We start from the raw sequence: 286220 nt of genomic DNA on the forward strand, positions 1-286220 counted from the left end.
TGACAAATGAAAAGGCAGAAATGTTAAACACAGTTGAACATAGCACAAGCAATCTATAGCGAGACAGTCTGATTTGAAGCCATGATTTTTTAAAATTTATTAGTTGTAATAAATGCATTGCTGCCCTAATTAATATACCAATGTAATGTAATAAAATGGTAAACATTACTTTGCAGTCAAATCTCTGCTTATCCAAGAAGTGCAAGGCAATGTATTCTGGGGCATTGCTTGCTATACATTGGGAGAAGGCAGTTAAGCTGGCCATCCAACTTAGACGTGGAATGAGAACATTTCATTGCTAGAATGTCTTTCAGGGAAAATGGAAAAATTTGGGAATTTCAGAGAAATACTAAAGGGGTATCATTACTGCTTCCTGCACCCATCATCCACTGCCTGAGTCAGCTGCTTCCCACTGCTCAAAGGGTAGAGCATGCCCTGACCTCAGTTCATCACCTCCTTTGGTTTGTAATCACATCCTACTTCCTACTTCCATTATTTTGCTGTGACCAGCCTTTTCTTAAAATCAATAATAAACTTTATTTAAAGATTCTTAGGTGAGACTGATTGCATTTATAACACATTTAAAGAAATAGCATACTGAACCACGATTAGCTTGATTTATAATCTCACTATCATAAATCCAATAGGGGTTCTGGGCACATTATTATTTTAAATGCAAAAATAAATGTAGTAATCCAATTTTTGATTGCTTTGTAGAAAAATGAATTTATATATTTAAGGCACTGTGGATATTTTGTTGAACATTCTGAAGACAGCTTATTTTGTTTTCTGAGAACCATGAGTGAGATCTCTTCTGGAAATAGATTCTCCACATTTGTCTTCCTACTGCACTTCCTTGCATGGCTGCACCAGAAGATCTGAAATCCTTCTGAAACAATCTTCAGTGAAATACTGGGGTTAATGCAGTTAAGAGGGGAAAATTAGAAGGAATAACATCAGGGGTTCAGCGAATATAGGCCTGACGTCAATCCATTGCAACCTAGAGCAGATGTGCCCAAGCGGGCCCCCCCTAGATTGAGTCATGCCCTTACCTTAGAACTTGATTACTGCAACATGCTCTACATGGGGCTGCCCTTGAAGACTACTCAACTGGTCCAGAATACAGTGATGTCCATGCCTTGGTATGCCCATATAACACCTCTGCTTCACAAGCTGCAATGATTGGCAGTCTGCTTCTGAGTGTGATTCAAGGTGCTGGTTGTTACCTATAAAGCCGTGCATGGCATAGGGGCTGATTATTTGAGGAACCGGCTGTCTCCCATATTATCTGCCTGGTTGATAAGGTCCAGGTCCCTTTGATTACACAGTACCACCTATTGGGACCCCAGAAACATGCCTTCAGCGACTGCACTCTGGAATGAGGTTCCCCTGAGATCCGGACGACTCCACCCTGCCGGTGTTTTGAAGGGCCCTGAAGACCTGGTTCTTTGCCCAGCCTTTGGTGAACATGATTGAAGCCACCTTTGGATTGAGTGGGTTCGTTTCTTTTTCATTCCTGTCTTTTTTGTCCTCCTTGATATCTTCTATTTTCCATTTTTGTATATTATTGTTTTGGTTTTTTAAAAAACATTTTACTTGTGTACTGCCCAGAGTTGTTGGGAGTTGAGCAGCAAATAGATTTAATAAATAATAATGGTGATGATGAGGATGATAACAGTAGCAGTCATCTACCCTATCTTATCTGGGCTGCCAAACTCTGGATGACAACTGGAATTGTCACCTAGATTTTTGCAGCCCAGATAAAGTAGCCGTAATCTACCATTAACATCCATGCCAGTCAGCTAGACTGACAAATCACCATTTTAATTTCCCTTATAGCTCCAGAGAGAGACACTACGTTTTGGGAAATTTAAATACAGTAGCTCCTAGCACCAATACCACCAGATGTGAGCCAAGGGGTCTGATCACTGTAAGGAAGGGCCTTGTCAGAGCTCAAGACATTCCTTGCTGGTGGCAAGAAATACTGTAAGTTGATGCCCAATTCCATCCCATGCCTAAAGATTAATGGGAATGGCAACAAAGTCTTCCTTCATGTTGGAATTATCAGGGGTCAACTCAGCATTGTCTCACGAGAATAATAAGAGGGTTTGTCTGCTAGGCGTGTCTCTGTTGTGCTTGTGGGAAGTCACATGGGTCACCTGATTTCCTCTTCCTCCTCCTCCTTGAGTCTGGGAGATTCACCGTCTCCATCTTTACCTCATGGGCAGACATGCAGGCAGGAGGGCTGCGTAATGCAGGCCTCGCCCTCTAACACCTCGCTTGCACGCAGACTTTCCATTCCACATAGAAAGTGTCCACAAAGAACCAGTGATGCAGTATCTTTCTACTGTGAACCTACCTTTATCCAGATCTACTGAATAAAAGTAAGCCGCCTCTACTTTTCTTCATCTAACTGCTGTGTGAAGACTGAATTTATTTCTGAACATAATTAAGCTTGATGTGCAAGTCCTCTTTCTTCTTTGGTTCACGCTTCTACTCTGCGAGATTGCTGTTAGCTGCTTGGAATTCTTTTATTAACATTTAAAAACTCCATCGCTTCAACATTGGTGACGGGGCAGCATTCTCCACAGCACACGAAGACAAGGCAGGCCAGTGCTGTGTCTTCCAGTCTCTCCTTGACATTCCCTAACTCTGCCAGCCATCCTAACTTTTCCTAATGTAGGGCTGGCCCAGATGACATTTGTTCAGGGCCTCCTGTAAAACCTGAAGCCAGCCTTGAAGGAATCCAAACTATTGTGTGGTTTCCATTTTGTTTTAGTGGTTTCTTAAAGAAACAACAGGAAACTTCAGGTGGCAGTAGAAGAGACTATCTGTAGCTCAGGGCAGAATGTGGAGTCCTCGGTGCTCTCTGAGCTTGGTTGTTTGCTTGCAGATGTTTCATTGCCCAAGAAGGGAACATCACCAGACACTGATGTTCCCTAGTTGGGTAATGAAACATCTGCAAGCAAGCAACCGAGCTCAGAGAGCACCGAGGACTCCACATCTTCAGGTGGTGCCACCAACTGCACAATAGATGGGAGGAGAAAGAATATGTTTTCCTGCAAATGAAGGATTGTTCCCAATTAACTTACCTTGTCATTTTCTTCTTGGTTTCTGTTGCCTCCTGCTATTTCCCTCATGTACTGTAACTCCTGCCCTTGAATAGAAGCTACTTTGCAGCTATAATACCTCTTGGCTCTGCATGTTTTTGGAAGTCTAACTACCCCAAAATGTTTGTTTTAAATTGCTGTTCATAGTTAGGCTGACCATACGTCCCGTTTTGAATGGGACAGTCCTGTTTTTTTAACATTTCCAGACCGTCCCGCCGTTTTAATATAAACGTCCATTTTGTCCCGTTTTCTTAAAAACCTTACTTAAAAATTTGAAAGTTCCCGCGAACCTCTCGGAAGGCAGTCTGACTTTGAGTGGAAGGAGGGGGAGCTCAGCAGAAATGGCGGGGGAAAAGCTGCAGAGCTCAACCCGGCGGGAAACCTAAAAAGAAAAAAACAGGATCAGCTGATAGGCGGCGTTCAAAGGGCGAGCGGATTGGCTCCTGCCTTGAAACGGTGGGAAGAAAAGAACGCAAAAGCACGGCCAGAGGAGGAACGGCTTGTCGGGGACAACCGTTCACTAGACTCTCCGGCCCAGCCTTGCCTCTTGCAAACGAAGGAATCCGAAGATTCCCTGCCTGAGAAAACTGGAGACGTTCCCGCCTGCCGATCCAGCCCGACGCCCAGCCCTGCCCCATTGTGCCATTCCAATGTCCCATTTTTGTCTCAAGGTAATACAGTCAGCCTATTCATAGTGTACATCCCTCACTCCACCCTGCATGTTCAAGAGGGCAGGGAAATAAAGTTCTGGAACAAGATCAGTCAGTCAGTCATAAAGTTCTGCCCTGTTTTGGATGAGAAAGTTTACTGCAGCACATTGAAATGCATTCCTGGGACTGATGTCAAAGATCATACATGCCTGCACATCCATCATACTGTTCCTATTCTGAATAAATAGTATTATGCAAAATGCAGAAAAGGAGTAAGAGCTGTTAAGCAAAAGAAATTTAAAACCTGAGATGAGCAAAAGGAAAAGAAATATAGGTAAATCTAATTTACAATACTGTTTGCTATTTCTCTCCATGCTTTCCTTTGACCCAGCACTCTCGCTCTCTTCTTATCTCTAAAATATTCCTTCCAGCATTCCCTCACATCAGTTTCTTTAAAATCATTTCATTGCTTTTATTTACTCTGCTGGAGGCACCTTCTTAGCCCTTTTCACCCACTTCCCAATTTTATTTCCATCAAAATTGATCTGTCTTTTCTCTGCCTCTTTCAAACTTAACCTTTCCTTGCTCTTTGTCCACATTACAAACTTGGCAACAGTCCTGTTTTTTCTACACACGTTATGCAATGCCTTTCTTTCATCCACATTTTTGCCAAAGCCATTCTCTTGAATGATCTTCTTTCTCATCCACATCCTCATTCACTTCATTGTTCCATCAAGAATCGTTCTTCAGAGTTTCATTAATGGAACTCCACACTCCTTGGTGGCACTCCATAACCCAGTGTTTCTCAACCTGGGCAGCTTAAAGATGTGTGGACTTCAACTCCCAGAATTCCCCAGCCAGCATGCTGGCTGGGGAATTCTGGGAGTTGAAGTCCACACATTTTCAAGTTGCCAGGCTGGAGAAACACCGCCATGACCAAATTCTCTTCTTCCCAAGCAGCTTTCACATTGTCTTTCCTTACATCTACTTTTCATTCATTCTGTCTGAAATTAATCTCTCTTCTAAAACATTATACAGGTCGTTTAACCCTCACTCTTGTTTCTTTCTCTTCTTTTTCTCCCGTGTTCATTTTCCCCCAAGATCTGCTCTTGACCATCCTACCAAATAATGGTCTGCCCCACCTTCTGAACCTCTCCTCATTCTTGTATCTTTCACAAATTCTCTCAATTTTTCATCATACACAAATATACCAAATATGCTTTTCAATTCATTTTTTCATATATGTGCATGACTACATTGATGGCTTATTCAAAACTAAGCAAACTTTTTATTGAACAGTTGCTCACCAATCATCATACTTACTTATTTTTAAATCTTGGAAGGTCCCAATCGCTCGTTCCATGTTCTCGCATCTCTTTTCCGCTCATTCATTTATGTTGCCTAACAGAATAATTTTCGCCCTGGATTGAATTCATTCAGTGAATTCATTCATCAATTCAGTTCATTCACAATTTTGCACAGGTTTTCTCAACATTCATCACTCCATGTTCTTCCATTATCACCATTCATTGGAGTATAACATATACTGCATGTATCACAAACCTAAAGATTTCTGTTTTCATACACATCCTAGGTACTCTAACATTCTAACCTACATTTTAGCCCTTTCATTTATAATTGAACCTCCATCTTCACTTTTGTGCATGAGTTCCCCAACTCCGCTTCAGAGTCAGGCCACCTTCAGTCAGATTTCTTACCTCCCTCCCATTTCTCTTAGTTTCCCAAATACACAACACACCTCTTTTTTATTTCATTGATTAATTCATGTTCTTCACCATCAACACCTCTTACATTCCAAGTCACAGTCTTCTCCATGCCATAGTCATCCCAGATGAGCCTACAGGTACTGAACTTCCCTGCCTATCACAGTTTGTCAATTGAGGCTTTTTTCTACAATCTTTTACTAGACTCTGAACAAATCACACCTGCAGTGAAGACAGCCAAGCCACTGATACCAACCGTAGTGTATATTTGCAGAGAGAAAATAATAACCGCAAGCATAAACAACACAATCTACTTGCTTGCCACCAGGATTAATAGGTTCCTTACAAAAGTGAAGGCAGAAAATATGGCTATAGTTTGATAATTATTTAAATCATTTTACACCATTTTTAAAGGACTATTGTTTTCAAAGGTTAATAAGTATCCCTATCCCATTTAAAAACCACAATATAAAGAAGCTGAGAAGGAAACAGAATAGAGCAAACACAGACCCAAGTTCTAATTGAACATTGTATAACATTGTTTTAAGTATTTTTTCTCTAGAAAAGGCTGAAGCAAGTTCCTTGCAGCTGCTCCTATTCTGGCTGATTGTCAGCCATACCAGATGGACCAGACAGGAAACATGACCAGATGAGCTAATTCTACTTTATTGTACAGCTAATTAACAGAATCTTGGATTTTATTTCTATTTTTATATTTATTGTCTACTTGTAATTGTATTTGTCATGAGTACTGATGGTGAGCAGGAGGGGGCCCCTATCCAGGGGGAAAAACGCACGCGTGGTTTAGAGGCTTTGAACTTTCCTTCGAAGAAACCCAGAGCAGACCTGCCTTGATTCTTGGGTTTAGCTGTGTGGGTTTCCCACGGCCTTTAAGTCTGGCAGGATTTTCTATCTAGTAGAGTAGGACAGTTAAAGGCAAAACTGAAATACTTTGGCCACATAATGAGAAGACAGGACAGCCTGGAGAAGATGTTGATGCTAGGGAGAGTAGAAGGCAAAAGGAAGAGGGGCCGACCAAGGGCAAGATGGATGGATGATATTCTAGAGGTGACGGACTTATCCCTGGGGGAGCTGGGGGTGTTGACGACCAACGGGAAGCTCTGGCGTGGGCTGATCCGTGAAGTCACGAAGAGTCGGAAGCGACTAAACGAATAAACAAGAGTAGGACAATAAACACTAGAAACTCAAGCTACTGTCCCAGTGTGGTTCTTCACTCTAAGATAGGACAGTATTTTTATATAATGTATTTATATTGTATGCCTATTGTTTTACTGATTATTTTGTTGTAAACCGCCCAGAGTCCCTCTGGTGGGAGGAGATGGGCGGTCACAAATTTGATAGATAAATAAATAAATAAAGCCTTGCAAGTGTGAAGGTGCAATTCTCCCCATCTCCTTTATACCCCGAGAACTTAGGGATAATCCCTTCTGAGCCTCTTGCTCCACCCACTATCCAGCTGCGGGCTCTGCCCTCTCTTATCTGATCCTTCTCTAGGCAGCATCTCTTTGCCTCATCTCCCAAGGTCTTTCCCACATACCATTATACTGATAGATATTCTCAGGGCAGTCTCCTTATGCAATAATCTTTCTGGAAGGTTGGAGATGCCATTTCTTGGTGTCGTTCAGTTTCCTTCCTATAGGTGAGCCAAAACAGAATTGACCTTGAACTCTACAATCCTTGGTTTTGGTTTTTGGAAGAGCTTACCAACTCAACCCCGTTGTCATGAGTAATGACGGTGAGCAGGAGGGGGCCTCTATCCAGGGGGGAAAACGCATGCATAGTACTGAGGAATTAAGCAGCCATTCAAAGAGACACAGATCAGGCCCACCTTAGCTTTTGGGGTTTATATGTCTGGGTTTTTCCCATGCTTATTCAGTTTGTTAGGATTCTGTTTATGTAGCAGTAATAAACACTAGAGAACTACTCCTCGTCTCAGTGTGTGTCTCACTGTTAGGACACCCGTATCATTGTGGAAGAACATAGACCTGGCCTTGGGAAGGGGAAAGAGAGCAATAAATTATTAATGGAAAAGATGATTCTGTCCTGAGAAAGGGAAAAGCATGAGAAAGAAACTTTAAAAAAATAAAACAAAACACTACCTTGCCTTGATTCTGTTTCATATAAGATTCAGTAGAGAGAAACGATGACAGGCTTTTGAGGTTTTCTTATTCTACCTTACAAAAATAAAGAGCATTTTCCGAATCCCTACCTGTGCCTGTTTCTTCACCGTGATGTCCTCAGAGGGCTGGCTAATCATCTCATCAGCAGGCAGTTGGTGAGCAAGGGGACCTTTTCACTCCTGATACTTAAGTCATAGGAGTTTCCATTCGGAGAGATCCAGCTGACTTCTTTTTGGCATACTTTTAAGCAATAGCTTAAAAATACCCCATAAAAGATGTGAATTTTGAAATGACTTGTAATGCACATTCAGTCATCAATAAACCTTCAATTGCAAGAGACAGTATAAGAGTTGCATTCACTTTAAAAACTAGTCAGGATTGGGCAAAATTCCAAGCACAAACCTTAATACTTAAGATATGCTGTTTGTGATTCAGGAAGATGATGATGATGATAATAATAATAATGTTGTTAGTTGCCATCAAATTGTTTACGACTCATGGCAACCCTATGTATAACAGAACGAAAGGCTGTTTGGTCTTGTGCCATGTGCCTGACTGTTCCCATATTTGCATCCATTGTTGCGGTGATTGTATCAATCCATCACATTGAAGGTCTTCCTCTTTTCTGCTGGCCCTCGACTTTACCAAACATGATGTCCTTTTCAAGTGATCAGTCTTTCCTAATGATGTGCCCAAAGTATGAGAGTCTAAGCCTAGTTATCTTTGATGACTAATCGCAAAATAGTTAAACACAGAAATGCCGAAGCATCTTCGGGGGTTATTTAGTCAAGCAAGATTTGAGCAACTGGGCACAGTGGGTAAATATGGGAGGTTTAACCAAGTTCCTTACAATGAACGTACTAGTATTTGTGGAGTTCCAGAGATATAGGACATAACACATATATTATTTGAAAGTCAACTGCATAAGAAAGAGAGAGATCAATATCGTGGACTGCACATTGGATGATCCTTACAATAAAATAGCATATTTCATGTGCGGTCAGAACCCAAACATTGCACATAACACAGCCCTTTATCTGAACCAAACAGTACAATTGAAAATGACATATGTGGATCTGCTTGGGGTAAACTGTAGGGATGACACAGGAGTATGATTTGCTTTTCCTTTCAGTTCTGCTTTTTACTGTTTTACACAGTCTTATTCTTCTTCTGTATTTTGTATTCTGTTATGGCCTAATGGCTAATCAATGAAGTATTGTTATTGCTGTATTAATAACCAAGATTCACTGATAGTTTTCTCTCTCTCTTTTAAAATAACCTAAATTGGTAGCCTCCACCGCCTGTAATGGCAGCAAATTCTGCAGCTTTACACATTTTGTAAAGAAGTCTTTCCTTTATCAGGTCTGAATCTCCCCACATATAGATTCAGTGGCAGATCCAAAGAACATTGTTGATTTAAATTAATTTTTACTGGAAAAAAAATTACAGAATAAAAACAAGGAAAAAGAAAATAAAGGAAAAGAAAAGTGGTGACAAAAGAATAGAGAAAGGAAAGGAGAGAAATAGGGAAAAAAAAGAAAGGAAAAGTTTTAAAAAATGGCTTCCAATCTTCTTTACAGCATTATAAATCATTCGAATTTTATTCTAAGGTTACATCATAGCTCCCTTCTTTCCATAATCTACCCTTTCTCAAAGGTCTAACATTGTGAAAGCAAGAAAACTTTACGCTTATAGTTTTAAACTGATTTAATATTAGTTGATATTTTATCCTTTTTTAATATGACGAACTGTTTATTAAAAGTGTTTAATAAATAAAAATAATCCAAAATTTTGGGACAGAGCGAACTGGCTATAAACATCTGGGTGAGTACTAGATACTATAGCAGTAAAGATCTCTCTGCTGCCATCTACTGGCTGTATGAGTTTATGCAGCTCAGATATTGTAGCCTCACAGAAGCTGAATTGGGAAGGTACCCTTCTCATATGACTAACCAGTGAATCAAGCACATGTATACAGAATATGAGCATCTTCTCCTGATAATAGAAGTATACAGAAAAATAATTTCACACTCCTCTAGGTAAGTGACATTTGCGGTTTTCATAGAGTTTGAATTTGTTCTTATTGGGTCTTCTAATCTCCCTCAAGGCACAAATGACCAGGCTCACATTATCCTACTTCAGACATATTATGTGAAGACATAGCTCTCTAGGGAAGTCTGCAATGCTCGGAACGGTAGAAGGAAATAGAAGAGGACAGCCAGCAGCAAGGTGGATGGACTCAATTATTGCAGTGATGGGGGCAGCGTTGGAAGACCTGAAGGACCAGGTTGGGCACAGATTCTCCTGGAGAAAAATCTACCTATGTGGTTCTGAAGAATCGACACCGGCTCGATGGCACGCATTCCATCAAAACAGGTCCTCTAATTTAAGAAGCCTGCCAGCCCAGCACAACATATTGCCGAGTGCAATAATTCAAGAAGGGCTCCTAACAGCTGCAAGCACAGTGCATGGAGAGTTAATTGGCCTATTTATTGCATATAATTGTGCACATTATTATAATTAAAGAAGCATTCCTTTTATGGTTGCTATGCAGCTTTCCAGCCTTTAAGGTGGCTGTTGGGGGAAGAATGGGCGAATGCAGAGAGAAGTAAACAATTATGCATCTGTTAGCTGACATTCTTCCACTTCGCCTCCAGAGACTGAAAACAGTTACACGTTGCCCGTTATTTCCACAAAACTCTTAACTGCTGTAGGAGAAAAGATAGTGGGTTAATTTAAGGGAAAATCTTAACATGGGAAGCTTTCCTTATATGCTTAATGAATTTCTTTTTATGTTTTAATTACGCTTCAGTTGTCATTGGTATTTTATTACTGTTAGCCGCGCTAATGGCCATTTTGAATGGAGAGAGAGAGACTATAAAAGTAATGAATAAATATTTTATTTTATATTTTTATCCCACATCTCTCATAATGGGTTCAGGGTGCTTTATATAATAGAAACCCTGCATGGCAGTTCAGACTGAGGGTTACCACCTGTCCCAAGGTGGGAACGGAAACCCCAGGGATCTGGGTTCTATAAGAATTCCCATCCCCATTCCAAACATTCCCCCAGACCTGCAAATTGGACCAAAACTAATCCATCCAAACTTGGCAGCAGTGTGGCTAAATATCAGTGGTGTGATTTGGGGCTTAAAAACTCAAAACTAAGCATGAATAGCACAAGCTTCTTGTTGGAGTCATTCACAGATTTGAAGTAAAACATCAATGTCTCACAGCCGTTGTGGTGTGTAAATCACGACATGCCTTAGTACAGTGTTTTTCCAACTTGGCAATTTTAAGATGTGTGGACTTCAACTCCCAGGATTCTCCAGCCAGCATGCTGGCTGGGGAATCCTAGGAGTTGAAGTCCATATATCTTAAAGGTGCTGAGCTGGAAAAACACTGCCTTAGCACAATGCTGATCTGGACTGTTGTGGCTCCTTCAACAAACCATTGCTTAATGCAATGAGGTACTACAGTATTCCCAGCAGCTGACAGTGCTAACACAATGGGCAAGAAGTGCCCAGGTAGCTTTGTCTGTGCTAAGAATTCTGGGAGTTGTAGTCCAGCATGCCTGGATGGCACCAGGTTCAAGAACTCTGCCCTCTGTAACCACAGACCACACAATATGTATGCCTAATATACAAAACTCTGCTTGGCAGCTTGAGAGCTGGTAATTGTTGACAGCAGTATGCCAGACGGACCAAGGATATGACTCCTTAGCGGGCTGCTTTCTAAAGTAAGCATAAAGGTGCTTGTGAGGTCAAGCATTCAGTCACTCCTCCTGGTCCCTTTACTGTATATATGTTATAAAAACCCTTTTTGGGCAGTTTTTACAATCCACGGTAACATCCTTGTCAAAGCCGCATCTTGTGTGATTTAGGTATTTGAGTTCTGAAATGCACAGGAATTCTTGCTCAACTCATAAAAGCCAAAAGGAAGCCTATGATTTAGAGGCTGAACATGCAGCTTCATAGCCCCACTAAATTCATATGAGTAGTGACTGTCTAAGGCTAGAAGCTCAGCAGAATTAAATCATTAAATGTGAATATTCTTTTTCCTGTATTATTACCCAATATTATTTCTAACACGGTTTGCAATTCTTTTCCAACCCTGCCCCTGCCCCCATTTAACTGGCAAGCACTGTCACAATTCCAGATCCGTGCACGTACTTAAAAAAATGTATGCCAGAAGTGCTTCAGACTGTAGTCAAGCAGTATGAAAAGCAGATGCTACTGCTTTAAAGTTTGCATTCATTTCCATTAGTGCATTTCTTAAAGCAGCATCATCTTTTTTTTAGCAATGTAAGAAATGGTCACACAGAACTTACTGAAATTGGTTCAAAAGATCAACCATTATTTGGAGGGCTTAAAAAGATGATTTTACAAAGGGAAATAAACAAAACATGAAAAGCAAGGCCAGGCCAGCTTAATAACCACATTTGGGCAATCCCAGACTCTTTTCCATATATTTACTCTGCATTTGTGAAAAGGAATGCAGTCTTAATCATAAACTGTGCCCTAGCTCATGTAACTTTGCAGCTGTTCTAAAAGGCCTAAGACCCATGTTTGTCACGAACAAAACATGTGAGCTTAAGGCCATGGCTATATCAGGAGCACAATTCACAGGAAGCTTGAATACCTGAAAATGAAGTATTGCATTTCTGTTGCAAAAACTCTGCTGGAGTCTCTAAGGCAGTTTTCCAGCTGTGCCAATTTCCAGGTGTATGGACTTCAAATCCCAGAATTCCACAGCCAACATGGCCATTGATGAGAATTCTGGGAATTGAAGTTTACAGCTTTGGAAGTTGCCAATGCGAGGAAACACTGCTCTAAGGCTTCTGCAGGAGAACCCAAGTGGATTGTGGTTGAGGGCCTCTGCCTGATTTTAAATCTATCTTGCCTACAGAGGGAAAAGCTTTAAGCTACTTCCCATATCAGAAAAAAATGTTCTATCTGGAAGTTCTCAATGGTTGACAGCCACAGTTGCCCTCCATATAGCTTGCACCCCATCCTGACTGTTTCAACAGATTTGGTGTGAGCAAAGAAAAATAGGGTAAGCCGATATATGTGAACCGGTCTGCTTTTCATGCTGACGAATGCAGTGATTCATCAAATGTATATGAAGGTCAGTCCAACTTCATTAACTCTGAATTGTTTAAAAACCAAATAATGTTCACATAAAAAAAAAAAAAATCACTGGGGAAGCAAAGCCACTTCTTCCTTGACAAAGGTTCTGGCCATAGGCTAGCCTAACTACTGTTGTGCTCAGCTCTTTAGCCAAGATTTGCCCTTTACCACCCTGTGAGGACTCGAAGTGGTCACTGCTTGGATATCAGTTTCCACAATCTGCAACAAACTTAAGTTATAAAGCAACTTTCCCAACATCCAAAATGGCAACCATCTCAAGTCTGCACAACAGGATATGTGACAAAGTTCCACTGAAGAGCTACACACAGACCTGGGAGTGGCTCTTAACAAGCATGCAAATACAGCCAAGTTAACCATGTTCCACAATTACCATGTCATGGGAAGGAAGCCAGCAGGTGCTTTGTGGCTAGCTCTAAGAGGCTCATGTGGCCATCCCTGGACTTACTCTGTTGTAAACTCACTTAATGTGGCTTTAGGAGCAGATAGAGACACAAAGACCAGACCAGAAATGGAAGGGTTTTACAAAGTTGGAATGTGATACTTGGTACTGCTTACACAAAACCTTGTATTCTGAAATAGCTGCTCAGTTTTCTTAAAGCACAGTTGCTCCCACTGCAGGGCTCTGGTCAATTAAAAATACCTAGCTGATTCCCTCTGATATGGGACAATTCATACATTCTCTGCAAAGAGAGGTTCTCACTGACGTGAGTGTGCCGTAAAGACAGTCCCGGACAAGCTCTGTCAAGGCAATCTTCCCCAGCCATCCTCCATAAGCACTGGGGCTACAGCTCCCAGATGTCCCAGGCAGCATGGCCTACTGTTGGGAATTCTAAGACTTGTAATTCCAACACACATGGAGAAAGCTGGATTAGAGTCAGAGGTTCTACCACTTAAATTAAGAGTAGGGAACTTGTGGTGCTCCAGTCATCGCCTCATCAGTTCCCACTGATATCCCTCACTACTGACCAGGCTGGCTGGGGCAGCTGAGAGATGTAACATAGCAGTTCTTTGAGCTCCCTGGATTATCCGCTCCTGCCTAAACTGGACGTTCTCCTCTTCCCCAGCAGTTCACGAGGCACCTTTCAGCAGAAGCTAAAACATGTTCTCTATGGTTAAAAAAGTATTTCTGGCTTCCTCATGTCATATGCTGCTGCTCAGTTTGGATAATCAAATGCAACTGTCTTTTTGCAATAGCAGTGTTGAGGTCCCACAGAAACTCCAGCAGCAACCCCTTCAGCAGATTCTCCATAGGTACAAATTGCAAGACCTGCTGCGGAGACTCGGAGTCAAGCAGAGTCCTCATAAGTTTATTCAGCTGCTCCAGGTATTGGAACACGGAGCCTGGAAGACCTTGATATCCAGCACAAAGCAACACAGCATTGGTCCTTAAAGGCTGAGATGATGTGGGGCAAGCAAAGGAAATGCGCTGGAAGCAGCTCTGCAATATGAAGACCAAACCAGCCATAAAGCGTGTGAAACAAGAAAGAATAGGCAAAGCCAATGCATCTCCTTTCTGAAGCTGAGGAAATACACCCAAGAGGCGTTCTAAAAAATGCAGCTGATATTTTGGTTCTCCATCGTGCAGTAGAGAGCAGCTAAAAGCCAAGAGAGATGCTGACTCCATGTTTTTAACTTCCAAGCCAGACCTACTTTCATCATCACAAAACATTGGGAAACCTAGAACCAAGCACTTTCTTGGGCTCGTGCAATCTTTATCTGGAAACTGTTCATGACATTCCATAAGTTCTGATAATTCAGATAGCACCGATGATGCTGTAAGAACACAGCAAAACTGGCATTCAGTATATGTCGTTCTTATAAGGTCAGCATTAATAGCCTGGCCAACTAGAGACTTTTCAATGGCTTCGTTGAGGCTTTTCAATACCTCACCGTCACAGAAGGGGGAAAATTTAACTCTTGGCAATCGCTGGCCTTCCAGGATATACCATAAACGACAGTCGAAGTTGCCAGATGTGCCTTCTAAAATACAGCCCTTCCCAACATTGCTGAGAACGTGTTCATCAACCCACTGGTTAAGGCATCCCTTTACCACCTTATCTTCCCATGACAGGGACTCCAGCAGTTTTCTCTCATTGTAGGTGCAGAAATATTTGTTCCTCTGTCCAAACCATTTGGAATTCATGCTATAGCCAGCGAGAGGCTTCTTCACAAGCCAGTTGTTCCGGGCAATGGGTTTTAATTGGAATCTCTGCAAGAAGAATTCCACAGAACAGTCCCGCAAAGCATTTAGCCTGGCCTGCTCTACCTGGCCCATACAGTCAAAGAGTCGGAGGTTCTCCGAAATTGTCTCTATTTGGTGCTTGTGAAAGAATAAACAGCATTCTTCGTGGGCTTTAAGAAAAGACTCTGGAATTAAGTGCTGGGGAAATAGAGCTTTTGCCACCAGTTCTGTCCCAAAGTTCTGCATCATCTTAGATAAGATGAAGTGAATGGCCTCCCTCCCCAAATAGCGTAGGCAAACCACGTAGACCTCGGAGTTCCCAGCTTTACTAGTAGCAGGTTTAAAAACATGAACTTCCTCAAAGGAACAATTGAGTAGAAACAGCAGATTAACCGAACAATGTTCAAACAAAGTGAACATCTTCAGAACGAAGGAGCCCCCATGACCCAAAGTCATTAAAGCAGTGACAGTTTCACAGTAATGCAATGGGGAAACTAGGATCTCTTGCTCGCCTGGATTGCCTTGGCAATCAAAACTCCCATCAGAGGTGACCAAATGAACGATGGCCATGTTGCTTATGAAGTGCTGCAGCCCTGTAAGGTGTTTCAGGCTCATGACATCCCCGGTATTCTCTGGACCAAAATACCACCAGGGCAAAGTGTTGGCAATAAGTCGGTCATCCATAATCATCATCAGGGTATCATTCGCTTCATGATAAGGATTCAAGGTATTGGCGACCCAGTTCCAATCACACGGGATACGGTGAGATTTCAGATAATGGTTGAGGCTGGCTATAAAGGCACCAGGTGCCTCACATAAATGAACGGAGTTGAGTTCGCCATTTTGAAGAGCATCACTGGGGAGGAGAGGAAAGCTGCACAGGATCTCATGGAATTTGCACCAAGCCTGAGTGCATAACTCCGCATTGACCGCTTTCTTGATGTGGGCAATAATTTTCCCTGCTTTGTTGGTGAAGGAGGTATGCTGATGCCACTCATCCAGCTGCTTATCGCTGAGTTTGTTCTTGACTTCATTCATGGAATCCTTGAGAGCAACAAGAGAACTGAACGCCTTGTGATTGGAGGTAAAAACCTGGCTGGGATCAGGCAACTGCCATTCATTGTTGGGTGGTTTGGTATACAAAAATGTCTTTGTAAACAGTTTTTCAATTTCAGCAATGATATCTGTGCCAAACTGGTCAAGATTTGTAGACTGCTCATCATACACGGTCTTCTTCTGTTTGTTCATTTTCAGATCCAGGAAAATCTAGAAAGAAAAGGAAGAGTCTAAAAACCAAAGAAATGAAGTCATGATCTACGAACTAAATAAAACACTTCCTTAATATTTCATTTTGTGCAAAAAAAAAAAAAAGAAAGAAAATACCCCTATGCTGAGCATTTTATCTTACAAGAAAAGATAGAAACAAAAATACAAAAACCTGTAGCCCAGTAATCAGGCAGATGAGGTGTTCTTGCCATCCTCTTCCTACTCAGAACAGTTTTCTCCAATCTATGTATTAAGGTTAACAGGTCCCAGTATTTTAAGTACTGTGAGTCAAGGATAGCAATGAATTCTGGAAGCTGTAGTTGCAGGACACATAGAATATACTTAAGTTGGAAGGCTGACCCTGAATGACAAGAATGTTGAGCACCAGAAAACTCTGTAATCCTCTAGTGAGAATTAAGCATTTATTCTCAACGTAAACAAAACTTATCAGACCTCTATTTTTTCCTTTTAAAAAAATGGAAATGGAGGTGGAAGAGAAAAGGGAATTATACAAACATTGCAGATACTGACTGCAATTTTTTACAAAACTTTGTAAAGCCCTAGAAAATAATATGTTTTATATACAATGAATAGAACCAATATCCATGGTGGACAATCAAGCTAAAAGTATATTGAAGTCACCTCAAGATTTAGAAGCATTTAAATTTTCTCACTGAAATAATGTGATTCTCAAGTGATTAAGTTGATTGAATTATGCACAGGGTATGTCACATGGCAACAGAGGCTAAGTAACCAACCAACTTCCATTTCTTCAAGAGGTTCCAACATCAAAGAATTTAAAAGTAAAATGTTGCCAACTGGGATGACAGGGGAAGAAGAAATATTTGTGACTAAATGCAGGTTGTTGTTGTGGATGTTAGTTGCCAGGGTTACTAATATTAAATGAAAAATGTTAAATGAAAAAAAAACAGAGGGCAGTTTATTTATAAGAAGACACAGAGCACTGCTCCTAACTCATTGTTTAGAAAACTTTTCCAGCATTTTTACATAATGGTTCAGATAACAACAAAAAAAAGTCTCATCCTTTCAGCTATTTAAAATAATAGGGAACAACATTCAGGGAAGTGATGCTCTGGTAATTGATATTTCTCTTCTCTTCTCTCTTAAAAGGGTATTCACAGCTCACTGATTTAAAATTTCTGTAGTTTCCATGATGCTTCATATTTAAAATGGCGAGTCTTTCCATTTGCTTCCAGAATGCTTTCAAAATAAAGATGAAAATCTATAAAACCTTATCAGGACATAGATCCCACTGAACTCAATGAACTTTATTTATAAGTAGACATGGAGTAGAATACTATGCATGTCTACTTAAACATAGCCTTCATAAACTCAGTGATTTACTCACAGATAAATGAATTGTGGTTTACTGCAAGTAGATTTTTTTGTTTAAGTACCCACCTTTTAGAAGTAATGCATTGATTAGTGCTCGGAACCCGGCTGCAAATGCTGTAGGTAGGTCCAAATTCTACCTATTACAGAGGAGAATTCTAAAGTTTCTGCAAGAAATAATCAATCAGTTTTTCCTTTTATAATATATAAACTTTGCTGCAATGGGCTTTTTATCACTGGTTTATTGATTGGCAGCACCAAACTGACCCTCTCTGATATCAAAAAGATAAGTAGGGTGAGACCTGGTCAATACCTGATGAGAAACTAACAGGAAATACCAGGTCTGTAAACTAGATTGGGAAGTTTAAATAAAAATCAGAAGGCAGATCAATTTATCTTGTTGCCCAGGAAACAACATGAAGTTGTCCATGAAATCACCAGCAGCTCAGCTCAACTCAAGGAAACTGTCTTTTACTGATTCACTTTCAACTGAAAGCTTTTAAGGCAGCTAACCAAAGTGGTACCATATTATAAAACCAATCAAAAACCTGGTAATGGCACAGCAAATTTAGAAATGCATCAGTACCATTGCAAAGAGCAGAACCATGGGAAGGAAAAGAAGCATGATCAGAACCATCCTCAAGTCACAAGAGGCATTTCAGCCAAGATCTAAAAGATAATAAAGAAGTCCGCGGCTGCAGTATCAATGAAGGAGAGGAGCGTGATATCCACTCCCCAATTTCAGACAGAAACAGCACATGAAATAGTCATAGCAGCAGCAGCAGCGGACTAAGAGATGATTTTTTTCTTTTTAGATTTTACCCCTCTGGCATACCATGATGGGGGAAAGGTTAAGCATGTTCTGGCTGGGGATTATGGGAGGTATACCGGAATGGGGAACTCTGGCCTATAAGCCACGACAAGGTAATGCATGGCATAGCTTCGGGGAGCCCCAGATAGATGCTCCAACGCACTGGGTTCCCACAGCAGCTGGCCAGATGTCTCAGCAGCCTGTTGGAGAACAGAAAGCATCTCTTACAGGTAGAAAGTTTAGATATATATGAACCAGCCTATCCTACAAATATGGTTAACCCTCTTTGACGTCACTCAATCCACCATTAACTGAACCCCTCTTAGCCTTTCTAAACCTGGCAACTTCCAGAAGTCCTCAACTTCAGCTCCCACCGTTCCCTGTCAGCAGGTCCCACCCCCCCACCTAGGGCAGAAAAGTTCAGAAGAAAAAGCTATTTTACAATTTCGCCTTCTTTAAAAAAAAATTCTTACAATCACTCTCAGGCTAAACCCTTGTCCAACTGATACACATGCGCATTTCCGCCTGCTCAGCGCCCCAGTTTTTCAGCCTTTTGCGCGCATGCGTACCTAAGGGAGGAGGAGGAGGAGGAGGTCGTTGCGCACGCGTAATCTGGAGCTCGTTGTTAGGCCGTAACAAAAAATGTTGTTGTTTGAACAGAAGCACATGCGCAAAACGACTCTCTGCCGCGAGAGCCCTCCCGGGGTCCCGCTGCTTCTAATTGGACGAGAGGCTAGCGAGGCGGGAGGGCGCGCGTTACTAGCGGGCAGTTGACGGAGCGGATGTGACGCAGACGGAAGTGGCTTAGCAGAAGCTGTTTGAAGAGGTGCCCTGACGGTGAGGGAAGAGCGTGGGATGCGGTGCGTACGCGGGCCTGCGGTCCTTTTGGGGTTGAGGAGCGGGGACCCCGGGACCGTGCTCGGACCCTCTCTGAGCGGCGACGTTTCTTCGGTGAACCTGGGGCAGTCCCGTTGTCTCAGGCTGGACTCCTCCACAGGATTGTTGTGAGGATAAAAGTCGGAGGGGGTGTAGGAGTTCCCTCTTAAGCTCCTTTTGGGGAAAAGGGGACGTAAATAGAAGACATAACGAATACCGGCCTTGCCTTATAAGAGTGTGGGACTCACCCCGGTTTACCGTGCAGTGGCTGGGGTGACCGCAGGAAATGGACCAAATTCGGTAAACCGTGTGCAAAAGGATCACGGGGTTACCGCGAAGGAAAAGAAAAACAAGAGGTTTTCCTGGAAGTCTTCTGCTAAATTTAGTTGATGATGATGATAGTAGTAGTGGTAGCAGCCATTGTGGTCAAGTGGTTAAGATGTTGGAGTGTTGTCATGGAGACCCAGGTGCAAGTTCACCAACAGCCTTGGAAATTCCCTGTATGATTTTGGGCTGCTCCTCCTCTCAGTTCAACTTACCTCATGGGGTTTATGTTGGGAAAAATGGGAGGAGGGAGCCCTGTGTATCCTCCCTGGAGCTCCCGGAGGAAAGGTGAGATATAAATCTAATAAATGAAACAATATGCACAGAGTTTCTTAAACTAAACATTAATACAAGTGTCATTATTAAATTAGGGTTGAAACATGAAAATAATGCTGTAGGTGTTTTAGTTTTTTGAGAAGACGTCCCTATAAGTCGGTTGCTTAACTGAGATTTGTGTCATTGTCAAGACCCATGTTCAAAGTTGTGATGATGCTGAACAAGTGGTACTTCGGTCTGTTGCAGCGCCCCTGCAGTCACATGAAAGCGATTCGGGCGCTTGGCAACCAGCTTGCACTTAACAATGGTTGCAGTGTCCTGTGGTCACGTGATCACCATTTGTGATCTTCCCTGCAATCTTGTTGGAATGCTCTGAATGTGTCAAATACTCATTAAACAAGATCTTGAGAAGTTTATTGATTAAAGGGTTTTTTTTGAAAATCTATCCATTGGTGCCCTCTTCAGCAGCTCTTTTGAAGCTGTGGATGCAGCTTTTTTTTTTTTCTTTTAAACCTATGTGTTAAATGATCTTGTGCCCATGTATCCAAGGAGTATTTGCGTCGGAGGTGAAATTGTGGGGAACATATGCTTTAAAATCCATGTGTCCTTGCAATGCTTTTAAATTGTGTATGGTCTTTGCCATCCTCAAAAGCTTTGTTTTTTAGAACAGCATTTCTATGCCTTGTACTTGAAATGAGAAATTTGAAAACATGAGAGTATGCCTGAAAAACAGAATAGAAATACACTACCTAATTCGTTACCCCCACTCCTTATATTCTCATTGTTTCATTTTTATGTATATTTAATACTTTTAAAAGCATTTTGTATGAAAGGTCAGAAGCCTTCTTGCCTTTCTCCCAGATTACCTTTTTTTAATGAAGTAAATGGAGTACTGTGTTTTCAGTGTATTTTTCCTTAGATACAGATGTCCATATATAGCACTGAAGTAGTTGAAAGGTTGTTGATGGGAAACAAAACAATGTCTAGAATTCATTTCATGGACCATAGAAGAAAAGCTATAAATCCAAAAGGTTATAAAACGTGCATATCATTCTTGATACCAATAAAATAACCTTTTCTCCTTTATTATAAACTCCTGTTAACTTTTTAACTGAGATTTATTGAGGCTAAGTATACTTCCATTGTCTTTGGTATTGCAGCGGTGAATAGTAAATGTAGCCAAAGATGAGAAGAAAAGTGGCAGGAAGACTTAGACTTAGTCCAAATGAAGAAGCTCAGCTATTGAAAGAAGAACATGAAAGAAGAAGAAAATTAAGGCTGCAACAGGTGTGTTTGCATTGGCAGGAGTGATTTGCCCTTGAGCAGTTAAATAAGCAGATACTCAGTTTTTAAGTGAGCATATGGCAACAATGCATTCTAGGCAATATCTAAACTTCCTTAGAGTTGCGGAGTTGTCTAGGAATAGTCCTATAAACTCTGCAGTGACCTCTAACCTCTTCCCTGGCTCCCGATTTAGGAGGAAGGTTGGGATTTTCTGTTCACTCTTTCCATGCCAGCCAAGTGTACCACATTTACTGAATTGTAATCAGCAAGTCCAAACACATAGCTTCCAGTTCTGGGAAAGGAATATATGACACTGATTTCTTTATTGCTAAGATATCTGCACAGACTTAAAATAGCAAACCAGATTGAGGCAGAAAGTTAGGATGAGGAAGCAGGGAATTGCTCTTGACCAAAATAAAGGTATTGCATGGCTCAGTTATTTATCTGTATACTGCCTGACTCAACGACTCTGGGTGGTTCACAAGTAAAACATTAAAAACAGTGAAAAAGAAATACAAGAATAGATGAGAATAAGGAGTAAAAGATGATAAAAACCAGAGAGGAATGAAAAAGAGACAGACCCATACAACCCAAGGGAACTTCAGTCACCCTCCCCAAAGGCCTGGGCGAAAAGCCAGGTCTTCAAGATCCTTCATAACACCAGCAGGGTGGGGGCAGGCGCTGACTACAGGTAAGGCATGCTTCCAGGGCCTGATAGATTGCCTTGTTTAATCAAAGGAAGCCAGCACTCTCTAACCCTGCCAGATTGAAACAGCCAGCCAGATACTATGGGAGACAGGTGGTCCCTCAAGTAAGCAGACTGTACACAGCCAATTAAAATAAAAGAACAACTGGACACCAAGATAGAGCAATTGGAATGCATGGTAAAGTCTTCTATAGAATTGTTGACCAACCATGTTTTTTTCCAGGTCAGGGAACAGGAGCGGAATATTGCTTTGCAGATAAGGCAAGATGTAAAGCAGCGAAGAGGTGAACACCTGAATCAGTTGGCAGAAGAACTGGAGGCCGAATGGCAGAAAACACAGGATGAGAAGATTAAAGCTCTGGAAAATCTATACCTGTCAAGTTTAAGAGCTATAGGAGAAGGGCATAGAGAAGCAAAGGAAAATGTAGGTAAATGATTGAGATTGTGTCACTTCCAAAGTTTCCTGCAGATACTGTATATTTTACTAATTGTGTGATTTGTGCAAATTTGTATTGAAAAGTTGGCGTAAACATTTGTTTCACGAGTAAGTTAAGGAAATTTTGTCTTTTTACTGAGGAAATGTATGTGTGAAACAAAATTTAATTAGACATTTGTTGATTTAGAGGAAGCATATGCTGAAGTGAGTACGCTTGAATTATTGAATGTTTTGTGCAAGAACGGAGTTGATATTGGTTGCTGAATGGAATAAGAATGATATATGACAAAGTAAAGCATGCATGAGACTAAATGGAATGCTTGGCAAATGTTCAGCATTGAGCAGGGAATAAGACCATGATGTCTGATGTCCTCTTGGCTTTTAATGTATTTATGGATAAATGTATAAGGAATGCTTACAGTGAAGATTTGAACGTGTGTGTAGTTTTGTATGCTGACCATGGGTTGTGTTTGTTGAGAACCAAATTATTTGCAGCAAATGTTAGGTTGTATGGATCTACAAATTAATGCAACAAAGACCAAGGTAGTTGTATTTGATAGGAAGAATGAAGTAAATGATTCCAATTTACTTATAAATATGACAAATTAGAACAAGTAGATGAAATTTTATACATTGTTAATTTTTTTTATTAAAGATGAGAAGATGAATAGAGAATTTTTTAAGATGTGCAAATGTTGGTAGAAAGGTAGTAGATAGCATGTGTTTTTTGTGAGGAATGTGAAAAGCAAAAGTGTTTGTATATGAGTGTGCTTTTATTTACTTGGTTGTATGGAAGTGAAAGTTGAGCTATGTTAGGAGAACTTGCTCTAAATTGTCACGTTTGTGTAACTTGGAATCATTTACTTCATTTTTAAAAGTAAATTGAATGAAGTGGGAATGGATTATTTAAAAGTGTGCATGGTAGGACTCGTTTTGATAGGGTCAGGAATGAATGAATGAATTGAATACAGAAGTGAGTGTCCAGTATGAAATAAGTATGTTGAGATATGATTCAGTCATACAGTGAGAAAGAAGATTGAGTCACAAAACATGAAGGAAGAGTGAATGGGTCAAGAGGAAGATTGTGAAAGTTTTGGTTGTTTGGAGTTACGTTCTTAGAAAAAGAGAGATGTGAAGTTTAAAGAAAAGCAATGTACGAAGAGGTGAATGAACAAGGTGGAAGCGAGGATGATTTGCAAGAATAAAAAGTTATGGTGAATAATGTTGGTGTGAAGTAGACTAGGCTATATTTCTTCTTTCATTTTTTCTTTATGTCTTGTCTTTTAATTTCTGGCTTGCTAGTTTTACTCTGTTTCTGCCCTTTGCATGATGTTGCTTATCCTAAAAGGGAGTAGCATGATGGGTAGTACGTATGTATGCATGCATGCACGCACCCTGGTATGTTAAAAACCAAAAACTTTATAATTGCAATGTGAATAGTATGTGACTAAGACATATAATTCACAATAAAGAGATGAAGTTATGAGAAAGGTCAGTCATGCAGAAGATTTCAGTTTTGTTTGATGAGGCAGCTGTGTTTTTTAACCAATTTGAACCAATTCCCATCTAAAGTGTTTGCAATACTCAGAGCTGTACTGAGGCAAATGTATAATGTATGCATTTCATATGTTTGGGTGATCTCTAAACAAGAAGGGAAGAAAAGATGGGAAAACAATATGGAACCTTCATAAAAATAATAAAGGCGGGATAGTAAATAAATAAATAAAATAGAAAAAAAAGATACAAAATAAGGACATTTTTGTTGGGAAAAATCTTACTTTTTCTGGGCAAAATATTCTCTTTAAAGAGGGTATCATAGAAAAACTGGTGGAGGGTTTCTGCTACGTGCTCTCAGGAGTCAAGCAAAGCTGGTGTCTGTCGCTTCACCAGAAGTGGGGCAGCCCCTGCTGGAGAGGCAGCCTGTGGGTCAGCACTAGAGTCGTGGTGTGTTACCTTGTGGACTGAAAGAAAGATTTAGTATTGCGCTTGAAAGCTTTTTTTAATGAGAGAAGCCTGAAACCAAGGCCTAGTTTTGGGGCAGTGAAATCTGTCTGAAAGGGAGACTTCCTGCAGCTGCATTTCCTAACCTGGTGTCCTCCTGACAGAATTTTCAACTAGCGTGGCTGAAGCAAAGTTCTGGGATTTGTAGTCCTCAAAAGAGCAAGAGGTCACCAGGTTGAAAATGGCTGCTTTGGATGCTTTTGTAGAGAAAGAAAACGTATGAAGTACTTAAAAAAAGGAACTGTTGGAAAGAACTTTTTTTTTCTCATTTAAATTAATTTATTGGCAGCTGCCTAACATGCTACACCTATCTGCTTGTCTCTCATTTCAAAGGAGCCTGATCTGGAGGCACTGGCGAAGCAAGCAGAAGAAAGGAAAGAAATAGCAAAAAAGAGGTATAAGGAAGCATTGAAAGAACAAAAAAACCAGAAGGAGAAATTGCTGAGAGACCAAACAAGGTAATAATTATCACCTTTTTGTCATGCAAACCTTCACTGCTGAAATATCTAAAAAGATTCTTCAATGTGTATGTATTTAAGCTTGAATCCTGAATTAATGTGAAAAGTTAATTTGCACAACTGAGCATACAGGTAGTCCTCAACTTACGGCCATTTGTTTGACGATGGTCTGCAGTTACGATGGCCTCAGAATGGGTGCTTTATGTCCTGTAAAGCACTTCTGAGCATCGCAAAAGTCACATGATTGCATTTTGGGTGCTTGGCAACTGTCTCACTTTTACAACCGGTTGCAGTGTTCTGCTGTCACATGATTGCATTTTGCAACTTTTTTGCTGTTTTCCTGCAAAAAACACCCATTGCAGAAGCTGGATTTGCTTAACGACCACCATAAAAATGGTCGTAAAATCAAGTCTGGTCATGTGGGTGACTTGACTTAACGACTGCAATGCTTTATGATGGAAGTTCTGGTCCCAAATGTGGTCGTAAATCAAGGATTGCCTGTATTGATTTTGCCCTTCCCACTCTAGTCCCTTGCAAAACCTGAAAATTCTGAATTGTGCTGTTAGGAAGAATTGCCAGAATTGGGGACTGCCTCCAAAGGTTTTTATTTATTTATTTACTTACTTGGCTTTGTATGCTGCTCTAAGATATGTAGATTTTGAGTGGCTTGTAAAACCTACATCAAAATAGTAAAACAAATGGCACAAACAAGTAAATAAATTGAAGTAAAGTTAGTGCCAAAGGAGTAATCAGACGCATACCATAAAAGAGGGCCTCCTTCTTCATGGCAGTTCCACATCTTCAGAACAGCCAAGGTTTAATAGCTTTTCAGAATATAAACAGGGAGGGAGTTAATCTAATCCTGGTGGAGATACTGTTCCAAAGAAGGGCTGTGAATGAGAAGGTTTCTGAGGTTCCTTCAGGAAGGGCCCTGAAAAAACCTCTTGTACCAGATCTTACTGGACAGGCAGAAACCATTAGGAGTTGGTGGTCCCAAAGATATCCAGATCCCTGTCCGTGTAGGACTTTATAGGTGGCAACCAGGAAGATACCCACCTTGAACTGCTCCTGGACAGTGACTGGTAATAAGCCCAGCTCCTAAAGCAGAGATGTTACATGAGAATGCCTTGTGGTAATTATCACAGCTTGAGCTGCTACATTCTGAGCTGGATTGCTTCCAGGTGGTCTTCAATGTAGCTTCATGTAGAGTGGATTGCAGTAGTCCAAATGAAAGGTGACTAAGGTATGAGTGAGAGCCAGTTTCGTGTAGTTAAAGCACCAGGCTAGAAACTGTGAGTTCAAGTCCCACCTTAGGCACAAAGCTGGCTGGGTGACCTTGGGCCAGTCACTTTCTCTCAGCCCCAGGAAGGAGGCAATGGCAAACCACTTCCAAAAAACCTTGCCAAGAAAAGTGCAGGGACTTGTCCAGGCAGTTGCAGAGAATCTGGCACAATTGAATGGATAAAAAAAAGGAATGAGTGACTGTAGGGCTTCCTGGTCCAGGTAAGATTGTAACTGGTGCACAATATATAATTGTATGAAGGGCTAATTACAGTTGTTATCTGCTCCTCAAGCAGGAGCTGCAAGTTCCAGATTACAAATCAGATCTAGCCAAGGTAATGCAACCCAGCCAGAACCAAAGACAGCAAAGATTTATCTCTTCATTTGTGGCATTTGTTGTTTAGAAATAGGGGATGAGAGCAGAGATTTGATTAACCTGTTCTATTTCTTGCTACTTTTTCTTATTTTCTAAACAAGGCGAGCAAATGCGCGAAAGCATGCATTTGATGTAGAAAGAGAAAGAGCCGCCAGAATTGCAAGCCTGCCTGCTCCTCCCCCCCACCCTTTTGAAGTGAGTATTCTTTCCAAATACTTTACAAACTGCTGAAATGCTAACACTTTAAAATGCAGTCTTGTGGTAATAGCTGATACAAGAATTTATAATAGGTTTAACTTAATTATAACACTAATACAAGTTGGTTGATTGTAGGAACAGGAAATGACAGCATGAGTGTTGGGTGATATTCTAGCTGCTAATGAAACCAGAGTTGTTTAAATCAGTTTTGTCTATTCAGATTAATTAGTGCATATATCAAGTACATATTATGGCACTTTCTGAGGAAATTCTGTATGCTTTAAGAAAAGATTTTACTTGCTTGAATAGTTTTTCCTATGTCATAATTCATTGAATGTTTTACGCAAAATGCTTCCTGTAACTCATTTTTTGCACATAAAAGATTGAAACAAAGTACGTAATTGTACAGACTCATGCTACTAAGAGTTTTGGCATTGGCTACTTCATACTCAGCTGTCGTAATCAGAGATAATTAGTTGTGCTTAAATGCATTGAAATTGATGGAACAAGTTAATTGTCACTCACAACTTCCTTTATTTCAGAGAAGTTTAAGCATGAATAATTTAGTTCAGAATGAGAGCTTCTACTTGCCTTTTGTTGCACACAGTGTTCTTCCTGCTTCAGAAACATTATATATTGCAGTTAATCTCCTTTTCTGATAACCTTTTAGAACACTTTGATGTAGTTTAATATTAAAAGTATGAGCTGTAAGATGAAAGATTCATAAGTAAATTTAATCATAGCTGAAAATTCTCTAGCCTAGTTGCTATTTCTCATCCTTCACTGAAGTGGGAGTAGTGGAGAGGATCTTAATGGCTGTTGTTGTAAGGACCACTAAGCTAATATTTGAACAACACATATTATTTATTGTACCATCTAATTATGTTTGGTTTTCAGTCCATAAAAAATATTACATTATTATTGTCATGCATCAATTTGCAGAGTATTACAGACTGGAATATAGTGAAAATGTAAGATTCTTCCTAGGTATGCTACCTTCCTAAAGCTGTTTTACCAAGATCATTAATACGTATTTGCAATTCATGCTTTTGTTTTGTTTTGTTTTGTTTTGTTTTTTGTTTTTTGTTTTGTTTTGTTGATAGCTTAGGGTATTCTGCCTCTGGCAGGATTTGGCATTTTATATACAATAAGTAGTCAAATACTGTTCGTTTGTTTTGTGTAGTGTAAACTGAAAAAAAAGTCAACTCTTGTTAAATCAATACATTATTTCAACTTTTCAGAATATTGAATTGAAGAATATACCTACGGTGAAAATTAGTGATGTTGATAATTTTTCAATTAGTCGCCACCATATCTTTGACCCATATGTGGACAGAGAAATGAACACAGAACAGGTGATTTTCAGGTTGCACATGGTATATTCTGCATAGTAACCATTATGTATTTTATCTGTTAATTTAAAACATTTATACTTTGCTTTTCAGCCAGAAAGATTCCCAGGATAGAACATATCAATAAAGTGTCTGACTGTTTCAGATTTACAGTTGTGGGGGGGGGGGAATAAACAAGGAAAATGAGTTGCTATAAGCTAGCAATTCATAAAGTTATAAACATCTTTTATTTACCAGCTGAAATGCAACCATAATGTGATCATGCACCAGAAATGCTTGTGATGACTAGCTGAAATAGTTAAAAGAGGAAAAGGCCTTCCTACAATAGCTTTTATCTCAGATGAGTTTATTAAAAGGAGTGGCTCTCCTTTTCTCCTTTTGTCATACCCTAAAGGTACAGTGATGGACCACAGTGTGAGGAGAGAAAAAGCCCAGGTGATGTTATCAAGGCAGCATCTCAGTGTAGTTAATGGTGACCCATTTCCTTCTGTCTCAGTTACAGCAAAATAGAAGAGATCTAGAAAAACGTGACCTCATGAGTTTGTGCTGTGACTGTAGAAATTAAAAGTTTGCATGGTCTGAAAAAACAGATTTTTGCTTTTGCGTAACTGAGAGTGGGAAACCTATTTTCAGAATTACAGCCACTATATTTCTGGTAGACATGATATTATGAAAATCAAGCCTTTCCATCATTACCAAAACAAGTGGGAGGGTTTTTTTCTTAATGTATACTTCTAAAAAAATCTCAGCTGGTGAACTAACTTAGCAATACAAATTCGGTATAACTGAAAAGGGTACTACACAGAGTAAACAAGGACACAGAAGTAAGAACTAGTAAGACTGAATAGAATAGATGAACAGAACAATTCCACCCAAATTTCCCTTTTTGTTCTTCGTGTCTTTGGGAACTGTCCTCTTCGAAGGCTCTCTGTGCGTGTATACCCTTTTCTCTTGCCTTGTTGCATGTTTATATAATCCCCTAGAACAGGGTTTCCCAAACTGAGGTAGACCTCCCTTGGGGAGGTGCAGACAGATTCCAGGGGAGGTGTGAGGAATCCTGTAGTTGTACATTGTTAAAATAAATCCACCTTTCCCAAAGCTTCATTGTATTGTTTTCATTGTTCATTTGTGTTCATTTTGGTTTTTGTATTTTTAGAGGAGGTGTATACATTAAGATGACACTAAAGGGAGGTGTGATGGCAAAAAGCTTAGGAACCCCTGGTCTAGAAGCAGAGCAGTACAGATATCATGCATGGCCCAAGACTTTTGGAAGCCTGTAGAGCAGGGTCTCTCAACCTTGCTCTAGAGGGTTCAAGATGTTGGGAGAATGTCCTACCACGCTATTTCTAGGAAGCACGTTTCTCCAGCAGGGCAAATAGTAACAGCTCTTCTGGACCATATCATTGGTTCACATGCTAGGCATGCGGGGCGCTGTTCACCCCCATCTCAGAGTCTGTCCAGTTGACACCCCGTTTATTTAAAGCTGATCAATTCATGGTAGTTATATGAGCGCATCTCTTGGGTATTGAAGAAGTTGATCCCAGGCTTGTTTTGGTTTGATACATTGTAGCCATAGAATTTTATTTTAGTTATGGCTTTCTTTGAGGTACCACACAACTTGGTTGCTAACTAGTTGCTGGTTGGTTGTCAGCCAGATGCTCGGTTACTTGCTGAAGAGGAAGTCAAACGAAAGGAAGAGCTACAAAATGGCAAGGAAAGAGACAGGAGAGAACAGCTGGAAAAAGCCTATTTGAGAGGAAAACATGCTTTAAAGATGGTTTGGCTGGCAAGAGTAAGTAAAACATAAACATTGTGCCTCTTTGAATGCAAGTAATAAAATGAGAATTAATAATTGCAAATGATATCATAGCTTCAATGACTTCAAGAGAAAATGTCTTAACATTGTTCTGAAGAATTTTGGGATAATGCATTGAGGTGTTTACCCTTAGCCTTCAGATTGATGGCTGGAATGTTCTTTCTGCTGTCAGAGGGGAAATACAGTTGAAGATTTGGAAAGCCACGCTGCAGTAATTCAGGCCTGGGGGAAGGTGAGGTTTGGCGTCTGAGGCTATAAAAGTGATGAAATGCAAGCAGTTCGGTATCTATGGGTGAAAAGGTTGCTATTAACTATGTTGAATGGTTTGCAAGCAGTGCAAACTGAATCTTAAATAAAGTTAGCCATCTTTTGAACATGACCTACTTTCAGGCAATTTTTACCAATAACAAAAACTTGTACGGAATTCTTGGGAAATTGTTCAGTCATTAACCTGGTATTAAGAAAAAGTTGTGTGATGCCCCAGTGGTTGTTTAATGTATTGATAGATGAATGTGTAAGGCATGTGTGGTGGTTGAGGGTGTGAAGGTACATGTACTTTTGTGTGCAAATGATGCTTCTGTTGGTTGAGAACCCAAATAATTTGTGATGGAAGTTAGTTAGATTATACTATACAATGAGGAACATGGATCTATAAATTCAAGTATTGAAGACCAAGATTTTCAGTGGTTGTCAGGAAAATGTAGTAAACAACTGCAAGTTTTACCTTTTCTGTATCTGTACAGAAAAGCTAGAGCAAGTGAAGAGCTGCGATTGGCAAGTGAATACGTTTGTGTACCTTGCTGGAATATTTCTTCATCAATTTCCCCTGTCAAATTCTGATAAAGTAGTAGTGGTCTATTGCAAAGAACAAACGTTTGTCAAAAGAAGTGAAAAATGTTGTGTATAAGCGTGTGGTTTTGCCCACTCTCCTGAAGCTTGGATACGTCAGGAGAGGCATAAAATATGTTGGATGTGCTAAGAATGGAGTACTTTAGATATGTGTGTAGTAAGGCAAGAAGATCTATAATCAAGAATGACTGTGTGCTGAATGAATGTGGACTGACTACAAAAGTGAGTGACCAGTATAAAAGAAGCGAGTTGAAGTGGTTTTGTCATACAGAGAAAGGCAGTGAGATTTACTTGTTACTGATATTCAGCACCATTATGAACAATTCTGTTTGTTATTTACAGTAAAACAATAACCTTAGAGATAAGAAACAATATTATACAGGTGCATAAACAAAAGAAAACTTTTCTGATCGGTAGTTATTGAATTCAGTGAGAATGAATCTCGGTCCTGAGGAGGAATATGCAGTCTTTTTTCTCTCTCTCTCTCTCTCTCACCCAAAAGCCATTTTTAGCTTACTTTTTTTTTTTAAAAGCACAAACCTATTCACACAATTCGATAACTTTAGTTGCCTTGCAAAAGTCTCATGGACCGACTTCCATGCTGAATTCCTTTTGCACCTCCTCCTTGCTGGCTCCTCCTCCTCCTATTTCTTACCTCTGTTTTTGTCGTTGATCCCCTTGCCCAGCTGTTACACACTGGGAGTTCCTGGCATTCTTGCCTTCAGTGCCCTGTCCCTCCAACCCAAACACTGGACAGGATATAAGTCAAATACAGATAGTCCTCATTTGGCAACTGTTTGGAGTTACAACGGCGTTTGAACGAGGGGACTTACGACTGTTCCTCATAATTGCAGCCATCGCAGCATCCCCGTAGTCACATGATTGCGATTCGGGAGCTTGGCAACCGGCTTGCAATTAGAATGGCCTCAGTGTCCTGCAATCACGTGATTGCCTTTTGCGACCTTCACTGCTGGCTCCCAACAAGCAGTCAATGGGGAAGCTGGCGGGAGGTTGCAAATGGCAGTCATGTGACTGTGGAATGCTGCGGCCACATGGGATTTGCCAATGAAGTCAACTGGAACTGCTGCAACTGCCGTCGTAAGTCTGCGTGGTCACGTGGTGTCATGCTTTATGACCACATTGCTTAGTGACAGAGTTGCCGGTCCCGATTAGTCGTTAAGCAAGGACTATCTGTAATAATAACAACAACAACAACAACAACCCCTTTATCTTATTCTGGGACCTTCTGCCCATTTCTTCCTATTTTCCTATATATTCTCTTCTCTGTTATGACTCCTGCTAATTTCAACCCCCCAACGTCCAGATTTCCTAGCACCCAAGTTATGTCTCTGCTTCTCATAGCAATCCCCTATCAGTTTGCACCAGCTAATTTCAATCCCCTGGGTTGTGTACTGTATATAACCAGGAAAGTGGTAAGGCAAGTAGACAAGTGAATGACTTCCAATTTGCATCTAATTTGGTAGGCTGTATGTCTTACATCTAGATTTATGTTGAAATACCTTCCTTTGGTGTGTAAGAGCTCTGCTATCTGTTTTAAAAGTTTTCCTTTTTAACCAAAGGAAGATTATATGTTTTTTTGACTTTCTGTGTTAGGGGTTAATTTACTGTGATATTTTATTCAGGAGACCCACTAGAAAATTGAGATATTAAGGTAGAATTATGTGAGTTTACCTTCCCAGAATACTTAATGTAATTTTAATGTACCTGATGTTGCAGAAAAAAGGAAAGCATTAATGTTTCATTTTGAATAGCAATTAACAATATGTGTCTTCAACATACAAGAAAATCGTCAGAACTGAAACTATCATTTCATAATGACGTATGACTAATAAAAGCCTGCTTTTGGACCATAAATCATGTTGAAATCGGGCCCTATACCTACATCTTGGTATTTGTAGCAGTAAGTTCTGTAAAATAATTTGCTTCAAAATAACTTACACTTCTGTATATATTAGATTAACTTCTATATATGTATTAAAACTCACTGATTTAGATAGCAGTGTCCTGTCCCGGCCCAATCACACACAATGCACCAGGGAGGCAGTGGTAAAACTTTACTGAGAAACTGGTGGGGTAAACTTGTGAGGTAATGAACAGGCGGCAAAGGAGTGTAAGCGCAAACGCACACACTCGACAGAAACAAGCCCCCAAAGTCCCGCGAGCTTGCCTTAAGGGAGTTTCACTTTCAAAATGAGATTAGTCAAGCGAGTCCAAAGGTCAAGAGTCGGGTCACGAGGCTTCCGATCAGGAGTCCAGGCACCTGGAGTCCGGTAGGCAGCCGTTGTCTCCCACGGCCAGTCTGGGCTTGCGGCTCCCTTTTTATAGAGGCCCACCCGGGTGGAGCTTATTAGGAGGGCGGGGCTGCCTCGCTGACCTCCACTGCTCCTCCCTCCTTTCTGCTCTCCTTTCTCGAGCACCGGGATGGGGCGGCAGCTCTGAGTCTTCGTCCTCACTCCTCAGCGGCGCTTGTCCTGCTGCTCGCTGACCAGCCCGGCCTCCTCCAACTGCTCAGGCGGCCATTAATCGAGAGCTGCCTGCCCACCCTCCAACTCTCTGTTAGAGAGAGGTGGGCGCCCATCCTCATTGTCTGACTCCGACTCCGAGCCCGAACCCCCCATGGACTCCGAGCCCCCCATGACGAGCAGAACCTTTATTCTCATTAATAAATATGCTTTCTCTGCATTTCACTTAATTTCTTTCTGAGACTTTCTTTACAAAAAGCTGTCTTTATCAAAACTGACAGTCTCGTCTCGTTTCATGTCAGAAATGCAGGAAATGGGGAAAATGTTAATTAAAAGTTTAAAAGTTTAAAACATTTAATAAAAATATAAAATTTATATAGCTCTAGCCCAAAGCCAGGCCACATTGATGGCAGAGGTGTTTCCGACCAATAAGTCACTCTGTGTGCATGTCAGTCCCAAACGGCACTGTAAAAGATTGGTAGTTGTCTGAATATTGCCACATTCGCAGCAAATATCCTTAACCTCAGGGAGAAAGCCCCATTTTTTCCATATAATCTTTAGTTCTGGCCAAACCAGTGCACAGTCTGTTTAAACATCTCCAAACTGTCCACTCACAAAACTGACAGTGAAGTTATGTCAATAAACTGGTGGTTTTTAGGAATGATTTTTTAACTAAATATATCTGCTTTAAAGGACAAGGAAAAGTTAATGAAAGAGCTTGAACAGATGCAGAATATTGACCTTGCCCACAGAAGGCGGATTGTAGCTCAGATGCCACCGCAACTATTTGAACCGACCTATAGACGTGTGGAAATCAAAGAAGAATGGCAGAGGGAACTGGAGTGTGCCTTCGAAGACATGTATACTGGAAATATGAGTGAGCATTATTTAGAGCAGTAGCCTTTTAACTATTTTCAGGGGAACCCAGAAATTCCTCCAAGACATATGGCAATTTTCTTTACCATTTCACAGTGGTGAAGTCCAGTCACTGCCTCACATAAATTGTGTCCGTACTCTGGAACAAGCATTAATTTCTGCAGTGCAGTTACATTTTTTTATTAACAGGTCTCTTCAAGAGACACAATGGCATATTGTCATGTACAGGTAGTCCTTGCTTATTGACCATTCGTTCAGCAACTGTTTGAAGATACAACCTTGCTGAAAAAATAACTTTACAGCTATTTATTACCTTTGCAGCGTCCTTAAGTCACCTGATCACCATTACAATCGGTACACGTTGTCCTGTGCCTGACCTGTTTTTTTCTCCCCTCCCCTTGCAGAGCAGAGCGACTGGAGAGGAAGGGATTGCAAGAGAGTAAGCTGTTTGCTCTTCTACATATCAAAAGCAATGCAATCATACCGATAGCCCAGGGCTGGGAGCACGGATGCTCTATGCAAACAGCTTACAGTACTCTCTTGAAATCTTTTCCTCTCTGATCTCTCTGCTCTGTGGAGGAAGCAAGCAGTTTCTTTGCCTGATCCTTCCTCCCACTGTCTCCAGGCAAAGCGGGGAGATTGCAGAGGAAGGGATTTCAGGAGAGTACTTTAAGCTGTTTGTGTAGGGTGCCTGCAGCTCCCAGCCCTGGGCTGCCAGCACAATTGTATCGCTCTTTGTAGAAGAGCAAACAGCTTACTCTCTTGCAATCCCTTCCTCTCCAATCGCTCTGCAAGGGGAGGGGTGAGGTCAGGCAAAGGAGAGATTGCCTACAGAAATAATTTGCTATTTTTCTCCACACAGCAGAGAGATTGGAGAGGAAGAGATTTCAAGAGAGTAAGCTGTTTGCGCAGTATGCTCATGGCTCCCAGCCCTGGGCTGCCGGCACAGTCATATTGCTTTCGATGTGTACAAGACAGCAAGCAGGCACTCAAGCATTCCAAAGGGTGGGGAAGTGGTTAAGAGGCAGACAAAAGCAGAAGGTGTGAAACTAACTAGCCATGTCTCTCTCCAGCCAGAAAGCTCAGTCGCGGTCACGTGATTTCCCACTTAGTGACTGCTTTGCTTAGAGGTGGAGTTGCTGGTCCCAGTTAGGATTGTTAAACGAGAACTACCTGTATTGATTCTGGGAATCCCTACCCAGTTTAGTGGGCCTTGCACAGGAGCCCATCTAGTTGCAGTGGAAAAGCTTGACATAGTTCGAGGCCTACAGTGAATCTGTGCTCACGGCACTTTCTTGGATTATTTGGGTGCTGCTCAATGAGTTGCAGCTGACGGCCCAAATAGATTAGTTTCTACATGAAAAAGAAGGAACTGAGAAGCACATAGTTTCCCTACCCCATCCTTGTTTCTAATGTACTTGTTTAAGATTTGAAGAAGTATTCCATTTGGGAATCCCATATGTTTGTTTTTAAGTAGATGATGCTTCACGTCTTAACAGAAATGTGGTATTTAGTGTGTAGTTTGACAGTGTTGTTCACATGATGATTCTTAACAGCAGATGGTTAAAATTACCATCCCGTTGAAGCTCTCATTACAAATTGTCTCACCATAAGATAATTTTATCTTAACGTGATAAGAAATTTACCATGATCAGAAATCAAGGTAGTATTTTTTTTACTCTATAATCTAGAGCATTGTAATGTGGAAAAGAGAATATTGCATAGCTGGTTTCATTTTGCTGTTTCTTTACACAGAAATGAAAGGAGACCTTATTTTGCACATCGATCCACAGCCTTTGCCAGCTTTCTCTGATGGATCTCCAGATGATGAGCTAGAACTTTCCCAGGAACCAGAACCTGTATGTGAGTTACCTCCAAGATTGGCAGATGAGGTGAAGGACAATGAGCCAAGTGGTATGAGCAATTCCTAAGTGATGTCCATGTTCACTAAAACAGTAGCATGCACCAGCATTGTTAGTCGGAGACCATTCTAAAACAATATAAAATAACAGTTGAAGAATTTTTATGGAATACGCATGAATATTCTTATCTACTCTTTCCAAAAGTTTGTGTATAATTATTACATTCAGATTCATACCATAATTGCAATAGTTGGTGGTCAAGAAATGCATGGGACAGTGTGTTAAAGGGTACAAGAGTATAAATTGTGGACAGTAAAATTAAGTGAAGTAGCTAGCCAACTTTGGCTGATCTCAGAAAAGCTAAGTAAGGTTGGATGTAGTTAGTACTAGGATAGGAGGCCACTAAGAAATCTCAGGGTTGTAGATTCGTCTGGGAAGTAAAAACCAAACCAAAGGCAACTACCGCTGACCCAGGGTGCCATCTGGCCACTTAAGGCCAGTTTGTGTGAACCAGTTGTTAAAGTTATTGCTAACTGAGAAAGGCTGCAATCCAGCACCTTGTATTTACATCCCATGAGAGTGAACTGGCCATGTTCTTAGTCAAGCAGGACGGAAGCCTCAATAAATCACTAAATGAAGGACAGGGTCCCTTCCTGTTAATTCTCTGTGGGACATGCAGCAGTATGCTTAGAAGGTTAGAGGGACAGCAACAAAGCTCCACTGGAGGCCGAAGTGGAGCCTGCTCAGAAGTGCCAGGGTAGTGCTTCCTACCAGTCAGCTGAGTAGGAGGAAAGGCAACTCCGCTCCCATGGTGCAGGAAGCCATCTCTGAGCACATGGGTCTTGCTGGCCCCAATGCCTTCTGCTCAGCTTGCCCCATCCCTTCCCTGCTCAGAAACTGATTGCTGCCAAATCTTGATGACACCCCTGGACTACCATTTCCATATTGTTACCAAGAAAACTACAGGGATGTGCCCAGGCGGTCAACAGGGGTCGAGTTCAACTCAAGCCTAAATTCAGCCAATTTGATCTGTGCAATTGTGGGCAGCATAGTGGTGAGGCTTAGCATGCATACATGGTTTGATTCACATAATATCATAAGTTGTAATATTGTTTGTTTGGTCAGTATCTTGTATGGCTTAGCAAGTTGTGTGAATTCTGCCAACACACCATGAACCTAAGCTGTGCATTTGGGATAAATCCTTCTGAACTGGTAGATTCTCAAAGTTTTATTTAAAATGTCTGTTCTGCTACGGCTGCGGTGGTTTGCATTAATTTTTTGGTTACTGGCCTCTGTGGGTTGCAATATTTAAGGACTGCAGGATAGAATCCATAAAAATAATTCTGTGCTTACAATGCAGCTATTACGGCAGTTTTACTGAAATAGTACAGTTTTTACAATGTATAGTATCTTGGATGCACATTTTTATAGTATTAACTTATAGTGTAACTACAGCCAGAAAGCTGCTGCTTCTCATTGGTGCTTTTAAATTATTATTGGGTTTTATTTTCTTTTTTTAGGTAGTGAAGTGGAAAAATCATGCCAGCCTTCAGCAAAATTAGCTCTAAAAAAATTGCTAGTCAAGATAAGGAGCCAAAAAGACAACTGGACATCAAGATGTGAGTCAGACACTCAAAGTGACATTGGGACAATTGAGTCAGGGACCATTTCTAGCAGAGGGGAAAAAATGGATGAATTAGAATCTGTGCCTGAACCTGAACCCAGATATGATCCTGCTGCTGAATCTTCTGAAGGTATGTTATTTTTTCCTAATTTTTCTATACATAGGGCTCGAGAAACTGACCCTAATGATAATGGTCCAGTAAATTATGGCATTAATTTGTGGATCCAGAGAAACATAATATTTACTTTTTCAGGCTGCTTATGAAATGGTTCTCCCCCACCCTGAAATGTTTGTGAGGGGCTTTTTTAAACAGAACAAAAAAAATCCACCAGCCTATGACAGTCCCCATTTTGTTCATGCTGCAGTGGGAAGTTGGGTTGCTGTAACTTACATTACATTCACGCAAGAATCTTGAAGAAGTAAAAAAAACATGTATAGAATGTTGATGGATTTTGGTTGGATTTTATAAGGAAAAATCGGGAGTATGTTATTAAACTTCAATAGGATGGGCTTCTCTTATCAAGATCTATACAGAGAATTTATATGCCTTTTGAGAGCCAGTTCGGTGTAGTGGTTAAGGCATCAGGCTAGAAATTGGGAGACTGAATTCTAGTCCTGCCTTGGGCATGAAAACCAGCTGGGTGACTTTGGGCCAGTCACTCTCTCTCAGCCCTATGAAGGAGGCAAGGGAAAACCACTTTGAAAAACCTTGTGAAGAAAACTTCAGGGACTTGTCCAGGCAGTCGCCAAGAACCGGTTATGATTGAATGGAGACACACACACATACAAACACCTTTTACCATATTCTCCATGAATTCCTTCAAATCTTAATATTCGGCCAGCATTTAAATGTTTAGCAATATATGTTTTCCTTAAATTATTCAAGCTCTGATAAAAATAACTATCCTTAATCTAACATTTGCTTGTGTATTTTGGTGTTTCCAGAAATACTGGACCAAACTATTGTTGCTGGAAATGCACTTATAAAACATGCACAAGAGCAAAGCACTAAAATTAGAAAGGAATCAGAAAGATCCCCACAGGTACAGCTATTTTCAGCAATATCAAAGCATTAAGAGTTTTTATAACATCACTTTTTATTTCATGTTTGAAATGTTTGAAGTGTCACTGTGGTTAGGATTTATACTCGGCACTGTTATTTTCAAATTGTGTTTAATTCCTTTTTTCTTTCTTGGGGCGGGGGGTTGCAGAAAAGAACGCCTCAGGCCAAGTATTTTTCGTATAGTGATATGTATTACCTGGAAATCTATAAATATTAAATGGAGTGTTTGAATCAATAGTATGGAATTCTTCAAAAATATAGGAAACAGAAGAAGATAAGGACTCTCTGGTCCTTATCTAGCCTAGAAGTGGCCTGAAGGTGATAGCCCCTTTCCTTGTGTTCCTTAGTAACTGAAGTGGGATGCCTATGATCCCAGTGATGGTAAACAGCTTGTAAAAATGTGTAACCATTATAATCTGATCTTCTAAGATTTTATCTATTCCCCTTCCAGAACGATCTCAGTTGGTGGCCGTCACTCCATCCAGTGGTGGCAAATTCCCGAGCTTAACTCTGCATTGTGAAATTAAATCTTAAATATTCAGTTAAAATAAACTTAAGTTGGGCTAATGTTTAAACATTTTTTTAATGATTAATCCAATAGCAATCTAAAGTAGCCTGCAGGACACCTTTACCCAGTTTGCAATATTAGATAGGTGAAGAAAGAAACCTACAAAGAACATTAGTTAATATAAACCTGCATCTGCACATTTGAAAGTCATTATCATGAAAGCTTAGCAAATGCAAAAGTCAAGCTTGGGATACAGAGATCAGATTTAAGTAGCCATCTTTAATTCATAAGAGTTCTTCCCACTCTTCATGAATGTATTAGCAACAATGCATAGTCAAGCTGACTGCTTCTCACTATATGTGATTTTTTTTTGTATAACACTTGCATTATGAAATTGTATAGATGGACAGGTCAATTAGTATTATCGCTAACCATTTTTTAGGACAATGGTACAAAAATCCTTTATTAGATTTTTGTATTTTGCTTTGTCTGAATTGTATATAAGTTTTATTTTAATTGGTAGGTATAAGAAAATTAAAGCAATTACCTTAAGAGAGAGTTGTATGTTGCTAATCAAAATATAGGGCTTTGGCGTGCCACTACCATAAAAGGTGAAGGCAGTAGGAATTATCTGATTATATATAAATCCTCTGGATCCTTATGTAGTCTCTTGTTGAAACAACCTGGGAATCTGGATTAATAATGGTAAAAAGTATTGGTGCTCTGCTAAGAATTTATTTAACGTCTCTGCCATGTATTATTTTGAGAAATCTGAGTCCTCCTGCCGTTAAATAGGATTTAATATTTGCTTGACTAGACAGAGTGGCAACAGCAGCAGCAAACAGAAGAGCAGAAAATACAACTAGAAGTTGATTTCCTGAAGGCTAAAGTGCCACACCAGGAGCAGGAAGCTAAGACAGAGCAAGAAAAGAAAGATCAAGAATGTCAAACAGAAGAAAAAGTTTTTGGTTCTGTTGTGCATCAGAAACAGGAAGCAGAATACAAGGTGAAGTAGATAATGTGGTGGTAGAGATTATTTTCCATGCTAACGTTAATTTTCTAAGGCAATGGCCAGATATGGCAAGGGTATCTAGGGATGAGTTGAGTTGACAGCATGGGTATCTAGGGATGCCAGCGTATCTGCAGACACCTTCCTTGGCACCCAGCAGGAGTTGGGCAGCATACAGGTTTAATATATTATTAATATTAGATTTTTCACATGAAAAGTGTTTAAAATAAAATTTAAAAAAAACCCCAGGAAGCTGTCATGTTTCAAGCAAAGTGCTCTAGCACCGTGTCCTTTTCAGAAATGTCTTTGGGCCCCAGATAGAACCTGCAAGCTTGGGTAGGTGGTTGCAGCCCAGTGCTTGTAAGTATATCCACTTGTCCAGAAAAAGGGTAAAAGTAAACAGGTATGGCAAATAACATATGTACTGTACTGTATCCTGTACATCAAATGTCACTGCTTTAGACCTGGTTATTTTAGCCCAAATGAACATACTGTGCTTCAAAAGTTCTGCCAAAGCAGATGGACTGGAGATCTAAAACTTGCAATATTTTGGGTTTTTGAGGTTTCAGCCAGACAAAACAATAAAGGATCTTTTGGGGCAAGTAGGACAAGGCTGATGCACCTTGTCTTTTTCTCCTCTATTCTTCCACTCAGCCCTTGTGACAGTCCATCTGCCATCTTAGGGTCCCAGTACCTTATTTTCCCTACCTCTTTTATGTCACACTTGAAGCTAAAGTGGTAGTAGCCAAGAGAGAGTAGGGAAAGGAAAGGCCTAGCAAAATTGGGAGTGGGCAGTCTGGTTGGATGTTACATTTGAAGTGAACGACATTGGTGGCAGCTGCTTTTCAACTGGCCTATTCCATTTTCCCAGCATTTTTCTTTTTCTACCTCCTCTTAGCTGACCTTAAAGTTAGCATCCAACTTTTTTTTTTTTTGGATATGAAGTTGTTTCTGACATTGATGCATATTCCCAAAGCTATCTGCCAATCCTCTAATGAAGGAATTGACTACAATTTCCAGGGGGAGGTGCAGAGTTTCCTAGCAGAGATTGTCGCATATAAAGGCAGCCCAGGATACTTTGTAGAAACATAAGACTTGGTGATACTTCATAGAAAAATAACTGGCAGGAAAGTCAGTATTTAAAATTTGTTTCATCTTATGAGTTATCTTCCAGAATCACTGAATTTTGTGATATTGTCACCAGAAATGGAAGAACAACCTGATTAGTACATTCCAGCAGTTTTATAGGTCTCTCTTTTTAAAACCATTCTTTGGGATGTGTTATAAACAGATGTTGATAAAGGAAGATGGAAAATTGCAACATAAAATAGGATGGGGTGGGGGGAATAACACTCAAGTAACCTTTATTAGTTTCCTGCTCACTGGAAGATTATCCAGACCCCAAACAAGAATATAGTATGCTATGACCATTCATTCATTCATTCATTCATTCATTCATTCATTCATTCATTCATTCATCCATCCATCCATCCATCCATCCATCCATCCATCATATTTATATAGCTGCCCATCTCACAGAACATGACTCTGGGCAGCCAACAATAAACAACATAAAACAGTGATATAAAAAGCAGTTAACGAGTTAAAAAATATTAAAATTATAATTAAAAGGCAAGAAGAGGGCAACAGATGCTAATAGCAATGGAGCCACCTCATCAACTCTCCATTCCCTTGGGACCTCCCAAGCCTGATGACGTAACCATGTTCTGAGGGACTTACAAAAAATTAACAGGGATGGAGCCAACCTCACTTTGCTTTGGGAAGTTCCTTTGGGAGAAAAATTGTAATTTTCCAGACCTGTTGCAATGAATTACTTCTTTGAATAGCATTTGAAGTTACTTGATTTAATTTTTCTTTAGACTGATGTTGTCCCGGAGCCACAGGCAGCCCACTTTCCTAAAGAAGATCACCATCTAAAGAGGATTCGTGACTGTCAGCAACGTCTGCTGATGCAAAACAGGTGGGTTTTTGGGTGCGGGGTTAAAATGTAAATTCTGGGACTGCCTTTTTGGCACTTTTCTTGACATTTAGAAGGTTGTTCTGTCCTGATCAAATAATATGCATATTGTTTTAGAATGCATCAAGAATCAGTTGATGAAGCCAGAAGACACTTAGAAGAATATCAGAATAAACTGAATCAGAGATTCCAGTCAATTTCCACAGCACTGTTAAATCCTGTGAACAGACTTGCATACCTAAATTCTCTTCCTGAACCATTATCACAAGCACAGGGGTTTGATCAATCACAGAGAATTAAATTAATGGCTGACACGCCATCCAGGAGTGCTTCTGTTCAAGAGCTGGGACCATCCGGGCAGAAAGACAAAGAACAGAGGCTTGAGGTTGCCAGTGATGAGCAAGCCCAGCCCAGTGTTGACTCAGAAAGGCAAATGCAGATAAATCCAGAACATTTTCATTTGGCACAAGGATCCTCTTCACATCAAGAGAAAGAAAAACTGGATGCAGTGGGGACACCTGTGCTGCTGTCATTGCAATTTCACAGGATTCCTGGTCCTTTATTGCCAATACCTGAGGATGCCTCTGCTACAACCCAGCCTGTTGCTCACATTCAGAATGCCCAATCCACTTTCCCTGCAGGTGATTCTCCAGGGTGTTCAGAAACCTCCTTGTCCAAAACTTCCATGCCTGACAAACCTCTACCTGAAAAGATTCTTCTGCCAACGTTCTTAAAGCACCAAGATATCCCTAAAGAGAGTGGGATAAATGTAGCTTCTAACCAGACCCACCATCTTCCTTTGCACTCGATTTCTTCCTTGCCGCTTGCTGTAATGGGTAAGACTGAGAGTATCCAGGAATCCTCAGCACTGAAAAATGGAAGTGAATCTTTGTCCGGTTGTTCTGATATAGTTGAATTAAGAGACAGACTGCTGGCTTCCTCTGAGAGCATTGAAGTTCAGCAGGAGCACTTGAAAGAACTGCAGGAGCAACTAGATGAGCAACGGGAAACCCTTCTGTCTCGCCAGAAGGTACAAGAAGACTTGCTCCTGCAGAAGCACGCCCAGCTGAAACAGCAGATGGAGCAACAGCAAGAAGCTTTAAAAGAGATTATTAAACGGGTACGCTTTTTAGCACAAGACAAAGAAACATTCAGGCGTCTCATCAGGGTAACGACAGAAGAGAAGCTGTCCTTTTTAGTTGTCTTTCTGTTGTTAGTTGGCATCTGAAACACTCATTTGCTTCTAATACGTCCTCAATAATGGCTCAATTGAAAAGCTGATATGCGATGCAGGCTTCCGGCTACCGTTTCAGTTAGCTACACAGTGCTGTAAAATTTCTGAATATTTTGAAACTGGAAATTTCATTTTCCCTGGTTTTCCAGTCAAAGTTAACTTTTTGGAAGCAGTTATCAATCTCAACCATTGCCTTTTTGAGAAACATGGTTATCTCTAGTGCAGTTTCTCTCTGCTACTGTCAGAAAAGGCAGATCGCAGTTGAGCGGCAAATCAGCAAAGGGAGCTTTTATCTGATGCATAGCTTGCAGTCCTAGAATCACTTACTTCTGAGTGAATTACACTAAATGCAACAATTATTCTTTAATTCAGAGAATCAGTTACAGCCACTGGGCACTGTGTTGCATATGGGTTTCAGAAATTTCAGAAATGGCCAACATTTCAAAAGATCTTATGCAGGATCACAAATTTTACAAGATTTGGTTCCCATGAGATTTGGGGCATTTTTAAATCCATTTTATATTTTAAAATGTTTTGAAGGTCTTGGAGATAGCTACATATACTGGTGTTATGGTTATCCTATTGACCATACTCTAAGTCTAAAGCTTTCAACATAAAAACTAGTGGTGTTCCTCTATAAAGTCCACATCCTCTTGGTCTCAATCAATCCTAGAAGGGTGGGAGACTTAATAAACCTGGGGTTTGCAACACAGCACAGAATGAAGGAAAATCATCTGGTATGATCAGACATTACTCTCAGTACACTGGGCATTTACATAAGAAAAGTAACTTCCTTCTTGACAGGCAACACAGTCGAGGTCATGCAGGGAGATGCCGGAGGCAAAGCCTGACAGCTTCAGTCTGCTGAGTGTGCTTCTTAATGAAGCGAAAGACGACAACCCAAACCAGGTTTGCTTTGGTGATACGAACAACCATGTGGAAAACAACTTTTTGTTTCAAAAAGTTAATTCAGTGGAACAAACAGGTAAGCACTTTGTTAGTGTTGTGATGGATGTTGGATTGCTTTCTTTGTCTTATCAGTTCCTTCTGAAAATCTTTGGTTGAGGTTTTGTAGCAGAAGGTGGTGATTGTATTTGATGCTTACCCTGTGCCTCAAGAGAATTTCAGAGAATCGTAACTAATTCTTCTCATGGAAATGGGCAAGTGTGAATTTGTGTTTCTAGCCCTTTCCGTTGAGGTCTCTTTTGCAACTGAACAGGCTTTCACAAAAGGCAGTTTCACTGGGCGTGTCTCAGATCGGTTTGGATTCAGGTCAAACCATTGTCACATCAGTCTTTACAATCAGTAACAGCACATCAACATCGTTATCCTTATATTGCAGTGAGAACAACTTACTTCCCTAAAAAAAAAAGATTTAACTGGGAAAGTCTCAGTCCAGAGTCCAAGTTTCTGTATTACTTTGCCGCATGAATTCTTGGTGGTCTGAACATATCTTTACCTTGCAGGGCCATTTCAGAGCATGTGGACCAGAGAAGAGAAACAGAGACTTTCAAAACCACCTTTGGTCAAAGTAAAGCCAGGACTGGAGCTGGAGCAGCATGAACTTAGTGCTATACAAGAACTTGACACACCAAAGAGTGACAGATTTTCCAGTACAGGTAAAATCATAAAAGTGTAGCACTAACCAAAAGTCTCATGTATCTTCCTGCATTGAAGCACCCCCTCCATTTCTTACTCCAAGGGTACTCTTAGTCCCAAATCTCCCATTGCTCCTACTAGTAGTAGAAGCACTTTAACTGCAGAAGCATATTTTGGAGACAGTGATGGGCGAGCTGGAAGAGATCATCAGTATCTCTTTCCTTCAATCCCACCCTTACCGATTCTTTCCTGTCCTTTAGTTAGCCTTACGTTATACTTAGCTCATTTTGGAATACTTGGATAGTGTTTTTATCAGATTGGCATTGTGATGTGTTCTGTACAGTTACTGTGCCTTGGTGCTCCTTTGGAGGCTGTTTGTATACAACCTTTGTGTATGTATGTGTGAAAATGTCCTAATAGATTAGGCAAAAAGACGGTTTTGCCTTCCTGTGATGTATGTTTTGGGGTACCTTGATTTGTCTCATGCTGCTGCTTTTTCTCATTAGTCATACTGGTTGTCAAGGACAAGAAAAAATGTAAGATATTTTATTGTTGATAACTGGTGCATCATTCATAAGATATTGACACTATAGGCAACTTGTGAAAAATAACTAGTTTTTAAAAATAATTCCTAAAACTTGCAATTCCTTGTTTATCATTTCTATAAAATATTACAGCGGAGCAGCTGCAAAACCTAGCCGTGTTTGTTTTAAAAAATTTATACGGCCACCCATCTTATGAGAACTCTGGGTGGCTGGCAGCAGTAATAAAAAACACAGCAATAAAACAATTCAGCAAGCAAGAGAAACCAGGTGCCCGATCCAAACGACATCCATCCAGCTACAGAGCCCCCCAGGCTCCAACTTTGCTATCCAGCGCTTGGGGGAAAGCCAGCTCTTCATGGCTTTCCAGAAGGTTAAGAGGATGGAGGCTTGCCAGATCTCAAGGGAAGGTTGTTCCGTAGGGCAGGGGCCGCTGTGGAAAGGGTATGCTCAGGGCCGCAACTGGGGGGGGGGGCAACCAGGGCATGTGCCCCGGGCACCAAAATGAGCACTGGGGGGTGTGCCAAAATGGGTGCAGAATCCATGTTTACCCTGGGTGACACAGACCCTAGTTGCGGCCCTGAGCATGCTTCCTAGGTCCCACCAGAAGGCAGCATTTGAGGGAAGGGATCTGGAGCATGCCCACTCTGTCTGATCTAGTGGGGCGGTTGAGCAGCAGGCAAATGCAGCTGTTTTCTAAAACAACCTTCCTTATCGCTACTGAAATTTCAGGATACAAACAGCGTCTTACTGGAGATATATTCCTCACTCCCAAAATTGATAAGCTACAGTCCAGTAAAAGCCCAACTGAGTCTTTACAGGAAGAAATAAATCTACTAAGAACTATTTCTATAGCTGATGATAAAGAACTACACTCTGGTGACAGCCTGAAGCACATGCGTGGATCGTGCTGCGATGAGTTGATGGGGAAAGCTAGTGGTTTGTATGACCCAGGTGAGAAGAATTAACTTCTGAGAGAATGATTGCTGTTGAGCAGGAATGGTGGTAGGGTTAAATTTATCAAGTCAGTGATGATAGTCAAAATAAGCTCTCTTAAATATCCACGTGTGTAAGAGATATTCATTAAGTGTTGCAATCATTGCCAGAGAATGCTGACAAGCATTGGCACTGATTTTGGAAGATGGTTCAGCTCCCAAGGCTGGTTATACAGCATTCCTTAATATCTCCTCTCTCCATAGACTTGTAAGGACTTGGTTCAGTCAAGAGTAAAATCTTGGTTAAAGGGAATATAGATGTTTTAATTACTCAAAAGATTTAACCAAAGACAGTAATTTTTCCTATCAAATAAAATTATTAGTACTATAATGTATTAAGTAGATAAAACATTTTGTTCCAGTCCTTTTAGGTAAAAATCGTTTTCTTCCTATCTTAGTGTAAGCCAAATTAAGATTCTTGAATGTGCTTGTATTCTGAAGAATATCCTGCATTTCTAAAGCCTGTTCAAATCATGGTCTGTGCAAAAATAGGGATAGAACACTTGGAGCTCTCTAGATGTTCTGTGCTACTGTTCCAGTCGTCATCCTTCACTTGTGGAATTATGTCTGCTGTGAGCACGCATAGCTCAACTTGAGCACATCATGGCTTGCCAACTGCTTCACGTTGCTTCTTTTTCTTTGTATTCAGTCCACTCCAAAGAACGTACTTCTATAGATCAAAATTTATCGAATTATTCGGCTGATAATGGAAGAATAGTTACGTGTCCTGATCCGTCATTAAGGCCAAATAGCCAAGTAAGGCACAACTGGTGTTTAGTGTGTTACGTAATTGTACCATTTACTTTGTTTAAATCTCGTTCTCTTTTAATCTTTGCATTTTAAATACTGTTCATTAATATTCTGAACCTGAAAGTCACATGAATAATAACAGTTCATGTTTTACACTTCATGTTGCATAAGAAGGTCTAAATAGCTCCATCTGACAAACTGACTTGCAAATGTTTTCCACTACAATTTCCCCTTTCTTTCCATTAATCTCCAAGACCTTTTAGATGACAAAAATAATACGGCAAAAGTGGTATTATTTGATATGTATGTCAATAACAGCATTGTAGTACTGTATCTTATCTGATACGTTAAAAAGAATGTTAAGCTTATTTGTCCTGATTCAATTAAAATCATTTGAAAACAAAGTAATACAATTCTGAAAGCATTTTAAAAGCTATAAAGCTAAGACACATTGCTTTTTACATTACAGTGGTGCAAAATACGTATTTTTATCAGCTAATAGCCATAAAGGTGTCTTGAATTGCTTTACTATTCCTCTGAGAGCTTCTTATTCACTGGCTCGGTGATGAGAAATAGCCAAATATGAGCACTAAAATGATCAGCCGATCTATGTGGTGCATGATTTATATACCGTTCTGGGAAGCAATTCAGGCCTGAACCGGTGCGTGTGATGATTTGTGAGTCTGGTGTATGATGAATGCGTGTGTGAGTGGAGTCTGAGGGTGGGGGACTTTGCTGGAAGGTGGGAGGGGAGACAGCAAGAATGAGGCTGACTGTTTTGAGCAATGATGAACCTGACATGTACTGACAGATGAATACATGGAGGTTTCTACACTTGAACTGAGCTCAGAATGAAATAGATGTTGATTTCAAGCACTTGTGATTATGCAGTCGGTAGTCGTACTAATGTATGAATACTCTCGTCCTAGGTAACACTTTCAAATGCGTGGTCCCCTGGCTTGTTAAAGGAAACAACTTGTACACACCAGGTAGCTAATGGCTATTTTGCTTCAACAACTCTCTCTGCTGCCAACTTTGTAAAAAATTGCAACCCAGACAGTAATCTTGCTGGTACAGGTAAGTTTTGCAGCAAGCTCAAAGTCAAATGATCTGGCCTCTTTTTTATATTTTACATGAATATAAATAGAATGAGCTGGAACTTATGTTTTGTGTAGCCCTATATGATATGAAAATATGAAACACTCTTAACTGCCCAGTTTTTGCAGATGGAAGCGTTTGTTTCTCTTGGCATGAATAAAGTTGGGAATTATTTGTAATTATCTTGCAGAGTCATGTTCAGCCAGGCAACGGTCCAGCTTTTTCAGCTTTCCAGCAAAGGAAAACCTAACTTCTGCTTCATTTCTACAAAAACCTAACGAGTCTTCAAATCCTCCCAAGTCTTGCCTCTCTTTTGAAGAAGTAGATCCCAGTGGAAGCAAAATCCAGCAAATAATAGACAAATATAGAAGAGATTTCAGCTGGTCATCTTTGAGTAACGTATATTCTACCCATGGTAATGTAATTAGAAGATAATAAATGGAATATTCAAAAGTATTTAGAAAAACTCCCTATTAAATGTTTCCCATGTAATACACTATTTCTACTAAATGCAGTAGATCAACAGAATGGTAGCTACCCAATAGTCCTGAAGCTATGTAACTGAAAAATTGTTATTTCAATGTTGTGTTTGTAAGTCACTATCTCTGTGAATTTTGCAGTCTGGGAAGAGCTGCGTTGAGTTGGCATTGCCCGTTGACACAGTATTAGATTTTTTTACCATTGAGTTGCAGACCAGCTTTTGTATTCTCTTCTTTCACCTTCAGCAAAGAGATTCCTTAACTATTCCTCACTTCCAGCTATCACAGTGGTACTACCAGCTGATCTAAGATAGTTTATGCTTCTACCAGCAGTTTTAATTCCAGTTTCTATTATTTCTACTCCAACATTATTCATGATATGTTCTGCATAGGTTGAATAAAAAGGAGATGGTATAAAACATTGGTAGACTGCTTTCCCAGTTTGAGCCGTTTCGTTGCTCCATTTTCTGTTCTGATCGTTGCTTCTTGGTCGTCATTCTTCAACAGACAGATGAGGTAGCCCAGTACTCCCACATTTTAGAGGACCATCCACAGTGGTCTACATGGTCCAAACTGTAAAGCAAAAATGAACATATATATAGAATTACATTTCCTTTTCCATTATTCACTGGATATTAGCAATGTAATCTCTTACAGCATGTGAGACAGTTGATTATCTCTTCTGACATGGTGGCCCATATCATGGGTCCTGGTGGCTGGATTGCTTGTGGCTTTGGCTTCAAGCTACCATTGAGAAATTCCAGATCCGTCTGTAGTAAGGCCTTGTTCATCCATGACCCAGTGGTGGGTGAACAGATTGACCTGATATGTGTTATTGAAATCTAGCCAGACAGGGGTGGTCCTCTGGAGTTTAGGTCCTTCAGCAGCTGTCATTCATAATACATGGTAACCTAAATTCTCAAAACAGTTACTATTTGTTTCATACACCAAGACCAAATTTCCCCATTACACCAGATGCTGTTTTACTTCTAATGTTATGATTCCATTCTCCTATACAATGATTAATTTGTCCTCTCTTTTTTTGGCATAATGCAGATAAGGTGTTGCAAATTACCATATAAAACTGTTCAACCTCCATTTCCTCTGCATCTCTGGTTGGAACATGGTCTTGGATCACTGTATTATTAATTGGCTTGCCTTGGAGTTGTATCCAAGCACTGACTTTGATACCCTTTTGTTAATAAAGATGGCTACTACACTGTGCTGATGTTCCATGTACCAGTCATATACAGTACATTCTATGTAGCACTAAACTTTGCTTTGGCCTCTTGATACATCAGCAGTTGGGCAACTTGTTGACTTTAATTCAGCCACATCATAGGACCAATGCCACTCGTACTTGCCCTGTTTCCCCCTGTAGGTTTTTGGAAATCTTCTAACCTGAGGGTTCATCTTCAAGTATCATACCAACATTGTCCTGGATGTGAATGTCCAACTTGTTTTCTTGGTGGAATGCTGGAGCAGGTTGCCATTTCCTTTTCCAGTGTATTGCATTTAGTCTGACCATCATCCATAACTTGGTCATCCTAGGTTTATACAGTCCCCATGGTGTAACTCAGTGTCACTGGGGTGCGCAAATTCCTTCCCTACTACAAGGTATCAATCCACAGAAGTAAATGCTGAAATAAACTTGTGTGGTACTGTCTGAAATTCCATGTCATTTGTTTTAGATCCAACCGTTGGACTTGATACTACCGAAATTGAGAGGAATTTTCCAAATTTCCACCGTGAACTTTTTCAGCCTTTGAAACCGAGTTCTGACTTTGATATCTGCTCAACGCTTTCTCAGTGTAGAATATCTCACAACAGCAAAGACGTCAGCGAGGTATTTTTGTGTGGACAAAAATTGAGAACTATTATTCCTTTCCTGAAAAGTGAACTCGAGTGTAAAGATCTTTACATTCTTAATGGCAAATAGGTAACTAAGGCTGCGATGCTTCTGCCCAGTCAAACTAAGAGATCCATAAACAGAACGTATACAAACAATTGTGGTTTACCTCCAGCATGGAAATCTCTTGACAAAGAGTGCCGATGTCAATATTCAGATTATGTCTGCCATTCTCTCTTCTATGCTGATGGTCTGCAAGAGGATAAAGAAATGAGTCACTATGACCTCAAGGTAGACAGTTTACAACATAAAAATGCAAACGTAAAACAATATATAGAGAGATCTGGGTCAGGCTAGGAACCGTTCAGTATCTCTTGGTGATGATAGGCTGACTGCATCTGAGGCTTGTTCTCTGCTGTCTCCTGCGACTGAGATTCAGTGCTGTTCAGCTAATGATCCAGGTTCAGGTTCTTGCCATACTGTATAAAGCTCCCAATATGAAAACCGGGTGTGACGGTATTGTGTTACCGGTTTTTTTCCTCCATTAGGTTAACTGGACATACAGGTGGCATGCAAGTTTTAATAAATTAATAATAATGTTATTATGTTATCTGCAAATGGAATGTCTCTGTTGATGAGATCGCATTAATTGAAAACTATTTTGTATTCCTGAGTATTTTCCTCGTGACCTGCTGCTGTTCTCTGGCTGGAGAATAGAGGTGCCTATCTGGTTTTCTTGTACAGATGTAACTTGTGTCATAATGCTGTACATAACAAGGGTTGTGCAATGGATCAGTAGTTTTGCTGCTGCACGATAGAGTCGCAAAACTGTTCTGCCACCATTTCAATCCCCGTTGTTTAGATTCTATCAAAATTAGATTCTATTAGATTCTATCAAAATTATTGGTAGGACTAGAACTCCACGGGTTAAGGTGAGAAAACTCCGAAAGTTTTTAGCCACTTCTTATGAAATTAATTTTTCGTGCTACACCTTGATTACCTCACACATTTTTATTCTGTAGGTTTCAGATTTATCTAAGAGTCAAGATCTAACAGCTTCTGCCTTAGAGGAGGGAAGCAACAGCACTTTATTTCTCAGCAGAGGAAAACTAAGCAGTTCTCTTCTAAAGGAACAGAGTGATGAGAGGATAAACCAGCCAATGCAAGGTAATGGTTTAGCCATTTTGTCTTTGTAGTGGGGAAAAATCTTTTTAAAAATAAAAATGTCCTTTATTAACAAATAGGGGAATCTTTGAATGGGGGCAGATTTTACCGCAAAGATATTATATTGGTAAGCAAGATAGAAGAAGCATATGACAAACCAGTTACTAGCTGTGTTGACTGTTTTGCTTGCATCTCATAGTTTCCACCGCATTTGCATCTGCTATTGAGAAATAATCATTATGACTTGGTTAATCAGCTCCCACACCTTTGAAAAAATGTTTTTCAGTGAGGAATTAGAGTTTAGGAGTAGAGTGTGATTTTTTGCATAGAGTCAGTCTGTGACATCTCAAAGGTTCAGGTAATTAGTGATGGGAACGGTCTCTGTCTGAGAATCTGGATTAGATGAGCAGATGGTCTGACCTGGTAGAAGGCTACTTCCTTTATTTTTAATATGAATAACACTTGCCCCTTCTCTGCTTCAGTCCTCTAAAATTCAATAGTTTTGAATTTTACTGTACTTAACCTTGCATAAAATTGTATAGAATGGTAAAATTCTGCCACTTCTCAGATTTTCAACCAGTTGATGAAGAATTGTCTGAACACCTGTCTCTGGAAACTCCCTTGCACAAGAGTTTTGGTGAACCTGGAGACTTTAGTTTCAAGCCTGAACAAAACCTTGAACTAAGCAGATCTATTGAGGACAGTGTAATTATTTCACCTGAGACTCAACCATGCGAGGAGCTGCAAGATGACAATGAGTCTCGTTATTTCTGTTCTTCCATTGAAAATTTTCGCAGTCTTAGTCCAGTTGAAGATCAAACCTCCATTTACCAGATGATTCCAAGTTTTGGCACCAGGAAGAATACTCATGGGACGACAGAATCAGCAAAAGAGGACACTAGCTCAAGAGAAAGTCTCTGCTCTGTTGAACTAGCCACAACATCCAACAAGAACAATGAAATGGTGACCAGGAACAGATTGATAAATGAGGATGTAGCAGCTGACCTCGCACAGTGTACATTAAATTCCACGCAAGAACAGAGTTTTCTAAGATCAAGGGTAATGCTGAGTTGGCCGCAAGAAATTAACTCCGGCATCTTTGGCAGCCCCTTGCAGAAATCTTCACAAGAAAGTATCAGTCAGCCTGCAGTGTTTCTACAACCAAATATGGATGTTATCCAGGCTAAAAGCTCAGACGCCCGTTTGTCACAGTGCAACATACCCGTTTGGGTAAGTGAACTGAAATGGAGACTCCTGGATTAAATTGAAGCTGTTCTGTTTAGAGGGGATTTTAAGCGCGTTGTTTTTCAGCCAACAGATTAAAACATAAAAGAGTATAATAAATAAAGGTATAAACACAGCACCATTTAATTTACAATTGCTCCAACGCCAGAAGAAAGACCAGCAACAAATTAATAGCACCTAGGCTAAATAACGTCAGAGCACCTCTTTTGGGGGAGATGGGCGGTAATTAAATTTGAATAATAAATAAATAAAAATAAATCTGATCTCCCTAAGAAGAAGGTCCACGATAGGAGTGCTGTCACAGTGAAGGACCTGTTCCATGCTTCCCTCAAACCTTTTCTCTCTCGGTGGTGTGGCTCATGATACGGCCTCTTTCGCCCCAAAGCGTTGGGATAGAATTAATCAGTTCTTGAAAAAAAATGCTTGCCTCTGGCAGACAAACAAATGTTTTTGTAAAAATACTGATTATATTATTTACCGCGTCCTGTAATTTAATTTTTAGGAGACCCTAACAGGAAGAGGCATTATGGAAGAACCTGAACTGACACTAGCAAGCTCTAATGACATCAGCACGGCAGAATCAGAGCTTGTACACAGTGGTCATTCTGAAGTTAGAAACTGTCCCCAGGTAAAACTTGGGCGGGGGGGGAGTGATAATAGACACATTTAAAATTGACCAGATTAATTACGAATTTATAAAAAAGGAAGAATGGTGGAATTATAAAGAATAGAGTGCTTTGAATTTGTAGACCTTTTTGCTGATCAATAAGATATTTGACAAACTGAACTAAATACGGCAATGAAAATGTATTCTCCTCTCTCACAGTAGTGTGGATGATTAAGCCAAAAGTTAGTTATCGGCATCACAGTTGAAACCAAGATATCTGGAGACAGGGTGTCAGAAAATTATCAGCAGGATTCTGGCACGGTAGCTTTGAAACGGGTTTTATGTAAGCGTAGCTTCTTGTTCTCTATGGCACGGTTTTGGTGCTTAAACCTCCTTGTTCATTTGGCTTTCCCCCCAGTCAAACCCCTCGGTAGATGAGTATGCAGTTATGTGTGAGTAACTTGCTACTGAATGCAAGAAATTGTGAGTTGGGGAACAAAGCATCCCAAAACTCCTTGTGGGGAAACTTCATTCAATAAGGATGAATGAAGTGGAATGATCTTCTTTCAGGCTATTCCCCAGGATGAAACTGCCAGTGCTGCCAGTGAAAAGCATCGAAGCAAGACGTTTTACTCCAACAGCTTCAGAGTGTGCTTACATTATCAGGAGCCAATTAAGTCCTTGACTGAATTCAGCACAGCGGCTTTGACATGGAGCCTAGAAGCAGGGCATCCCTAGACTAGTATTTCTCAACCTTGGCAGCATGAAGTTGTGTGGGCTTCAACTCCCAGAACTGCTGGCTGGGGAACATTTTCATGCTGCCAAGGTTGAGAGACACTGCCCTGGACTGTGCTGCATCAAATAGGTGCTCTGTTGAAGCTCAGTCAAACCGAGCAGGCCTTCAAGGTTTTGTACAGGCATTGCTCTTTGCAAGTCAGCAGATGGGGAGACTATCACCCCTGCAAATCCAACATCAGTCTAAGAAAATCCCTTGTTGGAGAGGTTTTAACACTTTTAACAGGATGCCATTTGCTTTGGGATTCTGCTCTTTCTCCTTCCTGGCTTTCCATAGCTTTTGAGAATTAGTGCTGTACTGCTGCTCGCATAGGCTAGTGGTTTCTGGGAATTCCATGTTAAGAAGTGGGTGTTTTTCAAGAATAGGGTGGTAGGTTGGAAATCAGTGAATGTTGGGTCTCCCTCTGCCTTACGAGTCCTAATTGCCCCGTTCATATTCAGAATTGCTTTAAGAAGCCCACCTGGATACTTAATTTATAGCAAATGCCTCTAGCTCAATATATTCCAGTTAAAAAGAAATATTTATTTTAGCTTTTTTGTTTTGTTTTGTTTTGTTTTTTGTTTTAGGTGTGTATGTCTCTTTTAGTGGCTTAATTCTTTTTTATGCATCAACTCTTACTATGCCAGCAACACATTACTTACTGTAGCACATATTACTTTGACAGAGCAGAGGATTTTTCCCGTTAAATCCGGAAGTCGATGAATTTCCCACTCTGCCAGACTATCCACCAGTAACTCCAAGCCCCAAAAATGATTCGGATCAAAAATCCAAGCCAGGAGGAAGTATGTGTGCAGTATATCATAAATGTATGGGTAACTAAGCCAGAGCCTCTTGATATTCAGACATTAGAGCAGCTTAAATTAAAAACAGTCGTGTTCAGTCTTGCTGTTGATTCATCATGTTGTTACGTTGTGTGCAGTCTTGCATAGACACCCCCCCCAAAAAAAAGAATTTTAGGAAAATGGCTTTACTCATTCTCTTCTAAAAAGGCTTTATTAATCATCCCTGTACCAGGCCCCATTGAGTTCCTGCTTTTGTGTGCCACACCAGTAAAGGAAGAATGCACCAGGTACATTAAATGGACTGGTTTGATTACACCTACACACTCTTGCATTCAGAGGGCTTTTGTTGGCTCCACCCTGCATAAAGCCTGGCCACAGTGCTTGCAGTATCTGGCCCTGGATGTTAAGGCCAGTTTGTTAGTACTGCTGTGCAAAAGGTCTTGAATTCAAAATCTTCTATGCTACAAATGTTCCAAGCATGAATGAGTTCCATTTTGGGTTGGAACACTTCTACTTTGAACACAAAACTTGTGTTTAACCGAACAGCTGTCTCAAGCCTCAGACATGGGCAATTTAAAATGTTTTGCACACCCGTTAGCCATTAGTGATGAGGAGCATTGTCATTTTCCTTTATTTTCCATATGTATAAAGAGTTATGCTCTGTAGAAGTCTTGTGTGTTTCCAAAAGGTTTCTTGGCCTCAGATTACAATTTAATTACGATTGCTCTCAGTTTGTTCTCTGTTTTTGAAAATAGCAGTGCTTTGTGGAGTTGGGTCTGAGGTGGTTGCAAATCGTGCTGTTACTACTTATAAAGCAGATTTTGTTCTCTCCCCACAGTAGTATTGTCAGAGCTTGCCCCTGTCCATGGCAGCCTGCAGGAATCATTTTTGAAGCGGAAGAAAGATTTCATTGAGAGATCTTTGCAAAGGATGGAGAAACTAAAAAATCAAGAGCAAAGTTCTGAAAAGACTCAGGCTAAGGCACCTCAGCCCCAAAAAACACAACCCCATAAACAAAGAGAGAAGTGGACACCTCCTGGTAATTATCACCAAGCAAGTATAAATCATGGGAGAGGAGTATGAAATGCGGGCTAACAATTAGAAGGACCTCCTGCTTGTGGCCGTTGCCGATATCCAAACAATGAGTTGCTTAAAATTAATTTGTGAATACTGTAATTTGCGGACATTCTGAGATGGAGAGGGTGGGTGTCCAGGAACATCATGGGCAAAAATCCATGGGTTTCTGTTGTCGTCCCTGTGTGTCTCAGTTTTATGCAAGCATTTGGAGCCATGTGCTCCTTGATGTGCAATGCAGTGCATGGACAGCTGCAGAGGAATTGCTTTTACCTCGGTCTGCGCTCTCCTGGAAAATTGTCTGTTGAATCTCCTAAACCTTGTTACGTTTCATGTGCCCTGGTTGGATTCAAGGCGCAGCTGTTAATCGTTTGAAGAAAGTGGAAGGAAAGGGGTGCTCTCCTGCCAGCAGGAAAGCGGCAGCAGTACAGATGCAGCAGCGGACTTCAAGGTACTGTGCAGCCCAGCTTCGGAGAAATCGAGCCAGTGCGCTTTTAGCAGGCCATGTAATTTTAGCGAGAGAACTGCCCCTTGATTTTGGCTTTTGCTTTTGCTTTTATTATTTTTATTTTGGCTTTCGTTTTTGTATGCTGATGATACCCAGCTTTGAATCTCCACCCCAGGCTGTCTGAGTGATGCCGTGGATGTCCTATCAGTGCCTGGAGCTGTGGGGGCCTGGATGGGGCGCAATGGGCTCCGGCTCAACCCAAGCGAGAACGAGGGGCTTTGGGTGTTTGGGACTCCCAGTACCAAGGTGTTTCCGTCTTTGGTCCTGGACGGGATGGCCCTGCCCCAGACGGACCCGGTGCGCAATTTGGGGATACTCTTGGACTCACGGCTCCTGCTGGAAGAGCAGGTGGCAGCTGTGGCTAAGAGGGACCTCACACGCCTTCAGGTTGTGCGCCAGTTGCGCCCATTCCTGGACCAGGAGGCTCTACTCACCATCACTCATGCCCTTGTGACCCCGTTTGGACTGTTGCAACGCACTTTACCTGGGGCTGCCCTTGAAGAGCATTCGGAAGCTTCAGCTTCTGCAGCTGCCCGGGTTGTAAATAGTGTGAGCTACTCGGCAGCTGTGACACCTCTGCTTCGGGAGCTGCTTTGGTTGCCCGTGTGTTTCTGGGTGCAATTCAAGGTGCTGGTTGTCACCATTAATGCCCTTCATGGCTTGGGACCGGGTTACCTTAGGGACTTTTTCCAGATGTTTCTACCCGCCCAATCCGGTCCAGCAGGATGGGCATGCTCTGGGTCCCGTCAGCCAAGGAATGTCAGCTGGCAGGGACCAGGAGGCGTGCCTTTTCTGCCGTGGTGCCTGCCCTCTGGAACATCCTCCCTCCTGAGATTAGGATGGCCCCAACCCTGTTGGCTTTTCGGAAGGCCTTGAAGACATAGCTATGGGCCTGAGCCTGGGGCCCCGAGTATGCAGAGGGCCCTGTTTCATGGTTGTGCTAACATCAACGGCCTCTAAGATCCCTCGGCTGTATTTATATTTAATTTTTTGGTATTGTTTTTATTGTTTGTTTTTATTATCGTTAGCCACCCAGAGTTACTGGTTTGAGATGGGCGGCTATATAAATTCAGTGAATGAATGACCAGCACCTTGAATTGCACCTGGAAGCATACTGGCAGTCAGCGCAGTTTGTGAAGCAAAGGTGTCACATTGGCATACCAAGGCATGCCCATCACTGCCTGTGCGGTTGCAATCTGGGCGGGTTTCAAGGGCAGCCCCACGCACAGCGTGTTGTAGTAATGAGCCATGAGGTGACTAGAGTGCGAGCGATGGTCTGAAGATCCTCCCCATTTAGGGAAGAGTACAACTGGTCCACCAGATGGAGCTGTGCAAAGGCCTTCGTGGCCACAGCTACCACCTGCTCATCGGACAGGGGCTTTGAGTCCAGGGCCCCAAATTGCACACCAGCCTTGAACGGGGAGCATGACCCTGGCCCTAACGTCCATAGGTACCCTGCCTTGGTGAAATAAGAGTCAGAAGCAGTTCCTCCCCATCCAGACCCTCAAAGCCTCCAGGCAGATCTTTTTAGTTCTTTTCCTGCATTTTAACACTGAATTCGTTGTCATGGCAGAGCCAAAGCTCATCCAGAAAGAAATGTGGAACTATGTGGCAGGTTTTTAAAAATACATGGACAAAGCTTTAAAAATTTAACCTATAACATAATTGCCAGGCCTTTTTCTCCCTGTTGTTACCATCAGTTTTGAGGTCATTTAACCACATGGTAAGTATTGGTGCTTCGCTTCTTTGTTTAGCACCATCATCATCAACAGTGCTGGGGAGTCCAGTAGAATGGGACTCTGGCATAGCAGTAAAGGGATTTTGAACTTACACCTGTAGTTGATTTTTCAAAAAGCATCAACACATTGATTTATTTGTTCTATTTATAAGCTGCCCATCTCACTTTTACGTGACTAAGCGGTTCACAATAAAATTAACGTATTTTAAAATACCCAATATAAAAAAGCAAAAATAAAACACAGCAGCTGGGCATAATCTAACCAATTATCCACACAACCAGGAGACAGGCTCTATCCCATGCCCAGACTCGGGCACAAAGCCAAGTTTTCAAGGCCTTACAAAAGGCCAACAGGGATGGGACCAATCTAATCTCAGGAGGGGATGATGTTCCAAAGGGCGGGTGCCACGGCAGAAAAGGCTCTCCTTCAGGGTCACACCAGCTGATGGTACGCAGAGCATGCCTCTCCTGGCAGATTGGGCAGGAAGGGTAGAAACAGTAGGGGAGGGACGGTCCCCATGTGCTTCCACTAGTAAGCCTGTGCATTAGATCTAACACCATACTTTTACTGACTTCTTGACTGGAGAGTTGAAATCTCCCCAAAAATAGTCCCTCTGCATAAGGTGTTGCCTTTTGAATAATTTACTGGTTGCAAACACCTTTCTACTTTCTGGCAGGTTGTATAATAATCTAGCAGAAGTGAAAAACAGAAAGGAAGAGAAAGACAGAAGAGAAAATTATGCCAGGAACAGGGAAAGAGCAAAAGAATTTCAAAAGGTAAAATATTTGCAACATTCTCTAATATTCCACTTCCATCCCAGGAAAACCCTGAAAGTAAAAAGAAAACTCGTAACTTTGCTGGCCATGTTTGTCCTTAATTGTGCATCAAATTGGGTTAAAGTTTAGGCATTGACTTAAACCATGTTTAGCATGAGAGGAATTCATCCTGTTTGCAATTAAGGTTGGCAGTAAGTGCCAGGAGTAAAACCATTTTAATACCATGTTGTTGCTTATTGTATCTTTATGAAGGTAAAGTTAAAAAGCAGCTATTACCATTATTTATAATCTGTCTTTCCACTGTGAATGTTTATGAAAGCTACCAGTAAAGGATAAAATAATACAAGTAGTCCTCCGTTAACCACTCGTTCAGTGACCGTTCAAAAGTTGCGATGGCGCTGAACGAGTGGTACTTACAACTGGTTCTCAAAGTTCTGGCCGTCACACCACCCCTGCTGTCACGTGATTGTGATTTGAGCACTTGGCAGCCGGCTTGCATGACCGTTGCGGCATCCTGCAGTCCCACGATCGCCATTTGCAACCGTCCCTACAGGCCTCCCACAAGCAAAGTCAATGGGGAAGCCAGCAGGGAAGGTTGCAAGTCACTCCTGCCGCTTTTTCTCCCGAGGAGCCCCGGAGCATGAGCTCAATCTCGTGCTTTGTAGCGCTCATACACACACACTCCTTACCCCGCCTCACTCCATAGTACTCAGCCATCCTCCAGCCTGCTCGCAAGCCACCCGAGACTTACACCTTCCAGCTCGCTTCCCCACTGACTCGGCTTATGGGAAGCTGGCAGGAAGTTGCAGGTCACAGTCACATGAGGTTCTTGCTTAACCACCTGGGTTTTTTGCTTAACAGTGGCAATGGGGACTACTGAGACTGCCATCGCTAAGAGATGCAGTCACACGGCATCGCACTTCACAACTGCATCACTTAGTGATGGCAATTCCAGTCCCAATTAATCGTTAAGTGAGGACTACCTGTAATTTAAAAGCAGAGCAGGTAAAACATGCAGTAAAAAAAGTTATTTTGTTACTGTAATACCACTATTTAACTTCATCATGTGGAGAGAGAGGAGGGCATTCTGATGAGAACAATGTGTTAATTATTAGAAAATGGAACAGCCAACCTTTGAACCCTTTTTTATGCTCACTCTCCCAAAACCTGGAACCTTTTAGGTATAACTGAATAAATCCCAGAACTCTCAGCCAGAGCTGTTTTATGGGAGCTGATATCCCAGCATGTTTGGGGGATACCAGGTTGGGGAAAGCTGCTAAAGCACAGCCACTACTAATGGAAAGTGGCCTGTATCTAACCTAAATCTTTTTTTTAAAACATCTAGTTGTCCTAGATTAAGAGGGACTAGAATTGGCAATTTCTCCTTTCAACTCCCAGGAAAAAGAATCCTTTGTAGCTGTCCAGGACTTTGTAGAGCCTTTTGTCAGAAACTACCTATACTACATTTTGGTCACTTTCAAATGTCTGCCATTTACTCATTGCTAAGATTATTTTCTTTCCCTTTTGTTTACAGAAAACACTGGAAAGCCTACGAGCCAGAAAAACCAATCTGAAAACGTAGTGTTTTGCAGGCATCCCACAGATGGAAGATAATTTATCAGCATTTTAAAAACATCTTGCATTTGAGGTCTCCTTGATAAATATATGAAATTATGTAGCAACATTTGAGATAATCGCAAAACAACCAGTGTTGTATAAACCATTTGTCACCTGTTCTCTCCAATTAGGGCTTTTAAGTCAAGATTTTTATTTTCAAATGTCACTTGTGTTTGCTTTTTTGTACAATAATTTTAACTATTTATATTGCAATAAATTTTTCATTTGCAAGGATTTAGATTGCTTAACAAATTATATGCATTCAAAGGCCAAGTTCCTTTCCACTTGCCTTTAAAATTTCATCTGCGTCAGCCGAATGGAGGAAGGTTTTATTGTTGGCCTCCTGCTAAACTATCCAGAGGATGGAGAATGGAAAGTAGTGGGTCTTAGTTGAGGAAGAACCATAAGCCACCTCTGAAATTCCAGCTGCCAGCAGAGAGGAAACCACTGAACACAAGCTATGTTTTTTCTTAACCTGCACAACGTTGCGTTAATAAGCTGTACTGAGTCTATTGTGTTGCTTTCTAGAAGCACAAGGGGTAAGGGTATAAAACAAAGATTCAGAGGAACTATGGCCAAAACGTATGTAATATACAATAAGATCATGAAACAGACCTCGTAGATTGTGTGACTAATGCCCAGTGTGAGGGTTAAACAAACCACAGTACAGCCAAACTGAAAATACAGTTGTAGAGAACTAGATTCTTCCAACAAATGTGTTTAATAATCAGAAGTTCACAACAGTACGGCTGCTTACAAGTCACACACCTGAAGCTTTTGTGAGAAAACAGCTAGTAAGTAATGCTTGAAAAATTGTGGGATTGACTTAATTCCCAACAGTTTGGCAGGAGACCATCCTGTTCCATGTTATTCTCTCGGCATCCTTAAAGAACCAGCTACCTAAAACAGAAGCAAAGTACTCTTATAAGGTAAATCAACACATCTTCAACTTGACCTTTTCTTTTCACCAACCCTCAATGGAGACTTAGACAGCTGGTTTAGCTGCTTATTTGGTTCCTGCCCCCCATGGAGAGCACTTCTAAACAGTGACTGGCATTTATTGCAGGGACTGTTTCCTTTCAAGCCATTATTCAACCTCATCTCCATTTAACCGTTCATCCTAGATGCCATACAAGGGACCCATCCAACTACTTTTGATTCACAAATGTGTCTCCTCGTATAGATCAGAGCACTCCAAATAGCCTTGATATCCTACAGAGGATTTCCATATAAGGTCACCGCGTTAAGAGCTGCGTGTTCATCAGCCCACAGCCCTCTTTGAAGTGACCTTCTGTACAGCACCCTCCACAGCCTTCATTTTTACCTTTAGCTTGAGCCCACTTTCAGCCAACCTTGCAGATGCCAGCTGAGATTTCCTGGTGGGTATTTCAATAATGGCTCATTGCTGAAAACAGGGTAAAACATACAGTAAGCATCAAGTTACGGCAGGAAAATTTTAAAGTGGGTCCTGTCTTGATTTAGTAGTAGGTCTCACTAAATTTTTTAGTAGGTCTCTTTTGATGAGAAATTTGACAGCAAGTAGAGCACACAGAAAGGCATTCTTCAGTTCATAGCTTTTAGATTCTGGGTCTCAATTCTTACATTTTGTCTAATGTTCCCAACAGATTTGTTGCTACCATGGCAGCAATGTAAAAATCTAGAGGGGTTACTTTGTGGTCACGTCCACAGCACACCAGAAATAACATTTTCTAGCAGCCTTGGTAGAGACCAAATTATTATGATCTAAAATAAAGGCATATGCTAAACAGCAATTAGCTGTGACTTTTCAGATACCAGTTTCAATGCAAAAACTCAAAGCAAGGTACTATAAAATCCATCTATTTAAGGTATTTGAAATATACCAGAAGAAAATGTTTTCTGTCCTTGCATTATGTGGCCAGAATTCAGGATGGGGCAATCATATTTTCTTCTTCTAGGAAGTTACCTTTTTCTCGTCTTATTTTATTTCAAAATCCTGAAATGTTTTTTAAGAAATCCAGATTTCAGGCTCTGAAAATTATGTGCCGTCAAGTCAACATTGACTCTTGGTGACCTAGATAAATAGGCTCTGAAGGCTACAAGGAAAATAAATGGGGCAAAATCAGGCACGTTACCTTTTCGCGAACGCGTTTTCAGAAGGGCCCAAAGGACTGATGCTGCGTCCCCACCTGCAGGTTGAGAAAGCATTTCTTCATGGCCATTCTTAAGGAGGAATATCCTGGGACTATCCTAAGATCTTTATTGTCTTGTAATTTTACCCCACCCATCAAACAAGAAGCTTAATGGGTAAAATGGAATCACAAGTCTGTCACTCTATGAGGCATTTCCAACGATAAAGAGCCTACAGCCAGGCTCCATCGGGATAGACCTCAAGATTAGGTTTTCAGTACCGCTAGATCTATGCAGCCTCTACCCACTATTCCGGGACTCTGTTTTACTGGAATCTTAATGACAACTATTATCCAGTATATGTATGTTTCTCCACCTCCAACTCAAATATTCTATTGGCTGAAAGTGTGTTGGCAGGCGTATAACAATCCCGGTGACATTCAGTCTACTGCTCTTACAGCTGCACGTTTCTCTTCTCCCCACGTCATAATTTGAAAGATGAAAATAAAATGAGATTCTGTACCAAGCTGTGCCTGAGTCTTCACCCGAAGCAGCTGCGCTGCACTAGTGCTGCAGGGCTCACCTGGAAAAGCCAGCTGCCAACTTGCAGCCACAGAAAAACGTACACTGAGCACGTACATTGAGCAGGAGTGCAAGGCTATCACAAACAGTTGCATCCTCCTCCTCCTGTAGTCACACAAAACTTTGTATACAGCACTTCATCCATCAAACTACCCTGCGAGTTAAGTAGGGCTGAAATTTACCAACCAGCTTGGTGGACTTTAACCTGGGTTCCTCCACCCCACCACCAAGCCGGCTTCTGCAAAATTTTAATTGCACTGACTCCTTATTTAATTAACTGCTGCTATAGCTCTGGTCTTTAGGGACCAATCCCCAAGGAAAATACGTTCTACTGAAAGCTGCTTAGTAAGGGCTTTCCCCTGTTCTTAAACCCGAGAGGAAGGGCTAAGCTATGATACGTACATTCAGGATTTTCCTTTCTTCTGATCTTCCCCTTCCCCGCAGGACCTTTTTAAACAACAGAAGAAAAGCTGTATTGAGCTAATTTTCAAGCTTATATGACAATTTCCATTTATTTCACCTAAAGTGGCAGCCCCCCCCCCCAAAAGATTCCGAAGAATCTCTCCTGAAAGGGGCTCAAAGAGCTTATGGTCTACCCACTCCTATCATCATCGAGGGAGCCCACTGTTCATCAACTCTAGTTTCAGGACACCCTATTCAGAAATTACTTCCCATTGTATTGAGAACCAATTATATATCATTTTTAATTTTAGCACCTGCTCAACAACATAAAATTCCAAGGAATGTAATTTTCTACAGCAAAGGCCCAGAAATCCAGGAAGCTACTGTAGAAAGGCTAGTTCAATCACTATGTTCAGAATGGCTGTTAATCATTCACTCTTTTCAGAGCAGTTGAACATCTTGCCAATCATCATGACAATCCCCTCTCCTCATCAGCCCTATGAAAAGGAGGTCAATTTTCATGCCACTCTTTGAGTGTGACTTACCTATAATTTTAAAAAATCCCTTCATACAGAAAGGGAGGATGCTGCCCACTATCTTCCAAGGATATCAATCTTTCCATTAGTAATAATATCAGTTTCAGAATCAACAACTTCAGTGACTTACCAATGCAGCCATAGATGCGTATTTTGGGTTCCTGAGAGGGAGAGGGAGAGGGAAGGAGGGAGCAAGAGAGGGAATGAGAATGTTGCTTTGGCCAAGTCTGATACTTTTTCCACTAAGACTGTTTCTCCATTCCAGTTCAATGAGCTGGAGGTACAATACCCATCATTCCCAGCCAGCATTGCCAATGATCAGACACAGGGGCTTGCAACTCAAAATACTGAGCTGCCTCTTTGTGACGTCAACATATTCTAGCACTGACTTTTATTCCTTCTGCTATCTTCACTCTGCCAGTATGACTTCAGAATAAATTTATCCCAGGTCTCATTGTCACCAGTGTAACTTGTTTTACAACGATGGAAGCACCACCTGTGTTTTCTGTAGCCTCGCTGCGTCGTTGGGACACCAAATGAGATGTGCCCACGCTGAGCACTCCAACAAGGCGAGAGTTTTAACCTGAGGGCACGGAAATGGCAAACCCATCCGTCCCTGTTGCTTCTCTGTGTTCTGTCTTCTGGGAAAGAAAAAAAAAAAAGCGATTACCTTCAAAGATCTGCTGAAATGATTGCGGCTTCCTTTTGTTCTTGGTCAGGATTTTTCTGGAACAGAAAACATTCTACCATGATTTTTTTCAGGAACAGAGGCTGTGTCATAACACCACTTCTAGTTAGTACAATGCAACAGAGGTGTGCAATATGACCAGCTTTGAGCTCAGAAGTTTCCAACTCAAACCATTCAACACTTTTATAATGAAATAAACATACTTGGTTCATCTCAGGAACTGTCTTCTGCTGGGAGAGAAAACCCCCAACAGATGATCCTGCTTGTCATACCAGTCATCCTGTGACAGTACGACAGTGAGCTCGAAGATGTTAAATTCCTCTTTCTGCATACTAGTGAACTTTCGCCCCTTACCAACACTTAAGCTAGTTGTTGCTCCTTGTCTCAACAAAAATACCAGGTTACACAAGCACAGCAGCTCGAGAACCAACGATGCCACATGCTGAATTGATCTTGCACTGCTTTTTGAACAAGCCATCAGGAACAACTGCTGGATGCAGATACCATACAGTGCAGTTAACGTTTGAGCTACAAAGATACGTATATACTATATAGCCCAAAACCACTACTAAAAAGGGATGTGAGGGTTTGCATCTCTTCAGACATCACTCATCTCCGAAAGGAGTATTTCACATACCCCTAGTGCTAACTGGTCCCAACGTACCTTGTCTTCCACAAAATATTTTTCCGACCTTTATTTTCCAGGACCCTGAAATCAAGAATTGTCCATGAATCAGGAAACTTCCTTATGGATATCCCAAATACTCTGCATTGGGCTAAGCAATCAAAAGTTTAATTTTACCAGCAGAGACTAATTGACAAAAATGTGTGTTACCACTTAGAACAGATAAGCTTCAGAATCATTTAAATGCCTGTGGTTTCTATTTAGCAGTAAAGTTTCTTCTACCAGCCAACAGACTTCATGTTTTCAGACTACTCTTAACATTAACCTGGGACCCAGGTATTATTATGTTCCTTCCTTTAAGTAACACAGCAAATACAAATTAGCTGTGGGTTGCGAAGAAGGTTGTATTCTTAGCACTTACTCCTTGGCTTTCGTCTGAGAGACCAGTCAAAACCTGGAGTTGTGCTGCCAAATAGTAAAAGAAAAAAGCGTATGATCAGAATATATTACAAAACTGCAAAATCCCCACTGTCTGCATCTTAACCAATCAGTGGCAGAAAATCAAATATCTATTTTCCTGCTGTATTTTTTAAAGAGGCCTACTAGTGCCCACTTTGAATCACAAACAGATTTTTTGTGGGGGAGAGGGGAATAATGCAAACTTACTTCTTGCATAAGCTGAACCACAGGTGTTTTCCTTTTCAGGTGGTATAAACGGCCAATTGCAAAGCAACGCAAGAAAACCAGGGTTGTTCCTTTTTTTTAGTGCAGCTGCAACTAGATCACACTGCACCACACACTAGATGACAGCGGCCCACGCCACCTTCAGAATTTCTGCCCAGTTAATGTTCTATTAAAGCCAAAGCTCAGACGCCAATCAGCCAATTAGTTTTTGGAAGATACTAAGGAGGCAGTCAGCTCAGATCTTCAGTCACTACATAGTATAGATCAAGTGACTAAAGTGGAAGACAAGTATTTGTGGAAATGGACACCGTTATGTAAATTGGGAACAGCACAGAGCAAATATGCCCCATCAAGCAGATCCAGAGACAGGCTCCAATTAAAAACTTCCAGCTGAGTCAAGATAGCTTCATTTGGCTGCAGAGATCAATGCTGATATGCTTTTTAGCCCAGTGAGTTTCTAATACCAGCCTTTCCCATCATCATTCCTAGTCTGCCACCAGGTTAGGTTAGAAATTTCCAAATGTAATTCACACGTGCCAAACATCATAGGGGACCACTCGCTGGCAGCTGATGCTGTGTCAAAACATTCAGGAAGCCAAGAAAACACAATGAAATTGCTCTCTAAGAGAAGGGAGAAATCCACAGGGCATGCTGCAGCTGAGCAAATCCAAAGCTCCACGGTAGACCACGGGAGGCTGAACGGTGTTTTCCAAGCTCAGGCATTTAATTCGAGAATAGTGAGATCACAAAACCTTCTGCACAGAACTATTAGCCCAGCTCATTTTTGGCCTCATCCAGTAGTCCTTGAACCTTCATTTGAAGTACTGTGCATCACGGAGGACCTTCAGTTGCTTTGCTAGTTCAAAAAGAGAAAAGCACATTTACAAGGTAAATATCGATTTACAGCATTCATTACCTCAGGTTCTCTTAAGATACACCTGGTCGTTTACGGATACTGTGCTGCTATTTTTTTCTCATCAACATTTGTTCAGGTAGCCAATTGGCTCAAGCTGCCTCATGCTAATAATTGCTGTGCACTCAGTTCCGATCAGAGTGTTAGATTTAGTTCATTTGTGAATCATTCAGCAGTTGAACCGAACAACAGTCATCACACGAACTGCACTGCAGATTTTCCATCCAATTACCTATCCTAGTACCTTAGCCAGTAAAATCCATTACTGGATTTAGTGAGCCACTACCAACTCACCACCACACATCATAAATGCAAATTTTAAACAGCTTTAATATATTATTGGAGTAAGAGGGTGGATGAAAAGTATGAGCAGACAGAACAGTGATCAAAGCAGACAAAAGTGTGACAGAACAGTGATCAATTCATTGTCATGCAAAATTTGTGCAAGTATTACAAAAAGCAGTATAGGAGTACAAAAGCTATTGTCTGATGTTCAGAAAGTATTATAGTTAAGTGCTAGGGGAGGGGAAAAGAAAAATTACACCTAAATATCTGGCTTGCGCTTTTAAGAGGCTTTATTAAGGTAGCCTGGATCTCTAGAGTGTTCAATTTTTATTTTCATTTCTTCTAGGTATCCCACCTACATGTCATCTCCAACAAAGGTGCCACTCACTTTCTCTTTGCGTTTCGATTTCTTCTTTTTCTGGGGAATTTTGCTGCTTAATATGAAACAGCTGTTGTCCTGGAAAAGAGAAACCAGCAGGGCATTACGGAACAATGCTAAACTCAGAGCAATTAAGCAGAATCTCAATTCATTTCGAAAACGTATTTTGCAAGCAGGCGGGCAAACTGGCTGGCATTCCAGAAAGCCTTGAAGACCTGGCTGTTTTCCCAGGTCCTGGGCTAGAGTGGTTGCAGCCCCCGTCAATTTGTTTGGGGATGGTGGTATTGTTGGCCAGACTTGCCACTGGTTCTTGCTGTTTTATAATTTTATTACGTTGCATGTTTTATTTTGTTCGGTTTTATCGTACATTTTACGTTATTCCAACTTACTCCATCTCCTTTTTCTTTAAAGGCTTTATTTCTAAAGGGCCCTGCACTAATACAGAACTCTGAGTGCAGAAACTGGGGATCTAATGCTTTGGTTTCCGCACCAAGCTCTGCAGTCTCATTCCACATGATCCAAAACAGCACCGCTGGGCCATCCTGCAGCTAACAAAGGATGGCTTTCAAATAGGAATATGCAAAACAGGGAGGCTCATTCCAAGAGGACAGTTTTGTACACAACTACAGGTATGACCATTTGTTGAACGACAGTCCGAAGTTAAGACGGCCTCAGAATGGGTGCTTTACAGCCTGTAAAGCGTTTCCCTGCATTGCAAAATGTTGTCTCCCCCCGCCCCGTGGTCACATGATCACATTTCAGGCACTTGGCAACCAGCTTGCATTTACGACTGGTTGCAGCATCCCAGTGTCACGCGATGGCGTTTTGTGACTTTTTTTGCCGTTTTCCAGCAACAAACACCCACTGGGAAAAGTGGGTTTGCTTAATGACCACAGTGGTCCGCTTAACAACCAACGTAAAAACGGTCATAAAATCAGGTCCAGTCTCTCGGTGACTCAACGGCTTACCACGGAAATTCCGGTCCCGGCTGTGGTCCTAAGTCGAGGACTGCCTTGTATTTTTGCTTCTGTCTGACTTCTAGTGCATTTCCCAAGTTAAGGAGTGAAAAGTAAAAGCCAGAGTGGCGGCAGAGTTGATGCAGCAAGCTTCAGTTACTGGAAACTTACCACTACTTTGGCACCAATATCTTCATCCCCGGAATCCTCATCCTTGCTGAAACAGAACAATTGTCAAGGTCAGACTTGTATTCATCTTCTCCAGCTTGATGTCTCCAGAATGCGAGGATTACGCCTCCAGCTGAATCTGTATTCTAAGCTTCAATCTGCAGCTTTCGTTTAGCCCTGCCGTTCACGCTTCTCTTCTTTTTACCTCTAGTCCTAGCTACAGAACTCCCCATCATAAACCTGTGACCTCAGTTCAGTCTGAAACTTAGGGCTGTTTTTAGTTACCGTTTCTTCAGAACTGCACACACCTCTACAGAAATTGTAGAACGTATCAGGCATGCAGGAAATATATGGAAGTTCAAGGTGGTTTCTTTTAAAAAAAAAAAAAAATGCCTCTGAAAGTACCCTAGAGTATGTCAAATGCAGCCTGAAGTTGTTACTGGGATTTGATTACTTTCTCTAAAAAATTAAGAGGACAGTTGCTCACCAAGTGATTGCTTCCTATGGTGTATTCTACAGGAAACAGAAATGGAGGAGGCCATCCTTAGTGTACTGGCTGAGACAGTTCCTGCTCAGCTACGCAACTTACTGGTGCCAAGTGCCTCTCAGCCTAACCTATTTTACAACATTGTTGCTGCAAGTTAAAACTGTAGGGAAAAACAGACAGGCCGAAATAAACTTAATCTTAGGCAAAAACTATTTTCTGAAACTGATCAATTAGCTTGCTTGCAAGCCGGTCAGAAGGTGGTTTAGCATATCTAGAATGATTACATTCCCACTTGGGCCAAGTTCACATCACAACAAACCTAAAATGAACTTGCACGGCTTTGCTTTAACATGCTGGGAGACTGCTGGTTGTAAAAGATGGTTTAGCACGTTATGCAAATGGACCCAACTGGGCTTTAATAAATCGTAATTTTAAACCATGGCTTAGAGTTAGACTGGACAAACTTTGGGTGACCAGGGCTACAGTTAATATATCTCAGGGCAATGAGGCAGGACTGCATTTCAGCTGAAATTTTTTGTTTTGGTTTTTTTGACTTGTGGCTTGGGCCCCTTACACCTTCAGGATGGTCTTCTTCAGGCACTCTTAGTGGTAGCTTCCCCCACGCCCAGTGAAACACCTTGCCTGCCTGACACCATGCGGCCTTCCACCCTTCTGGAAGCAAGCAAGACCTTGGTCTTCCACGGGGCTCGGGGGGAGTGAGCATCAGATTTTAAGAGAATTTTTAAAGTATATTTAAATTAGATGTTATGGATTTTTTGGTACACTATTACAAGCTGCCTAACTTAAGCAGGTGGCACATAAATATTTGCGCATATAATTGTAAATAAGAATACTAGGCCAAATCTATTTTAGATCTACAAACATTTATAATTTTGGGCAGTACGCTCACCAAATTATTCCAAAAGCCAGATGCTTTTGGAGGTGGAAGATTATTAGCTTCTGTTTACAACCCCTCCAAGGTTTTGCTGCTTAATTTTGTGCAATTCTTAAATGCACAATGAAATGAAATGCTTAGGAAAGGATTTCCTTTATCTGTTTCCAATAACAACGTTAAATTTTGGAGTTCATGCTTTTAGATTGAGAGGGGTAATTTGTAAGTAAATAAGATCAGAATTTTCCCCCAAATTAACATTATGTTTAGTGGAAAGAATAGGGGCATTTAGTACAAAGCTGATTATATTTTTTACTCTTGGCAGCTAAATTCTTAATCCCTGAGCACTGGAAATTCTTAGATAATTTATCAATTGAAAAATGACCTAGTACAATTTCATCAGATGCTATACTCAAAAAGATATCAGATAAAATTCACTTGCTGAAGAAACAGGATGAGCCATCATTCTACTGGATTGTTTTATAAACAATAAAACTTCTGTCAATTTGTACATGGAAATTATAATATGATCTATCAAGACTAGAATATGTTGATGCTAAACTGGCAAACTTCATTAAAACCTCAGTAATGATGCAATTATGGCTACAAGCCATGGTCCTTGGATTGCCAAAGCCAACCTTAGTAATTCTAATTATACCTACTTGGTCTCTGCAATGGGAGAAATTGGCCCATCATCATCCAGGTATTTGTACCTCCGTGACTCCAAACATTCATTTTCAAGATCATCCCCAGCATTCAGCTGCGTCAAAGACTTTTTCAGATGGTGTTCATATTTCAGCATTTCAATGTATTTGAAAAATCCCTTCAAAGCTGCTTCCTAGGAGAAGGATTTTTTTTCAGCCATGAACAAAGGTACAGGTCAAAAGCCACTCAAGTTAATACAGGTAGTCCTTGCTTAATGACCATTCGTTTAGTAATGGTTCGGACTTACAACAGTGCTGGAAAAACTGACTTGCAACCGGTCCTCACACTTACAACCACTGCAGCATCCCTGCTGTCACATGATTGCAATTTGGGTGCTTGGGGACTGGTTCACATTTATGATCATCGCAGCATCCTGTGGTCATGTAATCACCATTTCTGATCTTCCTGGCCAGCTTCCGGCAAGCAAAATCAGTAAGGAACCGTGATTTGCTCAACAACCACTGCAAAAAAGGCTGTAAAATCAGGTTGGATTTGCTTAATGATTGCTTCGCTTAGTAACCAAAATTCTGGTCCCAACTGTGGTCATTAAGCGAGGACTACCTGTATGCACAAGACTGCCAACTGCAAAGTTCTCTTCCCATCATGACAGTCAAGAAGATGCCAACCATTCTCAATGAACCAGTTCAGAGCCTAGATCAGCCTTTCCAACCATCACACTGCCCAGACCCATCGGTCCTAACCTCCATAAGACATTTGGAGGACAGCAAGTTGGTGGATGATAGCCACAGGACATTACTGTGCAAATAATGATTTTTTTTCAAAAACTGTGTGAAATTATAACTTACCTCATATTCTCGCACCATTTTTAAGGGAAGGTGCTTCCTGCCATAGTGCTTCGCCACAAAAGGAAATACAATTCCTCTGTCTTTAAGTCTCCTCCTTTGCTCACTTTCCGGAATTCTTTGTCTCTCAGTTCGCTTTCCTGCACACTTGCGAGAAGTACCCGCTTTCTTGTCCCTAGGTTTCCATGTTTTGCGAAACCGGTGCTGCTTTCTTGTAAAGTGGTAATCGAAGAGGGCTCGGAGATCAATTTTTGGTTTAGGCCACTTCATCTGACCCTCCGCTCTCACGTGAGCTGTGGAAGGACTGCTCTGCACAGCCACAGAAGATGACCGCCCGGCAACTCTTGCTGAATTCAAAGCTCTAACCTTCTTCCTCACGCACTTTGACGAATGTGGGCCAGGTCTGAAGCAATGAAAGGTAAAAGTTACTCTTCAGTAGCATCGTAGATTTGTCCATCTCTCCCCCGGCCCAGCAAATCCAAGCAGGTGTTGAGCCTGGAGGATCCATTTTTTACTCATCTCAGTAAGTTCTCAACCGCGATGGATGCAAAATAGCTACCTGAAGGTGCTCTAGTCACAAAGCATGGTAGAACCCTTCTCTCCCTGGCTAGAATTAGACGCTGGCCTAAGACATATCATGGCTTGGTATGAGAAGCCAGCTAACGAAACCTACCTTAACGTAATACGTATTTCCTTACAGATCCCATACAATCCGGAAGAAAAACAGGAGATAAAAAAGAAAGACAGCAGGAATAGGTGAAGGGAGTTAATCCCCTAGAAACATTCCTCTTTATCTCAATGAATGAAATTACTCTATTTACATACATGGGGGTGGGAAACATGCTCTGTTGACACATGGCAGAGGACAGAAATCAGAAATTTATCCTCCTCTGCTAAGCACCACAGCCTCAAACCCCCTTAGTGCGATCCCACTTTCTCAAGTTGATATTTGGAAAGAGGACTCACTTCTTGCAGTGCTATTAAGTTAAGGTTCTCTTCCATGTACTTATCTAAAGAATACATTATGTAGAAGACACCATTTCAGAGTATCAGTCCAATAATTCCTGATCAATCTTCTCCCAATTCCACCTTATTATTCCAGCTTTGGGAAATCCCTTCTAAAACAATATGCCTATTCAGGAACATCTTTGGGTACCCCCCTCCCTGGGTATCACAGAGACATGGAATCTCTGACCTTTCAAATGTTACCTCCAGCACATCTCGTCACCTTAAGTTTGATTGCTGGGAGTCTAAACTTCAGTAAGATTTGGAAGGCCAGAGGTTCTCCATCCCACAGTACCTTCTTTCTCTAGTTAGCCTGGCAACCACAAGACCTTCCATGCTTCATAGAATGGCAGGTTCTCCCTAGAAACTCCCCATTCCCTTCCAAGGTGTTTCAGAACGAGTTAAATTGTACTTTCCTTTCCAACAATTTTATTATAGAGGCAAGCAATACAGCATCTAAATTCTTATAAAACATGACATGTTAACCTCCCACCCTCTGACATTCAGGAACCTGTTAAAGGCCTAACTATTCTCCCAGGCTTTGGGGCAGGGTGATGCTTGAACTCCTATTGAATGGGGCTTTTGTTCTTCAGGTATTTGCTCCTGGGCCACATCTGATTTTTTGTTTTCTACACTTTTCCTATTTTTTAAACTGTAAGCCACCCAGAGTGGCTAGTAGTCAGCCTCCAAATCGTACAAATAAATAAAAAGGTAGAAAGCAAGATACTAAAGGCAACTGTATGCATTAGAATACCTTTACAGAAATGCTCTGGAGCCACCCTCATCAGCTAGAAATAGTACTAACCCCAAAGGAAAAGGCCTTAGAGCCCTGGTATGTACAACATGCTATAATAGCAAGCTTAGGAGAGAGAGGAGCCATTCAATTTTTTTCCTTACAATAATAAACAGAAAGGTATTAATAGGAGAAAATCCAATATACAAACTAAAGAGAGCCATCCAAGATGCATAACTAAAGCACAGCTTCCTGAACATTGAATATATGCAATGAAATGCAGAACTCCAATTTATTCTTCAAAATACATCTATTTCACAACTTCCATAAAAATAAAAAGCACTCACATTTCTGTATCTTGGCTATCAGGACCAGCTTCAGCTGCTAATGTTTCTGTTTCATCAGCCATATTGTTTTCAGCCTTGAAAAATATAACAAATAATCAGTTTCACAGAATCATCAACACTGAAATACCTAAAGCAGTCTGTAAGTCACAGAATCCCAAGCAAACTAATTCAAAGAAAAAATAAACACAGGTGAAGATTTATTTGCTTAGCACTTCAGAGCAAAAAAGATTTATGGACAGATCTAATTTACCAAAACGTTTTTAATAAGCTTACTGTTTCTTTTTCAGTGCCATTATCTTCAACTACAATCAGTGAAGAGCAAAATGCCACTGCAATTAATAGGAACAGTTAGCATCCATCAGAAATGAGAGCTCAAGACATAGCTTCACAGGCAGCATTCAATATTTGCATTCCAGCAGTATCCTGGAGTTGTTTATTTAATTGAGCATTTATTTAATACTCCAGGTCTTATCAATATGCAACGAAAACTCCAAAATAACTTCCACCCCCTTATTATCTGGAGTATCTGTGAGGGTTAAGCTAAGACACAAAGCACATCTCAAAGATGCCACTGATGGATTCATATACCCTGCTTCCTTCTGAGCATCACTCTAGAGACCCGGGTTCAGTTTTCCATTCTAACACAAAGCTCCTGAGGTATCTTTCACTGCCTTGCAGCCTAACCTACCTCACAAGATTAATGTTAGGTGAATACAGAGAAAATAATACACGTTAAGGGTCTCTTAACTTACGCTTTCCAGAGATATTAGATGCTGCGTAGGTAGAGAAAGACAACTCTCCCTTAGCCAAGAGCTGTTAATTATCTTGGAGCAGGGCTGAAGGCCACAAAATGAGTAAGTCCAACTCTGGGGTAGATTTTTTACTGGGATAGGCCTATTTTAGGACTTGCCCGCCTCGAAAGGACAGGGAACTTCTGTAAATTTTAGCGATCATGGAGGAGGAACATAAAAAATCACTTGTCCAATTCCAATTTTTCTCTTATCCAGGAGAAGGCGGGAGGGCCCCACTTTCACCTCCTAGCGGATGAATCAGGATCAGCTCAAAATCAGACTGAAGGATTCAGGTACCTCGCGCTAAGCCACGGCTTGATGAAGCCACCATCGTTCAGCTCATCCATCATGCTAAACCATCACGCCAACCAACCATACCACGGCTTCACACGATGGGGGAACTAGATCAAAAGCCGCCAATCGGAGGCCGGTTTTAACCCCCACATTCCCCCTTGTTCATCCCTATAAGTCATTCCTTCCGCCCCGCTAAGCCGCGCTCTGCCCAGACAAGAAACCGAGCGGATGGCAACAGATTCCACACAACTCACCCACTCACGCGAGTCACAAAGGCCGCAAAAACCCCGCCGGGCCACTTATATCCAACGTCTGATCTCGCGAGTCTTCGTTCGGTTTCGTGAGCTGACGGGAAGAAGGATGGGTGAGGACGGGCGCGCCATTTTGGAAGCGGTCAAAGGGACCGCTGGGATTGGCTGCCGTGCCCGAAGGGCGAAGTGATTGAGAAGTTGCTCCGGCGGGAGGCTACACTCGGCACGCTCGCGCGTTCCTTTTTGTAAGTAAAGCCGCGGCAACAATGGACATATTTTGCACGATTTGCATTGTGAGGAGTAATAGTTTAAGGCAGGCTTCTCCGACTTAATGCCCTCCAGAGCGGTTGGTCCCAGCCCAGGCCTCCCCATGGCTGTTGGCTGTGCCTGATGGGAGTTGTTACCCAACACATTTGGAAAGCACGCGTCTGCGGACAAGTGCGGAACGCGATCTAGTCCAATGCAAAGTGTGTTTGCCCGGGGGTAAGCCCTATTAGACCTTATGGGGCTTCTTGCTATAGAAGCTTGGATCAGACTCCAGGCAAATTTGAGGCTGCAATTGGCAGCTGCTTTACTTGGGAGAAACCTCTGTTGCAAACGGGTGGTGGGATTCGCACGCTAAGATAAAGAATGGCTGGGAAGGTGTGAGCCAGCGTCTTGTGCAGATTCAGCCTGGCTGGTTAATTTGGGCTCCAGCATGTTGCGTGTGAATCCTGAAAGTGGGTGTTTTAGGGCAGTGTTTTTTCAAGCTTGGCGACTTGAAGATGGGTGGACTTCAACTCCCAGAATTCTCCAGCCAGCAAGGCTGGCTGGGGAATTCTGGGAGTTGAAGTCCACCCATCTTCAAGTCGCCAAGCTTGAAAAAACACTGCTCTAGAGTAAGCCCCAAACACAGCCGTTGAAACCCACTAACTTCTGAATAGGTTGCATTTTTTATTACTCATCTCAGAGGATCTGCCTTATCGATTATAAGTGGCTTGCCATGACAAGATGCACCCTAATAAAAATACTAACTGAAAACTAAACAGCTGAGGTGGCAACTTGGGTTGATGGAAATAATAAATGGGAGAGTTTCTAGAAGGCAGGAAGTGTAACAGTTTTGTGAAGTGCTGGAAAAAAATAGGAAAGAAAATTTTTGCGTGATGAGTTTGTCACTGAAGAGGAATGTATAGAGAAGACAATTTATAGTAACCAAGAGGAATGAGCTAATAAACAAGCTGTTCTCAAAACCTTGGGAAATATGCAGCCCTGATGATGGAAAATTTCCATGGTTAGTGATTTAAACGGCTGTTATATATAACTCCATCTAGGGGAATAAACTCCCTTGAACTTCCTACATTCCCAATCCTCCATCTTGTTCTTTGGCAGCAGCTAATTGGAGCTTGCTTCCCAATAATGTCAGCTGATGAAAAAAAAATTCTAGTTTCCCTTTTTGTTTTTAAAGTTCGATTTAAACCAACCAGAAAACAAACCTTTTCATCATGGCTGAAAACAGTCAACAGCTGACAACTTTCTTGCTAAGTGATACATACTATGTGTGATTTGGCTAACTAGGGTTTATTGAATTAATATTAAACTATTGTTTATTAATAGTGAACTATTGTTCATTGAAACAGTGTTCACACAATGCATTAAAATGTAACAAAACAACTTACAAAATACCGTTTTAGCCTCTCACGCTAAAGGCTAAACTAAGTCCAAACAAGCAAACCACCTTCTGTGAATCCAGGCTTAAAGTATGAACAGCATTGCAACCATGTCCTGTATTTGATTTATGTATATTAACTCTAGAAAAATATTCAGTGAGGTTTATTCCTTTGCCATGGAACTGCTGGCTTATACGCCTACAGAAACACTTCTTTTCCGCTCCAAAGTAGCTGAGAGGTACATTCTGTGGACTGCTGATTCATCCTAAATATTGCTTGTTGAATCATCCGTTTTTCCCCCTGAATTGTCAAACGTAGCTCCAACATTAGAGGTGAAAGAAAAGACCAAAACCACGAGAAAGACAGAAAAGCAAAAGAGGGGCATGGCTGCCTTTTAACCTGTAACAGAGGTGACTGAACATGTCTACCATTACAGCTTTTGTGTTTAGTCACAAAACCGGTATGTTCATTAACAGACCTGAAACTCGTTCTTGGTGTACTTTGGTCTCTTAGGAGCTCAGCTGCCTGGCTGGCTGCACGGAATAAAACATGGCTAGAGTGGAAAAGTTCGCTTTCCATGTACCGAGTCTGGAAGAAGTGGTTGGTGGTGAGTAAGCATGGGGCTCTGGTGTTAGAAAAGCGGCGAAAGAAGATCCAGTACAACGGCAACAATTGGAAGAGGCGATAGAGAGCCCAGTATTTTACATTGTGTGCATTTGTGTGAAAGGGAGGCAGGCTTTCTCCGACAAATGTTAATTATGGACGTGTAGAGAGCCATGGAGAGGTCCTTGAAGGCAATATTCAGAAGTCATTATAGAAACAAGGGAGAAGCATCCCTGGGAAAGGTGATACTGATAGTCCTCGCTTAACAACCACAATAGGGACTGGAATTTCAGTCGCAATCATTAAGTGAGGCACCACGTGACCGGACCTGATTTTACAACCATTTTACGACGGTCGTAAAACGAGTCGGTTGTAAAGCGAATTGCAAAGTTGTAAAGCAAATCAATTGTTTCCAATTGATTTTTCAGGTCAGAAGCTGGCTGGGAAGGTTGCAAGTTGTGATCATGGGACTGTGGGACACTGCAAATGGTCGTAAATGCAGGCTGGTTGCCAAGCGCCCAAACCGCAATCACATGACACGGGGGTAGTGTGATGGTTGTAACTTCAGGGATGGGTCATAAGTAACTTTTTAAGCCCCGTTGTATCTCCAAACTGTTGTTAAACAAAAGGTCGTTAAACAAGGACTATCTGTAGTGTCAGGGAGAGACTCTGCCTGGCTCTGCTCTGACTTGCCAGGGTATAAGAAGGAGGGAAGGTAAAATACAAGGAAATTCTGTCACTGTAGCCTATCTCAATATCTGTAGCACTGTCTCAATAAAATATAGTTACAGGTAGTCCTCGCTTAACAACCATACATTCAGCAACTGTTCAAAGTTATGATGGTGCTGAACAAACTGTAGTTATGATCAATCCTCGAAGTTATGGCCGTTGCAGTGCCCCTGCAGTCACGTGATCAAAATTTGGACGCTTGGCAACCAGCTCACATTTACGACCAGAGCATGGGCTTCAACTGTCCCCACCCACCTATCTCCCCTCCACATCTCTGCTCTTTTGGCTGCCCTGCACTCCACTGCTGCCACCTACCCCTGCTGGTCCCCACCGCCCCAGCTGACCTTCACCATCTTCTGCTGCTGCTGACCCAGAAATTGGTGCTGGGCAAGGGCACAGTCTCAGGATGCATGCGGCGAGCACGGCAGAGTCTCATCTACCGAAGGGAGCTCGCTGGGCCCGGCTAGGGAGGAGGCAGCAGGGGAGGAGGCGGCGGGACAGAACTGGTGGAGGCAGGGCAGCAATGTAGGCGGTAGCTCCCCAGGCAAAGGCGATGGCTGTTGGCACTGTGCAAGGCCTCGTGAGGAAAAAAGCAAGCAATTTCTGTAGGCAATCTCTCTTGTGCCTGAAACAATTCCCGCTCCTCCATAGAGTGGAGAGATTAGAGAGGAAGGGATTACAGGAGAGTAAACAGGCACACAATGGGGAATACACCAGGCTGTTTGAGTAGCATACTCGTGGCTGCCAGGGCATTGCTTTCGCTGTGTATTTCCCATTGTGTGCCTGCTTACTCTCTTGCGATCCCTTCCTCTCCAATCTCTCCACTCTGCGAGGCTGGGGGGGCGGAGAAAAACAATCGATCAGGCACAGGATAACAGGTACTGACTGTAATGGCAATCATGTGACTGAGGGACGCTGCGAAGGTTGTAAATGTGGGCATTGGTCATAAAGTTATTTTTTCAGCACCGTTGTAACTTCAAACAGTCACTGAATGAGGCAGTCAGTAAGCGAGGACTGCCTGTATTTATACAGTATATGCAGATGGGCAATCCATTTGTTTCACAAATGCAATGCCTTATTTTACATGTAATTAATTTTAATCAGCAGTCATTCATTCAATTAATATTAATTGAATTTGTTGTCCTGGCTTTGCCTTTGTTTTAGAGTGTGGCTAGTACATACATGCATCATGGGCTTCAATTTAAGAAAACAACACCAAAAAATAGAGGAAGCATTAATACTCAGTTGAATAGCTTCACTCTGGTCTTCAGCATGGTCAGCTTTAATATATCCCACTCTTCAAGTTTCTTTGAAATGCTCTTGATCTATTTTCTTTCCAGTTCTGCAGAATGGACTTAAAGAAAATTTTGCAGATGTCCAGGTGTCTGTGGTGGATTGTCCTGATCTGACTCAAGAACCCTTCAGATTTCCTGTTAAAGGTAATATGAGGGACCTGTGACAAAATGTTATAAGTGTCGGCAATACATAGGCAATATGTGGGCCACCAGCTGGACAGGGATAAAATTTCCAGGACTATTTTTGGCGATATGGGGTTTCTTTAAAGAACAGAATAGGTTCTTTTAAGCCTTCGCAAGGCTGAGTCACGCTAGGTAAAAGTCCTTCTTGCACACCTTAAACTGTTGAATGCTCCTTTAAAAAATCCGATATTTCCCCACTTTTGGAGGGCTTTAAATCTCACAAAACAGCTCCACCCTTGTCATTACATCACAGTGTTGCTGACCTTGCCTCCCTGTGATCTTGTCTAGGTCAGAGGGATATTATGTGACTGTCAGTCCAAGAAAGTTGCCCCCTGTTCTACCTTAATTCTGAGATTTGTGTCCCCCTTATAAACATCTTCTGATGATCCTCTCTTGCATGTGGGCAGTAGCATCTGCACAATAGAAAGAACATTGCTTGAAGGCAGAGATGTTACATGTATTAGCTTCTGAATCCTGATGTTCCTTCCCCCTGCTCCAGATATTTCAGATTTCAACCTCCAGGATTCCCTAGCAAATATGGCTAATGGTTATGCTAACATGGGGATTGTGGAAACAGAAGTCTAATGCATTTTAGAGACATTGGTTTGGACAAGATGGGTTTTTCTGAAAAAGTACTGTAAGCAATTTTTTTATGGCACAAAGGTTCCTCTGGTTTCTGTCATCTTAAAGACGGAAGAAAAGGGATGGCTACATGTGCATACATTTCTGTTTAAGTAAAGACTTCTCCATTTTTCTATATTAGAATAGGATAAAGAGACTAATAGAAGGGAAGATGTATCCGTCAGAGCAGAATGTCTGTTAAATGGCAAATTCTAACAGTGGGTAGCCAGTTGTTCTAGGAATCTTTCAAGCTGAGCCTGAAGGCACCAATGTTCACATGGTTTGTCCTCTAATGACAAATCATGATTCATTTTGACTGATAGCTACTGATAAAGAAGTCCGCCAAGGCTGAGTTGGCATACTATGCTAAGCGATGGTTTGCTTTAGCCATGGTAGATTGTACAAGCCAACATTGCATGGTTCACACATACAACAAACCACAGTCATCGGGTTTGGGTTCTACTAAGCCATGATTGGTTTGGTTGATCATGAGCTTTGAAAAATATGAATTTGCCTATTTTTTTTTCTTTTTGCAGGTATTTGTGGCAAGCCTAGAATTGCAGATGTGGGAGGTGTTCCATACCTTTTACCTCTTGTACAGAAAGACAAGGTGAATAAAACGTAATACAACACACAGGTGTATATGGGTGTTCAAAAGGTTTTGAGATTCCAACATCCAACCGATAACCTCCCATTTTGACCAGAAACAATAACTCCCATTTTGGGAGGTTAGAATGGGATCAGATCGTCTCTGATAATATTACAGGCCAGACTAGTCCATTCTAACATTTTGCACATCTGTTAATGTGTTACCTGTTCTAATCCTTTGGAAGAAATTGGGTTCAGATCCTAATTCTGCAACTTTAAAAATACAGGTAGGTCTCGATTAGTCGTTCATGAATCCCACAAAATGGTCGCATTATTTGAATTTGCACTATCCAAAGTGATATTTCGATGGAAAATAGGGTAAAATTGGCTCCAGCTTGATGGAAATGGGCAGTTAAAGATTTTAAGCATGGTTTTTAATATGTTTATTAATGAAATACTGTGTAACAGTAAAAGAGGATAAACCCATATCCAAGCATACCTGCTGTCTCCTGTATTCTGCTGTGGCTCTTCAAAATGAGCCTCTGCTGTTTTGAGCTTCCCTCGAGCGGAACCTTCCTCTTCTCCATTTTGCGAACACGACAATTAGTGTTCACAACCCCAACAGCCGCTGCTGCACATGCGCGAGCCTGAACCCTGCACATGCTAGCCTCACACTAACTGAATTTTGGCTTGCATTAAGTGCAACCTGGCATCAATTTACTTCATCAGAAACAGGATTCAGAATGCATATCCCTGGCTGAATATTATGGGAAAGCCCTAAATCGCTGAAACATTTTTTGCCTTTACATTTTCACTGAACTGGGATTTTCGGAGAGGATGGAGCCTGCCAGCTGCTTGTAAATGTGATTTAAAGGAGTGTTTTATGAGTGTTTTATACCCACTGTGGCTGCCCTTTTGTGAATAGGAGAGTCCCAGCTGCTAAGAGGTGCCGTGAGGGCCAGACAGGCGAAGAAGAGATAGAAATGCCCCATGTGTTAGCACTGCCATAGCTGTCACCAAGTGCAGATTGAAACCCTGCATTGTTTTGTGTCCCAATTGGAAAGAAAGAAGATGCAAAAAGCCTGTGTTTGGCTTTGCAGTTTGCAGGCTTCCCCTTTGTATTTATTTTTTAACTAATAGCATCTTAAAAAAATAAGAGGATCAGGTGGTACAAGGAGATACCCCGATGCCCTCCTGGTGCTTAAAAGATAAAATCTCTTTCAAGTTGACTTTAATACCTGGTGACTTCATGGACAAGTTCCAAGTAGGGTTTTTATGTAATCTATATTTACAATAATTATTTAAATGGCTTTAATATCCTCCAGTTATATGACCATTTTAATAATTCTCACTGCTTATTTTTCTTTCATTTTCACAGCTTGACTATCTTGGTATTAATTTGTCCAGAACTACATTCAGTCTGTTAGTTATGCTTTTGACTACTGATGATGAAGGCTAATAAGCGGGAACGCGCATAGCCGGCATTATATTTGTTAGTGAGCATTCCAGTTGTAATATTTGTGTCCGTTTATTAGTTTATACATGTTGGCTGTTTTGGGCCTTTTTATTGTTTTTGTTGTATTATATGTATGCTTTTATAATTCTATATAAAATATTAGTAAATAGTATTGTATAATTTAACTTCTGGCCCACCGTATTTATATTTACTTGACCTTGTTATTTCATTTAGGGTTTGGGGTTTTTTCGCAACAGAACAGATGTAGTTTGCCTTCTTTATTTTTTTACTTTCTACTTTCTATTTTCTATTATTTAATTTTCTGTTATTTTCTATTATTTTATTTTATTTTCTATTATTTTACCTTACTTTATTTTATTTTTTATTCTTTAGTAGGCTTCCCTTCTAGTTTCTGTCATAGGAAGAGACCAGTTATCCAGATCTGCTGGGCCTTCTCCACATGACAGCTAATTTTTTTTGCCCTAGACCAGTGTTTCTTAAACTTTTTTCTCCCAGGACTCTTTCCCACTTTTAAAAATTATGGAGGACCCAGAACAGCTTTTGCCTGCATGGGTTATATTTATCTATCTTTACCGTATTAAAAACTAAAATTGACGCATTCACCGCATGATTGTTTGTTGGGATTTTAATATTGTATTATTTTTCAACATAGGCTGGCAAATAATTTTGATTTTGTGGGCCCCTGAGAGGGTCTTGGGAGAACCACTGGGACCACTGTTTCTGTAGCACCGCCCTAGACAAACAAAGGAGCAAACTCAACTGTGCTTTTCTCATTTAGGTTTATGACCTGAACACAGTAGCGAAAGAGGTACAGTTGCCAGGAGCATTTTTTCTTGGTGCTGGAGCCGTTTCATCCAGAGTGGTTGGGGGCAATGCTGAGGTAAGACAATCGGTAAAAAAGTATTAGGGTGTACCTTAAAAAAGGAGCTTGGTAGAGATCAGCGTTTCTCAACCTTGGCAGCTTGAAGATGTGTGGACTTCAGCTCCCAGAATTCCCCAGCCAGCATGGCCAGTTGGGGAATTCTAGGAGTTGGAGTCCACACATCTTCAAGCTGCCAAGGTTGAGAAACACCGGTGGAGATGTTGATCTGGGATGATCTTCGCTCAGACTGCATGAAGCTCATCTCTGCCTCTGATGGATAGGCTTTCTTTAAAAAATGCTAATGGCATCAGCTAGAATTTCTGTTTTGTGAAAAAACTCAGGTTGGATGCAGAAACTTGTTTAATGTTATGTGTAGCTTGGTCCTTCATACGTCTAAGTCAAAATAAAATTTGTATCCCACCTTTATTTTGTACAACGCCAGGTAGCATATATTACCGTCCCACCTCCTATTTTCTCCACAACAACAACCCTGTGAGGTGGGTTGGGCTGAGAGAGAAGGGCTGGCCCAAGGTCACCCAGCCAGCTTTTGTGCCTAAGGTGGGACTAGAACTCACAGTCTCCTGGTTTCTAGCCCAGCACCAAACTGGCTCTCCAAATGTAATGATTTACAAGCTGTGCTAAGCCAAAGCCAAATAGATCATAGTTTGATCCAGGGGACAATGCATGTAAAAAAAAAAGACAGAGAGGTTGGAGTTTTTATTGCATGGTGATGGCTACCATTGTGGTGTTTTTGACACTTCTGCATATACCCCCAATTTGATCTCAGTTGAATAACTATTGTAAACTTGGAGGATTGATGTAAAACTATCAGCACTGATCTCAATTGCTGTCTTAACTTTTGTTGCAAGAATTGCAACACTCAGTTACAAAATTCCATTAACATTTTATTTCCTTAATCAGGTTCACATCCTGGTTAAATCTACTCTATTTTAATAGGCTTTCAACCCCCCCCTCCCCGATTTTTTCTGGACTTTCTCTGTGTTTAATATGAGGCCTTAACCCCACCTCATACTAAGCCATTGCTTGAGAAAAGGATTTACTGAATGAACCATTATTGGGTAGGTTCATACTATATACTGACAAGTAAAGCATGATTTTCAAACCACAGTAGCTGACTTTCTGCAATGAAATAAGGTATAAACAAAATGTGCTGCTTGTTTTAGTCATTGTGAAATGAGGATAGATAGTGCTGATCTGTTTGAAGATATTGTTTATCTGTTTCACTCTAGCTTATCCCAATTGTTCAAGCTGAAAAGGAAAACAGAGCAGCGATCAATGGAAGTTACATAGCCATGATCAACCCTGAAAATGAGAGCTGTCTGCTGCAAAAGTACAGCTCCCTACATAATGATTGTGAATTTGGGCTGTTGGCTAACCTGTATGCAAGTGAAGGCCTTCCTGGTGAGGTATGTGGCTTGGTCAGTTTTTTAAAATGGCTTTTTACAAGCAAAACACCAAGGCAAGGACCAAAAAAAGCAATTAAAAGAAAGAAAATAAGCAAAAAAAAACCCTAAAAAGCCCAAAAAACAAAAAACTTTACTTTTTACTTTACTGTTTACACTTTACCCTTTACTTTTTACTTTACACTCTACTCTGTTGACAAATTTATATAGCCACTCATCTTCCAATGGAACCCTTGGTGTAAATCTATCTGCTTACATAATAAAGATATCCATATGTATACCTAGAAACATACAGCTGTGTTCCATAGCTATATTCAGTATTTTACCCAGAACAACACTATGGACTTTATCAGCTTTAACATTTCCCTATACCTTATAAATCAACCATACAACTGTTATAAGGGAGTTCCTTCTTTTAACATCCCATTGACTTTCTTTATTGGATGCAGAAGATGCTGGTCCCATGAAGTAGCACTACCAACCCCAATTTAGAATTGAGCACAATTTTGCCCATTTAGTTGACCTATGTTTCTGTAATGAAGCAAAAGGCAATATATTTGGCTCCAAGGAACCCTTGGATGATAACAGATCACAAATTGGCTGCAGTAAGAGAACAGGCTTGCACCTTCACAAGACCAGGAACAGTCTAATAAAGGTTGTTTCCTGCCAGTCTTTCTTTTCTCTTAAGATTTTGTCTGCTACATTCTGTTTTTTTTCAGTAGCAGGCACACTTCCAGACAAGACTATAGATTCCAGCCCCCATCCTTTCTATCTTCTAAGAATGCCTACGGGACTATTTAAGACCTAGATGCATTCTAGATAAAGAAGAAGATGATATCATTAAAAAAATATACATTAAAAAATAAGGACTGATAGGTAGGGAGCATGTTGGATACCAAGAATTCACAAGCATTTTATTATTTACACCTAGATTAAAGGGGAAATATAAAGAACTAAAGCTCTCAGATTAACTTTCCCTGAAGCCACAAATTCGCTGAGGGGCATTACTCAATCTATGAGCTCCTGGCCATGTGTTTTTAATGTAGGCATAATAATTTTGGCCATTAGAATTGCCAGGTGGACATTATGGACACAAAATGTGTTAAGTAAGAAGCTCTAAGTAATGATGAAATCTTTGAACAATATTACTCGCAATTCATTACATGAAGCTTACTCATTTTTATTTCAGTTCAGTTGCAAGCTACTGAACAGAATTGTCTCTGCCACAATACAGTATTAAGATGTCTTCTTTTTTTTAAGGTCATTGAAGTGAGAGCAAATAGAAGAATTGGTGAGCAGAATTTCATATCTTGCATAAGGAAAGCCTTAGAAAATCATTATGGTGACAAACCAGTTGGGATGGGAGGTACATTCATTATCCAGAAAGGAAAAGCAAAACTTCATATTATGGTAAGTCAGTTACAAGAAGAATGTATTCCATTTTTCTTTGGAAGTATGGGAGCACAAGAGAGGGAAAAAAAGAATAAAGTCTACATTTGCAAAGTTGCTTTTTTATTGGTTATGTGCTATCAAGTTGGTGTTGATTCTTAGCAATCACACAGAGACCTTCTCCAGGACAATGTGTCCATAACTTGGTCCACTGTAATCATGTCCGTCTACCTTGCTGCTGTTTCCTTCCACTTTTCCAAGCATTAGAGCCTTCTCCAGAGACCTAGGTCTTCACGTAATTTGTCCAAAATATGATAATTTGAGCCTGGTCATTTATGCTTCAATTGAGAACTCTGAGTTGAATTGTTCAGGGATCCATTTGTTTCTTTTCTTGGCAATCCATGGTTTTCTCTGGAGTCTTCTTATTATATGTAACATTATTTTTTCTTTTATTACCTGCCAATAGTGGTATAGAGAAGCTTTCCAGGTAGTTTTTCATCCAAACAGTAGTCAAAGTCAGATCTGTTTAGCTTTTGCACGTTCATGGCATCATGGCCTTAGATTTTGTAGGGACTGATTTATATGGTCTTTTTGCAGTCCTTCTAAACCACTAAAGATTTAGAAGGTTAATTAGCGAACTAAAGGTTAACTAAAGGTTAGTGAATCAGGCACTGTGATCGAAACGCACCATGCTTTCTGAGGGTGGATGATAATGCTTCCAAACCTCGGCAGGTCAAAATGCACACGCATTAAATCAGAAGTTGATTTGTTGGTTTGGACTTAGCATGTTGTCAAATCACAGTCAATGTGGTTTATAAACCATGGTTAGGGCTTCCATTTGCGGTAGTTAAGACATACATTAACCTATTGGAACAGCTATTGATTTCTGCTCTTTTAATGTTGGCATGTTAAAACCAAAACTGAAATCCAAGAACGTGATTGCTAGCCATCTACTGTCAACATAGATGAGGAAAGGAACTTGCAAACCATGGCCAGCTATGGAATGCCCATAATAGCTTGACCACATTGCAAACCATGGCCAGCTGTGGAATGCCCATAATAGCTTGACCACGTTGCAAACCATGGCCAGCTGTGGAATGCCCATAATAGCTTGACCACGTTGCAAACCATGGCCAGCTGTGGAATGCCCATAATAGCTTGACCACGTTGCAAACCATGGCCAGCTGTGGAATGCCCATAATAGCTTGACCACGTTGCAAACCATGGCCAGCTGTGGAATGCCCATAATAGCTTGACCACGTTGGCCAGTTACAAAGCTTACCTATCGTTAAGGTATGTTAGTAAGCTTGCTGGCTGTTTTCACAGTATACTAAATTTGGTTAGTTTAATTTTAGTTGGTTCTTTCTGTAGCTCAGTGTGTAGGGCCTACTCAGTAGTTAGTTCTTGTACATACTTCAATGTGTTACTTTATTCATTCATTCATTCATTCATTCATTCATTCAGTTAATTGTATTATGCAAACAGAAGGAAGGTTGATTCAGTATAAAACTTAAGCATGTTGTGCAGACCTAGCCACTATGCAAGATTACTGGTTCATCTCATCCAGCATTTTTGACACTGTGCAAAGCCACCAAATGGGGTGAATTCCATAAACTGTGATTAACTATGTCATGTGAACACAGCCCTTGATTTACAGGGATTCCCCAGGATTTCAGACAGGGGTCTTTCCCACTTATATTTGGTGAAGCCAGACTGGCAAACTTTTGCATTTGAAGCAGCTGTTTACACTCTCATTGAGCTTCTTAACTCTTGTCCCAACTTTGACAGAGACTTGAAAATTTAATTGTTTGTCCCAGCTGGAGAATTTGTTGGCTTACATTTTAAAAGAAGTTAAGACTGTACCAGGGATGCAGAATTGTGTCAGAGCAAAACTTGTGTGATTTTTGTATTTGAAGAGGAGGGAAACAGACTCTGACGACTGTGTTTTTCTTCATTCAAGTACAGCCACATTTTTTTTAAATTACAGCCCTCCGAATTTTCTGCCTGCCCTCTGAAAACTGACGAGGAACTGAACAATTGGCTGAAGTTTTTTGAAATGAAAGCACCACTCATTTGCCAGCCTGTGATCATTTCTCAAGATCCAGTAAGTCATTTCTATTGAGGTGGGCTAAGGATGTTCTGCTGTTTCTCAAGTGACATCCCAACATATTGGCCTGGGGTGCAAAGTGGTCATGATTTGAAATCGTTATCCTCTCCTCTTGCTTTGAATTCCATGACATACACCAAAGGCTTGGAAAAAGCAGGACTGTCTCTTACTGGTGCAGCTTTGGTATGACACATCACACCCAAAAAAACACAGGTAGTCCTTGTTGAGCAACCACAATTGGGACTGGCAATGGTCGTTAAGCAAAACGGTTGCTAAGTGAAACCACAACTGTGCTTATGATCTTACTTCAGCTTTCCTTCGCTTTACAGACCTGCGAAGGTTGTAGATGCGAGTTGGTTGTAAAGTTACTTTTTCATCACCATCGTAACTGTGAACGCTAATTGAGATGGTCGCTAAACAAGGACTACCAGTATTGCCAAAATAACACAGCCTTGTGTGTGATGTACCTGAACTGGAGGAAATGTTGGCTGCTTGTGGCCAGCCCCACAGGCAGGAATTAATGGGTTCTTGGCTTTTTCCCAGGGTTTTGATCTACGTGTGGAGCACACCCACTGTTTCAGCCACCATGGTGAAGGGGGCCACTACCATACGGACACAACGCCAGAGACTGTAGAATATCTGGGGTATTTTGTGCTTGCTGAGTTCCTCTTTCGGATTGACAGACCAAAGGAGACACATATGGTGGGTCGGGATTAAAGTCGAGCCAGCCCAGGAAGCTGGTTTTAATTATGGAGCAGAAAATCAAAAGAGCTATCAAAATTTGCTTTTAATTAAGGTCAGTTGCAAACTTGTTTAATCACAACCTGAATGTAGCGTTTGTTTGGCTGACACTTAGAAATAAAAAAATGGCACAATCAATTTTCAGGTTGGAAATGTAGCATATTCAGGCTGATTGCAAAAGAAACAAAACTTGGAGCCCAATTTTTAATATTTACTTTTTAGGTCTTAGGCTCCCCTTCCTTCCCTCATTAGCATCTAGTTTTCAGCTGCAGTCTGGGTGGGGAATCTACAGCTCTCCCAAGATTCAAGTCAAACTCAAGTCTGTTAACCCTAGACAGTCCATAGACAGTGTTCTTTTTTTATTGCTTAGCTTAGCCTACAGCCCTGATGTTTCTTGGCAGAATCCCATGCAAGCACTAACCAGTTCAGCCTCTGCTTAGATTTTTGAGATCATCCAAGGAGCTGCATGCTGCTACCTAGTTTGTTGTATGAACCAAGCTAATTGTGAACAATGGATAAGCGATCTGTGGCTTAATACAATGGCGTGAACCAAGCCAGGGTGACTGTCAGTGCTCTAAGAAATTTTGTCTCAGCCTTTAAGTTGAGAATCTGACATTAAGACTTCCTTTTAGTCAATGTGGAATCTCATGAGATACAGGTAAGAAGAAGTCAGAATTGTGAACTTTGCTGTAATTTCACTGACGTAAAACCGATCAGGAGGTTGATCCTATGAATAAATTGGACCAGTTGCAGTGCCACATTCTTTGTATTTGTTCTTGTGAGGGGAAAAGTCCTTAATATGCTTCCCAGTACAGAAACTGGAAGTCCTGCTCGTTAGGAGAGGTTGGGGGTGGGGGATTTGAGAAGAATCTCACCCCCAAACTTTAACCCAGCACTGACCAAGTCTGCCTTTGGAACAGATTGCCGGCTAACCTGTGGGAAGGGGAAAGAGATGAGTGACTGAACCCCGACGGTGATTTCTCTGCAGGTGTGCAGCTCCAGTTATTTACAAAAGATGGTATAAATAAAGCAATCCAACTTTTTTTTTTTAAAAAAAATAGCTTTCGTGAAGGGGGAGGCACCCAGGCCAGTGTTTCTCAACCTTGGCAACTTTAAGCTTTGTGGATTTCAACTCCCAGAATTCCCTAGGCAGCCATGCTGGGGAATGGGGAATGCTGGTGGGGGGATTCTGGGAGTTGAAGTCCACACAGCTTAAAGCTGCCAAGGTTGAGAAATACTGACCCAGTCCAACAAGGAAAAGCATTTTACCAGATTAGATGCAGAATGGCAGGACTATGTCAAACACTAATAAAATTTTAGAGAAGCTGTAAACGTAGGGTTCCCTCCAATGCTTTTTGTGAGCAATTTACCCAAGTTTGGCACTGGATTGTCTCTGAAGAGGAGAGGGAGTACAGAGATCAAGACCTCATGCCAAAAGCAACATTAAATTCCAAATTTATAATCTGAACCTCTTTTCAGCAGGGCTGACATCTTTCTCAGTTAATCCAAGCACTGATAACTGATTAAGTCGATGTTCACTAGGAGTGCGTTAAACTTTTTTGCTGCTGTTTTTTGAGAGGGAAAGCATTGTTTTTCTGTTGCAGTGTTGCTCAGCCTTGGCAACTTTAAGATGTGTGGACTACAACTCCCAGAATTCTCCAGCCAGAATTGCTGGTTGAGGAATCCTGGGAGTTGAAGTCCACACATCTTAAAAGTTGCCAAGGTTGAGCAACACTGCTCTAGTGCTTGTGTCACCGTTGGGCTGACCCTAGCAGGGGAATTTCTAGATGGGTAGTCACTGTGCAATCTGATGTGCACCTACTACCCTCTGGTAATTCCCGTCGAGTTCCAAAGGCAATGGTTGCAGGTAGCTTAATTCAGCGGCCTTATTTGTGAATAGGTTTAGGATTGCACTATATTAACCCCTGCCGTTCGGCGATACGCGCACACTCGGGTCCGCCTCCTCCCCGCCCTTGCAGAACCGAAAAGACCCGAAGGCACCGCCGTCTCCTGCTGGCCGCTAGGGGCCGCAGGTGCTCTCGTTTGCAATCGCGGTTTTCCGCTTGACTCCTCGCGAGCCCCGTAGTTTCTTTCGCGCATGCTCGGTCCGGGATGCTGCGGAACCACCGAGGAAGAACGATGTCGGGGCTTCGGGCGGTGCGGATCAGCATCGAGTCGGCCTGCGAGAAGCATGTGCAGGAGGTGGGCCTCGACGGGAGTGAGACGTACCTGCAGCCTCTCTCCATGTCGCAGAACCTGGCCCGCCTGGCGCAGCGCATCGATTTCAGCCAAGGCAGCTCCGGTTCCGAAGAGGACGAGCCCGCACCGGCCGGCGAGAGTCGCGACTGGCCCGGCGGGGACGAGGAGGAGGAGGAAGGTGAGGGGAAGGGCGAGAAGCAGGAGAGAGGTGCCTCAGCAGGGAAGCTAAATAGGGTCGAACCTGGTCGGTGCTTGGATGGGAGACCACCAGGAGATCTCAGCGCTGGGAAGTTGTAAAAACCTTCATAACTCTGCCAAGAACATTGCATGGAGGCACTCACCGAGTCCACCTCGGCTTGAAGGCAGTTGTCCCATGATCTTGCTTAGGAGTAGCCTTCCTTAATTTCATTTAATCATCAGATTTTTAAGCCACCCAGCTGCCAGATGACTCTGGGTGGCTTGACTAGCCGAAAACAGAATAAAATATAAAAGGAGCCCTGTACAGTATAAAGTAACACCACCAGCTTGGGGTGGGGGACCACAAGAAATACCAGGTTGTAACCACCAGTAATAGGAGACGTTTTAGGTAGGTTTAAGTAGAGTTGCTTTAATCTTGACCTGAAGATGGGTAGCATATGCTGCCTTTCACAGCTGCACCAAGGGAGTATAAAATGGAGTTGGAAAAAGTCACAAAGATCATTTAGTCCAACCCTCTCGGTTGTGCAGGAAAGCGCAGTACTAACACATTCTGGGTCATCGTTGCATCTTTCTGTGCACTCCACTATTGTACGATCCAGGATTATTGAGCCCCACTGTTCTCATGTGTGATCTGCATGTATGTCCTTGATTGATTGATTGATTGATTGTGTGCAGTCAAATCAGTGTCGACTCTTAGTGGCCTCATAGATTTTCTCCATGATGATCTATCCCTAACCTGGTCCTTCAGCTCTGCCAATGGCACCCCCATCACCACTGTAACTGAGTCCATCCACCTTGCTGCTGGTCGTCCTCCTATTTTCTTTCAGTGTATGTCCCAAACAATTTTTTTTAAAGAAAAGGACAGTCTTTCTTTCTAAGGAATTCTATTTGGGTTTGCTGTTTGTTTTTTTTAAATTCCCCTTGCCTTTGAGAAGCTTGAACATTTGAAATGGAAATGAGGAGTGCAATTCCAGAGCTTTTCATATTCCAGAGTTGCATTAAGAAAGGAATGCTGTTTTTAGAAATTCAGGAATAGTTTAGTCTTGTTTTTCTCCTGTGTTTATGTTTTTCAGGCCTGATAAAATTTCAGCCTTCTCTCTGGTCTTGGGATTCAGTGAGGAATAACTTAAGGAGCACTTTGACAGAAATGTGTGTTCTTTATGATGTCCTCAGCATAGTCAAAGATAAAAAGTTTATGACTCTAGATCCAGTTGTACAAGAACCACTTTCTCAGAAGCAGGTACTAGGCATGATTTTTTTTCCTTACTCTGTTCAAATGTTTGTTCCAAGTTTCTAAATCTTGGCTTGTAAAGATATTGCCCAGAGCTTTAGCAAGGGTGGGTGAAGCCCCCCCTTTGAACTATGTGAATTTATTTCTTTGGTTCTTGTCCAGTTTTTTGTCCCTTCCCGTATTTATTCTTAATGTCTATTGTTGGGGGGGGGTGTTTGTTTTTTAATGTTTTTTATCTGTAACCACCCAGAGTCATTGGGAGTCAGGCAGTATATAAATTTAAATAATAATAATAGTAGTAGTAGTAATAATTATTATTATGGTACCAACAAGCGAAGATCCTCACTCCGGATAAATCCTAAATCAGGGCTAGGTAACTTTGTGCCCTCCTGGTGTTTGGGGACTATAAATCTCACAGTCTCTTGCCATTAGCCATCTTCACGTTTAATGCAGAAGCACCCAGTTTCATATTTCTGCCTTAAGCAAATAATGTCAGATTACTTCAGCCATTAATGTAAATGTAGAAATATCCTTTCAATCTATTACGAGCAGAGCAGATTGCATTTAAATTGATTTCGGTTCTGAGTTCTTTCTTCGTTTCTAGAATCTTCAGGTTTTACAACTGATTTCCAAGAAAAAGTCCTTAGCTGGGGCAGCCCAGATTCTTCTGAAAGGAGCAGAAAGGTTATCTAAATCTGTTGCTGAAAACCAAGAAAATAAGCGGCAAAGAGATTTCAACTCAGAATTGCTCAGGCTGAGACAGCACTGGAAGCTGAGAAAAGTGGGAGATAAAATCCTTGGAGATTTGAGCTACAAGAGTGCAGGTGAACCCAGCTCTCAAGCAGGGCATAATTTCTGTACTGTTGCTTACTGTGCTGATGTTTATATATGCATAATATAGGTATTGTGTACCTGTTGGTGGAGATATGTGGGTGCATGCCTGCAGAAAAATATTAATATTTTTAAAAATGCTTAGCTTTCATCTTAAGATAACTGCTGAAGAAAGCGAAAACCAATATATTTTGCTCTGATTGTATTTTTGCTTGATTACTAATTCCTTATCCTGTTAGAGATTATATGGATTTGCTCAAATCCAAGACAAATTCCTTGAAGGGGTATTCGATGCTTTAAAAATTATGCCCATATGCACACAGGGAAAGGTGCAAATGTGTGTTGGATATTTCAGATCTATGTAATGTAAAATTTAAAGGACTGTTGCAACTTCTCTCATTTATAAAGGGTCTCTCTTTCCTCATCATGGCACATTTGAGGTAATAAAAAACACAGACATTGATCTGGATAAAAAGATTCCTGATGATTCCTGCCCTCTAGATGTTCAGATTCCAAGTGATTTGGAAGGTTCTGCCTATATTAAGGTTTGTCAAGGTTATTTGTTTATGCATTTATTTGGTTAATATGCTTAGAAAAGAATAACAGAACTCAAAACTGTTTTTTTAAAAACATTTAGGTATGTATTCAGAAACAAGCACCAGATATAGGGGACCTTGGTACAGTCAATCTGTTTAAAAGGCCTATTTTGAAATCTAAGCCAGGTATTGTTCCAGAATATTAATTGCTATATTTCAAAGAAGCATACTTTGAAAACGGATGTTCTAAAACAACTACTGCTTTTGGGACATAGAAAAATATTTTGTATGCTAATTTGAATAAGAATTTTGTATTTGCCTTCTTGGTCAACATGACTGCTTAATGCCTTGAACATTTGTATAAAGAGAGCAGTTTGTTTTCTGTTTTTACTGATTTCTTGTAAGGACAGTTACTCTCATTCAGGGGCTCTGCATTGGCAAACAAAGCTGGAGACTGCACAGAACGTTCTTTTATGCAAAGAAATATTTGCTCAGCTTTCTCGGGAAGCCGTGCAAATCAAATCACAAATTCCTCACATTGTTGTGAAGAACCAGATCATTTCCCAGCCCTTCCCAGGTATTGAAAAGGAGAAATTGATCCACTTGTTTGCTTGAACAAATGAATACAATTCCTAAAGTGCACTTGAGGCATTTTACTTAGTTCAAATTATGTCCATTGTTCTGGCTCTGTTTCTATCCTTGTAGACAGGGGTGGCTCAGATATGTGACATGGACTGATCTTAACCAAACCATTGATCCTTCCTTCCTTTACCTTTTCCTTTTACATTTAAGAAATCAATGGCTGTGTATAAGATAACTAGCTACAAGTTGCAGTTGCCAACACAAACCCCCTACATTTTTTTGCATTTCGTTTTGTAGGCTTGCAGCTATCCATTTCCTTGTGCCGCTCCTCAGAAGACAAGAAATCCCAAAAATCCCCCTCTGAGAAGCAAGGTGCAGAGGATCATCTCTATGTTCTAGAGCATAATCTGCACCAACGGATCAGAGAGGTAAAGAACTTTACTACAGCAGAGTTTCAGATTCTCCTCTTTTTCACTGAATTTTGTGTGGTTTTAGAGGTACCCAAATATTTCATGTTCGAAACGTTCTTCAGAATGGAACATCCTGTAGTGCTGGACATGGCATGACTTTAGAGCAGAGAGTTTTTATCTCAGCTATGAGATTGGATGTGGGAGGATGGATGTGCGGCAGCAGCTTATGCCCCTCTGTCCCCTTCTACTTTTAAGGACCCCCCCCCAGAAGGTTTTGAGCCAGCCCTTTAAAACGAGCTTGATTACAACAGAGTGCATTGTGGCATCAGAAAAGCTGAAGGAAGGAAGAAGAGAGCTTAAGGAAGAAGAATGAACGTAGGAAAAGAAGTTGGAATGGAGCGGTGAGGAACATCAGCAAAGCAGAGAGCTCAGCCATGTCCTCAGCAGTGATCCAGGGCAGTGAGCAATTGAGAGCTGCCCGGCATTTGAGAGAGGCCAAGAGTGCTGGCCCCTGAGGGGTCTGGCGATGCAGAATGGTCCAGGGCGTGGTTTGGCCTAGAGCACTGCCATTCCAACAAGAGGCTCAGGACACCAACCATCCCACCTCTGAAAGATCAAGTTCAGAGATTAATATCATGAAACATTTTACGTATATCCAATTTTATAGGTGTTTTGTGGCAGGATATTAGGCTGTATTTATATTCTGACCACAGTGCTTTATTTAAAATTAAGCTATATTAATGTTTGCAGAAGCGTAAGGTGGTTAGGCAAAGCAACAATAAGCACAATCCGGGAAATATTTCCAGGGCAGGAACATTTCAGTGGTACTTAGCAGATTTTCGGGCAAGGTTAATTGAACTAGAGAATGTGGCCTAAAAGTGACGGAGAGGTGCGTCTTTGTTTAAAACAATTAGCGGCACTAGAACTCAGACGTTTTCATTGCTGGGAATTTTGTGTATCAGCATAGCTTTATTTATTTAATTAATTTTTATCCCACCTTTTATGGGCTGTCTGAAGTTAAGAGCTTATTCCATTTATATAACAAATTATGAAAGATTACAGATGAGACATTTCCAGTGTAACTGTATTCAGCTGGGGTTTCCCTGTCTTAACATCCCAAAATAATTGACTCTGGTTATCTTCAGTTTCGATAAAAGAGAATATCTGTAGCTCAGGGTTGAACTGTGGAGTCCTTGGTGCTCTCTGAGCTTGGTTATTTGCTTGCAGACGTTTCATTACCCGACTCGGTAACGTCATCAGCGTGATTGAGTGTGCGGTCTGCTCCCTGTTTACATACAGTAGCTTGCCCTGCCAGTGTTGGTGGGGGTTTTCTCCTTGGTAGTTCCTTGATGAGGGCATTGTTTTCTGCTTGTTTGTCTGTCTGACGTTAATCCCTGTTGCTGGAGGAGATGTGTTCTGATCTTCTTGTTTCCTTCTTAGCTTTTTTGCTGTCTCTTCTGAATGGTGTGTAAATGTGGTTTATCTCTATGTGTCTATTGATGGCTGATTTGTCTAAATGCCAAGCTTCCAGGAATTCCCTAGCATTTTTGGATTGGCCCACTTGAACTATCTTCAGTTCATTGGTAATCCATTGATCTCCCCCAAATAAATGTCTCCCCAAATGAAACATAATATGCATCAGTTCTTCCTAGATCAGAATTTCTAGGGGTTGGGAGGATTTGCTGCCCTGTAACACAGGGAAAAATCCAGGAAACTTTTTCTGAATGCATGTGCAATGTATGGAGAGATGTTTTTCAGATTTGTACCAAGATCTAAGAAAGGAAATGGGATAATGGTACAAAAGGGGGATTTTGGTGTTATTGAAAAGGATTGCAGGAGGGGTAGCTCCATAAAGGTGCACAAAAGATTGGAGTATGGCCTTCATACACACAAAGTTTAGCGAAGGGCCTCTTTTAGGAATGAAAAGGCCATGTTATCATGATTTCAGCAATGCAGCTGTGACCTCCAGGGACATAAATGAAGGGAAGGCACAAATTGCAGCCTACTCCCCTCTTCCCTTTTAGGTCTGAAGGAAAGAAACCTTTGGATACGCATCTTAAGGGGAAGAAGAGGCATCTCCTTGCTGTTTTCTTTTTATGGTAAACGCCACTTGATCCTGTTGTGTGCACTTATGGTTAAGGCTGCAGCTCATCTGAGATGGACCTTGGCATTAGAATGGTACCCTCTAGGCTGCTTTTTCTCCTGCAGTTTCACAAGCAGACCCTGAGCTCCACCATGATGCCTCACCCAGCTAGTGCTCCTTTCGGCCATAAAAGAATGAGACTGGCAGGACCTCAGGCTTTTGATAAGAATGAAATCAGCTCCTTGCAACCCAGCGAGGGGCTGCTGGAGAAGATCATAAAGCAGGCAAAGCACATCTTTCTGAGGCGCAGGTAACAATCGCTTAGGTGGGGCTTCTTTACTTGCACTGCCAGTGATTTGCTGTTTCCTGTCTGAACGAATCCCCGTTTCTTTGCTACTGTGTTCCTTCTTGATACACGGCCAAGCTAGTGAACGCCTGGCACTCCGTGTCAGCCCTCCCAGGTAAACCAGACAGGAAACACGATGAGATAAGCTAATTCTATTTTATGGTAAAGCTACATTAACAGAACCTTGCAAGTCTGAAGTACGAACCTCCTGCCCTCCATATTCACTGCCAGATTAATTAGGGTGGGCCCTTTCTAAGTTTCTTTTTTTGTCCGTTACTCAGTTGTGGACACCTCCCTCTTTTATCTGACTGTTTCCTAGGCAGCATCTCTTCCCCCTGTCTTTCAAGGCCACCCTCACTTTCCATCACACTCCATGAAGAATTGAGCATTGAAAGGAATGATTTGGGAGTATCAGTTAAGGAGCAAATGCCGTTAGTAAAAAACAGTGGCAGTTTTGATGGCCTTGTGGGATGTTTCTAAACTAAGAGCCAATGATGAGGTTTTATTTCTCATTTTAGAACCGCTCAAATGATTGACAGTCTTGCCAGGCGTATCGAGGATCCCCAGATTCAGGCCCACTGGTCCAACATCAGTGATGTCTACGAGTCGAGTGTCAAGGTTCTCATCACCTCCCAAGGTTATGAGCAGATATGCAAGTAAGTGTGAAACAGGGACCATCATTTAGGCCTTGCCATCTTTTAGCAGAAGAAATCAGTGGACATGCAGGTAGTCCTCACTTAACGACCACAATGGGATCGGAATTTTGGTTGCTAAGCAAAGCAGTCATTAAGTGAATCCAACCTGGTTTTACCACCTTTTTTGCGGTGGTCGTTAAGCAAATCACTGCAGGCATTAAGCAAACCACATGGTCGTTAAGCGAATCATGCTGTTCCCCATTGAGAGGACTGGTCCTTAAGCAAGGAGTATCTGTACTGATAGTTCCTCAGTTGGGGTGGTCACTTGCTGGCATCTGGCATCTGGAAGTTTGCATATCTTCCTGACAGAGATCAGCTCGTTTGCTGGCTCCTTGAGCTCCACTAGAGTGGAAATTCAGCTGATGACAGCAAGTGACAGACATTCTCAGTGACTGCAGCACCATTGTGGGATATCTTGTCCCATCAGGCAGAGGTGACTGCTTGGGAAAGGCAGTTCTGTTCCAGTAGGAAACTAGTGGGGTTTTTAAAACTAGTAGGGTTTTGCCTACTAGGCATTTCCCATTTTTATACAAAGTTTATGCCTTAGCCACGCCCTTTGTCTCTCTTGTGTTTTTATTATCCTTTATTTCACTATGCTTTTAAATAGCAGTATGGCTTCCTGAATATTGCATTGACACCAATACAGTAGGAGAAAAATCTCCATATGAGCACATTCATTGGTGTTTGCTAGATAATATTGCAAATTGTTTTCATATCCATAATTTAAATCAATGCTTTACTTTACTTCACTTTGATTGAAAGTTCATTGTGCTTAAGGGAACACTTTTTATTATGAAGCAAGGAAACTTGCTTTTGACTTGAGCACCATCGAGTACCACTCCACTTGTAACAATATCCTGTGGTTTTCAAAGGTCTATTCAAGTGCAGTTGAATATTGGCATTGAACAGGTTAGAGTAGTGCACAGAGATGGAAGAGTGATCACCCTGTCCCATCAAGAGCAAGAGCTGCAAGATTTCCTTCTTTCTCAGGTAAAAAAAAGAAAAACTTTTTCCCCCCATTCTGGTTTGCTGGACCTATTTTTTTTTAGTAGGACTGGTTCATTAAGGCAAGAGTGTCTTTTTTTCAAAGTCACTTAGACATTTTAAAGAGCTGCTGTGCTTGTGCTCACACTTGTGCTAAAGCACATCTCCTGGATCATTAACAAAGTATGCGCGTGCTAATAGGCGATGACGATATTTTGATGCATAATCAAAGTTTTGATTCATAAGTCAGGATTCACAAACCAGCAGGCACTCAAAATGCAGGTTCATAGAAATCTGGCTGATTCTGGTTTATTAGGTTATTGTTGTTGTTGTTATTATTTTAAATATTAAATTAAATATTAAATTAAATGAATTGTTAATTGATGTTAACATTAATTTAAATGTTAAATTTAAATATTAAAAATTAAAAATTAAATAATAATTTTAATGTTGTTGGTATTCTTTACACAGAATCTCCATAATTTGACAGCAGATCACAAGAAGCACTGAGACTGGACTTCAGTTGTATTATCTCACTGGGAACGTGTCTAGCTCCTCCAGTGCGTTAGAGTTGTTATGCTAATGGCTGTTATTCTTTGGTTTTCTCGCAGAGGTGGATGGGAAAAGAGTAGTAAGAATTACTATTCTTTTCCTCATCCCATTATTAGTATAAAAGAGATTAATTAAAATACCAAGAGTGAAAGAGGTTAACTAAACTACCAAGAGAGTTGTTTATGTTAGTGTAGCTCACAAAATAAGTGCTTGGCATTTTGAGAAAAACACCATGTTTTTTCTCCTCTTTTTTAAAATTCCAGCTGTCACAACATCAGATTCTTGCAGTTCAGCAGCTGGCCAAAGTTATGGGGTGGCATGTGCTCAGTTTCAGTAATCACGTGGGGCTGGGCCCAGTAGAGAGCATTGGGAATGCATCTGCCATAACCGTAGCATCACCAAACGGAGACTACGCTATTTCAGGTATGGTTTTCGTAACTGAATTCGTTGAGAACTGTGTTCCTTCCTGTGCATCACTTAAGCAAAAAGGAATTGCCACTGCAGGAAGCGAAATAGTCAGTGCGCCATATTCTGTAATTGTAGGGATGATATTGAAAGCTTTTAGGTCCAGTAGTATAATTTTTTATTTAGTATTTTATTTTAATTACTGCACCACCATGCTTTTATTTCAGAAACCCTCTTGTTAAAATCTTTACTACCTTGATTTTGTTTTTAAGTACACTACCTTGCATTGGTTTTAATTGTTGTTACTAACTGTTGTTAACTACCCTGAGTGATGCATAAGTACTAAGAAAGCAGGATATACACATTTATATTGATAAAATAAATGCCAGTCTTTCCTAACCTGGTGATTGTCAGATGTGTTGGATGGCAGTTCCCATAATCCCCACTTAGTATATCTTCAAATCAGGGAAGGCTTCATGGAAGGAAGGAGGGAAGGGAAGGGAAGGGAGGATCTGAACCACTTAGCCAGCAATGATGGAAACAAATTATATGCAAAGTTACCCATTATCTGTAGTTTTCCCTAGTTCTATTATTTTTTTAAGTCTGCAGCCCAATATTTATAACTATAAATCCCAGCAGTCTCTAGCTGTACCAACTTCCAGAATATGTTTTTTCAGTGCTACAGTCAAAATAAAGAAGGTATTTATTGGTGGTGTGGAACAGAAAGAATCATGTAGTGAAAGGGAGGTTACCCTGAGGCAGGGAAGAAGGTTGTTCTGTGCAGCCCTAGAACAATGTGTACAGGTAGTCCTTGACTTACTACCACAATTGGGACTGGAAGTTCTATCGTAAGACAGACAACTGCAAGTCGAGTCACCATGTGACCACACCCAATTTTACAACCATTTTTACGGCAGTTGTTAAGGGAATCGCCACGGTCATTAAGCAAAGCCAGCTTCCCCAATGGGGTTTTTTGCGATCACATGACCGCAGGACGCTGCAACTGATCATAAGCGTGAGTGGTTGCCAAGTGCCCAATATGTGATCATGTGACTACAGGGGGGTGCAACACTTTGTGATGCTCGGAAGTGCTTTACAGGTTGCCTGAGTTAATAGTTCCTTGATTAGGGTGTATTTGTTGAGGTTTTCCTACTAACAGATTAAGACTGCTATTGTATCAAATCATTTTGGCCAGGTGAAGGGGTTGTATTAGATTGTCTCCTCTCACGTGCTTCATGCAAATAGCCTGGGGGAGGGGAGGAGCTGCCCGGACTTGTCTTCTCACTTCCTCTTTTTCTCTCTGCTGGAAATGTAGCTCAGCAAGGCTTGCTCCAAAGAGAGCTAAGTCCTTTAAATATGTTTTTGCTTTTGTTTTTGCTTTCTGTAAATAAATTATTTTTATAGAAATGCTTGGTGTGTGACTTTTTTGACCTCTCCTGGGCTAAAGGCTTTCCCAGCATCTGCAACAGTATTGTGCTGTCTGATGGTTCATCTGGTGTTAATCCTAGTGTTAACTCAGGCAATCAACCAAGCAGCAAACAACAGCCCAATCAAGGAACTCCCAAGGAGAGAACACCCCCACCAACACAAGCAGGGCAAGCCACGGTATATAAACTGAGAGCAAGGCCCTCTCCCTTTTCACACTGAAGATGTTGCCTAGTCGGGCAATGAAAACAACAAGGCTCAGAGAGCACCAAGGACTCCATCCAAGGAATTGCCCATTTGCTCCTATGTGTCCCAAAGAAACTTTGACTTGTATTCTTGAACAGTATCCTATAGCTCTTCTGAATCTCAGATGATTTTAAAACCAATTGCTGAGGTGGTTAGTGGTCTTTGCTGTTCAAAAATTATCCCACAGAGGAAAGGAAAGGCTTTATTTTAATTTGTATTTATTTCTGCCATACTTCTGACAAGTTAGATCCTGGCTATTGTTGCTTTCCTGTTTGGATATAAAAGGTATGATGAAAGAAAGGAAAACGAAAAGGAGCCAAATATTTAATAAAGGAAGCTGTCTTCCACCCCTTCCTGGTTGAAGGTTAAAACGTGGCAATGTATTGGGCTGCCCTGATCAGTGTTAGCGACAAAACTCGAAACAAATTAGACTCCAGCAGTCTTTGAGTTTAGAAGTAGAAAAAGACTTTATTTCACTCTCTCTCTGAGCTTCTACGGTTTGCAAAGTGTGGTGGACTTTCCAGGAGCATGATGCAACGTGTCCAAAAGAAAAGCCACACCATACAATATTTCAAGTTTATTTTTATACATTTTCCTGTCCCGTCGCTCCTCTTTATCCGTTTCCCCATTGGCTGGGTACTCTCAGACTTACAATCTTCCGGCCGCCTTTGTTTTAAACCATTATCATATTAGGTGATGTGTTTAGCCGTTGCCCTGATAAGTTTAGCCATTACCAGATGATGAGTTTAGCCATTGCCATGATAAGTGATGAGTTTAGCCCTTGTCATTTGATGAGTTTTCCCCACTATCTCCTCCTGACTTCGTGTTGGTTTAAGTATTTAACATGGTGTTGCTTTTGCTCACTAGCTTGAACTTATTTACACATTAAAATCTTTATCTCTCACATCAGGAAATAGATTTTTTTACCTTGGAGGCAGAACCATCAAGTCGTATCTGTGGTGGTGGTGGTGGTAATGGTAGTTGATGGTGTTGTACGGTACAGTATAGTATAGTATAATTTTCTATAGCAATGTTCTTACCAGAGGAATCCAGAAGAGTTTATAAAAGAACAGTATAAACAATTTAAAAAATCAGCAGTAAAGCGAACAGTTCTAAAATTAAAACTTTAAAAGAGGATTTGGCTGCAAGAGAACAGTCTAAAAGCAATTATTATGCTGTAAACCACATACATGTGCTTTCCCCTTCTCCTGCAGTACGTAACAGTCCAGAAAGTGGCAGCAAAATCATGGTGCAATTCCCACGGTGCCAGCGCAAAGATCTCCCCAAAAGTGATACGTTGCAAGACAATAAATGGAACTACCTGCGTGGCCCCTTCAAGGAAGTCCAGTGGAACAAAATGGAAGGGCGCAACTTTGTGTACAAAATGGAACTCTTCATGGCTGCCCTGACCCCTTGCTCCTAGGCAAGGTGATAATCCAAGGGGATGATGATTCTGAGACCAGCGTAAGCAGAGTGAATGTTTGAGAGCAGGGCATACATTCCAGAAAGCAATCTGTAACTGTATGGATTTCTCTTCAGTGATATTTGATTACATCTTTTATTGCATATGCTGTATGCCAGGATAGCTCAACCGTGGCAGCTTTAACATATGTGGACTTCAACTCCCAGAATTCCCCAGCCAGTCATGATTAGATGGATGCATCTATGTGGGTTTTCCAGTGACAGGACAGAAACAATTTCTCCCTTGCTTTCTTCCCAGTCCATGTTTCTTAGCCTCGGGAACTTTAATATGTGTGGACTTCAACTCCCAGAATTCCTCAGCCAGCCTACTGGTCCACATGTCTGCAAGTTGCCAAGTGTGAGAAACACTCGCATTTAAACTGATGGGAGGGAAAAAGCAAAATGCTTCCTTTTGCTCCAAGAATGGACACAACTATTCAACATTTCCTAGATTAGAGACACTTTAAAGCCCTGCCTAAGCATTTCCAATCTCCTTTGTTGGGGGGGGACCATCACAGCAAAGATTTTGAATGCAGAAGCCCTGGTTTCTCTTAACAAAAATCTCCCTATTCTCACCCCCTAACGTAGCTTTGAGGCTGTTTGATTAATTTAAATTTTGCAACATTCCCCATCTGGATTAATTAATCCAACTACCAGAGGTTGTTGGGCGAGTTCGTTACAAAAAGGAGAACTCTGCGGCACCACAAAGGCGAACCAGTTGATTGTCTGTTATTTTTGTGGCGCGCTATTCACTTTATCAGATCCAACGCATATCGCCCAAGCTTGCATAAAGTACCAGGAGGCTTTCTTTTTCTCAGTCGTTTTCAGAATTACTTGAGTCTCGTCAACAGGGATTACGTGGAAGATTCACTAAGAAGCTTCTATTTTAGAGAAGGGATCCCATTTCTCAGAGGTGCAAGATCTCTTGAGATGTAGCATCTCGATTTTAAACTGATTGTTTACTGATTGGAAAAGTGAGTCAGATTGGCTCATGACCCTGTTGTGTTTATTTCTGAGTCAAGCCACCAGCGACTGTGTCAGAAAGGAATTAAATCCTAACGCTCATCATCTCTGGTCTGTAATCCGGCCCGTAGGACAGACCTAATGAGAAGACACAGGGAATGTTAGAAAGAAAAAAGAATACTGAGATAGAGCTTATTGACCATTGGGGGGGGGGGAGTTGGGGAAGAGTCCATGTACAGTCTTTAAGGCTGCTGTAAAACCCAGAGAGAAAGAGGGAAGATAAGAGTGCTTTTGAATTTGTTGGCAGGACAAGATGACTGCTTTATTTTTATTCCAGTAGCTGCAAGAAAGGAAGAAAAAAGCTCTAGCACTAAAAAAAACAAAGCAAAATGAATATATGCCAACATTAGTAGGCAGCACTGCATTAAATGGCTCAAATCCTGCAAATGAAACCACCATGTTAGTATACTTACACACACCAGCATCCCTTCCTATTCTTCAGTCACAGAGGTGAGGATAGAAAATCTGCATGTTAACAGAGTTCTGTTGCAAAGATCTGACTTATCAGGCTTAAGACCCATGGTTTTGATTTGCTTATCATACCCAAATAAATGGGCTAGGATTGTGCAACATGTTAACCCACGGCTTACTTAACCCAGTTGCCTGGAGTTGCACAACACAGTGAATCATAAGATACAGGGCCTGAATTCACACCTAATAACAAACCAGGCCACTTTTCAGCCTGGCAGTTTCCCTTTGCTTCAACGCTCCAGTCGAGCCATACAGCGCCAATTGTGTTTGTCCTTGGACTGGGAACGGCAGGATGGAAAAGGCTGCTTAAGTAAAGCTGTCACCTAAGCAACCTCTCTGTGCAGCTTCAATTGACACTGACATGGCTTGCCTTTTGGGTGTGTTTGGGGTGAGGGAGGAGTTTGACTCCACAGCTCAGCCTACAGTGCTGCCCTTTTCAGCAAATCTCAAAACCGGAAAAGCAAAACACCTTTTGAGCAAGGCCCACCCTCAGCAGCTGCTCTTGTGGCTGAAAGGGTTGAGCTCTGTTTAGCTTGTATGGAGCAAAAGGCAGGATCTCGACATATACATCCCCGTGGCAGATGCAATTATCTAAAATAAAAATAAACCACAGCATTGAAGGCAGTTGCCGAGAGACAAGGGAAAACTCCCCAGGACTATCTTGATGGGCACCTGCTCCCAGATCTACTCTGAAGACTATCCATCCCATCAAAAAAAACCTTCAGCACTCCCGTCACTGAACTGAGTTACGAGAGATTTCGCGATTGCCACGCACCTTCTGTACAAACAGCAGATAGCCCTACAGCTTATGAATTCTCAAGGGTGAACTGGGGCAGGATGGGGCCTATATGCGAACTAAACAACTCCCAATAGCAAGTCTCACATACATTGTATCCATGTTTCTCAACCTGGGCCGTTTTGAGATGGGTGGACTTCACCTCCCAGAATTCTTAAAACTGCTGCATTCTCTTGACCGGTGTTTTATGAGTTTTTTTTTTTTTTTTAAGTTGCTTATCCACAGGAGCAAGGAATATGTGGGGCTGAGCCTTGAACCTGCATCAGCGGAACATGATTTCTGTGCTTTCCGGGATTGGGAAAGTTTCCAGCCCAAAGCAGATGAAACCCAACAGTGCCACAAAACACGGAAACCGCCCCCCACCCAACATTTGCAAGGACAAGACGGCTAATGAATGATGCTCACAGCAGAGGATCTTGGTCCCTGGGTGGCAGGTTGGAAGAAGAAACCAGGTCCAATGGGGAAGGATTGTTTGTCTCAAAAGCATCTTGTTTACAGATGCTGTGCAAGGCTGCAGCCCAGATGCAGCCTTAAAGCAAGGCCAAATAAACAGATTAAACTGAGCTGAACTCCCTAAGTGTGCTGTTTGTTTCTCCAACCACCAGCGTGTCCAGTTCAGACCTGGACACCTCCCAGATGATCTCTGTTATACTACTGTAACTGAAAGACCAACACAGGACGGGGTTGGGGTGATACACTTTTCCTCAAACGCTGCTGCGTTCTCTTGACGTGCATTTTACAAGCTTTTTTTTTTTTTTTTTTTTGGAAGTTGCTTATCCACAGGAGCAAGGAATATATGGGGCCAAGCCTTGAACCTGATTTCTGCACTTTCCGGGGTTGGGAATGCTTCCTCATCTCTTGGGGCACCGCTTCCATCGTGGAGGGGTTGAATAAACCAAATGCTTAGCAAGGTAAGATTTGATTCAGGGCCTCAGGAGTCAACTTGCAACAAACCCCATCGTCTGCTCCTCCTTTCTCGCTTTATCCTTCTTTCCTAAGCAGCAACTGTGGCTGTAGGCTCAGGGGGGCAGAGGACGACCCTCTTCACTTGGCACTCTCTCAGGAGGCAGATGAACCAACTTGGCGATACAGAACATGCCCGACACACAGACAATTACCAGTCCTGTCCCTCATATTCCAAATTTGAAAGATGCCAGGTAAGAGGATTTCAGAAAGTGCTCAGCCACCAAATTCCCAAAGACATTACAGACTTGCAAACGTCCATACTGGTTCACCTTGATCGGCATCTGGTTCTTCAGGCAAAAAATATAAATTTGTTTCATAAAAGACAGATGGACATTCAACCCTCAGTGGAAGTTTGGTGGAGGTGATTCTTAAAGCAGAGTGAGCAGCCCAGTCCCTCTTCATTTTTTAATCTTTGGGGCAGGAACCCCGTACGAGGCAATGCGTGCCACGCCCCCTTTGGGGGGATCGTAGCGGTGTCTACCGCTGCTGTTTTAGCCGCTGCAGGCAGCAAATTATTGCCCGCCCTCTTCATAAAAACAAACCCAGCCATTGCTTCGCCTTTTCAGATCCTTCCCCTTCTCACCTCGGAAGGGAATGGCAGAGGCCCAAGGCAAGATTTAATCGGTAGGGAAACTGAAGGTCTTTTTCACCCAGAGAGGAAGGTGATCACCCAGTCAGACTCCCAAGACCTAAAGAAATCACTCTTTTTTGGTCAAGAGTTAACAAAGCCTGACACGACCTAGAATAGGATGTAGAATGAAAATACTCCACGTGCGCTCCACGTGTAGAAAGAAGAGGTCCAAACAGAGGATTTACTGCAGGGTGATTTTACACCACGGTCGCCACGTGTTGGATCAAAGGCTGGGAAGCATAATTTCACCCCACCAGGATTCACCGTTCAGGAATGGCAGATCCATCTCAACTTGTCCAAACTGGAGCACGACTGTCCCAGAGAGAAGGTGCTAGGCAAGTCGCCTGTCACATCTTCCGCTCTCGTAGCGCTCGGAAGGGAAGACAAAGCTTCCACTCGCGTCTTACTCCTGCAGAGCGCGTGGAAGTTTTAACTCTGAACAGTTTCAGACGCCACTCTCCCCCTTCCTGCTGCCGCAACGCTTCAGACCATCCAGATGCCACAGAGAGTGGTTGGCAGGCAAGCTGACTGGAAGCTCTGGTTCTTTTGCAAGCTTACTTTTGCAGCTAAAGGTCTAATGGGAGCGATTGAAAAACCGTGCATGGTATCAAAAAGTGCTTCTCCACCTCAGCAACCTTAAGATGGGGGGACTTCAACTCCCAGCATTGCCCAGCCAGCATGGGGAATGGCTGGCTGGAGAATCCAGGGAGTTGAAGTCCACCCATCTTAAAGTTGCTGAAGTTGAGAAACACCTATATAAAAGATGAAGCGCATCCCACCTTGTTTCTCTCAGTATCCATTCATCCAAATTGACCAGGAAGGCACAAGGAGATTTTAAGTGCCTTCCGAGGAACACATTTACAAACAACCCCTGAAGGCAGTCCGTCTAAGGGAAGCTCTGCTTCGTAGCGGGCTAGCGCGTGCTCTCCCGTCTCCTCCACATTTGGAGCCAAAAAAACGCTCGTGAAATACTTGCGCACGGCTTGGATCAGCCTTGTCCTAACCTGGCATTCCTCGATAGGCCAGAATTGCCACTCCCAGAACCGGGCTCCAATGGGGACAGACGGATTAAGGAACGTTCGTGGAGAGGTGCCAATATTCGGTCAATTTTCGGGGAGCAGGGGGCGAAAATGGGCTGATTTCTCCAGGAGGGAGCTTTCTCAGACACAGCAGCTCGGAATAACTCTGAGGTTATTTGGGGTTTTACTATATGGGTCTGTTTCGAACACAGCTCGGAATACACGAGTTTAGCATAAAGAAGCACGAGACCGCAAGAGCGTTTATCCCTTGTGTTCAGCCCACAAAATGAGACGATAAAAGGAATCCCACCCCATCAAGTCCCACCTATGGTGCCCCAAAGCGGATGCGTTCAACGGCTCGGCCCCAACCACAAGGGGGTGACTGTGGCGGTCTAGCAGCTGCGTTGATATTGCTGGCCATTCCGGAGATAACTTCAAATTACCCAGACGATCCACCTTGGACAGCACTGGTCTAGGATTTATCCCGCCGCCTTCGATGTTCCGAAGACTGCGATTAAAATTAAAGCTTACGTTTTACAGTTCTCGGAGCGCACAGCGTTTGCCTTTTACCAATCTAGCAGAAGAGAGATCCTGGCGTTTCCCATAGCACCCGAACCGTTACCAATCTTGTTTCATACAAGCGTTGGAAGGAAAACTTACCGAGGGGTTGTCCCGAGCCAGGAATGGAAAGACCCAGGCAGTGGCTGGAGCAGAGGTGGGTTTCTTTCCCAGGAGCAGGTACAGCGCACGCTGGTTGGAAGGCCACCCTGTGGATTTCCCCACCAGCCAGTTATACGCTAGAGCTTGGCTGTTGCTGTGCTACGGTGTTCCCGCCTCCTCGGAACCTGAGCGAGGTGTAATTCCCCCGGGCTGCAGAGAGGAGGCGCTGTGTGCTCAGGCCCCCTGCTGTTTGCCTTTCCTGCTCCGATGGGCTGAGTTCCCTGCGGGGCTGCGGCTTTGGCCAGGGCCTGGGCGGGCCACCTAGGGAGGACAGTTTTCTCATCACAATCATGACAAGATCGGCTCAGACTGCCCCATGGGGCAGCCTTTAATCAATCAATCAATCAATCAATCAATCAAGACTGGGCCAGTCACTCTCTCTCAGCCAAACTCACCCCCCAGGGTTGTGGTTGTGGGGAAAACAGGAGGAGGAAGGACTATTAGGTACCTTTGCCACCTTGACTTAGGTATAAAAATAATAACGGCGGAAGGGAAACTAACTAACTACATAAATGAAGGTTAAAATACAATAGAAACAGAATCCTTAAATATAAATATAACATCCAAGATGGGGATATTAAAAATTTCTTCGTTTTAATTCATGTAAGTCACAGAGGCCATGAATTAATTAATTAATTAATTAATTATATTCCGATTTTGTCACTGCCCATCTCACTCAAGGAGCAAATAAAACGAAGATAAACGCAGGTTAAAATACAATAAAAACAGTATACTGAAATATAAAAATAAATATACAATCCAAGAGGGAGGTATTAAAAAGTTCTTAATTTAAGTTCATGTAAATCAGGGGAGCCATGAAGAAGAAGTGTAATAATAGTTATTATTATTATTTGGTTTTTCTCCCACTTTTCCTAGCCAGAAGTGCAACCACAAGATGGGCTGCTCTATAAAGGGCCATCCTAAATTAATCCTTTTTCCTTGGGATCCCCGCTTTTCTGCAGCAGCTCAAGGCTCCCATCACAACAACCCAGCGAGGTGGGCTCAGAAAAAGACTCAGGGAGCTACAACTCCCTGTTAACTCCACAGGCCATCATCCGCAGCCGTGCCTCGCACGGCTGCCCTGAGGAGGGAGCGCCCGGGGCTCGATCGCGGTGCGCGTGCCTTCGTCCTGCGCCACCGCGCAGAACGAGCCCGGCCCCGCTACGCTACACCGACCCCTCCGCTGACAGCCGGCCGCCGGGAAGCCTTAAGAAGGCGACGACGCAAGACCTGCATCCGGGACCCCGCCGCGGGCTGCCATGGCAACGCGCCAGCCCCTCCCTGGCGTCCCCGCGCGCGCCTCTCTCTCCCTCCCGCTCTCCCTCTCAGAACCTGCGGAGGGAGGGGGGAGGAGCGGAATTACGAAACGCGCTGGAGGAGTTTTGGCCCTCGCCGCCGCCGCCGAAGGCCAAGCGCGCTTTTTCCTCCTGACCAGGGGAAGCCGGCCCGCCCGCCCGCTCGCTCGCTTTTCTTCCGGCACCGACCTCCGAAACACGGCTTCCCGGGGCCTCTTCTCCGCTCTTCGGGAGTCCCACCGCGAAGTCTACGACTGCCGCCCGCCGCCACTGCTTGGACTGAGACGGCCGCTGCAAGAGCGAACCCGCTTCTCAGAGCAGAAGGCTCTCCCTCCGTCCCCTTTGTGGGATTTTCTCCCTCTGAGGCTGCGCGGCGCGGAGCTTGATGGGTGCTGTAGTTCTCAGCCCGCTCAGGAGCCGGAGTCGGCTTGCTTGGCGGACCACTCCTCGAAACTCTTCTTCCCAGAAAGCCACGTGGTAAAGAAGCGCCCTTTTAAGGAGAGCCAATGAGTAGGCCCGCTTGCCTTGCGTCCCTCCCGCCGCCTTTTCTCCCCTCCCCGGGCCTTCAGAAGGATGATGTAATGGCAAAGCGGGCGAAAGGGCGGAGCGCTTCTCCCTGCGCTGCAATTCATTGTGCCGGATCCCAGTTCGGGGCCGCCTTCTTCCCGGCTCCTGCTGCTTCAAGTAAGCAGGGCAAGAGCAGCAACTTAACTCCCAAGCGAAAGGGAGCGGGAGTGGGTGGTTGTTGGGAGGGGAAAACGGGGGGAGAAAAAAAGCCCCAACCCCCAGTCCAGAGTTTGCAACCTACGGAAGCTGCACCACGCTTTCCCCCCATGCCCGAGTGACTTGCTTTCCAACCTGGCTTCTCCGTTTCCATTCTTTGCAAAGGGGCAGGGAGCGCCCGTCCCCAGCCAGGTGAGTCCTTGGTTGGTTGGTTGGTTGGTTGAATTATTGAGGCTCTGCCCTTCCCATCTCTCTCTTTTTGGTGTTTAAATCAACTTGGCTGTCTTGTAGTGCGAAGCCCACCTCTCCTTGGCGTCGCAACGGGGGACGCTTTGTCTCCTGTGGTTTCTTTGACGCAGAATCTCCCCAAAGTCGTTGAAGAAGTGGGAATATTCAGGTTTGTCCTCCCATTCCTTGGATTTCGGAGCTATGCCCCTTTCTCACCTTCTCAGCCCGGAGTTTATCCAAATATTTGCTCCTTCCTTCCTTCCGATTCTTTTTGAAAACCCTTTTTCTGCCTGGGAAGGAAATGCTTGGGCAGAATTCCTGCCGAGAGGGACTTGGCTGCAGAAAGCGCATCAGGCGGCGTTTTCTTCGCCGCTCCCTCCCTCTTTCTTTCCCCTTCCAGATGTTGGGGGGGAGTGTTTGCGGCCTCTGGAGGAACGGGTGGCCGAATGGATTGCGCGTTGCCGGGTGGGGATGGGCAAAACAAGGGAGGGAGGGAGAAAATGACACGTTGGATGTCTTGTTTGGGGAAATGGGTGTGAATTTATGGCACCTTGTACCTGCTCCCGGTCGGTCTTCTGCCCCCCTCCATCCTTTCATTGTTTGCTGCTTTGATGTCAAAAAGGCTTCCTAAATGGGATTTCCCCTTCCATCCTTTTTCAGAGGTGACAGAAGTCGAGTCACATTGGGAGTTTTTTTCAGCTTCTTTAGCAGCTCCATGTTGCAAGTTTGCCTACTCTGGAGTAAACCTCGGGGAGTTTGGTGGAGCTTAAAGAGCAGACTTTAGCTAGCTTGCTTGGAGTAGGTCTTGCCTTTGGTCTTTACTCAACTGATCTGTCTCAAAGAGGCTACAGTTGTAGGGATATTTAGCCATAATGAGACCCCTGTGAATAACATGAGATTTGGCTTTATTAAGTATGTATAAGGTTGACTTGGAAGGTACCTTTTGACTTGAGTGCATTAAAAAGGTTGCAATCCAACATGCATTCCTTACAGAGGGAATTTCAGGGAATTCAGAGCTTCCTGCTCCTGAAGGAGCTGGCTTTGCAGATGTCTGAAGAATGGTCGATAAGCCCTCCCCTCCCCCCCCCATTTTTGCAAATGATTCTTCTCTCCCCCTCTAATTAGTTTGGTTTCCAAATAAGAAATTGGCACTGAAGGAGCTGTGCTGGTACAGTGGGTGGTTCCCTTCTTTTGGTGAAAGGACATCCAATGCAGTTCACCGGAATTGTCTACCAGTTCTGAAACTATTAAGAGGACTTTGAAGAGACAGGATTTGCTAAGGAGAGAAGGGCAAACACTGACAGAGCAAAGAATTGAGTTGCTTGGCTTCTTAAAACAGCCCCTGGGGAAATTCTCAGTGGATCTTTTCAAAGAGCCTTGAGTTTTTCAAAGCTGGCAGCTGCGGCCTGAACATTCTTTGTTAGCTTGGAAGGAACTGCTCTGAGTTCAGTAGATCTTCTAAGAATTACTGAGTGTTTCAGCCGTGGTGTCTTGATGTATTTGAGGTGCTCAGAAATCCTGATGTCAGACAGCAACCTGTCCTTCTGATAGGGCTGAATTTTAGGAAGAAATATGTTAGTTTTTCCGGAGTCACACACAAAGGGGTGGGTTTTGCAGAATATAAAATGGGTCTCTTTAGAGCAGTGTTTCTCAACCTTGGCAGTTTGAAGATGGGTGGACTTCAACTCTCAGAATTCCCCAACCAGCATGCTGCTTGGAGAATTCTGGGAGTTGAAGTCCACCCATGCTGGCTGGGGAATTCTGGGAGTTGAAGTCCACACATCTTCAAGTTGCCAAGGCTGAGAAACATAGAATTCTCTTTTTCTTTTTCCTCTTTCTGTCCTGTGGAATGAGCTGCCAGTTGAAATCACAGAAGAGAGAAATTCCTCTATTGTTTCCCACGGCTTGGAACTCTGCCTGGTCCAGGGGTTAGGAAACTTGCATTGGGCTCAATTTTGGCACAGCCAAAATCCCTGACTGGGTGATCAGCATTTGCACACCAGTACTGGTGGTGCTAAGTGTCTTCTTTGCAAGCTGATTAACAAGACTTCTATCAGAGGCTGTTGAATGCAATAAAGAACTTGAAACCTTATGCATCCTGCGAGCTGTGTTGGTCTGAGACAGCTTTCTCCCTCCAAGGCAGCCTCCAGATGTGTAGGTTTCAGTTCCCAGAATTCTCGGCTTTTGCTGTGATGCCTGGAGAATGATGGGAGTTGAAGTCAATGTATCTGGAGAATAGCTCGTTTGGGCAAGGTCAGCCTGAGAAATGGTTTTCTCCTGCCAGTCCAAGGGGTGAGTAACCTCCAAACTGGCCTTGTTATCTGTTAATCAGGTGAAATCAGCATCCTTGCGACCAAGTCATAAATACATTTTAGACTCTATTCTGAAAGTTGTGAAGAGGGAAGGGCCTTAGTAAAGTGGGAAGTTCCCTTTTTCCTAAGTGGAAGGCTTATTTGGCATGGTTGGATAGCATCTGAGTGTCCATGACACCTTTTTAATTTCCCAGCATGCCCCTATTGTGGTCTCTCCCTTGGGCTTGTGGGAAATTAAAATGGTAGCTTTTCAGATTCAAGGCTAAGGGCACCCATCAGCAATGGACTTTGCAGGGGTGTAGGATCCCAAAGGTGGAGGATGCTGTATCGTGACATAGGTTTGGGAAGCTGACTCAACACCCTGTTCTACTGCAAGTTGGTCCCACTGATTAGAGTAGGCTGAGCCTACCTGAGTAATAATACCTGCAGATGTGTGATCCCAGACTACTTCTTCAGGTAAGGCCGGAAAGGCTGAAATCTTGGGCAGTATGGACCATACCAAGCAAGACGGAAGACCTACCGAGCGAGGTGGGCCCAGGGGTCTGACTTGTTCTAATGCGGCTCTCGGTGTTCTTGCTGACATTAAAAATGTCTGATCCTCAGGGAAGAAACGTTCCCTCTTTAAAAAAAACAAAACGATGCTGCTTTTATACTTTAATAAAGAAAAAATAGTTCACAGGCTATAGTTCGTTTCATTCTTTGGGCTCACATGACTGCTTTTCATCCTCTAGTTACGTGTATCTTGGTCTGAAGCCAATGTTAGAATCTGTTTCATTTGGAACCAGTGTAGGTTTTCACACTGTGTCTTTAGGACCAACGCCCAGAAGGCCCTGAGGTGTGCTCCCCATAACTACTTGGGGGAGGGGGGATGATTCAACAAGAATGAGGAGGCCAGCAGAGGATTTTATTAACCTGCTTTCTGCCCCATGTCTTGCTCTGAAATGCAAGGGTCAAATCAGAGCTGTCTCTGGAAAAACAGATCATGTTTATTCAGAGTAGAAGACTGTTAAATTCAGCAGGAGTCAAAATGCATAGGACAGTGGGGTGTTGTGTAATCTGCAGTTTGTGGAATTACTTGGCGTTGGTTCCTGAGCTAAGTTCCTTTGCTGTGTGGGGATAGCTGGAATTGAATCCTTGTGCTGAACGCCGGATCCCTTCCAGCTGCTGTTTCTTGTTATGACCGCAGAGATTTATTTGCAAGCTTCCCTTGTGTAACTGACATTGTTTTGTCCCTTGGCGAACTTCTCTTGGGGGGGTGGGTGGGATTGCATGACATGAGAGCTGGGTGAACAATGACATCCCTTTTTCTTTGAGAGTCCCAAATTTGTAAACACTGCCACAATGGCCCCCGAAGCTAATCTTGTGTTACATACAGTTTGATATCATTTTGATCTTGCATATGCCATTCCTGTGTCCTAAAAAGTACTTCTTTCATTTATATGAGATCTGATCTCTTTTCCTTCCTCCCTTATTGTCCTTGAAGAAGGACAATAAAGCCTCAGTCCTTAGTCCTCCCTAGATTTTTTTTTTTTCATATTGTGCTTGGAAAAAATGTTTAATTCCCCCTCCCTGCTGAAGGACAGAATTGGGAAATCTTACTCCAAAACTGACAGCCTCCTTGACAAATTGACAATATGTAAGCATGAGAAAACTATGCAAAGACTTTAGGAAAAAGGGTGTGTTAGAGTGTCAAATCCAAACATAGCGGAGCAGATGTTGTTCATATACTTAAAGTTGTTTCTGTTCTGCAGTCCTGTGTGTTGGTTTCTTTTAGAAATTCCATCCTTTTTCTTAGACCTTAAGGATAGGTCACAATATTGTATTATATTATTGATGAAGAAAGTTATGTACTCTTTAGCTTATTTAGTTTATATCCCACTAAATTCAGTGGGATTTATTTCAAGTAAACAAGATAGGATTGAGCTATCAGATATAGCTTTATTGAAAGGGAGGAAAATCTATCTACTTTGATGCAACGAACCCAAGAACTAAGTTTTTATGTAAGAACCTGGCTTAAGAGTATATCTGGATACACTTTTTTTAGTCCCATTAAAATGTGTGTGCATGGCATGATTAGAGTCATCTGATGCTTGTTAAAAAGGCGCCCTTGAGTTGAGATCAACCAACTTCATTGATACAAGCATGCAGTTCCCAGTTTAACTGATGGTCTTGGGCTTCCTTGGCAGTTTCCCATCCAAGTACTACCAGAGCTAGCCCTGCTGAGCTTGGGAGCATGCTTAATCATGATCTGCTTTAATGTCAGGTAGTCACTGTGATTTCAGATGTCTTGATTCTGGAGTCTTTTCTACTTGTGAAGTTTATTTATTTATATTTCAAATTTAGTCACCACCCATCTCAGTCAAAAAGGGACTCAAAGAGCTGAGGAAGTGTTATTCTTTGGAATCAATCCAGATGAATTTGACGGAGGCCAGATCCATGTAGTTTGATGAGAATCTTTTTGCATCTCAGTATTTCATTTTGGAGCCGTATCATTAACATGCCAGTAATTCAGAGCTCTTTAGAACACTGGAGAGAAATGCAAAAAATGTTGGGTGGGGACATTGATAGCCCCTTCAATTCTGCTCTGAGTTTTCTAAGGGTAAAATTCCAATGGAACATGCATCCTTTGGAGTATGAGAAAAATATCCCAGATGCTGTTTTGCAAAATCAAGTCAGCTGACTTTTTCTCTTCCTTGTCTGGAACTAGCATCTACATTTATAATGACCACACTGGAAAAATTGTTTTGAAATATTAATCTAAAGGTGACTTCTTACTCTTGCTTAAGTGTGATGTTAAATGGTTGAGTTGTACAGTAATTAAGAGGCTGGCGAGATTGGATTTGCATTCAGTGTAAACCACAATGTCTGTACGGAAATGTTTAGCCAATTTGGTCAAGTGAGGCAAGTCATCTTCCATGCAAATGCCAGCTTGATTGATGGAACAGTTGTTGAATTTATTTCATCTACTGGCTGGTGGACTGGAAATGTTTGCGTGTAGAACCAAAGAATTAAAAGTTTCTGCACAGGAGAGAGACATCAAGTCCTCTCAGAGAAAGTAAGTGAGAACAAATGTTTTGGAATGACGCATACGCATTTGCTGCAATCTGGAGGATTCAGCATCAGCCTATTTCGGTGAATATGAAGTTTCTTCCATTGTGTTCCCTTCATTTAATGTGATGACTTTAATAGCAAAAGTATCTCATTCCAGGAATTACATTTTGTTGATTATTCTATATAACCCGCAGCTGGGTTTAAAGCTTGTTTGTTTCAATGGTCTAGCAGAAAAGTTAAGCTATATGTAATGTCTCTTCCAGCAGAAATCAGTGTGAGTTCCTGCAATTATGGGATTGGCATAGCTTTAGGCACTGGCTTGTGGCTCAAGAAGCTGTGCAGAGCATTCCGTGATGATGGTCTTAACTGTACAGACTGAAAGCTGGGCAGCTGTTGCAAGATGTTGGCTGGACAGGCGTGAGGTCAACAGGTCAGTTAAGGATGGTCAACAGGTATCTAGAGAAAAAGGCATCTTAGAATCTAAATAGGACAATTGTGTAACTTTTTGCATGTTGGCCGGCAAATTGCATCATTCCAACGATCAAGCCAAATAGTGTTCAAGACAGGAGTTACAACCCAACACGTTTGGCGAGCACTAGGCCGGGGAAGCCTGTACAGGTAGTCCTCAATTTACAATCACAATAGGGATTGGAAAATTCATCATTAAGCAGTGTGGTCATTAAGGTATCACGTGACCACACCTGATTTTATGACATTTTTGTGGTCGTTAAGCGATTCACTGTGGTCGTTAAGTGAATCATGTGGTTTCCCCACTGATTTTTTTTTTGTTGGAAGCTGGCTGGGAAGGTTGCAAATGGTGATCACCTGACCCCAGGATGCTGCAACTGTCGTAAATACATGCTGGTTGCCAGGTGCCCAAAGTGTGATCACACGACCGTGGGGATGCTGTGATGGTTGTAAGTGCGAGGACTGGTTGTAAGTCACTTTTTTCAGCACCACTGTAACTTCGAATGGTCGCTAAACGAATGGTCGTAAGTCAAGGACTACCTGTATACAAAGCATGCTGGCTAGACAACAGGAACCGTTAGCCCAGAATCTGGTGGAAACTGCTCCTTCCTTGACTTGGTTATTGTGAGGATGTGAATGCAGACTCAAATCACACCAGACCTTTCTCCAGTGGCTTTGCGGTTACACTTCTGAGACCATTTTCCCACGTCCCGTAACTATGGCCTCTGCCCTCTCTGTGTGCATTTGATTTGATTGCTCTGATTGCTGAAACAGGGGCTGTCTTTTTGCCAGATTAGAACAGTTGGGGTTCTTTATCTTATACTTGACCGTCCCCTTGTTCTGGAGTGCAGACCCGAGAGGGTATTTCTGTGACTGATGCCTTTGGGACTACAGCTCTTCGGTTTCATGAGCTTAAAGTTGTGCCGGTCTAGTATTTTATGAGGCTTCAAGGCTACTTTGGAATAGTCTAGAAAAGCCGCGAGACCAAAGATTTCCCAGCCCCCCCCTTTTTTTTCATTTGCAGCCAGCAATGGTGATCCTGAGCATGCTTCGACAGAGCAGATTGATTAAGTCTGTGCTATTTGTTCGTGTTTTCTTTCGCTGGGCTTTTTTAGTAGGTGATGGGATTGCCCTTTGGAAAAAACCAAACCAACAGGGCTCTTTATCACACTTGGAGTTCCTGTGTGAAACTTTTTCCTCTTTGCTGTTGCAAGACAGCAGCAAAGTTTTCTGTTCTGATCCAGCAAAGCCGTAAGGGCAATGATTTCAACCAGTTGCTGTGTCATGTGAAATCTTTTTTTTTTTTTTAAATCTGTAAATGAAAACGGATTTCCATCTCCTTTCATGTATGAGTCTACTGCTTAGTTAGGAGCCAGGAAATAGAAGAGCCCAGTTTACTTCCATAGGAGATCTTCAAGGAGGTCCCATTCCATAGTGGAAAACTGCAGTAGCTCTGGACCCACTCTTAACATTATCTTTCCTAATTGGCTCTTCCTAGTCCCAGGCAGAAATTTCTTTTCCATCAGATGCTGCCTGGAAGGAGGTGAGTGTTTCTCTAGAGGCTGAACCTCTCCTATGACTTCTATGGAGCTGTTGTTCCTTCTGTACCATCACCACCTTTGGCCAAAGCCTGGTGGTTGGATCAGGCATGAATCCTGCATTTCTCTGATGCTCGGTGGCCAACTAGGTATATTTAAGACACTCATCGCACACTCTAGAGGAGTGATAGCCATCTTCCATTGTTGCTCTCTAGCGGAAGGTATTTAAGATAGGCTGCCCGTGATTCAGGAAGTCATGTACTAATTCTGTTGGTCACTGATAACCCAACTTTCCATCAGTTTGTCTAGACCCCGTTTATGGTGGTTGTGGCCATGGCCACACCTGATGGCAGCTAATCCACCAGTTTGCCTCTGTGCTGTATAAATAAATTCTGAATTTCCATGCATTTAATTTTAGCTGCTGACCCCAAACACTAACACCGCAGAAGGGGAGGAATAAACTTCTCCATCCACATTTTCCACACCATCTGTGATTTTAGACACCTCTATCATATTTCCCTTACCTGTCTTCCCTCTAAGCCAACGTTGGCTGGGGAATTCTGGGAGTTGAAGTCCACACATCTTAAAGTTGCCAAGGTTGAGAAACACTGCTCTACAATAAGCTTTTTGCAGTGTGTTCGTCATGTCTGTGGCTGGTATTCTAGAGGCAGTCTCCCCACAGATTTCTATTAGGAGATAATGGTATCAGCAGTTTTATACTGAATTCCATTTCTCATGATTCCAGGCATGGAATTTCTTTTTTTCCCTTCTAAAGCACATTCATGAGTTGACAGTTTCATTCCCCTATCAATGGTGCTTACAAAATCCCTTTTCCCATCCTGATCAGTCATGTCCATCTTAGTCCAATTGAAGAATATGTGGGCTTCAGAGTTGGTAAGTGCCACCCTCCCCCAAGAAAATATCCCATTCAAAGGCTGGAAGACAGGATGCCTTTTTTCCAAATGAGTTGAATATCAAGCTGCACTCAGCTAGGCAAAATAAAGGAAGCAAGAACCCCAGAGATTTAAGTAAGATATCTTGAATGCTAATCTGGGCATAAATGCAGGAGGCTGGGAACAGTAAGAAGAGTGTCCCAGCTTCATTTATAGCTTGCTCATTAAGGCAGTGTCTCTTTGAATGATGTGAAATGTTTCTTCCAGGATTTCTCACCATATGGGTTGAGTTGCCATTTATGAGATAAGCTGCTGACTGACCTGCCTGCTGTCAGGAGGAAGGGATGATGGTCAGTGGACCTGACATGTGGACTTTGTAAGTCCATTGAATTCAGACTGATGCAGAGGTAAATCTTGGAAACTCAAACTTAGTGAGTTCATTAAGGTGGAGGCTCTTGAAATGATTTGAAACATTTCTTCCCGGGGTTCTTGCCACCTTGGCTGAGTTGCCAATTATGAGATAAAATATTAGCAGACTTGCTTTCTGTCTCTTGATTGTTTAACTCCCCCTCCTTTCTCAGCCTCCCTGCAGTCTCTCACATTGGGCTTGCTTCCTGTTCGAAGCAGCTAGGAAATAAAAGTCTCTCATTCACCTTTTCCTTTTTCTCCCTTTGATGGAGGCCTAGCTTCCGTGTTTCATCCATAGTCCCAAGGATGCAGACTAATTTGTGCAGTTAAAAAAATTAATCAGAAATCCAGGTCTTGCGGATGCAGAGTATAGAAATCTGTTGTAAATTGCTGCACAGTTCTAGCATGGCTAAATAAGATTGGAGCCATTTGAAAAGGGGGAAGGTGGCCAAATTGTTGGGATTCCAGATGGATCCCACTTGTAATACTGCCCCTCCTTCTCCCTCCACTTCATGACCCGATCTGTTCCGTTTTGACCCTGAGAAATGCCCATTTGGGCTTAGGACAGCCAGTGCTGCTCTCTAGACAAGCCTGTGATTTTTAGGTCTCTGGGGTTGCAGTTTAGCTGCTGCAGAAAGCTTCACGTGGTACGACTTTGTGGAATGCATCCGTGGGCTGGTCTCCTGCCCCCTCGAGCTGAATGCAGTGCTAAGGGAGAGCAGAGCAGCCAGGTCTGCAGCACAAAAAATCGAGTTGCTTTATGGATGAAGGGCATTTTGTGTGCTTCCCATCGGGACACATTTTCATCCAATCCTGGAATGGCAGCTAGTTACCCTTAAGACTTATAGGAAAGCAAGTTCTTAGGAATAGCACGGAAGTATATAGAGTGTGGTTCCTCCAGCTGTAAGGATGGAATACCCAGTCGCAATGGCTAATTGCGAATGGGTGCTCCAGCCTTACACAGAACTGAAGGAGAAGACTGACGGGGAACAAGCGAATGCATTTGGAGCCGGAGGCATGAGTGGTTGGTTCCTTCTTGCTGCAAGTTTTTAAGGAGAAGCTACTTGTAATTGTATATTTCTGTGAGAAGATCTAGAGCAGCCTTTCACAACCTTTTGACCTTGGAGGAACCCTTGAAATATTTTTTAGTCCTTGGGGAACCCCTGCCCATTCAGGCTCAAATAGAGGCCAGAAGTTACAAAATTAATATATTTGTTTCATGTGTAGGCCTGTATCTACGCATTAAGAGTGTTCTTAAACTAAAAATAAAGAATGAAACTTACCTCTTTAATGTGAAGTTGCCCGAATTTGAAATATTTTTTTAAATAAATCGTGGTCTCCCAGGGAGCCCCTAGTGACTTCTCGCAGAACCCTAGGGTGCCACCGAACCCTGGTTGAGAAACCCTGGTATAGACTATGTAAAGGCCAATGGTGCCTATTAAATGCTAGATGTGTTCTTTTTTGGCAACTTTATGCCATTGTTCTGCAAAGAATTGAGGTATCCAGGTTAAGATGGTGGGAGAATCTGAGTTATCTACACATTTATTTATTTAGCCTCCCCTGTGTCAATTCATATTCTCTCCGGTCTCCTCCAGCCTCTGGCTAGGTTAATATTCTTGGCTCTGGTTTAAAATGCTAACATGGCTTTTAAAACCTTTCATTCCTAGTTAATCATAAATCCGAGGTAGCCCTGAGTATGTCAGTGTCAGCCATAATAGTGGTTACCCTAAGATTGCTAATTTTTATTTTTAGGATTTTTCTCTTCTCTTGAATAATAACAAAAACTAGAAAAAAGGTCACGTATGAAACACAAAAGGTAGGAGGTACAACTCTCAATATTAAAATATTGAAAAACACACACATAGGGAAAGGACCCAAACAACTGAGCCAGCAAAAGAAGAACAACAACTCCCAGAAAACAATAATTTAAAGGAAGCGAAAAGGGAAGGCAGGGACCTGTGTTGGTTGTTAACGGGAGTGCCATAAGGCAGAGGCCATCACAGTGAAGGCGCGGCTCTACGTATCTTCAACTTTAACTTCACAAAGTGGTAGGTAGGAAGAAAATCATAACAGGAGAAGGCTTTTAAAGGTAAAGAATGGAGTTCCGTTTATTTCATTATTTGCATGACATCTTGTGCAAATACTCATGCAACCACCTACCTCTAGGCCAGGGTTTCCCAACCAGGGTTTGGTGGCACCCTAGGGTTCTGCAAGAGGTCACTAGGGGTTCCCTGGGAGATCACGGTTTGTTTCACGTTAAAGAGGTAAGTTGCATTCTTTATTTTTAGTTTAAGAACACGGTTAATGCGTAGATACAGGCCTACACTTGAAACAAATAGAATAATTTTGTAACGTGGCCTATATCTGAGCCTGAATGTGCAGGGGTTCCCCGAGGCCTGAAAAATATTTCAAGGGTTCCTCCAAGATCAAACGGTTGAGAAAGTTGAGGCTTCAGTCAATTTATTTTTTTTTGTAGTTGTCCTTATCTGTTATATTCGACTTGAATCTGCATTGTTAACAAAGGCTTCCTTTGGCCTGAGGAATTTGAAAGTTTGGTTTGAAGCTGCCAGAGATCACATCTGTATCCGTCTCATGGTGTGAGGGTTTTGCTTCCATCAAGGGGTGCACTGTTGGGCTGATCTTAGGGCATCTGTTGGCCTTAATCCAGCCCTGGGTGCGTGTGTGTAAAAGGGAGAGCACTGCATGCCATTTATATATAAATGAATATATTTAATTTTCTGTATTTAATTGCTTGAGTGTTTTTTATTATTAGCTGCCCGGAGTCACTGATCTGAGATGGGCGGCTATATAAATTAAATTAATAAATAAAATGCCTCTGAACACCCACTGTCAGGAGCAAACCCTTGGAGATGTTTGTGGAAGGTCAGCGGCCCCTGAATACTATTGTCAAAAGCAGAATATTTGGTTAGTCCAACGGTGGCCCAATCCATCCAAGACAATTTGTTTTTCCTCTTAACTCTGGAAAATCAATTTTGACCAGAAAATCCACGAACTGTATCTCTAGCAGAACATTTTTTTTTAAAGCAATTGCTTCCAAATCCTTAAAGGGTACTATCTGTAGCCAAGCTCCGTCGAGATGTTGCTAGTGCCCTGGTGCCAATCTTTTCCTCTTTGCAAGATCTCCTAGTGTGAGCTGCAAAATACTGAATGTTCCCTGTGTGCTAAAACAGTGGTGTGTTTAATAGAATTCTGCAGAAAGCGAGAGGGGGGAAGATGACCCCAATGGGGTTTTGTGCTTGAGGAGGTATGTTTTCCTGTTGCCGAGCTGCAGAGGGAAGCAAATCATGCCGGGCATCTTGATGAAAGGGCCTGATTCACCTCTTTTTGAAGCCAAGGACATAATTGGACCAAGACACTCAGGAAGCAAGGCTCTTAATCCTCACTTTCAAGACCATCAGGTAGCATCTCCCGTCCTTAACGCTGGACACCCTGGGGGTTTTGGACCTGAGATCTCTCTCTGTTTTTGACTTACAAGAAAAGAACCCCTGTTACCTTTTGACTTTCTTTTCCTTTGCCCTCTCATATACAAAATGCACATTTTGACTTTTTTAGATGCATGGGACAAATTAAAAAACAATGATTCATGACAATACCAGAAAAACATATTATTTTTGCAGGGGAAAAAAAGAACAGCAGCAACAAATCCCTTTCTGAAAATAGAAACATCATTTGTAAGATTTTCTAGCCCACTTCTTTTTTTTATGTGCTAGTTTTTTTTTAATTGTAGAGACATTACTTTTAAAAAATGGCAAACATGCATCAACCATCTATATACAAATAATTTATAAATTAATATTTCATCGGTGTGCATATACATATATCTGTTTTGATGCTATCTGTTTTTTAATTTGCAAGGATTGATAAACAATGGGTACATGCACAGCTTTTTATGCTGGTCTATGAGTGTAATAAAGATTTGATTTGATACACAGCTTTGTGCATAAGATAGTCTTTGTTCTTTTCCATCCTGTGTGCCACTCCCATTTTTCTCCTATCTAATATGTAGTCATAAGGTTTTTCAAACACTTACAGTGGTAGAGCCATACCCAGAATGATTTTTTTTTTTAAGTTCAAAGGAAGTTGTGGGGTGGCATATTCTAAATTTGAACTCATTTTGCCTAAAAGAAAATCCTTCTGAATAGTGAGTGGGTTTATCAGATACATGCCTTTGGATATGAAACTTCTAGTATTGAAGTATAGTTGGGAAGATCCTAAGCCTTGCTCAGAGACAAAGTACCCTGAATCATCTTGGTCCAGTTGGTACTTCTGAGCCTAACCTACCTTTCAGGGTTGTTATGAGGATAAAAATCTTTGACTCCTTGGTGGAAGAGCTTGGATTAAAGCTAACAATGGGCAGAACATGAATTATTGAGAGGCTGGAGGTCTGCAGTCTGATCTCTGTCTTCCCGTTCCACATTTTTTATTTCAAAGCAGACTGTCGGAATGAAACAACAGAGATTTTTAATCCAGCTTGATTTGCAGCCTTATCTGACTAAGCCCCACCTGGACACACAATGATTTCTTTGCATGCATGCGTGGACTGCAAATGGGGAGGTCCAAGGGGGATAATATACAGGAGGTATAAACAGCAATAATTACTTATTAATAGGCTTATCGTCCTATCAGCTGTTGGAGAGTAAATGGGGCCTTTATCTCATTCATCCTTGCTGCAACCTTGAGTGGTGAATGAAAATATTCTGTTTTTCCCTGCTTTTGATTTGCCAAAATTGGGACTGCAGGGAGAGAATGCTAGTAAGCTACTGACACACAAAATAGGGCTATTGGGTGGCATTTGGTGACAATACAGATGTGTCCCTTAGTTTTGCTGGCAGAGGGCACCAGCAGTTTGCTGTTGCCTTCTTCCAGAGGTTTCAACCACAGGGTTTCCTGGTGGTCTCCTTTCCATTACAAGATTTTTCAAGGTCACCTAGGTGCTGCTGCTGTAGGACTGCAACTAATTTCAAAATAAAGATGCCCTCAAGATGAGCTCGATTCGCAGTGACACATCCATGCTGTTCTCTTGGGATGATATGGAAACAATTTCCTGTGGCCATATCATCAGAGATGTTCTGTGCTTTCCAACGTAAGTTTGGGGAAACCAGAACAGTAGATTCTTGCATTGGAATCTCTGGGGCCTTTGAAAAAAGCATCTGCCCGTGTACCTCTCAAAATGGGTTGGAAAAGAGCAACTTTTTTTTTATAACATTCCATGGAATGCTGATGTTTGATACATTTTTGTTTTATCAGACCAAATGCATTATTCCATCCCCTTGTTGTTATTTTGGGATACCAACTACCTGAAGCCAAAAGGAAGCTTTACTTATCTGCAACAAATGTATTATTTAAATTATAATTGGGTGCTTTTTTCCAAACTCCTTTCTTTGGTTATGCACTTTAAAGCTACCAGGGCCAGGAGGTGATGCTATAGAGTTTAATCTCCCTTTTTCATTTTTATTATTATTTGTCATCATTATTGTTACAATGACTACCAGCAACTAAATGCTCAGGTGGTGAGATGCCTGTCTCTCCCACAAGGGGGAGATGTCCCCCAGGAAGATCAGAAGGAAAGTATTATATAACCCAGAAGTTTCACCAAGGCAGGAAAATTGGACCAGGGTTAGCAAAAAGAAGAGCCCCCCACCCCACCTTTCGTCTGACAGGCTCTGCCTTCCCAGTCACTAAAGCATCTCCCCAGTACACATAGTGAGATGGTGTATGCGGGAATGACCTTGGGAGAGAGGGGGAAGAGGCGCAGCCAGAGGGATGATCGGATAAGAGGCAGCTAAGCCCACAGCAGGAATGGGGTGTGTCAAAAGTCTCAGAAGGGATCCTCCCTAGTTACTTGATTGATGTTGACCTTGCGAGGTAGTCCAGACAAGAAGCACGCCCAGATGAACTATTTCTACCTTACTGTAAGGTTAAATTAACAGCATCTTGCAAGTCTGAAAGTACATCTCTCCCCCGCTCACCTTTACAGACCAAGAAACTTATTTTCTCTTTTTCACCTGGACCCTTCACTTCTGTTCCAACACTGAATTTTCCTTCTGGAGTCACATATGTGAGGTGGGGGGGAGCTATATAAATTCAACAAACAAATAAGTGCCACCCCCCCTTCTTATTCAGAAAGGCTTCTTTGAGGCTTAGGAGTCTGGCAAAAGCCCTCTAGGGAAATAGTCTGGAAAAAACTATTTTTGCTCAGGGGCTGGAGCAGCGCTAATACAACTGTTTTTTTGAAGGGACAACTAGAAGGGTTTTTTTTAGAAGAGTTTTCCCCAAGCTGCCTCTCTTGCCTTGGAAAACAACATGGAAGAATTGTTTGGACCTCTGAGCTATTTATCATGCATCCCCTCTTTGGTCAAACTTTTTCCACAAGCTTGAAAAACACTGCTGCAGCTGCTTTAAGAGTTGCCTGAACTTGAAAGAATTGTCTCTTTAAAGTAGCTGCATCTATTTTCAGGCTGGCCCGGAAATCTGAAAAAAGAGGGCATGCTTGGAGGAACAACGGAGCGGTGCATTGTGTGTCTGGAGCGCTTGGAATTCCTTTCGAAAGCAGGCACAGCGTCGCCTTTTTTTGAACTCTGGACTACAACTCCCATCACCTCTAAGCCCTGGGTGATTGTTGAAGCCAGTGTTTCTTGACCTTGGCCACTTTAAGATGTGTGGATTTCAACTCCCAGAATTCCCCAGACAGCTTGCAGCTGAAGTCCACACATCTTAAAATGGCCAAGGTTGAGAAACACTGGTCTAAGCAACTGGGATTTGTATTCCACATTGTCTTGGAGATGAAACTTGCTATCGTAGTAATTTGTTGCCTCATAATAACTATAATAGTAGCTTGCTGCCTAGATTTGTTGCAAAAATGTTAGGTTGAGCTTGTAGGAGATGATTCTGCCTGTTGTGTTTAAAAATCTAGAGACGGTCTGTACAAGGTCCTGCTCCCAAGTGTGGTCAGAGCGAGTGGCCAGAAGGTAGGCCTTTTTCTTGTGGATATCCTGCTTCTCTTGCGTTCTGGAAGTCACTTCTTCATTAAATTCAGTCTGGGGCATTCATCTAGTAATATTGGTTTGCTCTGCTATGTTTAATTGGGGTTCAAAAAGGTTGTTTGCTTATGTTTGTACATGGCCCAGAGTCAGTAGATGGGGGCGGGATAGAAATCCTGTAAAACAAATGAAATGAAATAAAAATTCTGTTTGATTATGCGTTGTTCGTTATATATCTGTCTCTCTCTCTCTCTATTTATATATATATTTCCATTTTCCTCTGGAAATAGAAATATATATATACTATACTTCTGTGGAGCACTCCAGAGCGTTTGCAATGTTTATCTGAGTAATTTCTGGAGCTGTTGCCTACTTAAAGATGTCATACCTGATTTACCGGTGCTTTCGAGTTATTGACTTAATAAAATCTGCCTACATTTGCGGGGGGGAGGGCAGAAGAGCAGAGCTCCAAGGAGAAAAAGCTTATTTGGTTCTTTGTTCCATTCTCCTCTCACGCAGGGAGAATTTCCCCATCCTCTTTCCACCTTTGGGTTTTAACGTGGGCTAAACACCCTTTGGTGACCAGTTAATTAGAGGGCACTTTTAAGAATTTTAAAATGGATGCTTGAGGAGGAAAGGATTAAGGCTGGCAACAGAGATTAAAAAAAAAAAATTGGTTTTCAGGCAAAATGGAGGGGTGTTTTTTTTTTTTGGGAGGATCTCTCTTCCTAACGCAGGTGGAAGAGGTGAGCATGAGCACAGTAGGAGCACTGTGTGAGATTTGGAGATTGGCCATCGTTGTTACACAGACAGCAGTACTGTAACATCCTAGGAATCTTCAAATATTGGAAGCAACTCAGATGCATTTCCTATAACAACTTCCTGGAGACACAGGGGATCTGCAGGGGAGGGGGTCAAAAATGTCAAGATGGTGGTCACAACGAAGGGATCAAAGCCCCATCCCCTTTTTTACATTATATTCTTCAGCACATGGGAAAAAATGGAGTGAGTACAGTTGCGGCTGCCATCTTGACTTTCATGACACACGCAGACACCCCAGGAAACCCCCGAATGGGATATATATTGGAGGCTTAGACAGATGGCCTGTTGTGGATTTATAATAAGGGCTGCTACTCATACAGACCCATTAGGGAGCTGCATCCAGCTATTTACTTACTTACTTGTTTTTAAATTTGACAATTATATTAAGCTTTAAGAGCATTCTAATTAACAGTAAAACTTTACTAATTAAGTAAAACCGTAGTTATTCGTAATATTATATTACAAATATTTGTGTAATATATTTGTAATACAATATTTGTAATAGTATATAACAAATATTATATTATATATACAGTACACTAAATAGTAACAGTTGTTACAGAGTTCGGCATCCTTACAAATTTAATAGAACAAATGATTACATTAGTATTGTATAAGAGGTTGTATACTTTTCACAAGTAACCTAAACACATGCATTACACACACATGCACGTATGTGTGTGTATGTATATGTATGTCTATAGTGGGAATAAGATAACAAACTTGACTAAAAATAGGAGGAGGGGAAGAAAGCAGAAAAGTAGATTATTTTTTAATCTACTAAACTACTAAGTATTAAAAAAAAACACTCTTAAATTAGCCTTTCAGGAGTGCAGTGCTCCCCAAGGGGGGGGTATCTTTTCACCCACTGAAAAATCTCATGTTCCGCTGCTTTTCCATACACAGTTCCTTCCAAATGGCTGAATTATGTTTGGAAACATTGAATTTCTACCCATTAAAAATGCTCTTTTCTACATCCTCTCTTTTCTGGAGGAGCCAATGGCTTTGGATAGCACAGTGGGAAACATTTGGATGCTGGCTTTTCTGCATGGTGCATGTTCTGGCTGGTGGCATTGCTTCTGGGCAGCTATTCTATGCTGCATGCAACTGGGACAGTGGGACTGGAGGACCAGTTCATTCCCTCTAAATGGCCAGAGAAAAAGGGGATGCTTGGATGCTGCGCTCTTTTGTCTAGGCCAGTGTTTCTCAACCTTGGCAACTTTAAGGTGTCTGGACTTCAACTCCCAGGATTCCCCAGCCAGCCTTCCCTTGCTGGCTGGGGAATTCTGGGAGTTGAAGTCCAGACACCTCAAAGTTGTCAAGGTTGAGAAACACTGATCTAGGCAATATCCTGGAGAATTCTCCGTAACTAGCAAAGAAACAGTTTTGAGGTTGGCTATGTATGAGTCCTGCTACGACTGAGTTCTTGACTGAATTCTCTGGGTGATGTGGAAGAAGCTTGAAGGGTGAGGTCATGTTTATATCCCTCTATCAGCTGATGTGGCTAAATAGCTGTTCTTCTGACAAGCTGTTTGAGATAAACACTAGAGGGAATGCGTTAGTGATAGCTAAGTATTCTGCAGCTCAGCGGTTGTTAAAGACACAGTAGTGCTTCTACTACAGAATTTAGATGGATGGTAAGCCAAATTGAGAGTCAGTGTGGTGTAGAGGTTAAGGCACCAGGCTAGAAACAGGAGACTGAGAGTTCTAGTCCCACCTTAGGCAGAAAGCCAGCTGGGTGACCTTGGGCCAGTCACTTTCCCTGAGCCCTAGGAAGGAGGCAATGGCAAACCACTTCTGAAAAACCTTGGCAAGAAAACTTCAGGGAGTTGTCCAGGTGGTCTCTGAAAATCAGACATGATTGAATGGGGAAAAAAAGCCAAATTAATCTGTGCGTGTTTCTATATACACCTTTGCCCCCTTTCAAAAAAGAAGGAACAAGTTTCTGGTCCTTATGAAAATGAAAATAAAATGGTATGATTTGGGGAGAAGTGGAGAGGTAGAACTTGATCCTGGTGGTCTGTAGGTGGGATTTTATATTCTGTCTAGCCTTATAGATTAGTGAAAATTTAATACATTTTCTGGAAAGATAAGTTATTCATAATTTGGCTTTTGTTGTTGTTGTTCCAAAACATTTTCCTCTCTGTAGCCAAAGCCTAACAGTGGCTTCCTTTCTTCAGGTTTCTGTTCCATTATGGGAGATGGGGAAATTTCAGCCCGACCAAGTCTCCATATTAGAGTATCGTTTCATGCTTCTAATCTAGGAAAGCAGACAGACATTTGGTTTTAGGTTGCTGAGAGCACAGCACTGTCTTCAGTATACAGAAATACAGTATTTGGAAAAGAGAACTGGGAGGGGCCAATAAGATCTTGGAAATGCAGGTCCCTGTGCTTGAACATAGGCAATGATGGGTGTTGCCTGTGTCTCTAGGTCATTGTTTCTCAACCTTCACAACTTTAAGCCTTGTGGACGTCAACTCCCAGAATTTCCCCAGCCAGCTTCCTGGCTGGGGGAATTCTGGGAGTTCAAGTCCTCACACCTTGGTTGAGAAGCACTGGCCAAGGTTGGGAAATTCTGGGAGTTGAAGTCCACACATCCTGGTTGAGAAGCACTGGTCAAGGTTGAGAAACAGTGCTCTAGGTAATTGATTCTACTGTCAGCCTCCTGGTACTAGTAAGAATTAGAATCAGCCCTCCTGCAACTTGGTTCTATTTCATTGTGCCTTGTGCTCTGGAATGAAGCAAAACAGGTCTTCACCATTTTCATTGTATGTCTGCATGGTATCCCTTCAGACATACAAAGTGTGTGGTTGTATTCCTTCTCAGTCGTCTCTTTTCAGGGTTAAACCACCCCAGCTCCTTCAGAGTCTCTTCATCAGTCATAGCTCCTAGTCCCCCATCATCCTCATTGCTCTTCTCAAAACCTCTTTTTTTCCCATTTGTCTAAATCCTTACAGGGTAGAATCAGATACAGTATTTGAGGTGGGGTCTCACCAAGCCTGCCTCCCAAAACCTTTGGTTTTCTCCTTGCCCTGGGCCTCTGGAGGCCTCAGTGGGGGGCGGGGGACAATTGTCCTAGCTGACTTGGAGCATTTTGACAACCTTGATGTGCCATTCCAGAGCCAAGCAATGTATCTGCAGCAACCAACTCAGTAAATATTTACACTGCAGAGAGAGCATTTCATGGCTAATCTCCCTTGTCCCTTTCCAGTACGTGTTTGGCTTCCTCTCAGTCTTCAGTTTCCCATAGATTACTAATGAGCAATCTAAGTTTTTTTTCTTCCTATTTTTTCTCCCTCCACCCTCAACCCAGCATGTTTTTTTCCTCTGCCCCATGTCTGCTCAAACAAGGAGAGAGGTCTATATCCATCACACACATCCAGAGAAAGGGAGGCGGGGAGAGGGTAGAAGGTTAGATTCATGAACATATTGGACATTTACGCTCTTGCAAGACTGACAGGCTTGATGCTTCCGTGATTTCTAAGCAACCTTTCCCTAATTTCTTGTCTTCTGGATACTGTGGGTGGTGCTGATTAGGATTCATGGGTGTTGGAGACCAGCATATCTGGTGGGTGCCAGTTTGGAGAGAGGAGTCAGATGCTGATGTTTGCTGTGGTGGAAGCCATAACACATGGAGGAGTGGACAGTAAGGTCTTCTTTGAGTCAAACTTCCAGTGAACTTCTTGGCAATATTCTAGGATATTACAGCATTTGGAATAGAGAACTGGAAGGGACCAATAAGATCTTGGAAATGCAGGTCCCTGTGCTTGAACATGGGCAACGATGGGTGTGCCTATCTCTCTAGGTCACTGTTTCTCAACCTCCACAACGTTAAACCTTGTGGACGTCAACTCCCAGAATTTCCCCAGCCAGCTTCCTGGCTGGGGGAATTCTGGGAGTTGACGTCCACACATCTTGGTTGAGAAGCACTGGTCAAGGCTGAGAGGTTTGTAATGGCCTTTTTCCAGAATATTTTTCTTGACTTGCCGGTTTGACTTACAGCTCTGTTCCCTGGTGACCTCTCATCAAAGTACTAGCCTGGTCTGATGCAAGTTGAGCTAGGGGTAGCCATTTAGCTGAGCCTATAAAAGGGATAAAATATTTATTTATAAGGAAAAGGAAGAGATATTTTGCAGGGCAATTGCTGATTATGGCTTCCTGTTACATGTTCTCTGCTTCTCCGTGGACATGCTGCAGTGTTATCTTTCATATTTTACCTCAGGGACAAGCAAATTTGGGAGGTATTTATTTTATTGATTTATACGGCCACCCAACTTACACTGGGTGGCTAACGCTGGGTTATAAAAAAAAAAGGAAGAAAAAAATAACTGAAACAAAAATGGAAAACGTTAGCACATTTGGGGCCAATGGCAATCATTCTCTTAGCTACCAAAACCATGTGCTTTGCTTCTCTGTAACAGTTGGGTTGTTTGCATGATTAAGGACTTGTTTAATCCAAAAGAGGATATTTTTTCTTTTTGTTTTCTTTTTCTTTTCTTCTTAAGAAAACAGCGACTTGCATTTCAGGTGAATATTTGGCCAGAGAATCTTCCAAGGACTTGAAAGGTTCCAAGGATTTGGAAGAGTCAAATGTCTAAGGCCATTTAACCTGTTAATCTGTTGGTTGTGTGTATGGATATATGGGTATGCGCATTTCTGCTGGCTTTGCAAACTGAGTTGGGAGCTCATGTTGCGAGGTGACAAGGCAAAATAGAAAATGCTGTGTACCAATAACCATCTTGGTATTTGAACAGGCTGATGGGTCCTTCAGTCCATAATCATAGGCGAGGCATTAACATGGAATGATTTTTCTGAATCTGGTCATTCCCATCAGGATCTAACGACTTTCAGTTTTTAGCAGAAGAAAGATCATGCAGTCTGACTATAAGGACAATTCTTTCCTATGTTTTAATACAGCTTTCTCCAAACAGGTGCTTTTGGGATGTATTCAATTCCCACAGCTCCTAGACAGCTAAGCCTGTCGCCTTGTGCGTGAAATTGATTATTCCAGTAGTCTGGAATGTGCACAGTACAGAGGGAAATCATTCTCAGGAAGATAGTTCTATCCTCTCATTTGAATTGTTTTCAGAGTGCATTAGGATACACCTACCCATTATGCTATTCCCTTTAAGGGTGTGTAGCCTTATGCAAAGCACAGAACAAGAGTAAGAACTAGTGACAAAAAAAATTAAAGGCAGGATATAGGAGAAAAGGAAAGGAAATATAACTAAAATTAGTAAACACCATTTACTATACAGGTAGTCCTCACTTAATGACCACAATTGGGACAGCTACTCTGTGGTCATTAAGTGAAACACCATGTGACTGCGCCAGACTTATGATGCCAGTTCCGCTGCAGTCATGAAGCAAATCACTCATGGTCATTAAGTGCGATGTCTTATGACCGCAATTTGCAACTTCCTGCCAGCTGCCCCGTTGACTTTGCTTGTTGGAAGCCAGCTGTGAAGCTTGAAAATGGCAATCGTGTGATTGTGGGATGCTGCGACCCTCATATATGCACTGGTTGCAGAGCGCCCAAATTGCGATCACGTGTCTGTGGGGCCACTGTGACCAACTTAAGTCCAAGGACCTGCTGTAAACCTACCTTTTCAGCAAGTTCAAATGGTTGCTAAACAGGGCAGTTGTTAACCGAGGACTACCTGTATTTCTCAATCTTTACAAACCACTTTGGCTTCTACCACATTGATAGACCACCAAATACTCCTTTATCATATATTTATTTTGTTACGTGATCCTCATTCATTCACTTTATATGACCAAACTACCTCTGAGCATTTTTTTCGTGCAGACACCTTTTCTATATAGTCATTTTTACTCCTTTCAGGAAACATTCATTCCTCATAAGTGAGCACACACTACCTATCAGGATACCTATTAGAAAAAAACCTGTTCATCAGGCTTTTCTAGTGGTGTCAGACCCAAGGCAGACAAAAAGTACAAGTCATAAGCCGTCTTGGTTGCATCTCCCAGAGATGAGATGTCATAGTTTCTTGGAAGAAATGATGTCTCTGAGCATGGCTGTTTTCAGCCTAGCACTCTTATGGGCCTCCTAAGGTGAGATGAGCATCTTTAGGAAGGAAACCCCACCCCAGCTGAACCTGTCAGGGGTAAACACCCAGCCAGAGGGCCTCCTACCCTCATTATCTCTGCAAGCAGATGTGTCAGGGTCAGTCTCGCTTCGCAATAAGACACAGACTCACTTAATGGGTATTAAGGATTTCTGGTTTATTGGAATGGTAGCTGACAGAACGAAAAACGGGAACGGGGGGGGGGTGTAGTGTGGAGGTGCCCATTTTATACCCTCTTGTATGGCCCCGGGCTCCTCCACCCTCTATTGTCCCAATCCCTCTTGATAGGGTCCTTGATGGCTGCATGGGCGTTTTCCCGGTGTCTTCTCTTGTCCTCTTGGTTCCGGTGTGTCCTCCAGGGCACCAGGTGCGGCTTATCTCTGCTCGTCCGATGTCCTTCTTTTCAGCTGCATATGGGTCCATGGGTGTGGGTGCTTTGGGTGCTTGTTTTAATCCCTGTTCTGATTATCTTCTTCCTCTATTCCTTGATGATCATGATCTACGTTGTGAGGCTCTTTGTGCCTTGCAGTGAGGTCATGACAGATGTTCCTTAGGACACCTATCCATCAAACTCAGAAAAAGACAAAAAGCATTCCTGCGCAAATACACGCACACACTCTCGGAGGGACACCGAAAGAGAGGAAGGAGCATATGCAGAAATGTGACAGGTCCTCCACATCTGTGTTCACCTGAGTGAGACTTGTATGCGTATGGTTGTGAGGTTAGACTGAAAACCTAAGGGCCTAGGAGTCGTGCGCTGATAGGTGGTATCAAAGTCTTTTTATAGTAGTGCTTTCTGCTAGCTCCAAATTTTACTTTTGGGGGGTGTTTTTCATCCTTTCTGTTAAATTCTCCCTGAAGAAGTAAAAATGCTCTTTTTCTTTCAGATGAGCACTGTTTTGTCAACATTCTGTAATGGGGGTAGTAAGTAACTTCCGTTGCCAAGCAGGAGAGACACAGCTCATCAGGTCTCATAGTAAGCTCCTCATGTGAAGTAAGCTGTCTTCTGGTGAGTCAGGGGTGTCAGCAAGGTGTGGTCAGAAAAGTCCAGATGGTGGCCGTGATGGTGTGATCAAAGCTCTGCCTGTTTTTTACGTGCATCAGACATAACACACCTAACTACCTTTGTACCTGCAGTTTCCCATCTTAAGACTTCTCCATTGGTTTTTGCTTCCTTAATAAACATTCTGCCAAGGTACACCAATTCAGCTGCTTGTTGTAATTTTTGGCCATTTATGTATAACTTGCAGTTCTTCACTCTATTTCCCCTTGTCAAAACATTTCCGACTTAGATGCATTACTTTTCAGATCCACCCTCCTTGTCACATCACATCTCTTGTTTGTTGCAGATTGTTTGGATTCTCAGGCAAACCACGTGCAGAAATACACATGCAGCCACTCCATAATTAACACACTCTTAATTCACCACAAAGATTCTTCGCACAGGTATCCACAAATTGGTTAAACAACCACGGTGATATCGTATATCCTTAGTGATGCACCATTCACTGAGCACTTCATTTGTTCATATACTGTACATGGTTTACTTACATCCTGTTCCATTCTTATCCTATTGAACAACTAATCCTCATCTCCATATTCAACCATTCTCTAGTTCTTGCTCATTCACTTTATCACTGAATTGATTGATTGTGGGCCATCAAGTGTAAACTCTCTTTCTCATAGGTTTTTTCACTGGCCTTCTGAAGAAGAACAATCTGGCTGTATTCCCCTAGCTGGGCTGCACTTCCTAACTGGTGCCCCTTGTCACCTCTCATTTCCTTTTCATCAGAATTCCACCAAACATCTTGCAAGACATTCATAATAATAATAATAATAATTCTTAAGGAATGAATCCCTTTGTAGCTTTTGCATTTCACAAAGCCCCCCAAACTATATATAGGAAACCTTTAGGAGCAATAGCAACTGTGCAAGCATCTGAAATATTACTTGTTGAGGAGCAACACCATAAGGAGGACTCTTGTCCTTGAGTCCCACTTGTGGCCTTCAACAAATCCTCTGATTATCTTTTGTGGCCAGTAGGAAGCTGGCCTGGATGGGCACTTGGCCTGATCTCTTGGTGCTCTTTTTACATTCTTAAATTATCAGATTAACTTCCTGCACGTAGTAGAGTAAACATAGGGCCTTTTTCCAAACCATTCCACAAGTTAGGTGCAATTAAGAACAAATATTGAACAAAATCAAATTGTCTGAGTTTGTGTGTGGTTTTGTACCTCAGGTAATATGAATGGCATTGAACTTCCATTTGATATAAAACCGCATGCGTTCTTTAGTATTTTCTCACAGGATTGGTTTGGTGGATACTTTTTTTCCAGAATAAATGTAGGGTCTTTAAAGAAAGACTCTGAAAGGCCAGAGTGGACTGTTGAATTGAGCCTTCTCCTCGCACTTTCTTCTTACAGCATCTCATGTTAATGTCCTTTATTTCTTCTTCTGAAGTCAAAGGCTTGGCAGACAGAACCAGATGGGGTGGTCTTTTCATGGGTTCATTTTAATTGCCTTGAACGAAAAGTATTGATCCGTCTAATGGTTGCAAATACTGAACTACCCTTTGGGTGGGTCTCTCTTTATGAGGGGGTCTGAGGGTAGTACTCCCCAATGCAGTATGCTTTTCTCCCCCAAAGTCCCCTGAATAAGAGAGAAGAAAAGAAAAAGGTAAATCAATTTGAGCAACTTCAGCCACCTTCATGCTGCGCTGGTGAAAAAATCTTCCTTTACGAATGGAGTTGGAAGTGTTGGCATTATCAGGGGTCAACTCTGCATTGTCTCATAAGCATAAGGGGGTCTCTCTAGCAAACACATCTCTATTGTGCTTGTGGGATGTCACATGGGTCACCTGATTTCCACTTCCTCCCCCTTCTTGGGCTTGGGAATTAACAATCTCCATTACCTTGTGTGCAGACATGCAAGCAGGAAGAGCTGCAGAATGCAGCTCTCCCCTTTTTCATCATTCAGTGATGATTAAGTGCTTTCTACCAAGAAGCTACTTGTATCCAGATCTACTGAATAATAGTAAGCTATCTCTATTTTTTTCTTCATCCAACTACTGTGTGAAGACTGAATTCATTTCTGAATGTAATTAAGCTTAATGTGCAAGTTCTCTTTTTTGGTTCACGCTTCTACTCTGCAAGATTGCTGTTAGCTGCTTGGAGTTCTTTTATTAACCTTTACAAACTCCATCAGGAAGAAGGATAACCCAAAGTCCTTCTGGGTTTTTTTTTTATATATATATATGAAATGCAACCTGTGGCAGAACATTCTCTCTGGCCATCTCTAGCTGAGAATTCCTGAGTATCAGAAGAAAGAACTTGTTGGCTTAAAGCAGGGTTGCACAAGTTGTTGAGAGGCAAGTATTGGTGAGTCACCCTCCCCAACACATTGAGTTATCATTCATTCACACTGAAGTATAATTAAAATGAAACACAGTTGATAGGATTTGGAGTCCTTGGTGCTCTCTGAGCCTTGTTGTTTTCTTGCAGACATTTCATTGCCAGACTAGGCAACATCTTCAGTGCGAAGAGGGAGTGGGCCTTGCTCTCAGTTTATATACCGTGGCTTGCCCTGCTTGTGTTGGTGGGGGTGTTGTTCTCTCGTTGGGAGGTCTTTCATTGGGCTGTTGTTTGCTGCTTGGTTGGAGCATGCTAGTCATGACCTTTAAAGTTCTATATGGATGGATTGTCTCTCCTAGCAATTTTCTACCCACTCTGGGCATTCTTCTGGAGAGGTGATACTGGGGTCCACACCCCATTTGAAGTAAAGAGAAAGCTATCTATCTATGAGTGATTGACTGATTTTTTTTTAATCTGTTCAATTATGTCTGATTCTTGGAGACTGCCTGGACAAGTCCCTGCAGTTTTCTTGGCAAGTTTCTTCCAAAGTGGTTTACCATTGCCTTCTTCCTAGGGATGAGAGAAAGTGACTGGCCCAAGGTCACCCGGCTGGCTTTGTGCCTAAGGCAGGACTAGAACTCACAGTCTCCTGGTTTCTAGCCTGATGCCTTAACGACTACACCAAACTGGCTCTTGATTGATTTATATCCTGGCCATATTTGGCACAGTTCAAGGTGGCATAGATAATGCTTCTTCCTCCTATTTTCCCTATAACAACAAGCCTGTGAGGTGGGTTGGACTGAGAGAAAGGGACTGATGCAAGATCACCCAGCCAACTTCCTAAGTGAGGACCAGAATTCACATCTTCCCAGTTTTTAGTCTGGCACATTCACCGCTACACCTGTTTATTTTGCATGGTAACCACACTGCATTTGCTTTGATTATGGGGATATGATGGTCTTTTTTATTTTTATTCTATTTAGTTTTACTTGATGTTCTGCTGTATTTTTGTAAACGCTTTGAGTCATGGGAAGTAGGGGATGATATGAGTTGGGTTTTTTGCATCAATAAAATTTCCTTTTCAGTTGCATTAAAAAATTGGGTTTTACACTTTCACCTTGGATCCTGAGCCGATCAGCGCATTGATCCAGTTAAATATATCCTTTCACAAATGGTGTGAATGGATATACTGTACTTTTATACACTTCAGTGAATGTTGCAGTGTTGGAGGAAAGTCCCAATCTGCAGTGGCCTTTGTCCTGGACACTTGAAGGTGCAAAGTCTGTTAGTCATCAAAAAAGTCACTGGATCATTCACCTAAGCACTGGGCTTCTAATCCTGTAACATTTTGTGGATCCTTGGGCATTTTCAGTCAGAGGCTTAATATAACTCCTTTTGGATTTATTCTGTAGTTTCTTTTCCTTTTTTTTTGCAGCTTGGTAAATGAGTATGGAAGATTATGACTTTCTCTTCAAAATAGTTTTGATCGGGAACGCTGGTGTGGGGAAGACCTGCTTAGTTCGACGGTTTACACAGGTAAGGTGTCAGCATGGATATTTCTTCATATAAGGAAAAAAGGACTGAATATATCATATTCATGGACCCAATATGCTTTAGAGCAGCATTTCTCAACCTTGCCTGCTGACTGGGGAATTCTGGGAGTTGAAGTCCACGCATCTTTAAGTTGCCACGGTTGAGAAACGCTGCTTTAATGTTTAGCAGTGGAGATGATAGGACCCTGGAGGATCTGCGCCACTTGCTTCTGATGGGAGGTGATAGAGTATGTATATTGTTTAAGGGTGGCAGGTAAAATTGCCAAGAGAGCTTGAGTTTAAAAAATCGATAGATTCTCAGTGCTTCCTTAGTGTGACATAGCAAATCAAGCCTTTGTAAATCATGTTCTAGTGAGCTGGTCCGTGATTGGCTTGCAAAACCCAAGCATGACTTGATGGAATGAAAATGAAGATGAAGGACAAGGGTGGATGCTTCTTGCTCTAGAAAATGGTCATAAAATTGGGTCAGACTCTCTTAACAAACACATTGCTTAGCGACTGAAATTCCAGTCTCAATTGTAATAGTTAAGTGAGAACTACCTATAATTATTTTTTAACTGTGTACCCCCCAGAGTCGTTTCAGAGTTGGGCAGCCTTATAAATTTAATAATTAAATTAACAAATTAAGGTCAAACCAGCTGGCCCATGAGGCCATTAGTGGACAGCTGGGACCACTGAATGGAGCAGAGCTTAACAGAGCGAAAGATGTGCACAGAAAAAGAATATTATCTAAAATAGCATTAATGAGCACATTAGAGAAATAGAGGTTATTGATCTTACACACTTAGCCCACCCATGCATAAAGAATTACACATGTAGACAAAGTAGGTTCAAAAGTAAGTAAAAAGAGTATCTTACTCATTTATTTGGCCCAGTTACATCATTTAGAAAAGATGATTCTCGTTCTTCTGTCCCTAAACTTAATTGACCATCAGCCCTCATTGCTGCTGAAGGCTGCATGGAGAAAGGGGGAACCTCCTGATTCAAGGCCCATTGCACGCCCAAGATGGAAAGAGCAGCAAAGCATGCTGCCTTCCCGGATGGTGAAGAAGGAGGAAGAACTACTGAGGAATGTGGGAGGGACAACAAACAGCTTCCTCCAGAAGCATGTAGAGAATTTGCATCCTAGAGCAAACTCATCCACATGCTAATGAGGCATGCTGATTTGCTGGGACCTCCAACAGCTCTTTTGTCTGATCCAACCTCAGGACTTTTTTTTTTTAATTTTGCCTTGAACTTTCTCAGGGCAGGCTCCATTTCATGGATCTAATTTAAAAAGCTGGGAGTCTGTTCCCACTTCCTGTTTTGTGTACTACATCAAAACAACACTGTAACAGTAGTAATCATCATTTTATTTTTCATGTGCCTGTAGCCAGCCACAATGCAAGGTAATAAATTACAGCATCAAAAATTAATACCATTGCTCCCTCCAATCCATTTTCAGATCACAGCTAAAATACAGAGCTTCTGTAACCTCAATGGCTTGTAACATTTAAGGCAATCATTAAAACCCATATTGAAATAACAAGACATTTCTGCAGACAGAATTAATACTTAAACCAGCTTCGCAAAGGCCTCTAACAGGCAAAACATTTTTAGTGCCTTTTAAAATTTTGATAGATCAGGTTCTGGGTATAAATCTGGGGGATGCTGGTGCCAAGAGTCTGGCACTAGATAGGGAAAAAGGTCTCAACTGTGACCTGGCCATTTTAGTGCAAGGAGGTCCCAGTTGGTGTGTACTAGGTGAATGAGTTAAGCACACAAGCTTCAACATTTTCATTTCATTTCATCATATTATTTTACAGATAGTCCTTCCTTAACGGCCATTTGTTTAGCAACCTTCTGGACTGAAAAAACTGACTTACGACCATTCCATGCACTTAGAACCATTGCAGTGTCCCCACAGTCATGTGATTGCAATTCCAGCACTTGGCGACCTTCATGCATATATGACAGTTGCAGCGTCCTTCAGTCGTGTGATTGCCATTTTTGAACTTACCAGCCGGCTTCTAATAAGCAAAATGAATTGGGAACCATGTGATTTACTTAACGACCAAATGCTTTGCTTAATGACCATGTGATTCGCTTAAAATGGTCATAAAATTGGGTCCGGATTTGCTTAATGACCACATCACTTAGCGACCTAAATTCTATCCTAAGTGTCGTTAAGCGAGGACTACCTGTGTTTTGTTTTGTTTTGTTTTTTTATATCTTCTGTCCAAAAGAACATACATAGCGCTTCCTCCTCCCATTTTCCCTCACAGCAGCCACTCCACGGCGTAGGTTGGATTTAGAGAAAGCGACTGGTCCAACGTCCCCAAGAAAGCTTCTGTGGCTGTGGGGAGGCCAAAACCTGAGTCTCCCCACTCCAAATCCAACAATAAGCCTGGGCTGAGAAACAGTGACTGGCCAAAGGTTTCCCAGTCAGCTTGTATGGCTGAGGGGGGACTTCAGCGTGGGACTCCCTGTTCCTACTTCAGCACCTGAACCATCACCGCACCAGACCAGCGCTCAGATAGTTAGGTGTGGCCGTGCACAAGATCTGAACAGTTAGCACCAGTAAGCGAAACTGGTGACTTCCATGAACACCCAGTCCCATAGGGATTGGCGGTGAAGGAGGAGAGCTAGTTCAGGAAGGTCCAGAAGACTGAAGGCTGTGCTGTTCTGGTCCCATACCAAGGGACAGAGAGAGAGAGACATCACAGAGCCCACCCAACGGACTATTGTGCTAATATTGTGCTGAAACAGTAATGATGTGTCAAACTTTGATCACTTCTAGAGCTGAAAGGTCTGAATATTTCTTTCTTCCTTTCTTTCTTTCTTAAGGGACTTTTTCCACCAGGGCAAGGAGCCACCATTGGGGTTGACTTTATGATTAAGACGGTAGAGATAAATGGTGAGAAAGTAAAGGTAAGCCCTCGCTTGATTTTTCTGCTCCAGTCTGGAGCCCGTTTATGTTCCAAATTTGAACACAGCAACTCAGGACAACTTAAGGAAACACGTTATGCTTCCCATGTGGAGCTCAGTCTCCTTTCTGTAGAACCTGGTTGCCACAAACATGCACATGGACCTTGTACCTTGGACCCAGTTGACATCCGTTATAAGAAAGCGTTCTGCATCACATGAGTCCACATTCTGCAGCTATATGAACCTTTTCTGTTGCAGTCATTCAAAGACACCAAGGAAGTGCCTCTCTCTGTCCGCCATATTGCTCCTCTTATCCTTTCTGCTCATTTTCCCAATTTGGGAAGAACCTGGAAGGCTGGGGTTACGCTCCTCATCTTCTCCTCTGCAAACAGATTTCTCTGTCTTTGACTGTGGGTTTGAACCTGGATCTCTAGTATTTGCCACTGGAATGCTAAGTCTAGCCTTAGCTGATGATCTGGATTCTTGTGATAGTTTGGGAAAGGACTTCATGCTGTTAGAACCCAGCTAACATAAATAGCTTACATTACAGGTACACAATCTGTAGGTTGCATGTGGTGAAGGTGCTGGAGTAGTTGTGGAGAGAGCCTGGTTCTGGTAACCCTCAGCTACAGAGGCTCCCTGGGGGACTTCGGGTCAGCCCTTTCCTCTCAGCCCCATAACCAGGGTGTGGTAGTGGTGAAGATGCTGGGGTAAGAATGGGGAGACCCAGGTTCTGGTCCTCCTGCAGACTTGGAAGCTTGCTGTGGGACTTTAGGCCAGTCATTGTCTCTCCATCTCGTTTTGAAGATTAAATGAAGAGAGATAATCAAATAAAGCATCAAACTTCATAGAAAAAGTAGATTATAAATCTAACAGATAACCGTTAGGCATTCAACGTTAAACTAGGATTTGCTTCATTATAGTTGGCTCATTAGACCACAATTGACTGGGATCACACAACGCACTAATCCTGTGTCAAACAACCCACATTATGGTTTAATATGTAGTATGAACCCAGCTTATAAGAAACAAATCTAGGTTGGATCCAGATGACACTGAGGTTGTAATGATGGTGACAGTGAAGTTGTGCATATTTGGCATAATTGTATGAGCAGAAACATTTGTTTATTAAAGGTAAAAATACTGAAATCAGCAGCAACAATTAGTCTTTCTCTAATCAAGAACGTTTTTCAGGCATCTAGCATCTTCAGACAATGTTCTTGTTGGAAGAGCCAAGTTTGTTGGGGGAAAAAGAACTTGGTGGAAGATTGGAATCCTTTTTATATGTAATAGTCTAAAATACGGGGTTTCCAGAAGAAATCTGCTAAATAAGAAACAGGCAAACAAAAGGAGATTAAAAAATAAAATGGTTCCAAAGACCAAGTTTCACAGAGGAAAAAGGGCAGGTTTTTATTTTACTTATTTATAAAATTTATACACCGCCCATCTCACTATAAAAGTGACTCTGGGCAGCTTAGAAATAAAAAAAGTAATAAAAAACCATTACAAAAATACAAAAAAATAGAAGAGAAAAGAGGGAAACTAAAAGGAAGAGAGAGCATCTTTAAGCCACCAACCACCCCCAGGGCTGCCTATCCCTCTTGGATCCCCAAGCTAGTTGGCAGAGCCAGGTCTTGATGCTCTTCTGGAAGGCCAGAAGAATGGTGGCCAGCTCTTCTGTCGGTTACACGTAGTGGCCTTGGGATATTTGCTGCTCAAGGTGTGGCCATGGCTAGCGGGTTTCGAAGGCTTGAAAAATGGGGTTGCATCAAGCCATTCTTCCACTGTTAGGAAAGTCTATGAGCAGCCGTGCCATCAGAGATGAAGAGGAAGTGATGGAGTTGCAGACCAGGGTTAGTCCATCAGCAACGCTGAAAGAGAACTCAGTTGCTATATCCTCTTTGTCCTTTCAAGCCAGTCGTTTTAAGAACTTTGCAGTTTTCAAAATTGGCCTTTGGAATGTGCGTTTTTTTCTCTTTCTTCATCATTTCTGTTTCCTTTTGTGTTGTGTCCTTTAGATTATAAGCATGTGAGATAGGGTCCTTTTGTTTACTCCCACGTAAGCTGCTGTGAGAGTTTTTGGAGCTTAACACTGTTAGAAGCCAACTGTTCCCATCCTTGTGTTCCCCAGACCAAAAGCATCTGGAAGGGACCTGATTTGTCCTGGCATCTCTAAACAGAAAACACATCAACCACAGGCTTTATCTGGTTTCAGCTAGGCTTGGCTTGGCATGCAGTTGGGTTGCTTAGGTTGTTTCTGGATCTCCCGCTAAAGCAAAGGGTTGCACTCAATACTTCATGAGTAAAGCTGAAATAACGGTGTCTTATTTCATGCAGAATTGCTGAAAGAGCATAAAAATAGTTTGCATTCCAAAAACGTTAACTGGGGCGACTGCGCAATCATTATCGGTGTTAGAAAACGAAGTGATGAATACAGTAGTGTTGGGATTGGAGCCCAAATGAGTACTGAAAGATAAGAAGGGGTATCAGCTTGCTCTGGGAAGCCCCAAGTTAAGAAAACTAATGGGGTGGTGAAGGAGAATATTCAATTAAAACTGCACCGTCTCCCCAGGCACAAAATGGAGACTGTCAATCAGAAAAGTAAAATCAGAAGCTGGGAGGGAGGAAATGAATGGGGGGATCCTGGAAGAGGCCAGGGCAGACTGAGTAAGCTGGCAGGTTGGCATCTTGGACAAGAATGCTCTGGTTAAAAGATGAGGATATATTATTACAGTTTGTTGCACATCCGACTTGGATTTTGTGTATTAGTACTTGGCCTGCCTACCGCTCCATTGATTTAGCCTACAATCCTGTGTAATTTATATTTAAGAGGTCATGATAAAACATGCAGGGATGTTCCGTAAATATAGTGGGGTAATACTGCATTTTTAATATAGGTACATTTGATGGGAGGTTTAATGGTCAGAGTACAATGTTCATTGTTTAAAAGGAAAGGCAATCGCTTGCTTGGAAGAAAAATAGTTTGCACATATACATTGCCTTAAACTACTCCCCATAACAAAACTTCACTCTAAGTAGTTGGCATTGGCTCTCGTTTATTAATGAGTCCCTCCTCAGGGGGCAGATGGGCGGTGATAAATATTTGACGAAGAAATGAATAATAAAATCATATTGAGCTGTAACCTTGGAGACCTTAATCTAGGCGTTGGCTGAATTCGTTGTATTCTTAAAACTTTTCTCTTTCTGAAAAATGCAAAACAAGTTACCAAAATTCCGCCCAAGGCAAAGAGACAAACAAACAAGCAAAATCAGCATTGGTAGCAGCAAATTTTTTTAAAAGAGGGGAAAAAAAGAGAGAGAGGGCAGATAAAAGCCGCAAGGATGCAGAGTTCTTCCAGCTAAAAACTTTGGAAAATAAATCTTGAAGTTGGTATGTGACTTGCTCCGAATGCCACCACTTTAGATGCTTTGGTGGGCAGATGTGTTCACCCTTTGACAGCAGCACCAGCTGGTGCTCAAAAATGGCATGCTTGCTTTTGAGTAAATCAGCTGTGCAACACGGGGATGGTCAGTGGTCTTTAAATGCCTGCTTCATGGCCTCGGAAGCCACCTCGGCCACAGAAGTTGAGACCTGCTTTTCTGCCGTGTGTGCGCGTCTGTGCGTGCATGATTTTATTTGTTAAATAAATTGTTAAAATTATTATTTATTTATTAAATTTATTAAATAAATAAGTAAAACTTGTTAACGGTTTTAAGAAGGAAGATTAAAAGCAATAGAAGCTAATAGATTGAGAAAAAGGGAAGAAAAAAGAAATCAAAAACAGCAAAAAGTGCAAGAAAGAAACAAGAAAGAGTAAAAAGAAAAGAAAGAAGATACAAAGAAGTGGCTTCCAATCTTCTTTACAGCAGTTATAAGTCCAATTATAAATCTGCCTCTTGCTCTATGGTTACAACATGGCTCTCTTTTTTCTATAATCTATTCTAATCATCAAAACCATAAATCATAAGTTCATTTTTTTCTGTTTCATGCCAGGAGTCCATGAGGGGTTTCCAGTCAGCAATAAACGTAGATATTGCCTTTTCTCTGAACAAAGAAGTCAATTTAGCCATCTCAGCAAATTCCATCTTTCCTTGTGGGTACTGCTGACTCTTTCCATCTTTGGGCATACAGTAATCTCGCTGCAGTTATCATGTACAAAAACAAAGTTCCATGACATTTTTCCCAATTGTTTGTCCATCAATCTCAAAAGAAAAATCTCCGGTTTCAATTGTATATTAATCTTTAAAATCCTCTGAATTAGTGTGTTTATTTGAATTCAAAATTTTCTAGCATTTTTACACATCCACCAAACATGATAAAATGTCCCTTCTTCTTGTTAACATTAAGGTAAAGGTAAAGGTTTCCCTTGACATTAAGTCCAGTCGTGTCTGACTCTAGGGGGCGGTGCTCATCTCCGTTTCAAAGCCGAAGAGCCGGCGTTTGTCCATAGACACTTCCGTGGTCATGTGGCCGGCATGACTACACGGAACGCCGTTACCTGCCCACCGAAGCGGTACCTATTAATCTACTCACATTTGCATGTTTTCGAACTGCTAGGTTGGCAGGAGTTGTTAACATTACCAACATAAATTTGAACTGTCTTTATACATTCTACTTTCCTGCCATGTTGAGATGGGAAACATTTTAAAATGTAGACCAGTGTTTTTCAACCTTGGCACTTTAAGATGTGTGGACTTCCAACTCCCAGAATTCCCCAGCCAGCATGCCCAGCCCATGCCCAGTATGCTGGCTGGGAAATTCTGGGAGTTGAAGTGCACACATCTTAAAGTGACCAAGGTTGAAAAACAGTGCTGACACTATGCTTTAAAGCAGGCTTCACACAGTTTAAAAACAACATTAACAACAAAGAAAAAGAAAATCTTGGCTCAGTTCACTTTGCATGATTACTCTGGCCACTCCAAATAGGAAAAAAAAAGTTATGTGTAATCCCCAACCATCAAAATATTATCTGTGCTTTGCATAAATACAGAGAACTTCTTATTTCATTTTGGTGTTGATAGTTGTGCCAGTTCTTAAATTGGCAAGCTCTTGCAGTCTAAAAACTGGCAGATGTAATGAACAATAAAACTTGCTTTTTGGAACGTTAAATAAAGCTGCAGAGATTTATCCCTCTCTGGCTCCCTTTTCTGCTGGGTAGATTTTACTGTCATAGTTCTAGGAGATATCGGACAAAGTGCTTTCTATTTTCTCCTTAAAGCTGGCATTAGGATTCCAGATGCCTTCTCCCGTTCTTGATGGGAGGAATGATAAATATTGTAGGCCGTATTTCCAGACAAGGCTGCTTCCTCTTGTCTTCATGTCTTGAATGCAAATTCCTGAATGCTAAAGGGTGAGGAAGACTGGCAAGAACTGCCAAGGCAGGGGGGTTACAGAATTTTGCAAAATTATGAATTGTGGCAAGTTTTTTTTTTCCTTGTAGATAAAATTCTGGTCTCTGCCACAGGCCTTTTTGCAGTTCATCAACATTTGGAAATGTTTGGCATGTTACTCCCATTTCCCTTGTCCAACGTGGTTCCAAAGAGGAGATGGGAAGTCTTCAGGTTGGAACCAAAGTTCTTAAATACTGGGGACTTGAAGACTCTGATGAGTAATTATGATTTAAATTGATATGCCAGGGTAAAATATTTTGTGATTCTGGGTAGTTCATTAACTCCAGTTTAAACCTGGAATTCAAGATCTGGATGGCCCCAATTCAGCTGGTATTTTGGAGAGTCTTGAAGACCTGGCCTTTGGCAAACTACCCCTCTGGTCTCTTCTGTTTGCTTCTTGCTGTTGCCCAATTTTTGCCATCTTTTGCTATCTTCTGTTCCTTGTTTTTTAATCATCGTATCATTTTATTGTTCTGCATGTTTTTATCTGTGAGTCATTTGGAGTTGCTGGGAGTCGGGTGGTGTAAACGTTTCATAAATTCATTCCCAAGTCCTTAAGAAGGTGCCCATGGATATAACCCTAAGCACTTCACTTAAAATATTATTTTAATTTAAAGCAAAAATGAAGTGGGAAGGCAACAGCCTCCAGAATCATTGTCAAAGATGTGGGAAAATTAAAAATGATGGATGTTGCATCCAACGTGTTCTTTAGAATTCTACTCACCTGCCCAGAATGATAGAAAATTGGGGTGATTGTAAACTTCCCCCAGAAGGATTCAGCAGAATGGTGGGGGATATCCTCTACCTTCTTGTCAAAGGTAACATCCTCTTGAAATTGCAGATGGTGTCTGTAAGCTCACAGTGACCAGAGTCACATCTGGATGTCACAAGGAGCTCTAATTAATTCCAAAGCAGGAGTAGATGGAAACCAGACCAAGAGAAAGACAGAGACAAAAACGTCTTTCATGCAATTAGCTATTTTAAGAGTCTGTTGAATTATTTTAGGTTGCTCCGTTTTTTTTCTCAGTTGTCTTTATTGGGATGGCCAGGTGGTGGAAGAAAAAAGTTAGATTAAATGTAAACGTTCAGAAGAACTGCTGGCAGAGGATTTTGCTGTCAGTGAATGAAAGCCACTAATTTAGGCCACTTGAACAATGGACTTTACAGGAGAACATATCAATTCAAAGCCAGGATTATGGAATGAAACCTTCAGGCTTAGGAGCATTACTGTATGCTTCTGAATACCAGAAAGAGTCAGACAATATGATATAGATCTTATATAAACTTCTTGGAAACCATTAACAAAATGGCATTTTGGATTTGATGGGCGTGTGGTCTGATCCTCTAATGCTCTGATATTTTTTGAAAAAAGAGCTTGAAATGGATGTGAACACTTGAGATGGATGTGGACACCTGAAGGATTTGTGAACTAGGAAGGGACATGAGGTCACAGGTTTTATTTGAGTCAGTGCTAATGCATTCATTTTTTTCTCTCCCCAACCCTTTGTTTTTCCCTCCTCTGTTCCCTGTTGTGGGGGAAACAAAAGCTGCAGATCTGGGACACAGCAGGGCAAGAAAGATTCCGGTCCATTACGCAGAGCTATTATCGCAGTGCCAACGCATTAATCCTGACCTATGACATCACTTGTGAAGAATCATTCCGATGCCTCCCCGAATGGCTACGGGAAATCGAGCAATATGCCAGCAATAAGGTCATAACTGTCCTAGTAGGTAAGAGACGTTGGCGTGTTTATCTGATACCGGGTGCCCTGCTGACAAATTGGCAGGAAACCATTCTTCTGGACAAGTGTCAGAGGAGTGATGTCAGGGCCAGCCTCTCTTCGCAATAAGACACAGACTCACTTAATGGGTATTAAGGATTTCTGGTTTATTGGAATGATAGCTGACAGATCGAAAAACGGGAACGGGGTAGGTAGTGTGGGGGTGCCCCTTTTATACCCTCCTGTATTGCCCCGGGCTTCCCCACCCCTCAATGCCCCGGTCCCTCTTGATGGGATCCTTGATGGCTGCGTGGGCGTTTTCCCCGGTGTCCTCTTTGTCTTCCTGCAACGGTTGAGTTCTCCGGGGCACCATGTGCTCCTTATCTTCACTCCTCTGACGTCTCTCTTTTCAGGTGTTGATGGGATCATGGGTGTGGGTGTCTTTGGGTGCTTGTTTTAATCCCTGATTGGATTATCTTCTTCCCCCTTTTCCTTAATGATCATGATCCACGTTGTGAGGCTCTTTGTGCCTTGCAACGAGGTCATGACAAGTGAGAAATGTGGGGCTAGAGACCCACTCCAGTGCTCCAAACAACTTTATCCAGCTTCTGCCTCTCTGACTGTTTTAATCTCTGATAAAAGGTGTGGTTTCAGGTCAAGGCCAAAGAAAAAAATGTCACACTTCATAGACCTGTGTTTCTGGCAAACATTATATGTCAAAAATGAACTCCCAATAAAACATTGCAGCATGGAATGGTTGACTTCAGGGTTCCAGCTAGTTTGGCCATTTCAGTGCTAGAGTGTATTGGGAACACTGTAAACTACATCCTGTTTTAGAAGAACTTCTTCTGGAAAACTTAACTGTAGCACCCTGGAAAAGCCAGACTGGTACATTTTGGAAGGAAAAAAACCAAATGTTCTAGGATGTTCTGGAATGTTCTATCTGCAGATTGTGAGATTTGCAAGTCCTTACTACATCTAGGACAATCAGGGATGTTAAAACAGAGGAACCCTAAAGAAGCTTGCCAAGCAGATTGTTGAATTGCTTGACCTTAAATTATTACCCAAATTATTCCCCTAACCTTGATTCCCTTCAGAAGCAGTTGTACAGTATATAAAGGTTTAGGCACTTTTGGTCAAGCTGTATGTTTCAATGAATCTCTAAGTAAACAAATGCTGACATATTCTGTATTCGGCACAAACTTAAATGAATCTTTCTGCCAATTTGAATAGATACTTACGTTTACAGATTCAAAATAAGAAAACTGGCAGGTACAAAAGTTTAGCTACCCTTTCTATTCTTTGAAATACCTCCTTGCACAGAAATGAGTGCTTCCAAATGTTTCCTGTAGCAAGCTAAGAGTCTTTCTATTCTTGCTTTGGAAGTTTCCCCCTCTTCCTTGCAGAACCAGCTTGCAAATATTCTGAGGTCTCCTTGCATGCGCTGCATGCTTGAGCTCTCCCCACAGAGTTCCACAAATATTCGAGTCTGGGGACTGGGAGGACCATTCCAAAATCTTTCATCTTTTCCTTAAGTACTTCAAGGTTGATTTGAAGGTTTATTTCACAGCACTGCCATTTTGCTTGACCCAGAATATGGAAATGAGCATAGAAAGTAAAAAGTGAAACACTTGGGTCATTAAAAAAAAAAATGGCTTACCCAATATAAATATATTTAGGGAACTTTTGGAGCCCATTTCAGTGATTCACAGAGCGGCTAACTATCCAGTCCACAATTTAAAAGAAAAAATATGACTAAAATATAACAATGGTTTTTAAAATGCAAATCCTTACAAATGAGAACAACTTCAATCCTGTGGTAGTGACCTAAGTGTAAACTAAGCCAGAAAATAAATTAACAGACCTGGATGACTATAAAGGTGCCAAAAATAAAGAGGATGCCCCAGTATAGGGGAGCAGTACCAAAAAGGTCTTTTGCCCAATATTTCTGTACTGGAATCTTCAGTGTGTGCAGAAATCTGCCTTGCACAAGACTTCTCCTAAGCTCAGTAGGCCTTTCTCTCCACTAAGTATTCATAAGATTATACCACAATTCATTTGTAACATTTTGAACACATTTTCCACTGTGGCCAGATTAGGAAACAAAGCAGACTGGTGAATGCCCCGGGGAAGATCTCTTGGTTGATGATTTAGTCACCTGTTTGTAGAAGGACAAGCTGGATTAAAATTGTAGGCACCCTTTTGAGTGCGTTCCTTCCCCTTTAGGCCTAACACACCTCAGCGCAAGGAGGGCTGGGAGACGGTTAAAAGCCCGGGGTTTGGAACAGCTGGGGGTGGTGTGGTGGGTGCGTAGGAGAAAGAGAAGAGAGATGGAAGGGCGGGTGAGGGCAGCAGTCAAGGCTTGTAGCAAAGGTAGAGATGGAGTGAGACTGTCTACTTAAAGGGGAACTGGGTTCTAACCATAGTAAAATTGTTAGTAGTTGTCATGAGCACTGATGGTGAGCAGGAGGGGACCCCTATCCAGGGGGGAAAATGCATGCGTAGTAGTGAGGAATTGAGCAGCCATTCAAAGAGACACAGAACAGACCCACCTTGACCTTTGGGGTTTATCTGTATGGGTTTTCTCAGGCTTCTTCAGTTTGTTAGGATTTTCTGTCTACTGTAGCAGTAATAAAACACTAGAGACCTATTCCTCATCTCAGCGTGGTTCCTGCTTGTTAGGACAGTAGTGTTTCACAGTTATAGTATAGTGAAAGAATAGCTTAGTGACCTACATGTATTAGTTAGAACAGACACAGTTTAGAGTAGAAATAGTGGTAGAAATATAGGTTAGTTGGAATGAATTGTATTAGTTGGCCACCAAGGTAGGAAAAAAGCACTTTTATACTGTGAATAGTGGTTTTCTAAGTAAAAGAATCCCCCCTACATAAAAGGGGTGAACAAAAGGTCTTCGTGTGCAATGTCTCCTTTGGGAACATCTTGGTGAGTCTGAGTAGACAAACGGATATCAAATGGACCTCTGACAGTGCTCTAACTTCTTATGTAGCTGGTCAGCTCGAGCTTTCTGATCATACCAGGCAATGTGTAGGATCCATGATGCCCACGTCCTTTGTGTCTGCTAAACGTCCTGCTCCAGCTGACTTTAACTTTTTTTAAAAAAAGAGGAAGCTGGCAGGCTTGAATCACCTTAGGCTGGATTCCCACCTGAGCCCCTAGGCAGATGGGATAATTACATTATTACACGTGACTAGGGCCAAATTTCCAACGTTTTGGAAATAATTTCTGTATTGTATAAATATTTGATATTTTTTAAGCATGCGGTCTGTATAAAGGCACGGTGCACCTTTCTGGGCGTGTGCTAGAGAAGATGAAACTGTGTCGTCTGTGTGTGTTTGCAGTCTTAGGCAACCTAAATCTGATTTGTATCAAGCGCCACTCCTTACATAGTTGATATGCAGCTCATGGAGAATCATTCCTCATGCAGATCCTTTGTTTGGTTATTGGCTTTATGACTTTCTAGAGACAGTCTAATTTCTTCCCCCCCTCCCCGGTTTGGTTTCTGTAGGAAACAAGATTGATTTATCCGATAAGCGAGAAGTCTCCCAACAAAGAGCCGAAGAATTTTCCAGAGCCCAAGATATGTACTATCTGGAGACGTCCGCAAAAGAATCCGATAATGTGGAAAAACTCTTTTTGGACTTAGCGTGTCGGCTGATCAGCGAAGCGAGGCAGAACACCCTTGTGAACAATGTGGAGTCCCCCTCACCTGGCGAAGGGAAGAGTATCAGCTATTTGACTTGTTGTAATTTTAACTGATAGCATTTGAACCCCGAGAGTTATGACTTCTTAAGGCCTCTCTCCAGAGGCAAACGCTGCCACCGTGACCCAGTCTGACTGGTAGAGATAGTCAGATGCCCGATCATGAAGCATGGCAGGCTGGCCATTCGCCTGCAGGGTCAGCGTAGAATATAATCTTTTCTTTTTTCTTTTTAACACATCCCCCCCACCCTGGAGCCCTGTAATACGGAGGAGATTAGGATTCAAAAAGGTGCTAGGTAGCGGCTGGTCAGGTCGTGGTTTCACTTCTTGGAAGCATCTGGGAACCTTCCCTTGGAAAGGCAGGATGGATTTTGCTTGCAGAAGATGTCTTGGATCTTTGAATAAGGAAATTGAAAGGCACATTAGGCAGCTGCTCTGGGTTGTCAGCGAAGCAAACGCTTGTACATAAACGATGACCCAGAGTGCCATTTTTTTACGGCACAACTCCACCAAGTGTGCGCGCGTTACGTCGTTTTTGGAAAAAACTAAGTATTAATGTATCCGTGCATTAACGTGGAATTTAAAAATGGGTATGCCAGCAGTTTGCAATCAGCAGGGGGTGAGGTTGGATGGCTGCCGTTTGGTTCTAAGGAGTTCAGTGAACTATTCTAAATTTCAGCGGTGGTCGGCTCACTCTGTTCTCCACAGACGGAAGGTAGGTTTGCTGATAAGTACTGATTGTAAATATAGCAGCTTTTTGGTTGATTCACGCCAGCATGGCACTGTTCATTCTGACCAGATACCTGTTACGCGGATGGAGAAGTTGGCCACAAGTATCTCTGCACATCTGATCAACTAAGTGTTCCAAACTTTGCAACTCAGCTCAGCATTTTCTACTGTCTTGCCATATGGTGGGGCTTCCAACCCCTTTTTGTTTCTTGCAGAAATGACCTAGTTAAGTATTGTTAATACTGCCCCCCACCCCCAAGGGACTTAGCAAAAATAGTTCCTTTGTGGGAAATGCTGGATACTGGAAATCTGGACTGCAGATACGGTTATTTGTTTGAGAGAATACTGTAGCACTGAGACTGGGGCTATACCCATGCACAAATGGAATCTGTGGAATGCTTTGCTGTTGACGCATTTGAGGAACTTGAAGCAAGCGTCAGATGCTTGGCCTAGGAAGGTCTCAAAGTCCCTCTAGAAAAGAGCCATTCAACATAGCAGGTAGCCCCTAACGGCTGAATCCTGGGAATGCTCTTAATTAGAACAATAGCACCATGTCTGGAAATAGTTCTCTTATTGGAAAGGGTGTGCACAATTTCAAAGGGTTTTTATATGCTTAGGGGGGGAAACGTAGCGTGTTCTAAATCCATTACAGAGCTTTATTGAGGCTGTGATCATCTTGCAAAGCGTGTAGGTCTAAGAAGCAATTTAAAAGGCAGAAACAAGCCCACTTCTCACATAGTCACTTGAAGGTTTGTCTGTCTGCTGTACTTGGGCTTAAATGTGTGTGTGCTCGCGCGTGTGTTTGTGTGTGTGTGTGTGGTTTAGGCAATACCCTTGAACCAAAGCCTCAGCGTTGGAAGGACTATACACAATGTCCTACCTTCATCTCCATCCTTGGAGACCTCTGAGATGAACGCATTGGATTTTGCAAATTCAACACTAAATGTCGAATCGAAGGAGCAGATGCAGATTCCTCAGATATTGGTGCTCACTTGTTTACCTTGAAGAAACAGATGAACTGTCTGGATGGCTATGGACTCACAACAGATTCCAAGTTTAGTATTATATGGCTGGTTGCTCACTTAATTGGGTAGCGAATAGGTTTCGGTATGGCATGAAATGGAGGGGATGCCAGTGCACACATCTTGAGCAGCCTCCAGTGGAAGCAGTGGTATCTTAAATTCAAGAGGGCCAGCTAGCACAGGAAGTTTGGGGGTGGCGTTGTGCTCAAACCTTGACCAATGGTCCCCTTTTGCATTAAAATAAAGCTGCTAAAATTTTAGCCTTTTTGAGAATAAAGCTGACATTTTAAAATGTGCTGGGGGTTTTTTCTTGCAGTTTACTTTTTCTTTTCCCCCCAAATCCAGCATTACTGTTATAAAAATCACGGGATCGTCCAGAATAGGTAGTGCAAGCCACACGGACATACAAGCACAGCTTCCAATGTTCCTTTAAAATGACAAACAGGAGAAGAAATTTCCAATTATGTGTGTGTAACGTTAGGGCTAAAATATAACTTGCAGTGTTGGGGAAAAGGTGGTGGTTAGCCTTCTCAGGACCGCAGACTTATTTGATTGGAAACAGCTCACTCCAAGCTGCAGTTACTCCTGGATGTCTAAGGTCTTGCCGAGATGTTTTGCTTTATTTTATTTACACTTCTTACAGCCATAGTCTGAAAAGACTTTCAGCAACTTACAGTATCAAAATTTTAAATGTCAGTAAAGACAAATACACGTAGTCCTTGTTTAACCGTGCTAATTGGGACAGGAGACTGCCGTTAAGCGACATGGCTGTAAGTCAAAAACCATGTGATTGAGCTGCTTAGCAATGGCAGTTATGGCAGTCCTGGCTGTTGTCATTAAATGAAGACCATGTGGGTCATTAAGCAAGGATCTCATGTGACCACAACTTCCAGCTTCCTGCTGGCTTCCCCATTGACTTTGCTTGTGGGAAACCTGCAGGGAAGATCACAAATCGCGATCACGTGACCACAGGGACGCTGCAATGGCTGTAAGTACAAGATCTGGTTGTAACTACCACTTGTTCGGCACCATCGTAAGTTCGGTCACTGCATGAGTGGTTGTTAAACAAGAACCACCTGTACATCAGACGGATGAAACTGCTGTACAGTATAACCCATCCCTGTGTCTGTCATCCAAGCAACAAATTAGAAGTTTTGCAAACAAGCTCAGTTTTCACCATCTTCCTGAGCACCAGCAGGGAGGGGGTGTTCCAAATCTCGGGGGGAAAGCTGTTCCAAGAGCCATGACAAAGTTGTTTCCTTCCAACTCCCCCCCCCCGCCACCATATGTGGGGAACCCTCAGCATCCCCCACCTAAGACAAGTACTGTATCCTAGATAGGTCGGTTCTATTTGAATGAGATGGTCCTGGAGACACTTGGGAGCCAAACTATAAAGGGCTTTCTGGGTGGAGACCAGCACTTTAAATAGTTCTCAGGAACCCATTGGAGGCCAGTGCAGCACCTCCAGAACCACTGTGACCATGATGGTGGTGGCTCTCAAATGCCAAAAAGGAGACTGCTGTATTTGGAACCAACTGTAGCTTTTGAGTAGTCTTCCAAGGCAGCCCCAGGTAGAGTGCATTGTGGTAATCCATCCTAGAAGCGATGAGGATCTGAATTACAGCACTTCCTGATGCACCAGCCAAAGCTGGACAAAGGCTTCTCTCTGCCTGTCCATCTAGCAGTAGCTGTGAGGCTAGAAGAAGCCTCAAGTCACAGCCCTGCTTGTTCAGGAATGTCACCGAGTCCAGTCACTATCAGAGTCGGCACAGTCACATGTGCTTGGCATATGCAACTCTTCTGTTTTGCAACAGCTCAATTTCGGTGTGTTTTTTCCCATCTAGTCCCTCACAGCCTAGACAAAGATGCTAAATGCCTCTCCAGCTAGATCCAGGATGGGCAGGTATGCTCAAGTAAGCATAGTGATTCCTCACCGTGAACTAATGGATGACATATAGTGGCTTCATGTAAATATTGAAAAGCCAGAGTGAGAGACAAACCTATGCAAGGGACTGACTGTGATCACCCACCTGGGAGTGGAATTGTGTAATAAATGCCCTTGATCTCCATCCTCACAAATGGTCCAGAAGGATACCATGCTCAATGGTATCAAAGGCTACTAAAAGGACCAGGAAGGGTACATTATCTCCATCTAAGTCCTCACAGTAATCAAGAAGAACTAGTATGGTCTCTGTCCCATGTCTGGACCTGAACCCTGACTGGAAAGGGTCCAGATAATAAACTTCCTCTAAGGAGCTCTGTAGTAGTGGCCAAGTTGCTCAACAACCTTCCCTAAAAAGTGAAGGTGGAGACCAGACATTAGTTGTATAATTGGCTGATCCAAGAACATCAATATCAATCGAAGTGAATATTTGTAGCTCAGGGTTGAACTGTGGAGTCCTTAGTGCTCTCTGAGCCTTGTTGTTTTCTTGCAGACGTTTCTTTGCCAGGCTAGGCAACGTCTTCAGTGCGAAGAGGGAGTGGGCCTTGCTCTCAGTTTATATACCGTGGCTTGCCCTGCTTGTGTTGGTGGGGGTGTTGTTCTCTCCTTGGGAGTTCTTTGATTGGGCTGTTGTTTGCTGCTTGGTTGATTGCCTGAGTTAATAGTTCCTTGATTAGGGTGTATTGTGCTGTTTGATGATTCCTCTGGTGTTAATCCTAGTGTTGATTTTTGCATCTCTGGGTGTTGATTGCTGGCAAGGGAGTGTACTGGTCTTTTGGCTTTTCACAGTGTCCTATGTAGAACAGACAGGCAGAAGACTAGCAGAGTGCATCCACGAACACAAACTAGCAGTCAGAAGACACAATGAGAACTCCTTAATCTCACAACACATGGACAGACTCAACCATAGTTTCAACTGGGAAACTGAGCATCCTAAACCAAGCCAAATCCCAAAATGCCAGAGAATTCCTGGAAGCCTGGCACTCAGACAAAGCAGCCATCAGCAGACACGTAGAGGTAAACAACATTTACATACCATTCAAAAGACAATAGAAAAGCCAAAAGACCAGTACACTCCCTTGCCAGCAAGCAACACCCAGAGATGCAAAAATCAACACTAGGATTAACACCAGAGGAACCATCAAACAGCACAATACACCCTAATCAAGGAACTATTAACTCAGGCAATCAACCAAGCAGCAAACCACAGCCCGATCAAGGAACTCCCAAGGAGAGAACAACAACCCCCCCAACACAAGCAGGGCAAGCCACGGTATATAAACTGAGAGCAAGGCCCACTCCCTCTTCGCACTGAAGATGTTGCCTAGCCTGGCAATGAAATGTCTGCAAAAAGAAAACAAGGCTCAGAGAGCACCAAGGACTCCACAGAACATCAATATCTCAGAGCAGTGGGCATGATCCCCACCTCCCCCAAATGAGGCACTGATGGCTCCCAGGTCAGGGCTGCAAGAAACAGCTCATACTGCTGAGCGCTCTGTCCACTTCCTTGGAATTGACAAGCTGATGTGAATCCTTTCATTATAACATATAGCATTTACACAGAAATTCACATTTCCATGTTAGAAACCTCGATTACAGTAGCAATAGATGCTCTGCTGGAAGATCAGAAGAGCCAGGCTGAGGAAAGATCGTCTTGGAGGTTTATCTGTATGATTGCAAGGAGGCAACACCAACTTGATGGCACGTAATTAAGGAGCACTTAGTACTTGGTTATAAATATTCCATGTGTTACAGCAGAGTGAGGAATCTTCGTAAATAACTGCTGCACAATCCAGGCAAATGTTAAAAATAACTTTTTAAATAAAACTTTGATTAAATTTTTTTAAATAAAACCCTTTGATGAGGCATAACTTGCCTCGTCGTCCTCATCAAATGTGGTACCGAATGGGTTGCCACAAGATTCAGTAGCACAGCAAGCCCTGGTACTACTCAGTATATTTTTTATTAAGTTGAATGGTGAGGTAAAGAATGTTTATCAAATTTAAGAATAACACAACACTGAGTGGGATAATTAATACTACAGAAGCCAGAATTCCAAATGATCTTTATAGGTTAGAGAAACAGCCCGAAATAAATGCAAAGTTCTTCATTTAGAAAATAAAAATGAAACAAAAGCTTCAGTATAAGGTTAACTTCCTTATTTGGGAAAATGGCCTTAGAGCACTCAGTAACCAGAGTGAGTCACCTTGTGATGAAGAGAGACAAAACATTCAATAGAAGCATCATTTCCATTAATGCCAAGCAATTGTTTCCCTTATTTGGTGGGGATAGACCCCAATACAGGGTACTATGTTTGAAAAAGAATTCAGAAAAATGAAACATACTCAAGAGCAACGTGAGCGATTGGGGGTTAGACATTAAAGGACCTAGGACCATTTAGCCCTGAGAAGAACAGTTTGGAGAGGATAAGCTATCAGAAAGGTTACAATGGGGATGGCCTGTTTTGTATCCTTCCAGAGGGCAGAACACAGAAAAATGGATTTAAATTTCCGGAACAGAAACTTCCCTAACAAGAACAATTCAACAGGAGAACCTATTACCCAAATAATTGGTGGGCTCTCCCTCACTGGAGGCGTTGAAATGGAGGCTGGGCTGCCATCTACTGCAGGTGCTTTCGTTTGGACTCCTGCAGGGATTAGGGGGTAGCCTTGGCTTAAACGTAAGATTTTTGTTTCTACATAAAATACTCAGAGTAGCCAACTATAAATACATTTTAAAAAAATCAAGCAAAACAAATCATTTCAACCAGCCTCTTTGATCTATGCGTGTACTGTACTAGCTGTGAACTTAGTGTAAAAAATGTGTCTGCGCCCGAGTCAAGGGCATTTAAGTACTTGTTTAGGTATGCGTAAAATGTGTGATTCTGGAGCAGGTGCAAACAGCACTAGGATTAAACACATTTTCACGCCAACTATCAATGAAGGCGGCAGTGGTGGCTGCCCTTGCAACAGGGCCTCAGCATAAACTCTGCTTAGCATTAGCTAGTAGCCACCCCAGATTCTCTGTGAATGGTGGGCATATAAGCAGCCTGAATATCAGTACTTATTTATTTATTAGACTTACAGGGCTGCCAAATCAGAAAGATTCAAGGTGGCCACATAAAAAGGAAGACAAAACATCCAAGGAGACACAATGGTGTTTAATTTTCTAGGAAAGAGTCACTTTATGCTCTATTAGATACAATCCATTCCTTAAAATGACCAAAAGGAATATGAGCAACCTGGCTATATAAATTTTAAAAAGACAATTTGCTGCCCACCCTGCCCCAAATCTACAATTAATGAAATTCTGCTAAAGATACAACTGTGACCAAAAAGTCGTATTTCAAAATGAAACGTGCCTTCAAGAGGATGGTTTTGACGTAGTGGCCTCCATGTTGGGCAGCTGGTCATTACCAGAAAAGAGTTCAGAAGACCAGTCTGCAACATGAGGCATGGGGGATGGTGTGGGAAGCAGGTTGGACCTGCTGGTGCCTACAAAAGGTGGCATGTCAGGTGATTCAGGGTCTAGCTGGCCCAGCATTGTTCTCTGTTGACAGACAGGCTGGAACCCAATGTTAGCTTCTGCTGGTTGCTGCCTTGTAGGAGGGAATCCTCCCTTAGCTAATCTGGAAAGATTTCTTGGAATCAAGGACCTTCCTTGGTTTTCAGAAAGAGGAGAATTCTCTGTAACTTGGCAATTGCTATTATGCCTGATTAGGCTTTTCCTCCTCTTCCTTCTCCCCATTTTTACATCCAGCACTTGGGTTTTCTCCGATGAAGGAATCCATCCTTCGCCATCATCTTCAGGCAGAAGCTCTTTGGCCAAGATGCGATTCATGAATAACTGCCGAGGTCCGCATGGATCGACCATGCCAGCGTCTGCATTGCTTGACCTTGCAGATGGTGGGAACTTGCTGACAAGCTGTTTTACTAAAGAGTTTTTAAAGGGGAGCCTAGACCTCTTACACTTGGCCTTGTCCCAAGGCAATTTATTCAGTGGCAATTCAGTCAGAATGGATTCTTTCCCTGCAGGGAAGCTGTCTTGATGACAAGGCCTGGCAAGGGGAATGGTATGGGAATCAGGCGCAAAGTCCAGGGTACCCACAAGGCTGTGTTCTGACTTGAATGTTGATCCAGCAATTGGAGTACTCGTTTTGGGGGCAGAAACATCCAGGGCATCATGTAAGAATAACCCATAATGAGAACTCCAACTAGTGTTTACCTCACTTGGCATGAATTCTGATGTTATACAGTTTGGGGTCAGAGCACCTGCCAACGGTGAGACTATTTGGGGCAAACGTAACATGGCTAGGGTGGCTTTTGTTGACTCCCTGGCACTCAGGCCAAAGAGATCTGCGGAAGCATCAAAGCTAGCCTTGGGGCAGCTGGAGCCAACCAGTGGGAAGCAGCAGGCATCATTTCCCCTGAGATAATAGTCTTGTTCTTCCGGGAGCAGCTCATTCTTTTTATCTTCACCTGACTTTTCACAGACCCCTGATGCAAAATGCTGTTCTTGAATATTTGGCAGATCAACAGTGGCACCGTTGTTTTCAAGTCTGGCAAGAAATTCAATTAAGCTTTCAGATGAGGCTTCTTGAGAGGCCACACCGCCTGTAGCATAAGCAGAAGAAGAAGAAGCAGGGTGTTCCTTATGTCTCTGGTGAGGCAAAGGGTTCCATGGATTTCCTAGCCTGTAGCTGGAGTGGATGTTAATTTTGCTAGAAGAATCTTTTTGTTCTAATGCTAAGGGGCTTTCTAGTACATTGCCATCTTTTCTTTTTCTGGAAGATCTATGTCTTAGTTCATTCTTTGTGGTGATACTTCGTGGAGAAGAACACAAATGAGGCTTCTTACCTTCATGTGCATATCCCTTATTCTGTGTCAAGTTTTGGTCCCTGAGATTGTAAACCAACTGGCTATGTGAAGCGATAGATCCAACTTCACATTTTTGCTTATCCGAGGTAGCTCGGCATGAAATGAAAGCTGCGGAATGTTCTGTAGTTTCTGATGAAGTGGACGACCAAGTTAGTCTGAACGAGCAAGGCCAGATGCTTGAAAAATCATTTCTATGACTTGATTGAACCAGGTCCAAAGCATTAGAGACACTCAGACTCTTTAATTCCCTACTTGGATGATCAAATGCCACGACATGATCAGGAGGCCATAAACCCCTCTGGCTGTGCTTAAAATGGGAACATCGCTGCTGCTCAATATAGTGGATAATGGTGCAGCCCACAAGCCCAGGGTGTGGTACGAACATTTCACAGGCAATGAAAGCTTTGGTGTTTCTCTCAATTTGGCAGCCATTTTGCAATACACTAACCACATCTGGCTTGTCAGAATCCTGCAAAGAAACAAAATTCTATCAGTTCTCTTTTGTGTCCCCACCCACCAATAATTTGATCTGACCCCTATACAGAGGATGAATTATTTTAAATCAAGCCTCCCCAATTTGGCCCCTACTAGATGTATTAGATAAATATTCGTACCGTATTGGTTTGTGTTTATTACAATTTGATGTGCTTCCAACCAGACTAAAGGAGGATTCTATTCTGGAAGGAGGAATTAATGTGCATCTGTTCACCTAAGCATCAGTTAGCAGATTGGCTGGATATATGGGACTGCAACCAGAGTCAAACAAATAAAGGTTGCTCTTGTACCTCCCCACCCCCACCCCCCACCCTGGATCTCCTGCTACTGGCTGATGTTAGACTCTTCCTTCCGAAGGTGGGTATTTCTATCACAAATTCTGCAGTTGTCCATCAAAATGGCCACAAAGGAAAACAAATTCTACATACACAGATCTGAAATTTCAAATCAATATTATTCCAATACTGTATGCTAATTCTGGACTAATCCCACTAGTGTTTTCTACCATGCATTAGTTCAGTACTTATTCTAACAAGATGCAGTTATCCAAGAACATTTTCCCCCACAGAACTGATCACTGGAGGCGTCTTCATAACCTTAGAATGTAGATAGGCCGGCCAGTCTGGATAATTTTACTGACTTTCAAATTATCCGGACTAGCAGACCTGTCCACAACCAGGTTCTGTTTTGTATCCAGTTGGTATGGCAAAACGGTTTCTTTCTTTCTCTAGTAATGTTGATACTCTATCACAATTCTGATGGACTCTAGGGAGCAAATAATAACAAAACAAACAACCTCCCTTACATGTAGTCCTCACTTAACAACCATTTGTTTAGCGACAGTTGGGACTTACAATGGCTCTAAAAACCCCAACTTGTTACCAGTCCTCGCACTTATGACAGTTGCAGTGAACCTGCAGTCATGGGATCACAATTCCGGTGCTTGGCACCTGGTTCGCATTTAAGACCATTGCAGAATCCTGCAGTTGCATAAACGCCATTTTCAACCTTCCCAGCTGGCTTCCGGCAAGCAAAATCAATGGGGAACCACATGATTCATTTAACATTCACATGATTCGCTTAATGACTGCCACAAAATGGTCATAAAATTGGGTTGGATTCGCTTAACAACTGCATCACTTAGTGACCAAAATTCAGGTCCCAATTATGGTTGTTAAGCAAAGACTATGTGTACACAGAGAAACAATAAAAACTGAAATTTTCTTTTCAAAGGGAATGGAAACAATAGTGAACCCTAGTCCTAATTTCCTTCACTGCAGCCAAACTAAAAGATGTGATTCAGTTCCAGGGGTAACTGCAATATGAAGCGGTGCCACTGAAATGCAGGCTGGCCATCTCAGTTAAACTGGTACCCACCAGATGGGGTAAACTATACCTCACAGAGTTGCCAGCTTGCCTGTAACTGAAGCCTATGGGACTCTATCTGGAGGATGCTGGTTTAGAGAAGATTGCTTTTGGTTTCTTCCCCTCCCTGGATCCCCAAGGTCTTAAACTGGTAATTTTGTGCAAGTTTCTATCATGAGTAGGAATCTTCATATGCAAGGCACCTGGCACAGATGCCTGAACTCAGGATATCCGGGCAAACTGGAAATAACCACCAGCAGCAAGATTCCACCTGCTAGATTTCAGAGACAGACCGAAAATGAAACACACCTCTGCACAAATGTTACAAGGCATAAAGATGATTTTTTGTTGCAGTTCTTTGACTTTTGTGCAACCCCTAAGAACTCTGCCTGATCGGAGGAAAATACTGGGAAGTGGTTTAACAGCACCATGGACAGCATAAACTTGATGATAAGTGGAATTGGATGCCGAAGGCTTCACAGCATTCACCCAGAAGAAGCAGAAGGCTACAGGGTAGCCCTCTATTCAAAGTGCTGTTTTTGGCAGCCGGCCTCACATCCCACCTTGAAACTTCTCAAGCAAAATGGTTCAGACTCTTTGTCTCTGAAATGCAGCTGGAAAACCATATTGGGAGCAGTCATAAAGTTTAAATGTAAAAGATGTTACCCACAGTCGGTCCCCATAAATCTGACATAAATCTCAATTATAAACAGGTAGTCCTTGTTTAGTGACTGCCTCATTTAGCAACTGTTCACAGTTATAACAGTGATGAAAAGGTAACTTTATGACCAATCCTCACATTTATGACCTTTGCAGGTCTGTACAGCAAATGAAAACTGAAGTAAGATCATAAGCACAGGCGTGGTATCACTTAGTGACTGATTCACTTAATGACCAAGTTGCCAGTCCCAATTGTTGTCGCTAAATGAGGACTACCTGTCATGAAATCAAGTGTGTGCAAACATGCCCATTCTCTACCACACAGGCAATCTGGAGAGTTAAATAAATAATGTTAGAAGGTTACCACTGGTTTCTGGCAAGCACCAGCGTGCTATTTAGGAATCCTGAAGTTGTATTCCCCAAACTTCTAGAGGTCACTAGGTGGAGAAAACCTACATTATACCAAAACTTACAATGGGGGAAACTCCGAGGCCACAGAACCACATATAGCCCCGATCCCCTTTTGACTATAATTATAATTATAAAAAACACAGTGGAATGGCTTCTTGCTATTTGAAGTCAGAAGTGCACAAAACTATAGACCTTGCCCCACCCATGTGAGTGACATGGACTTTGCATCATGGACACCCACCCTGTGGACTTGATTCTCCCCAAAATATCGAATGTGGGTCCCATTTACTGAAAGATTGACAGTCCCTAGTTGGGCATACCAGGAGCAAGCACAAAGGAGCTTCTACTCTGGACAAACAGGAAGAGACACTTGGAAGCCCTTGTTTTGATTAAATGTAGCTCTCCTGCCAACCTAGCAGTTCGAAAACATGCCAATATGAGAAGATTAATAGGCACCGCTTCGGCGGGCAGGTAACGGCGTTCCGTTCAGTCATACCACGGAAGTGTCTACGGACAAACGCCGGCTCTTCGTCTTTGAAACAGAGATGAGCACCGCCCCCTAGAGTCGGACACGGCTGGACTTAATGTCAAGGGAAACCTTTACCTTTACCTTTAGCTCCATCCTAGTCTGGACATAGTACTGTGGTTAAGGTTGCCGATGGCTATTTTAAACCAGCCAGCTTCAGTAATTACGGTTTGAAACTGGCTGATGTGGACGTGATAAAACAAGTTTCTGAACTCTTCCTTGTCAGGTGGGGGAGCAGAGGAAGACAGTCCAAGCCTGAGGTGCACCGTTGCTCATTCACATTGTGATTTTTGGCAGCAGCAAATTTATCCCTTCTCTCAAAATATGGGAGCCTTAAGCCAGCAAAACTTTTCTTTGCCTTCTAGTGGAAACAAACTGTGAGTCCCATCCTTCCAAAAGCAGACCCTGAATTTATGCTGGGAAGCTTTTTTGCCAACACACCTATTTGCCTTTGCGGAATTCCCTACCTATATAATTAGAGGACAGCATTTAAATGAGGCTGGAGTATGGTTTGGATCACGTCACCAACCTTTTCAGACCCACATATTCACTGCATAATAGCCTAGTATCTCTTTTGATCAGCAAGAACCCCAAATCTTGCAGATTATGCTGGTAGTCCTTGTTTAGTGACCACAATCGGTACCAGCAACTTGGTCGTTAAGAGAAGTGGTTGCTAAGCGAAACCGTTACTGTGCTTGTGATCTTACTTCAGCTTTCCTTTGTTTTACAGACCTGCAAAGGTCATAAATGCTAGGACTGGTCGCAAAGTTACATTTTCACCACCATTTTAAGTGTCAACAGTCACTAAATGAAGCAGTCGCTAAACAAGGACCACCTATATAAGTTTCACAAGATCTCACTGACCTTACCCCTATGCAAATATGCTGAAGTCTCATGAAATCGACTGAAAATTTGGTGGTCCTTATGAAGTTCCATCCTCTTTTCTTTTTTTTTTTTCTTTTTTTTTGAAAAAATTGTATTTAATCTGGGCAGTCACAGGTGCTGTTTGGAGGAAATTGGATGTCCGGGTGCCCACAGATGTTGTGTTGCTGATTCCTGGATGGGGTTTATAGCTTTTAGAATTTATGCATGGTGACTATAGCTCTGCACAGCTTGAGACCCAACGTATAAACATGAGAGCGGGTACCTGGGTCAAGACAGGATCAACGTTCCAGGTACAGAAACTGTTATTTGAGGCTCTCGGCTGGCAATTATGAGGATCCTCAGTTTAAACCAGAAACCTGACCACGCATGCACAGAAGCTGGCCCAAAGAAGCAAATGATCTGTCATGCCTGGGTTGCGCATTTTCTACCGGAATCATTCCAAGGACGACAGTCACCTTAATTCTGAAGACAAACTTCTTCCCCACAAAGCAAGTTTCAACTGCACGAAATACCACACCCAGCACAGCATCGTTTTCTAGCTCTCCGGCTTCTCGGTTCAGTTCTTCGATGTACCTGGATGGGGAATAATTTAATTTTTAATTTAATATGGCTCTGGCAGCACCTTTTTTTTCATTACACCCCAGAAGGGAAGCCAATAGGCTTGCGTCTTGATAAAACGTTTCACGTTGCTTGGGGACGTCTCCCACAAGCCCTTTAAAAATCCAGGCACTACAGCCCAGGATGCTGAATTCGGGACTTTTAGGTGCACAGTACATGGTCAGAGCAACAGATTTCTTCCCATCCAACTCCTCTTTGGGTGATAATCATTTATCTGCATAGTTATAAATCCTTCCAGATGGTTTAGCAGTGTGTTCATATTTTTTGCAAATGGTTCTGCATACATCAGATTCTTCCAGAAAACCCTTGGTGTCTCTAACCCTTGGCTACAATCGTGGAAATCTTGTTGCCAATTACACTGAATCAGCCTTCCCAACATGGTTCCCTCCTGTTGTGATGCCAGCAGCATTCCCAGGATTGACAGCTGTTTTCAGACATGGAATACTGTCATGAGTGCCGTTGAGCTGAAGACATCAGCGCAATGGCACACATGACAATAACAAGGAAACAGGGGAAGGGGCTCAAGATAAGTAGCCATCAACTTACGAAGACTGAAGGACAAGAGACAATGGCTAAACGGATCGCGAGGCACACCCAAGCTGTTAGCGCTGGCGCAACGGAGATCGCCCAGCTGACAGCAATCACCGGAGGAATAGGGAAACCGATGATGGGCGATCCCGGAGCGCCAGCGGGGCCTCGCAACCCCTCACCTACCGGCAGGACAGCGTGTTGGACAAAGGGGGGTGACGTAACCGCGAGTGAGGGGGCGCTGACCGGCGCAGGGTATTTAAACCCCGCACCGGCGCGCTCCTGTCACTCTCAGCTTTTTTCCTATACTGTATCTACGCTGCGAATAAACCAGAGCCTGTTTCACGGAATCAGCGTCTGTGTATTACTCGGAGGTAGGCAGCGCATGACAAATACACATATTCTCCATTTCAAGCAGAAGCACATAGTTTGGCAAAAAAGTAACAAACAGATCTCTTCCACTACTCAGAAAAATATACAGTATACAGGTAGTCCTTGCTTAACAACCACAACTGGGACCAGAATTTCGGTAGCTGAGCAAAGTGGTCATTAAGCGAATCTGACCCAATTTTACGACCTTTTTTGCGGCAGCTGTTAAGCAAATCACTGTATTAAGTGAACCATGTGGTCGTTAAGCAAATCACGTGGTTCCCTATTGATTTTGCTTGCTAGAAGCCAGCCAGGAAGGTCAAAAATGGTGATCACATGACCATAGGATGCTGCAACCATCATAAATGTGAACTGGTTGCCAAGCACCCAAATCGTGATCACATGACCCTGGGGACTCTGCAATGGTTGTGTGAGGACCAGGCACAAGTCAGGTTTTCAGCACTGCTGTAAGTCCGAACTGTCACTAAACGAATGGTTGTTAAGTGAGGACTACCTGTATATATTTTTTTCCTTTAGAAAGGAAGAAGTAGAAGTTGCTACATGAGAGGCTGGAAATGAATGGGATTAAACATCTATCCCAGCCTCAGTTTAGGATGGAATTTGCAGGAAGAGGGATTTTCCAAGAAACAAATTGGCACAAAAGTAACACTGTTCCAAAGCTTGTCTGTTGTCTAGAGGAACAGGAAAACATTAGCTAAGAACTGCACTAAGTTATTTTCTGTGCCTACTAATTAGTGCTTTATGTCTCTGATATTTAAGCTCTCTGTACATGCACAGTAAATTCTGTGTTTTTATGCAGCTTGGAATCCCCTTACACCACAGTTCCTTTAAAGTAGGGGCAGACCAATATCATCTTGTGTCTGTCCAAAGCCTGATATATACTTTTTTTCTATGGGGGATCTTTTAAAATCACAATTAAGATTTGAACAACTCTGTATTTTATCTCTTCCAGAACTAAAAGCTTTGTATATGAATGACCATGTAAAGCTAAAAAGGTTTTTTAAAAAGTATTTTCTGTTTTCCTTTCTTTTTTTAAATAAAGTTTGATTCTATTTAATACCCCTCACTTAACAACCCCAACTGGAACCATAATTTCCACAGCTCAGCGAAGTGGTCCTTAGGTGAAACATCACCCGACTGCACCACTTAGCAACAGCGGTTCTGGTAGCACTGGCCGCAATCATTAGGTGAGGACCTCGTGCTTCTCCTACCCTGCACAAACTGCCACCTCCATCCCACTGCCTCCTCCCCAGCCAGGCTCGGCAAGCTGCCTTTGGCAGACGAGACTCTGCTGTCCTGCTGCCCTCACTCCACTTCAGCTCCCCCCACCCATCTCCCCCCATGTCTGCCCTCTGGGCCACCCTGCCCTCCGCCACCACCTATCTCTGCCCCGCCTTCCCTGGCTGACCGTTGCCATCTTCTTCTTCCTGTACCACAGCTGCTCCCCCCGCCCCTTCCCTCCTCCGCCAGCTCCATCCCTATTTCCAGCCAAGCCCGACGAGCTCCCTTTGGCAGACAAGGCTCTGCCACCCTACCGCGCTTACTGCATGCATCCCGGGGCCGTGCCCTTGCCTAGCACCTGGATCCTGGGCCAGCAGTGGGAGGAAGAAGATGGCAAAGGTCAGCTGGGGTTGGCGGTGGCAGCAGAGGAGTGCAGGGTGGCCAAAAGGGCAGACATGGGGGGGTGATAAGCGGGTAGAGGAAGTTGAAGCGCACGCTGCAGTTGTAAGCCCAGGTTGGTTGCCAAGCACCTGAATTTTGATTACGTGACCGTGGAGTGGGGGACAAGCCGCTATGGCCGTAACTTCAAGGATCAGTCGTAACTACCATTCGTTCAGTGCTGTCGTAACTTTGAATGGTTGCTGAGCGAATGGTTGTTAAGTGAGGACTACCTGTAGTCTATCAGCCAAAGGAGGGGAGCTGATATCCATAGTCACGTGTCTCAAAACACAGGGCCAGAAGGTGGCAGTATAGATTTTTTTCCCACTTGTTTCATTTTTCCGTTTTACTTGTCAGTAAAGCACGAAGGCTGTGGGGCCCTGGGTTATGGGAAAGACCTGAGGTAAGACACCAGATGAGAATCCCCCTGGAAAATAGATGGCAGCAGCAGTAACTGGCAAGTCACTATACAAAGGCAGGAGCAGAGCTAGGTATGTAGACCCAAAAGGGTACTAGTAGACAGACAGAAACTGTATTGATTTAGTCATTTGGCCATATCCAGAGTATAAAACCAATGCAAATATACAGGTAAGTGCAAAAAAAAAAAAAAGTAAAACGAATTCATAACAAATCGTCACCCCAACAGTTAACCCCAATTTGATTTAAACAGACCGTCCTGTTCGAAATTGCCATTGATATAAAGAGTGCGGTCTTACTAGTAATATGCAGGCTTGTTCCCTGCAAAAAGTAAGAGTTTCTCCTGGATGCCCCAGTACTTTTCAGTTTTTAAATAAGAATCTAAGTGAGCAGTCCTTTCTGCAGAATATAATTTGCAGTCAAATAGAATAGGTGCAGTGTCTTCAACAGCTGGTGCAACACAGATACAGGGTCTTCCTTCAAACGGAACTCCATGAATCCTCCCAAATCTTACCATAGAACCTAGTCGTTCAAAATGAGCTCCAGTAAAAGCTCTTCTAAGGTCTCGGGGCATCAAAGTTGTTAGATACTTTTCTAGCTGTGAGGCTGATTTGTGGTGAGCCAGCCACTCCAAGGACTTGACACGTTTAAGGGAGGCAGTATCATCTTGGGCAGCCACATCCACGACCGTTTGTTTAAAGCTTTTCTCGGCCTTCAGATCTGATTGGACTGGGAAATCGATGGAAAATCTGTCTGGTATATTGTTTTCTGCTACAGATTAAGGTTACTATGGTAACTAATCATTTTGGCAGGGTGAAGAGGTTGAATTTAATTGTCCTCTTTTTAGGTGTTAATAGTTGCATAGCCTGAAGCGAGGGCAGTTTGCTTGTTACTTAGTTCCTTCTTTTTAGGCTTGCAGAGAGTATGCAGCTGAGAGAGATCTCTCCTCTCAGCAAAAAGCCTGTAAATATGTTTTTGTGCTTTCTGTAAATAAATTTATTTTTATAGAAATGCCTGGTGTGTGACTTTTCTGATCTCTCCTGGGCCAAAGGCTTTCTAGCACTCTGCCAACAAAATCCATATTGCAGATGGTATTTTGAAAGTTGGGCAGCCCAAGCGCAAGGAGGCATATTACGCATCTGCTCTTCAAAACAAAGCTTGGGTAATCTATCCAAGCCCATAGACAGGATCTTCAACCAGTAAATACTTTAATTACCAAATGGCTTTGTACAGGGGGTATACCCAACTCTGCCCTTAACTCCTGGAGCTGATGTAGACTTGTCCACCTCCAAGAGGCATTTCAAGAAAGTGGACTGTATTAGTTCTAATAAAGGAGCATTTATATCCCCCCACAATTCTGCACCGTATGTTCCAGCAGAGGAGATTGTGACCTCCAGCATGTCACTCTGAGCAACACCCTGCCATCATATGATGGTAGAAGTGTGGTAAACGAGCATCAGGGACAACCCAGAGTAAAAAAACAAAACTTTTTTTTTTTTTAAAGAGACATTGCTGTTTTGTGCCTGATACAGGTAGGATGCTAACTTGGGAGTTTCCCCCTTTTTCTTAAATTCTTTTTAGCAGAGAAATAAAATGATTTGCATATGTAAACATTATTCTTATTTAGTTGCTACCCTTCTATGCTTCAGCAAAGGATCGTTACCTTGTCGTGGTGCTGGAGCTTGAGCACCTCAATGATGCCATGAGCTAAACCGTGAAGGGCCACCCAAGACGGGAAGGTCATGACAGAGAGGTCAGACTAAAGGCGATCCCTGGGGAAGGTAAGGGCAACCCACCCCAGTATTCTTGCCGTGAAAACTAAATGGATCAGTACAACCAGAGATATGTCGGTATACCATCGGACGATGAGACCCCCAGGTCAGAAGATGGTCAAAATGCTACTGGGGAGGAACAGAGGATGAGCTCAACTAGCCCCAGATGTGATGACGCAGCTCGCTCAAAGCCGAAAGTACGGCTAGTGGCTGACGGTGCTGGTGGTGAACAGCGAATCCGATGTTCTAAGGATCAACACACCATTGGAACCTGGAATGTAAGATCTATGAGCCAGGGCAAATTGGATGTGGTTATTGGTGAGATGTCAAGGTTAAAGATAGACATTTTGGGAGTCAGTGAACTGCAGTGGACTGGAATGGGCCACTTCACATCAAATGACCACCAGATCTACTACTGTGGACAAGAGGACCACAGAAGAAATGGAGTAGCCTTCATAATTAATAGTAAAGTGGCTAAAGCAGTGCTTGGATACAATCCAAAAAATGACAGAATGATCTCAATTCGAATTCAGGGCAAGCCATCTAACATCACAGTGATCCAAATATACGCCCCAACCACAAATGCTGAAGAAGCTGAGGTAGAGCAGTTCTATGAGGATCTGCAGCACCTACTGGACGACACGCCTAAAAGAGATGTTATTTTCATCACGGGAGACTGGAATGCTAAGGTGGGCAGTCAAATGACACCTGGAATTACAGGTAAGCATGGCCTGGGAGAACAAAACGAAGCAGGACATAGGCTGATAGAATTTTGCCAAGACAACTCACTCTGCATAACAAACACTCTCTTCTGACAACCTAAGAGATGGCTTTATACATGGACTTCCCCAGATGGACAACACCAAAATCCGATTGATTACATCCTTTGCAGCCAAAGGTGGCGGACATCTATACAGTCAGTAAAAACAAGACCTGGAGCTGACTGTAGTTCAGATCACGAACTTCTTCTTGCACAATTTAGGATCAGACTAAAGAGATTAGGGAACACCCACAGATCAGCTAGATATGAACTCACTAATATTCCTAAGGAATATGCAGTGGAGGTGAAGAATACATTTAAGGGACTGGACTTAGTAGATAGGGTCCCGGAAGAACTATGGACAGAAGTTCGCAACATTGTTCAAGAGGTGGCAACAAAATACATCCCAAAGAAAGAGAAAACCAAGAAGGCAAAATGGCTGTCTGCTGAGACACTAGAAGTAGCCCAAGAAAGAAGGAAAGCAAAAGGCAACAGTGATAGGGGGAGATATGCCCAATTAAATGCAAAATTCCAGAGGTTAGCCAGAAGAGATAAGGAATTATTTTTAAACCAGCAATGCGCGGAAGTGGAAGAAGACAATAGAATAGGAAGGACAAGAGACCTCTTCCAGAAAATTAGAAACATCGGAGCTAAATTCCAGGCCAAAATGGGTATGATCAAAAACAAAGATGGCAAGGACCTAACAGAAGAAGAAGAGATCAAGAAAAGGTGGCAAGAATATACAGAAGACCTGTATAGGAAGGATAACAATATCGGGGATAGCTTTGACGGTGTGGTCAGTGAGCTAGAGCCAGACATCCTGAAGAGTGAGGTTGAATGGGCCTTAAGAAGCATTGCTAATAACAAGGTAGCAGGAGACGACGGCATCCCAGCTGAACTGTTCAAAATCTTGCGAGATGATGCTGTCAAGGTAATGCATGCTATATGCCAGCAAATTTGGAAAACACAAGAATGGCCATCAGACTGGAAAAAATCAACTTATATCCCCATACCAAAAAAGGGAAACACTAAAGAATGTTCAAACTATCGAACAGTGGCACTCATTTCACATGCCAGTAAGGTAATGCTCAAGATCCTGCAAGGTAGACTTCAGCAATTCATGGAGCGAGGATTGCCAGATGTACAAGCTGGGTTTAGAAAAGGCAGAGGAACTCGGGACCAAATTGCCGATATCCGCTGGATAATGGAAAAGGCCAGGGAGTTTCAGAAAAACATCTATTTCTCTTTTATTGACTATTCTAAACCTTTGACTGTGTGGACCATAACAAATTGTGGCAAGTTCTTAGTGGTATGGGGATACCAAGTCATCTTGTCTGCCTCCTGAAGAATCTGTATAACGACCAAGTAGCAGCAGTAAGAACAGACCATGGAACAACGGACTGGTTTAAGATTGGGAAAGGAGTACGGCAGGGCTGTATCCTCTCACCCTACCTATTCAACTTGTACGCAGAACACATCATGCGACATGCTGGGCTTGAGGAATCCAAGGCTGGAGTTAAAATCGCTGGAAGAAACATTAACAATCTCAGATATGCAGATGATACCACTTTGATGGCTGAAAGCGAAGAGGAACTGAGGAGCCTTATGATGATGATGGTGAAAGAAGAAAGTGCAAAAGCTGGCTTGCAGCTAAACCTCAAAAAAACCAAGATTATGACAACTGGCAAATAGAGGGAGAAAATGTAGAAGCAGTGAAAGACTTTGTATTTCTAGGTGCAAAGATTACTGCAGATGCTGACTGCAGTCAGGAAATCAGAAGACGCTTCATCCTTGGGAGAAGAGTAATGACAAATCTCGATAAAATAGTGAAGAGCAGAGACATCACACTGACAACAAAGGTCTGCATAGTTAAAGCAACGGTGTTCCCCATAGTAACATATGGGTGCGAGAGCTGGACCATAAGGAAGGCTGAGAAAAGGAAGATGGATGCTTTTGAACTGTGGTGTTGGAGGAAAATCCTGAGAGTGCCTTGGACTGCAAGAAGATCAAACCAGTCCATCTTCCAGGAAGTAAAGCCAGACTGCTCACTTGAGGGAATGATATTCAAGGCAAAACTGAAATACTTTGGCCACATAATGAGAAGACAGGACAGCCTGGAGAAGATGCTGATGCTAGGGAGAGTGGAGGGCAAAAGGAAGAGGGGCCGACCAAGGGCAAGGTGGATGGATGATATTCTAGAGGTGACAGACTCGTCCCTGGGGGAGCTGAGGGTGTTGATGACCAACAGGAAGCTCTGGCGCGGGCTGGTCCATGAAGTCACGAAGAGTCGGAAGCGACTGAACGAATAAACAGCAAACCCTTCTATGGGTCTTCACTTCTTATCTTCTGACCGGCATGTTCAATGGATGTGTTGGCTGTAGGATTATGGAGGCACTATGTTGAGGAAGGCTGAACTCGGTAACGTGGAGCTACATGCACCAACTCTCTAAGTAACTCTCTAAGTAAGTGTGAGGCAAGCAAAGGAGAACAAAGTCCTATTCAAATCTTAATGAACGGCAGAGAAGCAGGAACTCTGAAAGTGGCTGTTCTGCTTTTACTTACCAGTGCTGCTAATTTGAAGGGTGGAAGACAACCTTCAGATATGAAATGGAATTAGTAAATTTGTAACTTATTATTTGTTTCACTTGGACATCCTCTTGTTCCATAAGGTTCTCAGACAGCCTTCTATCCATGCAGCTTACAGGACTAAACCAACAAAACCAGGTCAGATTATTATTGTGATTAGATGATGGCTCTTAAGAATCTTCTTTTTATAAAGTCTTTAACCCTTATAATTTGTGTGCTAGTTGACCAATAGCCAATTTGGTGTAGAGGTTAAGGCACCATGCTAGAAACTGGGAGACCGTGAGTTCTAGTTCTGTCTCAGGCAGAAAGCCAGCTGGGTGACTTTGGGCCAGTCACTTTCTCTCAGCCCTAGGAAGGAGGCAATGGCAAACCACTTCTGAAAACATTGCCAAGAAAACCACAGGGACTCATCCAGGCAGTCACCAGGAGTCAACACTGTCTCGAAGGAATAATAATAATAATGTGACCAAATTTGTTGTCTGTGTAGTAGAAACATCAACCTACAGCAGCCAAAAATCAGGAGTCTAGTAGCACCTTTTCCAACTAACAAATTTTATGAAAGGGCATAAGCTTTCATGAGCTACAGCTCACTTAATCAGATGCATCCAGATGTTTTTTTGTTTTTTTATCAAATTTGCTATTGCTTATAAGTACAGAAGCAGCAGATATTGTGAACCTACTAATTTCCTGGTTTCTGGCAATGTTCTTAAAACTCTTTGTTCCTCACTTAACACTTCCTCAAATTCCTCTGCAACAGGAATTACCAAATCTGCAAAGTATTTTAAATAAATTAGGCAACCTTATGCTGAGCGGAAAAAAAAACATAATTACCTGCATGTTACTTATTTTCAGTATAAAATTTAAATGTTCTGGGCAAGAATCCAATAGTTATTTTTTTTCTTTAATACAGAGAATTTGTGTTAATGAATGTATTCCCATATTCTTGTAAATAGAATACATAGTTGAGGAATAATTTTCCCAAGGTCAATAATGAATTCAAGGAGATGTGAACTCTGAGTTTTTAGACCCAAGTCCAGAACTTTTCCCCATTTAATATGCTGGCCTTTCCACAAATTTTATAGCTCCACAAATTTAATTGTGATTATTAATATACACCAGCTTGGTATCCAAGCAGCAAACTGAAAAGCAACTGTTCTAAGAGATATAATTAAATCACATATGTAGATGGGGGGAGGCGGTTCATACTTCTCAGCAAAGTAATTCCTTTCTTTACCTTTGCAGGCCCTTTGCTGTAACTCCAAAATAGGTATCTAAGCAGCTTCCAAATACTGTGACCTCAAAAATATCGCTTGTGTCAGCTACTTCCAGCAAAAGTCGATATCTGTAGTTTGCTTCTTTGGTGTCACCTGAACAACCACACTTCCGGCAACTGTATCTGACAAAGGGAAGACAATGAAGGCATTAAATGTTGCAGGCTCACATCAAAAGTCTCATTGTTCCAGTGGGCCTTAGGCTAGTTGGATTGAATGACACCTACGATGTATTAGGTTTACCCTGTTAAAAATCATAAATAGATTATTTTTAAGTGTCCTGTTCTCTTTTGCCTCTCAAACCCTGCCCAGTCTGTTTGGATTGAGCTGGGGTATAAATATTGTACCACAAATAAAATAATTCATTCTTCTGGTTATCTACCAAAATGTTTTATCTTTCTACCTTGCTGGGAGTTATCAGATTGAAGCAGTTTAAAAACCTAGTGAACGGAATAAAAGAACATCTGGATGACTCTCTTTTCTTGAAATTCAAACTCAGAATTAAACCTCAGTTTGATTTTTAATTCATACAGCTGCATACAATGGCTTTCGTATTACCATCTGTGCAAAGATGCAGTTTAATTACTTTATTCTGCATTGCAGGCATTGCAAATCCTTTTAGTGGGATAAGCTATTGCACGAAGCCACAGTTTGCTTAATCAGGGCCAATTAACTGGGTTCACACCATGCTTAGTCATACATCCTAATTTGCAGACAATGTCTAGGTTCAGGAAATATATCATTTATTTATTTTATATCCCACCTTTATTATTTTTTATAACTCAAGGTGGTGAATATACCAAATACTTCTTCCTCCTCCTATTTTCCCCACAACAGCAACCCTGTGAAGTGGGTTGGGCTGAGAGAAAGTGACTGGCCCAAGGTCACCCAGCTGCCTTTTATGCCTAAGGCGGGACTAGAACTCACCATCTCCTGGATTCTAGCCCGCTGCCTTAACCACTAGACCAAACTGGCTCCTTAGCAAGTATGAATCTAGTCATTGTCTGATCTGAAAACTTTTAATCTACATACTGCAGCAGACAAGGAGAAAAGACTGCTGTTAACATTTTACTTTATACACATACTTAGTATATAAGGAAGAATGGTCATTATTACTGCCATTTGTGAGCTATTAGGTGGACAGACAAAATAAGAATGAAATAATTTCACGTTGGAAAAGTTATACATAGATTGGAAATAGTTCTGTGGCACATAAAAGAATACTTTGCTTGGCTTAGCTCTGAGACACTGAGAAATGTCAGCTTTCAGACAACAGTAGTGATCCCTAACATGGTTGTATGAGTGGTATTCATCCCATGCCCAAGAACCACAGGTTGCAATAATACCATGATAGTGAAGTTGCATCCAATTTAAACAGAACTTAAATATGGATCATAAAATTATAGGCGCACACTGCCAAAAGAATGCATGTTTGGAAGTTCAACATAGATCTGGAAAGGAGTTCAAACCCGAAAGGTACTCATTTGGTGACAGTTGTTCTATACCACGATTCTTTACTCTTGAGAGTTGTCATCGTTTCGTAATTCTGCAGACAGAGCATACCTTCTGAATTGCAGGGAGAGCTTGGAAAAGCAACTGTGGCATGCTGGATACACAAAGCTGCAGTTCTGGATAGAAATGACAGAGGCAACCAAGAAGTGTCTGCCATTCATGTGCTTTCACAATTATCTGTTGAAAGACAACACAGCTTCAGTATTAGGTAACCCTGACTGTATGTAATTCTATAACGGAAGTGTTTCTTAATCTGGAAACACATTACACCAAGTGTCTATTTGTCAGGGGTAGCTCATTGGGTGAATTTACTCGTATATCGCATGTCTAAAAAAGAGACAAGTTTTCACTTACTCCAAGTTTGTACTTCCAAGTGTCCTGGAGGCATACAATGTTGTCTAATTGCACATTTTACTATGCAGTGTGGATTAAAATCTCCCATTCACTCTAGTCTTCATTATAGACATGCAAAAAAAACAGTGAGTAAAAGAAGTCAAACAAACAAAAACTTGCTACACATCTGTGTATGCTCCTTGTCCTGTTAACTCTGGAGCTTTCGTAGTGCCTTTGAAACTGAAGGCAGCCATTGTATGTAGATAAAAGCAATTTTAAACTCATCAAGAATCAAGAGCATGCACTTGCATGCACATACGTAGCCAGCAAACCAACAAGTACCAATGCTGTTCCACTTGTGTGTAAAGCAAAGTGCATGTGATGCTAACCTCCAGCATTCCACCTGCTCTTCTTCTGAAGCCTGCATACATTAATGCCCCCGCCCCACCCTCCCATGAATTCCAGCTTCCCTACATGAACCTTTAAAAATAAAAGCAACCAGAATTCTGGTTCTTACTTTCCAGGCAGTCAGGAAATGACATGATGAGTGGGAAACAACAGTCCTCTTTTCATTCTGTCTGGCTAGTGTGGTCTGCTATGGCCAAAGCATATCTACATGTGTGTGTGTTAAGAGTGCACCCAGCCTAGGAGCCAAATATACCTCATCTGGCCCATGTAGCCCAGCAACTGGGGCTCAGCAGTACTGCTTGTGCATGAAGTAGGTAGGCTCTGACAGTGTGATTAAGGGAGGATGGGGAGACATAGGAAGGGTGGTGGACAAATCCTATGAACTTACGGAGTGCAGATGCAGATAAAACCAGATGGAGGGTTTGACTTTGAGCAAAAGCATGGTCCTCACTCAGTGGTTGCAAGAGACAGCCAGTACGCCATATGCCTCTCTTCCGGTATGCACCTCTAAGATGATATAAACCCAGTATAGTCCTTATTCCACTAAATGAGTCACTGGCCGTGGTCTGCAGAGTGACCTAAGAAGCCTTCAGTTCCCTCCAAGGGCAGGTCTGGGAACATTAACTTTAAGGAAGTTGAATTGCTCTACCAAATCAGGGTGTTTTACATCACCTGTCCTGGAGAACAACATCACTTGGGATGGTTGGTGAGCGACAGAAACAGTGGACAAGAATTCGTAAGCCTGGCCAACCTTGGCATCAGTTGCTCAAGGCTGGAGGTCTGTCCCCTTCCATTTCTCTAGCTTACTCAAACAACAGAGTTCTGCACTGCTAGCCAAGCCAACCGAAAACACCTCCCTGGTGATATGCCACATAGGCCGCCCAAGTTGAAGCTGGTACACCTGGGCCTGCCTAGCAAATCTTGTGCTAAAATTGGGTCTCTGTTAGAGAAGTATCTGCTGGATGGACCACCCTCTCCTCCTAGCTGTGGCCTAGTCTTCTGCACTCTATTCAGGCTAATTCTGCAACCAAGAGCTTTCTCCACTGGGGGAGAGGTCAGCACTGACAATCACCCCCACTTCCCCTATGTCAAAGAAGGATGCAAATGCTTGCTTGGAACTTAAGACCTTCAGTCACTGCAGACTCCACTGTGAAGTATGCCTGCCAAAGCTTTTCTGTCCTATGAGCCCAGCTTCTTCTGGAGTTAACAGAAGGCCTTTTCTAAGAAGAAAAAACGTGGGGAGAACCTGGCTTGGCATTAAAAAAAACTCATCATGCACAGGAATGGCTGAAGTGCATAAACTGCCTCAGCTATGAGTCTCCATTCCTGGAGCTGAAGAGATACACCGCTGAATGTCTTGACATGTCATGCAGCCAGGAACAACAGGTAGTTGCAGTTCTACCAGGTGAGTGACACACTGAGAGATCAGATGTTAAGTGTATGTGGAGCTCAACCTGGCACTGTCCCAGCACGTCTCCCAGTCAAAATCCAGCGGAATAAACCAGCACTCTTAAAGCACTTGTCTGTAATAGCATCGGTGGCAACTTCAGCATTACCTGGCAGAGTATAGTTCTCACATCCACCCTCCACAATCAAATGCAGCTTGTGAGCTATGCAGTTAACACCATCAAACTGCCCACTCACATGTTCAGTTCACTGTCTGTGACCATAAAGCTGCAGCTGAGATTGGCTACCTTGAGAGCCAGTTCTCAATGGGGTATGCTACCCTGTCTGTTCTGTGAGCCATGTCCAGCACCTCAGCAGAAAAGGAGAATCTATTCTTGGTTCCTGCATCATAGGAAGAGCTGGTGAAGCTGATGCAAAAGAAGATTTAGTACTCACTAAAACCATTAGCCTACTACAATGAACCAATAATGAAGCTAAATAATAATGGTAATAATGATCAAAAATAAAATGGCTGTAGAGGTTGTCTCAGAAGTAGGCAATCAGATATTTACCACCAGTCACCATTAGTCCGCAGAAGCACCAGCCCAGGTTGAATTAAATGATGCTTTGCAGCTATTCCCTCATTTTTTTGTCTGTTTTTCTTCAAGTTAGATCAACAAAGCCTCCCTCTGTACCACTTGTTCCTTAAATGCTCACTGCTTCACCCTGAAAATTTACCCAGATCAACTACCATCCACCCTAAGCTAATAACAGTAGGGATACTCTGGCCCAGACAGAAGAAATGATAACACCTCAACTGCAGTAAATTAGAAAACTTCTAATCACAGCAGCTAAAACAGAATGGAATATTCAAGATATGAAATAAATAAACCCCCTGAAATAAAATAACCCCCTTTCAGCCCATGTAGGCAACAAAACTTTCACAGAAGTTCCAGCACTTCCCTGCAGTTTCCTGCATCTTTTCAGCATCAAGATAAGGTTCTTCTATTTCTAGGCATTTTCGCAATTTTATTCCTTGTATCTTTTAACTACATGCTAAGAAATAGATCTTCTTTATGTATGTAGCATTTAATTACATTGTATTGAGATATACACACACACATTTGAATTTAACATGTTAGTTTTATTATGATTTTGTTGCATTACTATATTATGAGAGATTTTTTCTTTGAAAAGACTAATTTTATGAAGCCCTTAACAAATAAATAATTCAGCTAGATTAAAAGTAAACCCTTCATTTTATTTTATTTTTTATTTACCAAATTTATACAGCTGCCCATCTCACAAATGTGACTCTGGGTGACATACAACATAGAGAGTTAAAAACAAATATCCCAACTACTAAAAACAATTAAACACAAATAAAGCCAAGGCTGCAGGAGAAAGAACATCCAAAACGCAATACAACCATCTCACAAGCTCCCTGTTCCAATGGGATCCCCAAGGTTGATGGAAAAACCTTAAGAACCTTCCGGACGGCTGGTAGGGACAGGGCTAACCTCACCTCAGGGTAATGACGTTCCCGGTTCCAGAGGGCGGGAGCCACGGCAGAAAAGGCTCATTTCCTGGGTCCCATCAGTTGCAACTCCTTAGTAGACAGGTCCCGTATCATGCCCATTCTGCCAGATCTGATGGGACGGGTAGATGTAACTGGGGAGAGGCGGTCCCTCAAATAAACGGGTCCCCTGCCATGTAAGGCTTTAAAGGTCAAAAGCAGCACCTTGAACTGGACCCAGAAGTAGACTGGCAGCCAATGTTGGGCTTGACTGCTGGGAACTTGAGTTTAGTATTTTCTGGGCAACAGAATGCCTTCCAACCTCTCAATATAGCCTTATGTATTTTGGACCCTGTCACAGGGTGCTGCATCCATTCTGCCTGTGCAGTGATGTTAAACCCAGGGGCAGGGACTCTGGGAAAAAGAACAGAATGAACTGAGAGCTCACCAGAGATTGCCAGGTGGAGGAAAATGTGTTCTACCCCCTTTCTCCCTATAAAACGGGGGTGAGGGAAGTTGGCTCCAACATGGCTGGAGAGCACCACATTGAGGAAATCCAGTTTAAATCCGTCTGCTGGGAGAGAAGAAAGGGGTCTGGTTTCCTGAAACACAAAACAGCAGCACTTTTCAATGCCTGCCGTCTTCTCCTTGGAAATCTCTCTCGCCCTTCCTGAAAGCAACCCTCATTCAGGTTCCCTCTGGAAACGGGGATCTGCATCAGTTGGATTTCTGCCTGCCACACGGGTCTCCACACAGCTGCTCGCAAGACAGTGTGGCCTTTAGTCGTGAGAAAGGCTGCTACCCCAATAACCACAACTTGGCTGGGGATGATGGGAAGCGTAGCCCACCCTGCAGCAGCCTGAAAGACCCTGGGACAGGGGGTGGTGTGAATTGATACCCCGCCTTTTATACAAGGAATCAAGGCAGCCTGCATTGTATTACCTCCTCCTGGTGTTCCTACAACAACCCTGTGGGGTAGGTCGGGCTGAACAGGACTGGCCCAAAGTCAAAATTTGATGATAATAACAACAATAAACAAATTTATCGAGGAGAGCATAAAGTGAAGGAAATGAGGTGACTATTCACCCATCGTCCCCCATGAACAAAAGCAACGCACCTTAGAGCAGGAGCACCTTTCTCTTCCGGAAGTGGTCCCGAGGTTCGGACGGAAGTAACGACAACATCTTCTTTCTTCCACGCGCCAATCAGCGCGGAGCCCGGAGGGGGAGCCCCTCAGGTCCCCGCCCTTTTTTTCCCGCCTCAACTCAACCTCCCCCAGCCACGCCCACTCCCGGCCTTCTCGAGCCAACCGCAGTGCTCCGTCGTTTCCACCTGCCGTGGCCACCCCGACCGGCTGCGTCAGAGGCGGAGTGGGAGGGGAAAAGGGGAGTCTTACGCTTTGCCACAGGCCGGAGCCAATCGCAGAAAGCCTCTGAGGGGTTACCTGCCTTTCCGTCTCGCCTTGCCCCGCCCTCTCCAGCAGCGAATCGTCGAGGGGGGGCGTGGCTGAATTTTGAGGAGAGTCGCTCGTTTGCCCGCCTCGAGGTTGTGGGTGGAGTTAGGAGACTCTCGGCCCCGCCTCATTCCCCGCCCTCCCGAAGCGCGGCTATAAATAAGGCGGGACGCCGCGGCAGTCTTGATCTCGGGCAGCCGCTCTGCATTCATGAGGGTCTTGTGGGGCGTGGGGCTTGTCTGCCTCGCGTGGGTCGGCGCTTTCGGCCGCGCTCAGAGCTTCTTCACCCACCCTCGCCTCTGCGCGGCCTCCCGTCCCGATCCCTCCCGGCTCTCGGGGCTTCGCGCTTACCGCACTTGCTATATCACCCAGAAGGTAAGGAAGGAAGAGCCGAGCGGCTTCCCCTCGAGCCCTCTCGTCGCAAGGCACCCTGTACTTCCTCCTCCACTCTCTCCCTTCCATTTCCTTTTCAATCGTGCCGGTATCCAGTGGCGGTGAGTTCCGTAGGATCGCGCACCCTGGAGCGCTCGCTGTGCCTGGAGGGGAGGATGGCAGCAGCAAGGGAAGCCTGCTGGTGGAGTTGCAGGCAAGCCGGCAAAAGTGGACTGGGATTAGCACCACAATAGCTTAATCATGGTTTGCTGGATTCCTGTCACATCCTCGCTCATAAGCAGTTCGCCCGGGCTGACTGACCCAACATACTGATTTCTGAGGCTTATCCTGTTGTGGGAAGACAGCAGAGGAGAAGCTGTGAGATGGAGGACTCCCGAAGCCAGTGTTTCTCAACCTTGGCACCTTTAAGATGTGTGGACTTCAACCCACAAGTTAGCTGCGCTTTAACTTGAACATTGAGATACCCCAGCTGTGCAAGGATTTTTGTAAAGTTAGACCTGATCCAGCTGAGATTTTCTTATATTCTGTCTTACTGAACATCTTGTTCTAACCAGAAATGGAAGCGGGGTCTGTCCTTAGAGTGTAACGTGCTCTTCCATCCCGTTGCCACCCCAGATCTCTGAAAAACTGAAATCTTGACCTTCAAAATTTTCGTATTTTGATAGTACTATGAACCCTTGTGAGAGTTCAGTAATTTCAGGAAGGGGAGAGGTCCTTTACTTGCGGCCACTCAAAAGACTGTAAATTTTCAAACTCTTTGCTGAAGGAGCTGGCAAATTTAGGAGATGTGGGCATTTGCACTCTCCTGCTTGTGTTTCCAGCAATATCTGTTAACATATTAATAATAACTTTGTTTTATGAATTTGTCAAATCTATATCCAGCTAGTAATGAATTCCATAGTGTAATTATGCATTCTGTAGAGGCTTGGGTGTTTTATCTGCCCTTATATAGAAGATAAATAGGTACTACAATAAGCCGTTCTTCTGCATCTCTGACTCGCCTCATAGCTGCTAATATATCAGTAAAGGCATTTTTTCTTTCCCATTTACTACTCGGTATAATCTCCCTTTCATAATGGCTAAAGATCTGTATGTTTTGCTCTCCATAGCATTGGCCATCTGGGTCCTAAGGAAAGCAAGCAGTGGACAGTAGAATGAGGGATGCTGTCAGTTTCAGGTTAAGGTATTAACACCAAGTTTTTACATAAATGCCATTGATTTAAAGAAATCGCTTCCTGCAGCCCACTTCTTAACTTTCCCGTATTGTAGTCTAAAGTAAATCTGGAGGCCAGCTTAGATGAAGCATTTTTTAAGTCAAAAGTGACACTTGGATGGACTTTATAAAGTAAGTTACAAGCCAAAACCTCTTCCTGGTTTTATTAGTGGCTCCAATTGCCTGTCAAAGGAAAGAGATCTCACACAGTATTGCTTGCCATCAACTCACATGGAAGCATTTATGGTTAATGCTTCCCTGGTTCTGTACTTGGAGATAATTATGCAGAGGTATCACAGTAACTGAAGCAATAAATATAAACAACTCATTCCTAAGAACCCGGAATGTTTTGCAATTTTATTAAGGCAGGATCAGTAGTCTATCGTAATTTCTTGTAACACAGCATCCGCATCTGACACAGATAAGCAGAGATAAGGAATTTCCTGCCCATGGGGTTGAAACAGATTGGCGGATAGCTTGCTGGTAAAATGGTTATGTTCTCATAGCAGCCAGCCTAGGTATGGGTAAGTCCCCTAGCAAAAATACCCAATATTCTCAAAATTTCAGGTGAGCCCACGAAGCCAAAACTGGTTTGATTGCCCCTGCTTTATATGTTGCATATTGAGTCCATGTTGTTGAAGTCAACCCAGTGGATCTCAAGAACTGGTGTTGCTTTGGCAGGGGTGATGTAGAGGGCGGAGGGGATGGCCTTGATGGACAAGAGGAAGAGACACTGCCAAGGCAACAGTCAGATAAAAGAAACTCGAGTCTGGGATAGGAATGTAATGTAGATAAGTCTCAGACAAACCCCTCCTAAATTCACATGAAGATGGGGGAGGCGCATTCAGACTTGCAAGATTCTGTTGTTATAACGTTACAAGAAAAGTAGTATTGGACAACATGTCTTGGTTTCTTCGTCTGGTCTCCCTTGAAGGGCTGGTAGGTGGTCAGGACTTCCCAAGGTCCTTGAGTGAATCTTGTGCCCTTGCTCAAGTGTAGTTCTATCTACTGCTTTCAATTCTCTCTACGTTGGCCTTTTGGCTCTTCATTACCCCCAGACTGTGTGGTCTATCTTTACTGTTGGACGCTGCTTCAATAGGCTTAGGCAATGTAGTGCCCTCTGTCATCATCCTCTGGTCAACTGGTGGTTGGTAATGGTGAGGTTCTCAAGATGCCCTGGTCTACATCTCAAGGACTATCCTGTTCAGGACGCCATTTTTTAGGAAGTATTCAGAGAAGCTAGAACTGCAAAAAAAAAAAAAAAAAAAAGGGTAACTAGGATAATGGGGAGACTGGAAACTCTGTGTATAGAGAGTGAGAGAATGGAATATGTTTAGCTTTCAGAAGGGGAAACATGGTAGAACTTTTCAAATCTGGAGTATCACTCAGAGAAGACCACAGTCTATTCTCTACTGTTTCTGATTGTAGCCCATAGAATAACTGTATTTAGTTGCAGGAAAGTAAATTCCAATTACATTTAAGAAACAATTTTCTGAAGGTAAGATTCATTTGACGGTGCCACCATCTCTTGCGGGTTCAGTCTGGATTCTTGCACTGTGGCCTTATGGATCCCTTCCAAGTTGTTGATCCCCTGCCTTCCAAATGTTCTGAAATCAGCTAAAAAGCAAGTTATTGAATGGGGATATTTCACTGAAGAAATGGCTCCAAAAAGCATTTGTCAAGCTCTGCTTCTAAACAACTCAAGCCTGAATACCTCCAGTGCACTACTAAACCAAGGAAGCTTGGTTTACATTTGAAGCGGAGAAGAGCACAAAGGATCAAAAATGTTCCTTTTCCAGTTGCCATTTTTTGGTTGTGGTTGTGTGATGCGCTGAAGTGCAGACTAGCTGACCATTGTGTGTTGTGCACACCCAATCCAGATAGGGTTCAAGGGTGTTGAGGGACCTCAGAAAATTAAGTTGAGGAAACCATGGTTGAGTTAAATCTGATTAAGCCTGTTGCGCAGACAGCCACTACAGACCCACTTGGCAGAGTCATGGTGAGTGTCTTCCAAATTTATTCTTCAGATAAAGGGAGTACTCAGAAGGGACTGACCTGGCTGAATCATTAAGCTTCTCTGGCAGATATTTCCACACCAAGTGTCCAAAACCAAAAAAACCCACCAGGGCAAAACAACAGCCCTTGAATAGCCTGGAAAATGCGGAAGTGGTTGTTTGCATATTCCCAATGAAATTTTATTTCTATGCACTTATCTGCAGGCCACACTGCAGACTTGAGTTCTTAAGGATGTGAAGAGCTTCCTGCCTCGTTTGCAGTTTTTTCCTTCGAGGCAGCAGTTAACACTATAACAAAAGCTTTAGCAATTATGGTCTCATCACATTGTAAATTTCCTAATCTGGCCTCGATCCTATTTTTATTCTGTCAGCCAAAAAGGGGTGGGTAGTACAGGAACCTGGGACCACCCCCACGTTTCTTCCACTGCTCTCTTGCAAAATTAATCCACCCAAGTCTCTACAGCAAGTACATGGTAGGATGGGGAATTTGAACCAGTCTCCTAGACCAGAGTTTCTGATAGTGAGCTCTGGGGACCCTTGGGGGCCCCCAAGACCTTCTCAGGGGTCTGCAAAATCAAAAGCATTTGCCAGATATCGAAGGTATTTGCAAAAATGTAAAACAGTGTCACACTTCTTGTTATTTTTTGTTTAAAAAAATAGGGGTTTTTTTTTATTTAGATGGGTTGGTTAAAAAATGTTTTCTGGGTCCTTGGGGTATGTGTGCCATAAGAGCATATTTTTGTATACCTTACACTGTGTTTGTGTTGTGGGAAACAGAATGCTTGCCTCTCCAGAGTAGATGCAAAGAATCATATAGGGGATCAGTGTATTAAGTATCACAATCCCAATTTATAGCCAGTGAAGGTGGTGCATTAATATAGTCGGATGACTTAAATCATGGTTTAAAAGATATTTGACAATTTCTACTCAACACTATGCTCCTTTTTAAGCTGTTCTGGCAACGGAATGGAATGATGAAAAATAAAAACATATAGCATGTAAAATAAAGTAACACATAATGCCTAGTCTGGCAATGAAACGTCTGCAAGAAAACAAGGCTCAGAGAGCACCAAGGACTCCATAACACATAATATATAAAATAAAAAACATAGTATGTACCTATAAAATAAAGCCTTTCCCCTGAAAGGGTGATTGATTCAAACATTCTGGGCTTCTCTGCTCTTTTAGGTCACTTTCATAACTTTTTTCCTTGTGTTTTAAAGCTTGGGTTTCATGAAGACCCCCGAAGAATCTTTTCAATTTGGTAATTGTGTAATTTAAAGAGGTGAATGAGTATCGTGATTATTGTGAGCATCTTAAAATAATTCCCCAGAATCTGAAAGAAGGTGATCAATTACCAGCAAGGTTCTGCTAATGTAGTGTTTCCCAGCCTTGGCAATTTTAAAATGCGTGGACTTTAACTCCCAGAATTCCCTGGCTGGGGAATTCTGGGAATTGAAGTCCACACGTGCTCTGCTGGGGAATTCAGGGAGTTGAAGGCCACAATTTTAAAGTGCTGAGGTTGGGAAACACTTTGCTAATGTGTATTCAAAGCAGGAAGTAGAATGACAAGCTGTAAATGGAAAAACTCTGTGTGGGCAGGGTGTTGGTGAAATGGGTTTAGAAGGGAGTATATCCAGGATTGGTTCTGAAGGCGGACAAAGGGTTGACCTTGTTTTCTGCAGAAAATCCTGTCAAGCTTCAGGTATCCTTTAGAATCAGGCAGTGAACAGGAATTTTTAGAGTGTGACTAATAGCGTGAGTCCGCATCTTAAACTCAGCCTGTGTGTGTATATATGTCTGTGTGCATAAACCTATTTCTCACACTCTGACTTCACGAAGCAGCCTCTGTTCTCAGCTTTCCAGCTAAGAGTCATCTGTGCCATCTAAACTTAACTTTTCTCAAAAGTCACAAAAGGGAGGTACTCCTGATTTGATTTGATTTGATTTTAGGAGCCAAATAAACATTGCCTTTTAGGAAAGATGGCAATGTGGACGGGTGCAAAATTAAGGTGGTGATTTAATCTACGGGCGGGTTGTACCCCAGGTATGATTCTGACAGCTGTGAGAATGTTTTCGCCTGGGGATTGAATGCTGGAAGGCAACTCACATCATTCTGTGTACGCTGGCCCAGAGTTGCATGCAAGCGAGATGGGTGGCTGTATAAATTCAATAAATAAATTCAATTTGTAGGATGGCCCAAGTACAGAGAACACCAAAGTAGAAACAGATGGATCAGTGCTCTTATTTTGGTAAGTAAGAGACAAGCTATTCACGACTGTCTAAACCACATCTGATTCTTAAGCTACATGCAGTGTGTGGAGTCTGCCGATAAAAACAAAATTCAAAGAAGTTATAGAAGGAAGTCTACTGCTCAAGGGAAATTCCTCTTTCCTGTGCTGGGAAGAAATCCCCACTGGGGAATCAATTAAGCTTTGATAGTCAAAAAGAAAGCTGATTTACCTTGATACTTATTCAGTGTCCAAGTTATATAACTGTTGGCGAAACTCTGCATCTATCTTGAACCACTCCTTTCTAATGACAGAAAGTCTTGGATGGTATGTGGGATCATCACCACACCCAAACACTGAACTTTGGGACACTCAGTTCAGCTGGAACCATTCATGAAAATTCCTAGCTGGTCCTTTACTGAAGGAGAGGTGGACTCCTCCATTATCCAAAAGGTTCCCTTAGATCAGCGTTTGTCAAACTTGGCAACTTCGTGATGTGTGGAGTTCAACTCCCAGAAGATTTGCAAAACATGGAATCAGATATACCAGCAACTAAGCCGAATTAATTACTCAGGTTGCTGTGCTTTTTCACACGTTCCTTTTAGTCATCCGGCCACTCAAGTGGATGCTGTGATTTCATTACTTAAATCAAGTCACCCATTGATCCTCTACTTCTTACACAAAGCGGCAGGTCTGTCTGTTTCATTGCATTAAAGTATAAGTGGGCTAGAGAAGGTATACCCTGCCCCCAAAATAGGCAAGGCTAGGACAAAAATGGGCTGAGCCAGGAAAAAAAAATACATTGGATTTAATCTGCATTTAAATGTAGTTACATCAGGGTAATATGATTGCTTCCTGGGTCATCCTAATTTTCCATGGGGTTAGATTAAAAATTATAGATGGCCGTGTTTATATTGCTTCTGGGCCCTCAGCTAAGGCTTTACACAGCTAGATGTAGCTCCTGGGATATCAGATTGTGCTCTGCAGAATAGTCATGTACAGTTTTCAGACCTTTCCCCTATGGGCCACTTTGAAAACTTGTTGGAGTGTTTGCATCTTCAAGCATGTAATCAACATTTTAATAGTAGTAGTTTTGCTTTTTTAATGTAAGGGCTGTGCTTTTTTTAGAACAACGTTCTGTGACATCGAGTAACAGACTTGTAGGAAGAAAGTAGTTCGCTGCATCAGCTTCAACGTTGTGAAAGTTATGGTCCCCCATCATCTCCTCAGTTTTGATCAAAAAGGCATTTATTTTTCAATCATAAAAAATGAAATCCAATGTTGGAGTATGCCGTCTTGTTCCCCGCAATGCAAAGTGGAATATACATCTAGTTAACACATCAGTATACCATTTATTCTCTAGGTTTCTTTTGGACTACCTAAATGGGACAGGTGGACAACCAGATTCATAGATCACAGTGTGAGGACCTCTGGCGCCATTTCCTAGGACCAAATTGTTCACCTATGCGATGTTATGTGCATTCTGGTTTTGCTTTATACCAATGGGATTCCCCAATAATGTGGCTGTTGTGATTTTGGTCATGATACTTTGTAAGTTAATTATGGAAACAAATCTTTGCTAATTAATGTCTTGTTACCTTCCTACTCCTCTTTCACTCTGCCTTGGCCTAGCCATGCCTACAAACTCTCAGCAGTTAACAAAAATAAAACAATTAGCGGGCCAAAGTTATGGAGTAGTTTCTGGCAGAAAAATTTGCTTTCAGCTAGAGGAAATAAAATGTTTATGAAATGTTGATATTGGTGCTTTTATATAGAAAGAAACATCTTTAACTTGGTTTACAAACTGGGGGTGGGGGGCGAATTTAGTTCAGAAGATATTCTAGTGCAGTTTTTCCTAACAATGTTCCAAATAAACTTCTGTCTCAAATGTGGGCATTCCTGGGGTGGGGGGACCTTTCTGGTTAATTTTCCATCTTAGTTTTAATGTTGATAAGTAAATTCTATGAGACATGAATGACTGAACATGTCTCCATCTGCCTCAAAATCTGATTCAGGAGACTTCTGCAAAGTTGAAATAAAGTTTTGCATGCTGTCAGTTCAAATGTTTTATGAAAGGAGTTTTCTCATTCTCTGAAGCATGTTGGTGGTTCCACATCACGCCCTGATAAATTACTCCTCGTATCAAAGGGTGTGATCTCGAACAACCACAGTGCTTCCAAGAATATCCTGTAACCACAGTGTTTAGAAACTGCTAAATTATCTTGTTTTTTATGCTTTGTAAGCATGGTGTTACTTCAAGAGGCAGAAATGCTTGTTCTTTCTAGATCTCTTTGGTTGATCCTGGACATTCAGGGTTGTGCCAGAAAATTTGCAGACAAAGCAATAAAATTAGAGTAGCTGTTAACAGTACTGAATACATGCTGGGGTTTATTATTATTATTATTAATGTGAAGGCATTTGTTTTTGGAAGACACTTGCTGGAACAAGCAAAATCTCATGGGGTTGATGGAACACATGTCTTCAGCAGTTGCATCGGACATAGAAGCTATGCGTACTTCCTGCAGGGATCCTGATGTTTTCTCCTCAAATTTGGTTGACTCATTTAAACATTGCCCAAACTGTTAAAGGAAACTTTGGACTTCTTGGTCTCAGGTATATGGTGAGGTTAACATTGGTGAAACAGCAATATATTCGCTGCCTTGAACTTCTGAAAGAAATGCAACAGCTATAATCAAAGGTCACCAAAGTGAGCTGGCATTAAATACCTAACTGTTTTTTCCCCTCGTCTGCTTGTTTTAATGTTTGATGGAATTTAGAAGAGTAAAATTAGATATTAAATGCTTGGTATTTATTTGCTTGAATTGTTGCTGGCTTTGAGCCGCTTACATACAGCTTTACCTGTGGAGTCCTAGGTGCTCTCTGGGCCTTGTTGTTTTCTTGCAGACGTTTCATTGCCAGACTAGGCAACATCTTCAGTGCAAAGAGGGAGTGTTGCACAAAGATGTTGCCTAGTCTGGCAATGAAATGTCTGCAAGAAAACAAGGCTCAGAGAGCACCAAGGACTCCACAGTTCAACCCTGAGCTACAAATATTCGCTTCAATTGGTAAGACATTTCATTGCCAGCCTAGGCAACATCTTCAGTCAGTATAACTAAGTTTGAATCCAAACAGCATGAAACATAGACAGAATAAGTGACCACAACAATCCCTCTAATATGCTGTTACCCAAAGAACAATAATACTTCTAACAACGCAGTGTTTCCTTCAGAAAGGAACATATACATCCCCAAGGCTTGTTGGACAGCCAGATTCTAACAGCTTTTCTAAAATCCAGCAGGATTGGACCCTAAGGACCCGAGAAGAGGGGATGCACTTGGAAAGGCACACCTTTTTGGACCCTATGGATGGCATTCTTTGAAAGAGAGAGCCTGGAAGGAGCCCACTTCTCCCGATCTATTTGGATGGGCAGATAGAGTTGGGAGTAGAACCACAAAGGGTTTCAAAGGTGATCACCAGCATCTTGAATCCCACCCAGAAGCAAACTGGTAATCATTTTCAGTTTTGGAGTAGAGGTGTTGTAAGGGCAAACCAATATGTGCCCATAACTACTTCAGCCATTGCATTCTGGGCCATCTGTAGCTTCTAAGAGGTCTTCAAGGGCGGTCCCATGTGGAGTGTATTACAACAGTCCAAGCAAGAGATGACTGAGACATGGGTGACCATGAATAGGGCCTCCAGCTCCAAGGGAGGTTGTAAGCGTCACAAAAGATGAAGTTGTGCAAAGACCTTCATTGCCACAGCTGCCATCTGCTCATCAAACAGAAGCTTTGGGTCAAGAAGGACCTCCAGATTACAAACCATGGGAACAGGAACCTAATCCAGAACTAAAAATGGAATATCCCTGGAATTAAACGGCTTAATAATCCAAAGCCATTTTGTCTTGCTGGGATTGAGCTGAGTTTGTTCTCCCGCTGCACCCTAACAGTCTCCAGACACCAGGATAGCATCTCAACTTCATCATTTGTTCAACTGCAGTAATATTCCCACACAATGTACAAATGGTGAGAAACATATTTTGTGTACATTTCAATTCAAAAATTCACGAGGGAGCAAAATAAGTCAGTTTATTAAGCTTTATGTCCAGGTTCCCAAGTGCTTTCAGTTGTACCCAAAGAATAATGACCACTTGTCACACCCCCAACTATGCTCCTTGTCAAAGGCCATGGGGTGAACATGACCTACAAGATAGAAATTCTTCAGGAGGCATCTGCAAAACCAAAAAGGTGCAAAATTAGGGGAAACAGCCAAGTGAAAACTAATTCTCAGAAGTTAAAAAGAGTTTAATGTGTTTTGGAACAGTTCCTGCAGGGGTATGAAAATAGTTGCTATTTTGACAAGTATCCTGTGCCCAAACCACCAAAATTTCCTGGTGGCAATAATGCCATTGCTAAAGGTGGTGTTAGTGGCTCCTACATTTATAATATGCATCTTTATTTTGTCTAGTATTACTAAGCACCAATAAAAGTGAAGGTAGCCTTCCCGATCTGATGTTCTCCAGATGTTCCCTAGTGCAACAAACTATAAGGAGGGGCACCAAATTGGAGTTAAGGTATTGTAGTCTACATCAAAGGCCATGGATTGAACTTGTACTGTAACTGAACTGAGCTGTGTGGAAGCAATCTTCAGGCAACATCTGTCTGCAGGGAAGTCTGTGTTTGCAATTAAAATCCAAGAGTGACTCAAAACAAAAGGAAACTTGCATCAAAGTGTCATTAAAAGAAATCCCTTAGTTCATCAACATAAAAGGATGGAAAGAGCTGGTAGTTTAAAATAGTTGGGTATCATGGCACCAAGTATTAGATTTATCTGGCAAGAGAACTGTTTTCCATTGTACTGAAGATCTGAAGGACTCTAAAAGGAAAGATCCTACTGTGCTGGATTTCTCCTGGATATCGTTTTAGTTGGCTGGGTGACATGAACTCTCTGTCACTTCATCAGAGTAATGGGTCTGTCATGAACTTATTGATGGTACTGTGGTCATTGTCTCTAGCAGTAAAAGGCAGTGTTTAGTATGGGTTCAAATTGTTTAGGGCTAGTGATGGACATCAGCATAGATTGTGTTAACAAGAAATGAGAGAATCAGGTTATTAATGATGATTAGTCAAGATCAGGTTTCTCAGCCAGGGTTCCATGGAACCCTAGGGTTCCACGAGAGGTCACTAGGGGTTCCCTGGGAGATCATGATTTATTTAAAAAATCGTTTAACCATTACACCCTACTTGGGATCATCACAATACACACCCAGCCTCTAATTCAAATGATGTTGAATTATATAAGGGAGAAAATAAGTTCGGTATCAAAATGAAGCTGTACTATGAGGTTATTCCTACAGTGTATATTCTGTCTGCCTACTCTGATGAGTACTCAAGGCAAGTGGTAATTACTACTGAACGCTTATCCCCAAGGAGGATCGTGTAGGGTTACCAGAAGAATTGCAGCATTGTAGGCATCAGCATGGCAGGTTGTGTAGGATGTCCAAATGACAAAGAAGTAAGAAAAAAAAAATCTATTGTATGTGATGCAGGAGGAGGACAAGTGGGGAATATTGGAGAAGGCCAATTAGAAGAAGTAGATGCTTATGATAAGGATCCATCTGTTGCTTTCCGGAATAGATTCCAAAATTATTCTTTTAATTGGGGGACTAGGATTTTGGAGTTAAGTAAGAGTTAAGTACAGAGGAAGGAGATTTTGGCTATTCCTGGCAGACTGTCTGCATCAAGGATTTCCAGGCTGAAAGCTGGGAAACCTTTAGCAGGATGTGATGCTCTCTGGATGAACTATGGGTGACAGCTGTCAGTGTCAGGGATATGTATAATTTTGCACGCACTGAATTTCTCTGCGGTACTCCTGAAGGTGGAAATGGCTCGTGGTATGAAACCAAGCTCTAAAGCCTAGCTTCTTTATCTAAAATGCTAACTGGCATAGCTGGTTGATGTTCCTATTTGGGGAAGAGGAGATCAAAGGAAGCCTTTAGGTGTGGGTAGAATGGAAATTACTACAGGAAAAGTGGGAACCCAGAAAAAAAACCAAAGAGCTGGTTTGCCACATAAGAACAGATGACCCAATTTCCTTTCTTCTTTTCTCAGTGCAAAACCAAGTATTTTGAAATGGAGGAGAGATGATTCTTTGAAAAGCAGCTGGAGCCCCAGGTTGCAGAGCATAGCAAAGAATAAAAAAGGCATCTTTCATTTGGGACATTTGTGTAGTAGTTGTTGGGGTGGGAAACTCTTGTTTGCAAAACAGTCTTGCCTCCCTTGATGGTGGGTTCCCATATTACCTCTGTAAAAGAAGGCATCGTTTTCCTTTTCTGAGCCAGCCTGATGAAATGGGTGAGGGAAACTGAGGTTGGGATGAGTATGTGAGGCTACTCTTCAGAAGCAAGGCACCCATTCTCCCCAGACTGATGGCCTGTTTTGAGCTAGAACCATGCTTTCATTCAGCCTCCTTGAGTTGGTAGCATAACCCCTAGAGAGGACCACCTTGAAACTGATGGAGTTTTTAAAGGTTAATAAAGGAACTCCAAGCAGCTAACGGCAATCTTGCAGAGTTGAAGCGTGAACCAAAAGAGAGCTTGCACATTAAGCTTAATTACGTTCAGAAATAAGTTCAGTCTTCACACTGTAGTTAGATGAAGAAAATAGGGATAGCTTGCTTTTTATTCAGCAGATCTGGGTACAGGTAGATTCACAGTATAAAGGTAAAGGTAAAGGTTTCCCTTGACGTAAAGTCCAGTCGAGTCCGACTCTAGGGGGCGGTGCTCATCTCCGTTTCAAAGCCTTGGAGCCGGCGTTGTCCCTAGGGACACTTCCGGGTCATGTGGCCAGCATGACTCACGGAACGCCGTTACCTTCCCGCCGAAGCGGTACCAATTAATCTACTCACGTTTGCATGTTTTCGAACTGCTTGGTGTGCAGGAGCTGGGACGAGCAACGGGAGCTCACCCCGCTGCGCGGTTTGTGTGGAATAGAAAGTGTGTGCAGGCGAGATGTTAAAGGACAAGACCTGCATTACGCAGCCCTCCTGCCTGCATGTCTGCCCATAAGGTAATAGAGACTGTTAATCCCCAAGCCCAAGAAGGAGGAAGTGGAAATCAGGTGACCCATGTGATATCCCACAAGCACAATAGAGATGTGATTTGCTAGAGCAACCCCCCTTATGCTTATGAGACAATGCTGAGTTGATCCCTGATAATTCCAACAGAAACAGCATTTCACAGTGCAGGGTTGTATGGTGCTGGTGTGCCCGTCTCCATAGCTGGGTTCGCCCATTGCAATTATACCACTTTCAGTTTTAGGCAACTGATACAGAAACCACGGTGGCTAAGTTCAGACACCACATGAAGCCCAAACTAGGAAAGTCACATATCTTACTATGAGTTGTGAGCCCAGTCCATTGAGTCAAAATAAAACTGGGTCACTCCCTGTCACAGTAGATTCTGCTACCACTATCAGATGGTAGGCAGTTCACATGCAATCTAGGTTTAAAAGCAAGCCAGGATGAGGATCTAGGGAGTATCTTGCATACAGTAGTAAATAAATTGGCTGTGGGTTTTTTTTCTAAACTAGCAGGACAACTTCCTTTCCCTTTTTGCTGACTCCACACCTGTGTCTTTCAGCCATGAAGGTTAATGAAGCTAATTTTTGCCATCTGGTGCTACTGCCTTCCTAGCTGGGATGTGTATTGCTAACTGTGCTGTGTCGTTCAGCTTTCACTCTCCTTCCCCTTCTGCTTTTTGAAATGACTATTTTTGTTAGAGCTGTTAGTGCACTGCTAAAACCGTTACTCTATCATGAACATCTGGAGGAAGGATCAGAGAGGCCATGAGTTACTGTATTAAGAAGCTAGCTTCCGGATTGTGGAGGGGGGAAAGTTTTTCCGGTGATTTCATTTCTTCCTTTTTTCTTCCCTTAGCTTTTAAAATTGCATGTCTAAATGCTACTGATAGAACAAAACAGTCATTGTGTTACAGGAAAAACAAAATGTTTGATGGCAATGTATGATTAATGGCTAATGATGGAAAAAGCTTTTCTGAAATAAGGCTGAAGGTTTTTGCTCTCATGGAGAACTGCTGACATGGCATAATGCTGATTTATGCCCAGGTTGTAAGAGTTGGTTCCAGGTGGATGAAGATTCAGGAGACTATAAACTTCCCCTTTATCAAAGAGACCACCTCTTAGCTGGATTACAGGAAACCTGTTAGAAAAAAATCAGCCTCCACTCCAAGGTGCATAGGAATACATTGGTTCTAAACTGAAAATAGTTCACTGGCTGGAATTCTTGTAATCCACCCCTTTCATCTTGCTAAAGGGAACTCTGTGCGAATCCTGATAGGACAGAACCACTTTCAGTTTTAGGCAACTGCTAAAGAGCCTAGGATTATTTGTCCTGGCTAGAAACTGGGAGACCAGGTGTTCTGGCCCTCCCATTGGCATGAAAGCTGGCTGGGGGCAGGAGCATTAGATAGGTTCGCTGCCTTGAGTTGACCAAAAATAAAGGCCATTTGAACGAATTCATAGCTCTCTCTTGTATTCTGATCGTTAAATTCATACTTACTTTTTTTGTTAGCATAGTTTTGTCTCAGGCTGAAATCTTAATTACGCTGGTTTGCATTCAAGTCTATTCCTCAGTAAATTCATGTAGGATTGAACTGTTAGTTTTGCCCCAACTTCTGGAATTCTTTAAAAGTTGCCATGTTTTCTGATCTCTATTAAGTAGATCTTTCTATAAATGAGACTTGAGAAATGTTGGGTGGCTGGCATGGGATTCAACCATGGGGGTATTTCCTGTGAGTTCCCTGACTCTTAATGGGGAACCAGTAACAGAGAATGTACTCTCTGATTCTGGGCCATGTTGCCTTGGAGGCAAATCTGAATTCATAGACGCTTTCTTCCTGATCAGAAAAAGGTCTACCAAGCATCTATAACTTGATGTTTCTCATAGTTTCTCATGCAGCAGCTAGATTGCAGTGTGTTGAAGTCTTTTGTTGGGTCAAAGGTAGGAGGTCTCAAACATCCACTCCCATAAGCCCTTTGGATGTACACCCCCTGACCCTACATTTGTGGCTCCATGTAGCTATTCACCTCCAGAAGATAGGTGGTGGCAGCAGTTTATTACCAAGCAGTTAAACCAGGGTTTCTCAGCCAGGGTTCCGTGGCACCCTAGGGTTCCGTGAGAGGTCACTAAGGGTTCCCTGGGAGATCACGATTTATTTAAAAAATTATTTCAAATTCAGGCAACTTCACATTAAAGAGCTAAGTTTCATTCTTTATTTTCAGTTTAAGAACACTGTTAACGCATAGAGACAGGCCTACACATGAAACGAATATAATAATTTTGTAACTTGTGGCCTATATTTGAGCCTGAATGTGCAGGGTTTCCCCAAGGCCTGAAAACTATTTCAAGGGTTCCTCCCAGGTCAAAAGGTTGAGAAAGGCTTGAGTTAAACCATAGCAGGAAGGTAGAGTCAGAGCATGTAGACCCAGATGAGTTTTGGGAGAGCAGGTTTGAGATCACCAGCCTTTCATCCAATGGGATCGGCCAAATTCTGGTACAAAGATTTTGTGATAATGTCTTTGGAGCCTCTTTGGGGTCTGAAAGGTACATTAGAATATGTATGACCATTGGCGGCTGTTCTCACAACTGAATTCTGAACAAATTCTCCTTGGAGTCCTAAGTAGTTTTATGACCTAAGCTTGAAGTGCTTGGAGTGGGGGGAAAAAACCAGAGGGTTACCCACCGTTTTAAGAAAACACCAGATTGCAGCAATTTTGCATGCTTTAGATCTGAAGTCTGGTTAGCTAGGATAACGTAAGAACATGGACTAGAAGAGATTTAAGTCACCCAACAGCCCCATCTGCTGTATTTTTCTTTTTTCCTCCTGTTCAGTCTCAATCTTCTTTCTCAAGTATGTTGGTTTACTGACAGCTTTTATATGCCACCTACTTCACAGTTCAGTTCATTGGCAGCTGCATTGCTGCAATAATTTCTAGATGCTTGTAAATCTCATTTATGCAGAAAGAGCGCTATTACTGTCCTCGATCCATAGGTTTTTCCTTTTTGCCTGCTTTCCATGAAGGTTTTTCTTTTTTCTTTTCTCATGCTGTTGCAGACTGATCACTTTGGTTTTGCTGAAGATCGCACGTTCAAACAGCGCTACCTCATAGCAGATCAGCACTGGAAGAGAGATGTTGGGTCAATTCTCTTCTACACCGGCAATGAAGGAGACATCACCTGGTTTGCAAATAATACGGTGCAGATTATCTTGTATCCGATTATAATATTTTAGACTTTTTATCAACGTTAAAAGATTGAGGATTATTATTTACTGAATTATTAAAAGAAAACCCTCTGTGCTCCATTCCAGGGTTTCATGTGGAATGTAGCTGAAGAATTAGATGCCATCCTGGTTTTTGCTGAACACAGATACTATGGGGAGTCCATGCCTTTTGGAAATAAAACGTTCACCGTAAGCATCATCTCCAGTTCAAAGTTGTCATGGGTTGAGTTCATGCATTGAACTGAAGTATAACACGGTTTGATTTTGGCTTGCTCAGGTGGGATCCTACTTTTTAGGTCTTATCGTTAGGGGTGATCTGGGTCATTATGTTTAATTGGTTCTGTGATTATAACATTCTGGCATAGTGTTACCTGTGAATATTGCCATTCGTTCTGTAGATTGAAAAAAGAATATATAAAGGATGATATTCCTGACGTTGACTAGTAGTAGTTCTCCAGAAGCCATGTCAAGAGATGCCAGGGGGTCGAGGTAAACCTAGGGATGTCTGCTTTGAAGCACCTACATGGCCACTGAGCTAAAGTATAACTTAAAGCAGGGGATGAGATGGTGCCAGTTCATTCATCAGTAACAAGAGTATTGGAGCAACTGGTAGGCACTGAGAAATTCGGTATTGTAAAGACAAGCCAAATTCACTAGAAGGCTTGTAACGTTCCTCACAACCTTTTTACCAAAGAAGGAACAGACCCACCACATTTCCTCTGGTAAGAACAGCATTACTCACTTCACTTCTGCTGGAATCCTTCTCATAGCCTGCCATTAATTAGAGCAGTGTTTCTCGACCTTGGCAACTTTAAGATGTGTGGACTTCAACTCCCAGAATTCCCTAGCCAGCAAGGCAGGCTGGCTGGGGAATTCTGGGAGTTGAAGTCCACACAACTTAAAGTTGCCAAGGTCGAGAAACACTGAACTAGAGGATGTAGCTGTCTCACAGAAATGCAAACGGAGCTTAGGATCTGGCCGGTGGGAAAATGTTGGTCACAGTCTTACTCCCTTTTCATTAACACCCCATTATGTCGCTACACAGACCGCTGCTTATTGTCAGCACCCAGGTATGCAGCTGTGTAAATCCTACTCTCTTTTTGCTGGGTTTTCAGATTGCTGTTTGTTTCCGGCTCCCTTTCTTTTGAGCTAAGAAACCGCTTCTTTTGATGGGGCAGGAGAGCTAAGTAAGTATTCTAAGGGCACTATACAAAGGTCCTGTGGTCTTGTTTCAGGATACCAAGCATCTGAATTACTTGACTTCACAGCAAGCTCTGGCTGATTTTGCAGTGCTTGTTCAGCACTTGAAGAGTACGATCCCTGGAACACAAAATACACCGGTTATAGCCATAGGAGGATCCTATGGAGGAATGCTTGCCGCCTGGTTCCGAATGAAATATCCCCACGTAGTAATTGGGTGAGTGCAGAGCGAGGTGGTACTATCTGCTATTGTCAGCCCTCCCAGGTAATCCAGACAGGAAACACAGAAAGATGAGCTAATTCTACTTCATTGCAAGGCTACAGTAACAGAATCTTGCAAGTCTGAAAGTACAAATCTCCCGCCTTCCCTATTTACCTCCTGAGTAATTAGGGCGGGCCCTTCCTGAGTTTCTTCCTCTGACCGTTGCTCTGTTGTGGGCTCCTTTCTCCTTTATCTGATTGTTTCCTAGGCGGCATCTCTCCCCTGCCCTTCCAATGCCAGCCTCGCATTCCATTACAGCTATGGAACTAAAGAGACCCAGCTAGTTTCTGAATCTAGCTTGGTCTTTCTCCACCTGATGATCCTTGATTACCATGTTAGATTAGAGCTTAGCAGTCACAGTAGTTGTGCATGATGGGAGCTGTAGTCGAACCCAGAGCACATTGGGGTGTGCTGATCTAACAATGTGTTGGAACAGTTTTATAATTGGAGGTCCCCTTTGAGTGAGTCCAGCATAATAAAATCTAGGAGTTGGTGTGTTTAAAGGGAATTTACCCCAACGGATAACTTTATTCTAACCTAAACAAGTTTAAAACAGAAGATGAGAATGCTATAAAAACAAAATAGAAGGAAGAATGAAACCAGTGTGAAAACAGCAGATGAAATACCCAGGTGGGCTAGTAGGAATTGATTTCCATCTACTTCTCTAAGAGGCAACATCGTAGTAACCCCAAACAGCTTGGCTTTTCCCACTGCAGTGAGGCTTAAGTCATCACCAAAGAGGTGTCTTGTATCACCTAGTCTTTTTATCTTCTCCCTTTTAGATCTGGCAGAATTCATCCATTAGTGATGGCACTCAAATGGGAATGCTAATCAGAGGTACTTTCTTCTGAAAAACGCCCACGAGAAAAGGGTTGGCTCATCTCACAGCTGAGATCAGATCTGTTGGCTGGTCCACAGCATGTTTGGGTTCCACAGATGGTTTTTTACATCAGTGTTTCTCAACCTTGGCAACTTTAAGATGTGAGGACTTTAAGTCCCAGAATTCTCCAGCTAGCAAGCTGGCTGGGGAATTCTGGGAGTTGAAGTCCACACACCTTAAAGTCGTCAAGGTTGAGAAACACTGGTCTAGGTTTCTTTTATTACGGATCTTGTCACCTTTGTTTGCAGAGCTCTTGCTGCTTCAGCCCCCATTTGGCAGTTTGACAGCTTGGTTCCCTGTGGAGCCTTTCACAAGATAGTGACTGAAGATTTCAAAAAGAGCGGGCTTGGCTGTTCAGAGACCATCAGAAATTCCTGGGCGGCCATTAAACGTATTACTGCCACAGGTAAGAAGCTAACAAAGAGTAAATGGAGTTTGTTTTAGTTGTGTTATCTTAGTTGTTATTAGATTGATATCCAGCTCTATTTTGTACAACTGATGGTGGCGTATATAATGCTCCCACTTTCTCTTTCCCCCACAACAGCAACCCTGTGAGGTGGGTTGGGCTGAGAGAGAGGGACTGGCCTAAAGTCACCCAGGTAGGTTTTGTGTTCAAGGGAGGACTAGAACTCAGAGTCTTCTGGTTTCTAGTCTAGCATCTTAAGTACTACAGATTGTCCTCACTTAATAACTACATTTGGGACTGGAATTTTGGTTGCTAAGCAAAGCATTCATTAAGTGAATCTGACCCGATCTTACAACCTTTTTTGCGGCAGTCGTTAAGCAAATCACTGCGGGTGTTAAGTGAACCATGTGGTTGTTAAGCAAATCATGCGCTTCCCCATTGATTTTGCTTGCCAGCAGTTGGCTGGGAAGGCCAAAAACAGCAATCAGGTGACCCCAGAATGCTGCAATGGTCATAAATGCGAATAGGTTGCCAAGTGGCCGAAGTGTGATCATGTCACTGTGGGGATATTGCAACAGTTGTAAGTGTGAGGACCAGTTGTAAGTCCAACTGTTGCTAAATGAATGGTTGTTAAGCGAGGACTACCTGTACACCAAATTGGTTTGTGGTGAGGCTTTTTGCCTGTCCTATCTGATGCTTACAATACCATATTCCATTTGTAACGTCTGTAATGTTCATAACAGCGTTTGTCTACCTAAGTTTGCTGTTTTATTGGAGCTGTATGGTTCTTTCTTATTAAAATTTGGTTGGAAGCGTGGCAAGCACAATCTGTAGCCAGATCTGACATTGGTTGCATTTGCACGCCATGCCTAACCTAATTATTGAATTGTCCCATTTTGTGGTTCACCATAAACTAACCAAAATGGCTGCGTTCACACAGCATTCTCAAACTCCTTTCTTCCACACATAGACACGTACACAGAACAATTGCAAACCAAGATTGACTCTATCACAGTCAAACGTGTTCTGATAATGCATCCATGAGATCTTTTACTGGTCTGAGTTGGTGTACTGTGTGAATAAGCAGACAGCTGTTGACCTTTCCTTCTTCCAAGGGAAGGCTGGGCCAGTCCTGGAATACAAGATCTCTTGTACAACCCAATATGTTTTCTTTCCAAAAATATAATAAACTGAAAAAAAAATTGTAGCCAACTCCTCACCGTGGTCAAATGAGAAGAGAAGGTATTGATTGGGTTCTTCATGCCTGGATACCCTGAGACTGGAAAAAGGGCAAAGGGTCTTCAACAACCCAGTGAGAACTGGGAATTAGTAACTTACAAACCATTTTCAAATTTTGAATGTTTCACGCTTCAGACAGCTGTTCTGAGTTCAAAGCATCCTGTTTTGAGTTCAGAAAGTAGGCACGTTGAAACCACGTTGAATACCTTTTGCACTACGCCAATCCAGCTATTCCTGTTCTGAATTTCTGCTTCTGGAAAACCATGAACCACTCCCAATTATATCAGTGTAATTCGGAGGACAAGCGGTGCGTTCAAGAGGTCTCCGCAACCTTAAGCTTTGCAAACAAGTTGTTCTGACCTTATTGGAGATACTCAGCTCTGTTCTAAACATTTAGGAAGGGTGTCAGACCCAGGATATTAGCTCAAGACGTTTTGGATTGGAAATGTTTGGCACAGCCCTACCAGGGGTGTTCGGGCGTAGCACGACAGCTAGGTTTTGGCAAAGAAAGTCTAATTATAGGAGGGCATGGAACAGATGGATGGAAAGGGAGGTGGCTGGCTTGATGGGAAGAAGAAGCAATTTGCTCTGTTTTGCTGAAGGACCCATTTGTTCATATTCAGTGGAAGAGAATCTTTTGTATTGTGTTTTTTGGGGGGGGTGGGGGGGGAGGCAAAAAGGGTTTCTTGCTGCAGAATTGGCATTCTTACCCTGGCCCAGCCTAGCGCAGTATCTGCTAAAATGAAAACGTGGACTTTAAAGGAGATGGTCTGTGACCTAGTATGTGGAGCCCAGCTTTCCTCCCTCTTACGAGAATGAAGTAGATCATATCCTGTATACCTTGAACTGTAATTTCTTGAATTCCTTCTCTTTAGAGAAAGGCTTAGAGTGGCTTTCCCGCACATTTCATTTGTGCAGTCCCTTGAAAACCGTGACAGCGATCACCTCCTTCAAAGCATGGCTGAGAGAGACCTGGATAAACCTGGCAATGGTGGACTATCCATATCAAGCCGACTTCTTACAGCCTCTCCCTGCCTGGCCTGTTCAGGTAACCAAACCCAAAGTCTCTTGTTTTCTGCTCTGTGACCCATCCCGGAATTGGCTCTTCCCAGAAGAGGCCACAATTAAATTACTGAGGACAAAATGATAGCAGATTCCATCACGAACAAAAGTTACGAACTTTCTGGTGGGTTTGGGGCTCACGGGTTCTTTATCGCTGAGTTTCTAACAAGGAACCTGAAGACTCCAGTGTGCTGCTTCATCTCTCCCTTGTGCTTCCTATTTTAGAACTGGCCAGTCCACCATAGCAGCAAAAAGTTCCTTCCTCATCATAAGCGTCACAGCAGCTACAATATTCTCTCAGCGTTGCACCTCTGCTGATTGGCTAGAGAAATGGGGTGCCCTTGTGCGATTGTGAAAGGAGCTATTTTCTGATATGGAGTTACTTTTCAAGGTATTTTGATTCCCCAGTGAAGCCCACAGGGCAGCAAACAATTTCACCCACAATGCTTGGCAAGAAAAAAAATACATGGTGAAGTAGCACAAGTACTGATCATACCTGATGGGGAATTAAAGGGTTGCAGCTTAAAGATGTGAAAAATGGCTTATGGTCCAGGAAGGTGCCAAGATTGCCCTGTTTAGTTGCTGTCTGAAGATAATCTGCATGGTAACCAGGCCAAAGTGTACCAAAAACCATGCAGAAAAGAGCGGTGTAGAGACTGAGGAAGATGACCTTGACAGGTCTGGTCGACCTGGTGCGGCTGATGCAGGGGAACTTTGAAGAGGAGCAAAGGAAGAGGTGGAATTTTCCTACCAAACATGTGGTAGGGAGCAGTAGTTTCATTTTAAGGTAAAGGTTTTCCTTGACATTAAGTCCAGTCGTGTCTGACTCTAGGGGGCGGTGCTCATCTCCGTTTCAAAGCCGAAGAGCTGGCGTTTGTCCATAGACACTTCCTCTGTGGTCATGTGGCTGGCATGACTAAACGGAACGCCGTTACCTGCCTGCCAAAGCAATACCTATTAATCTACTCACATTTGCATGTTTTCGAACTGCCAGGGAAGGTATATTTTGAGTGGGTGTCTGTTTTGTCAGAGATATCATGGGTTGGCTATCACATTACTAGGAAGGTCTTGTGCTGGGGGTCTATCAGCTCTGCATCTCCAGTAGACCCCGGTCACCAGGCTGCTTCACAATCAAAGGGTGTAGGGAAGCTAGGCTGGCTGGGGAATTCTGGGAATCGAAGTCCACACGTCTTAAAGTTGCCCTGGTTGAGAAACGCTGCTCTAGGCTCTGGATCTGTTAAGGTTTTGTTGTTGTAAGCAACCCTGAATACTGGCTGGTTAAGATTTGGCAATTATCATTTCAGCTTTGTGGGTGTCCTTGGTGCTTGCAGCCTTTTCATAAAGAGTTTTTGTTTTTGTTTTTTGAAATGGTGGTGATGGAGCTTTCCTTGAGATTTTTTCACAAGATATTCCAGTCCATTGGGGGCTAAAATCAAGAAGGGGATTCTTTTCTTTTGTTGAATTATTTTTTAATAATGTATGCAGCTTCACTGGGTGGCGTAAGCTTGTTGCCAGTCACCTCTCTTTTCTTTATTTTGAAACAGGAGGGTTTTCAGTGACCAAACTAATGTGATTATTCTGAGTTTGAGCGGGAGACCTATTGAGGACTTAGGAGGATGGATTCATTCAACTCGCTGAATACATCGGTTTAATCCTCTTCAGTCATGGGGCAGGGGTGGGGAATGGTCCCCTTGGGGAAATTAGAGGCTCTCCACCCCCAGTTCCCACCCTTTCCCCACCGCTCTCCATAAAAGTCGCAGCCTCTTAAAGCCGCTCTTTAACTTCCGTATGGTCCATCTGCCTGAGCAGAAAAGCTTTGGGAAATCGTTGGTCTTCCAGCTGACAAGGGACTGAGTCGACTGGGAAAGGCTAGAAGTCAACTTAATAAGTGATTAACCTTTTCCCCCACTCGCTAAGCCTCAAGGCAGTCAGTTCCTGCTGAAATTTAGCTCAAAGGCAAGTTGGATTCTGTTGGCCCTTCCCTCACTGTGATGCCAGCTCAGTTGAGTCACTGGGTGACCTGCAGTCTCTAGGGCCAATTGTCCACTGCTGCTGATGGGCTGTAAGCTTTCTTCCTGGAAAGCTGGAGCGGGACAGCAGCAGAAGCTGCATTTGGTTGCTTGGACCAGGTGAGATAACGAACCAACTTCTATATTGATCGATATCAGTACTAGGATCTCAAGATAGTTATGGAATCTTATTTTCCAATGTGACTGGTTGCCCTCAAGGAAAATTCAGGTAGCTATGGCCTTCTTGCTTAGCTCACAGGCAACCTTCTCTATTAACTACAGATGTATTAAACTACAACATTCTCCTCCCTGGCACATCATGTGGGAAAAATTAGTCACGTAATACAGGTAGTCCTTTACTTACGACCATTCATTTAGTGACTGTTCAAAATCATGACAGCACTGGAAAAGGTGACTTATGACTGGTCCTCGCACTTATGTCCCCACGGTCACATGATCAAAATTTAGGTGCTTGGCCACTGGCATGTATTTACAATGGTTGCAGTGTCCTGGGGGCATGTGATTGCCATCGACCTTCCCAGCTGGCTTCTGACAAGCAAAGTCAATGGGGAACCACATGATTCATTTAACGACAGCATGATTCGCTTAACAGCCACCGTAAAAAGTGTGAAATTGGGGTGCAGTCACGTGATGTCTCGCTTAACAACCACACTGCTTAATGATGAATTTTCTGGACCCTGTTGCGATTGTAAGTCAAGGGCTACTTGTAAGCTGTTAGTCTGATGAATATTCCCAAGCTTAGCTGCCAATCCCCTTCCTTTACTGTCCCTTGAAGGAGACTCCTGAAGGATTTCATCAGCTGCTCTGATAAATTACACTTTTTTGTCCACAGGGAGTAAATGAGCTTCGTTGACCTAAAAGCATTGAGTGGTCTGTGAGATGTTTGTAATAATTTGTTCTCTTCGTTATTTATTTATTTAAACAAAGTTATAGGGGCCAACCCACTCTACCAACTCTGGATGACTTACAGTTAAAAACAGCCAGTACAAAACCCCCAGAAGACAGCAATACCAGCTAAAAAGGACAGAAACCAAAAAATAAACCAGTAAGTAGGCCCCCGCATCCCCCGCATCCCAAAGTCTGGGGAAAGAGCCAGGACTTCAAGTCTTGCTTAAAGGACAACCAAGTTAGGGCGATGCGAACTTCTGGGGAGACAGCATTCCAGAAGGCAGGCACCACAACCAAGAAGGCACGCTTCCTAGGACCCAACAGGTGACATAGTTGAAAGAATGGGACCCAGAGCATGCCCGCTCTGCCAGATCTTCGACGGAGGGCAGAAACAATGGGAGAAAGAGGTCCTCAGTTAACCAGGCCTTATGCCGTGAAGGACTTCATAGCACCTTGAATTGTACCCAGATGCTCACCAGTAACCTGTACAGCTTGTGTAGCAAAGGTGCCACATAGGTGTACTGAAGCATGACCGTAGCTGCCCACATGGCAGCGGTTTTCAAGGGCAGACCGTTGCAGGAGTCCAAATGGGAGGCAATCAAGGCATGAGTGACTGTGAGAAGGGAATCCAAGACCAGGAAGGGTATACCAGATGAATCTAGACCAAGGCCCTCCTGGCCAGAGCTGCCACCTACTCTTTGAGGACTCCCAAATTGTGCACCAGTTCTGTCTGGGGAAATGCCCTCCCATGCAGAAGTAAAGACATAACCTTGGTAGCATCGGTTGGTCAGCCTGGGCTTGAGATACAGAGCTGGGTATCAGCAGTGCCCTGGTGATATTGGGCCCCATGTTGGTAGATGACTTCACCTCGTAGTTCCCTATAGATACTAAACAGGAGAGGTGAGAGTGTCAAGCCCTGAGGCACCCCACAGATAAGGGGCTGAAGGATCAATTCTCCCCCTCCTGCACAAACTGGAACCAGTCCAAGAGAAAGGAGGACAACCAAATACTGTGCCTCCCATTTCTAATCCCCATAGCATGCCTAGAAGAATACCATGACTGATGGTATCAAAAGCTGCTGAGAGCTCAACAAGAGCCAGGATGGTCACACCACCCCATCCAAGCTCCACCAGAAGTTATCTACAAGCACGGTCAACGCTGTCTCCGTACTATGTTCTGGACTAAAGCTTGACAGGCAAGGATCCAGAGAACCCGCTTTATCTGTGGTTCTCTGCAACTACAGCCTGACCATCTTCTCAGCAACCTTCCTGACAAATGTTTTAACTGCATGCTACAGCACTTCAGATGTGCACTTTTATTATTGATACGTTACATTTCATGACTGTTTTGGTGTTTAAACAAATGAATGATGATTGTGAAGTAGCATAAGTGGCCCTGAAAAAAATGATTTTGAAGGATGGTGCATCCATTTTGATTCATTTATCAGTAAATAAAGGCCCTAAGAATTGCCTTGATTGAGCTAGAGGGAGCAGCTACTGCAGCCTCTGGGATCGTGGACCGTTCTGTCTGACCCATATTAGAAAAGGTTATCAGAGCTAGTAATCATAGCTGTATCGTGTGTTTTGTGTTTTAAAGATGAAAAAAGGCTTTCACTCACCTGATCTTGAACCTGCTGTCTACTGGTCCCGTTGGGTATACTTGACTGGTATTTCATGTCTGTCCACATCATTCTTAATTCTCTCAGCATCTTCAGTATCCTTTCAATTTTTAAAGGAGAACTAGAAAAATGAAATCTCTGTACTGATGGCTGACAATAGCTGATATACAGGTAGTCCTTGACTTATAACCACAATTGGGACTGGAACTTTGGTCACTAAGTGATGCGGTTGTTAAGTGAGGCATCACATGACCGCGCCTGATTTTACAACCTTTTTGCTGCGGCTGTTAAGCGAATCACATGGTCGTTAATTGAATCTGGCTTCCCCCATTGATTTGGCTTGTTGGAAGCTGGCTGGGAAGATCACAAATGCTGATCATGTGACCCCCAGGACGCTGCAACCATCATAAATGCATACTGGTTGCCAAGTGCCTGAATTTTGATCACATGACTGCAGGGACACTGTGATGGTTGTAAGTGCAAGGACCAGTCATAAGTCACTTTCCCCAGCACTGTCGTAACTTTGAGTGGTCACTAAACAAATGGTCCTAAGTTGAGGACTACCTGTATCTCTGTAGCCCAAATCCTTTAACATGCAGGTGCCTCAACAACAGGCTTCTGTCTGCAGGATTGGACTGTGTGGCTCTCTGCTGTTTTGGGGGTGCTCAACTCCCTTCTCCTCTTTTGTCTTTCTCCAGGCTATCTGTAAATACCTGAAAAATCCTAAACTGTCAGACAAATTGTTGCTCCAGAATATCTTCCAGGCTGTAAACATCTATTACAACTACACAGGACAGGCATCCTGCTTGAACATAACTCAGACGGCTACTAAAAGTCTGGGCCTTCAAGGCTGGTATTACCAGGTGGGTGTGTACCCCATAATCACTGTGGCAATGGGGGGGGAGTGGGGATCATGATGTAAGGCATCCCTTTCTCAAATGTGAATAGTCCTCAGTCGTAGTCTGAGTCCTCTTCAGTTAAAGATCTTGCAGGCAAGTGACGAAAGCCAATGCAGGGGAGGCATTCTACTGTCCATTAAACATTAGGCTGTACTTCCCGTTATCCCTGGTTATTGGCTATATTGGCTGGGTGTTTGTGTTGTATTCTGAAAATCTGGGTGGCCACAGGTGCCAGTTCGTGCCCTAGAGATGTTGCTGTTCAGTGAAGAGCAGGGATGGGTAGCCTTCTTCTGGCCAGCAGCCATGTTTATGGTCCTGTTTGGCCTTCAAAGGCTGCAGGGATGGGATTAGGGACATCAGGAAATAAGGTGGCCTGTTTTAAGGCACGATATGGATGCCTTCAGCTCTGGTGCCACCTTTATTGTTCTCAACTATATTTGCATTCACCCTGGAGAAGATGCTGATGCTAGGGAGAGTGGAAGGCAAAAGGAAGAGGGGTCGACCAAGGGCAAGATGGATGGATGATATTCTAGAGGTGACGGACTCGTCCCTGGGGGAGCTGGGGGTGTTGACGACCGACAGGAAGCTCTGGCGTGGGCTGGTCCATGAAGTCACGAAGAGTCGGAAGCGACTAAACGAATAAACAACAACAATATTTGCATTCTCCCAGCCTTTTTAATAATGTACTAAATGAAGCTGCTGTATTAATGGTATCCTTTTAATAGTTGCTTTTCCTTTATCGTTTTATTACTTGCTTTATCTTACATACTGAAAGTGCATTTATTGCTTATTTTATTTGGGCATAATGCTTTAGTGTATACGTCCATCCGTTGTTTCAGCCTGCTGTACAAAATGCCTTTTGTGTTGTAAACTCCTTTGAGATTTTTATTTTAAATGGGAAGCACAATACAAATATTTAGTAAATAAATAACCTTTCCCAACTTGTGAAGATCAGTTTGAGTGGGGGTAGCTTCAAAAGCGAAGCATGGGTCTGAAGCAAGCCTCTGCAAGATTATGTGCACCATCAAAACTCCTAGCTTTTGCCTGGACAAGTCCATGCAGTTTTCTTGACAACATTTTTGGAAGTGGTTTGCCCTTGCCTTCTTTCTGGTGCTGAGAGAGTGACCGGCTCAAAGTGACACAGCTGGCTTTGTGCCTCAGGTAGGACTAGAACTCACAGCCTCCTGGTTTCTAGCCCGGTGCTTTTAACCACTGCCCAAACTGGCACTCTGCAAGATTTAAGATGCCTGTTTTACCCCTTAAATTATCCCTCCAAACAGGGCTGAAAATCTTGGGCTCGCTTACCTGGGTTTCCTCAGGCTGAGGAACAGATGCTGGAGGGTCAGGCAGCCCTGTGTAGTCTGTGGATTGCTCATTCCTGGTATAGATGAACAATTTGACCCAGTGTCAAGTAATTTTAGGATATGAAAGTTCTACTTAGGTAAGTAAACTAACAGGGTACACCTAGAAAGGGGAAAAAATGCATCATACCACCAAAACTGAATTAATGTGTTTACATGTTATGAATACAGCCTCATGTGGCGCAGAGTGGCGGCAGTATTGCAACCGAAACTCTCCCCACGACCAGAGTTTGAGCCCAGCGGAAGCTGGATTGTCTCTCGGGTAGCCGGCTCAGGTCGACTCAGCCTTCCATCCTTCCGAGGTCAGCAAAATGAGTACCCAGCTTGCTGGGGAAGATGACAACTGGGGAAGGCAATGGCAAACCACCCTGCTCTATAGTCTGCCAAGAAAACGTCGCAAAAGTGGCGTCCCCCCAAAGGGTCAGACATGACTCGGTGCTTGCACAGGGGACCTTTCGCCATATGTTATGAAGTGCCAAGATGGACATTTATGAGCCAAAAGGATGCTCCTGATCGAAATTTAACCCAGAGGTAAAGGAGATTGACAACAAAGGTCCACATAGTTAAAGCAATGGTGTTCCCCGTAGTAACATATGGCTGCGAGAGCTGGACCGTAAGGAAGGCTGAGCGAAGGAAGATCGATGCTTTTGAACTGTGGTGTTGGAGGAAAATTCTGAGAGTGCCTTGGACTGCAAGAAGATCAAACCAGTCCATCCTCCAGGAAATAAAGCCAGACTGCTCACTTGAGGGAATGATATTAAAGGCAAAACTGAAATACTTTGGCCACATAATGAGAAGACAGGACAGCCTGGAGAAGATGCTGATGCTAGGGAGAGTGGAGGGCAAAAGGGAGAGGGGCCGACCAAGGGCAAGATGGATGGATGATATTCTAGAGGTGACGGACTCGTCCCTGGGGGAGCTGGGGGTGTTGACAACCGACAGGAAACTCTGGCATGGGCTGGTCCATGAAGTCACGAAGAGTCGGAAGCGACTGAACAAATAAACAACAACAACAAAGGAGGACAGGTACGAAGACAGTTAATTTGTTAGCCAGGGACCAGCAAGTCAGGTCTCTGGTGATTGTGTGGTGAAATGCACACCATCTTGACTTGTCTCCAGAGTGAATCTGTGGCTCTTCTTAGGACATTTCAGTGATATTTTGATCCTGTTCATCCACCGTATCTATTGTCACTCCCATCCACTGCTCTCAATCTTGCTAAATATAAAAGGTTTTTTTCCTGGTCCATCATGGGCCCAAAAGAGTATGTGGCTGCTGGATTAATTATAGACAGAATCTTAAAAACTCAGCTGAGCAGCTTGAGTGTAGTCTGATGTCTATAAATATAGTAATGACAGGCAAGTTGTGGTGAGGAGTGAGAAGAAATTAAGCAAGGTGCAGGAGAAAAAAATCTGAAATGCAAATTGCAGTTAATAAACAGTTAACAGTTTCAGGAGCGTTTTCTGAGCTTTAGAGGTTTGGGAAATTCAACAGAAAAGAAACCCAGACTGTTGACTTTCTACCATGTTTTGATTAACTTGTAAAGTGAAATTGAGAATAAGGATTCAAAACTATTACATTGGAATTTAACTGATTGCCTTATTTATTAGTCCATCTGGATGGGTAGAGTGTATTACAAGGATCATATGCAGATAGTCCTTGCTTAACAACCACAATCGAGACCAGATTTTCAGTTGCTAAGCAAAGCGGTCATTAAGTGAATCCAACCCGATTTTATGACCTTTTTTGTGGTGGTCACTAAGTGAATCACTGTGGTTGGTAAGCAAATCACACAGTTCCCCACTGATTTTATTTGCCAGAAGCTGGCTGGAAGGGTAGAGAATTGTGATCACGTGACCATGGGATGCTGCGATGGTCATAAATGCGAACCAGTTGCCAAGTGCCCAAATCATGATCATGTGACCATGGGGACCTTGTGACGGTCCTAAGTGTGAGCACTGGTTGTAAGTTGGTTTTTTCAGCATCGTCGTAAGTCTGAACCATCACTAAATGAATGGTCATTAAGTGAGGACTACCTGTATTTGATTGTCTCTCTTTATTTTAGGGCAAATTCTACCCTGAAATTACTGCATTTCTCAACCCTTCTCTTGGGGGATTATAGTAGTTGCAGTCCCGGAATTTGATAGGAATCAAGTTAGGGAGGGCTGTTCTGTTGAGAATGTCACTCTATGGGGTGGCTTGCGGTTGCAGATGTATTTTTTTCCCAACTGCCTCAAATACTACCATGACTTGTTGACTGTATGAAACAACACTTTGCTTTTTCATCAGCAGTAACAAAGTTGTGAATTTCACCTTGGATACTCTAGTAGTATAAAGCCCCCTCTTGTTTTACAACCTTGATTAACTCTGCAATTCAGTACCCCTTTCTGTGGTGTGTGGTACAACTGACCATAATGTGATCAGATGATGGCCATCCTAAGACCTCATAATTTAGGGGTGCAAATATGAACATCAGTCTCTCTGACACGGCTATTCCAAGCCAAGATCTTACGAAATTAATCTGTGCTGTTTTCTCTCTTTCTCATCTCCAAGGCTTGCACTGAAATGGTGATGCCCATGTGCTCAGATGGTATCAATGACATGTTTGAGCCACAGAAATGGGACTTCCGTATGTACTCAGAAGAATGTTTCAAAGCCTGGGGGGTACGACCCCGCCCTTCTTGGATTCCCACGCTTTATGGCGGGAAAAACATTAGTGCTCACAGTAACATCATTTTCAGGTGTGTTTCTGTTGCAAATAGGCATATCAGACATGGTGTGTGTGTGTGTTTTCCCCACCAACTACCAGATGGATGGACTCCGTTACAATGGTGATGGGTGCCAGTCATGAAAAAGTGACTAGGTTGTGTTGTTGTGGTTGTGGTTGTTGTTTTACCTACAAGGCTAGAATAGATGCTAGACACTTCTCTCAGAGGAACTGTGTTGGCCTTTTATCTTCATCTGACCCTGCAAATGGAAGCCTTCATTGCATATTTAAACACTGTACCTATAACCTGTTTAGCATTTTATGATATTTATGCCTCCCTTTTCTATCCAGTTGATTCCTAGAGAAGCTGTTCAACGAAATATATCCAAAAGTACAATATAATCAGGTATTGTGAGGGTGCAGAAGGAACTGTCTTCCGATTCTTGACCACTGGCATCATAATTCAAGATGGTTAGTGGTAAAGATGCCCTCAGAGAAACAGCCCAATTCATGATCTGAGATGGTACTGCTGTGCTGTTATGGTTTCTCTGCATTCTCCTTAACATTGAAGCATGGCATTCACGCCTTCCTTCTCCATTCTCTTCCAGCAACGGGGGACTTGATCCTTGGTCTGGGGGTGGAGTTACACAGAACATCACAGACACTCTCGTTGCAGTTGTGATCCCGGAAGGTGCTCATCACTTGGATCTACGTGCCGACAGCCCTTTTGACCCAATCTCTGTCCTGCAGGCCCGCCTCTTGGAAGTTCGCTACATGAAGCTGTGGTTACGCAAGCAAAACAGGGTCAATAAGTGCCTAAAGTAACTGGATATAGTTGGGGTTGGTAGCAGCTTTGTTCTTCTGGTGATCCTCTCTCTTCTGGATTGTCTCTCTTTCAGCTTGCCTTCCAAGCATTCTTTATCTTCTCCCACTTCTTAATCAAGCTATTTGAGACAAGCTGGAATCTATGTGGCTCTGCTCTGGTTGGTGACATTACATCCATGTTACAGGAAGCCAACAGGATTTTCTGCTGCTCTTGATTGAGCAGTAAGACCCACAACTGGGAAAGGAGAATGTTTCTAATCCCTAACCCCCTCTGCCTCTTCCTGCCCCACTTGCTTAGCTGCCTTTGTGTGGGGAGCTGGACTCCATAATTATATTAACTTAAGGAATTTGGTGGAATAACAGGTGGGATAGCTGATAACGTAGGAGGTGACTTTAAACGAAGAGTAGACAAATTTATGAAGGTACTTTTGCCCTCAAAATACTTGTGGCTCCAGTTATGTTGTTCTTGGCCATTGCCTATAAGGCATTGTAGTTCAGTGGATCCTGCTCCTGATCATGGCTGAAAACCGGTCACCAGGAAGCATTGTCACAGCAGAAGATCTTTGTCTTTGCATGTTTGGTTACGATGATGATGATAAACTAGATGGGCCTATGGCCAGCAGGACACTTCTGCTGAGCTATCTAGCTACTAATTGCTCAGCTAGAAGATATGGAGTATGTGGATGATCTCCTGCAAGTAGGGACTTGTTTAACTCAGGTTTGGTGATGGCTTAGCCACTGGCTGAAGCCATAGCTAGGCAATGTATGAGAATGTGGAATTTCCCATTCTTGTTTGTCTCCTAATGGAAACACAGGGGCAGAATATCAAGAACAGAGTTTGTCATGTTCCCCCTTCCCTGGTTTGATAATTTAAGAGATTTTGGTTCTGTCCAGCTTCAATATCAGCGGTGGTTGAAAGGACTGTATATCAGTAAGGTGCAGCAGGAAAAGAGAAGGCTTAAATGCCTCATCACATTTAAAATTGAGGCTCATCGTGGTAAAAGATGATGCATTGTTAGGCTGACTATATCTTTTTACTGAAACCTTCAGGTTTTGAATCATTCTGAGAAGGAAATGACAAGGGAACAAACACTTAAGAAATATCCAAGCAAACTTTCTGTTAAATCTCAATAAACCTTTGTTGGCTTTTGAGGGGGAAATGGATTTGTTGCGAATTCTAGCTACTTATAACAATGTTGACCAAAGATTTGAAGCATCTTTGGGCAAGAACAAATCCAGGAGCGGTTTGTATCACCAGTGGCACAGGTTTGTGCCATTTCTGTTCTCAAAAAACTTTGAGGATAGGCCTACCTTTTCCTATAAGGCTGCAGAGATCTATGGTTGTTCGCACCAAATGATGGATGGGTGGATGGATGGATATCCTTATTTTGGTTATTCTTCTAGAAAAGATGAACTGCAATTTGTACAGTGATAAAATGACATTGTGATCCACAAATGAAAAAAAAATTACAACTGTTAATAAAATAGAAAACGAATATCCATTTGGTTATGCTTGTTGATTAAACTAACTGGGCAGGGTAGCTCAGGAAAAACGTCTTGTGAAGAGAGAGGGCAGCTGGGAATGAGAAAAGATGACTGGGGATCGGAAGAAGAGACAGGGAAGCACTTTTCAAGTGCCTGAGAAGCACATTAAAAAGGGGTGGGGCTCCCATTGTTGCCATGGGCACCTTCTTGACTTTTTTGACCCCCTCTCCAGATACACCTGGGTGATAAGACGAAAGCCATCCCCCACTCTTTTTCACCCCACAGAGTAAGATGTGGAGTAATGGTCATAAGTTGCAGGAAGGCAGATACTAGTTGACTATTAAGAGAAATTTCCCTGCTGTCATGGTTTTTGATGGAGCAAATTACAAAAGACAGTGAGTTCCCTTTTCGTGGTTGCCTTCGAGAAAAATTGTACAAACGTGTGTCGAGGGTGTATATATTTATTTATTTGATTTATATGGCTGCTCATCTCTGGGCGACCCTGGGTGGCACAATATTTAAAATCAAAAACAAATACAGCGTGAAACGTCAATATGCAATGACTGGGAAGTTTACAACAACAAACTGACATACGGCAATATGTTTAACAGCACAGAGGTAAACCAACGTGCCACAAATGAACAACCAAACATGCTTCAACTAATAGTCTGAACACACGCAGGTCTTCAAGGCTTTGAGAAGAGCTGGCAGGATTGGGGCCACACTAGTCTTGGGGGGAATGGCGTACTAAAGGCCAGGCGCTGCAGCAGCAAAGGAACTGGGTCTGGGAAGATGATGCTCCTTAACCAATGGCACCCTCACCAGGGCCCTCTTAACAGACTGAACGGGATGAGTAAAAACATTACTCAGGAAGAGGTGGTCCCACAAATGCAAGAGGCTGGTTTTTATGGCCCCAATGGCTCCTTCCAACTTTACCATCTCTTTCTTCTAGTCTATGCAACGGTTGTCTGAACTGTCAACCCCGCAGAGGACCATAGTGTGCAGAACACTGCTTAGGCATATTTACTAAGCTTCTTGCCCTGAGGCCCCCCACTGCATGTATCTGCTTTAAAAGAGGCCCCCCCAACTGCCAGGGAAGGGGTTAATGTTAGACAAACTTTGGCCTTGCACACAAATTGAAAGGGGCCAACACCGTTTTTAGGAATATGATCAACCGCTGTATTTTCCCGTACGGCTCTTCAGTCCAAATTGTCCGCATTGGGGCAACACTTGAGAATTGTTTTCTGCAGGAAAAGATACTATAGGAAGACAGTTGGGTTAGCCTATGGAAGCCCAAAAGCTGAAAGAGTTTGGTAAGCACCTTTTCAGACTAACCAATTTTGTTGAACGGTGCAAGCTTTTGTGAACATGGACTGCAAATGCACAGAAATGGTGTGCCTCGATGGGAAGTTCTATTTAGAGCATTGACTTAAGGGGGCAGTATTGTATTTGAGAAAACATCCCAACTTCTGTTTTTCTCTTTTTTTAAGTTTCTCCGATTTGCCACATGGGAACAGAAGCTACCCTAGCTAGATGTGGTCTCCTCTTTTCACTTAAATTTTTTTTTTTTAAAAAGAGCACTATCTCCAGAGTTTATAAAGGGGGAAGGGCTTGAAAAAGGGAACTCCCCAGGGCACCAAATTCCTTCCGTTTGCCTTGTTTAACTAATCTGTGGAACCCCATTGGGTGGTATAAGCAGTTTAGGCATTTGCCATAAAAGGGAAGGGGACCTTTTAATGACAAAAGTAATGTGATTATCCAACTGAATGTGAGAGGGGGGGATTGAAGGCTTAAAGAAAATCTGTTAGAATAGCTGAATGTATCGGCTTAATCTTTTCTCTACAGTGGCTGGACAATGCTGGAAAGCAAGTGCTCTTTCTTTTCTGGAGTAAATGCTTAGTCTTCAGAGGTAGGCAGTAGCTTGTGGTACTTTGCAATGCTTCTCAGAAATAAAATCTCTGCAGAACTTGGGGATGGGGGTGGAAATCTTTTAACATTCACAGACTGAAGTAGTTAAGACGAAGTTCTTTGCTCAACACGCTACAACTTCAAACCTCTTGCATCTGGTCCGGAGCGGCCGACTTCAGGGATCTTTCTCCTTTATCAGAAATAATTTAACCAGGTTTGTATCTGATGTGCAAAAGGCATTGTGTATGTTCCTGGTATATACAGTTATCCCATCCACTGACTTCAACCCTACAAATCCGGAGGGCTCTTGGTTGGGGAAGACTTAAAAGAATTATGCCAGGCATTACCGAAAGTCAACATAAGCTATCGGCCTGGCATGTATGTGTTTGATTCTTAGTTCCTCCTATAAATAAAGTTTGGTATTATTTTTTGTTTCCGTAAGTAGGATGCGGAACTGGTATGTTAAGCCTCTGATGGGTTTGCCTTACATAAAAGGCCTCAAACCTTCAAAATGCCCCAAGTGCTCATTTGTTGTTGGTGTTAAAAGTGTGCTTCCTTTAAGGCCCAAATGTTGACCTCTCCTGCCTTGGATCAAAGCATGTTTGGCTTAGAAAGACAGAATTCTGGCCTTTTTCGTTAACAGTTTAATAAGGCTGTGCAGTACTTCCGAATCAGTCCCTAAGGGTGTTTCGGAGCACGCAAGGGCACAAACGTAGCACCGTTCGGCAACTCCTTAAAGCAGCCATATCTTTTCCCAGGATCACGTTTATTTATTTTATTTTATTAAAAAAAACCATTTAACAGTCAAAGCTCTCTAGGCAGTTTACAATAAAACAATACTAAAAAATACAGCTTTGATAGAAATATATGTGATAACGTTGAGTAAAATGCAAAAGGAAAACACTGTAGAAATCAGGCAGCAGGGAGGCACTCATTCAAAATCTACATCAATGCAAGTTAAAAATATAATTAAAAGCCAATTCAAAAGCTGGATACTCACGTGGGTGCCAGTCAAAGCTTGCTGGGGGCGGAATTTCATAAATGAGTGGCCCCAAAGAAAAAGCTTACATTGCAGAAGCTATGTTCACATCTCTGTAGGTTCCAGAGATATCTTCTGGAATTGAATCCATGCTTAATATTTTAGAGACTTGCACTAAGCATTTCTAGCAGCTTGCATAGTTCTTAGCTAAAACCAATTCCCAGCAGACGTTCTTTGTGCTTTATTTTCCGATGGAAAAGCATCCTCCTCTAAAAATACATGTTCATTTTCTCACTGTGGTGATAATCTGGAAACTTCTCACAAGGATGAGAAGAGTCCGAAGTGAGAATGTGGATGCAAGATGATCCATCAAGAGGACTTTTCAAGCACAGCCTTCAGTCCAAGTTCCTGGTGGCAGATTCAAACCATTTTAATGATAAGGGAGTTGGACATGTCTTGGGTCCATGTTTTGGGTAAACTGGACATGTCTTGAGTCCATTCACATCTTGGATCTGAAATGCATAACAGGAGAGTCCTGCCAAAAACCACAGGCTTGACTGGGTCCTTGGTTTTAAAATCAGCATGAGTCTCTCACTTTGCAAAAAGGTGAAGTCAGCCTCTTCATGTCCAAAGCGATCAATAAGTGGGAGGCTGAGAGAGGGCAGTTCAATAAGCCAAGCAGCTTGAATTATAGTAGTTCCCTGCCGAAATGCTGGGTCACCGAGTAATTTACAGATGAGGCCCAAGAACAATTTGGGCAGCCAAGGGCCCCCACTGTCTGCTGCCTCCCGCTGCTCATATTATTAATACAATCAACAAACAGCGGGGCGCTGGGGCAGAGAAAAGAAACTCCGCTCTAGCAACCAACTGAAGGTGGCCACTGATCAGTGGAATCTAGAATTAGGAGGTAACGAGGAGGTGGAGAAAGAAGACAGAAAACTTCCTTGTCTTGATCAGTACTTTTACAAACTTGTTCTGGTCAGATTTCGGCAATTTAGGGAGCCAGCTATTAAAGGTCAGTGTCCTTGTCAGTTGGTGGGATGGACTCGGAAGAATCTCTAGGCACCCCCAATCATTTTAATTTAGTATCCAGCCAGAAGGGTTAAATTCGCTCCTTTTTAAAAAACAGCATGGTAGAGTAGTTTCAGCTCTCTTCAGTGTTTCTCAACCGTGGCAACTTTAAGACGGGTGGACTTCAACTCCCAGAATTCCCCAGCCAGCATGCTGGCTGGGGAATTCTGGGAGTTGAAGTCCACCCGTCTTAAAGTTGCCACAGTTGAGAAACACTGGCTCTGTTATTGGATCAGGCTGAAAGAAAGATCAATGAATGGAAACTGTCAGGAGGATATGACCACCTTAAAAAAAAAAGTATTTGATCCTGTTGCCTTTCAGCAGTGGTTTTGTGCACGTTCAACCCCGAAGTAACTTTTTAAAATGGCATGTTGGGATTCTGCATAGCAAGAGGGTGTCAGCAGAATGAAAATGGAGAAAACCTGGAGTTAAGGATGTGTTAAACCCTGGAGGGACTTGTCTGCCACACTTTCTCGTTCTCCCAGGTCAGCTAGTTGGGCACATGACTGTGGCCCAAGCCATGATGATGTCACATGTGTCACAACATCATTGCACCAATGCTGCATTAGTATGCAACTTGTGTCCCTTCTCTGATGATGTCATTTGCTTCCCTTGAATTCCTTCCCTGCAAACACCCATAATGTGAGGCTTCAGCAACTAATTTGGTCTTTAGGAGCCAGTGTGGACTTCATTGCACCAAGTAAAAACCCTGACTGTGTACGGGGCAGAGAATCTTAGGCATAAGATGGTATCTAACACAACTTCAATAAACAAACAAACAAACAAACAAACAAAGACACCATGCTGGCTTTCTACCTTCATCTTTGCTTTTGGGATGTTGGGCTGGCTCGCTTGCAAAGTTGTCATCTGTAAGATGAAAAGGGGAAGTGGCTTTAATGTCTCTGGCCTATGTGCCTGGGAACTTAGTCGGTAGGAGGGCTTAATGTGGGTGACCCTGATGCATTATCGCTAGATTGGCTCCCCTTTCCCTCCTCTCCCATACTGAAAAGCTGACTCATAAGCGTTGCTTTTATACTTCTGGCTAACATTTCCCAACTTCTGCTGCAATCAATTAGAAGAGGAGGTCCTTTGAAAAAAATCAGTGAGTGTGAATCTTTTCCTGGGCAGCAGCTCAAAAATCTGAGCAGTTTCCCTTTCTGACCTTTAAATCCTCCATCTGAGTTTTGCACAACACTGTTTTAAAGCACCCCAGATCCCCAATAATGTTACCACTCTTATGTTTAAAGTTTCCCAATGGAAAAAGCAGACGGGTGTCACGATGCAATGCAAAGGGGTTTTTCCTATACTACTGCCCACAAGTGCAAACCTTTTCCTATCAAAGATTTCCTTTGAAGACTTGATAGCTAAGAGTCCATGGATGTTTTGATCTTGTATCTCATGAATCTGGAGTTCTGTAGAGTCAGAAACTTTAAAATTTGAGAAATATAAAAGAACAGGACAGGTTGGGTAGAGTTCCCTCACCACCCCTGGCTTCAGTACTAATCCTTCTTCCCTCTGCCTCAGTGATTGATTGCTTGATTATTTATACCAGTGTTTCTCAACCTCGGCAACTTTAAGACGTGTGGACTTCAACTCCCAGAATTCCCCAGCCAGCTGGGGAATTCTGGGAGTTGAAGTCCACACGTCTTAAAGTTGCCGAGGTTGAGAAACACTGGTATATACAATTAGAGGTCACTTCAAAAAAACATGTAAGTTTACCTGTGTAAGTTTACTGTAGCTTTCTACATATTAGTATGATGATTATATATTATTTTATTATGATACTTACTGTTTGAGGTACACTTTGTATTTGATCCCCTGGTTTGAACATAGAATCATAGAGTTGGAAGTGACTTCAGAGGTCATCTAGTCCAACCCTCTGCTCAGTGCAGGATGCACTACGGCATCTCTGACAGATCTCTGTCTGAAGGCATTACTTAGGGGACCACCCTGGCTGACATTAAGGTGAAGCATCAATATATAACAGGCCTCTAGGAAAGGACCAGATAAACATTTCCCACTCCTTTGATCTCCCTTAAAGCCACAGTGACCATATATCCTTTATTATAAAGGACAGTCCTTTATTTCAGAAAGCTGTCCTTTAGACTGATTTCTTTTCCAAAAACTCCCTTTTGTCCTTTCTTTTGGTCATTTTTGAGTGAGACGCGTGGTGACTAACTTGGAAGTATAAATTCAAAAATATATAATTAAATAAAAATTTCACTTTTACCCTACAAAGGGTACTGCTTCATGCACAGTCTTTCCCATTCCTGTGAAAAATTTGGAAGCGGAATGCTCTGTTTCAAAATAAATAAATGTACATCCACTGTTTGATTTTCGATATTTCTATTATTAAAATAGGCCTTTTGGTAAAGCTTTTCCTTGGTTTTGCTCTTGAATGCTGCTCCGTCGAGCAAGGTTATCAGCATAATTAAAATGTTTTAACTTGATGGACCTCTCTCAGATTTGCCCCCTTTTTAGGGTTGTCCCTTATCTTTTCCCCCCAAAATGTGGCCACCGTGCTTACAGCCAACATCTGGATGGGAAATGCTTTAAAGAAACATATGCACAAACATCTGGATTTGCATCGGCTCTATCCCTGTCTTTGAATCCTGCCTACTTCACAGGGTCCGACTCTGCACCGAGCAATTTGGGCAAAAGATGGGATTTAAACATTCCTCCAAATAACGCTGGGTGAATAGGGGGAAGTTAGCGACCATCTTCTTTTCTGTGGTCGCTTAGCTACCTCCCTCCCCCCTCCCCAGCCTGTTTGGCAGAAATAAAGCAACCGGAACAACTTGGCAACCTGGTTTTCTTGGCTGCCAGTGCTCCGAAGTGTTTGTTGCTGGGTTCCCCCCATCCTGCTTGCACCATGTTTTCACTGCCACCCAAACTAACTCCTGCAGCCACATTTCCCAAGAAACCAACTTGGGCCTTTTCCTGGTTCCCTTGCTGTTTCTTCTTTGACGCCCTGCAGCCGAGAACCGGCAACGGGGTTTGCAAGGAACCTGTTGCTATGCCCGCCTCTGGGGCTTGACTTTTTTTTTTGCTTTCCCAAAATAAGTCTGTTGCAGCCAAACGTTAACCCAAGAATTTGAAGAAAGACTTCAGCATTGGTTTATTGACTACTGCTATATAAGGGCTGTTCCTGGTCCTCTGGACATACACAGAGTTCCAGTAAACAGTGCCTGCTTTAAAGTCTCACTTGTCATTCATACCACGGCAGGTTAAAAAAACAACAACAACATTGTCACAAACCTACATACCAACTAAAGCTGACATTATGATTTTCCTGGTTTTGCCCCCGGACTCTAATTATGTGACCTACTTAAATCTGCCAGCAGCTTTTAAACCTTATTCGGCCATCAAGACACTTTATTCATCTCATTGATGATATACTAGCAGGAATTTTGTTTAGCCTTATGAGCCATTTTCAGCATTAGGGCATTGTTGGCATCCTTAAATATTCCTGATGTGCGATGGGGTTGCCACTGCCCTGACCATCCCAACTCCGCAGGGCAGGGGCACCCTGAGGTGGGATTTAAGTGCTGCTGTGAGGGCCTGGGGCAAGTGTGATATGCTTGGGTTTGGGTTGGGGGGGGGCATTTTGGTGAATGTAGGATTTGGTGTTAGAGTGGGGTGGATGTAAGTTTTGGCCTGGGAGGGGAGAGTGAGGGGTCGGAGGGACTTGGGAGAGATGAGAGGGCAGGCAGGAACATCCGCACTCTGATGGGCAGAACGAGACATGGCAGGACCCTGGAGGTGGGTCATTCTTGGGGACAGTGGGCTGCCTGTTTGAGATTTATCCTGCTCTCCAGCTCACTGGTCTGCCCACAGTGCCAAGTTACTAGATCCTTGGTGGCCCCAGGCTCTGGCTGCTGCTGTTGAATGCCAGATTAGACTGCAATAAATCTGTCCTCATCCCTGTTTAAAACAACCTGATCCTTGCTGAGGAGGGCTGGCCTGCAGGACCATCTGCAGGGACACTATGAGGAATATTCTGGCAGATCAAGTCACTATTTATTTATTTATTTATTTATTTTCTATCCTGCCTTTATTATTTTTATAAATAACTCAAGGCAGCGAACATACCTAATACTCCTTCTTCCTCCTATTTTCCCCACAACAACAACCCTGTGAGGTGGATTGGGCTGAGAGAGAGAGTGACTGGCCCAAGGTCACCCAGCCAGCTAGCTTTCATGCCTGAGGTGGGACTAGAACCCAAACTTAGATTTGCTGGGAGTTGGATTCCAACTGGACAGGTCCAGTTGAGGTGCCCCAGGCAGGGTCTGGAGTGAGGCTGATTCTGGGACTCCAGAGGAAGGGGACAGGATTCTCCAGTCTGTTAGCTCAGCCACCTGCCTTTTAGATCCAGGTCCATCCTGGATGGTTAAAGCTGCCTGGGATGGGATCTGTGGTTGGATCCATGCAGTGGTGTCCTTGAAGGAGGCTATGGTGTGTCCTCTCCTCAAGAGGTCATTGCGGGACCCAATGGTCCTGGACAAATATCATCCAGTGCCTCCCACCCACCCTTTTTTTTTAAGGAAAGTGGTGGAGATAGTGGTTGGGCTTCAGCTCCAGAGGTCCCTGGAGGAAGTGGTTTCAGTCTGGGGTTTAGTACAGAGACTGCTTTGGTTGCTTTTGCTGATGACCTGTGATGGAGCCAGGAATGGAGGTGGTGTGTCCATCCTTACGTTGCTTGATCTCTCAGTAACTTTCAATACTGTCAACCACAGTATCTTTCTGGCCTGGCTTTGAGGATTGGGGATGAGAGGCACCACTGTACTGTGGCTCTCCTCCTTTCTCTGTGCCCAGTTCCATTTGGTGTTGGTGGGTGGGGAGAGATTGCACCCATGGACTCTCACTTGTGGGGTGCCACAGAGTTCAATACTCTCCCATTCTGTTTAACACCTATATGAAACTGCTGGGTGAGGTCATCTGTCAGTTTGGGGTCAGGTATCATCAATATGCCAATGATAACCAGTTATGCATCTTGACCCCAGGCCAACCAAGCAGTGCTGTTGAAGTCCTGACCAGTGCCTGGAGGCTGGACGAGGAAGAACAGACTCGGGTTCAATCCTATCAAGACCAAGTGGCTATGTCTATTTGGGCCCCTGGTTCCAGGATAATTCCATCATTAATTCTCAGCGGGGTGGCATTGCCCCCATTTGAGACTCATGCACAATCTGGGGCTCCTGCTGGACTCTCAACTCCTGCTCAAGGAAAAGTGGTAGCTGTGGCCAAGAGGGCTTTATCAGGTGTGCCATTGCCAAGAGGGCCATCAGGAGGCCCTTCAGACTGTCACTCATGCCCTGGTTACCTCCCATTTGGATTACTGAAATGTGCTCTACATGAGGCTACCCTTGAAAACCATCCAGAAGCTACAACTGGTCCAGAATGCCTAAGATGGGCAGTGATAGGAGCGATGCATTATGCTTATATGACCCTGCTGCTTCACGAACTGCCCTGGTTACCAGCTGGCTTTGGGGTGCAATTCAAGATGCTGGGTATCACCTTTAAAGCCCTGGTTATCTGATGGATTGCTTACCTCCAATTGTTTCTGCCTGTACAGTATGATCAAGCAAGGTGGGTGGACTCCAGGTCCCATCCATCAAACTACAGGGAGTCCTTGACTTAAGACCATTCATTTCGTGATTGTTCAAAGTTATGACGGTGCTGAAAAAAGTGACTTATAACCAGTCCTCACACTTATGACCATTGCAGTGTCACATGATCAAAATTCAGGTGCTTGGCACTGGCTTGCACTTACGATGGTTGCAGCGTTCTGGGGTAACGTGATTGTCATTTACAACCTTCCCAGCTGGCTTCCGACAAGCAAAGTCAATGGGGGAAGCTGGACTTGCTTAACGACCATGGCAAAAAGGTTCATAAAATCAGGCGTGACTCACTAACAACCACCTCATTTAACAATGGAAGTTCCAGTCCCAATTGTGGTTGTAAGTTGAGGACTACCTGTATGTCATTTTATGTGATCCAGAAGGCCTGACTTCTCGGGTGCAAGAAATGATATTCACCTAAAGATTTATGTGGTTCCCACCCTTATAAATGTCCAGAAATTACTAAAAACCTGGTTATTCTCCTAGGCCCTGGGATAGGGTTGTGTAACCCCTTTTAGTTTAGCTTAAATTTGTTCTTCTCGCTGACTGTGTTCCCTTTTCTTTGCATCGTTTCTTTTCATTTGCTTGGAAGCCTCCCAGAATCCCCAAGGAGTTGGGTGGCTTTGAAATGGGAATAAATAAATTTCACAGTGGGAAGTCACAAGCGCTCCTTGGCTTATGTTCCTGGATGGGATAACTTTAAAAGGAGAAAATGGAACGTCTGATTTTGAAGTTAAAGAATTCTAGGAGTGGAGAGGTGAGAAAGTTGATAAATGAAATGGAAAGAATAGCACTGATTACATCTTTGGATGATTTCTCTCCCACTTTGCTTAACAACCGAAACAATTTCCAGAGCAACAATGCATGCCCCCTAGTACAATTACGGCATGCATTCAAATAATTTAAACAGATCAAATTAGCTAATTAACCACATACAAAACAGAGGCATTGGCCTTGTCCTCATTAAACTTGGCGTAGCTAATACTGAAGTTGAAAAATTCTTCTTGCAGCAGATCAGTTCTTTGCAGCACACAGAAAGTCAGCATCTCGAGGACAACAGTGTTTTAGTTTGCCCTGGTTAGCTAGCTTTCTGTGTGCTAGGATGGGTGACTTTCTAGCAGATGAGCTACCATCAGCCCCAACACAGTTATTCCCATCTAAATTAAAATGCAGCCTTAAAAAAATGAGGGAGGGAGGAAAGGAGTAGGTATTTGATGCAAAACATGATACAATTATTGACGGCAGGAATAAAAAAATTCACTCCCCATAACTCCATCATTATCTCCTGCCAGGCATATAATATAAGGTGCTTGGTAAAACACAGAATGAGTATTTTGCTTTAGAATTATCCCTAGGTAGGGGAGATATATCCTATATATATATATAAATAAATAGTATATATTTACATGCATATAAATCTCATATATATATATATATACACACACACACACACACACACACACATACACACACACATACATACATACACACACACACATACATACATAAAAATATTTAAAATAAACATGGCCCTTTTAATTTAAGCAACCATGAGAAAGTGGGGGAGGAACATTTTAGGCATTTTCCCAGATCTGTCTCTTAGAAATCATTTGTTGGCAGTTGGTTTGGCTCAACAGTCTTCCAGAAGCCGCTTCCATTGTTGGTTGAATTCAGAGATAAATAGAGTGAAATAGCGTCTCTCTCGCACACAATTCTGCCTTTATCGCTGGAAAAGGCCTCGGCACTGAAATGCAACAATCACACTTATTTTCCCTTTTGTGCTTGGGCACAGATGTTGTGCCTGATACTCTCCGGATTTTTTTTTTAAATAAAGCTGGTGTTATCAGTATTTTCCAAGTATGCAATAGAAATGCAAATGTGCTTGGTGCAGTTAATGCCCAATCTAGCTTTATTATTATTATTTTTTATTAGCTGTCACTTCCTTTGAGCACGGCTGGATGTGAAATTCTCTTCCCCGCTCTTTTAATGCCTGCATTTTCTCCTCTCTCTCTCTCCTTCCCTCCCCTCCCCTCCCTCCCCTCCCCTTTTTTTCTCTTGTCAATGTATTTGTTTAAAGTTCTTTCTTTATTAACCCTTCCAAAGGTCTCACATTTCTGCAAAACAGGAGGGGAGAAAGGGGCTGCAGTGGCTGGTGGTGACAGAGGATCAAACTCCAAGCTCAGTTTAATGCAAAAGAAAATTGATTTCTGTTCGAGAACCCAAAGGAATGGAAGATGCCAGGAAAGCTAAGAGGCCCCTTCGGGCTGCTTGTGACACTTCTCAAATATTGTTTTCCAAGTGATTAATTACACATTTTGTGGGAGAAGGATCTGCATTTTTAGGATAGCCTTGAACGCCACCATGCAATCAGCTCTAAACCTACAAAATCTTATGATGTAGAGGAGAACCATCTTGCTTTCTACTCATGGACAAAAAGATCCACCTTTGTCCATGAATAGGCAAGTTCCTGCGAGAAAGTTCTCTTACCATTCTTGCTGCTTCAATATATGTACCAATTATTTATTTATTATTATATTTATTTGCAAGAGTGTACTTGTGTGAAACGGCTTAAGGCATTCAAAACAGTGCCTAAAAACCACTAAAAATCTCTAGAGGCCCAGGTAAACAGCCCCTGATAGTGTTTCATTTTACAAGGAAGGTTCCTGTGTAAGATCAAGGTGAACCATAGCTATAGATCAGGAGGAGGAAAAGGATTAAAATTTATGAGAGTCGTCCATTCCCATAAATCTTGTGACCCAGGAGATCCAGCCCAGTTGCTTTGATGATTAGAAAAAAATACTAGATGACTGAAATACTAGATGATTGAAAAAATTAAAGTTAAGCTGTAACCTTAGAGTGAGCGTTCATATCAATAAACTGTTATAACTGGCTATCAAGAGTTACATCTATAACTGCTGTAAAAGAAAATTGGAAGTCATTTCTTTATATTTCTCTTTTCTTTTTTTTTTACCTGCCCTTTTTAGTTCTTTCTTTCTTTACTTCTTTTTCTTTTCCTTATCTTAAATATTGGTTTCTGTTAGTTTTTATCTTTCTTGTTTAAAAATCTAATAAAGTGATTATTTAAAAAAAAAGAGATTCAGCCCAGTTGCATAACTTCCATCACAGCTAGTACTGTACATTTAGAGCTGTGTTTCTCAAGCTTGGATACTTTAAGACATGTGGACTTCAACTCCCAGAATTCCCCAGCCAGCAAGGGAATTCTGGGAGTTGAAGTCCATATGTCTTAAAGTATCCAAGCCTGAGAAACACGGCTCTAGAGAACTTTAGCTGTGTTGGTGCTGAATGCTTGATCAAGGAGAAAAGCTTATCCAGCCCAACTTTCTGGCTGTTTCCCCTCTGTAACTTTGTCTGCAGCACTGGAAGACCTGAAGGACCAGGGTGGGGACAGATCCTCCTAGAGAAAATCTATGGGGTCGCTACAAGTTGACACTAACTTGATGGCACTTAGTCAGTCAGTAATCAAACCTTGTTTGAGCCCATTAACCTTCCTTGATTTTATTCCTGCCCCTTGACCACCGCACCTGCTGTGGGTAAAGCTGTTTTTATCTAACTCTGGGGATAAATCCCACAATCTGGATATTCCTGATCTTTTCTGCTGTCTTGAACCTCTCCCTCATTTGCTTTCTCGTGCAAGACCCTCATATAAACATTACAGATTCCTTAAGCTTTGGTGTCTTTGATTATTGCAAATCCTCTTATGCATCAGGTGGGCATAAACTAGTCACCCAATTTTCTTAAGGAGATGGGAGAACTTCTGCTTCCCAGCAGGTCTCCAGTGGGAAAAACCTTAGTAGAGCTTCTAAGTAGAGCGTTCAAGCTGCAAGATTCTTCTTAAGCTTCCGCTGGGAATTTTACTGACATTCACAAGTCTCCAATACTGCAGCGTGGTACAGCCATCTGACACTGTGTTTGTACTTTGAATAAAGGCCTGAAACCTTCTGTTATGCAAAAACTATTATATTAATAGTACAGTAATAAGATATCTAAACAGCTTGGCAACCTTTTTCTAATAGAAATCTTGGTCCCTAGCTAACTCAGGCTTCGGTTCTTTCTAGGTGGTTCCTTGCCTTATACAGGTGATCCTCACTTAACAACCACAATTGGGGCTGATATTTTGGTTGCTAAGCGAAGTGGTCATTAAGTGAATGACCTGATTTTATGACCTTTTTTGCAGCGCTCATTAAGTGAATCACCATGGGCTTTAAGCGAATCACGTGGTCATTGCCAGAAGCTGTTTGGGAAGGTCAAAAATGGTGATCGTGTGACCACGGGATACTGACGGTCATAAATGCAACCTGGTTGCCAAACACCCAAACTGTGATCATGTGATGCTGCGATGGTCATACATGTGAGGACTGGTTGTAAGTCAATTTTTTCAGCACTTTCATAAGTCCAAACCGTCACTAAACAAATGGTTGTTAAGCAAGGACTACCTGTACCGGATTTTCTATTGTCTTATTAGGATCACATTTCATAGTTTCTGTAGCCCAAAGTATCTGGAGAAGACCCCTTCTCCTCTTGAGACAATTCCTCCCCACAGCATCTTCTACAGTTCTATGATTGTGTTTGCATTAACGCAGTTCAGCCCAACTCAGCCATGTGCTATGGGATAAGCCCAGTTTTCTGACTATGCACAAAACCCTGCATGAAGAAAAAAAAAAGTAAGGTGGGTTTGCATGACATCCTAGCCTAAAATGCAGTTGTCTAGTTAATGGTTTGAGAATCAGTTCGGTGTAGTGGTTAAGGCATCAGGCTAGAAACTGGGCGACTGTGAGTTCTAGTCCTGCCTTAGGCACAAAGCCAGCTGGGGGAGCTTGGGCCAGTCCCTCTCTCTCAGCCCTAGGAAGCAGGCAATGGCAAACCACTTCTGAAAAACCTTGCCAAGAAAACGGCAGGGACTTGTCCAGGCGGTCTCCAAGAATTGGACACGATTGAACAGATTAAAAAAAAAGTTTATGTTTGTGAACATAGATATCTTCTTTGAAGGGGGGAGCCCTTGGCTCCCCAAATTCCATGTTCACAAATCCATCTGTTTTTGATCAGCATCTTCATTATGCTTCCTTCCAAAGATGCGATATGACATCAGCCCATCAGGGCAAACTTTTGCTGCATGACTGTGCTCCCTTAAGAAACCCAGGATCTAAGCAGTTAATTGTCCCGTTCTGAAGAGGACCTTTTCTGATTCCCATTGAACAACATGTCCTTTTATTTCTCAGCCTTGGAATCAGGCCCAACTGCCCTTCTGAACAAAGCAGGAAAAAGAATCAATGAACCAATCCAAGGCTTTTTAAAACCAAACCATGTCTGTCTTTGAAGCTCTCTGTATGTTTGGAAAACTTTGGATTATTGGGGTGGTATCCTTTCTTTAAACAAAGAAAAGGAAGGGGGAAAGCACAAGATTTAAAGGAAATGCTCTCTTTAAAAAGAGCCGGAGACATTAATTAAATATCCCATTCATTTAACCAGTCCGTGAGCATTAATCAGATTTCTTATTAGCATTCTGATGACCCATATAACTTGGTATCTGTCTGATGAAACAGAAAATAAGACCACCACAGTGAAGAGGTAAGACTTAGTCAACTGCCTCTTTCTTGGATGCAAAATTGGAGAGTATCGTGATGACTCATGGAATTAAGTAAATGTGCATTGTGGCAGATATGGCAACCCTGTTCACTTTTGGATTAAAATGAATCTAAAATGAGTCTATTCCTCTAAAATGTCTCCCTTCCAATTTTGGTATCAGTTAGCTATCAGATCTTCTCTGAATAGTCAAAACTCCGCTGACATTCTCTGAACATTTGAGATTGTATTCAGTAATCTAACTGATTAGATTTTTTTTATGTTTGATGGTATTTGTTAGATCAACCTTTTGACCCTGGAGGAACCCTTGAAATATTTTCCAGGCCTCAGGGAACCCCTGCATATTCAGGCTCAAATACAGGCCAAATTATTACATTCATTTCATGGATAGGCCTGTATCTACAGGTTGCATTAACAGTGTTATTAAATTAAAAATAAAGAAGGAAATTTACCTCTTGAATGTGAAGTTGCCCAAATTTGAAATAATTTTTTAAATAAATTGTGATCTCCCAGGGAACCCCTAGTGACCTCTCATGGAACCCTGGTTGAGAAACCCTGTGTTAGATGACTTTTGTAGTTTGGAAAATGATACATTTTGACTGCATGTATAGATAGCATGCCATAGCATTTAGTATTTGACCTTAATTGGAAGCACTTAAGTTTTGATAGATGTCGTATTTATTCCTTGATCTGTTAGATGTATATCTTATGGAAGAAGACAATGGCAAACTACTTCCATATTATTGCCAAGAAAATGGCATGGTTGTGTCTATATGGTTTTCTAGTCTCAAACTCAGCTTAAGGGCTTTTCTCCACTTTGACATGTCCTCTAGGGCCTCATTCCTCCATTTTTACCTCTAGAACAACAAATCTGTAGGGTAGGCTGGCTGAGAGGTAATGCGTGGCCCAAAATCACCTGGGCGCCTTCTGTGGCTGGGACAAGACTTGAACTGGGGTTTTCACAGTCCTATTCTGATACCTTCTCCATCAGCTATCTAGCCTCGAAACAGTAAAGCAGGGCCAAGCTTAAAGTATCCATTTCCTCTGCTGTAGACTTGCAGGTATAAAATACTGTTCCCCCCTTTGAATATTTTGAATTTTAAAAGAGAAAGTGTTGATTCTTGCTAACACACATTTGATCTGTGACAATCTCTTATTACCAATTTTCTTACTGGGATAGAGGCTGATTTTGGACGAGAGCGAGTCAAAGATTTTTAAAAAACCACTTCTCCCCACTACTGGTCTGATATTGATCAGCTTCCCCCAGGGCTGTTACTCATTTTAAAAAAACAAGCAGTTGTGGAAATAGTTCATAGAATGACTAATATCATGGATAAGATCAACTGCTTTCCTTTTTACAGCTGAAGTGTGGGCATAGATCCAATCAGTCAAACTCTTTTCATCATAAAGTTGCAAGAAACGCCCCCTTATTTTAATCCCTTATAAAAGCAGAAGAGATCTAGCATATTAACCTTTATAGATCTGGCTTTCATAAGAGCTTCAGTTTGACACACTGACTCTGAAGCTGCTTGCTCCCGCCACAATCCTGATACCTTTTTTAGGTTGGGGTCAAAGATCCTTAGGGTTTTGAGGGTGTCAAAAAAGTCAAGATGGCGGTTGCCACCATGCAATCAAAGGCCTATTTTTATGGGTGTCACATAAAACTATCATCCACAGCCAACACACCCTTAGGAAGGACAGGTTTTGAAACCCTCCACTTCTGGATAGCATCTGTTTCGGCAATGCTGGCCATGGACGGCTGGGAATGAAGGCATTTTCAGTAAGATTTTTGATAGGAAGCATTTTTATCTTAAGGCTTTGCAGGAGTTTATCCGTAGAAGGTTGAAGTGGGAAACTTTGCAACCACTCCATCTATTGCTTGGATCAGGCTTAAAGACTGGGAAACTGATTCATAGAAAACTCTTAAGGTTTTTCCACCTTTCTCTCTCTCTCCTCTTCTTTCTCCAGCACTGAAAGCCTGAAAAAATGCTCATAAACTTGTCCTTTGTGCACAGAAAGAAGTTGTGTGCGTGCATGTGTTTTAAACTGTTGCTATGTTCCCTTTTGTTTTCAGCCTGCGTTTAGTGGTTGAGGGCAACCTTTTTGGTAGGCCTCTTTCAATGAATTACGCTATTTGGGTCTGCAGATAATTAGATCACTGCTATCATTTTCACTATCCTGTCTTCTCCCCACCCCCAAATCTGGTTGCATTTGCATCAGAATGTGTGGTCTCTCTGCTGTCTTTCACCGTTAAAGTGCCTCAATGCAAATAAGAGAGAATGAAGTACATGGCCTTTGTTTTATGAAAACAGAATCGTTCATCGAGGTTGAAGCCTCTGCAAATTTTCAAAAATCTCTTTTCTTACATACAACAGCATTAAAGAACCAGCCAGCAAGATTGGATCAGGAGCTTAATACCAAAACAAAGATAACACCTTCTGTATATTATCAAGAACCAGTGTGGTTCCATGCCAGTTTTGAGGTTTGGTCTCCAACAGGCCTCTGGAAGCCCAGTTATGGTTTCTGGCTTCCCCCATGTAGGTTTTCGGAGGAATTTCCAATATATTGAATTGTGCCTGGGTGAAACACTGCAGCTCCTGTAGGATTTAATCTGGATGTGTTTCCTTAGCATCATTGCAGCAAGATTCTAGACCAGCCTTCCTCAACTTTTTGACCCTGGAGGAATCCTTGAAATATTTTTCAGGCCTCAGAGGACCCCTGCACATTCAGCCTCCAATATAGGCCAGAGGTTACAAAATTATTATATTTGTTTCATGGGTAGGCCTGTAGATATGCATTAACAGTGTTCTTAAACTAAAAATAAAGAATGAAACTTACCTCTTTAATGTGAAGTTGCCTGAATTTGAAATAATTTTAAAAATAAATCATGATCACTCAGGGAACCCCTAGTGGCCTCTCGCAGAACCCCGCAGGTCCATGGAACCCTGTGTAATGACCAGCATGCTTGAGCATTCACTCAATGACAGTCTAGAGGCTTGAGCTCTTTTAACTGTTTAATGATGCGAAGCGTACGATACAAGGTAAAAATTGCGAATGCCTTTTTCCCGTGCGTTCTACAATTTAAAATCAAAAAGCCTCTAATTCCCCCCTACTACCCATGAAGGCATGTGCCTCTCCCTTTACCAGCAGATGGCCTGGATGGTATTTGGCCGGATAGCCTTGGGCAATAAACACCTAGCCTAAACAAAATAATTCACACTCTGGTCTGGCTCCCCCTCCCTGCTGGCGACTCTCAGTCTGCTGACATGGGTGTGAGAAAGATGGATGCGATCCGATAAAGATGTTCTGTGAACATTTGATCGGGCAGTGTGACACCCTGGTTGAGAAACACTGTTCTAGACTGTGACTTCCAAAGGCTTTTCTCCAACCAGCACCATATTCTCCAACTGAACATATGGAAAACACAAGATTAGATATAACCTCCTGGAAATGCACCAGCCCTCAATGACCAAAAGCTTTCTACCCATAGCAAGTCTAAGTCAAGATTAGGTCCTCCTCTATACATATTATGGGTGTATTTCCCCCGCCCCAAACAAACTGAATTTCTTTTAGAGGTGGGTGAATCTGCAAATTTCAGACTCCCATTTTATACAGACGCATCCCTCCATGTCTCTTTTGTAAAATGCACATTTTGGCAAGCCTTTCCCCCATATATAATGCATTTTGTATATTCTTTTCCCTACAATAGACATCTCTGTGTGTGCTTTCCTCCCACTGATGCATCACTGCTGACTCAAAGGCACACATGCACACACACACAACACTACAACATTTGGAGAAGGGCAGATCTCACAGGATAGCCAAGTTGTGGTTCAGAGTTCAGTTGAAAGCCACTTTCATGCAACCCCAGTTTCCACTACTTAATGCCCCCAACCAGTTTGAAACTTACCTGCTGTTGCCTTCACTTCCACTGACTTTCAAATATAGAAAATATGGTGAGATTTCCCTGCACCAATTAGGACTCCCTCCAGTCATTCCAATCTATTGCAGAAGATGTTATTCAGTCAGCAGCCCCCGCAGCAATCATGGGTCTCCTCACTGGATCACTGGAGGGCTGCTGGAAGAAATTGAGAAAGACTTTGCCCTAATAGATGCAGGATATATTAGTTCTGAATGGGAAAGAGTTTAGTTGCTGGTGTTCTTGTGACCCCATCCTGTCTCTCTCTCAATAAATCTTGCTAAAGAAAACTTGGTGAGAATTGTATCTGGAGAGAATCCCTTTTGCTTTCAGGCAGTTGCCAAGAAGCCTGAAGCTAGGTGCTTATCAGCGGTCGTTCAGCCAGGTGCTGTGGGGGCTGGAATGGGTGAAAGTAGAGTAGGGCTGAGCCGCATTTGGGATGGAAGAGTACAGATGTACAAAACCAGCACCTGCTTGCAGCTCCTAAAAAGTCACAGTTGCTTGGCTACACTCCACACGTGCTATGCAATCCTGAGAAAAGGCTCAGCTGCTTTCAGGTGTGCCATACAGATGCTACCTTTGTGCACTGATCTGCTCCACAGCAGCTTTTGGAGGTCAGATCTGAAATCCTGCCCTGCTGTGGAATTAACATTATGGCAAGCAAGTTCCCTCCCTAAAACTCTGCAGAGCTGTTGGCGCTGCAAAGAAAACACCCGGTTTGCGCTGGTTTTAAATAAATTGCAAGATAGTTTGCTTGATGTCATGTGTTTGGGCAATACAGAACTGCTCTCAAAGTGGAACCAAGTCCTTGGGTAGAGTTGTCCTGAAAGTGCAAAGCTAAGAACAATTGCATTAGATGCTGGAACCAAACACATCTGTCCCCCGCTCCTCTCTTCTGTTCCAGAGTTTCTCTCCACCTTGGCCAGATCTACTTGTCCTGATACAAGATGTAAAGGAGAAACTGCCTGTCAATAAAAGGCTTCAACTTCTTTTATGGGGGGTTGGGAAGAAGGGCAAGGAGCAATAGTCCACAGGGAACCCATTCTGGATCTTCGGCTTTCCCCCACCTGCAAATATGAACTAAACTAAGTGCCGGTTTGGCCTCATGGCTAGGATGCTGGACTAGAAACTAGGAGACTGTGAGTTCTAGTCCTCCATAGAAGAGAATCTCTGTAGCTCAGGGCTGAACTGTGGGATCCTTGGTGCTCTCTGAGCTTGGCTGTTTGCTTGCAGACGTTTCATGACCCAACTAGGGAACATCATCAGTGCGAGTGAGTGTGGGGTCTGCTCCCTGTTTACATACAGTAGCTTGCCCTGCCAGTGTTGGTGAGGTGTGGTTTCCTCCTTGGTGGTTCCATGATTAGGGTATTGTTTTCTACAGCTACTGTATATAAACAGGGTGCAAACCCCACACTCACTTGCACTGATGATGTTACCTAGTCGGATCAAGAAACGTCTGCAAGAAAACAGCCAAGCTCAGAGAGCACCAAGGACTCCACAGTTCTAGACCTCCCTTAGGCATGAAAGCTGGCTGGGTGATGTCCCTCTCAGCCCATCCCACTTCACAGGGTTGTTGTGGGGAAGTTAGGAGGAGGAAGCATTACATATGTCACCTTGAGTTGTGCAAAATAAAAGCATCACAATTATAATTTTATTTTGATTATAATTTTATTATTTACTATATAAATATTTATTATGATTCTTCAGCCATTTAAAGAAAGGTGGCAATCACCCACAATGAACTCTTGGTAACTTTATCCCAAAAGCATAGCCCCCATTGCAACCTCCTTCAACCAGGGGTTTTCCAGACGTGCTGGCCTCCAAATTCCAGGATATTCAGGTTGAGAACTGCAACCTCAGGAAATTACGAGGAATTTCCTAACAATAAGAATGGGGCTGGACTAGATGATCACTGAAGTCCCTTTCAACTCCATGATCGTAATTCTGGAGAATGCCAGGTAGGGCAGATTGCTTTCTTATTTCCACATAGGCCCAACAGCAATGCCAGGCACGATGCTAAAACAGAGAGTGACCCCTGGCCTATGGAGGCCAGGGGTCCATTAACGTATCACCAGTACTATTTAGAACAGCATAGATCTGCATACACAAGTACTCGAATACTACAATTCAGTCCTAGAATTTAAACTGCAATATAATGCAACTCACAATTATGTGGAAGCTGGATAAGCTTCATAGAGTTATTGATCTTCAAAGGGGATTTGGCCTTTCAAAGGACGTCCTTTCAAAAAAGTGTGTCTGTGAAGATAGGATTATCTCTATCAGTGTTCTTAATTTTTTTCTAAGGATGCCTTCCCATTTTTAAAAATTATGGAGGACCCCAAAAGAGCTTTTGTTTGTATGGGTTATACTGTATTTATCAATACTGACTGTATTAAAAATTAAAATCGATGCATTCATGCCACTATTGTTTCTCAAGACGGTTTGATGGGATTTTAATAGTGTATTATTTTTCAACACAGGCTGGCAAATAATTTTGATTTTGCGGACCCCTGAGAGGGTCTTTGGGGACCCCCAGGGGTCCTAGGACCACACTTCAAAAAACACTGATCTATATAAAATAGGTTAAGGAGTGATCAAGTTTTATTATTCTTAGTAAGCTCAGGATAGCATACAACCTTGCTCTGCACGATGTTATCTTTGCCTCTCATTTTGGGGGCTGGGATCCCACTTGGAATTTGGGGAAAGATGGGGAGCATTCTTACAAAATGGTTTCCATTGGGAGAGGCTTTGCCCATTCACAAAACTCCTATATTTTATAGTTATTTTATCCATAATGTTGGTTCTCCTTTTTTTCAGAAATCATAAACCAGGGGCATCTATGGGTTTGGTGGCATCAAAAAAAGTCAAGATGGTGATTGTGTGATCAAAGCTGCAAGCTTTCTTATGTGTGTCACCCATTCAACCCACTGAAAAAGTAGGTAGGGCTTCAGTTGCACAGTTGCGACCACAATCTTGAATTTCCTGCTATTTTTTCCCCCCATAATGGGAATAACTTTCCAAGGAAGCCATGAACTTCAGCCTCTCACTTTTTTACTTCCTAAAAGTGCTGCTGGGGACCTGGGTGAGCCCAGAGGCCTTAGCTGCTCCTCTGCTGTATGCTGAGTTTCCATTTTTTCCTTGCAAAGAAACTCAGTGAAGGTCAAGGATAGGGTTACCAGATATCTGAACAGGCTAAGGAAGACAGACAACTGGAAAGGAGGACAAATGGGAGGAAAAGGAGGACACACTGTTTAACTTCATGGCGTCTGTGACAAAAATTACAGTGAAAAACCGCAAAAAAAACCAAAAAATGTACTTAGGCATACATGTATATGAAATTACCTTTTTCCAGCATCAGAAAAACTGGTTTTTCAGTTGCAGCTCGGTAGGAGGCATATAACTGGTTGTTAGTCTTTCAAGGTAGTCCAGACAGGAAGCACACCCAGGAGTACTAATTCTATCTTTATTGTAAGGCTACTTTAACAGAATCTTGCAAGTCTGAAAGTACCCCTCTCCCCCCTCATCTTTACAGCCCAAGACACTAAGGAGGGTCCCTTCTGAGATGTTTGCCACGTCCCCATTCCTCCTGAAGGCTCAGCTGCCTCTTATCTGTTCGTTGTCTAGTCTGCGTCTCTTCCTCCTATCTCTCAAGGTCATTCCCACATACCGTTACACTGATTAAAGTCTTATCAATTTCAGGCAGCAGCGCAAGTCAGCAGGAGGGTACTAATCAAAATCAAGGTCACAGAGCAGAGCTTGTTAACTTGAGCTGCATGGAAAAAAGCTGCTCAGGAAGAGATGTTCAAATATCTTTATATATTTGACTTTAAGGCTATGCCTGCCAGGCAGAGGACTTGAGGACAAAAAGGAGGGCATGTCCTCCATTGCTGGATGTCTGGTAACCCTAGTCAAGGAAGCCTTTCCTGGCACATTGCCTTTACCACCACGGCGTACAGCAGCTGTGCTAAAATGTTATAACCAGCATTTGCCAACCTTTGCACAGCTGGGCAAAGATTTAAACCTGTTTCCCATTGCAAGGCCAGCTTTCCCACTGCTACATCCTGCTGAAGATTTGCAAACCCTGGGGAGATGTAGCAAGGGAAACATCAAGTCACTGGACATCCCTGAGGCCTCAAGTTGGGGGTTGCAAACTCTTGCAGGTCAAGGCATCCTGTCCAGTTTTGTAAAATCCCCCCCACCGCAACAAAGATCTCCACCCTCCCCCTTTTTTAGGTCACTCAGCCCAAAGTGCAGTTGATTTCCCTTTAATTTAACAGCTCTTGCTGCTTTTGCGGTTAAATGGAGTGTTCATTATTGAGGGGTCCCCCCCCCGCCCTTTCTCATCCTCCTCCCCGGCTTTCTAAGGTCTGTGTGGTGCAGTTTAATGAATATTTGGCACAAAGCTCTCTTTCAAGAAAGGCAAAGAATAGGCTGGCCTGTTTAGGTCCTGGAAGGCTGTATGTCAAACCCTTTCCATAATGCTTGTCAGGGAAGGACAGAAATTCCCACTGCTGACTTACTCGATTGACGAGCAGATTAAGACGCAAGCAGGAAATGAGATTGTATGTGCGGGGCACCTGTTTGGCCGCTCTCATTTTCCCATCGCTGGAGGGAAAAAGAAAAAAAAGAAAAGAAAAGAGTCCACTTTGATCAAATTAAAGGGAGAGAGAGGGAGAGGGGGAAAAAATCCTCTTGCTTTGGACATGCTCCATCCGTTGGTCTCTTTCCGTCCATCTTGTTAACTGCAGGGGGGGAAATTGTTTGCAATTCAGGATGGTTCTGATATAGCCAGAATCAACAATCCAGCCAAAGGAAAGGGGTTCAGATAGATAGATATAATACATAGATGATAATTAAATAGGCAGAGATGATAGATAGATAGATAGATAGATAGATAGATAGATAGATAGATAGATAGATAGATAGAGATGATACATAGATAGAGATCATAGAGACGACAGACAGATAGGGATGATAGAGACGACAGACAGAGATGATAGATAGGGATGATACATACATGGATAGATAATACATAGATAGATATGAATGATAGGTAAATATGGATGATAAGATAGATAGATAGATACGGATGATAGATACATAGATAGATAATAGATAGAATTCCAATATAATATCTGTAGTGGGGTTCTTGGTGCTCTCTGAGCTCAGTTGTTTGCTTGCAGACATTTCATTACCCAACTAGGCGACACCATCAGTTGATGCTGATGTTACCTAGCTTGGCAATCATCAGCTGATGTTATCTAGTTGGGTAATGAGACATTTGCAAGCAAACCACCAAGCTCAGAAAGCACCACAAACTCCATAGATAGAATATGCTTTTTCTTGATGCATTTAGGCACACCACCCTTCTGCACAAGACACTCCTGTGCAGACCTTGTCACCCAAATCATTTTGCTGAATTGAGAGACCTTATGTAGGCAACTGGTTGAACCCAACTTGTTAATTTATTTGTTAAATGTCTCTTTTGGAAGGTCCTTCTTCTTGTGAGGGAGGCTGGACTAAAGAACCACGTTTGGTCCTAGGCCCCCAGGGAGCTCCCACGGGTAAGGGTGAAAGTGAACATGGGTCTCCCCAGTTCTAATCCAGCCCTCTTAACCACAACAGAGTGTTTGACTGCAATGGCTGACAACACCACCGTAACTACATCACACTGTATCCACCTGGCCACATCAGAATAGAATGTTCAGAGTTTAAAATCAAAAGGGCAGATTGAAAAGCACCAAGACCTCTTAAAGGGTCTTTAAATCACTGGAGAAAAGAAACTGGTGCAAAGTAACGAAGAATTCAGCAATAGATGAATATAGCATTCCAGACCTGAGGAGCCATCACAGAAATACCTTTGTCTTGACATCTGATCACTGCATCTCAAGTGAGGCAACACCTTCAGCTCATCTTAAGTCTTTAGACCAGATGAGGATAATCCTCAGCTGATGCCAGAAAATGTATTTACACGCATGAAATAAAATATGTAGACACACTGTATATAATTGCAAATAAGCTGAGAATTTTAGGTGCCAAAATACACTAAAAAAATGGGTTGGGTTTATCTGTGGATTGGCTTATCCCTGAGTATATATGATAATGGATTCCTGGATCGAGATGCCCTCTGGACAGTCACTCAGGCCCTGGTCATCTCCCATATAGACGACTGCAATGCGCTCTACATGGGGCTACCCTTGAAGAGTATCCGGGAGCTTCAGTTGGTCCAAAATGCAGCTGCGCAAACAGTGATGAGTGCTCCAAGATCAGCACACGTAACACCTCTACTGCGTGAGCTGCATTGGGTTCCAGTTTGCTTCCGGGTCCAATTCAAGGTGTTGGTTATCATCTTTAAAGCCCTACATGGCATAAGGCCAGGTTGCCTGAGGGACCATCTCATCCCTATAACATCGACCCGCCCCACCATCATGCAGAGAGGGCATGCTACGGATCCTGTTGGCAAGGGAGTTTCACTTGGCGGGGTCCAGGAGGCGGGCCTTCTCTGCAGTGGCGCCCGCCCTTTGTAACATCTTGCCCCCAGAGGTGAGGCAGGCCCCCTCGCTCCTGACCTTCCAGAGGGGCTTGAAGACCTGATTTTGCCACCTCGCCTGGGATGGGAAGGGCAATAGCTCTTTCTGGGGGTGGCTGGTGATGTAGAGTTCTCCTGACGGAATGGAAATCTCCCACCTGGATTTTATATTTATATTTTTATTATTTTAGTATTGGTGATTTTATGATGTGAGGTTTTAAGGTGAATTTTATTGTAAACCGCCCAGAGTCCCCCATTTAGAAATGCGAATAAATAAATAAATAATACTTTTAAAGGTATCGGTATATCCTGTATACCATGAAAAATGAATAATCTGGGGAATTACGCACGGACAAGCCATGAAAATTAAAACAGACAAACCTTTTGAAGGTTGGCTTATCTGCAGGTGGTGCATTTTTCATGGTATTTCAGTTAAAAATTCGAGGGTTGGCTTATCCGCAGATGGGCTTATCCGCAGGTATATATGGTAGATCATATTACAAAGGAAGCCAAAATAAATTATCAAAATGTTTTAAAGTAACAAATATGTAATATAGCAATATACGGGCTTCTTTATCAATCCATTAAATCAGCAACAAGATATCTCCCTTTTCAAGATATACTGATTTTGGATAGTCAGATATACTGAAGTTAGCAGATATTTTTTGGAATCTAGACGCCATGAGTTATTTTGTCGCCTATCTATGTTCTTGACTGAAAAGCTAAATTTCAGTTACAGGTTAGTGAGAATAAAGTAATTTTTTCCCATCTAAGTTCACAGATATCTCAAAATCTAGGGGCTTTCCTTTAAGACCCCCTGTTCTAAATGCTCCATCTAAGACTTTTAGGACCACCTTCAAATGGGCCATGGGCCTGTGCAGCAGGTTGCCCACCTTTCCATTAATCACTTCACATTTCAGAAACAATCATTCTGAATTACCCGATATGCAATATTAGTATAGATCCTTTCCCGCAAGTAACACATTTCTAAAAAAAAGGTTAAAATAATAAAAGGCAATGAAAACTAGAAAAAGGACAGAAAAGCTACAAAACTCGCACAATCTGCTCTTCCATGTCACAATTGCTGACTATGATATGCTAAGCCAGGGTTTCTCGGCCAGGGTTCTGTGGCACCCTCGGGTTCCGTGAGAGGTCACTAGGAGTTCCCTGGGAGATCATGATTTATTTTAAAAATTATTTCAAATACAGACAACTTTACATTAAAGAGGTCAGTTTCCTTATTTTTAGTTTAAGAACACTGTGAATGCACATCTACAGGCCTACACATGAAACAAATAAAATAATTTTGTTAACTTCTGGCCTATATTTGAGCCTGAATGTGCAGGGGTCCTCTGAGGCCTGAAAAATATTTCAAGGGTCAAAAGGTTGAGGAAAGCTTTTGCTAAGCTAAGCAAGAAATCACACAATAATATGAAAGGCACTGGATGACTCTGAACCAGATAAAATCCCTTATCTTCTACTTTGTAGAGTTGCTGTGAGAATTAGACTGAGCCCTTGTTAAGTTCCTTGGAAGAAATATGAGTTGCCCATTGCAACATAAATATAACTTTCAAGCCAAACATGCAATGTCCCCTTCCCTCAAGAACTTATTCCTTCTCTGAAGAATCTCAGAAGATGCTTGAAATGGCAGTTGAGATCCTAAGATTGTCAACTTCATGAAAAAGGCAACAAAATTTAGAGAACAAACACATCAATATTGCTGGAACATGGATGAAATGAAGGGAGAATGGAGATACAGGCCTAGTTCAAAGCTTTGAAAATGAGTACAGGTAGTCCTCACTTAACAACCATTCATTTAGTGACAGTTTGGACTTACAACCGTGCTGAAAAAACCAACTTGTGACCTGTTGTCACACTTAGGACTGTCACAGTGTCCCCACAGTCACATGATCATAGCTTGGGTGCTTGGCAACCAGTTTGCATTTATGACCATTGCCGCATCCTGTGGTCACATATCACCATTTTTTACCTTCCTCGCTGGCTTCTGGCAAGCAAAATCAATGGGGAACTGCATGATTTGCTTAACACCTGCGATGATTCACTTAATGACCGCCACAAAAAAGGTTGTAAAATTGGGTCAGATTTGCTCAATGACCGCTTCACTTAGGAACTGAAATGCCAGTCCCAATTGTGGTTGTTAAGCAAGGACTACCTGTAGTAGGTTATGTGGTCATGGAGGCTAGGACTTCTCCATTGTGTCTGGAGGGCATCTAGTTGGAGAAGGCTGATCTGGACAGGCGTCATTTGGATGGAGTTCAGTACCACACAGATGTATATACCCTCCTGAAATGAAATGCTTACCCTTTGGGCTGGTGAGGACATGTTGAAACTCTACCACTAACCTCATACTCTGAGTTCTCAAGATCTATTTGGAGACTGACTACAATCCTGAAACTTGCCTTTGATGGGTCAGAAGATGTCTCTTTCTCTAGGTCTGTTTTTTTCAACTGACAACTTTAAGAGGTGTGGACTTCAACTCCCAGAATTCCCCAGCCAGCATACTGGCTGGTGAATTCTGGGAGTTGAAGTCCACACCTCTTAAAGTGGTCAAGGTTGAAAAACATGGCTTTTAGGTGATTCTCGGGGTACCAAAACTCTTTTAAGATGCTTTTTAGTTTTCCTTACTGATGGAGGTGGCAGAACATGGTTCTTCTTCTTCTGCACATGTTCCCGTCACTCGCAAAGTGGAAAAGGCCAATTGGAGAGTTTGCCTTTTCCAGTTTGCAAAACGTGATGGGAAGGTATTCTGTTTGGATTTAACGGAAACAAACAAGCCAGAAAAATTTGGGACCAAGGAAATGCATGTTCAGTGGCACACTGAATGTTCATACACACACACACACACAATTTGGTGCTGATGCCTAAATAAATGCAAGATCCCTCCCCAGTCTGCCTTTGAAGAAAACGCTGCAACACATTTTTGTTAAACTGAACAAAACTAAGTTTTTAAAAAAATCAGATCTCCACCCCCTCCCCACCAGCCAAAATAGCTAGCTCAATTATTTTGTTTCGATTCCTCCTCCACTTTCTGTAACCTCTCCCTTGGGTTGCCTTCTGGAGAACCTGAAAGCCTTTTGTGCTTTTTCGTTTCTCCCGGTTCGCAGCTGGATGGGAGACCACGAGGAAATCTCAGGGCCGCAGGCCGGCCTGGGAAGTGTAAAAGGGTAGGAATTCCTGAAAAGCTGCATTGGCAACTTCCCTTCTCCGGCCGAGAAAACTGCGCAGTTGTTTCCATCAGGCATCAAACCCGCCTGGAGGGAGGTTCCCCCTTCTGAAGACCCCCCTCGCGCTTGAGGCCAATAAAGAGTTAACCGCGCCCCCCCACGACCCAGACGAGCCCCTTCCTTGTCCTCCGCCTCCGCCTCCGCCGGGAGCGAAGTGAAAGCCGAGGGGTGGGGAAAAAAGAGCCGGCGGCGGCCGCGCCTTCGCAGCCTGCCCAGTTTGCATCGGTGGCCCCGGCAACAGGCAGCCGGCACAGACCGGGAGGCCCGGGAGGAAGATGCCTCGTCGGGCCGGGAGCCCGCCTCGCCCGCCGCGCGCTTCTCCCCGCGGTCCGCAGTAGAGCAGGCGACGCCGCAGGAGCCGAGCCCGCCGCGATGGCCGTGCAGGCGGCTCCCCTCCCGCCGCCCCACCCGTTCGCCCCCTTCGGCTTCCCGCCGGCCGACTTCGGGGCGCTGCAGAAAAGCTACGGCGACGGGGGCGCGCTGCTGCTGCTGGAAGGCGGCGGCAGCGACGCCGGGGACTTCCGCGAGGCGACCCGCGAGCTGCTGAGCTTCATCGACTCCGCGTCCAGCAACATCAAGCTGGCGCTGGACAAGCCGGTGAAGTCCAAGCGGAAAGTCAACCACCGGAAATATCTGCAGAAGCAGATCAAGCGCTGCACCGCCCTCATCGGAGCGCCGCCGCCCGCGAACCCGGAGGCGGCCGCGGCCGCCGCCGCCTCCGCCGCCGCCCCCGCTCCGGGCAACGCGACTCCGGCCGCCACTCCGGCCCCTAGCGCCGCGCCCGCGGGCAAGCCGGCGCCGGCGCCGGCGCCATCTGGCGGCGGCGCGGCGCCCTGCAAGCCCCCGGCCAAGCGGGAGCCCAGCGCGCTGCAGAGCAGAAGCTTGGCGGCGCTTTTCGACTCCCTGCGCGCGCCGCCCTTCGAGCGAGGGGGCGCCGCGGCCGCTGCCGTCGCCGCGGCCGCTGCTCCCGCCAGGCCGGGGGGCGGCAAGGACGCGGGGCCGGGGCCGCCGGCTGCGGGCGCCTGCAAGAAGGTGCCGCTGCGGAACCGCAACCTGCCCCTCTCCTTCTTCACCGAGCCGGCCCCCAGCCGCGCGCCCGGGGCCGCCGTGGCGCCCAGCCCCGCCGGCTTGGAGGAGCCCGGCGGCGGCGGCGGCGGGCCGGGGCTGTCGGTGGCCGAGGAGCTCTTCGACCTGCTGGCCGCCCCCGACTACCGCGGCTTGCTCCCGGAGCCTCCGGAGCCGCCGGCCGTCTTCCAGGGCGCCAGCCTGCAAGCGCCGGAGCTGCCTCTGGAGCCGGCGTTGTACGAGGCGCTGCCGCCGCTGGCGCCCCTGCTGTACGCCGAGCCCCCGTTGCGCGCCCTCCCGGCCCTCTACGCCGCCGCCGCCGCCGCCGCTTCGGACCCAGCGGCGCCCTTCTTTCCCGACTGCCCGCTGCCGCCCCCGGCGATGCCCTACGATTACGCCCCGGGCTACAACCGGGGGGCGCCTTATCCAAGCCTTTAGTCTCGGGGAAGGAAGAGGCGAGGAACCGGGGGGGGGGTCGCGGGCTGGGAATGGCGGGTCCCCAGCGGAAAGGGGCAAAGCGGGCGAGGTATGGATGTGGGAGCGCGCGGGGCCCCGGGAGGTGGCACCCATCCACCCACCCGTAGGATACCGGCTGAAGGAGAAGACTGCGCGGGAAAGACTTGCCCTGCCTGATGGGCTGGACTACATCTCCCATCTCCTCATCATCCTGCAGCCTCACCTTTGATTGTGCAGACTTGGGGCCTTCCTTCGTAGCTGGGAAGCCCATGTTGAACTTTGGGGCGTCCGGAAAGGTTTTGACAGCTAAAAGTCTGGGCGGCGGCGACGGCGGCTGGGGAGTGACTTACCTGAGAATGGTTCCTCTCTTGACAGAAGAACCCGTCCGTTCCAGACGTTTGGGGAGGCCCCAGAACAGTCAGCTGGTGTAAACTTTTAAACTGAGATAACTTTGGAATGTAACTTTTTCATGCTCTTATGGGCCAGTTTTTTCCAAGCAGAACAACTCTGGTTATTTTGGGGGAAATCATGTTGGCAAGGGGAATGGGGATTTATCTGCCTAAGTCAACTTCCAAAACGAAGTAATTTCTAAATCCCACTTCTCTGTTTGCACCGCTGAATCTGAAGTTGAGTGTGCATAAGTGAAAAACTCCATGCCAATTGTTCCCTGAAGCGGGCATATGAAGGGCGCAACCCGGGCTCATTTATAGGAGAGGAAAGTTAGATTTACTTTTGTGCAAACCTGCAAAAGGTGGGGATGGGGAAGGGGTTCTTGATGCAGAGTTTTGACACTTGAGATTCCCTTTCCACTACAAGTAGGACCTGGGGGAAAAATAATGCTTGGGCGAGTCGGTTTTGACTGATACGGACAACGCCGATAGACTAGTGGCCTATATATGCAGCAAATCTGGTTCCTGCGTTACTGTGGTCAGACAAGAATATCTATATCCTGCAGATGTTATTCCTCCTTTCTAAGCTGCAACCCTGGGGGAAGGGAAAGAATGAAGAAAAATCTCATCTGCTTTTTTAAATAATGCTATATACAGGCTTCTTTCCCTTAAGCTGTCAGAGAGAGTTACATAGATGTTCCATCATCTCATGCGCCCGTGCGCAAAGTTTTACATGATTTTATTTACGTGGAACTTATTTTTTCAGTGTATATCCAATTTGGTTATATTCGGTTATAATGATCACCAGGAGGCAGAACTTGACTGGTTTCATGCTATTTGGGACTCTTCAGATGTACAGTACATAGCTACAAAACTTTTTATGGGGTTCAAGCCCTCTATTGGGAATTGAACTCATGGGCCATTGGGCTTTAGATGACTACATACAGGTAGTCCTTGCTTAACAACCATTCGTTTAGTGATGGTTTGGACTTATGATGGTGCTAAAAAAAGCGACTTATGACCATTCCTCACACTTATGACTCTCGCAGTGTCCCTGTGGTCATGTGATCACAATTTGGGTGCTTGGCAACCGGTTTGCATTTATGACTGTCGCAGCGTCTCGTGGCCATGTGATTGCCATTTTCAACCTTCCTAGCCAGCTTCTGGCAAGCAAAATCAATGGGGAATCACTTGATTGCTTAATGACGATGTGGTTTGTTTAACACCCGCGCTGATTCGTTTAATGACTGATGCAAAAAAGATCATAAAATAGGGTGGGATGCACCTAATGACTGCTTAACTTAGCAACCGAAATTCTGGTCCCAGTTGGGGTCGTTAAGCGAGGACTACCTGTACAGCATGTTAGTTTTAGGAGCCATCCAGGTTCTGGTGCTCAGTGGTGCTGGAGGAAGAGAGATGTAGAATTCTGTATATAGAATATATAGAATCATGGTGCAGTGTTTGAACCCCACAGAATCAGATGTGGCGATGTACATCTGATGATTCCCAGAAAGGATGAGACTGGTCATATCCTGCTTGCTCATGCTGCATTCATGTACAGCACAGAATTGTTTGGATAAGGATGTATGGGAAAAGGGGTTGTGCCCAAGTACAGCATTACCCATGACCATCATTCATAGTTTTAGTGCACGCATACAGACCAGGCTAGATAGCATTTTAGATGGGTATTACTTGTCCCTTCATTGGATGTTATTAATCATGAAAGGTTAATCATGCACATGTGTTTTCTGTGGATTTTTCTAATACAAGGGTGTGCAACATCTATCAGCGCAAAGTCAACATTAGGCTTTTCTAATGCTTCTGGGTGACCAGCTTGCAAAAGTGGGTTCTCATGGGTGTTCTTGTGAACAATCTAAATTGAACCTGGAATGATGTGATAGAATTCTGATCTATGCTCTATAAGACTGTGGTGGTGGAAAAGCTGCTGCACATTCAGACTCCTTGATATGACTCTGAGACGCTCATTCTGTATAAATTGGGAGCTTTGTGCATGAGATATGAATGTAGTCTTAAGTTTGTAAAGTGCAGGATCTTGCCTCCTCATTCTGCAAAAAGCACAGCTCAGTTGGCATCTACCTGTTTCTCCCACAGTTTCCTTGCTGTTCAGATTGCTAATGCACCATATTCACTGCAATTATAGCAATGTATCTGCCAAGAAAATCTGTTATGCAGATTCCACTCAAAGATGTACAGGTAGTCCTCACTTAATAACCACAATTGGGACTGGAATTTCAGTTGCTAAGCGAAATGGTTATTAAGCGAATCCAACCTGATTTTACGACCTTTTTTGCAGCAGTCGTTAAGCCAATCACTGTGGGTGTTAAGCAAGCCACGTGGTTGTTAAGCAAATTATGCTGCTTCCATATGATTTTGCTTGCTGGAAGCTGACTGGGAAGGTTGAAAATGGCAATCACGTGACTGCAGGAAGCTGCAACGGTCATAAATGTGAACCGGTTGCCAAGTGCCCAAATTGTGATTATGTGACCATGGGGGATGTGGCACCGGTTGTAAGTGCGAGGACCAGTAGGAAGTTGGAACTGTCACTAAACAAATGGTCATTAAGTGAGGACTACCTGTAATGGTTTTTGAAACACTTGATATGTCTATTGGAGCTGACATGGAAGAAATTGCTGCTGGATTTCCCTAGTGTGGTTTTTACCCTCAGGATAATGATATGCACATCATAAAGGGAAGAAGATAGGACAGGCTAGATGTAGATAGTAAAATAAATATACAGTAGCCAGATCAAATTGATGGAGCAAAGAACAGGATGATCAGTTCCCTCCAAGAATAAGCATAAATGCAACTCAAATTTTGGGAAGGTGTATTTTGGGAAGGTGTTCGTAGTCTTAGGGACTACGAACATACATCCGTTTGTTGAATGGATTGCCAAATTCTGAGGAAGGGCTGGGGGTTAATCCATTTTGATCAGTAGGATTCTGCTCCGCCTCCCTCTGATGGCTAGCAAAAACAAGATATAAAAACCCTTGGAAAGGTCCCTCTTTCGGGGGGGAGATGGGCAGTGGCAAAATTTGATAAATACATTCGTATTTAATTTAATGCCTCAGCAGACGATGAATTTAACGTCTGCTTCTGACAAAAATTATTCTGAGAATATTTTATAAGCTCCGGGCAACAGTGTTTGTCCCATGTTACCGCCACCCAATGCACACAGTTAAACCTCTCCTGGATCACAGCAGATGACTTCAGTCTTGGCCCCGTTCCCTTGGGAATTGTTTACAGGGAATTAATTTCTCTCCCTTCCTAGTGTTGAATGATCTTCAGAACTCTGGTGTTATGTATTCTGCAATATAAAATGGAGAGGTATTTAATTCCTTGGGGTAGTATTTCGATGGAATGCAATAAATGGTGTGGTTGCGGTGTTCTTTAGCATTCAGTTTAACTTTAGCTGTTGCACTGATAGCATTATTGTGAGCTGTGACTAATGATTTGCAACTTCAGATTTTGAAGAACTGCCCCCTGCTGCTCCTGAGTTACTCTGTTCTTGCAATGCTGGTGTCTCTTCCTGTATATTGTGATTTCAGGCCTGTATTTTCATTAGAGGGTGAAAACCCGTGTTTCTAATTCAAGAAAATGACAATGCAAAGTGTTGTTACTAAATCCTGAAACTTCAGCCTTGGACAGGTTGCACTAGAGCAGAATTTTTAATGTAAAGTGCCGTGTAGCTGATAAATGTTAGGAAGCAGTATCCATAAACCCCAACTCGCGTTGTGCTAAGCCTGGCTTTGCTAACCATGGTTAGTGAGTAAAAGGTGGCTGGGCTCTGCAGTGTACAAAGCCATAAATCGCGGATGACTGAACCATGGATTCTCACAGCGCACAAGGCCAAAAGAAAGCAATTGTATTTTTGGCTTAGGGCAGCGTGTGAGGCCAAGGCTGCAGGTTCCGAGTGCGTCTGTTTTAGGTTTGCACAGTCAACAATGTATCAAAAGATACTGCAAAGATTAATTTTGGGACTATTCAAGGCGGGCTAATGCAAACCGAAGCAGCTCTACTGATCCCGTTTGCAACACTCGTGAACTTGCTGAGGCCGTTGAGAACAACACCACTGGAGTCATCTTGTGTACAAAACAGAATTTGAGAATTAAGTTATGCTAATTAAAGTCTGTCAAGCTGCACCATGCTTTAATGATCAATGACAAGCAGTTGGAGGGCCGAACGCAGAGAGTGCCTTGGTGCAGATCAACCCCCCACCCCCCATTTGGGGTGGAAAGTGAGTTGGAGAACTTCCAAGCGTAGAAAAACCCTTGAAATAAATTCGTTCTTAACTCTGGTTAAGTGTTTGGCTGTGGGTTGTTTGCTTCCATGCATCCTCAGGTTTTTTGGGGGGGGGGGGTGTACAAGAGAAGAGCCACAGTTAATGTGGAAAGGCAGTTTTATACCAGTCATGATAACAGTGGAATACTACTACAGGTAGTGCTCGATGTATGACCATAATTGGAACCAGAATTTCTAATTTCATTTATTTAAGAGGTAAGTTTCACTCTTTATTTTTAGTTTAAGAACACTGATAATGCGTATATATAGGCCTACCCATGAAACGAATATAATAATTTTGCAGCTTCTGGCCTCTATTTGAGCCTGAATGTGCAGGGGTTCCCCGAGGCCTGGAAAATATTTCAAGGGTTCCTCCAGGGCCAAAAGGTTGCTTTACTGCTACTCCAGCTTTCCTGCAGCACATGGGAAGAATCCACCAGCTGATGTTGGGGGTGCTAAGCCTTCCTTTCCCCATGATTGACATCCTTTCGGTGAGTTTTCATAAACTCTCCCGTTGATGGTCCAAAGCCGGTAATAATTCATCTGCCATTTAATCAAGATTCCCTTTCCAGAACAGAAAGATAAATGACGTTACAAAGAGCCTGAAAAACAAAAGCTGGAAAATATTTCAAGGGTTCCTCCAGGGCCAAAAGGCTGCTTTACTGCTACTCCAGCTTTCCTGCAGCACATGGGAAGAATCCACCAGCTGATGTTGGGGGTGCTAAGCCTTCCTTTCCCCATGATTGACATCCTTTCGGTGAGTTTTCATAAACTCTCCCGTTGATGGTCCAAAGCCGGTAATAATTCATCTGCCATTTAATCAAGATTCCCTTTCCAGAACAGAAAGATAAATGACGTTACAAAGAGCCTGAAAAACAAAAGCTACAAAAAGCCACAAAAGCTGAGATTAAAATGGTGGCTTGCTTTCTAAAATGGTCTCAGTAGGAATAATCTGAGCTTGCAAAAATGATCTGTCCTTCTGAACATTTATACACAGGCATCTGAGGTCGCATGGGGGCTCTTGACAACACCTTCCTGGCTTTTTTTCCCACTCAAGATTAATAGTTTTGGCTCATATCTGCCTTCCTAGACCCAACCCAAGTGGAGGCTTCTTCATCTTTTTCAAAAGTTTTATTTCTATAATGAAATCAAGAACAAGGAAAAACAGGCAAATACAGAAAAAACAAAAACAAGTTTAAAACAAGGAAAAGAACAAAAAGCAAAGGAAAAAACCACATTTTAATACACATAGAAAACAACTCAGCTTTAAATCTTCACTGTATAGAGCAGTTTTTAAAAACTTGGTGATTTTAAGATGCGTGGACTTCAACTCCCAAAATTCCCCAGCCAGCATCTTAACTGGGATAGAGAATCACTGATTAGTCTTTCCAGTACATGGTTAAAAAGCCAATTCATAAGCAGGGACTGAACATGTATCATCAAGCCTAGATCATAAATCGCGGGTGGACCTGAAGAACAATTTTTTTTGCCGTATCCCCATGGCCAATAAATCCGTAATTCTTCATAGAGACAAATTCCACTTTTCCCCCTAAATAATTCAAAATCATGTTCACATCTCTAAACCCAGAACCGTCTTCACAAACTTATGGCTGGCTGTTCAGCTCAAACTGGCTGACAATGGGGCAACCCATTAGGATCCCCATATGGGGATGTGTCACCTCCATGATTTTACACTTCCAACATATAGCCCATTTATGGTGGAGTCCTTGGTGCTCTCTGAGCTTGGTTGGTTGCTTGCAGACATTTCATTACCTGATTAGGTAACATCATCAGTGCTGGTGAGTGTGGGGTTTGCTCCTTCCTACAGGGAGAAAACCCCACCCTCACCAGCACTGATGATGTTCCCTAGATGGGTAATGAAATGTCTGCAAGCAAACAGCCAAGCTCAGAGAGTGCCAAGGACCCCATGGTTCAACCCTGAGCTACAGATAATTCTCTTCTCTTCTTAGCTTCATCTCTCTTAGCCTTCTGGAAAGCTCTTAAAACATGGTTTTTCCAACAACCTTGGGGATCCCATGGGGGGCCTGCAAGATGGCTGCATTGTGCTTAGGAGGTGGTTATTCTCCCGCAATCTTGTTTTTTAGTTATGTTCAATTGTTCTTAACGGTTGTTATATTTATTTTTCATGGTTGGTTGGTTGTAGGCTACCAAGAGTCACGTTACTGAGATGGGCGGCTATATACATTGGCTAAATGAAGAAATAAACGAGCCACCTTCCCTTCAAAATCAATTTTTTTCTCAAATGAAAGCACTGACTTTCCCAGAGTTAATTCTGCCTCTGTTTGAGTTAGGTTTACATCTTCCAAAGGAATGCAGAGCAACCTTTCAACTCTGTATTATAAGTGGTGTGCACAAAGAGGTCCAAACTGGCTAAATAACAGCTCTCATCCCAAGATAAAATCTTGCCCCTATATTTATTCATTTATTTATTACTCTTATTTAGCCACCGCCCATCTCCCCCAGAAGAGGGACTCTAGGCGGTTTGCAATAAAATCCCACATAAAACATAAACATTAAAATCACATAAAACAGTTATAATAAAACACAATAAATAAATAAAATTTATGTCCAGGAATTAGGAATTTCCTAGTGGAACACATGGGGCATCTTGCTGGAGAAGACTGGAGAAACTGAGGAGGTATAGCTTTCTTTGCAATGAGAATGGAATTGAAGTAGATCAGTGTTTTTCCAACTTGGCAACTTTTAAGATGTGTGGAGTTCAACTCCCAGAATTCCCCAGCCAGCATGGCTGGCTGGGGAATTCTGGGAGTTGAACTCCACACATTTTAAAGTTGCCAAGTTGGAAAAACACTGAACTAGGTGAACCTTAGAAACCGTAAGAGGAATTCCCCAGCCTTATAGTGAACTTACAGTGAGTTCATTAAGTCATAAGTCTCTTTGAATGCTTTTAAACTCTTCTAGATTTCTTGCCACCTGGGCTAAGTTACTTTTTATAAGATAAGCTGCCAAATGACTTACTTTCTCTCCCTCCCTTCCATTCCTTTCCCAGCCTCCCCACAATGAGTCACATATGTGAAATGGGTGGCTATATAAATTTAATCAATCAATCTCTCATAAATGGGGTGAATTCAGGAAAAATGACCTGAGGCTATGATAAACTCCCCCTTCCCACTAAGGAATAGGACAGCAGTTTTCTTCTGCATACCACCTGGCACTGTGGTCTGGAGGGGCCCTAAAATGAAATTAAAAAATAAAAAGCATATTGCCCAACAATGTCAACAAATCTGAAGAGCTCTCAATGTCCAATAAAAATTTCAGCTTAAATCTTGACATTGGTGGTTTCATGAAATTTGGTCCGTTGACTTTTTGGAATTACTCTTTTGGTACTGAAATAATCGAATGGGTCACACGTTGGCTCCCAAAGACTGAAACAGCTCCTGATCGTATGAGAGTTGAAAACTGAATGGAAGATGGTGCAGGTCATTCTTTTAAAACTGCAGTGCTCCTTAGTCTTAAAAAATTCAACTCCCCTATTTCTTTATCAGTCCAATATTAGGGTCAACAAATCTTGAACTGGGACTGCGTTTTGAATGTGCCGCTGGCAACTTGTGGGAGGAATATGGAAAAACGTCACTGGAACTTTTAATGTGAATTGAAGCTGATCCAAGGGATTAACATGCTCATCTACAACTCTCACTGCCAATGGTAACAAGGTTTCTCCTAGCATATGGAGAATTAGCAGGGTGGGTATCTATAGCCTGAATTGTACATTCACAGTTGCTGGAGACACTCATGCAAGGTTTCTCAACCAGGGTTCCGTGGAACCCTAGGTTCTGCGAGAGGTCACTAGGGGTTCCCTGGGAGATCACAATTTATTTTAAAAATTATTTCAAATTCGGGCAACTTCACATTAAAGAGGTAAGTTTCATTTTCATTTTTCGGACACTGTTCATGCATATATACAGGCCTACCCATGAAACAAATACAATCATTTTGTAACTTGTGGCCTATATTTGAGCCTGAACGTGCAGGGGTTCCCCAGGCTGGCAAATATTTCAAGGGTTCCTCCAGCGTCAAAGGGTTGAGAAAGGCTGCACTCATCAAACTGTGGCTCAAAAACTATGGAATGAACTTCTCATATAAAATGTGCATCTCTGTTTCAAGATCTTCAGGTCAGGAAAATCTTTAATGGAGAAAGTCCTTTAGCACCATCATGTGGATTCCACTGAATACTACATCACCTCAGTTTATTTTCATGAATTGGACCTGGGTAGCATCCTAAGCAATCCTAAGACTGTAAGCTAGACTTACAGAAGTCAAAGAAACAGTTTTAAGTCCATGAAAATTGTAATGATTTTGTTGGCAATAATTTTTACTGCTCTGAGAGTGAAACCCAAAGATAAGAAGTCATTTCATCATTGGGAAGATCTGATAGGAGTCCCAACCTTTCCCAATCTTTCACCAAGTAGTATTTGAGTCAGAAGAAAATCAAGCACCTCGTCATACTGGAGTAATAAAGAAATACTACACTAAGATGAGTTTGAGTCTTGCCGACCACATGGCCATGTACATATAGTTTTCTTGGCAAGATTATGGAAGCAATTTACCAGTCCTTTTAATATGTGTTTCCTGGTGATCCCATCAGATCCAATCTTGCTTAGTGTTTGCCTTTAGTAGAGTCTCAGTCAATACTTCCCCTTTTCTTACATTGGAGTACCACTGTGCAGTGAAGAATTCATTTGCCTTAGTCTAGGTCAGTGTTTTTCAACCTTGGCAACTTTAAGATGCGTGGACTTCAACTCCCAGAATTCCCAGCCAGCAAGCTGGAAGCGGCCCGCTCTTCGAGCGGCCGTCTTAGCCCAAGCGGTGGCGGTGGGCGGCAGTCGTAGACTTCGCGGTGGGACTCCCGAAGAGCGGAGAAGAGGCCCCGGGAAGCCGTGTTTCGGAGGTCGGTGCCGGAAGAAAAGCGGGCGGCCGGGCGGGCTGGCCGGCTTCCCCTGGTCAGGAGGAAAAAGCGCGCTTGGCCTTCGGCGGCGGCGGCGGCGGCGGCGAGGGCCAAAACTCCTCCAGCGCGTTTCGTAATTCCTCTCCTCCCCCCTCCCTCCGCAGGTTCTAAGAGGAAGAGCGGGAGAGAGAGAGGCGCGCGCGGGGACGCCAGGGAGGGGCTGGCGCGTTGCCATGGCAGCCCGCGGCGGGGTCCCGGATGCAGGTCTTGCGTCGTCGCCTTCTTAAGGCTTCCCGGCGGCCGGCTGTCAGCGGAGGGGTCGGTGTAGCGTAGCGGGGCCGGGCTCGTTCTGCGCGGTGGCGCAGGACGAAGGCAAGCGCACCGCGATCGAGCCCCGGGCGCTCCCTCCTCAGGGCAGCCGTGCGAGGCACGGCTGCGGATGATGGCCTGTGGAGTTAACAGGGAGTTGTAGCTCCCTGAGTCTTTTTCTGAGCCCACCTCGCTGGGTTGTTGTGATGGGAGCCTTGAGCTGCTGCAGAAAAGCGGGGATCCCAAGGAAAAAGGATTAATTTAGGGTGGCCCTTTATAGAGCAGCCCATCTTGTGGTTGCACTTCTGGCTAGGAAAAGTGCGAGAAAAACCAAATAATAATAATAATAATAACAACTATTATTACACTTCTTCTTCGCTCCCGTGACTTACATGAACTTAAATTAAGAACTTTTTAATATCTCCCTCCTGGATTGTATATTTATTTTTATATTTCAGTATACTGTTTTTATTGTATTTTAACCTGTGTTTATCTTTGTTTTATGTGCTCCTTGAGTGAGATGGGCAGTGACAAAATTGGAAATAGAAATAAATCAATAAAATGATAATGATAATGATAATAATAATAATTCATGGCCTCTGTGACTTACATGAATTAAAACTAAGAAATTTTTAATATCCCCATCTTGGATGTTATATTTATATTTAAGGATTCTGTTTCTATTGTATTTTAACCTTCATTTATGTAGTTAGTTAGTTTCCCTTCCGCCGTTATTATTTTTATACCTAAGTCAAGGTGGCAAAGGTACCTAATAGTCCTTCCTCCTCCTGTTTTCCCCACAACCACAACCCTGGGGGGTGAGTTTGGCTGAGAGAGAGTGACTGGCCCAGTCACGATTGATTGATTGATTGATTGATTGATTGATTAAAGGCTGCCCCATGGGGCAGTCTGAGCCGATCTTGTCATGATTGTGATGAGAAAACTGTCCTCCCGAGGTGGCCCGTCCAGGCCCTGGCCAAAGCCACAGCCCCGCAGGGAACTCAGCCCATGGGAGCAGGAAAGGCAAACAGCAGGGGGCCTGAGCACACAGCGCCTCCTCTCTGCGGCCCGGGGGAATTACACCTCGCTCAGGTTCCGAGGAGGCGGGCACACTGTAGCACAGCAACAGCCAAGCTCTAGCGTATAACTGGCTGGCGGGGAAATCCACAGGGTGGCCTTCCAACCAGCGTGCGCTGTACCTGCTCTTGGGAAAGAAACCCACCTCTGCTCCAGCCACTGCCTGGGTCTTTTCATTCCCGGCTCGGGACGACCCCTCGGTAAGTTTTCCTTCCAACGCTTGTATGAAACAAGATTGGTAACGGTTCGGGTGCTATGGGAAACACCAGGATCTCTCTTCTGCTAGATTGGTAAAAGGCAAACGCTGTGTCTAAACATGTGTTTGCTGATCTGTCCATAGTCCCACCACTTTCTCCATATTAAGGCATCAAGTGGGGACTGGGGATGAGGAGACTTTATCCAGAAATTATAAAAAGCAAAGTCTTATAAAACATTACAGTTCTCCCACTGCTTCTATCGGTATGGGGTTTGGTGTGGTTGCACTTTTCAATGTTTTATTCATTTGGGGCTGGGTAGGTTTTGGGCCACCAGATCTTCCACCCTTGGTCCTATGGAGGAGATGTTCTTCTGGGTCAAACTGTAGTTGGAGGCTATTGACCTGGGCTTCTAAAGTTTTAAAGGTATTTTTATGCTGCTGCATGTACAGTTCTGAACATTCTTATTGAGATGTAGAGAGCCAGTCTGGTGTAGTGGTTAAGGCACCAGGCTAGAAACCGGGAGACCGTGAGTTCTAGTCCCACCTTAGGCACAAAGCCAGCTGGGTGGTCTTGGGCCAGTCACTTTCTCACAGTCCTAGGAAGGAGGCAAAGGCAAGCCACTTCTGAAAAATCTTGCCAAGAAGACTGCAAGGACTTTTCCAGGCAGTCTCCGAGAATCAGACACAATTGAATGGATGAAAAAAAGAGATATATAAGTATTATTCTCTGTCCCAGCACCTGCCCTCTGGAATGAGGTTGCCCCTGAGCACTGGTTGGCATTCCAAAGGGGCTTATAGACCTGGCTCTTCTCCCAGACCCTGTGCTAAGGTGTCATGTTCACCGTTTCAATGTGCTTGGTACATCGTAACGTTTCGCATGTCATTAGCCAGATACATGTTTGATCTCAGAAGGGAGGAAGATTCCTCTTTGGGAAGTTCTTATCTGTTGGCTGCCGGGTCGGAATGTATTTGGGTTATCTCATGTGTTCAAGGTTGCTTTCCCAGGATGTGCAGAAAACGGTTGCTGGCACCTGGGAGGGGGGGTGGTTGCTATGGCTAGTAGGGGGGAGGGATTATGTTTGTAGCCGAGGGTTTTTAGTTTGTATTTGGCGCGCTTTTGGTCATTCTCAGCTTTCTCTGTATCTGCCTTAATTTCCTTAATAAATCAGATTTCATTTAGCGACCTCTTGTGAGTCTGAGTATTTGGGATAGGCAACCATTACATAAAGCTGAGAATCTAAAACTTCAAACCCCGCGGGCCCCTTTCCAGGAAAAGACAGGTTTGTCCGATCCTGTGAGGGAGAGTGCCGGCGATGACCGATCCCAATGTGCTACTGGCGGAGAGTGAGGGGTTGAGTGAGGGAGAGCCCGATTCTACCGTGGTGTGCCCCGACAGACCCCCCCTGGGCAAACTCTCAGCAATTCAGGAGGAGGCAAGTTCGGGGTCGGAAGGCGAAGCTGCGGGCATGAAAACCACGCCCGAGACCACAGTAACCACCCCGGGCGAACTGGTCACCTGGGACGACAGCAGGGGGGACTTCTCGGAGGCGAGGGGTTCATCCTGGAGGCAGAGGTACCCGCTGTCACCCACGGTAGTTCAGGTGCCGCCGAGGGGGGACTCCCCCACTCCAGACCGAATCCGGGTGCTGGAGTCGAAGATGGACTCTCTGGAACTTATCCTGCAGAAAATGAGCATGGACCTGAGTTCGCTGAAAGAAGTGCGGGACGGGTCAAGCCAGCGGCATTCGACCCCTTCCTCCCAGGTGCAGTCCCCGGAACGGAGAAGGGCAGCACGGCCGCGAGAGGAAGACCGGGCTCACCGAGTGGAACTAGCGTCGCCGCCCGTTCCTGAGCGGAGGTGGGCGGGAGCTGTCAGAGCAGCCGAAACCCCAGTGGGGGGGTGCAGCCCATCGGGCGGAGGATTGAGGGACTTCCCTATCAAGTTCGACGGGGACCCGACAAAACTCTCATTCTTCCTAACGAATGCCAAGGCGTACATGGAAGAGTGGGGGTCGCTCTTTCGATCGGAAAAAGTGAGAATCATCACCATTGCCACCAAGCTTAAGGGGAGGGCAGCGGACTGGTATGTACAGATGTGCCAGTCGGAAGCTCCTGAACTGGAGAAATTCGATGAATTCCTCTGGGCTCTACAGCATCATTTCGAGGATCCCTTAGCCAAGGAGCGGGTGAAGTGTGCCTTGAGAGAACTCAAGCAGGGATCGAGAACGGTGACTGACTACGCGCTGGAGTTTAAGGCACTGGCGGGGAAGGTGGAAGATTGGTCACAGGCAACGGTCATTGAACTGTTCAAGGATGGCCTAAACACCGAAGTGCTGCGCTGGTCGTTGGGACGAGATGACCCTGACAGCTTGTACGAGTGGATCCAGCTCGCTGGAAAGGCTGAGCATGCCCATGAGGTGTTTGCGCAGAGACGAGCAACGAAGTCGGGACGAGACGGAAAACCCACCCGCCCGTCGGGCTCCTTGGGAAGATCCGGACAACGTTCCTGGGAAGAGGAGAAGGAGCGTCAGTACGCGAAGGGGCAGTGCCTGCGTTGCGGCAAGGAGGGGCACCGCGCGGCGGCGTGCCCGAGGGCGAAGGGTGACGACCGGCAGGGGAAGTCGACTGCGAAGTCCCCTTCTCTACCGAGGAAAATGAAAGCAGCTGTGGCCGACAGTGAGTTGGAAAGCGTGCCGTTCTATGGGGACGAGGGGGAACCCGAATTGCTACAGCCGGCGGGAAACGCCAGCCACCTGCTCTAAAGGGCGCCGCAGGGCAGGTGGTGGAAGAGGGGCGCGAGCCTGTGTCGGTGAGTGGCAACTATCGCATTCTCACTGTGAAATTAAAATTGGGATCCCGTTCGAAGACGATAGAAGTGTGGGCAATGATTGATTCGGGGTGTTCACGGTGCTTAATGCATCCCGACGTGGTAGCTGCCTTGGAGCTACCCACCTTTCCGTTGCAAAGACCCATTGCTTTCACCCAACTGGACGGATCCATGGCTGGGGGCAAACCGGTCACGCATTTCACCGGTCTAGTGGCCTTACAAATGGGTAGCCATCGGGAAGGTCTGTCGTTTGTAGTGGCTCCGGTGGGGGGTCCGTTGGTGGTTCTGGGTGTCCCATGGTTGGTCCAGCAGAATCCTCAAATAAATTGGGTCTATCGAACTGTAACCTTTAAGGACGAATTTTATCAAGCACCAGAGGGAAGTGAAGCCCCAGAGGAGGTGGTGGGGGTAGTGGCAGCTGCAACTCCGCAGTGCCCAGTCCCTCCTCTGGAGGGTCTACCGGAGGATTACCAGGCGTTTGCTGATGTGTTTGGGGAGAAAGAAGCGGATCAACTGTCCCCCCATCGGAAAACTGACTGTGCCATTGAGCTGGTGCCTAACACCCAATTGCCTAAGCCAAAGATTTACTCAATGACTCAGAAGGAACTAACTTTGTTACGGGAGTTTGTGGACAAAAACTTGGCACGAGGGTTCATTGAACCAGCCAGCTCACCAGTGGGAGCACCGGTTCTCTTCCGTCCAAAGAAGGATGGGACATTAAGACTCTGTACCGATTTCCGTGGGCTCAGTGCAGTCTCAATATCTAATAAATATCCCGCCTTTGATAAAAGATATCACATCTGGCTAAGGGGAAAATCTTCTCAAAACTGGATTTAAGGGAAGCCTATTACCGTGTAAGGATCCGGGAGGGGGATGAATGGAAAACGGCATTCAATTGCCCATTGGGAGTGTTTCAATATAAGGTGTTACCCTTTGGGTTGGCTGGGGCTCCTGGAGTGTTTATGCAATTGATCAATGAGGTACTCCATGAACATCTGTTTAAAGGGGTATTGGTGTACTTGGATGATGTATTGATTTATACTGAAACTCTGGAAGAACATGTATATTTGGTTAAGCAGGTACTTCACAAGCTCAGGAAAGCTGAGTTGTATGCCAAACTGTCCAAATGTGCCTTCCATCAAACACAAATTGATTATTTGGGGTACAGGATCTCAGATAAGGGCATTAAAATGGATCCTGCTAAAATTCAGGCTATCTTGGAATGGGAACGACCCCGCACCCGTAGGCAACTTCAAAGTTTCCTGGGGTTCAGCAATTACTACAGGTTATTCATAAGGGGGTTCGCTGAAATAGCCTTGCTACTGACTGAGTTGCTTCGGACGAAAGGGGTGGGGGACACCCGCAGGGTAAAAAACCCAGGCGTGCTGCTGAGATGGATGCTGGCTTGTCAGGCGGCGTTCGATAAGCCGAAGGAGTCTTTTACACAGGAGCCGATTTTACAACATCCTGACCCCTCCAAGCCTTTTGTGGTCCAGGTAGATGCCTCTGATTATTCTATCGGAGCCTTGTTGATGCAAGCCGATGGGGCGGGGTGCTTAAAGCCATGTGCCTATCTGTCCCGTAAATTCTCTGAGACAGAGAGACGTTGGCACGTGTGGGAAAAGGAGGCGTTTGCCGTCAAAGCGGCTTTGGACTCTTTGCTCAGCGCCAGAAGTGGTCAGCACGCTGTGGACACAGCCCCAACTGGGAATGCCGGCTGTTACTCGCAGCCAAGCCCGTGCGCAGCAGCCAGCCGGCAGTGATTCAGCGCTGCAAGGCACTTTGTCCATTTCCTCTCAATTGCAACAAAAGTTTCTAAAAGAGCAAAAGACTGATACTTGGTTGCTAGCTAATAAAGACAATGTTACTTTTGATCGGGGATTTGCTTGGAAATCCAACCGTCTCTATGTCCCTGACAGTTTGTGAAAAGACGTTTTACTCCGTTCGCATGATGATAAGGTTGCGGGACATTTTGGGTTTGTGAAAACGTTGCACCTGGTGCGCAGACAGTTTTGGTGGCCCACACTGTGCAAGGATGTCAAGGAGTATGTGGCCTCTTGTTCTGTGTGTGCTATGTCGAAACGCAAAGTGGGCAAACCTCAAGGATTGTTGCAACCAGTGGCTAGTCCTGCTTGCCCCTGGGAAGAAGTGTCTATGGACTTTATAGTGGAGTTACCCCCTAGTCAACGTAAAACTGTGATTTGGGTTGTAAAAGACTATTTCTCTAAGCAAGCTCATTTTATTCCATGTGTGCCCATTCCTTCAGCACAATTAGCCCGCCTATTCCTTGTACACGTGTACAGGTTACACGGATGTCCCTCCCGCTTGATTTCGGACAGGGGCACACAGTTCACCTCTCAATTTTGGTGGGCATTCTTAAAGCTGTTGGGCACTAAACAGGCATTGTCCACGGCGTGGCATCCTGAGACTGACGGAGCCACGGAGGCGCTCAATTCCACATTGGAGCAATATTTGCGGGCTTTCGTGAATTATCAACAAGACAACTGGGTTGATCTCCTTCCTTTTGCTGAGGTTGCCTACAACAACGCGGTTCATCAAAGCACCGGTCAAACCCCTTTTCGCACTGTACGTGGCAGGGATTTTGTCCCTATCCCTGACTTGCCACAGCCGTCCATTTCGCCGGCCTCGCCGGCCGAATGGTCCACACAGCTGGCAGATTCTTGGCCGGTCATCCAACAGGCATTAGCAGACGCCCAGTCTGCTTACAAACAGCATGCTGATAAAAAGCGTGCCCCTCACCCTGCGTTTCAAGTGGGGGACATGGTATATTTGTCTACTAAGTTCATCAAGTTCTCTCAACCTTCGAAAAAATTGGCTCCTAAGTTTGTGGGTCCTTTTCCTATTGTCACACAAATCAACCCTGCGACTTTTAAACTTGATTTGCCGCATAACTTGAAGCGCTTACATCCTGTCTTTCATTGCAGTTTGCTCAAACCCCTGACTCGCTCTGACCGCTGGCATGATCAACCTCCACCACCTCCTCCCATCATGATTGACGGGCAGCAACACTTTGAAGTAAAAGAAATTCTTGACTCACGCCGCCTTCGCAACACGCTGCAGTACCTAGTTCGCTGGAAACACTTCCCCCACCCTGAATGGGTGGCCGCTCACGATGTAGCTTCCCCTGTACTTGTTACTCGCTTCCATAATGCTTACCCTTCCAAACCGGGGCCTTAACGTTTTTTTGGGGGGGCAGTATGTCATGTTCACCGTTTCAATGTGCTTGGTACATCGTAACGTTTCGCATGTCATTAGCCAGATACGTGTTTGATCTCAGAAGGGAGGAAGATTCCTCTTTGGGAAGTTCTTATCTGTTGGCTGCCGGGTCGGAATGTATTTGGGTTATCTCATGTATTCAAGGTTGCTTTCCCAGGATGTGTAGAAAACGGTTACCAGCACCTGGGAGGGGGGTGGTTGCTATGGCTAGTAGGGGGGAGGGATTACATTTGTAGCCGAGGGTTTTTAGTTTGTATTTGGCGTGCTTTTGGTCATTCTCAGCTTTCTCTGTATCTGCCTTAATTTCCTTAATAAATCAGATTTCACTTAGCAACCTCTTGTGAGTCTGAGTATTTGGGATAGGCAACCATTACATAAGGGAGCTGAAAATCCTTGCTGGATGTGGATTGTATATGTTCTTAGTGTTGTTGGCCATATTAACCATATTTATTTATTTATTCAAATTTTATTACTGCCCATCTCCCCCAAAAGAGGGAGGAGGTTTCCTGTAGGTGGTGCTGCTGAGCTTCCTAGCAGGGTTGAAGGGATGGATTGCCATTAATTAAACTTCACAGGTTGGGTGGATGTTGCCTCTGATTTGTAGAAGAAAAGGCAGATGGTTCCTTAGACAGAACTAGAGTATGGAATTTCCTTGCGTTCCAGGTCAGTGAGGGACAATTTCATGTAGTATGCATTTTGGGACACACAGACTGAAACATTAGTTAAAAGTCAAAATGTGAAGCTCCTTGAATGCTGAAATGCCATGTTGCAGGAGGAGGAGGAATATTTGTGCATATATTCGTGAAAATAGCACAAGGATATAGCAAGCAATGCCTTGCCCAAATCAAATCTGCTTGGCTGATCCTGTCATCTAGAGATGGGGGTGCTGTGGGTCCCCCCTACTCAAGAGGTTCATTGGACATGGGCCAGGTGACAGCCCTTTCATGTGGTGGAACACGTTTTATGGAACTCCCTGCCCAAAAGGTACAGGTGGATCTTCTTCTACAGGTGATGGCAAACAGGCCACTGGAGCCTTATTCCAGCTGATTTGGGCTCTTAGGTTAAGAAAATGGTGCCTTTATGTACAGAACAGTACATTGGGATAATGTTGAGGACAAATGTACTATGCGTCCATTTATGGACCGTACAGCTCCATCCTGATGACATTCAGAAAGTCCTTGAAAACTTGGCTGTTCTTCCAGGCCTTGGGGCAAGGTGATGTCATGCACTGCCTACCGCAGAGTAAAACGCAGACTCTGATTCATATGAAAGCAGGTTCCGGTTTATTTCATGCATAGCGTCAGTTACGAAAAAAGCTGAGAGTGAGTGGAGCGCGCCGGTGCGGGGTTTAAATACCCCGCGCCGGTCAGCGCCCCCTCACCCTGGGTTACGTCATCCCCCCTTTGTCCTGCATGCTGTCTTGCCGGTAGGTGAAGGGTTGCAAGGCCCCAGCTGGTGCCCCGGGATCGCCCATCATCGGTTTCCTCATTCAGCCGGTGATTGCTGTCAGCTGGGCGATCTCCGTTGCGCTTGTGCTAACAGCTTGGTGTGCCTCGCGATCCGCTTAGCCTTTGTCTTTTCTTCTTTCTCCTTTGTGAGCTGATGGCTGCTTCCTCCGGCTAGAGTCTGTGGCTGTTGTTGTGCGTGCTATGCTTATCTTGAGTCCCTTCCTCTGCTTCCTCGTTATTGTCATGTGTGCCGTTGTGCTGATGTCTTCAGCTCAACAGCACTCATGACAGGTGATGACTTAACTGCTGTTTGTCATAGGGAGTCTGCCTTCTGGATGCTTATAGTTTACTTCTCTATTTTTATTGTTTCTGCTTTTTAAGTATAAGCCACCTAGAGTCATTTGGAATCGGGCAGCCACTAAATTGCATAAAATAAATTAACCTTTTGGTTTTATGTTTGTTTAAAATTTTTGATTGTTACCATTTATATCTGTTTTTAAACATATTCTTCCTAGTCATTGTTATACCCCACCCCAGATTGGAGTGGGCTGTAAATATGGTAAGTATATCAATTTATGAAAAATGAATGAATTCGTCAAACAAAAATATACCACCTTGTGAAAAATATTTGCAAAGAAGTAGGTAAAATTGCCCCTGAGGAATCTGTATAACGACCAAGTAGCTACAGTAAGAACAGACCACGGAACAACGGACTGGTTTAAGATTGGGAAAGGAGTATGGCAGGGCTGTATCCTCTCACCCTACCTATTCAACTTGTATGCAGAACACATCATGCGACGTGCTGGGCTTGAGGAATCCAAGACTGGAGTTAAAATTGCTGGAAGAAACATTAACAATCTCAGATATGCAGATGATACCACTTTGATGGCTGAAAGGGAAGAGGAACTGAGGAGCCTTATGATGAAGGTGAAAGAAGAAAGTGCAAAAGCTGGCTTGCAGCTAAACCTCAAAAAAACCCAAGATTATGGCAACCAGCTTGATTGATAACTGGCAAATAGAGGGAGAAAATGTAGAAGCAGTGAAAGACTTTGTATTTCTAGGTGCAAAGATTACTGCAGATGCTGACTGCAGTCAGGAAATCAGAAGACGCTTAATCCTTGGGAGAAGAGCAATGACAAATCTCAATAAAATAGTCAAGAGCAGAGACATCACACTGACAACAAAGGCCCGCATAGTTAAAGCAATGGTGTTCCCCGTAGTGACATATGGCTGCGAGAGCTGGACCATAAGGAAGGCTGAGAGAAGGAAGATCGATGCTTTTGAACTGTGGTGTTGGAGGAAAATTCTGAGAGTGCCTGGGACTGCAAGAAGATCAAACCAGTCCATCCTCCAGGAAATCAAGCCAGACTGCTCACTTGAGGGAATGATATTAAAGGCCAAACTGAAATACTTTGGCCACATAATGAGAAGACAGGACACCCTGGAGAAGATGATGAAGCTAGGGAGAGTGGAAGGCAAAAGGAAGAGGGGCCGACCAAGGGCAAGGTGGATGGATGATATTCTAGAGGTGACGGACTCGTCCCTGGGGGAGCTGGGGGTGGCGACGACCGACAGGAAGCTCTGGCGTGGGTTGGTCCATGAAGTCATGAAGAGTCGGAAGCGACTGAACAAATAAACAACAACAAAGGTAAAATTGCAGAGAAAAAGGCCTTTGGAGAACTGTGTATCAAAACACGCCCACATTTTGTGCAAACTGGACCTAGTAACTCTGTTTCAAACACCAGCTTTGACAGAGGCACCAAAAGAGAAAACAAAACGGACCCATCCTTTGTTCACATGACATCCTTTGAATATCAGAAGCATCTAGATGTGGTCACTGGAAATTATTCTGCCCATGGGATGCATCTGGTTGGATTTGCCACTGTTGTTTCGTTTTGTTATTTATTATTTATTTATCCATTCTATTTATGCAGCTGCCCATCTCATTTTTATGTGCTTCTAGGAGGCAGGTAATAAAACACATAACAGTAAATGCACACAATAAAAATAGAAAATAAAAATAAAACAGAAGCAGGTCACAATCTAATCCAGTGTTTCTCAGTCTCAGTAACTTTAAGATGTATGGACTTCAATTCCCAGAATTTTATTATTTTATTTTAATTTTTATCCCAAACACTGATCTAATCAATCCACACAGCCAGGAGATGAGCTCTATCATACGCCCAGGCCCCCAGCCTCAGGCATAAAGCTACGTTTTCAAGGTGTTACGAAAGGCCAACAGAGACAGGGCCAATCTAACCTTGGGGGGATGATGTTCCAAAGGGTGGGTGCCATGGCAGAAAAGGCTCTCCTTCTGGGCCCCACCAGCTGATCCTCCCTAGCTGATTGTACCCAGAACATGCCTCTCCTGCCAGATCAGGTAGGATGGGTAGGAAAAGTTAGGAAGAAACCAATTCACTTCCACCAGCAGGTTTTGGTTCACCTCCCCGTTGTAAACCTTGCCTGGGCACTGACCCATCCTATCTGTTGCTTCTTACCTCAGTCCCATCATGCTGACGATTCTTGCCATTCTCTCCAGCTACATAGTTCTCCCTTCCCCATCTTTGTTTCCTCCCCTTATGCACACTGACGCACCCAGAAAATCAATTTTCATGTACAGGCAGTCCTTGCTTAACAACCATTCATTTAGTGACAGTTTGAACTTATGACAGTGCTGGAAAATCCAATCCTTACTCCTTATGACCGATCCTCACACTTAGGACCATTGCAGCATCTCTGTGGTCACATGATCACGATTTGGGTGCCTGGCGACTGGTTCGCATTTATGGCTGTTGTAGCGTCATGTGGTCACGTGATCACCATTTTCGACTTTCCTGGCTGGCTTCTGGCAAGCAAAATCAATGGGGAATCATGTGATTCGCTTAATGACCACGCGGTTTGCTCAACACCTGCGGTGGTTTGCTCAACACCTGCCGCAAAAAAGGTCATAAAATTGGGTTGGATTTGCTTAATGACCGCTTCGCTTAGCAACCAAAATTCTGGTTCCAATTGTGGTTGTTAAGCGAGTAGTCTGTTGCTATATTCATATTCCTCCCAAAAACTCACCTCTTTCCTTTGGAAACAGTACTCCAGTTATGCAGGGGGGAAAAGAAGAAAAGAAAAGAAAAAAGGAAAATATTTTTTCCCCCAAGGTGTTTCTGCTAGTAAATTCCAAGGAAAGGGCAATTAACTTATTTGTTCCAGTTCAGAAGTGCAAAACCAACAGCTGATTATGAATTGTCCTCATTTTTCCTAATGGTAGCTTGTCTCTCTTGGCAGATTGTATTTGCTGAGCCAGATGGCGGTAATTATCCTATTTATAACACCGGGTGCATCTTTCAAGGAATGAAATCCCACCATACTTTCTTAGGGTGCACATGGAGTGAGTGTGAACATCTGTGTCAGAATGACCGAAGAGAAAAGCATTTTTTCTCCCGCAGTTCGACTGCTAACCCAGGGAACTCAAACCAAGGTCTGAAAGATTATTCTTGATGCAGACCCTGGTATAGCCTAACTCCCTTGGGTTCTCCATAAATTCTGCTTAAACTAACTGCACTTGGGGCAGATGTTTATTAGGGCTGGCAGATGGACAACATATCCTGGCCTGGTAGACATCTGTATATTGATATGGTGAAAACCACAACATTCATTACAATTATTGATATCCTGCTGTTTGGGATAACCTTGTGACATGAGATAAGATGGTGGAAAATGCATTAAATGAAGGAAGAGTCAGAAGCAGCTCTGCCAAGATTCCTGGCTTTTCTCAAATACTGCTGTTATTAGGTCTTTTCTTAATTGTTTTGAATGGGCCTACCTCAATGTTTTTTTTCCTGTTTGGCAGTTGGGAACCCCATGCCTGTCCCTTAAATGGCTCTGCAAGAGCTCTTTAACAAGCAATTCACCTGGAAATTGAAAATTGGGGATGAATGATCAGTAGATCAGTCTTAGTGAAATAAGATGGGACCGTAACAGAAAGCGTTCAGAGAGGGTTAGGGCCCATTGTAGCTGTCCAAAATTCTTGCCTGACTTCCATCTGCCAATTAATTAACTGGAGCAGGTTCTTAAGATGCTACCTCCAATGCTGAGCCTGAGAGCCAGGAGCCCCTCAAGTAATATGTTCTTGACCAGAGACCAGACAATCCCAGGATTGCTTGCCCGATTAGTCAACCTACAAGGCAGGATCTGACACAGATGATGGAAAGGTAGATTCCAGATTAGATGACTCCTTTAAGACCATCCACTCTGCAGGAGGAAGTAGAGCTTCAGAGGTAAAGCTTGACCCAAGAACTTTTTCAGAGGTTGTGTTGTGTGGGTATCGAGTTTTATTTTCCCTACATATCCTTGATATAACATTATTCTGATGCTATTTTAGAGGCACTGGGAAGGAATAAAAATACGATGTTTAAATTTGTTTCTGGGGGACCTTTTCTACCAGGCCACAAAAACGTTCAATTTTTAAGAAGGCTACCTCAGGCTATGGGCTACTTTATCTGGGCTGCAAAACTTTAACTGTTAAATGGCAGCAAAAAGACACAGAAAACGTTAAGTGTATGTTGCCACCCAGTGTTGTTTGGCGTTTTGCGGCCTCAGTCTCCAGTAGATGTTAACTGTGATGATGTCACCTATGCATGAATCCTGGCCCTGACACTACAGATGTTGCTTAATCCAGTTTTGCAGAAGGCACAGTAGCCTATCTGTGGATCAGTGTTTCTCAACCTCAGCAACTTTAAGCTTGTGTGGACTTCAGCTCCACACATGCTGGCTGGGGAATTCTGGGAGTTTGAAGTCCACACAGCTTAAAGCTGCTGAGGTTGAGAAACAGTGCTGTAGATAAACCTGAAGGCCATTTGGCTGTCCAATAACAGGTAGTCCTTGTCTTATGACCATTTGTTTAGCTACTGTTCAAAGTTATGACAGTGCTGAAAAAAGTGACTAACGACTAGTCCTCGCACTTGTGACTGTCGCAACATCCCTGTGGTCACATGATCAAAATTCAGGCACTTGTCAACTGGCTCGCACTTATGAAGGTTGCAGCATTCGAGGCCTACCTCTATCAGTTCCCTGGATATTCAGATTTTCACTCAATTTTATTTACCTAGCGTCAGATCAGGTACCAAACCAAATGACACACAGTCCAGTTTATTATAGGACACGTTTATTAGAAATACATCTTGATGATGGTAGCATTCCACTTCACCTCCATTAGATGGTGCTAAAACACTAATGTTCTGATTGTCAAAAGCCCTTGGATCTGACCATTTTTCATGGAGTATGAGGACAGATCCTTTCCCTCCTCCCTTTTCTCTTCCGATGTCTTTCCTTTGAAAGCACAGTTGTGTTTAGATATTGGCTAAGGTGACTATCAGGAAGACATGTCAAGGACTACTGGTGTCTCGCTTCTGACACGTAGTGTCTCCAAGAGCTTCTGAACATTGAAATATAGATCTATTTATTTTATTTCATTTTTCATTCCCTGACAGATGCAAGTTTTCTGGGCAGACTAGAAATAGAGATCAGAAGTTTATGAATGCCCCCCTTCCCTGCCAATTTGTCTTAAACAATTAACAGGGAAGGAAATGTAGATCACTGAGCCTCTTTTCACACATAAACCAGTGTGGCTAGTCGGATCCTGGTAGCCACTATGTGGTCTTTGGGGCTAAAAGTTGCCAGATCACTTCCTCTTTAGATATAATTTATTCAATTTGTAATATTTCGATTCTGGCCAGTGTATAAAATCCTATCTGAGTAGTGAGCAAAGGTAAAATTTGACACCAACCATACTATTTCCCCAATTTTGCGCTCTATGAAGGAATGTGAACCCGGCCTTGGGAATGGGATAGGAATGAGTGAGATGTTAAGGGAGGACGTTTTCTAAAAGGATTTCTCAGTCCTGAGAAATAGGAGGCTATGAGAAAGAAACTTAAAATGACCCTGACTTGATTTTTTTTAGTGTAAGATGGCCTAGAAAGAAACTTGGAGAGGCCTTCAGAATTCTGTTACTCTACCTTACTAGAAAAAAGGCCGTTTTTGGAATCCCTGCTATGACGGTTTCCTGACCTGGCCTACCTCGGAGGGCTGACACACTCTCAGATGTTTGAGATTACTATACTGTATAAAGATAAAATCTCTTTTTGGCTGAACTTGACTCCTTGTAACTTCATTGAACACATCCATGCAATTTTCTTAGCAATGCTAAGGAAGCACCATTGCTTTCTCCTGGGATGTTTTCCAACTTCCCAGTCTAGCCTATATTTTAGGATTTCCTAGTGGTGTCCCATCCAAGTACTAACCAGGCATAACCCAAGCTGGAGCAAATCCGCTAGATTCTCATCTGCTGAGGTGGCAGAGTTGTATTTCCCAGAATTTCAAGCCAGCAAAATTCTTTTCACCCTACTATTTAAGAAAGAGCGAGTCTGTGCTTTGTTCTCTTGAATGGCCTTGGGGCATTTGTGCTACCCAAGGGCTGCTGTAATTGATCTATAGGCCTTCCTTTTGGGTAGCTTTTTTAAAAAAAAAAATCTGTTCAATTGTGTCCAATTCTCAGATATGCCTGGACAAGTTCCTGCAGTTTTCTTCCCAAGGTTTTTCAGAAATGGTTTGCCATTGCCTCCTTCCTAAGACTGAGAGAGCACACCCGGCCCAAGGTCACCCAGCTGGCTTTGTGCCTAAAGCGGGACTAGAACTCATGGTCTCCTGGTTTCTAGCCCGGTGCCTTAACAAGTACACCAAATAGATCTCTTCTGGGTAGCTAGCAACCACTTAAAAATGAATCAAGAAAACAATTGAACATTATATTATACCAGTGTTTCTCAACCTCGGCAACTTTAAGATATGTGGACTTCAACTCCCAGAATTCCCCAGGCAGTATGCTGGCTGCATTATACACTGTGTTCAGGATGACTTATAATTCACACAATGATTTACCTGCTTACCAACCAAGGGGAGGACCAGATCTTCAATATGTTATGAATGCCTGGGAAGATTGGGGCAATCCAGTTCTTATGGGGTGGGGGGGGGGGAGAATGCTGTTCCATAGGACAGAGATGACATGACAGGATAGCTACAACAGAGAAGACATGCTTCTGGGTCCCATCAGATGCCATTGTCTATAAAAGGGACTTGGAGCAGGTCCACCTTGTCAGCTTTTGTGGGATGGGCAGAAATAATTGGAGACTGCAGATGAACTGGCCCTGTGCCATGAAGGGTTTTCCAGGTGATAACCAGCACCTTGAATTCTACCCAGAAGCCCGCTAGGAGCCAGCACAGTTAACGAAGTGGTGATGTTGTACTCACCTTGCTGCATTCCAGACCAGCTGTAGTTTCTGAGTGGTCTTTAAGCACACTAACAGCCAGAGTTAACAGCTTTAGCAACTTTCTGGCTAATATGGATAAATGAGTCACAGCTGGTTATTGACTTTTCTTTTGCACCAGCTCAGTTCAGGACTTTAAGTGCAGGATTAACTTAGGAGCAAGGTTGTAAAGGCGAATGAATGAATGCAAGGAGTAATCTTTTGTTTGCTTTAAATGATGGATGTGGCCCAGTGATTTCTAATGAAGAAGGAAAGGGACATAACATGGAGCCAATTTTTGGAGTGCTGATACTGGAAAGGTGGTGAAAAATGCCTCCTGGTGTGCAAAAAACTCAGTGCTGAAAGATGGTTAACATGGTACTGGAGGATAAAGATCATCCATTTTGCCTGCAGCTCTTTCAGCATTTGATTTAAAAGACGGGGTTGGCTGTCTGTGGAGCTCCGTGGAGAGTCCAAGATGTAGCGTTTGGTAGGAAGTCCAACTGGCAAAGAAACTCTGATTTCATTAAGGAAAAAAGTTCTGGATATGAAGGTAGACAACTCTAATTCCAAAGGCTAATCAAAGCTCCTGCGACAGAGATCCATTCTGTTCCAAAATAAGTGGAATTCTGAATAGGAGATATTGCAGAATAGAGAATGTGGATTTCTTTAAACAAACTCAGCGTTTTATTTTTTCTTTCTTCTGTTTTTGTTCTGCGTGAAGACTACACTGCCTTGATGCCATCGAGGACATGAGTGTTCCAACTCAGATCTTCCTGGCCCCAGCTGGAGTTGGTGTTCTGTGTATTTGTAGAGACATTAGTTCTTCGGATGGCGCACAGACAGCTGCTTTCTTAATATACCTGTTAAGATCCACCATAGAAGGTATGCATAAAGTTAGAAATCTAACCGGCTTTCTAAGGTTACAAACACCGATTTTATGACAAATTAATCACGGGTTTCACCTCCCGTGCAGCCAAGTGGCAGCACTTAATTGTCTTTGGATGATCTCAGAAAGATTAAGTAGGGCCAGATGCAGTTAATCCTTGGATGGGAGACCCCTAGGAAATGCCAGGGCTCCAGGCTAGACTGGGAGGTTTTTTTTCTTAAAAAAAGAACAAAACAGAAAAAGGCAAAAGCAAGCCACTTCTGCGTTGATGTCAAGAAAGCTACATTGGACAAGTGCAGGTGGTCCTTGCTGAAGAACCACAACTGGGACCAGAATTTAGGCTGCTAAGTGATGCGGTCATTAAGTGAATCAGACCTGATCGTACAAACATTTTTGTGGCAGTCGTTAAGCAAATTACTGCAGTCGTTTAAGCAAATCACATGGTCATTAAGCAAACCACACCATCACTAAGTGAATCATGCAGCTCCCCATTGAGTTTGCTTGCCAGAAGCTGGCTGGGAAGGTTGAAAATGGCGATCACGTGACCACAGGATGCTGCAGCAGTGGTAGAGGCAAACTGGTTGCCAAGCACCCGAATTGCGATCATGTGACCATGGGGACACTGCGATGGTCATAAGTGTGAGGACTGGTTGTAAGTCAAGTTTTAGCGCTGTTGTAAGTCTGAACTGTCACTAAATGAATGGTGATTAAGCAAGGACTACCTGTAATGTAGACAGGTTATTTGGAGTCAAGCCTTGGAGAGTTGTCTTATTAGTCTATAGAGGAGAGATTTGATTTTCTTTTGGCTAATAAGTTAGTGCCACTTGCAGACTTCTCACTAGTGAGCTGCAATTTTATCACATTTTTCCTAGTGAAGAAATTATTTCCTATGGTTGTGTTTTTACAGTTTTAACATTAATATTACTACAGTTTTTAATAAGCTTCGGGGAGTACAGTATACACTGTCAATGGAGGCTTTACTTTTATTCAAGACCCACAAGAGGGAGATAAGTTTTGGGGAGCTTGTATGGTTTGCAAAAATACAAAAAGGGAAAAAATACTTTAGGGATCCTCCTGCTGCAGTCTAATGAAGACAGACTAGACATATTGACAGCAAATCTCATTTTGGAGGGAGGAAATTGCAGTCTAGGCAGGGACCGAAAGAAGAAATGGGGCTGGGCTCATGAGAGCAAGACATCATGATGCAACGTTTTGCTACGGGTCCCACCTGAAATTGGCTGCTGATAGAGAAAGTCTCTCTCAGTGGGTAGATAGGAAGTAGATCATTAGTGGACAAATGTTCACTTTTTTGGTAGAGGGGGAACGTTATAGTGGGGGCTCAGTTGGGATCCCCCAGGTTTTCCTAAGGGCAGCTGAGAGATTTCAGGGGAAGGGGACGTGTATAAACTGTATTACAATGTCAGTGGATTGTCTGCCTCCAAATGGCCAAGAACTGGCCTATGGTTTTTCTGCAGTTTTGATCACAGGAGGCATCACAGGAGGGTTTTGTAGAAAAGGGAGTTTGGAGACCATCTTGGTTCTGGACAGATTATTCAACCCTGATATAGATGGAAGGAGAAGTGGACGGGGAGGGGGAGAGAGAGGCACCTCGATTAAGGAATTCCCTCTCTGTTTAATAACAGTTGGTGTTCAGCATATTTTTGGCATTTGATGGCAGCAGAAGACCTTTCAGATCACCCATGTTCTTAGCAGATATGCATTGTTCTTTGCTGTTATTGATCTTGGCTTACTGTTTTACAGTTTTCTTCTTCGTCATGTTACATGGGTTTATTGTTTGGATCATTGTACCCAGATTTGGGGTTACAGTTCAAGAAAAGCCTTCTCCTCCTCCTCTTCCTCCTGGAAAACAGCAGCCTGTGTCAGTAAAGATCAGCCAACCTGCTGTCTGTGAGTCCAGCTTTCATTTTTCTTTTTTAAAAGTAATTTTTATTATAAGAAGATTTTACATAGGTGTAAAAAGCTACAGAAACATAAAAGAAAAAGTAGGAAAAGAAAGAAAATACGAAAGAGTAAAAGAAAAAAAGTGAAAGATAACAAAAAAAAAAGAGAAAGAAAGGTATCTAAAGAAGAAGTTACGTAGTAATTAACATCTCCACCTTCCCAAATTACGTATCATGGTTCCCTTCTTCCCATAAACAAACCTTTTCAATCAGTAAATCCTGAAATCACTAGTTCATGTTTATCATTTCCAGCAAGAAGTCCATAAAGGGTGTCATCTTTTATAAAAGTAATTGTAGTTCCCCCCTTAACCAAACATGTCAGTTTAGCCATTTCTGCAAACTCAGCCATCTTCGCATTCCATTTCCCCACTATGGGTGTTTCCACCTTCATGCATATAACAGCCTCACTGTAGTTGTTACATAAAGAATCGGTCATCCATGAGCCTTTTTTCGTTGACTGTCCATAAGCCCTAATAAGAAAAGTTCCACTTTCATCTGAATGTTAATTTTTAAAACTCTGTCCATCACCATATGTATTCGTATCCAGTATCTTTTCGCTTTTTCACAAGTCCACCATGCACGATAAAATGCCCCTTCATGTTTTTCGCATGTCCGACAATTATTAGAAATACCTGTATACATCTTAGACAATTCCTCTGGTGTCTTATACCTATGGTACATCATTTTTAAAAAGTTTTCTTTTAAATTGTAAGACAATGTGAAGTTCAAACCTTTTAACTGCATTCTTTCCCATTGACCCATTTGAATGTTGTTACTAAAATTCTTGGTCCTTAACTTGCTCTTCTCCATTTGAAATCGCAACAAAAGTTAATACATTTTAGCAACCACATGTTCATCATTTGTGTATAATTCATTTTCAAATTCTGTTTTAGCATATTCTATTTCTGGTCCTTCCAAGCTTTCCCTTTCCCTTGTAGAATTCACTATGCGCCAGTTCCTGATAAGGAAATGTGGCAATGGAGAGACGGGAAACCAGTGCATGTATTTTTTGGATTGTTTTAACTGGCCCGTATATCAAATATTAATGGAGGGTTGCAATATTTTTTTTATTTATTTGATTTATATGGCTGGCCATCTCACCAGAAGGACTTGGGGAGCTGTAGAAGGATTAAAACAACAACTATAACATATTATCCATGTTGCCCAGGGTGAAAGCAATAAACTCCATGTCACCAAAACACACACACAAACGCACACACCCCCATCAGAAGACTTTGCCTAACCTCCTGGCCAAATGCAGATTGTATTCTTCCAAAGTATTGAGTTTTCCAGCAGGAGATTCCAAAAACCGCTTCCAACAGCCAGAGGGGGCAGTTCCATACTTTCAAGTCAGTGGTCCAGGATAGAAAAAGAAATTTGCTGAACACGATCCTATCATCCTGTCAACAGCAATATACAGAAATGAACCTTGAAACTTCCCCCTAAAAAAAAACCCCTTAAAAAATGTCTTGGCTGTATTTCATGCATACCTTCAAGGACACCATGCATTAATTTTGAAGAGCCATTGACTTGGTTCCCTATCTCCAATAAATTATGGCAGGTAATTAAGCTGTTCATTTTCACTTCGCTCTTATGTCCCCAGTGTCCTTGTAAGATCTCATAGGCTGGATTGATTTGCAGCTGGAAATTAGTGGTAATACAGCTTGTTGATCCATGGTTGTTGATAAGGGAGGCTAAGGCGGGGTGTTGGGAGGTAAGACTATTAACATCTTGAAATGTCCATAAAGGCCTTGATACTTCATTAAAAGAAGACAATTGCACGAATGGGCTTTGCTTTTGTCCTTTGTGGAGCCTGATTCGTAGCAAGCGTATGCTCCCAATAACCATCCCGATTCTTCCTAGCTTCTGTCTCTTTGTCCTGCTGTATGCCACACAACTGGCTGTTTCACGGACTCACAATTTGTCCACCACTTAAAGTTGCATTCTGCCTTTTAATGCTACTGCTGTACTCCAACAACTAGTGGGCCATGTGGGAGATTGCGAGGAGGCTGGGAAAGGAATGGAAGGGACATAACCTTGTTTGTTTAGACATAATCAAGCAATAGAAGGCGAATACGTGGGTAGCTGAGCTCATGAATGGCAGATCAGCCCAGGTGGTGAGAAACCTAGAAGAAACATTTCAAAGAGACTCCATCTTACTGAACTGACTATAAATGAGGGTTGGAAATTCCTCTTGCAGTTTTCAGTGTTCTGCATTTAATCCAAATACTAGAGTTAAGGACACCTTCCTGAAAGCTATGTAGTTCTACCTTGATCTTGCCCAGCTGTGTGGGACTTGATAAGCAGGGTGAGGCCAAAACTCAAGTTGAGTGACATTTCCATAGAATTAAAATTAAACATAAAAAATGATGTTTTGTTGTTGTTGTTGTTGTTGTTATTTGTTTATTTTAAAACATTTTTCATCCACTTGAAATTCCACCATGATTCAAAAATGCAAATTAGCACCTTACAAGAACCATCAGCACGAGGACGCAAAATGCTAAGGAACTGACCTGTAGAAGAATTTCAGAGTAAGTATCAGGTTTCATCCCACAGGTAGGAATGAATCGTTCAGGTGACCCTGTCAGAAATCCAGGAACTACAGATAAGTAAGTGTTCTGGAAGAAAGCAGGAAGCTGTAATGAAACTGCTGTAATTCACGAAAAAGCCCTTAATACTGAAACAATGTTCAACACCTCTTGGGTTTCATTTTTCTTTTGGCCCTGCATAAAAGACCCCATGGCTCCCTCTTTTAAGTGGGCTAGTCTGTCTCCATCTGTTTCTGTAAGGTTTGCTATCATTTTGTTTTCACTGGCTGTGTGAGAACTACCTTCACAATGTTAGCATGCAAGCAAGCAAGCAAGCAAGCAAACCGTGCCATGGAGCATAAAGCTTGCTAATAGAACAACAGGGAGGATGCTGTTTGGGCCTTTCTCAGAGGACACTCTGAATTTGCTTCTGAGATGGTCCTGCTCTTAGGTCAAACAAGCTTCTCACCAAAATTGCACTGTTCCCATACAGGTGTCATTGTGTTTGCAGCCAGGCTGTGCTTGCTAAGGTTTTCTCATAACTCCCCTCAGCAACCCTACTCCATCATCACAATCAACAACAAAAACAAAATCTGGACCTATCAGCTGTCCAGTAATCTAGTGAAAGAGCTCCAAATGCAAGAAGATTAAGAGGACCATACAGTCATAGAGTTGGAAAGGTCCTTAAAGGTCATCTAGTCCAATTTCCTTCTTGGTGCAGAATTGGATATAGAAGGGCAAGGTCAGAGTCAAAACCAAGTGTGGGTCAAGAAGTCCATCTTAGGGAATCTGGTGAACATTCTGGGAGTTGATCACAGAGTGAAGGCATTGTTGCCAACACTGGATAAACTGGCCAGCTTTATCATAGAATTGTAGAGTCAGGGGCGCAATGTAGAGGTCATCTAGTCCAACAACCTGTTCAGTGCAGAATCCACTACAGTACAAAGGACCATGCAGTCTCTGTTTGAAGAACCCGGGCATCAAACCTCTTCCTTAAACCAGCTTGACTTCACTGGCTTTCCTCATCCTCTGAAGGCAGACCCTCAGTAAAGGCCAAAGCAAATGTATAATCTGGAGCAGGTCCCAATTTCATTATTTCAGTGAGAAATAGGCCCATCTGCCAACAGAAAGATTAACTTGTGAAAATAAAATCATGCTGCTTATTGATTTTTTGAGTCTCAGAAGCCAAACCTGGAGACCATAAAACATGATAATGGAGAGTGGAAAGGGAAGATACGTTCATTTTTTTTGAGATAACGGAAAATGAGCAAACTTTATGGAGGAAAGCAAGGCACCTTGTTAACCAAGTGAGATAGTAGATGTTCTTCTGAATTCATCTTTTGTGTTTCCAGGGGATGATTATGCAGAATTTATCATGGCAAGCTGGGAAATGGCCATTTCCCAACAGGGCCATGCTGACAAGCAGAGCAGAAGGAAAAAGCATCCAACCCAAGTACCTCTTGCAAATCGTGATGAACAAATGATCGTGATGAATCCTCCATGAAATCCTCTTCTTGCAAGTCCAAGCTCTGCTTGCTCCAAGCCAGACAACCCATCCTCCTTGCTCTGTCCTGGATGATGATAATCTACCCTCCTTAGGCAATGAGTATTTTCAGTTCTTCCTAGACTTTCCATCAAAAAGGTTTCATGTACTCTGGAGTGTTCTGATGTCACACACTTGCTCCTTATTGTCCCAATTTCAACTTAAATACTTCGGTCACTTAGAAACATAGATATTCAATGTGCTACACTCTTTGGGGGATAGTTAATGCTAGGCAAAGCTCAGAAAGGGAATAAGAAATAATATGCCAAAGAAATGAAACACAAGAGGTATGAAAAGGCACTATAGTTACTGTGAATCTAGCCGGCGCCAAACCCTATTCATGTATACCTCTCCATATACAAATCGTTTGTCTTGCAAATCATCTTTGGTTTGACCACCTCTTCCGTTGCCCTTTGTTCTATAGTCCCATCTGAGTTTGCTTTTAAACTAACTACAAGAGCCAGTTTGGTGTAGTGGTTAAGGCACCAGGCTAGAAACCGGGAAGCCCTGAGTTCTAGTCCCACCTTAGGTACGAAGCCAGCTGGGTGACCTTGGGCCAGTCACTCTCTCTCAGCCCTAGGAAGGAGGCAATGGCAAACCACTTCCAAAACCTTACCAAGAAAACTGGAGGGACTTGTCCAGGCAGTTACTAGGAGACAACCCTGGCTTGAAGGCACCAAAATCATCATCATCATCATCATCTGAGATCTAGAGAAAAGAAAAGTGGGGCAGGTGGGAAAGATTTCCTGTGGATAAGGCACATATATAACACACTGGGTTCTACACCCGACAAAGGGATATGTGCTATAACCTTCGTAGTTGGATTGGGGCTTTTGTTTTTATTCTAAGTGTGCAAAACGTGGATTAAAAGCATTTTTTAAAAGCATCAGAAAGTTATTAGAAATAATTACAGCTGTGGATGGAACCCAGCACAAATATACAGAAGAGGTTTTTTTCCCCTTTAAATGTGAAATGCTTTCCCTGCTTGCTTCGGTTGAGTGATATCCACCAAGGAGAACCTGTTCAGAATCTTGATTTACCCAAGAACTAAGATCAAGGGAGAGAATAGTTATATGTTTATTTATTCAATATATGCCCTGCCTTTCTTCTCTATCAGCACTGAAGGAGATTAACAAAACTGAGAAACAGCATTCCCCAAGGATCAGACAGGTGTGTAATGGGAGAGGTGCACGTCAAATTGTAAGGTCCTAAACTGTTTAATGCTTTAAATGTTAACACCCAACATCTTAAACTGTGCCCAGTAAACAATTGACAGCCAATGCAGATCTTTCAAAACAAACATCCTGTGAACTCGGTTAATAACCTACTTCCTATATTTTGCACCAGCTGCAACATCTGGATGTTTTTCAGGTATAGTCTCATGTAGACTACATTATCGTAGTCAAGATGGGGTGCAACCAAGTTGTGTGGAAGTGTCACCACTTCCAACCAGCTCAGACTTCATTGCCATCCAAGCAAACTCAAGTGAGAAACTGCTTCACTGATGGGAACAAAGGAGTTTTCACTGCTGTATTTAGGCTGGAACTAAATGTTATGAACACTTGCTAATGGGTCATGGTGTTCTTCAAGTATGACAGACCTATAAATGAACCAAGTAACTTGCTTGCTAATAATTTTTAAGGGAAACTTACTTGCATCTTTGCAATAATTATTTACAATAGTAGTCAGCAATTTTTGAAAGCAAAGGGGCATACTGGATGACACCCTAAGGCAAGGTGATTCATGTGTGTGGTTTATCACACATAAGGCAGAGATGGATTTTCTTGTACTAGTAGGGAGAGGTTGGATTTCATTTGTTTTTTTAAATAACTTCCTCTAATTTTAGGGCTTACTGTACAGTTTTTAAGTGTTGTCAGCCTCAGTATAATGGAAGCCCTTGTCACTCCCTCACTCCCTCACTCACTCACTCATATATATAATTTTGCCCCTGAAATTTGGTATTGGTGTTAGAAGGATTCAAGAGGAGGCTGAAAAAAATTGATTAAGGAGTGCATTCAACTCTGGAGTTACAGGTTAATCCTAATTTAGAGCTTCAATTATTTAGTTGCCTAAAACACCATTGATTTTTATTATTGTGACCTGAAGATAATAAATGGAGAAATGGAGGATTCTTTGCTTGATTGATGGACCAAGCATTCCTCGGTCATCACATTGAACAAGAATGATTTTAACCAATCACATCTAATCATTATAATCCCTTCCAAGTGCAGGGATCTTTGTTGGGAGAAAGGATCATCCATGAGATCATGCTGCAAAATGTTTATCTGAATTTCCTTTAGGATTGCTCTGTCATCCTTCCATAAATATGCTCTTTAGGGTCAAGATATTTGAGCATGTTTTTTTTTAAAATATGTAATATGCATTTATTAATGGCTGGAAAAACATCAAAATAATTCTTGCCTTCCAAGAGGGTCTAGGGTTTATGATCTGAAGGAAGTTAATAACTCCAATTTGCTAAACCTAAAAAGGCTTCCAAGATCTGGATGGAGCCCAGTGCATACCCCCTTGAATCCCACAATAAAACGAAGATGTACATGCGTTGATATATCCTAGAAGGATCTGGAATTCCTGGATAGATGTTTTTTTTAAGGACTTCATTTCTCTTTACGGCTTATATGCCTCTCCAATTAAGGAAAAAAAATACACTTCACTATACACTAATCAGATTTCAAAAGTAGAGTTAAGGCCTGTAATGATTGCCTTATCCCAACAAAGTCAGTCTCACCAGGGGTTAGTGAATAAAACTGATTTATTGAAAGGATAGTATGCAAATACAAAGAAAGCTGAGAATAAGCAAAAGCGCGGCAAATACAAACTAAAAACCCTCGCCTCCAAGCCGATCCCGCCCCCACCCCAACATCGCCCCCACCCCCTCCCAGCATTGGCAAGCGTCACACATCTGCCTGGGAAAGTAACCTTGAATACATGTCATAACCCAAACACACATTCCTTCAGGGCAGTACAGAGATAACACCCTGGCAGGGCTGGAATTCCCCACCCCGCAGATGATAGACACGGATCAGAAACATGACATGCGAAATGTTACGATGTATGCAAACCATTGGAACGATGAACATGACAAGGCCACAATCAACTTATTGGCAAAGGAAAATTAAAACAAACAAGGTAGAACAAAGTAAATCATCAACCAAAATGAAAACACACCTCATCCTTTACACTCCCTACTGGCATCACTTCTTCATATGTCCATACAATCCCCAAAGGATTGGTGTTAAGCCAGGTCTTAATAGTCCTCTGAAACACAAGCAAGAAAGAGGCCATCTTTATCTTTGGGGGCGGGGGTCCTCTCTTCTGGATGTGCCAAAGAAGGCTTGCCCTTGAATTTGATACTGTGCAGGGGTTGGGACCTACAGCTACCCTGTCTTTCTTGAGCAGACCATTAACAAAACAGAGCTCAGCCCAGGAAAAGAGGACAAAATAAGAAAGAAAGGTAAAGTTGCTTTGATTCCCTTTGATATAAGAGGGAGGGAAGAAGAAATAAGAGGGAGGGAAGAAGAAATGCTATCAAGCTTTCGAGATTCTGTTATATCAATGAAGCACAGTTACTATTTCTTGTGGGGGTCAGTTTCCTGACTTGGCCTACCTCAAAGGGCTGAAAGGAAGATTCCTCCCAGAAAAGACTATTGTCACATATCCAGGTCTTGGGCCATACAGGGTTCTGAAGTTAAGAACTAGAATTGCACCAGAAATCTCTAATGATCAGTTCAGCTCCCAAAGTAACAGTGTCACACGGGCAAACCATCTGGAGCCCATCAGTTCTTAGACCTCTGCACATTTCTCCCCACATTTTTGGGAAGGTCAAGGTGAACTGCAAATGCATTTCCTCCAATGCCTGTTTTGGAACTCAAGTCTGCATAGTTTCACTAGTGGACTACCTGGCAGAGAATTATCTACTGTTCATACCTGAAATCAGGAAGTGAATCTGGGTCCTTTTCACCCCATCTCTCTCGTCCTTCCATTAAGTGACACCCTTTCGTTCAGGACCATGGACAGCTCTTTGCATTTCTCAGTGACGTTTTCCATTTTAATTTGCCTCCCCAAATTTGATTTCAATGGAGGCAACCAAATGTACAGACGTTCCTGACTTTGCTTCAGTCACGGAAGTGATTAACTCTCTACTGAGGTGGGGAAAGCGCTGTTGACTTGTGTTTATTGATGAATAGATTCCACTATAATGTGATATTTGAAGACAACTGCCATAATTAAGAGCTCTTTGAGGGACTGGTAAGTGAAATGCAAGGACTGAAAAGCCACAGAAAGAGCAAGTTCACTTATATTGAATGGGATGAGCTAATCTATATGACCCCTGTGCCCAACTCCTACCTCTGTTCCCCATTAAATATATACAGGCCCCTCATGCTATTCCCAGGGTAAGCAATATTATGTAAAGGGCAGAATGTGAATAAAAATAGAAAACCTAAGAAATCAAAGGTATTTATTTTAAGGTAAGCAGAGATAACTAAATCTAGTTGACACCAACACCATTTACAGTATTCCCCTCCATACCATTTTATCCTTGATACAGATAGTCCTTGCTTAACAACCACAACTTGGGTCAGAATTTTGGTTGCTAAGTGAAGCAGTCATTAAGCAAATCCAATCTAATTTTATGACCTTTTTTGTGGCGGTTGTTAAACGAATCATTGCAGGTGTTAATGCACTCTTCCTTCATACATTTTTTCACAATTTCATCTACTTTCATTTACAACACCTCACATTTTAATCAAAATGATGACAAAGAGAAAAGGGAGAAAGAAAATAAAGTGAAGTACCCTACCCAACGCAAGAGGCAGTTTTGGGAAGGGAGGTGGCAGACAGGAATTGGTCCTGGTGAAACCTATGAAGAGGCCCTCTTGCCTTCCTGTGAATTAGCTGGATGGAATTGTTGCATATGCAGATCACTGGGGGAGCTGATGAACCAATCAACCATTGGTCTCAGATGAGGAAAGGGTTTTTGCTGACTGGCCTCTTCTTCAGAAGCAACCAGTTCTGGAAGAGGACTCTAGGATCAGTACTAGTTGCTGGACAGCAAACATGGATTGCATTCAAACATGGAAAGCATTGTTGTCTTCACCTCTTGGATTTGGACTTCTGGAAAACATCTGCTTGACTATGGAATCAAGATACTGAATTAAATTGATTCTTGAATTGATGCATTTTCCTTAAATGCTCTGGCAAAGCTACATATGAAAGCTATTTAACAAGGCACTGAACTCCACAGGATTGAACAGGGTGCCTGGATTAGCATTCACCAAACTGGATGGCCTGTGGTGTGACAAGCACATAGTGCAAATAACGTGGTATGCACATTGTTGGTTCATGCATGTGTATTAACAGCCAAAATGATGATGGATAGTTTCATTCACTTCTGGTTTTTTTAATCTCTAGTAATGGCAGTCTGTCAAAAAGATTTGACTCCTCTTGATGGCTACTATAATCTTAAGAGAGGGAAGGGCAATATGTGGCCTGTTTATGGCTCAAAGTCCATTTTTGCAGAGCCAGGAGATTCTCTAGATCACCCTGCTGAAATTTGATAGCACCATTTTTTCACATTTCCTCCTTTTCCCTCCCTCCCCTTCCCTAAAATCAAGACAAAAGTAGGTGCTTAAAGGCTCTGCTAGGCTTCTGACACCTGTTCTGTGTTTAACCTCCACCCTTACCAAAACAAGTCTGAAAATTTCAGCTCCTATGGGTCCTTCAGCCCCTCGTAAAGGCAAGTAGCATAGCAATTCAGCAGATAAACATGAATAAATGAATTGTTCCCCCAAGCCACAAAAATGTTGCCTGCCCATGTCTGAAGACATATAAGCTGGTCAGAATAAATGTCCTGATGGATTCGCAGTTTCACTGCATTGCCACTTCTATTCATCATTTTCCAGCTTGTAGAGTAGGGTCATATCCGTAGGTTTTACTGCAGATTGAAATGATTTATTTTCATTTTACTTCACCGGTGGGGATTTGGCAAGATGATCTCCCTCCAGCACATAAACACCAACAGTGTGGACGTTCCTCCCACTTCACATGTCTCACTGGTGTGTAGCACGGATGGCTCGTTCCAACTGAACTGGCACAAGATCGTCTCCTCATTTTCCCCAGAGCAACTCCGCCTTCTTCGACCTTCAGCTGGGCACCTATAAATCTAGGTTTGGTTCTTCCCAGGTAGAGTAACAAGAGGCAGAAGTGCAATTTGCAGAGAAGCTGCATGAACCATTCTTTGAAAGGAAAAAGAAGCGTGGAGGTGTTAGATCTGTTCCTCTCTTCCGCAGTGTTAAGTATGGTTATGGTATCATCTGTCCTTCACTGGGATAGGATGGTGACGACGACGACGACGACGATGGCCATTCTCCGTCAGCAACATGAAATTGTTTCCAAAAGCACAGCAATTTTACAGAAGGATATTTCTCCAACCAATCTCCTCCTTGGTATTTATTTATGTATTGCGCCTTTCAGATTGGGTTCATGGCACCTGCCTTCTGTGTATTTCTTACAAACCAGGGGCATGGCAGAAAAAAGGGAATGGCACTAATTCAACACCACTCACATGATTGTGGCCAAGCTGTAACTGTACCTTCAAAATGAGGCGATGCCTGGACAAAACCTATAGTACGTCTGCATTAACTTCATGTATATTTAAATTGAATGTCATTTATAGTCGTTTAACTTCCCCAGGGACTGATACTTCTTTGTTGTTGTTCTTGTTTTAAACATTGTCATTTGGAAGCAAGTTTTGGAGGTGCTGTTGGGACCCTCATCTGATGCTTTCAAGGGCCATAAATCTCTGATGGACTGAGCCAAAAACAGCCTTTCACTACTTAAGCAAAAAACAAAACAAAGAACGTCCTTTATTTGGCTGGATTACTCTGACAATTCTGTCTCCCCCCCACATTTATTTTCCATCAAACTTCCACCCAACACATGGAGGTATTTGCAAATGTTGGTAACTTGTTAACAAGAAATCAGTGGAATGCAATTTTAACCCTACCCCTGGCTGTAGGATCCACCTATAAGAGCTAGCCATCATAAATTAAGTTTCCCACAAAGAATCATAGAATGTAATGATTGTAAATGGTCTTGGAGATCATCTAGTCCAACTACCTTCCAATGTAGGAATCCATTACTACAGCATCTCTGGCCATCTAGCCTCTGATTAGATATCTCCAGTGTAAGAGAGTCCACCACTTCCTAAGCAGTTTATTTCATTGTTGAACAGTTCTTCCCATTACTATATTTTTTCCTAATGTCCAACCAAAATGTACTTCTTCATAATCCCATTTTTCTGGGTCCCATCTTCTGGGACAATTCTGTCCCATTGTCTACATGAGTCATTCAGATAAGACAACTATCGTATCTCCCTGCAGTCTTTTCTCTAGGTTAAACATTCAACCATTATGTCCTCAACCACTCCTTATAGATTTTTTTCCCCTTCCTATCGTCTCGGTTTCCACCCTCTGGACATGCTCCAGTTGATCAAATGTCCTTTCTAAAATGAAGTGCCGAGATTTGGATGGATTATTCTAGCTGCAATCCAAACAGTGCAGAATAGAGAGGAACAATGACTCACTTTTGCATATTTCTGTGGATGCTGGGTAGAAATACATTTGCTTCATTTGCAGATGCATCACGCTGTTGGCTCATATTCAGCCTGTGATCAACCAGGAGCCTCAGACCCTTTCCCCATGTCCTGCTGCCCAGCATGGTTTTCCCCACCCCACATCCTATATTCCTACCTTGGACTTTCCCTCCCCAAATGTAGGACTTGCATTTCTGGCAGCTGAAATACATCATGCTGGGTTTCTGTCTATTGTTCCAGATAGTTACGATCCTCCTGAACCAATCTTCTATTTTTAAAGTTGTTTGCTATTCCCCCAATCTTTGTGT

The 286220-nt window shown here is 42.9% G+C and overlaps 9 protein-coding genes, 1 long non-coding RNA gene and 6 other non-coding genes across 21 annotated transcripts; 7 read left to right on the top strand and 9 right to left on the bottom strand.

Annotated features, from left to right (window-relative positions):
- Positions 1-13276: 13276 nt before the first annotated feature.
- Positions 13277-17753, bottom strand: CMTR2 (cap methyltransferase 2). The gene is made up of 2 exons (XM_063305920.1): positions 17646-17753; positions 13277-16223 (listed from the first exon to the last, which is right to left on the bottom strand). Exon 2 carries the CDS (start codon positions 16203-16205, stop codon positions 13911-13913), a length of 2295 nt encoding a protein of 764 aa, XP_063161990.1. The 5' UTR covers positions 16206-16223; positions 17646-17753; the 3' UTR covers positions 13277-13910.
- A 3251-nt stretch (positions 17754-21004) lies between these two features.
- On the top strand, positions 21005-61109 carry CEP295 (centrosomal protein 295). Its single transcript, XM_063305921.1, has 28 exons — positions 21005-21150; positions 22077-22277; positions 24624-24748; positions 26507-26600; positions 27845-27958; positions 29607-29747; positions 33797-33980; positions 35735-35893; positions 37362-37595; positions 38411-38508; positions 39854-40042; positions 41926-42026; positions 42141-43143; positions 44062-44242; positions 44724-44876; positions 46131-46352; positions 47043-47149; positions 48073-48220; positions 48432-48656; positions 50412-50566; positions 51592-51736; positions 52302-52963; positions 53481-53606; positions 55046-55193; positions 56002-56202; positions 56592-56688; positions 59161-59260; positions 60795-61109. The coding sequence occupies exons 1-28, from the start codon at positions 21049-21051 to the stop codon at positions 60840-60842; spliced, it is 5463 nt and encodes a 1820-aa protein (XP_063161991.1). The 5' UTR covers positions 21005-21048; the 3' UTR covers positions 60843-61109.
- LOC134499417 (small nucleolar RNA U2-19) lies at positions 47701-47784 on the top strand. Its single transcript, XR_010068138.1, has one exon. It is a non-coding gene; the product is annotated as a small nucleolar RNA U2-19 (small nucleolar RNA).
- A 470-nt stretch (positions 61110-61579) lies between the features above and the next one.
- On the bottom strand, positions 61580-63963 carry LOC134499274 (uncharacterized). Its single transcript, XR_010068112.1, has 2 exons — positions 62992-63963; positions 61580-62282 (listed from the first exon to the last, which is right to left on the bottom strand). It is a non-coding gene; the product is annotated as an uncharacterized LOC134499274 (long non-coding RNA).
- Positions 62488-62608, bottom strand: LOC134499412 (small nucleolar RNA SNORA32). The gene has a single exon (XR_010068135.1). It is a non-coding gene; the product is annotated as a small nucleolar RNA SNORA32 (small nucleolar RNA).
- LOC134499415 (small nucleolar RNA SNORA18) lies at positions 63117-63251 on the bottom strand. The gene has a single exon (XR_010068136.1). It is a non-coding gene; the product is annotated as a small nucleolar RNA SNORA18 (small nucleolar RNA).
- Positions 63964-64377: 414 nt separating the features above from the next.
- On the bottom strand, positions 64378-64450 carry LOC134499409 (small nucleolar RNA Z40). Its single transcript, XR_010068133.1, has one exon. It is a non-coding gene; the product is annotated as a small nucleolar RNA Z40 (small nucleolar RNA).
- Positions 64451-65571: 1121 nt separating this feature from the next.
- LOC134499411 (small nucleolar RNA SNORA8) lies at positions 65572-65709 on the bottom strand. The gene has a single exon (XR_010068134.1). It is a non-coding gene; the product is annotated as a small nucleolar RNA SNORA8 (small nucleolar RNA).
- Positions 65710-65858: 149 nt separating this feature from the next.
- Positions 65859-75548, bottom strand: TAF1D (TATA-box binding protein associated factor, RNA polymerase I subunit D). The gene is made up of 8 exons (XM_063305926.1): positions 75516-75548; positions 74177-74250; positions 72095-72494; positions 71246-71421; positions 69208-69253; positions 68090-68158; positions 66486-67359; positions 65859-65903 (listed from the first exon to the last, which is right to left on the bottom strand). The coding sequence occupies exons 2-7, from the start codon at positions 74236-74238 to the stop codon at positions 67348-67350; spliced, it is 765 nt and encodes a 254-aa protein (XP_063161996.1). The 5' UTR covers positions 74239-74250; positions 75516-75548; the 3' UTR covers positions 65859-65903; positions 66486-67347.
- Positions 67547-67621, bottom strand: LOC134499422 (small nucleolar RNA SNORD5). The gene has a single exon (XR_010068143.1). It is a non-coding gene; the product is annotated as a small nucleolar RNA SNORD5 (small nucleolar RNA).
- A 117-nt stretch (positions 75549-75665) lies between the features above and the next one.
- C5H11orf54 (chromosome 5 C11orf54 homolog) lies at positions 75666-89935 on the top strand. Of its 3 annotated transcripts, none has more exons than XM_063305923.1 (9): positions 75666-75757; positions 77672-77765; positions 79831-79929; positions 81126-81199; positions 83433-83534; positions 84767-84955; positions 86201-86350; positions 88317-88433; positions 88980-89935. In XM_063305923.1, the coding sequence occupies exons 2-9, from the start codon at positions 77708-77710 to the stop codon at positions 89151-89153; spliced, it is 963 nt and encodes a 320-aa protein (XP_063161993.1). In that variant the 5' UTR covers positions 75666-75757; positions 77672-77707; the 3' UTR covers positions 89154-89935. The 3 variants fall into 3 exon arrangements, with proteins under 3 accessions (XP_063161993.1, XP_063161995.1, XP_063161994.1); XM_063305925.1 differs by having other exon boundaries at positions 75670-75757; positions 84767-84943; XM_063305924.1 differs by lacking the exon at positions 75666-75757 and adding an exon at positions 75834-75979.
- A 1374-nt stretch (positions 89936-91309) lies between these two features.
- Positions 91310-104426, top strand: LOC134499275 (mediator of RNA polymerase II transcription subunit 17-like). Its single transcript, XM_063305927.1, has 12 exons — positions 91310-91554; positions 92648-92814; positions 93410-93629; positions 94045-94181; positions 94274-94358; positions 94597-94749; positions 95052-95182; positions 97373-97557; positions 98112-98249; positions 99161-99278; positions 100088-100247; positions 103115-104426. Exons 1-12 carry the CDS (start codon positions 91317-91319, stop codon positions 103321-103323), a joined length of 1941 nt encoding a protein of 646 aa, XP_063161997.1. The 5' UTR covers positions 91310-91316; the 3' UTR covers positions 103324-104426.
- A 6648-nt stretch (positions 104427-111074) lies between these two features.
- Positions 111075-154504, top strand: RAB30 (RAB30, member RAS oncogene family). Of its 2 annotated transcripts, XM_063305928.1 has the most exons (5): positions 111075-111197; positions 138601-138701; positions 141545-141628; positions 148564-148747; positions 152264-154504. In XM_063305928.1, exons 2-5 carry the CDS (start codon positions 138609-138611, stop codon positions 152512-152514), a joined length of 612 nt encoding a protein of 203 aa, XP_063161998.1. In that variant the 5' UTR covers positions 111075-111197; positions 138601-138608; the 3' UTR covers positions 152515-154504. The 2 variants fall into 2 exon arrangements, with proteins under 2 accessions (XP_063161998.1, XP_063161999.1); XM_063305929.1 differs by lacking the exon at positions 111075-111197 and having other exon boundaries at positions 138457-138701; positions 141545-141622.
- A 4787-nt stretch (positions 154505-159291) lies between these two features.
- Positions 159292-181690, bottom strand: DDIAS (DNA damage induced apoptosis suppressor). 3 transcript variants are annotated; one of them, XM_063305931.1, is made up of 6 exons: positions 181643-181690; positions 180974-181099; positions 176934-177059; positions 175334-175495; positions 165825-165942; positions 159292-161496 (listed from the first exon to the last, which is right to left on the bottom strand). In XM_063305931.1, exons 3-6 carry the CDS (start codon positions 177041-177043, stop codon positions 159514-159516), a joined length of 2373 nt encoding a protein of 790 aa, XP_063162001.1. In that variant the 5' UTR covers positions 177044-177059; positions 180974-181099; positions 181643-181690; the 3' UTR covers positions 159292-159513. The 3 variants fall into 3 exon arrangements, with proteins under 3 accessions (XP_063162001.1, XP_063162002.1, XP_063162003.1); XM_063305932.1 differs by having other exon boundaries at positions 180974-181096; positions 181643-181666; XM_063305933.1 differs by lacking the exon at positions 159292-161496 and adding an exon at positions 161840-161942.
- A 498-nt stretch (positions 181691-182188) lies between these two features.
- On the top strand, positions 182189-214987 carry PRCP (prolylcarboxypeptidase). Its single transcript, XM_063305934.1, has 9 exons — positions 182189-182353; positions 197960-198100; positions 198215-198316; positions 199363-199544; positions 200718-200875; positions 202990-203162; positions 208411-208575; positions 212524-212711; positions 213286-214987. Exons 1-9 carry the CDS (start codon positions 182189-182191, stop codon positions 213500-213502), a joined length of 1491 nt encoding a protein of 496 aa, XP_063162004.1. The 3' UTR covers positions 213503-214987.
- Positions 214988-244134: 29147 nt separating this feature from the next.
- Positions 244135-245360, top strand: FAM181B (family with sequence similarity 181 member B). Its single transcript, XM_063304746.1, has one exon. It carries the CDS (start codon positions 244230-244232, stop codon positions 245358-245360), a length of 1131 nt encoding a protein of 376 aa, XP_063160816.1. The 5' UTR covers positions 244135-244229.
- Positions 245361-286220: the final 40860 nt, after the last annotated feature.

The sequence above is a fragment of the Candoia aspera genome, chromosome 5 (assembly GCF_035149785.1).
Source record: "Candoia aspera isolate rCanAsp1 chromosome 5, rCanAsp1.hap2, whole genome shotgun sequence".
In the NCBI taxonomy this organism is placed as follows: Eukaryota; Metazoa; Chordata; class Lepidosauria; order Squamata; family Boidae; genus Candoia; species Candoia aspera.

Excerpts from the sequence above, each read along its gene's own strand:
- PRCP (XM_063305934.1), top strand. The coding sequence starts at position 182,189 with ATGAGGGTCTTGTGGGGCGTGGGGCTTGTCTGCCTCGCGTGGGTCGGC. Across the intron at positions 182,354-197,959 it reads CTTGCTATATCACCCAGAAG|ACTGATCACTTTGGTTTTGC; the intron begins GTAAGGAAGGAA and ends ATGCTGTTGCAG. Across the intron at positions 199,545-200,717 it reads TATCCCCACGTAGTAATTGG|AGCTCTTGCTGCTTCAGCCC; the intron begins GTGAGTGCAGAG and ends CTTTGTTTGCAG.
- C5H11orf54 (XM_063305923.1), top strand. The coding sequence starts at position 77,708 with ATGGCTAGAGTGGAAAAGTTCGCTTTCCATGTACCGAGTCTGGAAGAA. Across the intron at positions 77,766-79,830 it reads TCTGGAAGAAGTGGTTGGTG|TTCTGCAGAATGGACTTAAA; the intron begins GTGAGTAAGCAT and ends TTTTCTTTCCAG. Across the intron at positions 83,535-84,766 it reads TGGTTGGGGGCAATGCTGAG|CTTATCCCAATTGTTCAAGC; the intron begins GTAAGACAATCG and ends GTTTCACTCTAG.
- DDIAS (XM_063305931.1), bottom strand. The coding sequence starts at position 177,043 with ATGAATGGCAGACACTTCTTGGTTGCCTCTGTCATTTCTATCCAGAAC. Across the intron at positions 175,496-176,933 it reads CTCTCCCTGCAATTCAGAAG|ATACAGTTGCCGGAAGTGTG; the intron begins GTATGCTCTGTC and ends TCCCTTTGTCAG. Across the intron at positions 165,943-175,333 it reads ACAGCAAAGGGCCTGCAAAG|GTACATCGAAGAACTGAACC; the intron begins GTAAAGAAAGGA and ends TTCCCCATCCAG.
- TAF1D (XM_063305926.1), bottom strand. The coding sequence starts at position 74,238 with ATGGCTGATGAAACAGAAACATTAGCAGCTGAAGCTGGTCCTGATAGC. Across the intron at positions 71,422-72,094 it reads AAATGGTGCGAGAATATGAG|GAAGCAGCTTTGAAGGGATT; the intron begins GTAAGTTATAAT and ends TCCTTCTCCTAG. Across the intron at positions 68,159-69,207 it reads ATATTGGTGCCAAAGTAGTG|GACAACAGCTGTTTCATATT; the intron begins GTAAGTTTCCAG and ends TCTCTTTTCCAG.
- RAB30 (XM_063305928.1), top strand. The coding sequence starts at position 138,609 with ATGAGTATGGAAGATTATGACTTTCTCTTCAAAATAGTTTTGATCGGG. Across the intron at positions 138,702-141,544 it reads TAGTTCGACGGTTTACACAG|GGACTTTTTCCACCAGGGCA; the intron begins GTAAGGTGTCAG and ends TTCTTTCTTAAG. Across the intron at positions 141,629-148,563 it reads TAAATGGTGAGAAAGTAAAG|CTGCAGATCTGGGACACAGC; the intron begins GTAAGCCCTCGC and ends GGGAAACAAAAG.
- CMTR2 (XM_063305920.1), bottom strand. The coding sequence starts at position 16,205 with ATGAACAAACAGAAGAAGACCGTGTATGATGAGCAGTCTACAAATCTT.
- CEP295 (XM_063305921.1), top strand. The coding sequence starts at position 21,049 with ATGAGAAGAAAAGTGGCAGGAAGACTTAGACTTAGTCCAAATGAAGAA. Across the intron at positions 21,151-22,076 it reads GAAAATTAAGGCTGCAACAG|GTCAGGGAACAGGAGCGGAA; the intron begins GTGTGTTTGCAT and ends GTTTTTTTCCAG. Across the intron at positions 40,043-41,925 it reads AACAGGAAGCAGAATACAAG|ACTGATGTTGTCCCGGAGCC; the intron begins GTGAAGTAGATA and ends ATTTTTCTTTAG.
- FAM181B (XM_063304746.1), top strand. The coding sequence starts at position 244,230 with ATGGCCGTGCAGGCGGCTCCCCTCCCGCCGCCCCACCCGTTCGCCCCC.
- LOC134499275 (XM_063305927.1), top strand. The coding sequence starts at position 91,317 with ATGTCGGGGCTTCGGGCGGTGCGGATCAGCATCGAGTCGGCCTGCGAG. Across the intron at positions 95,183-97,372 it reads TGCACCAACGGATCAGAGAG|TTTCACAAGCAGACCCTGAG; the intron begins GTAAAGAACTTT and ends TTTCTCCTGCAG. Across the intron at positions 99,279-100,087 it reads AAGATTTCCTTCTTTCTCAG|CTGTCACAACATCAGATTCT; the intron begins GTAAAAAAAAGA and ends TTAAAATTCCAG.